Raw genomic sequence first — 283,633 nt, forward strand, 5'->3', positions numbered from 1 at the left:
GGTCTACCGTTGGAGTTCCTGGCTATTTAATTTAATTGAATTTAGTTTTTCATTCGAAGATCTATTTGGTCCGAGTTTTTAAATTTCTTCAAATTTGAAGGGTTTAGCTTTATTATCCCTTTCCATAATGGACTAATCTACTTCCTTTTAACTTTACATTACCTTTAGGCCACCTTGTTAATTTCACGTCTCGGAAACAAAACGTTGCGTACGAAAATTGTTAACGGGTATCGCTGATAGCCTTCCACTCTAGGTGAGTGGGTTACTCTATGTTTGGTATCTTTTAATCCCGTTTTACGCAAATTGAATTATCGTTACATATTTTTACTCAAGCACTTTAATCGTCTATTTTTTAAGGTTCCTTTATGGTATGTTTAGTATGGTGCAAGGATGGACTCGGCACTGGTTTGGAAATGGACAGCACTTGGGAAATCTGTTTTCCACTATTTTTATTTAATATTATTACTACATTTGTTTTTCAGCTTGTTGTTAACGCCGTTTATCTTTACGTTCCCGCCATCACGGTGACTACAGTAACCGGCATTTCTTACTGGATTACTCTTGCATTATCTGGACTCGTCTGTTCGCTGTACTGCGTAATTGTAAGTAACTCTAACTGAAAGGCAACTCTGTTCTAACATTTGCTGTTATACAAAATATTAATATTATTAAATGCTAATCATAATTACTCTAATTTAAATAATAATAATAATATTAATATTAATTATAGTTATGTTACCCTATATTTATATTATCTAAATATAATTTAATAATTATACATCTATATTACAATAATATTAATATTAATCTAGAAATAGGTTTTTCATAATATTAATGTTTATAGAAAAGTGAAATTTTAAATATATAAATAAATAAATATTGACACTTTATCCTACGCTATATTTAGAGAACGAGAGGAGATTTATATTCGTGACGTCATCATGTTCGCTTTCCTATAACACGTGACCGTCAACGGCAAAATCATAAATTTAAAATTGGCGGAAAGAACATGTCATTGGGTTTACTGCCCGACGTATTGGAAATGGGACGTGTGCGCAGACAGTTTTCTTAGAGCTACGAATGTTTATGCCATCTTGGACTCGGAGCAACAAACACAGCACTCCACACAAGGAGAACGCAACCCGTCAGAAGTCGTGTATTTTCTTGTGTACATTTTTCATGGGCTAGACGCTTTAGCGCCGGATGCCGTCGGAAGGGGAAAATTCAGAAATTGTCTTCCCCCCACCCGTAAAACGTTCAGAGTAAAGGCTCGTTCAAATTAAATGTGTACACAACACTGCGTTAGCGTGTTTAAAGGCTAGCTGCGTTCTCCTTGTGTTTGTTGCTCCTAGATGCCATAACCTAGAATCTGCAAACTTTTTATCGCCTAGATTGATATTTATCTCGCAAGAAGTTTACTATAAACTACTGATAAAACTAGCTTTGTGAGGTGTTTAAGCATTTTAAAATTAATAACTATTTAATAATATAAATAAACCACTTTCGTTTATCTTGCAACGTTCGCCTAAAAATTGATGAAAAATATTTATCGTAGTTTCAGCTAAAACCAATAATACTATTCTACCGCTGAAAATAAATTTTATTAAATGACGAATGTGACGTTTTCTTTCATATTTGAATGACAGAAAACTCTTACCATTTCCCCATAAATCGACACTTAATATCGTTATTGTATCCCTATGCGTCTGGGAGGCAAAAAATTATGTGGGACCAACTACGTCCATCAAATGGTTGTCATACTTCCGCCACAGGTGTCCGGTCCTTGTCCCTTTGTATCCCCCTTGGCGTGGCCCTAGGCATGTCAAGCAGAGGCGAGCGGACTGAATTGTCCCACCCTCTCTGTATGAATGTGTGTGTGAATTGGCTAGCATGCAAGAATGAAATATAATCGAACTTACAACAGGATATACGGCAAACTAAAAGCATATAAACCCATATTTATGTTGCGCAATCATACGCGTGATTTCATATTATCCATTTTAGCACTGTCAAGAATGAATCTCTGAGAATATTTGGACTGTACCCTGTTTACCTCTAGAAAAACCACGCCTCTTATCTTTCCCCAGATAAACGAGGAAGACGCACCGCTATATCATTCTTGGCACTGTGTTCATAATCTTTGGCTTTTGATTCACGTAAAAACATTTTTTTATTTTTCCATTCGTTCTAATGTAGGGTGGGTTGAAGGCGGTGATATGGACGGATGTTTTCCAAAGTGTCCTGATGTTCGTCAGCGTGATAATAGTGACCATAGCGGCCCTTGCTGACGTCGGTGGTTTGCAGAGGGCTTGGAGCATCACATTCAGTGGAAACCTTCATCAGCATTTCCCGTTAGTTTTTTACAATTTTCTTGTTACACTTATTTGCCGATGGGGAATGTAACATGAATTAATGTCGGCGAACTGAAAAACGGAAATAAAGAGGGAGATTGACCTCCGAGGTTTCAAGGTACCTGATCAAGGCACGATTTATAGAATCTATAGATTCTAGAAACCGTGGTCAAGGGGAATTACAACCTTCGTATATGAATTAGTACAGTAGTTTTTAAGTTGATTACCACAAAACGTATATATTATCTTGCAAAAGAGAAAAATCCATGAGAGTTATTTAATCCATGAATGTACTATTACTAATCAACTGAAATTTATTAATTCAAATTTCTCTGCAGTCTCCCGTTTGAAAATGGCGTTTTAAATCATTAAAATATCAATGAATTTTAGTTCCGTTTAAACCATTTTTAACGATATTTAGCTTACAATGCAAATCGCCTTCTTAATTACTTACAAGTTATTTGAATATTTCGTTATATTAGATAAAGAAAGCTAGTTCATTATCTGGTTTCAATCAGAGTACTGTAAAAGTTGTTTAAAATATTATAACTTGGATTTAGTTGAATCTACAACTATTGCCCGAGCGAGAATGTCTCTAATACCCTTTTGGGACGATCCTCAATTACAACGAGTTCGGTTAACTTAAAAATCCCTGGTTTAAAAATTCATTTTCTTCTCTAAGCCTCGTTGTAGAAGAGAATTTGGATCGAAATGTTTAATTGCCTTGTTTTGAATTAATGCAATTGTTTAGTTGCTGTAAGCTAGGAACAACAACACAAGGAAAGTCAAAAGTCGTGCATTTTCTTGCGTACATTTTTCATTGGTTAGGCGCTTTAGCGCCTGTTGCCGTCAGAAGGGGGAAATTCGGAAATGGTCTCCCCCCTTTCGGGCTCATCCAATGAAATTTGTACACAACACTGCGTTAGCGTGTTTAAAGGCTAGCGGCGTTCTCCTTGTGTTTGCTGCTCCTAGCTGCAAACCAGATACAAAAGCGCGTATAAATAATAGTATACTTTATTATAAAATTTATAATTATTTCAATGCCCGGTTGTATGTCTTTTGACGATGTTATCTCATGACCGTATAGGCTAACCGAAGATTTGAACAACAATTATTCAGTGTGGAGTATCTTTTTCTACATTATTACTCAGTGCTTCTACACGTCCATTGGATCTCAAGCTTGCGCTCAACGCTTTCTATGCGTCAAGGATTACAAAACAGCTAGGAAGTAAGTGCAATTTCTTCTTTTCAAACAAGACGGGAATTCTTTATCGGAGAAACGCTTGGGCGGGACCACCATTTCAAAGTCTTAGACTAGATCCTGATTACTGTTTTAACTAATGAATAACAACAACCAATTTAATCTAATAAACATCTCAAACTTTATTAAGTGATATACATTTCTCCAACTAACTTCAGTTTCGTCCATCAAGGTTTGATATAACAATGATCAATATACTCAATATCACAGTTACCATTAGAACGAAACAGATTGACCAAAACAAATTGGTTCATACATTGTTTTGTGTATACTCCACTGAGCTGTTTCAATTCAAACTATTATTTCGAAAGTGTGACTCATTGGGGAATATTTAACTTTGGGATATTCAAAGAGTAACGTCATAACTCGTAAGAGGCGCAAAATCGCCATCTAGACACGCGTTGTCAAAAGCTCTGATTCACATTTCGCGTGAGCTTGTAGCACTATTAGGGTAGCTCTTGTGGACGCAACGGTTTTCGCCAGACAGTTGCTAGAAATGCTCGTTCTGATATTGCTGGATGTGGTACTGTATTTTAACTTTCCGGAATTTATTTTCAGCGCTTTTATTCTGAGCAACGTGCTGGGTATGGCTTTGATGGCAATTGTTCTCTTTACCTGTGTCGCAATTTTCTCTGCTCTGACGATGTGCAATCCCTTGGGACAACCCGGTTCACCAGTTCAACTTCCAGATCAGGTAAATCCTTTATTGAACTTATCAAAAAATGTTTATTGATTTTAAGGTTGCATTAAAATAAATAATTCCCACCCCAAACAATTTTATCTTGCAAAACGCATTTAAAAATCAGTGGGATACCGCGAAGGTACAAGTTTCAACCGAATTACTTTAGTAATATAAGGAGGAAAATATTTCCCATACAAGAGATATAAAAACTAACGTCTTTGTAGGACACTTCGATAACGTTTTCTTTGGACTATGATGCTGATTGTCTTAAGAAAGTCATTGTCCCCAAGCAATAATAAATACATTTATTTGAATAAATTGGACATCAATGTTACCGTTCAATAAAGCCCAGTGGCGTAGCAGAAATTCGTCAAGAGGGTCGAATTACGTAAACCTGCCAGGTGCTTTTGGCTAGGGGGGCGTCCAAAGTAATAAAATGGATTTGTTGGATTATACAGGGTGTTTCAAATGGTTATGCAAACATTTTAAGGAGTTGTAGGGGGTGAGTTGAGAAGTATTACTGTTTTTCCCCCAGTTTCCTACGATGAGTTAAAAGAGCTCCAGAGAGCATCAAAGTGTGGCCTACTAGCCACTGGAAGAAGGCTGCAATTACAAGCGCAAAACCAAGCAGCAGGGAAATGCGAACATTAAGGTTTGGGTTCGTGTGATAGGTAAACAAGACGTACGACGGTCAGAATACACACAATCCTACTGATATGTTCAGTTTGTTTGAGCTATACACAGCAACCTGCAACGCCGGTGACATAACCAATATATATCCACGGCCATACCTTTTTGCACTTATACTTATTTGTTACTTCTTTGGTCACACTTATTTTTTATTTCTGGTCAGACGTTGAGTATCACATTTATTTGTTACTTATGGTCACAGGTTCAGTTTCACTCTTATTGGCTACTTCTGGTCACACGTTGAGTGTCACACTTATTTATACTTCTGGTCATACATTGAAAGCGCGGCGCGAACGGCCTTGAAAAATGCGAGAGGGAAACCCGCTGGTATAAGCACGCCGATTTACAATGTCGGAAGTTGCGAGGGTCCGTATACGCTGTCCAAAAACCTTAATTAGAATTCAAATTAAGCAACGTAATTGCAATTCTAGGTTATATGGAAACCACAGCTATTCAAAAATATAACTTTCATGAAAATCGGACTTAAATTAAGGAACGTTATGTCGACCTTCAGGTGGAAATATAAACCCGCGAAAATTGGGGTCCCTTAAATTACCCCGAAAACCATACTTAACATTAATATTTACTGATATAACCGAAGGGATAGTTCCGCTGAATCCTAACCTCACCTAAAATATTTTTTTAACGTGACCGGACTTAATTTTTAACAAAATATCTACCACACAAAGCCAAACTACCGAAAACGGTAAATTGGGCAAATGCCCAACTTCTTGGGCTTCGATTTCAAACATTTATGAAAGGCTATCAATGGCCAATAGTGCGTTCTAGCGCTTGTAGGAACCTTGATCAATGGCGAGATATATACACTCGAACGAGATATCATTGAATCTTCGAGCCCTAACCGTTGAAGAGATATGAGCGACACGGCGGCATCGGCATCGGCTACACTGTACGTAAAACCAGGAGACCTGACTAGGAGTTGACAGCGGTTGCCGCGGTGAATGGGCCCCGGTGTCGTGAACACAAATCCCGTTTTTCCCAATAATTCCCGCTTTCTACCCACCCCTCCAATTCTCTCTCTGGCGTTTTCTTTTTTTCTCGGCCGTCGCGTGAGATACTATACTATCCACATTGCGCCCTCTGGGAGAAAAAAAACCCTTCTCGCGGGCTCACGCTGAGGCGGCTCTCAGTAGCGGCGCCAGGATTTTTCGGGAGGTAGGCCAACCATTTGGAGGCCCCACCAAAATTATGGAGCCCCCCAACCACAATTTTTTCAAATCCGTCCACGTGGATTATTTTTTTTTAAACAAGTATTGACATTTTTGGGTAAAATGGGTACGCGACCAAAAAATTCTAGTTAATTATTACTAAAAACTGAGTGTGTGTTGATCCTTTTTTGTGTACCGAGAACACTTAACAAATGAGTGGTTATTTACTTATTTCTACGATGAATTCCAGTCTTTCAATTTAAATTCATTCCTTCGGTACTTCGCATGTACATCCCTTACATCAGAACTTACAACTTTAAGAAAATGAATTAATTTGTAAAGATAAAATTAAAGATACAATTTCGATATAGTAGCGCTCGCGAAAAATTAAAACTGAAAAATAAACTACTGTCAAAGAAAAGTTACTCGTACCTTTGAAAGGAATCACTCGCGTTGCATATTGGAAAATTAATAAATAAATAAATTATTTCGCAAACAAATTACAAAATTTTTTATATTAAATAATTTGGAGGCCCATATATTAAATTTTGGAGGCCCCTTAAGACGACTTTTGGAGGCCCCTACCAAAATTTCAAGTAGGCCCAGGCCTACCCCGGCCTATTGCTGGCGCCGCTACTGGCGGCCCTTCAAACCAGTCAGAACTGGTTTTTTCTTCAGCAGTAATTCCCACAATCCTCGCTAGAGAGCGTCACTAAAATATTTCATCTCGGGTCCGTCTCCGAGACTGGAGATACGACGGTTTGGGGGGTAAAAGTTTGAGAAGGGAAAGACGCGTCTTTCGTTGACAGCGCGCGTTAGGAAAAGCGCCCGGCTGTGAACTCCTAGTCATGTCTCCTGGTGAAACTAATACACACAAATCCTTAGGATGTGTAAAAAGGACTTTATTGCGTAGCAGAAATTCGTCAAGAGGGTCGAATTACGTAAACCTGCCCCAAAGTGAGGGGGGAAGGGGGCAGCCGCTCCAGGCGACTTTGGCTAGGGAGGCGCCTAAAGTCATAAATCTGTTTACTCAATAAAATTGATTTGTTGGATTTTATATTAAACTCATTATTGTGGAAACTTGAAAAGGACACTTATTTTAAGTAAACCAAAACAAGGCTTATCACACCATTTATAGTATACCAATGTTCTAATTTTGAACACTTTTATGAAAAGTTTGGACATTTCCCTAAAAATATTATAAATTATTTTAGGGATTTGAAAAATATAGATAAGATGGTGGGTACTGCTCGAAGCAGTCCGTGATAGTTTAAACAGTATATAGCTGCCTAGCAAGTTTTTCAGGTGGTTCGAGATATCATTGTGGTGCCCCCCCCCCCCCAAATATGCAATCGTGACAGCGCGAGGTCAGTCGTTTCGGTCTTCTGGTCACAAGTTATTGGTTCCGATGAGAGAGCTGTATTATAATAAAAAAATTACCATTCCCGTTGAAGGTTTTCCCGTTCCCGATCCATTCCCGTAGTTTTCGTTGAGAAATTTCCATTCCCGTTCAAAATATCCCTCTTCCATCCGTTACCGTTCCGTAATTTCCCGCTACCGCGGGAATAGGGAAAATACCGTTTCCATGCAGCTCTCTAGTCCCGATCTATCGTGGCATTTTCGGCGCCCTCCCTATAGCAAGTGCAGTCGCACCGTTCGCACCGCCCTAGAGCCGACACTGAGTTTAAAAGAGTAAGTTACTACTCTTTATTTTTGGTTAATAACTATCTCTCAATTTACATAATTACAGTATCATTGAAGCTCCTTATCAAATTTAATGTTAATTTTTTATGATTAATATTAACAAACAACTTTGGGTGTTTAATATAAAGCGTATTATTATCCATAGGCAACCGATAAATTTCAAATTAATTATATAAATTAAAATATTATTTAAATAATAATTTATCGAAATTTTATAAATTTAACCTAATTGTAGACAGTTAAAGGGCATATTGCCTACTTTAATACGGAAATAAGTTTCCGGAGCCCCTAAAGCTCTATCTAAAATGAAGCAGAATAATTTGAGGTAAACTAAGTTTATTTAATGTTATTCGGTAGGCCTTATTGGAAAAGGTTCACCGAACGGGTAGACAGCAGGTCCTAGCGACGACTAATTGCTTTCCGAATATTGTTTCAGATTTATATTTATATGGCTGAAAAGCTGTTGAGGGGAATTCCTGGTGCACTTGGTCTAGTCTTAGCGGGTCTCATTAGCGCCGCCTTGAGTTCAGTGTCCTCCACCATCAACGCCTTGGCAGCCAGTGTTCTCGAAGATTACATCAGACCACTGGCCCCAAATCTCGTCAAATCCGAAGATAAACGATTAGTATTGTGCAGAGTTTTAAGTAAGATTGTAAATTGTTTTCAATAGGGTATGTTTTAGTGGCTAGTTCTACCGAAGATATTAGTGTAGTTTTAAAAGTTAGAAGTAAACAATGAGAGTTGATGTTCTATATAGAAGATTATAGGAGCATTTGATTTTGGATAGTTCTTAGTTGTTATTTTCCTTTAAGAAGTAATTTCTGCAAGATAATTTTGTGTATTTCTAAGTTATTTTCCTATATAAGTCAGCTTTTGCAAGAGCATTTTGTGAGTTCTAATGTTGTGCTTCTTAAAGAAGAGAGTTGGTGCAAGAATATTTTGTGGAGCTCTTAGGTTGTACATCTTAAAAAAGACAGTTGGTGCAAGATCATTTAGGGTAGCGATAATGTTTTACTTCTTAAAGAAGACAGTTGGTATGTACAGTGTGTCAGAATTTATAGCCCGGTGTACCTAGTAACAGAGACCATACCACCGGAGGCCTATCATCATAGTGCCCTAGGCCAGCGTCCACCTAGCCCGGACAGGTGACAAATCCAGCATGGGTAGTAGTACCCTACTACTGATGGTCGCACCGTTGACGCAAGCCACTCAACCCAGCAGAAGGTGCAGCAATGGATGGACCAATTCCCACTTTGCACACAGCAGTGGGAGTAAGAGTGGATGCTGTAGCAACTCCAGCCGACACCCTACCTAGCCCAAACCTGACCGAAGTCGAAGGTGGAGATAGGACCATTTGATTAGAGCTAACATCTCCCAGTGCGCCCCCGCCCTTATAAGTTACAAGAGCCGGACCCCGACTCCCCGGTAAAGCCACCAGTTATTGCACACTCTAAAGACAGTTGGTACAAGAGCATTTTGGGTAATTCTAAGGCTGTGCTTCTTAAAGAAGACTACTGTTTGTGCAAGAGCATTTTCGGTAGTTCTAAAACTGCGCTTCCTATAGAAGTCAATTGGTGCAATAGCATTCTGGTTAGTTCTAAAAATCCTGCCGTGGAACTTTATCATAGTTATAGCCTCTTCAGGTGTTTCAAAAAGAATAAAATCTAAAAATCTATAGTACAAATTATGGAAGGTACTGTTACTGAAATGTACATTTATACTCCTTATGAATTTACTTATAAACCAAATTTTCCGAAGGGTATAGTTTTAGTAAGTAATTGTATGATTTATTTCCGTCTCGAACGATTTTTTCTTGCAAACCGTTTAAAAAATCAGCGAGATACCGCGAAAGTACAAGTTTCAAGCGAATAGCTTAGATGATATAATTTAAATACATTTGGTGTTATCAAAAATGTATTCAGGTATCAATAACACAGGAGCGAAGACTTATCACACCGTTTATCCAAATGCTTTACGAAAAATCGCAAAGCACACTTACGTGCACTACGACTGTTCCGAAATCTCTGGTTTCCTATATTTTTAGGTATCTGACTACATGCTTCGGATTATCTAACATAATTAGTAAATTTAAATTACATAATATAACGTTACTTACTTTAATTTAGCACTTCGAAACACTGAGTAACACTTTATACACTCTAAGAAAAAAAGGCTCCATGTAGGTCGGAAAAAGGGTTTTCAAAAATGTCCCTTATTTCGAACCCTTTTTTGGCCTAGTTAGAACATAATTGAAAGGTTACATTTAGCATCACCAAGGGTTTTTATCGAACCCCTTATGTTTTTATTTAGCACTGGTAGGGGTTCTACCTGACGCCGCCTCGTGTTCGATTTGACCGCCATCACAGTTCCATCTAGCGCCGAAGGGGGTTCCAGCTTAAACCGCTTACGGTTAAACCTAACACCACCAGGGGTTCAAATTTAAGCCCTTCATGGTTTCCTCAAGCACCGTCAGGGGTCCCTCTTCGCACCCCTACCGTTCTACCGAACGCCGCCTCGGGTTCAATTTGACCGCCATCACGGTTCCATCTAGCGCCGAAGGGGGTTCCAGCTTAAACCGCTAACGTTTCCACCTTACACCATGAGGGGTTAAATTTTAAGCCCTTCATGGTTTTATCGAGCGCCGTCAGGGGTCCCTCTTCGCACCCCTACGGTGCTACCCGACGACGCCACGGGTTCAATTTTTCCGCCATCACGGTTCCATCTAGCGCCGAAAGGGGTTCCAGCTTAAGCCGCTTACGGTTTTATCTAGCACGTCCAAGGGTTCTTCTTCAAACACACCACGGTTCTACCCAACACCCCATAGGTCCTTTATTAAGCATATACAGTTCTAGCAAGCGCCTCTAGGGGTTAATGTTTAAACCCGTAACGGTTCTACTTTTCCACTTGAAAGGTGCGGTTCATTTTTAAGCCCTCCACAGTTCTAAGTACAACCTGAACGTATTAATTTTGGAAATCCAGCATCTCCATTGATTCTATTTTAACACTCTATTGTTCTATTTAGCACCTTTAGAAGTACGGTTCCACCCTTCACCACAAAGAATACTACTTCAAATCCTATAAGATTGTATTGGGTTTGCTTTAAATTATATAACTTCGCTTTGTCAGCCTACTTTTCTTTGAGTTTTATTCTAATTAGCTGGATAAATCATGAAAAAAGTATTCTTATAAGTCAAAATAATAGTATTTATTTTTCTTTCATGTACTTAATTTGCCAACAACGTTTCAGACAGCAATTGCCATTTTTAGGGGTGTATTCCAAAAATTACCTTTTGGAAGAACTCCAACATTTAACAAAATATTTTGGGGTATTGTAGCTGGATAACAAAGTACGAAGCAAAAAGACAAACAATTCCTTTTTTTAAATTTGAGATATCTTCATCCGAAACAATAGCGTTGGTGTGACGTGCTTCGGTTCAGCCTAAAAGAAAAAGATCAGATGTTTGGTATGAACTCAGAGTTTTTTATCAATGATGTTGAGTCATCCATCATTGATAACAAATTCCCTCCGAAATAAAGAGAGCGTTTTTTATTACACAATTATTTAGCAAAATTTTAAATATGCTACTTAAAAATTGTACGTTTAACGCCCTAATTACGTATAATCTAATCCTAACACGATAATTAAGAAATTACTCAATAAAATTGGTTGCGGCTATTTGTGCATAAATTACTAATAGGGACTTGGCAGCACGACGTAGGTTATACGTTACCTATGCTTTTTTCAATTGAAGAGAAAAAAAGGATACCTGCATGGCGGCCATAGCAAAAGGTGTGACGTCAAATTTGAAAATCGACGGTACTTTAATTCGCACAGTATTAAAATCAGTTCAAGACCGACTATAGTTTCTGGTTGTTTAGGCCTAGTGCCGTTGATTTAAAAAAAAAGTTATTTGTAGGAATTTACTCGTAAATTACTTACTTCTTAGAAGAAAATGCTTCTTCGTCCCCTCAATTCTTTCACCAACATTAAACCGATTTAACTGTACACAAAATCCGCGAAACAAAAATGATAGACCGTAGACGGGAATTTGGACACGAGAAAAATTAAACAAGTTGGCAAGCCAAAATTTACCTTTCCTCGGAAGAATTGTACCTAGTGGTATTAATTTCTCGAGATGACACTTAAAGATATATCTCCGCAATTCAGAATTATTTACTAAAAACGTAATCCCGGTTCAATCCCGCCCGGTATAAAATTTTAATTATAATTAAAATAATTGAGACGAAACAACCGAGTTTAATTTATTCAGAATATTATAAATTAAGTAGTTACTACAGTGAGTTAGACGTACTAAACAACAACAAAAATAACCAATAGAAAAATATAAAAGAATATTCAACCAAGAAACAAGTTAATCCAAATTCTTCGAAATCAAGAATAAATAAGGGCTCGGGTTTGAATCCCGCCCGATGCGATCGCAAATTGCTACTTAGACGAATACCGTAAACAATTGGTGGAAACTCTGCCATTTTGTTTGTGAGAAAACAAGTAAGGCGTGGGATCGTACGCAATCCTTAGACGCCCTGCACCTTGAGGAAACTCTGCCATTTGGACGTTGAGACGTTTATCGTAACCCTCAGCGCTCAGTCCGTCCCAAACGTCGAAGATTCTTCACGTACAATCACAATTCGCAAAAGAAAATTATAATACACCCAATGACAAAAAGAAGGCACTTTTGGAAAAACCTTTTCCCTGATTCCAAGAAACTGCGTACGCAGCGATTACACTTTGCTCTGAAAATGCGACACGGTGATTGTAATACCCCTCCTAGAGGACTATGTCCCCTCGGAGAGGTAAAAAAAGGATTTCGTTTTGAAACGAAAGGGAGACAACGGTCAGCTTCAAGACCATTGCAATTTTCAATAAATACATATTTTAAAGAACCTTTTGGAGTTCTATTTAAAACTCTTGGCATCAATAAAAAGCCCGGGACTGCAAGTGGAACCCCTAGGTTCCAAGAAGTACCTATAGGTTCCAACGCGAACCCCTTTGCGTTCCGGACAAAACCCATAAGGTTCCATAAAAAAAAATTGGTTTTATATAGAACCCTAAAGTTCCAGGAAAACCCCTATGGTTCCAAGTGTAGCCCCGAGGTTCTAAGAAGAACCATTTCTGTCAAGAAATACCCTAACGGTTCTACAAAGAACCATTTATCTCAAGAAATACCCCCTAACGGTTCTACAAAGAACCTTTGGGTTTTTAAAGACACCATTTTAGAATCCTTTTTTCTAAGAGTGTATCTACAGTAGAAGAAAGCATTCAATTTAGTTCTTTTGCAGCTGCGTTTTTTGGTATTTTAACGGTTGTCATCGGGCTGATCGTTCCTCAAATCGGAGGCATCATCCAAACGCTGCTTCTGGTGACTGGTTCTCTGGCTGGTCCACTCGGAGGAGTGCTCTTCGTGGCTTTCTTCCACCGGAAATCATGTGTTAAGGTCAGTCACGTGCGGCTACAGCATGTTAAGGGCCCCTCCCTTAACATACTTTAGTTGGAAGTTTTGATTTGTATTTCTAACACAATTTTATTCGGCCATAGAGAAACATTATTCGCCAGTAATGGCAGCCACTATTAAAGTTACAGCTATGACGTAGACACACATTATTTCAAATGTTTACATAACTAAAAAAAGTGGGGTGGCGGAGTGGTTAGCACTTTCACCTCGCATAAAGAGAGGCCGAAATCGATCCCAGATTGTGGCAATGAGTGGAATCTGGGAACATTCCCTTCCGCGTCGAGTTCGCGAGTTATCTCCTCACTAAAGGGGTTTTTATTCGAGTTCTTCAGTTTCACCTTCCTAATAAACTGGTTGAAGTTAACGGTAATAGTATTATTACAAGTATTTAAATTAAAATCACTAGTTAAGAAATTTTGTTCTGATTAATTTCAGCCACACCCATGGACAACGAGTAGTCTTTTTATCAACGTTAGAATGGGGGCACATATAAAAGGGATAGGCACTGGGTCTTTTTCTCACCTCATGTCCAAGTCGTTACCTGGTGTTTCCCCCTGAACTGGTCAGTCCCTACTTTCCAAATGATAATAAGGTGTCGTGTTAAAATAGTTACACAGCACCATTCCGCATTACTTTTCCATGAATATGCAACTATTTCAGTTGTCCATTTCTTGATGTATGGTGCTTTCGTGTACTGTAGGCAGCCAAGATTTCCATTTTTGTGGCGTTGTGCTTTAGCATTTGGATATCGTTCGGTTCGCATTATTACTACCCTCACCACAATCAATTCAACCACGGAGAACAACAGTGTCCAGATGGCGTAAACGCCACAGAACCTCTAGAGACGATCAACTTGGACGGAGATGGACATAAAAAGTATTTTTTATTTCCGCAATTGGCTTCGCTAACTCCTTAGATATAAAACCAGGATAACAAATATTTAGTAAAACCATAAGTCTATCATATTGTTCTACAAGTTTGTCACTTTGGGGAATATTTTACTGAGAACTAGTAACGGAGTGACGTCATCACAAGAAGAAAATCTCCTCCTAGCGAGGCGCTGTCAAAGGCTACATGTACGTGTGACGCGTTAGCAAGTGGACGAAAGACGGCGAAGAAGCCCGTAATGCAGTCTATCTTTTGAATAGCTCTCAGTATAACTTTTGCATGTGAAAAATAGGAAGTGTCACACTTATGAAACAATATTATATACTTATATGGTATAACCAGAAGTCTATAATAATCTCCTCTAAAGGGAGAGTAGAACGATAGCTTAAGCAAATAGAGTAATAACAGTCTTTCACTGTGGTAATAGAAAGGTTAAGCTACCTTTTTGTACATTGGTAGGAGAAACTTAAAGGAAATTAGATTTAACACTACTACCAGTTTTCAAGAAGGTGTTTTAACTTGTCTACTATTTAAATGTGGCGGACAAATATTGATTTTTACGCATTACAATCTTGTGCGTTTCGTAGCGCATGCTTTTGTCGAAAGTGCATGAAAGGTCAAGGGGTCAAATCATGGCTTATCATAATTTAAAACTTTATTTTTTCGATAAAACATTATTATAATTATAATTCTGTATATTATAACACGTTTTAAAGTTAATATTTTGACTCTTAGTTTTCTCTAGATACAGAAAACTGTTAAAGGGAAACAGAAGTGGGGTGGGGGAAACTAAGGGGCATAATCTGCTCAAACTGCACCCAGACACTGTCGAAAATGGGGAAATAAGGCATGATCTAGTTCGAAGAAATTGCGCCTGTGGCGCGACCGTACAACTCTTAAGGTACGATTTTCAGTGCCATGGTGCTCAGTTTTCCCCGACGTCACCTTTGTTGCGCTCTAAGTCCAAAGCCATATTCGAAACCGGCGTCATTCCGTTGCACAAAAGCTGACGTTACGGTTACAACGACTCACTTTATAATTTCTGGCAAGACCATTTAAGTTTATCTTTATCTAATTGTTTGCAGTGGAGGTAGAGGTGGTTTATCAATTTACGGAGTGTGCAGTTTTTGGTTTCCCGTGATATCAGCTGCCATCTCGTTTACTCTAACTATATTATTAGGACTAATATTTGGTAAGTATTTTTGGTTTACCTCATTTAAAAAGAAACGAAGACATTTTTTTGTTTTATTAAAAATGCTATGCAAAAGGGAAGTTGGATAATATTTGCATTTTCGAGTTCATCAGGTCATTAAGAAAAAATTATGGTGAAAGAAAATTAAAATGTGTCAAAAACGGCACATTGTGTTAGAGCAGGAAAACATGGCAAATAAAAGCAGGACATAGTATATTGCCAGGCTCCCCGCCAGCAATAGGCACAAGTAGGCACGTGCCTACGTTGAAAAAGTGTAGGCCTACTTTGGGGGCGTCTAAATTTTTGAAACGGTGCCTATTATAACCCTCAATATTTTTAGTTACTAGTTTGTAAAATAAGATTTGATATTTCCATTTTTAGCCTACTGAGAGTAATATAACAGATTGGAAACGAAGAAAATCGAAAGTTAATTTTATCGAAATGTACTTTAATTAGAGTACGGTTGGCAACGCTGTCCGTGATTATAGATTTTCCCCTTGAAAAAACTTTTTCTTTTGAATTGACTGATAAAGTGATAAGAGATGGTGACGCCGGGAGGGGGCAATACGTCATGCTAGGCCGCAAAGTGCAGGGACACCTGTCTTTTTGCCTCGGTGTCAGTGAGAAGCTACAATACACACAACAAAGACATTTAGTTTCTTGGAATTTGACGACGTCAGTGAAGAGGACCGGAGGGGGGGATTGCCAAAACTGGATTTCTCTCTTTCTCGTCCCAGCAGAGGTAAAGCCCAAGCCTATTGCTTTGATAGGAAGGGGTTATTCTTTCAGATATTGAGGAATTTGGGTTTCCCCTTTTTCCCTCTTTTGCGAAGTCACGTGATTTCAGTGACCATCGAACGGGGTCCGTCAGTGATTAGGGCCTCGCGTTTCGTCAATCGTCATTTCGTTTTCGTCTCCTGAGCAAGATAGATCTCAATTTCGAGTCTCTTTTGGCCAGAATTTAACTAGATTTAATAGTTGATTTTTCAACAGCCTTTTTCAAGGCTAATAAGCTATTGTAGCTTAATTTTCCAAACAGCCTTTTTCAAGGCTAATAAGCTATTTGTAGCTTAATTTTTCAAACAGCCTTTTTCCAGGCTAATAAGCTATTGTAGCTTAATTTTCCGAACAGCCTTTTTCAAGGCTAATAAGCTATTATATCTTAATTTTCCAAACAGCCTTTTTCAAGGCTAATAAGCTATTTGTAGCTTAATTTTCCAAACAGCCTTTTTCCAGGCTAATAAGCTATTGTAGCTTAATTTTCCGAACAGCCTTTTTCAAGGCTAATAAGCTATTGTAGCTTAATTTTCCAAACAGCCTTTTTCAAGGCTAATAAGCTATTTGTAGCTTAATTTTTCAAACAGCCTTTTTCCAGGCTAATAAGCTATTGTAGCTTAATTTTCCGAACAGCCTTTTTCAAGGCTAATAAGCTATTGTAGCTTAATTTTCCAAACAGCCTTTTTCAAGGCTAATTTGCTATTTATAGCTGATTTTCCCACTGCCTTTTTGAAACCTAATTAGCTATTATATTTACATATACTATAGCTCTGCTTTATCCAAACAGTCTTTTCGAGACTACTAAGCTATTACAAGCTTCGTTTAGAATAGGTTTTAAATTAAGTTTTAAAATATGAGCACCCGAAAGGTTTTATCTGGGGCCCAAAAACGCCAGAAGCGCAAGAGAGAAGATGGTGTTGTTAGTAGTCAGAAAGGCGCAATGGAACGTTTTTTGAAATCGTCAGGCAAGAGTCTTAATGATAGTCCCGGGGAAAGCTTGGGAAATAAAGAGGGTTTAGAATTCGAAGGTGGTAATATTTCTGAGGTTCTTCCAAACGTCAGTTCTGCTTTAGACATTGCACTAAGTAATGAAGCCGAAACTATTAGAAACCCTACTATATCTGCCGATGTGCAAGATTTAACTAATTTAACAGAAGTGCGCTTACACGAATTGGATATTAGTTTAGATAAAGATTGCCTTCCAGTTCAGCCTAAACTCAATCCTTTTCCTAAAACTTTAATGGGTGGTAAAAATCGTGGTTTCATTTCTTCTTGGTACGACAAATATCGAATGCTTGAGTATTCAGTTGCAAAAAATGCAGTTTACTGCTTTTGTTGCCGTCATTTTCTAGGCAGTAGAAATACTGAATTTGTGAACGGATTTTCGGATTGGAAAAATATGGCGAAAAAATTCGAAGAATATTTCACTTCGAATAAATCTTCCCACCAACTAGCCTATAGAATGTATTTAGACTACACTTAATTAAAATCTCGTGGATCAATAGCGTGTCAGGTTAATGGCCACCATAGACTTGACGTAATTAGAAATAGAGAGGTATTATCTGCACACGTGGAAGTCATAATTTTATGTTCTCAACAAGATTTAGCACTTCAGGGGAATACATCTGCCGATAAAATTGGAAACAGAGGAAATTTTATTGAAATTTTAGAACTTCTGAAAAGAAAATGTCCTGATTTGAAAGCCAAATGCGAGAGTATGCCCAATAATGCAAAATATATTCACAGCACTGTACAGAATGAAATAATTGACATTTGTGCAAATTTAGTAAGGAAAATGATTGTCGAAGAGGTCATCGAATCCGGTGGGTTTTACTCTGTAATTGCCGATGAAACCCGAGACAATGCAGGGGTGGAGCAGCTACGCGTTTGTATTCGATATACTAGAATAGAAATAGGTGTCGTAGAAAGATTTCTAGGTTTCACTGATTTACAGTTCGATTCTGAGAATATCAGCTTGGCAATTATAAATCTTTTGACAGAGGGTGGTTTAAAACTGGAGAATTGCGTTGGACAGACATATGACGGGGCAAGTGTAATGAGCGGACACGTAAAAGGAGTGAGGGTGAAAGTAGAAGAGGCAGTAGGCGGACATTGTCCGTACGTGCATTGCTACCGCTTAAATTTAGTTTTAGTTGACTGTTGCTCCAAAATATTGGCAGTTAGGGAACTACTTGGTTTGGTTCAGGCCATATACAATTTTCAAAGCAATTCGGTTATTAGAAGCGAATATTTTGAAAACTCCCAAAAAGATCTGGGCTATGAGATACTTAAAATGACACAAAGCTGCGACACTCGGTGGTGGAGTAAAAAAAAAGGTGTTAGTTATTTTAGAAATAGACTCGATTCCGTAGTTTTAACGTTAGAGAATCTAATTGAAAACGGAAAATCAGAGGAAGCTGCTGAGTGTCGTGGGTATATATCCCAATTACATAACTTAAACAACTTAATATTAATTTAAAATTTGAAAGGTTTTACCTGCCATTGCTTTAGAATTTAAAATAAAATAAAATTACGTAATAAAAAGACTGGATACTTCATGGCTAAAATTTATATATTTTTATTTACATGGGCGAGCTTTCGGACCGTGGTCCCTTTTCAAGCCGAGGATTACAAATGAAAATTAAAAATTAACAATCATAAGATTTCACAAAAATACATTTTTTATACCAATTTTACGCCTTATCAATTTATTGATTTTTTTAATCTAATTTTCAAATTTCCCCAATTTTTTATATCTACCTGCCCCTTATCTTGGTTTAATTCCCCCTTATTTTTAATATATGCTGCCTCCTTAAAATTCCTTTTAAACCAATTACTTTCCTTTGATAAAATTCAAAATTGAACCGATGAAGGATAAAAAATTATTGTTAGAACAATTAAAAGATTGTAAATACCCTCAAAATTGTGTAAAAAGTATTTTTGATGATAATATAGTAAAAAATGATCCTATGGCAAAAAAAGATAAAAACAATGAATTAAAAGAAAAATTAAACTTAGTACTACCATACATTAAGGGAATTAGCGAAAAAACGAACCGTCAACTCGCGAGACATAATATAGGTCTTATTAATAACAATTTTGGAAACTTAGGAACGATTCTGATAAAGAACAAACCAAAAACTGAAAAATTGAATGAAACAGGAATAGTCTATAATATACCATGTAATTGTAATAAAAATTATGTAGGGCAAACTAAAAGAAGGTTTAAAAAAAGAATAGACGAACACAAGGAGAAAGTGAGAAAATTAAGTCTTGAAAACGGGTTAGCCAATCATGTAAATGAGAACGTTGGACATAAAATACTCTGGGAAAATGCCAAAATATTATCAAAGGAAAATAATTGGTTTAAAAGGAATTTTAAGGAGGCAGCATATATTAAAAATAAGGGGGAATTAAACCAAGATAAGGGGCAGGTAGATATAAAAAATTGGGGAAATTTGAAAATTAGATTAAAAAAATCAATAAATTGATAAGGCGTAAAATTGGCATAAAAAATGTATTTTTGTGAAATCTTATGATTGTTCATTTTTAATTTTAATTTGTAATCCTCGGCTTGAAAAGGGACCACGGTCCGAAAGCTCGCCCATGTAAATAAAAATATATAAATTTTAGCCATGAAGTATCCAGTCTTTTTATTACGTAATTTTATTTTATTTTAAACTTAATATTAATTCTCGCACTAGACGAAGTATTAGGCGTAACAAATTCCCTGTCGGAATACTTGCAAAGTTCGAAAGTTATTTTAACGGAAGCCGTTGCCATTTGCCAAGCTACCGTTAAGACCTTAGAAGAATGTAGGAACTCGGAACGTTTTGATTTAATTTGGGTAGAAGCTACTAAAATCGCAGAATCTGCTTTTATTGCAATACCTGATCGTAACAGCGAACCGATAGCTTTACGGAAACGTAAAATAATCCCTAACAAGAGATTAAAACATAGTGTGGTAACGAGTACAACGGGTAGCAGGGAAACGGAAGCAAAAACCCTGATTGACCAGTTGAGGTCCACCTATTTCGAATTAGTTGATAAATTTATTTCAGAAATGAAAATTCGACTATTGGAAAACTCTGGCTTATTCAAAGGTATAATGGCGTCTGACCCTAACTCGGAAAACTTTCTTAACGAAAACGATATCGTAACCCATTGTAACACTTATAATCGGTTTCAATTCGACCTGAATTCGTTAAAAAGCCAAATTAAAATAGCCAGAAATTTAATTATCCCCAAGAAATTTACCAGCGTAATCGACTGCTTCCACTATTTAATTAAAATGGCAGATGGGTTCCCCGACCTAGTGAAATACTACAAAATTGTTTCTTGCATTCCTGTGGCAAATACAATCTCAGAAAGAAGTTTCAGTTCACTCAAAAGAATTGAAACACGTCTACGGACAACTATGGGAGAATTTAGGCTTTCAAATCTGTCTACACTGTCGATAAATCGTGATTTGTCGAATTGTTTAAAAGAAAACCCAAAGTTAGTAGTCAACGAATTTGGAAAAAAAAACTAATCGAAGAGTGTCATTCCTTGATTAAAATGCCTTTAAAAAATTCAATGGGAAAATAGAAATCATGTCAAAATTTAAAACATTTAAATAAAAAAAATCCTTGAAACTCGGGAATTTTTTAAATAAACATTATAGATGGGGCCTCTAATTCAGTCTGGGCCTATGTGCATAAAATCCCTGGCGGGGCTACTGTATATTGCGTACGGAGCTTCTGTACCTCCAGGGTTGGCCAATTTTTGGATTTTTTTAAAAAATCAAATAAATTGATTTTTTTTATTTACATCAGATTTTTTTGATTTAAATTGATTTTATTTTTAACCTATTTATTTATAGTGTAAATAACGTTTTTTCAGGTGTCTTTGCTTAAATAACGAAACCTTTTAATATTTTATAAAGTATTTTATTAATTTTGTAATAAGATATTTCAAATTTTGAATAGGAACGCTCAAGTTAATTGTCAAAGTGATTTTCAATTTAAAGTTAACTAGTTAACTTGTCACTTTATCACAGTTGAAATTATATCACAGTGACAATTTTCATTATTCGTTATCGCTATATGGTAAACTTGATACAGAAGTTGAATTTAAATGTTTGTACAATAATACAAGCTTTCCAGCTTTATCGTTGCCCAAGCGATTTCGAAGTTTAGATTGTACTAATCCAAATGTGCTGAAGATTCTTTCGGTCCCGGCAGATGAGGCGACAGCGCTTAAATGTTGTTGTGCTGTTTCGTAAATATTTTCAGGTAGCACATCCTTATAACCAACCCACCATTCGCAAGATCTCAATTCTTTTACTACAGAGTCGCTAAACATATACGATTTAAATGGTTTACTCTTAAGCTGAAACTTAATAACATAGGCTACGAAACCATGGAATTCACTTTCAGCGTACTCCATAGCTAAAGCTCTCTCAGACTCGTCTAAATTACTATCATCGTGCTTTGGGTCGATTATGTACGGAAGAAAATGGGCCGGAGTTAATGCCATATCGTAACGACTCTTGAATTTTTTCATAATATCTTTGTTACTGTTATTGTCTGAAATTTCCTGAAGTTTAGCTTGCAACTCTTTCCAAATTTTAACGACGTCGGAAATAGAACAAGTATTTGACTGTGTCTTATCTAGAGAAGTGGCAATTGGCTTAAGTTGATCTAACAAGTCTTACTATCTGAACTACTTGTTTCGTTACTGTTGGCTTATTTAAATCCTTAGCTAGTAGGTTCAAAATATGAGCCGAACAACCGTATGTAATCACGTTAATTTTGTTTTCAGGGTAAGGGTTTGAGTTGACAGAGTTGGCCAGCATTGATCTCATTTTACTCATATTCGCGGCGTTGTCTGTGACTACACTTCGGAATTTTCCTTCAAATTCTTTTTCAAACTCTTCAATACAGTCGTGCGTCATTTTTGTTAAGTAGTCACTAGTGTGAGGTTTTCCAGTAGTGTCCAAAGATTTGATCAAATACAGATTCCCTTCGTTGGTGGTCACTGTGACGCATACTATAGGATCGTTGTGCACGTTCGACCATCCGTCAAGACTAAGGCAAACTACTTTCTCTCTAAGATCGTCTTTATAGTTCTTCATCTCTTTTTCAAAAGTTTGATCCAATAGATAACCAGCTACGTCACGGCGACTAGGCGGCACGTAACCTGGTCGTAATTTGTTCACTGCCAATTTGAACTCTGGATGTTCGATAAACCGAAAAGATGTGTTCGTCGCGTAGATGCTACGCGCCAATTGCTCGTCGATGTCTGCCTTTTGTCTCTTTGACGTCTTAACAAAATGACTAGTTAAAAGATCAGACCGTTTAGTTGGATTTGAACTTGAAGCTACTCTTTTATATGTAACAGCAGTTGTTAACGTCTTGACCGTCTTGGGCGGGTCCACTGTTTTAATTTTTTGACTCGGATTAGTTTCTGTTTGAGCAATTGAAGGACTACAAGCGACAAAACTTAGGACATCTAGAAAAAAACACATCGTTTCAAATTGGGTGACCGTGACACAGTGATTGGTCAAGTAACGAGATGACAGATTGAGATTAAACATTAAAAAAATTAAAAAAAATATTTACCTTGATCTTGATAATTAGAACTTGTCGACTCTTCATTAGTATTACTTAAAAAAACGACGTCTTCAGACTCTTCACTTGTATGATGTTTTCCACATTTATAACTTTTGTGATTCTTGAGCTTATAGCTACTAAACCTTCCATTTCCTCCCCACATTCTATACATTTCGCTCTACAGCCCTTTCTATTAGATTGTTTCATTTTTATAAATTTCTTCCATATTTCGTCACACTTTCTACCTGTAACTGCCATTTTATTCGAAAATTATCAAATAAATTTAATAAGTGGGCCGAATCAAATATACACACCTAAAAACTCCTTACGACATCCCGATTATGGGGTAGACCGTAGCCGGCGCACTAGCCGCGTTAGGTATAAGAAAAAAGCGAAAATCTACCAATAGAGCGCTCAGCGCAGGCGCAGCCAAAACCCAAAACGAAACTAAAACTTAGGGAGAGTCTACTGAAATTCGTTGGGGGAGGAAGGAAGAGAGAGTGAGTGATTTAACGGGTGAAAACTGAGATATTACCAGTTACCACCCCTATTAGAGAGGAATATGTCGCTGATAATTTCTGTTCATATATTTCTGGAGAGGTGTTATAAAAAGTTTTCAATGGATTTAAATCAATGGATTTTTTTATAAAAATCACTTGATTTAAGTCTTGATTTAAATCGCTGATTTAAATCAAATTGATTTAAATCAACCAACCCTGTGTACCTCTCAAAAAAGGGATCGGAATAAGTGATTCTTAAAAATAAGAAAGATAAATTCATGTATGAAAGCTTTAGAATGGTAAAGGTTGAAAAGTCAGTAATGAAAAGGGGCAAAAAAGCTAAACCCTAAACTAACTTTAAGATATTAAAAATTTTACTCGGACCAATAGGCCTTCGAGAATCAATAAAATACGCGAATCTCGGACCAAATAGATCTTCGTGTTTAAAACGAATTAAAAATTAAATAAATTAGCCAGAATATACAACGATAAAGTTCCATTTGGTTCGAGATTCGCGTTTTTTATTTATTCTCGAAGGCCTATTGGTACGAGTAACTAACGAGTAACTCTTAAATTTTTTCATTTAGGGTTTAGCTTTTTTCCCCCACTTTTCAAACTTTTCGCGTGTTTTAGATTGTGCTGAGATGTACGAGTTAGAAGGCTGCCATGAGAGTGGAATCACCAGCATTCTTTGTGGGAGCACGCTATCTATTAAAAAAAATTAAGCTTCAATTTGTTTTAATAGATGGCGCACTCCTGCGTGGATTAGTAGCTTTTCCCCTCTCAAGGCAGCCTTCTAGGTTGCCCGTTTTCCTTGAGATTACCGGGTAGCGCAGTGGTGCTAGTCTCATTTCTATTTCTATGGTTTTACCATTCTTTATGAAAGTTTTAGTTTTTTGGGCTTACGCTGTCATTATTTTAGAGGATTTTAGTTCGTGCCATTTTGCACGCGCTCTGGAAATGAAAAAGGAAAAGCGCGCATAATAACCGTAACAGTAAGACCAAAAGTAACCCAAAGTAAAAATATTTTTAAAAATCACTAGCGATGGCGGGCTGATTTTTAAACCTATTTTTTCCATTGAAACACTACTTCACTACACGAGTCAACATTTTTACAAAACTTTTTTTTACCAAGTTTCTCCGTGTGAATGGAGAAAAAAGTTTTTCTGACCGAGGCTTAGCTCTAAATACTTGAATTTATTAATTATCTTACTCATAACTTTGATTACACAAAACTAAATGACAATATTAGCATAAAATACCTTATTAGTGTAAATTGAGATATTTTGCAGTTGTTAAGGTGTTTCTTGAGGAATTTCGCATAACTTAATTATTCCGCAAATTTGCGTCGAACAACTGTGTTCAACAACAAAGTTGAGCAAAAAATGTTGGCTCTTGTGAATCGACAATGAAATTATTTTCATTCGATATTTTAATTAGCATTTGTTGCTCTTCGTTTAGGCAGTATAAAACCATATTTATAACATTGCCGGGGATTTTAATTATTTTATTGAAGCGTTTATTGTTTTTACAATATGATTTCAGACGAAGGAGATACAGATATTTTACTTCTCAGCCCCGTTGTTCTGAGCAGTTATGAAAAGAAGCATATTTTAAAGTAAGAAAATTACAAAGACTCTTTAGGTGTACTATAATACTGTAAAAAGCTATTTGTATTTCTAATTGTGTCTCAAGAAAGTCATTGTCCCGAAGCATACATTTATTTTACTAAACTGGACATCAATGTTACCGTACAATAAAGCCCTGTGGCGTAGCAGAAATTCGCCAAGAGGGTCGAATTACGTAAACCTGCCAGGCGCCTTGGCTAGGGGGCACCCAAAGTAATAATATGGATCTGTTGTATTATACATATTAAACTCTTTATTGTTGGAACTCAAACAAAGTATACAGGCCACTAAAAAACCAAAATGGTCAATAATTGAAAAACGTGTTTTTTTTTAATATCAAATACCTATGGAGAATTCCTCGTGCATGGAGACATTTACAAGTGGAAAAGTGAATGACCTGGAAGACATGGTTCAAGGTCATTCAAAAACTATCTCGAGAACCATTGGGTTTACGGATTTGGTTCCAATTTGAAAGTTGTTGCTCGCCATATTATTAGTTCGAGCAAAAACACGAGAACCACCAATGGTCTAGAGAGTGAGGAGTAAAAACGCGAACAAGTAAAGAGACCAATAAGTATGGGAGAAAACTAAGCTTTAATGGGGAAAAATATGCTAATAACTTTGATTTGACGAAATTTGACCAATCAGAAGCCGATAAATTGAAGTTTTGCGTGAAAGAATAATTAATGCCTTCCTTGACACTATGAACACCGTCGTTAAACGAGCTCAAGCATGTATCGTAGCCGACGGTGGCGTAATTGAACCGTTGTAAACTATTAAGTATTTATTTCATTTAGTCACATTAAAACTAATCAGATTATTTTATTATCAAACACTGAATTCATTAACCTTCAATTTCTCGGCTTCTGATTGGTCAAATTTGGTCCAGTCAAAGTTATTGAACTAATAATACGGGGAGCAACAACTTTTTAATTAGAACCAAATCCGTAAACCCAACGGTTCTCGATAGTTTTTGAATGACCTTCAAGACATGGTTCAAGTTCATTAAATTTTACACTACTAAATGTCCCCTTGCACGTGGAATGATCCATCGAGATTTGAAATTAAAAGAAAAACACGTTTTTCAGTTATTTATAATTTTTGGTTTTTTAGTGGACACCCTGTATAACTGCGCGATAGCGGCCGCTGAGGGCGAAAATTTCCGTGTTTTCCCTGGGCACCAAATATCCTCGCTATGCCACTGAGCTGCAGAAAGGTCGAGAAGGGGGTGAAATTTTCCTAAGTCAATGCTACTCTCAAGTGAATGTTGACTACGAACCGACTACGTCACTGTTAAAGGCCTAGGTTTTATTCTGCCTGTCCCCCTTTAAATTAACTTACAATGTTAGTGGAGCACAAATACCCTGGTGGTAGGCCAACCGCTGAACATGTTGGCTTAATTAAAAGGGGGACAGGCAGAAGAAAACCTAGGCCTTTAGGAGCTTCGAAGTATTGTAACCGAATCAGATCTTCCCTAAGCCTAGGCTTAGCACATAGACCGCGAGGTGTAGGTTACTAGGTTAATTTAATAAAGAAGCCCAAAGAGGAATGCTTTTAGCAGTAGTTTAATTATAAACACTTCGTTAGGACAATACAACTATAACAAAATAACTTATTATATGAGAAAGAACAGAAAAAATTATCTTTACCAACGTAGAAAGAGCCATTGTCAGAGCAGTAATTATGACGGCCTTCAATTAGGTTACCTCGAGCTCTAGTAACGTCTGCAGTTAGACTTCCACAATGGAAGATTCGAGAATCGAATGCTCTCCGGGTATCGGGGAAGCCACGTTGATCTGACGGAAGCCGAAAACTCCCGACCTTTCTTCTATACTTCTCCTTCCAATCTCCCGTCTCCTCTGACCCCGACACCCCGTCTAACCATTGCCCTCAGAACTACCAAGGACTACTAAAACAAAAAAGGACTAGATATGACTAGAAGCTAAATAAGATCTGGCAACTTGCTCCAATATTCAACCGGCAACCCTGCAGGAGTCTGCTCTGACTATGGCTGCCGCTACGTTGGTTTACAATACTAATAAGAGAGGTAGATAGGGGTATATCCTGGCTCAAGGCTAATCACCTCTACCAGTGGTTTGTAGGCTTTACAATACCGTACGGTTACAGTATTAAACTTGCTAAGCAATAAAATGCATTTAATTTCGCTTGTGGTACATCTCCACCCAACCAAAATCTCAAAATAGCCTTAAATTTGTTAGTGATCCTATGAATTCTTTAATGTGTACGAAAAAGACATTTTCTTCCGTAAGTAAAACGTGCAGAATTCCCAAAATTGAATTATGTTAATTTCTTTCTTAGGACGAAGGAGAAAGAAAATGAAACAATGCAGTTGAAAGACGATCCAAGCATTTAAAGAAAATAATTTTACACGAACTAAAATCAAATCACCTTTTATAGATCAAGATTTTCCGTTTATATTATTTAACTGTATGCATTTAAATATAATAATTGAACAACAATAATCATATAATGTTAATACATTTAAAATGTGGAGAGCAGCGAAAATATGGGATATATGTGTCAAATATGACACGTTTTCGTTTATTTCATTGGTTTCGTAAAACTGACGTTTTACGAAGCGATTGAAACACGCGCCGATTCCTTCCCTTCTCATTTAGATTAATATTTCAATTCTTTTTCCATCACGTATAGCATTTATTGAAAGTGCTAATTTTAAAAACCAATTACGAATTTTCAGTGTATATAAAATTTCATACCTTTCTTTTATTAGCCTTCTAATTGTATTAACTTTGTTGATAACGTACAAATAATAAATATTCGTATTAACCGAGCAGCTGATTTGATTTTTAATATTTATTTGAAAACGCTTTCTTGGTATAAATAAGCGCGCATTAGACTATAACGTTAGGGTTTTGTAAATTTAATTTAGTTTTAATTTTTGCTTCGAAACTAATTAATTAATTTTGGTGTAATCCTTGTTCAATTTAGTTTTACGAAATGGGAATATTTTATTAGGGTAAATGTTTTTAGCTATTTTGGAGTTTTTGGAAACGGGAAAATATCTCATAATACCTGAACTCTATCGTCGGTCACAATGAAGATTAGACTTTGAAATTCATTGGAGCTTCAGGACAATGAAAAACAACTGTGGAATAGGTGATAGCATAAATTTCGAGGTAAACTGGGTAAAATTTTTTCGGGAAACATTTGAGCGCCATCAAACGGTAGAAATAGCCACGTGGCTATAAAATTGCTTTAAAGTTTACCTTTGAACTGCGACTTCCAGCTTCATTAAATAAATCTTTAGAAGTTTAACTTTTAAAGAAAGGCATACTAAAAAATTAAATGGTAAGTTATGTTTTTAAAATATTTATACTTTTTGATTGAAAAAAATATTAATTTGTTAAACTTAATTTAACGACGACTCGGACATTAGAATTATTATTGTGATAGTGATGTTAATGCCAGGGTCTGCTCGACCTGAAGTAACTCTTTCTTAAACAGATTTCACTCAAGGTTCTTAAAAGCGGCACTATAAGGTTGGCGCTTATAAAAGTGGCGGGAAACTAGTTTTCTGCAACCGCGCGGGAGGGTGCGTTTCCCATAGTCTGGTGACGTCGTTGGTTAGAATAAAACGAAACAAGACTCTGCGGGAAATTATATTGGTTATAGCAACACTGCGCAGGCGCCAAAGTAAAAAAGGGAAAATTCCAGCTACAGGTCTTTCAACTCATCGTTATAGTAGAATTTTTATTAACGTTATAACACGTTGTATTTAACAGTACTATTTTGTTCGTTGTTCGTATTTTTGAAAAAATGCCTATATCATTCTGTATTTTTAAACAGATTAATTTAAGGTAGAAGAGCGAAAATTTTATTTTAATTTCATTTTCTTTGGCGGTATTTATCATAAAAGGCATTGGCCCTGGTTCATGGCTATTATCCGAGATAGATCTGTTCGTTTCGTTTATGATTCTCTACGAAACACGTGGCCTCGTTTTCTGTTAAAATTGTTTATTTTGTAAGTAATGTTTTAATTTACAATTAATTTTCATTACACTACGGAGATCTTAAATTTTTTTCAAAACGTTTATATTTTCATATCAATGCTGTATATTAGGCCGTATTCTTAAACTAGCTCAATTCATAAGATTTAATACTTAGAATGTTGGTAAAATATACTAAAAATGATGTATATAAGTTTATGTACTATTCTAATATTCATACACAATATATGCATATACATACATATATATACACATACATACGTATACACATATATATATATATATATATATGAAAATATCCAAAATAAACTATTTTATCTCTGTTAAGTTATTTTCAACTTTAAAGGAAATTTTTTTAACTCCACAATTTATATCGATTTTCTATATATCTACAAAATTAATAATACTTCGCATACCGGAATGAAACGTGACTTAAGAGATAGAGACAAACGTAGCCACCCTATTCGCTAGCGAAACGGGTATAGGCGGCGCCACAGTCGCTACCCCTGCAGCTTTATTTTCCTGCGCATATGGTTGATCAAAACAAACATGGCGAAGGTTAAGACTCGAGGTGGAAGGAATTGTGCCGTACCTTTATGTCATAATACCGCGTTTACAAAATTAAATGAACACGTAAATTCTGAAAAACAAACGTCGGTATTATCGTTTCACAAATTTCCCAACTGTAAGAAACAATTGAAATTGTGGTTGACGAAAATAAAGTCTGGGAAAAGGCCTAGCCAGTGGGCAAGAATTTGCAGCTCGCACTTTGAGGACTGTGACTTTTTAGAAAGAAATGGTGAGTTGATAAACATTTCTTATTAGTTAATATCTTTATTTTGAATGAAAATAATTATATTTAGATGGAAAAACTGTGAAGCGCCGACTAAAATGCAATGCTATTCCCAGTAAGAATTTGCCAAGTACCCCTATTATTGAATCAACTCTAATTCTAAACAAAAAGCTGAGAGCCCAACGTTGTCTAAATCGTTCTAAAGGTTGTGTATTTATGATACACTTGTAATATAAAAAATTTAAACTATTCATTTAATTTCAGATCCTGTCATTGAAACTTCGATCTTGGATAATTTCAATTCAGATCCTATCCTTGAAGCTTCTACCTTGACTAATTCGAGTGAACCAGTTTTGCCTGATACTCCTGAAAATGTTACTAGTAACTTAGCTATGCTCGCTCAAGTGGCAACTGAAGATCTGGAAAAATCCCAATTACCTAATGAAGCTTTGCCAGATGTAATAAAACATTCTATTGGAATTCAAGTTTATTTGGACAAACCTAAGAGTAAGAAACAAACATCAAGAACTGGGCTCTCTAGCGATGGGATGATGGCTAATGATTTGGTATCTCTTACTGGGATTGGAATTGAATTATTTGAGAGTATTTCTACTGAAGTTTTGGGGCTTGAGAACAACAGCGAACTTCCCGATTTCCTTATGCCTGTGAAAGATCGCGTATTATTAACGCTGATGAAGCTGAAGTCTAATTTGACGTATGATGCTTTAGCTGCACTATTTGTGATTTCTAACCGATCAGTTTCAGCATACTTCAAAAGAACATTATGTGCCCTCTCCGAAGTTTTAAAAAATTTCATCTTTTGGCCAGATTTGGATAATATTAGAAATAATATGCCTAAATGTTTTCAAGAATTTATGAATACTCGTTGCGTATTGGACTGTAGCGAGGTACCCATGATGAAACCAAATAGTTTTCATGACAGAGTTGCAACCTACAGCCACTACAAAGGGACTCACACCATAAAAATTCTCATTGGAATCTCACCATCTGGCATGATAACTCTTATCAGCGATCCTTGGGGAGGGAAAGTGAGTGACAAGGAAGCAACCATTGATAGCAATGTCATAAACCAATGTGAACAATTTGTAGATGCACTTATGGTTGATAAAGGTATGTATCGCAAATCTATGAAGAAATAGTACTATAATTTAAAATAATATAAATTTTACAAACTAGGGTTCCTCATTGAAGATGAATGTTCTGCTAATGGAATCGGTTTACACATACCACCTTTTTTAAGAAAAAAACCTCAGTTTAGTAAAGAAGAAAGTGTTAAAAACCAGAAAATTGCTTCTGCTCGTGTTCATGTGGAGAGAACTATCCAACGAATCAAGTTATATAAAATTTTAAATGACAAATTTGATCTTGATTTGGTTCCATATTGTGATGAAATTTTAACAGTTATATGTGGCTTAGTAAATTTACTTAAACCAATTTTGGCAGATGACAAATTTAACCGTTAAAAGTATTATATTACTACTCAGTTTAAATGATTTTCTTGGATTTTAATAACTCAAATAATTTTTCAAATTAATTTAATGGAATAAAACTTTTAGACAAAAAATACACTATATATACATATCTTATTTGTACCTAAATTGCCTAGCACCAAAAAAATTTCTTCATTTTCATTAATACATTTAAAATATGAATTAACTTGACTAGTTATTCTTCAAATAGGTTTTTCAAAACATCACACTTGCTTTTCACTAACATTAGAAATTAATTTGACTATGTTTTGCTATTGAGAAAGACTAATTAGGGTTATTTAAAATCTCACTTACATTAGAACTCATATAAAATTATATGAATTAACTAGACTAGGTATTTTTCAAAATATCACACTTGTTTTTCACTAACATAATAAATTAATTTGACTATGTTTTGCTATTGAAAAAGACTATTTGGGGTTATTTAAAATCTCACTTACATTAGAACTTATAAAATCTCAAACTCAGTTTTAACCAGGAATGTATTTCAATTTTAAATATTTGGTTATTCAGAGTTTTCTTTTCACCAAAGTAGGTAAATAATATTTAAAATAAAAATCCTTTAATTTAACTAGGTTTTCCTTCAAAAATTCTTCATCTCTCTTAATTTCAATTAAAATATAACCCTTAGGCGAATATACAAAAAAAGAGCAAGTGTTAAGATTTAAAATGTATAGTCCTAATTGCATTTGAGCGTAATATCCTCTGCAGTCATTAGAAGGAAGATAAATTCCCTTTTCTCCAGATTTCAGAAAGTTCAGTTTGTTTTGCATAACAGCATCTTCAATTGTAAATTTTTTAGCAACAAAAGGACATTTAATTTCTAAAAGTTTAGTTTCGCCATTCTCTACATATAGTCCATCTGGGCTGAAAGCTAAATATGGATTTTTAATACTAACTATCAAACCACATTCAAGCACTTTAACTTTCTTGATCCATGAAAATTTAGCACGAGCAACTTTCTCCATCTTATTACCATAAACCACCGAAGGAACTGTTAGTTCTCTCTTAGATTCATGTGTTTCTAGAAGTTTAACCACAGTGTTTTGTTTATTTTTGGATGACAGAATTTTTTTAACTGTAGTGCCAGTTAGCGTCAACTTTCTCTCCTGTTTCCAGTTATTTGATTTTTGTTGTAAATTTGCTATTAATTTTGCTCTTTCTAAATTAACCTCCACAAAATTCTTAAAAAAATTGCCTTCTTCGCTAGTCATATTAGTCACAGACTGGTTCTCATCTTGTATTGTAAGAGATTCTTGCAAGAGGCGGTTTATAAAATCATCTTTTTCTAAATCGGAGGGATCATCAATTTGTCGGCGCTTAGAAGGGTTGTCTACCATTATATCATCGGTCCCTTCCAAATTCGTATTATTTTCAGGTTTATCATTCCAATTTACATGTTCTTTTAAGCTTGAAGGTAGATGTCTGGCGCACATTGGTTCATATGGAAGAGAAGAGAGTATTCGTTCCTCACATTTTTCTAAACTTTTGAGGCAAAAAATTGGTTTGTTGACTTTCCTAACGCAGTCTAAATCTCTAATTTTCTTTGCTTGATAATGATCTTGAACAGTTTTTTTCATTTTACCCCACTTCTGAGGCTTTGATGTGCATGAGAGCTTTTCAGAAATCTGTGTTAACTGACCATTAGAATTTATAAAGAATAAACCAGCTACTGCGTGTTTGCAAAATCCAGAGTTTCTAGTAAAATAAGAAAATATGATACAATTCTAAATTAAAAATTAACAAGATTAAAATTTACCCGCTTTTGCACGAACAATGAACACTTTCAATCACGTGTTTTCCATCACTGACTGTAAATTTAAACTTTAAGGAATGAGGTTCCCCTGATGGTGCACTAGTTTGTATCACAAATCCTTCTATTATTATTAGATCCAAACCTTTTTCATCAGTAAGATAGAAATTTAGAGATCCTTTTGAGCTTTCTTTAAACAACCTTTCGCCTTCCTCTAGAGCTCTTGGCTTATCTCCAATATATTTGAAAATTTCCAGCATTGAAAGATTTACTATTAAGAATAGTTTATTTTAATGATTAGAAAGTAATAATCAAATGTATACATACCTTTTATAGTAGTCATGTTTCATATTAAAACACCAGTAAAATCTAAAGATATGCCTACATTTACACGTACCCGCGAAATAAACAATCAACCATTTGTAGTTCCGTTAAGCGTGAATTGGTGGCGCCACTGTAGTATTCGCTAGCGAATAAATCGCTCTCTTGAAAATCTAGCCAGTGACGTCACTGGTCAGATGCCTCGCTACCTCTCTCTCGGCGTTTCGACTTTCTCTCCAAAAACGAGTATCAGAGATGCTCCCCCGTTGGATTTCACTAGCGTCGAAATCAAAACAAGAATGGCTCGTTGTAAATTTGACAATAACTTAAATTATAGTAATCTTTAGCGATATATTTTATATGGGATATATAATTTGAGTTAAAGTCCACTAATTAGGGTATAAGCTGATAAATTAAAATAACTATAAATGGTTCTCTGACGACATTATGGTTTCGCTATTTTGATTTTAGTTTCCTTTGCCATTAATAGATGGCACCACACTCTCCAGTAAAGTAATTTTTTTACGAAAAGTCGGATAGATTCATTGTCATCTCTAATAACAATTAAGGGTCATATCATAATGCAGGTGGCAATGATAGAGCCGGCAGTTTCTTACAGTCTCTGACTAGAAAATTGTAAAACAATTAAAGACTAGAACACGTTTTTAACCAAGGCTTACGTCGTTAGTGACGCAGCCCCTATGTTTTGTTCACGGCCAACCCTGATCGCGGTAACATTTTAACAAGTTAGCTAAGACGAAATCATTTACGCTATCGCCTAAACAGAGCCACTGCAAAGGTCGAAATTGTAAAATGAAGAGAGGGATAATTACCAAAGGCCGTGGTCAAATATCCATTTCTAGGAGAACTTTTGAAAATTCTGTGGACATTTTGCGTCAGGGACTCTATCAGTAAAAAAGTAATCAAAGTTCTGGGCTCTTTTGGGCCTAATACGTACATTTTAAGTGCACCTACAAACATTTTGAGTTGTTTTTCCCACTTGGAAAGGTCCCAACTCCATTTATGTCCCGCCCTTTGGATCAAAATATAGCTTAAAGCAACTGTAGACTCTATCATTGCCACCTGTATTATGAAAAGGCCGCTGTTATTAGAGATGGCCATGAATCTATCCGATTCTTTGAAAACAAAACGACTTTAGTGGAAAGCTTGGTTCCATCTATTAATGGCAAAGGAAGTTAAATTCAAAATAGCCCAATGATAACCTCGTCAGAGAGCCTTTGCAGAGTATTATATTTAGACAACTTTGACTTTATTTAGTGAGCTTTAACGTAAACTATATATCCAATGTAAAAAATATTGTTTAAAATTACCGTAAATTATGTCATTGATCAATTTACAAACGATCCAATCAACGCGAGGGGTACCTTAACATAAATACTTCTATCTCTGTCAAAGATTCCATGAACTCTTGATCCCAAAATTGTGTCGTGACATTTGGAAAATTGTGAAATGATATTTCATTATTTTACCCTGGAATCTTTTCAAAGGACGATACGAGCATACGACAATATTTTCCCACATCTACCCTTAAAAGACCACTGAATCGTTTGAATTTCGTAAATAGGGCTTGAAAAGAAGCAAATTATGATTATTGCGGTTTTCTATCATAAGGTTCAGAAATGGATGGGCTACCAAAAATTCGGACAGAATTTTTCAAATGATTCTGCGGCTCTTTAACGTTCGCCATTTTAAATCATCGAAATACGCGGGAGAACCAAGCTGCAGGGGTAGATCTCTATTGGTTATCCTTGGAGTGCAGTAGAAGTGAGCTATGCACAAGGCTAGACCCACCTGTGTCTAGTATTTTATACCTTTATGGGAAGCTTTGAAAATATGTTTTGCATGTTGGTTTAAAGCATAGTTTCGTTCACCAGTTGTAAAACCTTATTGCATTTTAGCAGAACGCCGTGAGTTAACTTTCATTATTAAGTTTCTTAAATTTCAAGCGTTTTTAAATGTGGGCCAATCAGTGTGTCCGGCAATATCTCGAAATACGCCCCTTGCCTCGTTACCAAAATAAGCAGGCCGTTAGCTTTGTTTTGCAGTTACGATAGGTGTCTATAGAGTCTTTTAGGGGCCCAAATTTACAAATGCGACATGAACTTGAAAAAGTTTGTATTTGTTGCTAAATGAAAACAAGCATGTTAATTAACATAGAAAAATCAAGAATTTTGGTCCAATTTTGACTCGTCCTTTTAATTCGTAGAATTTTTATCGCAAACTTGTTGCTCCATAATAATATATACCCTAACAATTTTCCCTAGTTAATGTTCGTAACTTGTGGGATTTTGGTTAAACCAAATTTAAATTATCTTCTAGGCATTTGATTAGTTCAAACGAAAATGCTTTAATTATCACGGCTAACTTGAAAGACCCTAGCCCTAAATATTGGCCTACCCACTATAAAAATATAATTAAATGGATTTAAGTTAGAATTCTGGTTTCTGCACCTACCTCTCTCATAGCACAGATTCGTCGTTAGGATTTTCATTTTGGGGGTCCTATTTGGCTCTAAATAATATTGTGTTTTATTTTTGTATTATTGTTTTGTCCGAGTGAGCGAAACAATTTAAAAACCGTGAATAGAGGTTCCATTTTAACCCTTATTGAGGAGTGAGAGCCTGACCGACGACTAGGATTATTTTTAAATAGGATTTATAAATCAAACGTAGATGACAGTGAAAAGGTAAAATAGGGAGCTAACAGTTCTACGTCACACGACGTCAACCACGCTCTTTCTTATTGAAAAAACTCTACCCAACATTGCGGTCACAGCCAAAGCTTCGGAGTGTTAGTTCCATAGCCAGATTATTCCTGGCGGTCACTCATGCGCAAAAGACCGACGGGGCGCGTGGCAAAAATCCCACAATGCGGGAACCAAATTTTGCTTCAGGGTCCCCCTTTACATCGGGGTATACACATTCTTGGTTCAATGCCTAAGATTATTAACCCCTGCCCTGCTCAGCCCCCCATCCGCTCGAGTTACAAACTTCGTGGAACATTTGGACAGCACCTCCCCGCGCACTAGGTTATTTATAATAATAATAATCAGCTAGGCTAATACCCAAGACCAGTGTTGGGCATTTTCGTTTTATTGAGCGGTAAAATTTTCGCTCCTCTCTTTTCGCTCTTTTTTGAGCGGTAAATTTTCGCTCCTCTCTTTCCGCTCTTTTTTGAGCGGTACAATTTTCGCTCCTCTCTTTCCGCTCTATTTTGAGGGGTAAAATTTTCGCTCCTCTCTTTCCGCTCTTTTTTGAGGGGTAAAAATTTCGCTCCTCTCTTTCCGCTCTTGTTTGAGCGGTATAATTTTCGCTCCTCTCTTTCAGCTCTTTTTTGAGCGGTAAAATTTTCGCTAATCTCATTTTTGTTTTGCGCTCTTTTGAAAAGATATTTTACCGCTCATTTTCGCTAATCTCATTTTTGTTTTGCGCTCTTTTGAAAAGATATTTTACCGCTCATTTTCGCTAATCTCATTTTTGTTTTGCGCTCTTTTGAAAAGATATTTTACCGCTCATTTTCGCTAATCTCATTTTTGTTTTGCGCTCTTTTGAAAAGATATTTTACCGCTCATTTTCGCTCATAATAACAAATCCGCTCACAATGAGATGAGCGGTGCCCAACACTGCCCAAGGCACTACCTTAGGCCTAAGTCATCAAGCGACTTTTGAAGCCTTTTATAGTGTTATGGCCAACTGGATAAGCGGCTGTATACTTGAAAGATAAAACTCTGTTGTTCTCGACTTTTAGCGTTTCTTTCATACTTTCGCCTGAAGGGAAGTATTATAGACCTGCTTTTTAAAAGATAAATTGTTGAAAATTGTTCAATCGATTATTCAGCTTACTGAGAATACCAATAGACAAAAGTGACATAATTACCAAAAGTGTGACAATCCCTATACTTTCGTATGCTAAAGGTTTAATGAATGTTCGACTCGAGATCGACCACATAAAATACTATTTATTGTCGCCTTTCCGGATCTTTTTTTAGTCAATGGTATTATATTGTAGGTAGATGGCGATAGCATCTCCACAGAACGACGAAAAATCAAATAATACACCCACTTTGACCAGTGCTACTTAGTTCCTCCGTTCCTCACTACGAGGCATTATTTGTTGGTCTTTAACTGCCCCCCCCCCCCCCAAGGCATACTTTCCCTTCTCCCATCCCAACTTGTATTTCGCTCATAACATTCATTATGAAGTAGGTCCGATTGACACACTTTTGGTAATTATGTCACTTTTGCAATAGAGCATTTCTAGTTTTACAGATGGAGTTGGGCCATATTCTGGACGGAGTTGTGGTCGTCGGTTCAGTGTTGATCTGCTTGTTGATCAGCGTCGTAGTCAACAGGGGAGCGAAGAAAACAGTGGACGGTTTCCTTCTGGGTGACCGCCAGATGTCAGTGATCCCGGTGGCGTTTTCCGCTTTCGCAACCATCATTTCGGCGAACAATATAACTACCTTGGTGGGGGAGAGCTTCGCCAACGGATTCCAGTTTTTCATCATGTTGTACACATTCTTCCTGGTTCAGATCCCGATTGCGTTCCTCATCATACCAGTCTTCCACAACATGAAATATCTCAGCGTTTACGAGGTAAAATATAAATGGCTCGTGGGGCTGGTCACAAAAATCACTGGTACCCAATTTTTGGCTGTAAATGATATTATTTATAACGGAAGCGGTAATAATCAGCTATAGGCTAATACCCAAGGCACCAATTTAGGCCTAAGTCATCAAGCGACTTTTGAATCCATTAATTCAGGTGGACGGACTACAATGCGTAGGAGGGTGGTGGCAAGCCCTTCATGCCACGCGAGCTAACAGCTCCCTACACTAACTATATAGTACCGTTAACCTCTAAAAGTTTTTATGGAAGGGGAAACCGAAGAGCTCGGGAAAAAAACTCCTTAAACCAGTGGGGAGAGAACCCGCAAACTCAACGCAGAAGGAGTTGTTCCGAGTTTTCACCCAGTGCCACAAGTTGAGATCGAACCCGTCTAAATTTGCTGCGAGGCGAAAGCGCTAATCACTCCGCCACCCCACCAATTGAAGCGGTGTCAAATAGGGTAACGTTCGTAGTCAACATTAACTGATAGGAATAAAATGTGGGAAGTATCTAGAACTGCCGGTGTTATATACTGAAATGGAGTTAAGTATTCTAGCCCGTAGAACAGTGGCGTAAACAAGGGGGGTCCGGGTACAGAGCACCCCTTGGGCCTACCTTTGATTGTACTAAATTTCCACCCTCTTCTCGACTTCATCTTGACATTCTCTTACTTCTATTAATTAAATAATGACGCAAATTACTAATTAACTAATTACGTGAAATACTAATTACGCAAATTACTAATTAACTACTTACGCAAATTACCAATTAACTACTTACGCAAATTACCAATTAACTACTTACGCAAATTACCAATTAACTACTTACGCAAATTACTAACTAATTAACTAATTCAACAAGTTAATATTTAATAATTTACTTTTTAAGCAAATTAATAATAAATTAATTAAAAAACTTTTTATTTATAAATGAATTTAAATTAACAATTAAGGAAATTACAATTTTTATTATTAAATTAAATTAAATTAAATTAAATTAAATTAATAATTAAGGAAATTGCAGTTTTTATTTATAAATTAAATTAAATTAAATTAAATTAAATTAAATTAATAATTAAGGAAATTACAGTTTTTATTTAAAAATTAAATTAAATTAACTTAAATTAATAATTAAGGAAATTACAGTTTTTATTGAAAAATTAAATTAAATTAAATTAAATTAAATTAAATTAAATTAAATTAAATTAAATTAATAATTAAGGAAATTGCAGTTTTTATTTATAAATTAAATTAAATTAAATTAAATTAAATTAAATTAAATTAAATTAAATTAAATTAAATTAATAATTAATGAAATCACAGTTTTTATTTATAAATTAAATTAAATTAAATTAATAATTAAGGAAATCACAGTTTTTATTTATAAATTAAATTAAATGAAATTAAATGAAATTAAATGAAATTAAATGAAATTAAATTAAACTAAGGTAAATTAAATTAAATTAAATTAAATTAAATTAAATTAATAATTAAGGAAATAACAATTTTTATTTCTAAATTAAATTCAATTAATAATTAAGGAAATCACAATTTTTGTTTATAAATTAAATAAATAATTTACTAATCAAAAATTCCCAATTTATTATTGAAAGTAATTGAAATTTTACAATAAAGTAGCAAATTACGAAATACCGAAATAAACAAATAACCAATTTCTTATACGCGCAAATCATGTTTAAAATAGCAAATTCATTAAATTAACATTTTGCTAATTAAAAATGGACTTAAAAAATTAATTATTTACGATTTTTTTAAAATTATTATAGACTAAATTTTGTCAATTATTATAAATTAATTTTAGTATATTCTTATAAAACTAATTTTTGTAAATTATTATTTAACTAATTTTAGTAAATTCTTGTAAAAGTAATTTTTTTAAATTATTATAAAACTAATTTTTGGAAAAATCCTTAAAACTAAATTTTGGAAAATACTTTAAAAACAGATTTTTGAAAAATTCTTTAAAACTATTGTTTGCAAATTTCTATAAAACTAAGTTTTGGAAATTCAATTTATATCTTTCGAAATTAATAAGTGAAGTTCGTTTCGCAAATAGCAATATCAAAATTTCTATATTTCTAATATTGGAAATGAAGTAAAATATTGTTTATGTATTTTATAAAATCTATAAACCTGATTTCTGAGAAACTGTCTCAAAGAAACAGATTAAAAAGGTTGTAAAAACTTCAGTTTAAAAAAACCGTCTTGCCTACATCTATAAACCGATTGCATTCATTTGAAACTAACAAAGATGAGTACAGCATTTGGTCTTAAAGCAACTGTCGGCTCTATCATTGCCACCTGTATTATGATAAGGCCTTTGTTATTAGAGATGGCAATGAATCTATCCGATTCTTAGAAAAAAAAAACGACTTTACTGGAGAGCATGGTGTCATCTATTAATGGCAAAGGAAGCTCATATTAAAAATAGCGAAACAATAACGTCACCAGTGGATTTTTAATCTAAAATATATATCCCCTATAAACTATATTGTTAAAAATTACTTTAATTTAAGTTATTGTGAAATTTACCAACGAGCCAATCAACGCGAAGGGTACTTTTACGTCCCGAATTTTGGGTCAAAATGTAGCTGTAAAATCTTGTTTCGATTATGACGCTAGCGACATCTGTTGCAATAAGAGCTACTTCACGTCGAGCCGACACTTGCTTTAAAGTTTTATAATTTTTCTATTTTCAGTATATTGAGAAGCGATTCGACAGAACCACGAGGGTTTTCTTCTCCGTGGTTTATCTTATCGTTAACGTGAGTATTTCCACGCTATACATGATTGGTAATCTGCTAGCCAGGTGCCTGAACATTAGGCTACCAACTCCAGGGACCAAGAGTCAATGAATCCGAATGATGCTAGCTGCTTGCACCCTTTCCGTTTACAAAAAAATCTTCTTAAAAATTAATTTATTTCTTCCAAATCAACGAAAAAATATTTGTAGATAAGTGGCGTCACGGTTTTCACGTCGGGAAAATTGTGATTTTCAAAAGTATATCGATTGAAAAATTTGAGACGACCGCTAAAGCCCATAGTCGAAGTTGGAAGTGCTGTTTCACGGCCTACTTCGATCACGCGTACCGCGCTTTAGTGGCCCCGTCAATCGCCTCGCATCTAATGTTAATTTGCGTGTATGAATAATCCCGATATAGTACGGTAAAATTAAATTCAAAATGAGGTGTTCTGGGAAATAATTTGGGACAAGCGTTTTACGTTTTTAAGCTAAATACGAAGAGATATCGCGTTAACTCACTGGACAATAGTTGTAGCCCTTGAAATTCTCAATCGAATGATATACTTACATTGAGATATTCACTAGCGCCATCTAGCGGGCATAGATGGAACGTTTATAAATTTCGATATTCCAATCACGATACGAATTTTTTTCTTTGTAATTTAAAAAAAACATATTGTATTTAAAAAATGACTTCGGAGGGGGTTACAACGCTCATAAATACAGAAATTTGACACTAAAAGTTCTTAAGGTGATAAAAATTTTACGCGTCGCTTTATAGGAAACCTTTTGACATGTAATCGCTAATTTGTTGGAAAATAAAGGTAATAATTTTTAGAGAATGAACCTTGGGAACGCTATTAGTGGTAGTGTCCAGGGGTGGAAGTTAACTAGTCGCTCTTCCGAAAGCCTTGGTAGTATATTAGATGGCTAATAAAGTATTGGTTTTAGTCATGTGTTTCCCCTTCAATAATAGACTGATCTCGCCAACGAAATTTTCTATAATTTCGAGACCTTTTTCAAACTTTAGTTCCTCTCGGTCTTGCGCGCTTTGGCTAAAAGTAAATGAGCTAGTGCTGAATGATATAAATCGGAATTGTACTTTTATAAAATAATATAAACGGCTTATAAAGGATAATAAAATTTTAGTCCATACGAATTTTCGGTATGGAAGTGTGTTTGATTTGAGACGAGCCGTTAGAAAATAGAACTGTTACGAAGTTGAAGAAAAGAGGAATCGATGGGCATATAAAAGCTAGTAACGAACGTTTGGATAATAAGCACGAACACTTTGAGAAACTCGACAGTATAACGTTCCATAAAGATTGTCGATTGAACTATATTAGAAGATCTAGTATTAAAAAAAACTTAGAAACGAAGGATGCAGTTGCTTCTAGTAGTTCAACACCATCAGAAACCAGAGTAAATACACCCACTTTCAATTTTAAGAGCGATTGTATTTTTTTCTGGAGAAATATGTGAGACATCGAACAAGAATAAAAAGAAAAAGAAAAGACGTCGAGGAAGAAGCGGTATACTTTGTTTTAAGGGCTCACTAGAAAAGATTGTCCATAATAAATGACACGAAGAAAGAATGTTAGACGAAAAGAAGAGAGATTGAGGATAGTCGAAACTGCGGCTAAAATATTAAGAGAGGATATTAGACTAATGGCAGGTGACTTCGATTGTTACCCTTCGACTGAGAATATTCAAAGTGAAGGTGAACAAGATTTACCTGTAACATTAAAATCATTTTTAAATAATTTGCTGGGGACTGATAAGATCGATTTAAATGGAGAAATTAAAAACCTTTCCTCAGCGAATTCCATTATGTCATTGGTACGACCAAGGTCATTTATTTCACCAATATTTTACGCACTAGCCCTACAGTTGCATCGAAAATACGTATCTAATATTTTGTTGGACACTCTCTCTAAACTGGGATTGTGTTGTTCTTACAACGAATCCGTTAGATTCGAGTCGGCAACGGTTTTGAATTCCGAGATTAATTATGAAAGTGAAGCATTTGCTCAGTTCGTGTTCGACAACGCTGATTATAACATACGAACTCTAGATGGTTACAACACTTTCCATTCCATGGAGGGTGTTTGTTGCGTGAGCCCAAAAGGTTTTGTAAAGATAGCTTCCAATATTCCAAGACCTTAAACCAACATTAAAGCTTAATATCGGAGAATTTCGAAGTATTCCTGCGCTTCAATACACTACACCGCGCACTAATGGTTTATCTAAACTGAAGGTCAAAAGGTTCCCCGCCGAAACTTACGAAATGTCGTTAACGCTAAAGAAAATAAACCATCTTAACACACTTTGGCTTGTTGGAGATTTCATAGAGAACAATTCGAATCCTTCGTGGAGTGGGTATATGGCAGAAACGAATATACCGTCACAATACTATAAGACGTCAGTTATACCTGTACCCATCATAAATTTAGACACAGGAAATTTGGGTACACTTTTTACCGCTCTCATGTACGCCAAACAGAGTTGCGAAAAATTCTTCAAAATCATTGTCTCGTGACTTTCGACTAGCCACTGTTTTATAAAGCAGCGACAATGGTAGTTCGAATTTGGAGGTTTTCACACATTAATGCCTTTCATTCGCTCGTTATCGGGATGTGATACTACTTCGGCTTTCTTTAAGAAAGGCAAATCAACAACCCTGAAGTTCTTTAAAAACAACAACGAGTTAGTTACGGAAGCGTTAGTGTTTAACGGCGCAGATGCCGATGTTGAAAAACTGCACTAAGTTGGTGAGAAAATCATTTTACGGTGGTACGGAGCGCAAAAACGTACGGAATCCTTAAAACAACAGCGTAACTTCATGTACAACCGTATTGTTTCAAAGCACTAGCTCAAGATCACGTTTTATCTAGCTACGGCTGCTACGCTACCGCCAACCTCTGAAGCAGCGAAACATTATATTAATTGTGTTTATTACCAAACCCAAGAATGGATTGGAAATAAACTCAATCCAGAGAATTGGGGCTGGAAAAAAGTTAGTCAGATTTTAGAAGCCAGTTTATTACTCGAAGATCTATTTGATCCGAGTTTCGCGTTACTCGAAGACCTATCGGTACGAGTTATTAGTAAGTTTTTAATTTTCTTCAAATTTGTTTAGGATTTAGCTATATTATCCCTTTTAATTATGGACTTATCTACCTTTTCGCGTATTTTATCATCCTTCTCACAGTCCATAGGTGGTTTCTTCTAACTTAGATTTTAGAAGCAATTCGTTGTGATAAACTGCCAGCCCCGCAAAGAATTCTAAATTTGATATTTTGTGGATGTAAATCCAATAATAGGGACTTGGCAGTGCTACGTCACAGTTTTTTTCAATAGTTTTTATCGTGGGGAGAAAAATATGACCACAATGGCGGCCATGGCCAAAGCTACTTAGTGCCAAGTCTCTATTGCGGAAAAGCGTGCTCCTGTAGAAAATATGGAATGAACTGCTCGGCTATGTGCGGGCAATGTAATGGAACCTCTTGTCAAAACGCTTTTTAAAGAGTGCCTTAGATTTGGATGACCCCTAAACCACCCATGTAACATTTTTTTTTAAATATACATTTGTAACTCAAATATTAAAAACTTAACATAGCTTACATAACCATAAACTGTCGTCGAATATATTGCATGAATATCATATTATTCAATTTAATATAGGTATTGCCAAATGTAGAGAAAGAAAACCCGAGAAGCGTTTTTTGTAGTCAATAAAATCCCCACCCCATCTATGCCCGCTAGATGGCGCTAAGGAATATCTAAAAAATAGCCAAAATGGCGGGTGTTTTTAGACATGTTCCGCTCCGCGAATTTTTTAGAACTTTTTGTCCTTACTCAGGACATCCATCTGAACACATTTCCGTTGAGAAACGCTTGTCCCAAAAATTTCCCGTACTAATAGGGGCGCTACATACGACCAAAAACCTACTATCGCCAAAGGCGGGGAATACAAGCGAAATCGCGAAAAAATGTTTTTTCTTCGGTTTTCCACTTTCTTTTTTAGAAAAAACAAGGTATAGTAACTTAAACTATCTTTTCGCAATAAATTTATGAATAATTCATAGTTTAAAAAAATATTACCTGATAAAACTTAAATGAAGAAAAAGAGACGCGTTTTTTACGCGAAGGCGCCATATTAGAACACATAGTAATGAGCAATTCTTGTGATATGTAAATATTCAATTTCTGTGTTTTCTCACAGACTATTTTATGTATTTTTTACCTGCTGTGCTCCGCGAGGAGTCGCCCTGATACAAAAGGGTGTATATACGGCAAAAAATAAAACATTTAAACCTTTAGTTTTGAAGGCTGTAGAGGTGTTTAGATTGTTTTGATGCGAAAATAATGTATCTCTTAAACTTTATAAATCTTTAATAATAACAAATCTTTATTAATAGTATATATATAGCAAATTCACGAGTTTATAACCGTTCTTAGGTAGTATTTTCTGTAAATCTAATTAGTTTTAATAGTAAGAATCTTAAAACTAATATAATTGAAGATAAAAGATGCGTAAGTACATCTTTGGAACTAAATAGGTAAAAGATAGAAATATTCATCGCAATGCCTTCGTGTTGCGTACCATATTGTACATCAAACCTTGTTAATAGAAAAGACCTACATTTTTACGAGTTTACTGGCGAAGAAAGCCTTAGAAGTTTATAGTTAAAAACATAAGTCGGGATGATTTTGTACCAAAAGATACACAGATGGTCTGCAGCCTGCATTTCAAGGAGGATGATTTTTGTTCAGGTTTATACCTTTATTATGGAAAACATTTTCGCTCAGATAAAATTACAAACCGGCCCTTACTAAATATACAATATTATTCTAGGTTTAAAAAGACGACAGCTTAAAACTTGTTGAAACCTAAAATTATAATTTAATGCGCTTATAATATATTTTAACTTAATATTATTTAATTAAAAATGTTAAAATAATACATTTACCCTGAAGTTACAATGAATCTTCTTTTCACTTTTTGTTTTATTTATTTATTTACATGTGTTTCAAGTATTTCGCAATAATACTATGTTGCTGGCAGCATCTAGAGGAAGTTCTTGGTTTCTGTTTAACTTTTTATAATTTATAAACACCGTTAAAAATTATAATCTTTAAAAAATATTATACTATTATTTAAATATTAACCTACATTCGGCTCAATTCAATTTTTTTTAAATTCATTTTTTTAAAAAGATGTTTTTAGTTGATTTTTCCTATCTGACTAACGTTAAAATTTGGTCATAGTGGAGCCCTGGCGGGAAAATATATACACGTTAAATTCAGGCGATTGGCGGGGCCACTAAAGCGCGGTATACGCGATCGAAGTTGGCCGTGGCTGTTTAAAACGACAATTCAAGAAAATTCCTACAAGGCCTTGAAAATGGCGATGAGCGAAAGGCCTTATCCGTTCGTGTACCACTCGCCCAGCTCAATCGAAGAAGAAAAACCAAAATTTAATCGTTTTAAAAACAACAGAACTTTTTAAAATGTTTTCTACTATTCTAATATTAATATAAAATGTTATTATGAATTTACTGTCATTGTGTTTCAGCTTGTTCTTAACTCGGTATTTCTTTACGTTCCCGCCATCACGATGACTACAGTAACCGGAATTTCTTACTGGATTACTCTAACATTATCTGGATTCGTCTGTTCGCTGTACTGCGTCATTGTAAGTAACTAAAAGTTACATAATTACCAAAAGTGTGACAATGCCTGTACTTTCGTATGCTAAAGGTTTAATGAATGTTCGACTCGAGATCGACCACATAAAAGACTATTTATTGTCGCCTTTCTGGATCTATGGTATTATAGCGTAGGTAAATGGGGATAGCATCTCCACAGAACGACGAAAAATAAAAAAAAACACCAACTTTGACCAGTGCTACTTAGTTCCTCCGTTCCTCACTACGAGGCGTTATTTGTTGGTTTTAACTTCCTTCCCTCCCCAAGGCATACTTTCCCTTCTCCCCTCCCAACTTGTATTTCGCTCGTAACATTCATTATGAAATAGGTCCGATTGACAAACTTTTGGTAATTATGTCACTTTTGAAGTAACTCTGTTTTAAAAATTTGCTGTTATATTAAGATAAACATTATATGATATATATATATATTAAATCAAGAATGCATTTATTTATACTCAGGGAGAATGAATATGTACATTATCGACAGTGCACTACAACTTTCTTGTTGGAATGTTTTGTCTAGCACCTTCCAGCCAAAAAATATACTTTTCAAAAACGTGAAAAAGTAAAAATTTTTCAAAAAAAGTTAATTTTAAGCGTACCCATATGAAGAATGTATTTATTTATACTCAGGGAGAATGAATATGTCGAGGCTATCGACGGACACGTTGAGGCCCTAACCCCATCACGCTGAGGAGGGGGGGGGGGGAGGAGGCGGTCTTATTTTTTGCATCCTCGCAGCAGCGTTAATCGCGTCGAAAAACGTAATTTTTAAGAACCAATGAGATTGCAGTATTATTGGATTTCATTAAAGCGGAGGAGCATACCGGGGGCCCCAACGTTTGGAATTGGAGAAACGCTAAAAATAATATCGACATATTCATTCTCCCTGAGTATAAATAAATACATTCTTGATTAAATATATTAAAGCAACCGTCAGCTCTAACATTGTCACCCGCATTTAGTGCATTATGATAAAGAATTTGTTATATTTTGAGATGGCAATGAATCTATCCGATTCTTCGAAAAAACTACTTTACTGGAGAGCGTGGTGCCATCTATCTATTACTGGCAAAAGGAAGACAAAATTAAAAAAGCGAAACAATAACGTCATCAGAGAGCCATTTATAATTATTTTAATTAGAAAAGTTATACTCTACTTAGTGGACTTTAACCTAAATTATATATTTCTCATATAAAATATATTGTTAGAAATTACTACTTGCAAGTTGCACAGTCCTAGTTTACGCTCTTACGAGAGACAATGAAGGCAAGAATGTAATTATGTATACTTAGGGACGGTGAGTATGTTGAAACGACCTGCGTGCATCATGGTCAAATTTGGCCGCGGCACGAGAATCGAGGAAGGGAAAACGTCACTGGGCAGGGTCACTCAATGGCCAGTCCGCCACTGATTAGTTTTAACTTAATAAGGTTATTCGTGGACATTTTTGTCATGTCACTTGCTTGAGTATATCAATGAAATTACCAAGAAGGTGGATATACAATGTACCAGTCTATTTACCAATCAACCTAGATGCCCTAATGATGATTGTTCATCTACCGAAGATGTAATAAATAAGGATGACTGAATTGATTAATAGCATTTTGTTTGTTTCTCAGAGGACAAGACTAGATTTCATATGATTGAATTGTCACGATATATTTGCAACCTTGCATATACACATTGCCAATTGGTATGCTTCGTCTCCACTAATTCCAGTTATTCAACTCATCCACTGCAGCACATGAAGTCGTTTTAGGGTCGAGGTACGGTCGAAAAGTTGCTTTATAGTCGACGAGCAAATGCCGACCTAAATACGTCCGAACGTTTTTCGACCCTAAAACCGGAAATCCTTTTTTGGGACTATTTATGATCGGTATGCCGACCATTATCCGACTTAAAATAGACCTTACATTTAATTATTGGATTCGACATTAACTTTATGAAACAGCTAGCTAGACCATATGTATTAAGAAAAAGGGGATATTTTAATTATTTTCTGACAATTTGATGATTTTCTGAGATAATTTTTTATTTACTTTTATTTTTTCTTCGAAAACCGAGGCATCTTATAATTAGATCAGTTATGGGTCGGAAATAAGCATTTATATAAAGTCGGCCCGACGTCGTTTCGGAGTCGGTTCTTAGGTCTATTAAAAGGCGGTAAAGAGTCGACGTTTTGTTGTCGGCCGACTCTTTTACCCCTAGGACATTTCGACCCTAAATCCAAAGGTCGGCCGACTTTAGTGTTTAGTACCTTTTGCCGACGTCGGCCCGACTCTAATTTGCTACAGGGGATATGGTCGAGAATGCGAATCTAACAAAACTGCTATACAGGTTTTATTGCTCATCTAATAATAATAATAATCAGCTAGGCTAATACCCAAGGCACCACCTTTGGCCCAAGTCACCGAGCGACTTTTAATGCCTATAAACCGTTGGCCGGGTGACAATGCGGAGGAGGGTGGTGGAAAGCCCTTCATGCGTAGGAGGATGGTGGCAAGCTCTTCATGCAACGCGAGCCAACAACTCCCTACACTTTCTATTACCGTTAACCTCTACAAGGGTGTTGTGACGATTTTATTATTACGTTCGCATTCCCTAGTCGACCTCCACTTATGTAATTTAAGTTAAGCAATTTATGAACGGCCCCATAAGAGTGATTCTGGTAACAGATTACGTTATTTTTGTTTTGGCATTCGTTATGTTGTAGGGTGGTCTGAAAGCGGTGATATGGACGGATGTTTTCCAAAGTGTCCTGATGTTCGTCAGCGTCATAATATTGACCATAATGGCATTCATTGACGTTGGTGGTTTGCAGAAGGCTTTGAGCATCACTTTCAGTGGAAACCTTCACCAGCATTTTACGTAAGTTTCTTTAATAATTTTCTGGTTGAACTTTATTGGCGAAGGGAAATGCCATAATTATTTATTAATACACAACTAATCTGCCCTATATGTGACCTGTCCAATTGATGCTTAGCACTATTGCTTGGTGGTTTGATACTTCTCAGACAGCTTTTATTCCGACGATAAGTGAAATAAGCTCTTAATAATGTATTAAAATATTAGCTTTGACTATAATCATATTTGAAATAAAGGAAACTTTTGTTTACGAAAAACGAGATCTTTAAGAGCGCAAGAACTTAAGATCAAAACTTGAGAAAGAAATCATAATAAAATGGCGTATTAAAAAAACTTGAGCAAAATGGGCAGTTTTCGTGAAATGGACTATTCGATTACTAAAGTTTTTCGTGAACTTAGTTTACTAGTAAAGAACAGATTTGTTCTGAACTTGTCGTGTTTGAATTTAAATAAAATGAATCGCAAAAAAAGTTTTAAATTACTTTAACGATATTATCTTTTGAACCTGTAGGCTAACGGAAGATTTGAACAATAATTATTCAGTGTGGAGTATATTTTTCTTTTCTCTTCATTATTGCTTTTATACGTCCATTGGATCGCAAGCCTGCGCTCAGAGGTTTCTCTGCGTCAAGGATTACAAAACAGCTAGGAAGTAAGTGCAATGTCTATGGGTTCATAGTACTTGTTACCCCAGATGCCCTTTGCAAGGGTCCCCTCCCCGAGATCAAGTACAAAATGTTTAAAACAGGAAGATTTTATGGTCGTGCTCATAACGATTTGGTAAAATCGTCGCTGTCAGTTCCTCCCTTTCCAACGTGTCACTTTACTTTAACTTTCGGGAATATATTTTCAGTGCTTTTATTCTGAGCAACGTGCTCGGTATGGCTTTGACATCAATTGTGTTCTTTACGTCTATTGCAATTTTCGCGGCTGTGACGAATTGCAGTCCCTTGGGACAACCGGGTTCGCCTATTCAACTTCCAGATCAGGTACATACATTAAAATTTATTAAATATTGCATTAAAAATACAAGTATTTCAAATTCTATTTATGTCCTTTCCAAGTGGCTACTGGTCCAAGGTCGAACGTGAATTGGAATTGATTTTAAAATATTGTTTCAGATTTATATTTATGTGGCTGAAAGACTGTTGAGGGGAGTTCCAGGAGCACTTGGCCTGATCTTAGCGGGTCTCATTAGCGCCGCCTTGAGTTCAGTGTCCTCCACCATCAACGCCTTGGCAGCCAATGTTCTCGAAGACTACATCCGACCAGTGGCTCCCAATCTTGTGAAATCCGAAGAGAAACGATTAGTATTGTGCAGAATTTTGAGTAAGATTTCCAATTATTTTCTTCTGGGCTTATTTTAGTGGCTAGTTATACCATAATTGGGTAGTTCTAAACAATTAAATGTTGTGTTATATACCGGGTAATACAGATAAGTATGTAATAATTTTAGGGCATGTTCTTTGGGTCTTAATTTGTCTGCCTTGAATCCAATTTTTCCATTTATTATTAATTGGTTTTTTTAACGGTAAAGCGTTAAACACAATAGCAAGTTTATTATTGAAATATCAGAATTGTGCTAAATCCTATAAGGATTTTATTTATGCCAAGTTCCATTATTTCAAAGATTCGAGTTTAATCAATATTGTGAATCAGGCCACCTGAACTTATGGCTTTAAAAGTCGCTCGATGACTTAGGCCTAAGGTGGTACCTTGGGTATTAGCTAGCTGATTATTAAATTTTGGAAAAAAAGCAACTTGCACGAAGCGAATGCTAATTAAAAGTATTTTTCCTGATGGATGCTGGGATAGTGCGTCTGATTTTGGAAAGTGCACAAGTGTTAAGGAAACGGAATGGTACTTTTACTGTTGAAGACACGGAATGGTACTTGATAGTGTTGAATGCGCGAAATGGTACTTACGAATGCTTACCATTGTTTCCATTTAGTTATCATTGGTTTTTTAATGGTTAAACGATAATGACCATAACTAATGTCATTAATAGACTTGAGTCATAAGTATTACAATGGATAAAGTTTTTTAAGGAATCGACATAAATTTTAATTACTTAGAATTGAAGTTAAAAATTTCGGTTTTATTTAAAACATAACAAAAATTGTTTAAAATGGCCACTTATGAGATGATCTCGTCGAGATCGCCGTACAAAAGACTCTCGAACTCTTTCAAAGATTCCAACTGTGTTGCGGATAGTTTCATAGCCATCAATTATGCCTTGTCGCAGGTCGTCAACTTCCCGAACTTCAGTCTTCTAAACTTATTCTTTCAGATAGCCCCAGAGGAAAAAAACACATGGGTTTAAATCGCGAAATCGTGCTGATCACAAAACTGGTGCACCACTTAAAAGGAAACGTCGCGTCAAGATGAGCACTTACGTCACGATTAAAATGGGGTGGAGCTCCATCGTGTAGAAACCACATGCGCCTTCTCGATTTTAACGGCCCGTTTTCGAGTAGCCCGGGTAATTTATCTGTCAGAAATTGTTAATATGCCTGACCATTTAACCTAGGCAGAAGGAAAAAATGACCAACTAAATAGCAACCAACAATACCATACCAAACATTTAGGCTAAACTGCGCTTGGTGAAATCTAACACTAGTCCCGTGGGGGTTATCTTGACTCCACTGGCGAGTGTTGTGCAAGTTGAGTATACCGTCGTGGGAAAAATTGGCTTCATCGGCTGTTAACAGAATACTCGAGAACTCATGGTCACGACCTTCTTTGTCAACAAACCACTGATAAAAGTCAACTCGCCTAGGATAGTCTGAGTGTTCAGAGCTTGAACCTTTTGAAGGTGAAATTGATGAACCATTCAGAATTTGCCAAACCATAACGTAATTTACACCCAATTTTCTCCCCACTCGCCGGGTACTTGTTCCCGGATCGTTTTCGACAATGGTAAGAACCTAATGTAATTATTGTTTAAATTAAAAGGTTAGACTAATCATATCGAATTATATGTTTTGTCTAAGAAAATTAGGGTAAGTACCTGTTCCTCAAGGTCTTCTGGGTACATTTTGCACTGTCTCACGAGTTGGTTCTGGTTGAATTGGTCCGTATTCTCTCAAGCGTCTGTCAACAGCGGTCAATGTGCATCGTTCTGGTAACGATCTTTGAGGGAACTGTACTCGGTACAATCTTTGGGCTTCTACACTATTTCACTTAGTTCATATCCGCGTAGTCAGAATAAGTAAAATGCGCCATACTTATCTTTGATTTGGATACCAAAAAATTAATTGTCGATACAGCCCTTTATTTAGTTCTTTAAAAAGCACCCTACCTTTAATAGTAAAGAACAAAGTCTAAAGGGCCTCGCTGACTTTCAAAAACGTCAAATAACGAAATTGAAATTTATTCCCAAGACCTAATGCGTTCAGAGGAGATAAAGTTAGATAACACCTACACAACTAGTGTTAGTTCTCATTAAGTACAGCTTATAGGTATTGTTAGTGTGATGTTTTTTCGGCTTAGGCTAAATAACCAACAGTTTCCTAACACTCGTATTTCGCTCTTGCGCGCTTTCCAAAATAAGAAGCACTATCCCAGCATCCATCGGGGAAAATACCTTGAATTAGCATTCACATCGTAAAAGTTGCTTATGTCGAAAATTTCTGACGATGTTTAACAATGTCGATTAAACTCGATTCTTTGAAATACTAGAACTTAGCATTAATAAAATCATTGTAGGAGTTAGCGCACTTCTGCTAGTTCAGTAATTAACTTTTGGCATTTGCTTATGTGTTTATCACTTCACCGTTGAAAAACAAATGAATAATAAATGACAAAGTTGGATTCAAGGCAGAATACCGAACTTCACTGGCTATTTGGTTGTTTTGGGGCCCGGTTTTGTGGGCTTAACACTGAAACAAAGCATTTCAAGACCCGTGTTCATAGGACATTTTTAACTCATTAAGACCCAAAGAACACGCCCTAAAATGTATGACACACTTATCCGTAACACACTGTATAGAAGAATATGGGAGTGTTCCATTTTGCGTAGTTCTAAGTTTGTACGTCCTTTAGAAGTGAATAGGCCCAAGACTCTTTTGGGTATTTCTCAAATTTATTTCACACCTTTCTAATCACATTATGACCTTTTCAAATGTTTGGACATTTACTTATTTATAAACCATATTTTCCGGCAGAATAGAAATTAGTAAGTCACCATATGGTCCATGGTTTTTAAATCTCTGCCTTTCCATATTTTTAAGGACTTGAATACATTCTTCCATGAATGTATTCATATATATATCGAAGAAGTAACTTACATTGATTCCCTTACTTCAATGTGCCTGTCGTAGAGGAAGAACTTACTTGATCGATTTCATAAAGTTTCAATTCATTTGGCTAGAGAATAGCCTAAGATTCGGTCCTCTATCCACAGCTAGACCCCGTTGGCCGCTTTTAGAGTAAGTTTGGTTTCAATTCCTCACTGCAATAGTCTCGTGACAATGCTGTGGGGCGGAGTGTAAATTCCTGCTGATGCCGTGAAGGGTAAAGCCAGATCTTTATTCACGTAAAGAAGTGCGTAATACTTGGTATTGTCTTTATGTTTAGTTCGTTTAAATATTAAGAATAACGTGGCTTATGATAATTTAGCATACTAATAATATTCAGCTAGGTAGCTTAGGTTAATACTTAACGCACCACCATAGATCCAAGTCAGCCAGTGACTTATAATACCGTTAATTCTGATGGCCTGGTTAGAATGCCTAGTAGTGCAATAGTAGAATGAATTCAATATTTATGAGCGTGAAGTGCTACTCACGGAATTCAAGCGAGGAACCCTTTTTAATTTTGTTATTTTGCAGCTGCGTTTTTGGGAATTTTGACGGTTGTCATTGGACTGATCGTTCCTCAAATCGGAGGCATCATCCAAACGCTGCTTCTGATCATTGGCGCGCTGAGTGGTCCACTCGGAGGAGTGCTCTTCGTAGCTTTCTTCCACCGGAAATCATGTGTTAAGGTCAGTCACGTGCAGCTACAGCATGTTAAGGGAGGGGGGGGGGTTATCTACAAAGCCGCAAAGGCCGACTTACGCGTAGTAATACAGATTCGAGGGATGAAAAATGAACAGAATATTAATTTAAATTTTTTTTAATAAAAGTAAAAAAATAAATATTAATAATGAGATCCATACTAATAATTGAAAAAAGGAAAACCAACATTAAGAAAACAATTAACAAAAGAAAAAAAATATGAGATCATGACCTGGCAGATAAATGTTCACATAATAAATAACGGAATTTGTGATAATTAGATTGTGTAACAATATTAGATGGCAAAGCATTCCAATCAGTAATGACACTATGAGAAAAATAATTTAGTCGAGTAGTAGAGGCGGCGCGCGGTTTATACACAATTTTAAAGAATGGCCACGAGTACGGGAATTGATTTGAGGGGTGAAAAACTCATTAAAGTTAAGATCCAAATTATTGTAAAAGAATTTATGTAACATGCAAAGGGTATTGATTTTATGACGCGAGTCAACAGGCTGAATACCAAGGGATTTTAAACGAGAAGGGGCAAACAGATTTTTCAGATTAGTAACAAGTTTATTTACGCGATTCTGTGGCTTTTGTAGGGCTGATTGGTCCGTAGTTAAATGAGGGGTCCAAATAGAAAACCATAATCAAGAATAGGGACCGCAAGGGAAAAATTGCTTAATTAAACGTGGGGAACGAAAGTTTAAATTACGGCGAATGAGCCCGGCAATATTTGATAGACGTTTGGCAACCTTATTAGTGTGCGTAGAGAATTTGAGGCACAGATCGACAATAATACCTAAATCCCTCTCAGATAGGGAAGAAGAGAGTAATGTAATACGTGAAGTTGTGGTTCTTACGGCCTAGGTGGAGGACAGCACACATTAAAGAAAGACCATGAGAATCGGCCCAGCTATCCACCGCTTCTAAGTCTTTCCGAGGATTGTAAACTGCACTCCAAAAAGAGGCTTGACTCTGCAGAATAACTCTCTGCTTACAACCAGAAAGGTGGTCGGAAAGTCAAGATAAGGCATCGCCCCGAATACCAGCCGAGTGAAGTGCCTCAAGAAGGTACACATGGGGAATGGAATCAAAGGTTTTCGCGAAATCTAGGAAGATGACATCCACACTAAACCCTACGTCAATCCAATGAGACCAAGTGTTAGTGGCCTGCAATAAGTTCGTGAGGCAAGAGCTTTTATTGAGAAAACCGTGTTGCGAGGGAGAAAAGAAGTTGTTGGCGCGGAGGAAGGAAGTAATTTGAGCATGAGCGAGTTTTTTGTTAAATTTAGGCACCTGTTTTAAGTTACTAATAGGGCGATAAGTAGATGGGTCAGCCCGGGAACCACTTTTGACAAAATGATTAAGGCCACTGTCACAAAAAAGTCTTTAGAAGCATAGTTTCACTTCGTAAAACACAAAACTTGCAGTCTGGAACGGCTTGATCCTGAACAAACACTATCCAAGCAGAACATGATTAACAACATAGTTTCGTCGCAACGTTAAAAACGTGAACATGAAGTGGCCTTGGCTACTGGAAACATTGACGGCTTTTACACCCATGACGGCCGAAAAAAAAATTATCGAGATACCAAAAATAGCGAATTTAAAATATAAAACAACTAAGAAATTAGCCGAAAAACCTCAGAAAATGATTCAACTACGCTGTACACTATGAAAAATATTGGTCCGTGTTAAAACTGGATAGGATTTAGACCTTTATGGGTTTTGCTAGTTTACCATTAAAATCTTATATTGGGTTAAACAAATCTGCCACATAAAAACTTATTTTAATTTTTTAAATTAGTTATTTACAATAAAATCCTTATTATTATGTATGTTTAATTTTTATTTTTTAACTCTCCGAGGGAACTATGTTCCTACCTTTATATCAGCAAAAGTGACATAATTACCAAAAGTGTGTCAATCGGACCTATTTCTTAATGAATGTTACGAGCGAAATACAAGTTGGGAGGGAAGAAGGGAAAGTATGCCTTGGGGAGGGAAGGAAGTTAAAACGAACAAATAACGCCTCGTAGTGAGGAACGGAGGAACTAAGTAGCACTGGTCAAAGTTGGTGTTTTTTTATTTTTCGTCGTTCTTTGGAGATGCTATCGCCATCTACCTACGATATAATACCCTAGATCCAGAAAGGCGACAATAAATAAGTCTTTTATGTGGTCGATCTCGAGTCGAACAGTCATTAAACCTTTAGCATACGAAAGTATAGGGATTGTCACACTTTTGGTAATTATGTCACTTTTGATATCAGTAGGTTTAAAATACGCTACAACGATATTTAGACAAAGAGCCTTGAAGAAAGTCCGTGTTCCTTTACGCTTTTTAGTTTCACATCGAATATATATATTCGAAGTGATACTATTGCTATGGACGGAATGTCGTTAAGTGTTTGTTGTTTTTTTGTCGTGGAAAGCGACGACACGGTAGATGGAGCTACACGCCGAGCTTTGGCGGGAAGTTTGAAATTTTGGTGGGAAGTTTGAAATAACGCTTCGCGAATCGTTATATAATTTTTCTGGTGGGAAGTTTGAAATTACTAAAAATAATTAAAAGAAAAATTATTAAAAATGTAATAGGATTAGTTTGGTGGGAAGTTTGAATTAGACAATTTCTTTCGATATGCTAGAATAGGATTATAATTGGCCGGTGATTGGCGGGTGGCGGGAAGTTTGAATTTGACAATATAGTATTATAATTGGCGGGTGGCGGGAAGTTTGAATTAGTCAATATAGGATAATATTTGGCGGGTGGCGGGAAGTTTGAATTAGTCAATATAGGATAATATTTGGCGGGTGGCGGGAAGTTTGAATTAGTCAATATAGGATAATAATTGGCGGGTGGCGGGAAGTTTGAATTAGACAATATAGGATAATATTTGGCGGGTGGCGGGAAGTTTGAATTAGACAATTTCTTTCGATATGCTAGAATAGGATTATAATTGGCGGGTGATTGGCGGGAAGTTTGAATTATACAATTTCTTTCGATATGTTAGAATAGGATTATAATTGGCGGGAAGTTTGAATTAGACAATTTATTTCGATATGCTAGAATAGGATTATAATTGGCGGGTGATTGGCGGGAAGTTTGAATTATACAATTTCTTTCGATATGTTAGAATAGGATTATAATTGGCGGGAAGTTGGAATTAGACAATTTCTTTCGATATGCTAGAATAGGATTATAATTGGCGGGTGATTGGCGGGAAGTTTGAATTATACAATTTCTTTCGATATGTTAGAATAGGATTATAATTGGCGGGAAGTTTGAATTAGACAATTTCTTTCGATATGCTAGAATAGGATTATAATTGGCGGGATGTTTGAATTAGATAATTTCTTTCGATATGTTATAATAGGAATATTTTTCGACGTTGTAAATTAATTATATTGGATTATTATTGCACGTCGTAAGAAATCGAATGTAGCTTCACCTTTGATACTTTGCGTCGATGTGAAACTAAAATTGCGGTGGGGCCGACTTGTTACCTCTCCGAGGGGACTATGTCCCTAGGAGGGGTTTTGCAAAGTGTAACCACTGCGTTCGCAGTGTCTTGAAATTAGGGAATTGGGTTTTCCAAAAGTCGTTCTTTTTGTCATTGGGTGTAGTATGTTTTTGAGTATTGTGATTCATTAATCATCTCTTTGCCTAATTTTAACCCCTCCGAGGGGACGGACCGAGCGCTAAAGGTTACGTTAAACGTCTTAGCATCCAAATAGCAGGGTTTCCACCAAATTTTCACGGTATATGTCTTATTATAAGTTTGCGTCGGGTGGGTTTAGTACCCGGGCCCTCCCGCGTTTCAGGCGAGTGTTCTACCACAGAACCACCGATACATATTAAACGTAGTTGCAAATTAGAAATTCAGCTGAATCGACGCGTATATTAATAGTTAGAAGAGTTTTACATTTTGGTTCTTATTTAAATATTAAGATATTTCGTGTTCGATTTAATTTATTTCGTAGAGGATTTCAAATGTTGCCATTTGTCTATCGAATAAAAACCAATTCGGTGACCGAGATTTAAACTCGGGCCCTTCTCTCTGCCCTTCTGCTTATCAAGTGAGTATTCTTCCACCACACTTCCGACGCATAGTGTATGTCAACAATTTTTAGAAAAACAACTCTGGGGAAAGTCCGTCTTCCTTTACGTTTCTATGAACTTATTAACGTCAATTTATTCTACAATAAATTTATATTAACAACTTTATAAAAGTCAATTTATTCTTTAAGATTTTAATTATTTATAGTTTAAATTAAAATTAGTGGATTTAATTTAAAATACGGTTACTGTTAGCTAGGAGCAACAAACACAAGGAGAACGCAGCTAGCCTTTAAACACGCCAACGAAGGGTTGTATACGAATTTCATTGGACGAGCGTCACGAACCCTTACGATGAACGTTTTACGGGCAGGGGGGAAGACAATTTCCAAATTTTCCCCTTCCGACGGCAGCAGGCGCTAAATCGTTTAGCCAATGAAAAACGTACAAAAGAAAATCCACGACTTTTGACGGGTTGCGTTGTCAATGTGTTGTGTTTGTTGCTCCTAGCTGCCAGGAATTGAACCTAAGGCACATTTTAGCAGGCGGATGTATTACCGATAAGCTATTCACCCTTACGACAGTAGGTCGAAAATACGCTACCACGATATTAAGACAAACAGCCTGGGATAAAGTCCGTGTTCCTTTACGGTTTTTTTTAACTTATTCTATAATTTTATAATATTTATAAATAAAATTAAAATAAAATTAATTGATTATTTTGAAATACCGTCTTAGCCAGGAATCGAACCCGGGTCGTATTCTTAAAAGGTAGATCTTTTACAGCTGAGTCATTGACCTCCAAGTTTCGGAATTGGAAGTAAATAATATCATAAGTAACATAATAACGATAAGTATGACACTTCCTATTGCTTTAATGCTAATTTTCTAACCGAACCTTTTTTCGGCACTGATACTCTCTTCAAGCTGTTACTTGGACTCGCGACTTACCGTTTTGGATGACTACTTTTTGTTAAAAATTTAAGCCTTATATCGGAGAGCAAGTTCTGGAGTCGCGAGGGGCTTTGGCTTTGTTTTGAAGCCCGCGTGCGAATCATGTGTGATAAAAACAAGTTGGCAAGCCAAAATATACCTCTCCTCGGAAGAATGGTCCCTAGTGGTATTAATTTCTCGACACGACCCCCAAAGATATCTCCGCAATTCAGAGTTATTTACGAAAAACGTATTCTCGGTTCAAACCCTGCCCGGTATAAAATTTTAATTTAAATAATTGAGACGAAACAATCGAGTTTAATTTATTCAGAATATTATAAATTAAGTAGTTACAACAGCGAGTTAGACTTACTAAAACAATGCACAATTGAATTTAATCCTTTTTACAGTACATGTTTATCAGTTGAATATAATACTAAGCAAATTTTAATGAAAGAAATATCTACAGATGGTAATTGTATTTTTCTCGCTTACGAAATACTTGCCGCATCTTTAACGCTCATTTTATTTCAACACTCGTAGACTTCCAGTTGACGTTGTGACACATACCGCATGAAAAAGACTCGCACACCCAGGAAATCATTGACTGCGTTAGAAATCGTAGATATCCAAATATCCACACCAAATATATTTACAAGAAGCAAAAACCTTACCATCAACAAAGCACAGAGAGCCACTTGACTAACCGCCAGCTCTTAAAGCAATAAACGTTAAATTATCGTCTTTGAATTAACACAACTATATATAGGTCGTTAATAATACCCGTAATTAAATAACAAAAAACTAACAAAGTGGACCACCCACAGATTTAACCTTTAAAATTTCATTCGTAAAAAAACCAGATTAGGTCTTCATAAATTCATTAATAAAAAAGACTTTATTACCTATTATGCTTACGATGCGTGTCTTAATTTCAGTGAACCTGAGCAGCTATCGGTGGTTCTGTGGTAGAGCGCTCGACTGCCAAGCCGAGTGGTCTGGGTTCGAAACCTGGGTGGCGCATTTGTTTTTAATCAATAGAGGAACGCTAAATTAGAATTTCTTCGATGCAATAATTTCAATTTCAATTCTATTTCAATTAAACCAAAATTTCGTACTCTATTAAATACGCTTCCGATAAAGCTGAAGGTCTAATTTTCAATAAGGCGTAACAAGTGTCGGTGGTTCTGTGGTAGAACGTCCGCCTGTCAAGCAGGAGGTCTCGGGTTCAAATCCCGCCCGATGCGGTCGCTAATTGATACTAAGACGAATACCGTGTACAACTGGTGGAAACCCTGCCATTGGACGTTGAGAGGTAGCATTACACTCAGCACTCGGTCCGTCCCAAAGTAATTAAGAAGAAGTTGGAGAGAAAACGCCCATATAAACACAACAGACTCAACATGCACAACTATCAGAACACAAACACAACAAATTGTCATACTTATTGGTATTATGTTACTTATATCTTAAACAAACCATGGAGGAATAGCAGGATAAGTTTTAATTTGCCGCGCTATTTAGTACAGTACGACAGCCAGGTGACGCTGGCATCTCCTTTAAAAATAAACTGAAATAGCCCAAAGGCTGAGTCAGCCCTCCTGTTATTTCTCCATGGACCAACTTTTACGAGCAGAGGTGTATTTTGGTTTGCCAACTTGTTATTTATGTTTTAAGCTAAAACATTAAATTATTTATTTTTATATCGCGTTATAATAATACGAAAAAGGTTTCTTTGAGATTTTTTAAAAATAAGAAAAATATTTTTCGTTTTAATGCCTGAAACGACTGCTAGATTTAAACTTGCAGCGTTGTTCATACCGTGTGTGGAAATAAAAGGGATGTTCAATTTTACATTAAACAATTTCATTTTAAATTTACGCAGTGCAAATATTACAGTGAAGTCAAAGACTTTCACACACTTTTGAACACGCCATTGACCCAGACGTGGGCAAAACTAGGAGTGAATTTGTGCAAGTGATTTTACCCCCTCACTTTTCTCACTCCACTCCCTAATAAAAAGGTCCACTCTTACGAGTGGAGTTTTCACTTTTTTGTCACTCGCCGAGTGAGCTCGCGTGAAAAGAGTGAAGGTAGTCAAGGTCGGCTCTTTCACTCTTATCGATTTTCAAGGCTATTAAAAGAAGGCGGGTAATTTTAATTTTAATTTAATTTAGTGACTTTACTGAAGAGCGTGGTGCATAGAAGGCCAAATGTACTTTTTGGACTGAATTCAAATTTCCCGCCTTAAATTTCAAGATTCCCAACAAGAATACGAGTGAAATTGGTGACCTTGACAAATCTCACTCTTTGGGGAAGAGTGCACTCTGCGAGTGACGAAAAGCGAATGTGGGAAAGAGTGAAGATTTTTATTTGGTCAAAATCGTTAGTGATATTTAGACTATGTCTGCACTGACCAGCTCAAAACATTGTGTTATCCCAAATTTAAAATATCTGGAACTCGCAATTGCAGGGCTGATACTCGAATTCATAACTAATATTAGTGGAAATAGTAATTAGCCTCTTCCAAAATAGTAACCAAAAAGTAACTAAGAAATAACTTAAAAACAATAATTTACAGTAAAAATCACAGATTATTGCTTAAACAAATTGCAATACATTAAGTATTTGCTAATTAGGAACTTTACTTTACTCTTTTACGTACATTTTTACTTTTATTTCATCTCCCGCTAGTTTTGTAACTAAAAAAGCCTACCTTCTTTACGAATAAAGGATATTGTTATAAGACGGCGTTTCTGATTTCTATGGGCAGTACTAAAATTAAATATGGTAAAATATTTTTTCGTAGAGATAACCTAACAAATTTCAAAATAGAAACTTTAAGTAACCAAATTAGACAAATATTAACTTTTAGTAACTGATTTAAAAAAAAAGTAACTTTTAGTTAAAAAAGTAACCCAGTATCAGCCCTGCAATTGCCTCTAGAAATGTATTTCTAAAAACATTTTCAAAACGTAGTCTTCCTTTTCCGGTGTAAATGTGTACAGATTCCATACCATATTGGCTATAGATAAATTTGCAAATAATAAATGGAATAACAGGATTTATTTTGAACCATAAACAGTTGCAGAAAATGTTAAATACTATTTTGAACCTTTTACGCGCAACAGTCACACCTTTGATGGAATTACTCCCTCAGAATATTTGATACCATATTTTTTCTCAGTGTATAGAGTGTCCACAGTGAGACATTTTGGGACATCGTCCAGAAACTTATTAACCAGTAATGGCCACCAAAGTTTTCCACTTGAATTTCCTTCCAATAGAAGTTGTTCAAATTGCTTTGACAATAGTGTTTTGGTGTATTGCAGGCCGCCAAGATTTCCGTTTTAGTGACGATGTGCCTCAGCATTTGGATGTCTTTGGGGTCCCATTATTACCACCCTCACCTTAACCAATTCGACCACGGCGAACAACTGTGTCTTGATGGCATAAACGCCACAGAACCTCTAGCGACGATCAATTTGGACGGAGAAGGACATGAAAAGTACTAAGATGACCTCATTATTTCATTAATAGTTCCCCACTATCTAGACCAATATTTCCTCTGATTGTTTTAGTGGAGATGCAGGTGGACTCGCAATTTACGGAGTGTGCAGTTTCTGGTTTCCAGTGATATCAGTTATACTTTCTTCGACTCTCACCGTACTTTTAGGTCTGATTTTTGGTATGTATTTTGCGCTTTACTTCTTTCTAAAACGACGATTTCGTTAAAACTGAGACCGTGAATTTATTCTTACATGAAAAAAATCACGTTGAAACTACGCTTAAAGCTGGTTTCACACTCGACGGAAAATTAGCAGCGTAAAGTTGAACGTTAGCGGTATATCGAATAGGAATCAATTTTAAGCTCGGCGTTTATTATCGTCTTTCCGCCATATTTTCCGTCGAGTGTGAAACCAGCTTTATAATATTGAGAATGGCCTTCAAAAGTAAAGTCGGAACATGTTGTGGGGACGGTTAAAAAAACTTTCGATTAAACTTATCCATTCATCTCGCAAATAAAAGAATCTAAAGACTTTGGGGAAGACTATTTCTACAGGTTCACAAGTTGAGCAAGCTTAGCGATTTTGACCATAAGAGTGTTACCTTTATAAACCTTTGACCAAGACTTCTTATTTGCTCTATGGCAAAAGCATGAGTGTTGTGACGTCACACGGCTATTATCCCCAACTGCCTTGGCCAGTCCCCAACACGCTTGCATTATCCGAAAAATTTAAGGAAAAAACTCTTATCTGTAATATTCTATATTTTATCCGAAATTCTAGTCCATCGATTTAGTCGTCTTGATTGTCTGTGTAATGACGCTAGATGTGCGACGTACGTTTGAAGGCAAAAACAGAATACTAGTCGAACGGAGTGAGGCGCGCCATGTATCTTTCATTATCTATTATTCTTTAGTAAATTAAGTGTTTTATTTGATTTAAATAATAGTTAAATAATTAATTAAACGACACTAGACATTACAAGTACAATGATAAATTAACGCGACACTGGTTGTTTCTCTAGTCGCTGTACGAGCGTCGTTGTAGCACATACAGTGGCGGACTGGCCATAGAGTGAGCCTGCCCGATGGCAGGTGGGCCCCACGGATCGTTCGTGGAGTGGGCCCCTCAAACATGATAGCGTTATAGTTGTTAAAGCTGGGGCCCTTTGTCTTCTGGCAGCCCAAAATATTAGACCCAGTCCGCCACTGAGCACTCTTTATTTAACTTTGTCGAGGATTTTATTTAGTTTTTCACTTGATTTCAGACGAAGGGGAAACAGATATTCTACTTCTGAGCCCCGCTGTCCTGAGCAGTGATGAAAAGAAGTACATTTTAAAGTAAGAAAATTACAAATAGTCTACTGGGTGTCTGAAATTGCTTGGACAGTGCATTTTTCTCAAAAACTATTTCACTTAGAATTTGAAAATTATCAGGGAAAATGTACTAGACAGCAAATGCTTTATTTTTCACGGTTATGCAAAAAATATTTTTTCACCGGTAGCTTGTATAGGAAAAGTTTCCATAATAACCGTGTAGCGCATATTCTAAAACAGAAAATAAAATTTGATCTGTGAAAAACTGAAAATTAGCCTATTTTTCCCTAAGATACGAGGTCATGAAGAAAAACAAGATGGCAGGAGGAGGCAGTACCTTTTAATAAGCATTGTTTAGATACCTCGAAAGAGTTCTACGTGTGTTTCTTTTACTAAGGAAATAACAAAACACCCCTTTGCTGCGATACAAAACAGATTTGACAAAATGTCTACGGAATACCTACTAGTCCCGTTTCGATTCCATTAAAAAGCGTAACCTCTCATATTTTAAATCATACTCTCTATTTATTCAATGAAGACAAGTATGCAAGTTTATTCGGCAGCAGAGCACGCGTTAATGGTTCAACTATTTGTCGGGGAAGCTAATGGTAACGCTACTAGAGCAGTTAGCTCGTGTGTGCTATCTCAACAGAAGACTAAACCATAACACCGTTCTCGAAGCTATACGATAATTCGACCTCAACGCAAATGTCAATTCCAGGTTTCGTGGAGCTGGTCAACCTAACATCAATATGGAAGACACCACCCTCGCCATAGATAAAATAACTTCGTATATAGATAGGAAACTTCATGTTGTAGAAGTGACGCCAGAGTTTTGGCCGACATCTGGTGGCGGCACCCGAATAATATTATTTGGTGAAGTTCGCACTAATCGAAGTCCGTACAAGAACCTTGGTGTAACGCAATCCCAATTGCAAAGGCTTAAGCGAGCTATATGTATTAAAAGTACTTTTTCTTGAACTGAGAGCAAATTTAAAAAAATTGCACTAAAGAAATAGCATTCAGTAAAGATTTCAAGTTTGTTTTAAACGCTATTTCTGGTATTTTTGAAGACATTTACCTTGCAAAATACGTTTATTCCCAAAATTCCGACCTCAAATTCCTCAATACGTTCTACGCTCTTGAGAACACAGCCAAATGGCGCAGTCACTAGATGTCAGGGCAATCTCGTGAGAGTCAGTTTGCCCCATTGAAGTTTTCTATCTATATACGAAGTTATTTTATCTATGATCCTCGCCTACTTTATGGCATATCATCGAGCCAGCATTATTTCCGCAAGCGACGACCTGGGTCTGTCAACAGACTATGTCTAGAGAACGTTCCATCATCACCATTGCCGTCCGTATCTAGGGACGCTTCAAGAAGCACTCCACGACGGAGATATAGAACAACGCGTTTGGCATTTTGGAACTTTATTAGTACCATCTGCGACGATAATCCTACTGTTGGTGCCCGACGAGTGCTCATTTTCTTGAAATGGACCATTCACCGACAAAACCCCAACGTTTGGAGCAATGTCAATCCGGGATGTTGATTCCCTCATAACCATCAAGCTCAATTTCATTAAACGTTTGGTCTGGCCTGATTGGAAATAGAATAATTCGCCCGTTTTTTCTGACACATCATATGAACGGGCAGTCTAACCTAGGCTTGTTGCAGAACGAACTAGCCGACGCAATAGAAGACATTCCATTGGCCGACGTAAGAGGTGCCAGGTTCCAACATGACAGAGCGCCACCACATCAACCTCGAACCGCTGTGGATTATCTAGACGCGGAGTTTCCTCAATGATGGATTGGAAGGAATGCCGATGGACTTTTTCCTGTGGGGTTTTATCAAGGAGAAAGTGTAACAGATGACAATAACAAGCCTTGATGAGTTACGGCAGATAATAGTAGAAGCATTCGTTCTCGTCTCTGCCGATATGATCCAACGCTCATTTCGGGATATGATTCATCGAGCTCGAATATGTAATACAGCTAACGGAGATGCTATTGAACCTTACTTGTATTTTTTCAACTCTTTTCTTCATTAAATGATTTTTCTATGGTAGAAAAATTACGTTTTGGTATTATTGAACATAAAAACACGTACAATTCTTTCGACGTATCTAAACAATGCTTATTAAAAAGGTACTGCCTCCTCCTACCAACTTGTTGTTCTTCATGACCTCGTATCTTAGTGAAAAATAAACCAAATTTATTTTATGTTTTAGAATATGTGCTGTTTATCTTGCAAATTTTTCCTCTACGACCTACCGTTAAAAATCAATTTTTTCTTCAAAACCGTGAATAATGTTCCAATTTTTCTTAAAAGTAAATCCATTTTTGTGTAATTTAAATCTATATTAGGGCATGGAGTTGTAAAATATTGTTAGATTATTTATTGGGCTACAATCAAAATTGTATTATGAAGAGAAGAGTGGTCATCGTAGATTTGAAAAAGAGCGTGATTAGGATCGAGAAACGTGGTTAAGTTTGAAACACGCGTTTTAGGAATGTTTTCAGTTGTGATTTGATTTTTGAAAATATAAGTTAATTGTTATGGAAGGTTAGGGTTATGAATAGATAATTTGGATAGAGGAACAGTTCCAAAGTTATTTGAACACGACATCCCGATAAATTTTCAGAGTGTAATTTTACAAAAGTGGTTTTTAATTATTTTTATAAACGCTGTACTGGAAATCAGTGTTACCTGAGCTTAAGTGCTTCGAAGGACGAGGGTCGCCTAATATTATGTTTAATTTGTTGATACTTTTCTATTAGATAATTAATTTTAATTATTAGAATATTGTGAACTACCCGAAGAAACAATTTAATTTCACTTTTTGCACGATCGGAAAAACCAGAAGTAAATAAACTTAATTTACTTCTGGTTAAAGGAAAATTGTCACCAAAACCAAAATTTACGAGGTTTTTTTACAGACTGATAGAAAAAATATTAATGATTATGTCCCTGAAAATTTAGAGTTATTGGAAAAGTATTTAAAAAGGTACGCTACTTTTTCCGCAACCTTCATCAAACGGCTCAAAAAATTTCAGAAATCGCGGTTGAACCTGCGTGAAGCGCCAAAAGAATGAAGCGGCAAAAATTTTAGAAAGGTGGCGTGTAAGGCATTTTAAAAACACGATAAACTACAATCTACGAATATCACTCGGTTAAAAGCCAAGAAGAAAGTCGTAGCAGACGGCAGTTCCGACTGTCAAACGATAAAACCGGGGAAAATAATATTTCGTTCACGAGATGGCGCTGCAGGTAGGTTCAACCAAGCAGTTTGAGATTCTCGAGTCGAGGGAGGGGGGGATAAAACACGAAATTTTATGGATAACCATTTTTGGACGTCCTCTATTCATTTAAATGGTTTTTAAGTCGTTAAAAATCTCTAGATAACTTGGGCTTAAGGTGGTGCTTTGGGTAATAGCCTAGCTGATAATTATGATTGAAGTAGTTTATTTGTTAGTTATAATTTGCAATGTTATAACTTTCATGTATCAGAAGTAAATTAACTTTTAGATGTAAACATTGCAAAATTCGGTTCCTATTTTTGAATCCGCTCAATTTATATTTTTAGGACGAAAGAAAAAGAAATTGAGACAGTACTTTTGGAGGAGGATCCAAACATTTAAAGAAAAAAGCGTGTCTGTACACCTTTACCAAATAAAACCAGATAACGTTTTACTAAATAATATTATGTGTATATTTTATTAACTTATTGGCAGAAGAATATCAGTTATCTCTTACGAGAGTAGTCTTTTAGGGGTGTGACTAAAACGCAGTTGAGTCTGGAAAGTCTGTACTGCAGTGATTGGTAGGAATCTACTTTTCTACTATTCGTAAAATAACTTTGTCACAGGGACAAGTTCACATTTACTACACGTTGTCCAATATTCTGGACTAATTAGTGACTAAAATGCAGTGATGAAGTAATCTGGACAAATATTATTTTTCAAATCTAGTCTGGACGAAGTGACTTAAACGCAGTAATGAAGTAATCTGGACAAATATTATTTTTCAAATCTAGTCTGGACGAAGTGACTAAAATGCAGTGATGCAGTAGTCTGGCAAATATTATTTTGCAAATCTAGTCTGGACGACGTGACAAAAATGCAGTGATGCAGTAGTCTGGACAAATATTATTTTTCAAATCTAGTCTGGACGAAGTGACTAAAATGCAGTGATGCAGTAGTCTGGACAAATATTATTTTTCAATTGTAGTCGGGACGAAGTGACTAAAATGCAGTGATGCAGTAGTCTGGCAAATATTTTTTTTCAAATCTAGTCTGGACGAAGTGACTAAAATGCAGTGGTGCAGTAGTCTGAACAAATATTATTTTGCAATTCAAGTCAGGACCAAGTGACTAAAATGCAGTGATGCAGTAGTCTGAACAAATATTATTTTTAAATTCTAGTCTGGACGAAGTAACTAAAATGCAGTGATGCAGTAGTCTGGCAAATATTATTTTCAAATCTTGTCTGGACGAAGTGACTAAAATGCAGTGATGCAGTAGTCTGAACAAATATTATTTTGCAATTCAAGTCAGGACCAAGTGACTAAAATGCAGTGATGCAGTAGTCTGGACAAATATTATTTTTCAATTCTAGTCTGGACGAAGTAACTAAAATGCAGTGATGCAGTAGTCTGGACAAATATTATTTTTCAAATCTAGTCTGGACGAAGTGACTAAAATGCAGTGATGCAGTAGTCTGGACAAATATTATTTTTCAATTGTAGTCGGGACGAAGTGACTAAAATGCAGTGATGCAGTAGTCTGGCAAATATTTTTTTTCAAATCTAGTCTGGACGAAGTGACTAAAATGCAGTGGTGCAGTAGTCTGAACAAATATTATTTTGCAATTCAAGTCAGGACCAAGTGACTAAAATGCAGTGATGCAGTAGTCTGAACAAATATTATTTTTAAATTCTAGTCTGGACGAAGTAACTAAAATGCAGTGATGCAGTAGTCTGGCAAATATTATTTTCAAATCTTGTCTGGACGAAGTGACTAAAATGCAGTGATGCAGTAGTCTGAACAAATATTATTTTGCAATTCAAGTCAGGACCAAGTGACTAAAATGCAGTGATGCAGTAGTCTGGACAAATATTATTTTTCAATTCTAGTCTGGACGAAGTGACTAAAATGCAGTGATGCAGTAGTCTGGAAAATATTTTTTTCAAATCTTGTCTGGACGAAGTGACTAAAATTCAGTGATGCAGTAATCTGGACATATATTATTTTCAATTCTAGTCTGGACGAAGTGACTTAAATGCAGTGATGCAGTAGTATGGCGAATATTTTTTTCAATTCAAGTCTGGACGCATGGACTAAAATGCAGTGATGCAGTAATCTGGACAAATATTATTTTTTAAATCTAGTCTGGACGAAGTGACTAAAATGCAGTGATGCAGTAGTCTGGCAAATATTATTTTGCAAATCTAGTCTGGAAGACGTGACAAAAATGCAGTGATGCAGTAGTCTGGACAAATATTATTTTTCAAATCTAGTCTGGACGAAGTGACTAAAATGCAGTGATGCAGTAGTCTGGACAAATATTATTTTTCAATTGTAGTCGGGACGAAGTGACTAAAATGCAGTGATGCAGTAGTCTGGACAAATATTATTTTTCAATTCTAGTCTGGACGAAGTGACTAAAATTCAGTGATGCAGCAGTCTGGCAAATATTTTTTTCAATTCAAGTCTGGACGCATGGACTAAAATGCAGTGATGCAGTAATCTGGACAAATATTATTTTTTAAATCTAGTCTGGACGAAGTGACTAAAATGCAGTGATGCAGTAGTCTGGCAAATATTATTTTGCAAATCTAGTCTGGAAGACGTGACAAAAATGCAGTGATGCAGTAGTCTGGACAAATATTATTTTTCAAATCTAGTCTGGACGAAGTGACTAAAATGCAGTGATGCAGTAGTCTGGACAAATATTATTTTTCAATTGTAGTCGGGACGAAGTGACTAAAATGCAGTGATGCAAAAGTCTGGCAAATATTTTTTTTTCAAATCTAGTCTGGACGAAGTGACTAAAATGCAGTGATGCAGTAGTCTGAACAAATATTATTTTGCAATTCAAGTCAGGACCAAGTGACTAAAATGCAGTGATGCAGTAGTCTGGACAAATATTATTTTTCAATTCTAGTCTGGACGAAGTAACTAAAATGCAGGGATGCAGTAGTCTGGGAAATATTTTTTTCAAATCTTGTCTGGACGAAGTGACTAAAATTCAGTGATGCAGTAATCTGGACATATATTATTTTCAATTCTAGTCTGGACGAAGTGACTTAAATGCAGTGATGCAGTAGTCTGGCGAATATTTTTTTTCAATTCTAGTCTGGACGAAGTGACTAAAATTCAGTGATGCAGCAGTCTGGCAAATATTATTTTGCAATTCAAGTCAGGACGAAGTGACTAAAATGCAGTGATGCAGTAGTCTGAAAAAATATTATTTTTCAAATCTAGTCTGGACGAAGTGACTAAAATGCACTGATGTAGTAGTCTGGACATATATTATTTTTCAAATCTAGTCTGGACGAAGTGACTAAAATTCAGTGATGCAGTAATCTGGACATATATTATTTTCAATTCTAGTCTGGACGAAGTGACTTAAATGCAGTGATGCAGTAGTCTGGCGAATATTTTTTTTTTCAATTCTAGTCTGGACGAAGTGACTAAAATTCAGTGATGGAGCAGTCTGGCAAATATTTTATTCAATTCAAGTCTGGACGAATGGACTAAAATGCAGTGATGCAGTAGTCTGAACAAATATTATTTTGCAATTCAAGTCAGGACCAAGTGACTAAAATGCAGTGATGCAGTAATCTGGACATATTAATTTCAATTCTAGTCTGGACGAAGTGACTTAAACGCAGTGATGCAGTAGTCTGGCGAATATTTTTTTTTCAAATCTAGTCTGGACGAAGTGACTAAAATGCAGTGATGCAGTAGTCTGGACAAATATTATTTTTCAAATCTAGTCTGAACGAAGTGACTAAAATGCAGTGATGCAGTAGTCTGGACAAATATTATTTTTCAAATCTAGTCTGGTTGAAGTGACTAAAATGCAGTGATGCAGTAGTCTGAACAAATATTATTTTGAGTAGAAGGAAAGTAAGGTCGACACTCCGATCCCGGGGTCGGGGTCAGGTTCGGGATCGGGGTCCGGGATTTAAGGGGTGAAATGAGGGTAAAATCGTCGAAAAGTTAATGTATTTAGGGTATTTCTCGCGACGATTTGTTTTCCCGTATATCAACATATTGTGTCCAGGCCAACTTGTTCATTTATCTACGCTTATCTCGAAAGATACTTGAACGTATATCTTATCGCGTTTTATCGTACGGAATAAGTTGAAATGACGTAAAAATTGATAACCTAGGCGGCGCGTGCGCAGATTACCCCGGGGGACGCGGTTAATTTGAATTGAAGTGTTTTGACGTCATTGAATATTCGTTGTTAAAGTAGAATGGAAATATTTTTAAACTTCATTTTAATATCATTGTAGTATGCTTGGCACTTGAACCAATCTCACGAGTATTTCTTAAAACGAATATCTCGATCGCGTTTTATCGTACGAAATAAGTGGAAATTATGTAAGTTGTATGATTAATAACCTAGGCAGGAAGATAGCGCGCGCGTGCGCGGATAACCTGGGAGGCGTGGATTGCCCGGGCGCGCGGTTAATTTGAATTTAAAACATGGATTCCCTCTCCGAAATAATTCATATACCCAAAATTGGACCGCAAGTTTTTCTTTTTAGGGGAATCTCTATGGGAGTTTAACATTACAATAAAGCTAATAGGTCCAGTTTGGGGTACTTTTGGTCCGAAATGGGGTACATAGGGCCAAAAATGGTGACTTTGGTCGTTTTAAGGGTACTTTTGGTAATTTGGTCCATTTTTGGGTACATCAGAAAAGCAGTTGGAAAAACGAAGAGCCTATTTTTTCCACCCATCTCCAAACTCCAAAAATGTATTGCTTTAATTTATTTATCCCTTCCGTAGGTATAAAATAAGATAAAAACCACTTACCTATATTTTAATTACGGTAAATTAAAAATACTTAATTAGTGTACTAAGTTACGTTTAAAAGAACCTTTTGTAACAATTCCAATATGTAAATATAGGTAAGAGACAAGGCTACCATCTATAGAAGCGTTTTACAGTTCATTTAAAAATATATATATTTTTTTTAAATCATTATCTCGTTCGTAATTGCCTTTCTATCTCTTCAATTTTAAAAGTATCCTAATTAATTCTATATTTTTAACATTAACAAGTCTCCAAATTATACCAACTTTTAACCAATTTTCCCCAATTGTACTAATTTTTAACATAATTTCCTAAATTATTCTAATTTTACCATAAGCCAACTTAATTTCAAAACTATTGTCTATTTATGAAAATTGAGTTTTGTACGTATTTTGAATCGTTTCATTTTTATCCCTAAAATGGGTGATTTGTAGGAAATTTATATTATTTTTATTGGCTTTACGATATTTCAAGTTAATTTATAAAATTTATAAATGCCCCCACACTCTCGATCTAGCTCCCTACTATACGTGTCGATTTATAATATCAAAATTGAACCGTCATGAATAATCCATATAAACGTAAAAGACGCGGGCGTCTTGAAGTCCAAGTTTCGTTTCCACTGAAATAGAAACAACAAGAGGAAAGGGTCTTTCTGGTGACCTAACATTTAACATTGCTGGACGTTTTATATTTATTGTGTTCTGTTACTTATAGTCATATGGATTTCCATTCATTCGTGGAAGTTAGTGAAATAGTGGAAGAGTATAATAGGACGTGGTTAGATATGCAAGAAATAAAAGAACATTTGGACGAAATAAAAAAAGCATTTAAAAAAGTGGGAATTGAAGTTAGAAGAAGCTTGTCAAAGGGAAATTGTACTGAGAAATAAAGTTAAAGATATAGAAACAAATACAATTGGATTGAAAATATTGCAAGATAGTTGGAAGGGAGCAGAGAAGTAAAGGGATAATATTGTATGTCATTTATTGGCTTAAGACCTGTTAAATAAAATATGAAATAAAATAAAATATAAAATAAAATATGAAATAAAATAAAATATGAAATAAAATAAAATATGAAATAAAATAAAATATGAAATAAAATAAAATGTAAGTAGGAATACTCGGTGATAATTCTTAACTTTGTCTTAACTTTGTCTTAATGTATGTATTTTATAGGAATTGTTCATTTCCTGTGTCTGCTGACAAAGGGTTAATCGTTTATTTTATAAATTAATTTATTAAATTAAAAAAAATATATATAAATATAATAAAAAGTAAATTACATAAATCCATCGGAATTGATTTGCGGGTGTTCGGGGATTTGATAAACATCGTTAACATTTCTTATTGGACGAGGGTACGTACGTTATAATGCTATATAAAAATAATTTTTATCTAATTGTGGTAAAAAAAAAAAAATAGAAAAAATGTAAATAACTTCTAAAAAGTTTTGAAAAGGTTTTGATATATTTCAAAATAAAATACCGGAGGACGCGGTTAATTTGAATTTAAGAGTGTTTTGACGTCATTGAATATTCGTTGTTAAAGTAGAATGGAAACATTTTTAAACTTCATTTTAATATCATTGTAGTACTTAAATATGCTTGGCACTTGAATCTATATCACGAGTATTTTTTTTAAACGAATATTTCAAGTTTAAGTATGAGAAACGTATCGTTCTCAAGTATTGTAATTGTACACGTGATTCCGTATGAGGACCGGATAAATTCCTATATACGTAACGCGATACACTTCAAAATGCGTATACGTAGAATGGAATTAATTTTAAACCCCATTTTAATAATTAATATATCGAAGATCAATAATTTCAGAGTATAAAAAGGGAAAACCGTATAATAGTTAGACCAGATTTCGAAAGTTCACCATCTGTATTATATTGGAAGTGACTCCGAGGAATCTTAAAATGTAAGTAGGACTACTCGGTGATAATTCTTAACTTTGTCTTAATGTATGTATTTTATAGGAATTGTTCATTTCCTGTGTCTGCTGACAAAGGGTTAATCGTTTATTTTATAAATTAATTTATTAAATTAAAAAATATATAAATATAATAAAAAGTAAATTACATAAATCCATCGGAATTGATTTGCGGGTGTTGGGGGATTTGATAAACATCGTTAACATTTCTTATTGGACGAGGGTACGTACGTTATAATGCTATATAAAAAATAATTTTTATCTAATTGTGGTAAAAAAAAAAATAGAAAAAATGTAAATAACTTATAAAAAGTTTTAAAAAAGTTTTGATATATTTCAAAATAAAATATAAAGAATAAAGAAATTATACACTAAGGTTCATAGTATAGCTAAATATTAGTTATTATTTCTATAGTGAAATGGCATCGAATAATCTTCGAACTTTATCTGGAGAAATTGATACACCTTCATCTATTACAAATTCGGTAATCTATATAAATAAAATAGTTTTGTATTTATATTATATAGTTACTAAGTAATTATTTTATTTATATTTAGATAATAGGAAGTAATAATGAATCTATTGAATCCAATGTAAAGAAAATGCATCAAGATATTAACTTGGAAAATCCAAAAGATGATTCACCAGTAAGCAGTATTCAGATAATTAAAAATCATAAACAAAAACCGACTGATTATGGTGCATCAAGAGATTATATTTGTTTATCTTCGAAAAAAGGTGAATCATTAAACATCAACAATGCGGTAATTTACTTATAATATATTTTATATGAAAATAATTAAAGGTTTTATAAATGATTAATTTATATTATAGATTATAGGTGGATCTAATAGCAAAATAGTATACGTCCAGGTAAAGTATTGTTTTATTTAGAAGTTTAAATTTTAATTTAATGGTTTATTTTAGAATAACTATATGTTAAATGATTTATTTTAGAATAGCGTTGATACATATGGTGGTAGGACAACATTATAAAGTAGGTATATTGATTTAAAAAAAAAACTATCGATTAATTAAACATTTTAATAATATTTTTACATAGCTTCGATAGTATCCAGAGATTGTACGATTGTTATTACAAAATGAAACTAATTTATTTTATAATCTAATTTGAATTATTTATCAATAAATATAAAAAATTGTTTTGTTTTGTATTTAAATGTACACATTTTCATGCAAAAAAAAAGTTTTTTTATCATTTTCTAGTAAGCGATTGTAAATTAGTTATTTTAACTCTTGCTAATTCTAATTCCTAGCCATTGTATTAGTAAGCAGATTTTTGCTCGATCCATTGTTACGTTTGTTATATTTTGTGTGATATGGTTAATGAAAATAAAAAAAGGTCTCGACTAGCTCATTTCAAATGGGTATACGAATACGTTAAATTACATTCCGATATACAAATATATACTCTTTACGTTCAGTACGTTTAAATAGCTTTCTAAAATGTAAATATAGGTAGTAAAATACTGCAAAAGCCTCTGACTCTACGTTCAATACGTTAAAATAGATTTCAATGCGTAAATATAGGTGAAAAAATACTAGAAAAACACGCATACTATTATTTTTTTTTTTAACTTTTGGAAATACACAACATCCCCCAGTTACTTCGCAATATGACGAACTGGCTGCTCTCTTTGTCCCTAACATATCACAATTTAAACACAAATATATGCGTGGTAATGCTTTTAATACACCTGGTGGAATTCTTATACTCAAAATTCTTTTAGATTGGAAATAAACAGCTTTACGATACTTCAAACAGATTGAGTATCCGTCACAGTACCATGCTAACCCTCCGTCAGTTGGAACATGAAAAACTGAACCGTCACAATATATACAGAAGTAGCTACCAGTTCTTAATAATGACGTGATTCCGTCTTTCTTCAATTCTTCGACAGATATTGCATTCACTAGTGGTAAATACACGCGTGGTTATAAATTCATATATAATTCTTATAATAGTTTCTAGTGAAGGCTACCATTAATTAAGAATTAACAACATCACCAAACTTTAACATTACAACTAAATAATTAAATATAAAAAATAATGTAATTTCTAAGCTAGCTTTAAAAATACCCGAAAACAATCTTACTTTTGAAAAATGACTCTTTAATATCATAAATCGTCTGTCATACTCGGAAACAATTATTTGATCACTGATGTCGTTTCTAATATTTCTTCAGCTTTTAAAGAAAAAAAAAAGAAATACTCGAGAATGGTAAAATAGTCTATATTGAAATTTAAAGTGCGTTTAAATTGAAGTGATTCTTATTTTGGATTCCACTTTCACAATGGGAAAAGCGTCTTTCTCAAATGTTGTAATTGTACTAATAGATATGATTTTAAGACCTATTTTAATCAATAAGATAGAATCGTTCAATACTTTGCAGGTATCAAAAGAGGGACTCTTTCAAATGGATAAATCCGTTCGGTCTAATAGTAGATTACGCACCTACAATCCATGATGTTTACATTTAAATTCAAATTATAACGAATTGAAAGTTTGAAGAAAATATTAATTTAGTTTGTAAATTAAATCCTTTTATAGTACTTTGAAGGACTCTTTATACGTTTTGAACTTGAATAAAATTAAAAACAATAATCTAAGATACCCTTTAAAGTTAAATTCCTTTAGAGTTTATCAGTAAAACCACTTACTTTAAGTATTTTTTAATCCGTTCGGTCTAATAGTAGATTACGCATCTATAATCCATGATGTTTTCATTTAAATTCAAATTATAACGAATTGAAAGTTTGAAGAAAATATTAATTTAGTTTGTAAATTAAATCCTTTTATAGTATTTTGAAGGGCTCTTAATACGTTTTGAACTTCCAAAATAAATTAATGTACTAAGTTACGTTTAAAAGAACCTTTTCTAACAATTCCAATATGTAAATATAGGTATAAGGATTGAAAAAATACTTAAAGAAACTCAGCGTAAATTAGAATGGAAATCGGCTCCGGTAACGGTTTGGCAAATTTTAATTCTAATCTCAGGTTACTGTTTTTTTTACAATATGCAAGTGATTAGCGTTGTTATTAAGCTCCGAGGTATCCAAAATCAAAAAGCAGGCTTTAATTTTCTATTTTTGTTTGAAAATAACCAAAACTATGCAGTTTTTTTAAAAAGAATCTCGCAAATTATACTAACTTTTAACAAAATATCCCCAATTATAATAACTTTTAACCAGGGATAAAAATGAAACTATTCAAAATATCTACAAAACTCAATTTTCGTAAATAGACAATAGTTTTAAAATTAAGTTGACTTATGGCAAAAATTAGAATAATTTAGGAAATTCTGTTAAAAATTAGAAATTTTAATATTTTTATATTTTTTTTTATTTTATTTCATTTTATGTTATATTTTATTTTATTTCATATTTTATTTTATATTTTATTTTATTTCATATTTTATTTTATATTTTATATAACAGGTCTTAAGCCAATCAATGATATACAATATTATTACCTTTACTTCTCTGCTCCCTTCCAACTATCTTGCAATATTTTCAAACCAATTGTATTTGGTTTTATATCTTTAACTTTATTTCTCAGTACAATTTCCTTTTGACAAGCTTCTTCTAACTTCAATTCCCACTTTTTTAAATGCTTCTCCATTTCGTCCAAATGCTCTTTTATTTCTTGTATATCTAACCACGTCCTATTATACTCTTCCACTATTTCACTAACTTCCTCGAATGAATGGAAATCCATATGACTATAAGTAACAGAACACAATAAATATAAAACGTTCAGCTTAACTTAATTATTAATTTAATTAAACTCATTTATAAATTTTATAAATTAACTTGAAATATCGTAAAGCCAATAAAAATAATATAAATTTCCTACAAATCACCCATTTTAGGGATAAAAAAAAATGAAACGATTCCAAATACGTACAAAACTCAATTTTCATAAATAGACAATAGTTTTGAAATTAAGTTGGCTTATGGTAAAAATTAGAATAATTTAGGAAATTCTGTTAAAAATTAGTACAATTGGGGAAAATTGGTTAAAAGTTGGTATAATTTGGAGACTTGTTAATGTTAAAAATATAGAATTAATTAGGATACTTTTAAAATTGAAGAGATAGAAAGGCAATTACGAACGAGATGATGATTTAAAAAAAAATAGATTTTTCAATGAACTGTAAAACGCTTCTATAGATGGCAGCCTTGGCTCAAAAATTTATTTTCCTTAAAAGGTGTTATACATTTGATAAGCAGTGACGAGAATTCCCGTCAATCAGAGTAATATTTTATTAGTATATCTCAAATTTTTCTGAGTTTTCATCAACATACCAAGAAACAAGATCCCCAATGCAGAAAACTACGCGAAAACGCGCCGGTGTCGAAAAACGTGCTCATTCGCTTAAAAACTACGCGGAAAACGCCCTTATACGGAAATATACGCGGTAAACGCGCTCGTATGCGGGAAAGTTCCCGGAAAAACCCCCACTACCCAATGCCACACGCGTCTTATATAACAATTTATCTCTTTAAAGTATTGAATCACTCGACATAATAAAATGAAGTTTAAAAATATTTCCATTCCACTTTAACAATGAATATTCCATGACGTCAAAACACTCTTAAATTTATATTAACCGCGTCCCCCGGGAAATATTTTATTTTATTTCATATTTTATTTTATATTTTATTTTATTTCATATTTTATTTAACAGGTCTTAAGCCAATAAATGACATACAATATTATCCCTTTACTTCTCTGCTCCCTTCCAACTATCTTGCAATATTTTCAATCCAATTGTATTTGTTTTTATATCTTTAACTTTATTTCTCAGTACAATTTCCCTTTGACAAGCTTCTTCTAACTTCAATTCCCACTTTTTTAAATGCTTTTTTTATTTCGTCCAAATGTTCTTTTATTCCTTGCATATCTAACCACGTCCTATTATACTCTTCCACTATTTCACTAACTTCCTCGAATGAATGGAAATCCATATGACTATAAGTAACAGAACACAATAAATATAAAACGTCCAGCAATGTTAAATGTTAGGTCACCAGAAAGACCCTTTCCTCTTGTTGTTTCTATTTCAGTGGAAACGAAACTTGGACTTCATTCATGACGGTTCAATTTTGATATTATAAATGGACACGTATAGTAGGGAGCTAGATCGAGAGTGTGGGGGATAAAAAAATTAATCTAGGTGAAAAAAAAAATATTATAAATAAATACCGATTCAATATACGAACGAAACTTAATTATTAATTTAATTAAACTCATTTATAAATTTTATAAATTAACTTGAAATATTGTAAAGCCAATAAAAATAATATAAATTTCCTACAAATCACCCATTTTATGGATAAAAATGAAACGATTCAAAATACGTACAAAACTCAATTTTCATAAATAGACAATAGTTTTGAAATTAAGTTGGCTTATGATAAAATTAGAATAATTTAGGAAATTATGTTAAAAATTAGTACAATTGGGGAAAATTGGTTAAAAGTTGGTATAATTTGGAGACTTGTTAATGTTAAAAATATAGAATTAATTAGGATACTTTTAAAATTGAAGAGATAGAAAGGCAATTACGAACGAGATGATGATTTAAAAAAAATATATATATATTTTTAAATGAACTGTAAAACGCTTCTATAGATGGTAGCCTTGTCTCTTACCTATATTTACATATTGGAATTGTTACAAAAGGTTCTTTTAAACGTAACTTAGTACACTAATTAAGTATTTTTAATTTACCGTAATTAAAATATAGGTAAGTGGTTTTTATCTTATTTTATACCTACGGAAGGGATAAATAAATTAAAGCAATACATTTTTGGAGTTTGGAGATGGGTGGAAAAAATAGGCTCTTCGTTTTTCCAACTGCTTTTCTGATGTACCCAAAAATGGACCAAATTACCAAAAGTACCCTTAAAACGACCAAAGTCACCATTTTTGGCCCTATGTACCCCATTTCGGACCAAAAGTACCCCAAACTGGACCTATTAGCTTTATTGTAATGTTAAACTCCCATAGAGATTCCCCTAAAAAGAAAAACTTGCGGTCCAATTTTGGGTATATGAATTATTTCGGAGAGGGAATCCATGTTTTAAATTCAAATTAACCGCGCGCCCGGGCAATCCACGCCTCCCAGGTTATCCGCGCACGCCTAGGTTATTAATCATACAACTTACATAATTTCCACTTATTTCGTACGATAAAACGCGATCGAGATATTCGTTTTAAGAAATACTCGTGAGATTGGTTCAAGTGCCAAGCGTACTACAATGATATTAAAATGAAGTTTAAAAATATTTCCATTCTACTTTAACAACGAATATTCCATGACGTCAAAACACTTCAATTCAAATTAACCGCGTCCCCCGGGGTAATCTGCGCACGCACCGCCTAGGTTATCAATTTTTACATCATTTCAACTTATTCCGTACGATAAAACGCGATAAGATATACGTTCAAGTATCTTTCGAGATAAGCGTAGATAAATGAACAAGTTGGCCTGGACACAATATGTTGATATACGGGAAAACAAATCGTCGCGAGAAATACCCTAAATACATTGACTTTTCGACGATTTTACCCTCATTTCACCCCTTAAATCCCGGACCCCGATCCCGAACCTGACCCCGACCCCGGGATCGGAGTGTCGACCTTACTTTCCTTCTACTATTTTGCAATTCAAGTCAGGACCAAGTGACTAAAATGCAGTGATGCAGTAGTCTGGACAAATATTATTTTTCAATTCTAGTCTGGACGAAGTAACTAAAATGCAGTGATGCAGTGGTCTGGCAAATATTTTTTCAAATCTTGTCTGGACGAAGTGACTAAAATTCAGTGATGCAGTAATCTGGACATATTTTATTTTCAATTCTAGTCTGGACGAAGTGACTTAAATGCAGTGATGCAGTAGTCTGGCGAATATTTTTTTTTTCAATTCTAGTCTGGACGAAGTGACTAAAATTCAGTGATGCAGCAGTCGGGCAAATATTTTTTTCAATTCAAGTCTGGACGAATGGACTAAAATGCAGTGATGCAGTAGTCTGAACAAATATTATTTTGCAATTCAAGTCAGGACGAAGTGACTAAAATGCAGTGATGCAGTGGTCAGGACAAATATTATTTTTCAAATCTAGTCTGGACGAAGTGACTAAAATGCAGTGATGCATTAGTCTGAAAAAATATTATTTTTCAAATCTAGTCTGGACGAAGTGACTAAAATGCAGTGATGTAGTAGTCTGGACATATATTATTTTTCAAATCTAGTCTGGACGAAGTGACTAAAATGCAGTGATGCAGTTGTCTGAACAAATATTATTTTTCAAATCTAGTCTGGACGAAGTGACTAAAATGCAGTGATGTAGTAGTCTGGACATATATTATTTTTCAAATCTAGTCTGGACGACGTGACAAAAATGCACTTTTGCAGTAGTCTGGACAAATATTATTTTTCAAATCTAGTCTGGACGAAGTGACTAAATTGCAGTGATGCAGTAGTCTGGACAAATATTATTTTTCAAATCTAGTCTGACGAAGTGACTAAAATGCAGTGATGCATTAGTCTGAAAAAATATTATTTTTCAAATCTAGTCTGGACGAAGTGACTAAAATGCAGTGATGTAGTAGTCTGGACATATATTATTTTTCAAATCTAGTCTGGACGAAGTGACTAAAATGCAGTGATGCAGTTGTCTGAACAAATATTATTTTTCAAATCTAGTCTGGACGAAGTGACTAAAATGCAGTGATGTAGTAGTCTGGACATATATTATTTTTCAAATCTAGTCTGGACGACGTGACAAAAATGCACTTTTGCAGTAGTCTGGACAAATATTATTTTTCAAATCTAGTCTGGACGAAGTGACTAAATTGCAGTGATGCAGTAGTCTGGACAAATATTATTTTTCAAATCTAGTCTGACGAAGTGACTAAAATGCAGTGATGCAGTAGTCTGAAAAAATATTATTTTTCACATCTAGTCTGGACTAAGTGACTAAAATGCAGTGATGCAGTAGTCTGGACAAATATTATTTTGCTATTCAAGTCAGGACGAAGTGACTAAAATGCAGTGATGCAGAAGTCTGGACAAATATTATTTTTTAAATCTAGTCTGGACGAAGTGACTAAAATGCAGTGATGTAGTAGAGTGGACATATATTATTTTTCAAATCTAGTCTGGACGAAGTGACTAAAATGCAGTGATGCAGCAGTCTGGACAAATATTATTTTTCAAGTCTGGTCTGGACGAAGTGACTAAAGTGCAGTGATGTAGTAGTCTGGACATATATTATTTTTCAATTATTGTCTGGACGAAGTGACTAAAATGCAGTGATGCAGTAGTCTGGACAAATAATTTTTTTCAAATCTAGTCTGGACGAAGTGACTAAAATGCAGTGATGCAGTAGTCTGGACAAATATTATTTTTCAAATCTAGTCTGGACGAAGTGACTAAAATGCAGTGATGCAGTAGTCTGGACAAATATTATTTTTCATTTCTAGTCTGGACGAAGTGACGCAGTAGTCTTGACAAATATTATTTTTCAAATCTAGTCTGGACGAAGTGACTAAAATGCAGTGATGTAGTAGTCTGGACATATATTATTTTTCAATTCTTGTCTGGACGAAGTGATTAAAATGCAGTGATGCAGTAGTCTAGACAATTATTATTTTTCAAATCTAGTCTGTACGAAGTGACTAAAATTCAGTGATGCCGTAGTCTGGACAAATATTATTTTGCAATTCAAGTCTGGACGAAATGACTAAAATGCAGTGATGCAGTAGTCTGGACAAATATTATTTTGCAATTCAAGTCAGGACGAAATGACTAAAATGCAGTGATGCAGTAGTCTGGACAAATATTATTTTGCAATTCTAGTCTGGACGAAGTGACTAAAATGCAGTGATGCAGTAGTCTGATCAAATATTATTTTTCAATTCAAGTCAGGACGAAATGACTAAAATGCAGTGATGCAGTAGTCTGGACAAATATTAATTTTCAAATCTAGTCTGGACGAAGTGACTTAAATGCAGTGATGTAGTAGTCTGGACATATATTATTTTTCAATCATTCAATACCACCAAAAGGATAAATAGGCAAACGTGAATCATTCAATACCACCAAAAGGATAAATAGGCAAACGTGAATCATTCAATACCACCAAAAGGATAAATAAGCAAACGTGAATCATTCAATACCACCAAAAGGATAAATAGGCAAACGTGAAACATTCAATACCACCAAAAGGATAAATAGGCAAACGTGAATCATTCAATACCAACAAAAGGATAAATAGGCAAACGTGAATCATTGAATACCACCAAAAGGATAAATAGGCAAACGTGAATCATTCAATACCACCAAAAGGATAAATACGCAAACGTGAATCATTCAATACCACCAAAAGGATAAATAGACAAACGTGAATCATTCAATACCACCAAAATGGTTAAATAGGCAAGCGTGAATCATTCAATACCACCAAATGGATAAATAGGCAAGCGTGAATCATTCAATACCACCAAATGGATAAATAGGCAAACGTTAATCATTCAATACCAACAAAAGGATAAATAGGCAACTGTGAATCATTCAATACCACCAAAAGGATAAATAGGCAAACGTGAATCATTCAATACCACCAAAAGGATAAATAGGCAAACGTGAATCATTCAATACCACCAAAAGGATAAATAGGCAAACGTGAATCATTCAATACCACCAAAAGGATAAATAGGCAAACGTGAATCATTCAATACCACCAAAAGGATAAATAGGCAAACGTGAATCATTCAATACCACCAAATGGATAAATAGGCAAACGTTAATCATTCAATACCACCAAAAGGATAAATAGGCAAATGTGAATCATTCAATACCACCAAAAGGATAAATAGGCAAACGTGAATCATTCAATACCACCAAAAGGATAAATAGGCAAACGTGAATCATTCAATACCACCAAAAGGATAAATAGGCAAACGTGAATCATTCAATACCACCAAAAGGATAAATAGGCAAACGTTAATCATTCAATACCACCAAAAGGATAAATAGGCAAACGTGAATCATTCAATACCACCAAATGGATAAATAGGCAAACGTGAATCATTCAATACCACCAAAAGGATAAATAGGCAAACGTGAATCATTGAATACCACCAAAAGGCGACAGAAGTGTCAGTATATAAAATTAGAACTTAGCGCCGATTTGATTTGGGTAGGCGGCGGCGTCTCGCGAAAATCACCCGGCGGTGGCTTGACACACCAATTTTTTAAAAAACCCGGCGCCGTTGTTTTTTTTTCGGTGGTGGCGGCACGAAGGGGCAAACATTTCTCCCCCCTTTGAAAAATTTCCAAATGTTTTTAAAGAAAAAAAATTAACTTATGTAGAAAATCTCGAAAAATAATTCGGCGACGGGATCAAAATTTTAAATATCTGTGACGGTGGCGTTGGAGCGGCTGCTCTAGGCTCTATTTGAAATAGTGTGGTTAATTTTTCGGAAAAATAAAATGCGGAAAATTTTCCGCAAATCGGAAAAATAAAAAATTTAAACATAAATTACTTTTTAAAGGTTTTTAATGTCTTAAACTTTTTACCGATATAAAATGACTAATATCAGTAAACATACTACAAAACATTAATAGTGTTACATTGTTAATCAGTTTAAACTAGCGTAGAGGTTTAGTTTTACTTTTAGATTCGAAAAAAAATTCCGCTTTATTTAAATTTGCAAACAATATATTAGACTTATCATGGAATGAAAACTTTTTTATTTTTATTTTGGAAAAATACGGAAAATTTTCTGGAAAGAAGGGCTTGGTCATTTTTCGATTTACAACACTAATTGAAAATCACTAAGTGAACTTTAGTACTCCTCTCTCTATCTGTGACTTAATAGCTTAAATCACCCCCGGTAAGTACCAAATCTGCTTTTGTGTCTAAATTCCGCATTCGACAGCGTAAGATTATATATTTATTGCATCTGTTGTCTCATGCGTACGAAATCAAAGACTAAAGTGCCTTTGTTCTCTAAAGAAATCAACAACCACATTATTGTCACGTTAAAAATTTGCTCTATTCTCGGTCTTTTAGAAAGAAACAAATATCATTGGACACATTTCATTCAATTCATTTTATTTACATGTATAAGTACCCGCCTTTTGTGTAAAAATGTAGCTTAACATAAATATTTCTATCTCTGTCAAAGATTCCATTTACTCTTGATCCCAAAAATGTGTCGTGACATTTGGAAAATTGTGAATTGATATTTCATTATTTTACCTTGGAATCGTTTTTAAGGACGATACTAGCATAAAAAGGTACGAGAATATTTTCCCACATCTATCCTTAAAAGACCACTGAATCGTTTGAATTTAGGAAAAAGGGCTTGAAAAGAAGCAAATTATGATTATTGCGATCTTCTATCATAAGGTTCAGAAAAGGAGGGGCAACCAAAAATTCGGGCAGAATTTTTCAAATGATTCTGCGGCTCTTTAACGTTCGCCATTTTAAATCATCGGAATACGTGGGAGAAGCAAGCTGCAGGGGTAGCAGCTGCTGTGCCGCTTATATCGGTCTCCTTAACCCTCAAGGGCAAATTTCTATTTGATATCCTTGGAGTGCGCAAGAGCCTATTTTTAAGACCCACCTGTGTCTAGTACTTTCTACCTTTACGGGAAGCTTTGAAAATATGTTTTTCATGTTGGTTTGAAGCATTGTTTCGTTCACCAGTTGTAAAAACCTGTTGCATTTTAGCGGAGTTTTAGACGCATACACGTATTTCGTTAAGAAAAGTGTACAGAACGCAGTGAGTGAACTTTCATTTTTAAGTTTCTTAAATTTTAAGCGATTTTAAATGTGGGCCAATCAGTGTGTCCGGAAATATCTCGAAATACGCCCCTTTCCTCGTTACCAAAATAAGCTTAGTTTTGCAGTTACGATAGGTGTCTACAGAGTCTTTTAGGGGCTCAAATTTGCAAAGAAAGATTGTATTTGTTGCTTATAAAAGTTAACATTTGTGTAGCCACGACCTTGCAATTTATTAACTGTTCACTGAAGCTCGCAATGAAAACAATCATGTTAATTAACATAAAAAAATCCAGAATTTTGGTCCAATTTTCAGTCGTTCTTTTAATTTGTAGAATTCTTATGGCAAACTTGTTGCTTCATAATAATATATACACTAACAATTTTCCCAAGTAAATGTCCGTAACTTGTGGGATTTTGGTTACACCAAATTTAAATTATCTTCTAGGCATTTGATTCATTCAAACGAAAATGCTTTAATTATCACGGTTAACTTGAAGTAATATAGACTTGCTTTTTAAAAGTTAAATTGTTGAAAATTGTTCAATCGATTATTCAGCTTACTGAGATTACCAATAGAGCATTTCTAGTTTTACAGATGGAGTTGGGCCATATTTTGGACGGAGTTGTGGTCGTCGGTTCAGTGTTGATCTGCTTGTTGATCAGCGTCGTAGTCAACAGGGGAGCGAAGAAAACAGTGGATGGTTTCCTTCTGGGAGGCCGACAGATGTCGGTGATCCCGGTGGCGTTTTCCGCTTTCGCAACTATCATTTCGGCGAACAATATAACTACCTTGGTGGGGGAGAGCTTCGCCAACGGATTCCAGTTTTTCATCATGATGTACACATTCTTGCTGGTTCAGATCCCGATTGCGTTTCTCATCATACCAGTCTTCCACAACATGAAATATCTCAGCGTTTACGAGGTAAAAGATAAACGGCTCGTGAGGCTGATCACAAAAATCACTGGTACCCAATTTTTGGCTGTAAATGATATTATTTATAACGGAAGCGGTAATAATCAGCTAGGCTAATACCCAAGGCACCACCTTAGGCCTAAGTCATCAAGCGACTTTTGAAGCCATTAATTCAGGTGGCCGGGCTACAATGCGTACTAGGGTGGTAGCAACCCCTTCGTGCCACGCGACCTAACAGCTCCCTACACTTACTATCACCGTTAACCTCTACAAGTTTTTATGGAAGGGGAAACCGAAAAACCTGGGGGAAAACCCCTTAAACCAGTGGGGAGAGAACCTGCAAACTCAACGCAGAAGGAGTTGTTCCGAGTTTTCACTAAGTGCCACAAGTTTCGATCGAACCCGTCTAATTTCGCTGCGAGGCGAAAGCTCTAACCATTCCGGGTACAGAGCACCCCTTGGGCCTACCTTTGATTGTACTAAATTTCCATCCTCTTCTCGATCCCATCTTGACATTCTCTTACTTCTACTAATTAACTAATTATGCAAATTAATAGTTAACTAGTTACGCGAAATACTAATTAACCAAAATACTAATTAACTAATTACGCAAATTACTAATTAAATAATTAGGCGAATTACTAATTAAATAATTAGGCGAATTACTAATTCAATAATTAGGTGAATTACTAATTAAATAATTAGGCGAATTACCAATTAAATAATAACGCAAATTACCAATGAAATAATTACGCAAATAACCAGTTAACTAATTACGCGAATAACCAATTAAATAATTACGCAAATTACCAATGAAATAATTACGCAAATAACCAATTAACTAATTACGCAAATTACCAATGAAATAATTACGCAAATTACCAATTAACTAATTACGTAAATTACCAAAGAAAAAATTACGCAAATTACCAATTAACTAATTACGCAAATTACCAATTAACTAATTGCGCAACTTACCAAAGAAATAATTACGCAAATTACCAATTAACTAATTACTCAAATTACCAATTAAATAATTACGCAAATTACCAATTAAATAATTACGAAAATTACCAATTAAATAATTACGCAAATTACCAATTAAATAATTACCCAAATTACCAATTAAATAATTACGCAAATTACCAATTAACTAATTACGCAAATTACCAATTAACTAATTGCGCAAATTACCAAAGAAATAATTACGCAAATTACCAATGAAATAATTACGCAAATAACCAATTAACTAATCACGCAAATAACCAATTAACTAATTACGAAAATTACCAATTAAATAATTACGCAAATTACCAATGAAATAATTACGCAAATTACCAATTAACTAATAACTCAAATTACCTATTAAATAATTACGCAAATTACCAATTAAATAATTACGCAAATTATCAAAGAAACAGTTACGCAAATTACCAATTAACTAATATCGCAAATTACCAATGAAATAATTACGCAAATTAATAATTAACTAATTACACAAATTACCAATGAAATAATTACGCACATTACCAATGAAATAATTACGCAAATTACCAATTAACAAATTACGCAAATTACCAATTAACTAATTACGCAAATTACGAACTAATTAACTAATTCAACAAATTAATATTTAATAATTTACTTTTTAAGTAAATTAATAATAAATTAATTAAAAAACTTCTTATTTATAAATTAATTTAATTTAATAATTAAGGGAATTACTGTTTTTATTTATAAAATAAATTAAATTAAATTCATTATTAAGGAAATTGCAATTTTTATTTATAAAATAAATTAAATTAAATTAATAATTAAGGAAATTACAATTTTTAATTATAAAATAAATTAAATTAGATTAAAAATTAAGGAAATTACAATTTTTATTTATAAATTAAATTAAATTAAATTAATAATTTAGGAAATTATAATTTTTATTAATAAATTAAATTAAATTAATAATTAAGAAAATTAAATTTTTAATTTATAAATTAAATTAAATTAATAATTAAGGAAATTAAATTTTTTTATTTATAAATTAAATGAAATTAATAATTAAGGAAATCAATATTTTTTATTTATAAATTAAATTAATAATTAAGGAAATTACTATTTTTATTTATAAATTAAATTAAATTACTAATTAAGGAAATTACAATTTGTATTTATAAATCAAGTTAAATTGAATTAATAATTAAGGAAATTACAATTTTTATTTATAAATTAAATTATTTTAATAATTAAGGAAATTACAATTTTTATATATAAATTAAATTAAATTACTAATAAGGAAATTACAATTTTTATTTATAAATTAAATTAATTTAATAAATAAGGATTTTACAATTTTTATATATAAATTAAATTTAATTAATAATTAAGGAAATTACAATTTTTATTTATAAATTAAATTCAATTAATAATTAAGGAAATAACAGTTTTTATTCATAAATTAAATTAAATTAATAATTAAGGAAATTTCAATTTTTATTTATTAATTAAATTAATAATTTACTAATCAAAAATTCCCAAGTAATTTAAATTTAAGTAGAAAATTACGAAATACTGAAATAAACAAATAACCAATTTCTTATATGCGCAAATCATGTTTAAACTAGAAAATTCATTAAATTAACAGTTTTCTAATTAAAATGAACTTAAAAAATTAATTATTTACGATTTTTGTTAATTATTATTGACTAATTTTTGTTAATTATTATAAATTAATTTTATTATATTCTTAAAAACCTAATTTTTGTAAATTATTATTAAACTAATTTTAGTAAATTCTTGTAAAAGTAATTTTTGTAAATTATTATAAAACTAATTTTTGGAAAAATCCTTAAAACTAATTTTTGGAAAATACTTTAAAACAGATTTTTGGAAAATTCTTTAAAACTATTTTTTGCAAATTTCTATAAAACTAAGTTTTGGAAATTCAATTTATATCTTTCGAAATTAATAAGTGAAGTTTGTTTCGCAAATAACAATATCAAAATTTCTATATTTCTAATATTGGAAATGAAGTAAAATATTTTTATGTATTTTATAAAATCTATACACCTGATTTATGAGAAACTGTCTCAAAGAAACAAATTAAAAAGGTCGTAAAAACTTCAGTTTAAAAAAACCATCTTGCCTACATCTATAAACCGATTGCATTCATTTGAAACTAACAAGGATGAGTACAGCATTTGGTCTTAAAGCAACTGTCGGCTCTATCATTGCCACCTGTCTTATGATAAGGCCTTTGTTATTAGAGATGGCAATGAATCTCTCTGATTCTTCGAAAAAACAAGACGTACGACGGTCGGAATACACACAATCCTTCTAATGTGTTAAGTTTGTTTGAGCTATTCACAGCAACCTGCAACGCTGGTATCGCAACCAAAATATATCCCCGGTCACACATATAAACATATTTACACTTATTTGTTACTTCTAGTCATACTTTGAAAGCATCGAAAATTTCTTCGATCAGTGTCACTTTTATTTTTTACTTCTGATCACACTTATTTGTTACTACTAGTCAGCCGTTGAGTGTCACATTTATTTCTTCTAGTAACTTATTAGTTACTTCTGATCACACTTATTTTTTCTAGTAACTTATTAGTTACTTCTGATCACATTTATTAGTTACTTTTGATCACACTTATTTGTTACTTCTGGTCATACGCCGAAGACTAGGCCGATCAGTGTCATACTTAATTGTTACTTCTGCTCATACGTTGAAAGCGCGGCCCACTCTGAACGGCCTTGAAAAACGCCAGAGGGAAACGGGCGCGTAGACCTCTATAAACACGCGGATTTACAATGTTGGAAATTGCGGGGGTCCGTATACGCTGCCCAAAAAACCTTACTTAGAATTAAATTTAAGGAACGTATTTGCAATTCTAGGTTAAGTGTAAACCACAGCTATTCAAAAATATAACTTTCATGAAAATCGGACTTAAATTAAGGAACGTTATGTCGACTTTCAGGCGGAAATATAAAACCACGAACATTGGGGTCCGGTAAATAACCCCGAAAACTATACTTAAATTTAATATTTACTGATATAACCGAAGTTGTAGGTCCGCTCAATCCTAACCTATCCAATTATATTTTTTTTTAACGTAATCGGATTTAATTTTAAAGAAAATATCCACCACATAAAGGAAATCACCGAAAATAGTAAATTCGGCAAATGCCCAACTTTTTGGGTTCCGATTTGAAAACTTTATGAAAGGCTATCAATGGCGATGTCTGTACATTCGAACGAGATATCATTGACTCTCCTAGCCCTAACCGTTGAAGAGGTATGCGTGACACGGCGGCATCGGCGGCATCGGCAACGGCTACACTGTACGTGAGACTAATACACACAAATCCTTAGGATTGTGTGTAAAAACCGACTTTACTGGAGAGCATGGTGCCATCTGTTAATGGCAAATTAAGCTAAAATTCAAAATAGCGAAACAATAACGTCACCAGAGAACCATTGCAGAATATTATAAATAGACAACTTAAACTCTGCTAAGTGGATTTTTTAGTCTGAAATATATATCCCATATAAAATATATTGTTAAAAATTACTTTAATTTAAGTTATTGTGAAATTTACCAACGAGCCAATCAACGCGAAGGGTACTTTTACGTCCCGAATTTTGGGTCAAAATGTAGCTGTAAAAACTTGTTTCGATTATGACGCTAGCGACATCTGTTGCAATAAGAGCTACTTCACGTCGAGCCGACACTTGCTCTAACGTTTTATAATTTTTCTATTTTCAGTATATTGAGAAGCGATTCGACAGAACCACGAGGGTGTTCTTCTCCGTGGTTTATCTTATCGTTAACGTGAGTATTTCCACGCTATACATGATTGGTAATCTGCTAGCCAGGTGCCTGAACATTAGGCTACCAACTCCAGGGACCAAGAGGCAATGAATCCGCATGATGCTAGCTGCTTGCCTTGGACCCTTTCCGTTTACAAAAAAATCTTCTTAAAAACCAATTTATTTCTTCCAAATCAACGAAAAAATATTTGTAGATAACTGGCGTCACGGTTTTTACGTCGGGAAAATTGTGATTTTCAAAAATATATCGATTGATAAATTTGAGACGACCGCTAAAGCCCATAGTCGAAGTTGGAAGTGCTGTTTCATGGCCAACTTCGATCACGCGTACCGCGCTTTAGCGGTCCCGTCAATCTAATGTTAATTTGCGAGTATGTTATAGTACGGTAAAATCATAGACGAAGAACCCGTAATCGCTAATTTGTTGGAAAATAAATTTAATAATTTTTAGAGAATGAACCTTGGGAACGCTATTAGTGGAAGTGTCCAGGGGTGGAAGTTAACTAGTCGCTCTTCCGAAAGCCTTTGTAGTATATTAGATGGCTAATAAAATATTGTTTTTAGTCATGTGTTTCCCCTTCAATAATAGACTGATCTCGCCAACGAAATTTTCTATAATTTCGAGACCGTTTTCAAAATTTAGTTTAGAATTGGATGACCCCTAAACCACCCATGTAACATTTTTTTAAATATACATTTGTAACTCAAATATTTGTCCTTACTCGGGACATCCATCTGAACACATTTCCGTTGAGAAACGCTTGTCCCAAAAATTTCCCGTACTAATAGGGGCGCTACATACGACCAAAAACCTACTATCGCCAAAGGCGGGGAATACAAGCGATATCGCGAAAAAATGTTTTTTCTTCGGTTTTCCACTTTCTTTTTTAGAAAAAACAAGGTATAGTAACTTAAACTATCTTTTCGCAATATATTTATGAATAATTCATAGTTTAAAAAAAATATTACCTGATAAATATTACAATGAATCTTCTTTTCACTTTTTGTTTTATTTATTTATTTACATGTGTTAGAAGTATTACGCAATAATACTATGTTGCTGGCAGCTAGGAGCAAGAAACACAAGGAGAACGCAGCTAGCCTTTAAACACCCTAACGAAGGGTTGTGTACGAATTTTATTGGACGAGCGTTACGAGCCTTTACGCTGAACGTTTTACGGGCGGGGGGAGAAGGCAATTTCCGAATTTTCCCCTTCCGACGGCAGTAGGCGCTAAAGCGTTTAGCCCATGAAAAACGTACGCAAAAAATACACGACTTTTGACGGGTTGCGTTCTCCTTGTGTGGGGTGTTGTGTTTGTTGCTCCTAGCTGGCAGCATCTAGAGGAAGTTCTTGGTTTCTGTTTATCTCTTTTATAATTTATAAACACCGTTAAAAATTATAATCTTCAAAAAAATATTATACTATAATTTAAAAATTAACCTACATTCGGCTCAATTAAATGTTTTTTAAAATTCATTTAAAAAAAGTGGTTAAATTTCGGTCGTAGCGGAGCCGTGGCGGGAAAATATATACACGTTAAATTCAGGCGATTGGCGGGGCCGCTACAGCGCAGTAGCTGGGAGTAGTGGCGTACTCCTGTAATCCCAAGCATCTGGGAGGCAGTTTGTGGATGGCCGTGTGAGGAAGACCACCAATCCCCCAACGGGTGGTCGGAATACTTCTGCCACGGGTGTCCCCACCCCTGTGTTCACGTATCCCCCCGTTGGCGTGGCCGTTACACTTATCTCACCCTGATTAATCAGTTATTGCGTGCTGGTGTCTAAGGCCTTGGTTAAGTTAGAAGAAATCACCTATGGACAGTGCGAAGGATGATAAAATACGCGAAAAAGTATTTTAGTCCATACTTAAAAGGGATAATATAGCTAAACCCTAAACAAATTGGAAGAAATTAAAAAACTTACTAATAACTCGTACCAATAGGTCTTCGAGCAAACAAAAAACGTGAATCTCGGATCAAATAGATCTTCGAGTAATAAACTACATAAAAATAAATAAAATGATATAGCTATGCAACAAGTTTTGAAATTTATAATGTTTAGGCTTAGTTTCTCTTTAGATATAACAGTCGCCAGCCAGATTTACCGCACGTTACTGATGAGTTCCAAATAGAACGAAACCGGTCTATCGTTGGAATTTCTGGCTATTTTATTTATTTTTTATGTGGTTTATTACTCGAAGATCTATTTGATCCTAGATTCGCGTCTTTATGTTTGCTCGAAGACCTATTGGTACGAGTTGTTAGTAATTTTTTTAATTTCTTCAAATATGTTTATAGGGTTTAGCTATATTATCCCTTTTAATTATGGATCAAAAAAATCTAAAGCGCAATATACGCAATCGAAGTTGGCCGTGGCTGTTTAAAACGACAATTCAAGGAAATTCCTACAAGGCCTTGAAAAGGGCGGAGAGCGACAGGCCTTATCCGCTAGTGTACCACTCGCCCAGCTTTATCGAAGAAGAAAAACCAAAATTTAATCGTTTTAAAAACAACAGAACTTTTTAAAATGTTTTCTACTATTCTAATATTAATAATAAATGTTATTATGAATTTACTGTCATTGTGTTTCAGCTTGTTCTTAACTCGGTATATCTTTACGTTCCCGCCATCACGATGACTACAGTAACCGGAGTTTCTTACTGGATTACTCTAGTATTATCTGGACTCGTCTGTTCGCTATACTGCGTCATTGTAAGTAACCAAAAGTGACATAAAAAATATACTTTTCAAAAACGTAAAAAATGTTCTATTTTTTCTTAAAATTAGAATTTTAAGCGCACCCAGGCTATTTTGAACAATAGCCCCGCCACCTAGTTTCCACTTTTTAGTTACACCATACCAACGTACTTATTAAGGGGAATCTAATGGTACAAAAATTATAAGCCGCAAATAATTAATTTTAAAGATATTCTAATTTAAAGATGTACGAACCGAACGGTTCGGGGCGTAGAATTCACTCCGCGGCGAAGAGAGCTCGCCGTCACGCCTTTTTTGAAACGACCTGCGTGCATCATGGTCGAATTTGGCCGCGGCACGAGAATGGAGGAAGGGAAAACGTCACTGGGCAGGGTCACTCAATGGCCAGTCCGCCACTGATTAGTTTTAACTTAATAAGGTTATTCGTGGACATTTTTGTCATGTCACTTGCTTGAGTATATCAATGAAATTACCAAGAAGGTGGATATACAAAAGTACCAGTCTATTTACCAATCAACCTAGATGCCCTAATAATGATTGTTCATCTACCGAAGATGTAATAAATAATGATGACTGAATTGATTAATTGCATTTTGTTTGTTTCTCAGAGGACAAGACTAGATTTCATATGATTGAATTGTCACGATATATTTGCAACCTTGCATATACACATTGCCAATTGGCATGCTTCGTCTCCACTAATTCCAGTTAATTAACTCATCTACTGTAGTACATGAAGTCGTTTTTAGGGTCGGGGTACGGTCGAAAAGTCGCTTTATAGTCGACGAGCAAATGCCGACCTAAAACCGTCCGACCGTTTTTCGACACTAAAACCCTTTTTTGGGAATATTTACGGTCGGTATGCCGACCATTGTCCGACTTAAAATAGACCTTACATTTAATTATTGGATTTGACATTAACTTTGTGAAACAGACCATATGTATTTAGGAAAAGGGTACATTTTAATTATTTTCTGACTATTTGATGATTTTCTGAGATAATTTTTTATTTACTTTCATTTCAAACTTATTTGAATTCGAAAACTGCGGCATCTTATAATTAGATCAGTTTTGGGGCGGAAAAAAGCATTTCTATAAAGTAGGCCCGACGTCGTTTCGGAGTCGGTTCTTAGGTCTATTGAAAGCTTTAGTCCCATTCGACCGAAATCCCATTCGACCGAAGGCGGTTTTTGAGGTGTCCCATTCGACCGAATTCCGCCGAAACGTGCGGTTTTTATGTGTCCCATTCGACCGAACGCTTTTATGTGTCCCATTCGACCGAACGCTGCTATATAAATTGGCTTTTGCTATGTTTTCAATTTAGTTACTGGAGTCGTTTGCAATTTAGCGGATAGCTAATAAATTAGGGTATTTATACATAAATAATAATTATTTATTCCCTTTTAATAAAAAGAAAGATACAAATTGCTATTTTTCTTGCCGAAACGCGATAACCTAACCTAACCTAACCTAACCTAACCTAACCTAAACATGGATCTTCGATAGTACATACCTTATATATAAAATACCAAATCACCCCGCCAATTGGGCTACATTTTAAAATTCTTTCGGTCGAATGGGATTCGGTCGAATGGGATTTCGGTCGAATGGGATTTCGGTCGAATGGGAATAAACGCTATTGCAAGGCGGTAAAGAGTCGACGTTTTGTAGTCGGCCGACTCTTTTACCCCTAGGACATTTCGACCCTAAATCTAAAGGTCGGCCGACTTTAGTGTTTAGTACCTTTTGTCGACGAAGGCCCGACTCTAATTTGCTACAGGGGATATGGTCGATAATGCGAATCTAACAAAGCTGCTATACAGGTGTTATTGCTCATCTAATAATAATAATAATCAGCTAGGCTAATACCCAAGGCACCACCTTTGGCCCAAGTCACCGAGCGACTTTTAATGCCTATAAACAGTTGGCCGGGTGGCAATGCGAAGGAGGGTGGTGGAAAGCTTTTCATGTGTAGGAGGATGGTGGCAAGCTCTTCATGCAACGCGAGCCAACAACTCCCTACACTTTCTATTACCGTTAACCTCTACAAGGGTGTTGTGACGATTTTATTATTACGTTCGCATTCCCTAGTCGACCTCCACTTATGTAATTTAAGTTAAGCAATTTATGAACGGCCCCATAAGAGTGATTCTGGTAATAGATTACGTTATTTTTGTTTTGGCATTCGTTATGTTGTAGGGTGGTCTGAAAGCGGTGATATGGACGGATGTTTTCCAAAGTGTCCTGATGTTCGTCAGCGTCATAATATTGACCATAATGGCATTCATTGACGTTGGTGGTTTGCAGAAGGCTTTGAGCATCACTTTCAGTGGAAACCTTCACCAGCATTTTACGTAAGTTTCTTTAATAATTTTCTGGTTGAACTTTATTGGCGAAGGGCAATGCCATAATTATTTATTAATACACAACTACTCTGCCCTATATGTGACCTGTCCAATTGATGCTTAGCACTATTGCTTGGTGGTTTGATATTTCACAGACAGCTTTTATTCCGACGATAAGTGAAATAAGCTCTTATTAATAAATTAAAATATTAGCTCCGACTAATCATATTTGAAATAAAGTAAACTTGTGTTTACGAAAAACCAGACCTTTAAGAGCGCAAGAACTTTAGATCAAAACTTGAGAAAGAAATCATAATAAAATGGCGTATTAAAAAAACTTGAGAAAAATGGGCAGTTTTCGTGAAATGGACTATTCGATTACTAACGTTTTTCGTGAACTTAGTTTACTAGTAAAGAACAGATTTGTTCTGAACTTGTCGTGTTTGAATTTAAATAAAAAGAATCGCAAAAAAGTTTTAAATTACTTTAACGATATTATCTTTTGAACCTGTAGGCTAACGGAAGATTTGAACAATAATTATTCAGTGTGGAGTATATTTTTCTATGCTCTTAATAATTGCTTTTACACGTCCATTGGATCGCAAGCCTGCGCTCAGAGGTTTCTCTGCGTCAAGGATTACAAAACAGCTAGGAAGTAAGTGCAATGTCTTTGGGTTCGTAGTACTTGTTACCCTAGAGGTCCTTTCTTGCAAGGGTCTCCTCGCCGAGATCAAGTACAAAATGTTTAAAACACGAAGATTTTATGGGCGTGCTCATAACGATTTGGTAAAATCGTCGCTGTCAGTTCCTCCCTTTCCAACGTGTCACTTTACTTTAACTTTCGGGAATATATTTTCAGTGCTTTTATTCTGAGCAACGTGCTCGGTATGGCTTTGACATCAATTGTGTTGTTTACGTCTATTGCAATTTTCTCGGCTGTGACGAATTGCAGTCCCTTGGGACAACCGGGTTCACCTATTCAACTCCCAGATCAGGTACATACATTAAAATTTATTAAATATTGCATTAAAAATACAACTATTTCAAATTCTATTTATGTCCTTTCCAAGTGGCTACTGGTCCAAGGTCGGACGTGAAGTGGGATTGATTTAAAAATATTGTTTCAGATTTATATTTACGTGGCTGAAAGACTGTTGAGGGGAGTTCCAGGAGCACTTGGCCTGATCTTAGCGGGTCTCATTAGCGCCGCCTTGAGTTCAGTGTCCTCCACCATCAACGCCTTGGCAGCCAATGTTCTCGAAGACTACATCCGACCAGTGGCTCCCAATCTTGTGAAATCCGAAGAGAAACGATTAGTATTGTGCAGAGTTTTGAGTAAGATTTCCAATTATTTTCTTCGGGGCTTATTTTAGTGGCTAGTTCTACCATAATTGGGTAGTTCTAAACGCTAGAATTAAACAATTAAATGTTGTGTTATATACCGGGTAATACAGATAAGTGTGTCATAAATTTTAGGGCATGTTCTTTGGGTCTTAATTAGTCAAAAATACTTTGTTTCAAAAACCGGGTCCCAAAACCACGAAATAGCCAGTAATGTGAAGATCTGTATTCTGCCTTGAATCCAATTTTTCCATTTATTATTAATTGGTTTTTAACGGTAAAGCGTTAAACACAATAGAAAGTTTATTATTGAAATAGCAGAATTGTGCTAAATCCTTCAAGGATTTTATTAATGCAAGTTCCATTATTTCAAAGAATCGAGTTTATTCAATATTGTGAAACAGGTCAGCCTCCTACGCATTGTAACCCGGCCACCTGAACAAATGGCTTTAAAAGTCGCTCGATGACTTAGGCCTAAGGTGGTGCTTTGGGTATTAGCCTAGCTGATTATTACATTTTGGAAAAAAGCAACTTGCACGAAGCGAATGCCAGTTAAAAGTATTTTCCCTGATGGATGCTGGGATAGTGCTTCTGATTTTGGAAAGTGCACAAGAGCGAAATACGAGTGTTAAGAAAACGGAATGGTACTTTTACTGTTGAAGACACGGAATGGTACTTGTTAGTGTTGAAGACACGGAATGGTACTTGTTAGTGTTGAATGCGCGAAATGATACTTGCGAATGCTTACCACTGTTTCCATTAAGTTATCATTGGTTTTTTAATGGTGAAACGATAATGACCATAACTAATGTCATTAATAGACTTGATTCATAAGTATTACAATGGATAAAGTTTTTTAAGGAATTGACATAAATGTTAATTACTTAGAATTGAAGTTACAAATTTCGGTTTTATTTAAAACATAACAAAAATTGTTAAAAATGGCCACTTACTACGAGATCGTCGTACAAAAGAGTCTCGAACTCTTTCAAAGATTCCAACTGTGTTGCGGATAGTTTCATAGCCATCAATTATGCCTTGTCGCAGGTCGTCAACTTCCCGAACTTCAGTCTTCTAAACTTATTCTTTCAGAGATTCCCAGAGGAAAAAACACATGGGTTTAAATCGCGAAATCGTGCTGATCACAAAACTGGTGCACCACGACCTATCCACTTAAAAGGAAACGTCGCGTCAAGATGAGCACTTACGTCGCGACTAAAATGGGGTGGAGCTCCATCGTGTAGAAACCACATGCGCTTTCTCGATTTTAACGGCACGTTTTCGAGTAGCTCGGGAAAATATCTTTCAGAAATTGTTAATATGCCTGATCATTTAACCTAGGCAGAAGGAAAAAATGACCAACTAAACGGTCACCAACAATACCAGACCAAACATTTAGGCTAAACTGCGCTTGATGAAATTTAACACTAGTCCCGTGGGGGTTATCTTGACTCCACAGATGACTGTTGTGCAAGTTGAGTATACCGTCGTGGGAAAAATTGGCTTCATCGGCTGTTATTAGAATACTCGAGAACTCATGGTCACGACCTACTTTGTCAACAAACCACTGAGAAATGTCAACTCGCCTAGGATAGTCTGAGTGGTTCAGAGCTTGAACCTTTTGAAGGTGAAATTGATGAACCATTCAGAATTGGCCAAACCATAACGTAATTTACACCCAATTTTCTCCCCACTCGCCGGGTACTTTTTCCGGATCGTTTTCGACAATGGTAAGAACCTAATGTAATTATTGTTTAAATTAAAAGGTAAGACTAATCATATCGAATTATATGTTTTGTTGAAGGAAATTGGGGTAAGTACCTGTTCCTCATGGTCTTCTGGTACGTTTTGCACTCTCTCACGAGTTGGTTCTGGTTGCATTGGTCCGTATTCTCTCAAGCGTCTGTCAACAGCGGTCAATGTGCATCGTTCTGGTAACGATCTTTGAGGGAACTGTACTCGCTACAATCTTTGGGCTTCTACACTATTTCACTTAGTTCATATCCGCGTAGTCAGAATAAGTAAAATGCGCCATACTTATCTTAAATTTGGATACCAAAAAAAATTAATTGTCGATACAGTGCTTTATTTAGTACTTTAAAAAGCACCCTACCTCTTATAGTAAAGAACCAAGTCTTAAGGCCCTGGCTGACCTAATGCGTTCAGAGGAGATAAAGTTAGATTACACCTACACAACTAGTGTTAGGTCTCATTAAGTACACTAAAATAAATAGGGGTGTTTAAAAGGTGTTAGGAAAGTGTTACACCTCGTTCACACCGTTTTAACACTTCCAAAACGGAGCAACTTTTTAAAGGTGTAAAAATAGTGTGACAACACTATACAAATGTTTAAATAAGATAAACATTCCAAAAAATTGGGATTCATTTCACACCGTTTTAACACCATTTACACCCAATTTGATAAGTCCAACCCAGATTCAACACCTTAACCAAACAATTAAACCGGTTTTAAGCACTCTCCACAGTTCGTGAAACAAAAAATCCAATAACATGTAAACGCACTTTTAATCAGTTATGACGCATCTTTTCAGCGTTAATACGCCCTTTATTAAGAGTTAAATCACACCTTCAAAAGTGTTAATAAGCCCTATATTAAGAGGGAAATCACTCCTTTATAAGTGTTAATACGCCATTTTGTTATAGTTAAATCACACCTTTAAAAGTGTAAATACGCCTTTTTGTTAGAGTTAAATCACACCTTTAAAAGTGTTAATACGCCCTTTTGTTAGAGTGAAATCACACCTTGAAAAGTGTTAATACGCCCTTTATTAAGAATTAATTCACACCTTTACAAATTTTAATAAGCCATTTTAAAGAGTGAAATCACACCTTTAAAAGTGTTAATACGCCCTTTTGTTAGAGTTAAATCAAACCTTTAAAAGTGTTAATACGCCCTTTTGTTAGAGTGAAATCACACCTTTAAAAGTGTTAATACGCCCTTTTGTTAGAGTGAAATCACACCTTTAAAAGTGTTAATACGCCCTTTATTAAGAGGGAAATCACTCCTTTAAAAGTGTTAATACGCCATTTTGTTATAGTTAAATCACACCTTTAAAAGTGTTAATACGCCCTTTTGTTAGAGTGAAATCACACCTTTAAAAGTATTAATACGCCCTTTTGTTAGAGTGAAATCACACCTTTAAAAGTATTAATACGCCCTTTTGTTAGAGTGAAATCACACCTTTAAAAGTGTTAATAAGCCCTTTATTAAGAATGAATTCACACCTTTACAAATTTTAATAAGCCATTTTAAAGAGGGAAATCAAACCTTTAAAAGTGTTAATACGCCCTTTTGTTAGAGTAAAATCACACCTTTAAAAGTGTTAATACGCCCTTTTGTTAGAGTTAAATAACACCTGGAAAAGTGTTAATACGCCCTTTTGTTAGAGTTAAATCACACCTTTAAAAGTGTTAATAAGCCCTTTATTAGGAATTAATTCACACCTTTACAAATTTTAATAAGCCATTTTAAAGAGTTAAATCACACTTTTAAAAGTGTTAATACGCCATTTTTAATAGTTAAATAACAATATTAAACCTACAACGCCTGGGCCAATGAAATGATCCATTACCCCGAATTTCACCATCGCGCAAAGCATATCAACATCCGTGAATTCTATACAACAGACCTGGTCCGAGACGATCAGCCATTACGCCTTAAGTAATATTTTCATCGAGGGTGATCACTTAAGAAAAAGGAGATGAAGGCATTTTTTGTTCTTAAGCTATCAATAATCAGTAGTTTTTTATGCATATTTTATCCCTCTGTCCTTCTGTTTTTTAGCAGATAAGAATACTCTTTGTCGCGCTTGGTTTTCGGTATAAAACAACCGGGCATTATTTCTTTTTGTCGCAGTTAAAACTACGTCTTAGGAAAGCATGTTCGTTGTGGCGTTGCTTTAGTTATACTTAACGTTTTTGTAAATTGTCTGCATAATTTTGCCGCTGCGCCCGGTTTGTCGTGCTGTAAATTGCAACACTGTTTTCAATGTTTTTTTAACTAATAAAAGGTTTTTAGAACACTACAAAAATGACATAGTAACACCATTAAAATTGTTAATGAGCTCTTGTAGGTGGAATGTACCTTTCAAAAAGGCATTTTAACACCTTTATAGGTGTTATTTATCTCTTACCAAGTTAATTTACTCCTTTGAAAGTCTGATTTTACACCTTTAAAAGTCTGATTTTACTCTTTATGTGAACCTATTTACACCTCTACAGGTGTGATTCAACTCGCATCAGGTACAATTTTTATCTTTTAAGTGCGAATTTACACCTTAAAGAGTGTTATTTTATTCTTTCAAATGGTTTATTTACACCTCTAAAGGTTACTTTTAACTCCTTCACGGGTGGGATTTTACTCTTGAAATGGGTGTATTAACACCTTTAAAGGTGTGTTTTAAAGCTTACAAGTTGCAAACTGACTATTTAAAGGGAATATAACCTCTGGTATTTTTGTCGCCCTCCGACGGTTTCGCCGTTGGCCGCTCCCTCCTACGGCTTTAAAGGCTTCGGCGCTGCTTAGTTGTTTACTGGAGAGGTAAGCCTTAAAATTGTGGGGGTCTTCCATACAGATCGCATTGGAGGCTATATTCCCTTTAAAGGTGTGTTATTACACGGTTATTAGAAATAACAAAAACAAAGAATGATAAAACAGTGTTTAAATAGTGTGGAAAAGGAGTTTTAAATCTAATTTTTTCACCGTATTTTTAAGACAAAAATCTTGAAGGTGTTAATACGGGGTTTGATTTGTGTAATAAAACGCCCCTAGCAGTGTCAAATTTCGACTCATGAAAAAGTGTACAAATAGTGTTAAAACGGTTTGAATCAACACTCCAATTTCTTAGAGTGTACAGCTTATAGGTATTGTTAGTGTATTTTTTTTCTGCTTAGGCTAAATGACCAGGCTTTACGAAAATCAAACTCTATCAATACCATTCCGTGTCTTCAACAGTTTCGTTAACACTCGTATTTCGCTCTTGCGCGCTTTCCAAAATAAGAAGCACTATCCCAGCTTCCATCGCGCAAAATACCTTGAATTAGCTTTCACCTCGTGCAAGTTGCTTATTTCCTAAATTTCTGACGATGTTTAACAGTGTCGATTAAACTCGAATCTTTGAAATACTAGAACTTAGCATTAACAAAATCATTGTAGGAGTTAGTGCTGTTCTGCTAGTTCAGTAATTAACTTTTGGCATTTGCTAATGTTTTTATCGCTTCACCGTTAAAAAAAAGAATAATAAATGACAAAGTTGGATTCAAGGCAGAATACCGAACTTCACTGGCTATTTCGTTGTTTTGGGGCCCGGTTTTGTGGGCTTAACACTGAAGCAAAGCATTTCAAGACCCGTGTTCATAGGACATTTTTGACTCATTAAGACCCAAAGAACCCGCCCTAAAATTTATGACACACTTATCCGTAACACTTTTTACCTCTCCGAGGGGACTTTGTACCCTAGGAGGGGTTATACAACCACCGTGTCTGTCTGTCTGTCTGTGGGTCTGTCTGTCAGGCCTGCGAACGCGTTCGCATTTTCGGGGCAAAGGGTAATCACCGCGTACGCAGTTTCTTAGAATCAGGGAAAAGGTTTTTCCAAAGCGCCCTCTTTTTGTCATTGGGTGTAGTATAATTTTTGAACCCGAGCCCTCTTGAACGACAGGTGAGCGTTTTACCGCAGAACCACGGATACAGTTACGCTTCACTGATAATTAAAAACTCTTCCGAGGAGAGGTAAATTTTGGCTTGCCAACTTGTTATATCCAATATGGAAGTGTTCCATTTTGCGTAGTTCTAAGTTTGTACGTCCTTTAGAAGTGAATAGGCCCAAGAGTCTTTTGGGTATTTCTCAAATTTATTTCACACCTTTCTAATCACATTATGACCTTTTCAAATGTTTGGACATTTACTTATTTATAAACCATATTTTCCGGCAGAATAGTTTTAGAAAGTCACCATATGGTCCATGGTTTTTAAATCTCTGCCTTTCCATATTTTTAAGGACTTGAATATATTCTTCCATGAATGTATTCATATATATATATATCGAAGAAGTAACTTACATTGATTCCCTTACTTCGTTGTGCCTGTCGCAGAACTAACTTGATCGATTTTATAACGTTTCACTTCATTTGGCTAGAGAATAGCCTAAGATTCGGTCCTCTATCCACAGCTAGACCCCATTGGCTACTTTTAGAGTAAATTTGGTATCAATTCCTCTCTGCAATAGTGACAATGCCGTGGGGCGGAGTGTAAATTCCTGCCCCTGCGACGGGCTGATGCCGTGAAGGGTAAAGCCAGATCTTTATTCGCGTAAAGAAGTGCGTGATACTTGCTATTGTCTTTATGTTTAGTACGTTTAAATATTAAGAATAACGTGGCTTATGATAATTTAGCATACTAATAATATTCAGCTAGGTAGCCTAGGTTAATACACAAAGCACCACCCTAGGTCTAAGTCAGCCAGTGACTTTTAATTCCGTTAATTCTGATGGCCTGGTTAGAATGCCTAGTAGTGCAGTAGTAGAATGAATTCAATATTTATGAGCGTGAAGTGCTACTCGCGGAATTCAAGCGAGGAACCCTTTTTAATTTTGTTATTTTGCAGCTGCGTTGTTCGGAATTTTGACGGTTGTCATTGGGCTGATCGTTCCTCAAATCGGAGGCATCATCCAAACGCTGCTTCTGGTCATTGGTGCGCTGTGTGGTCCACTCGGAGGAGTGCTCTTCGTAGCTTTCTTCCACCGGAAATCATGTGTTAAGGTCAGTCACGTGCGGCTACAGCATGTTAAGGAAGGGCGGCATGTCGACAAGTTTTCATTTGATTTTCGACTAGGCTATACACTAAGCAAATTAATGGCGGAGTGGTTAGTGTAAAAGGAGGGGGGGTTATCTACAAAGCCGCAAAGGCCGACTTACGCGTCGATATACAGATTCGAGGGATTTAAAATGAACAGAATATAAATTAAAAAAAGTAAAAAAAATAATAATGAGATACATACAAATAATTAAAAAAAGCATAACCATCATTAAGAAAACAATTAACAAACGAAAAATATGAGATCATGACTAGGCAGATAAATGTTCACATAATAAATAGCGGAATTTTTGATAATTAGATAGTGTAACAATATTAGTTGGCAACGCATTCCAATCAGTAATGACACTATGAGAAAAAGAGAATAGTCAAGTAGTAGAGGCGGCGCGCGGTTTATACAACATTTTAAAGAATGGTCACGAGTACGGGAATTGATTTGAGGGGTGAAAAACTAACGGTAATAGTTAGTGTAGGGAGCTGTTGGCTCGCGTGGCTTGAAGGGCTTGCCACCACCCTCCTACGCATTGTAACCCGGCCACCTGTTTAAAGGCATTATAAGTCGCTAGATGACTTGGGCCTAAGGTGGTGCCTTGGGTATTAGCCTAGGTGATTATTATTATTATTAAAGTTAAGATAAAAATTATTGTAAAAGAATGTATGTAACAGACAAAGGTTATTGATTTTATGACGCGAGTCAACAGGCTGAATACCAATAGATTTTAAACGAGAAGGGGCAAACAAATTTTGCAATTTAGTTACGCGATTCTGTGACTTTTGTAGGGCAGACAGGTCCGTAGTTAAATGAGGGGTCCAAATAGAGGAATAATAATCAAGAATAGGGAGCGCAAGGGAAAAGTTGCTTAATTAAACGTGGGGAATGAAAGTTTAAATTACGGCGAATGAGCCCGGCAATATTCGATAGACGTTTGGCAACCTTATTAATCAGCTAGGCTAATACCCAAGGCACCACCTTAGGCCTAAGTCATCAAGCGACTTTTGAAGCCTTTAATTCAGGTGGCCGGGTTACAATGCGTAGAAGGATGGTGTCAAGCCCCGCATGCCACGCGAGCCAACAGCTCCCTACACTAACTCTTACCGTTAACCTCAACAAGTTTTTATAATTAGTGTGCGTAGATAATTTGAGGCACAGATCAACAATAATACCGAAATCCCTCTCAGAGAGGGAAGAAGAGAGTAATGTAATACGTTAAGTTGGGGTTCTTACGACCTTGGTGGAGGACAGCACACATTAAAGAAAGACCATGAGAATCGGCCCAGCCACCCATCGCTTCAAAGTCTTTCCGAGGATTGTAAACTGCACTCCAAAAAGAGGCTTGACTCTGCAGAATAACTATCTGCTTACGACCAGAAAGGTGGTCGGAAAGCCAAGATAAGGCATCGCCCCGAATACCAGCCGAGTGAAGGAATCAAAGGTTTTCGCGAAATCTAGGAAGATGACATCCACACTAAACCCTTCGTCAATCCAACGAGACCAAGTAGTGGCCTGCAATAAGTTCGTGAGGCAAGAGCTTTTATTGAGAAAACCGTGTTGCGAGGGAGAAAAGAAGTTGTTGGCGCGGAGGAAGGAAGTAATTAATTTGAGCATGAGCGAGTTGTTCGTTAAATTTAGGCACCTGATTTAAGTTACTAATAGGGCGACAAGTAGATGGGTCAGCCCTGGAACCACTTTTGACAAAATGATTAAGGCCACTGTCAAAAGTCTTAAGAAGCAATGTTTCACTTCGTAGAACACTAAACTTGCAGTCTGGAACGGCTGGATCCTTAACAAACACTATCCAAGCAGAACAGGATTCCCAACATTGAAAAATTAGTTTCGTCGCAACGTTAAAAACGTGAACATGAAGTGGCCTTGGCTATTGGAAACAGTGGCGTCTTTTCTAGAGAGAACAAAAATAGCGAATTTAAAATATATAAAACAACTAAGAAATTAGCCGAAAAAATAATTCAACTAGGCTGTACACTATGAAAAATAATGGTCCATGTTAAAACTGGATAGGATTGGTCAGATAAAAATCGATTTAGACCTTTATGGGTTTTGACAGTTTACCATTAAAATCTTATATTGGGTTAAACAAATCTGCCACATTAAAACTTATTTTAATTTTTTAAATTAGTTATTTACAATAAAATCCTTATTATTATGTATGTTTAATTTTTATTTTTAACTCTCCGAGGGAACTATGTTCCAACCTTTATATCAGCAAAAGTGACATAATTACCAAAAGTGTGTTACGAGCGAAATACAAATTGGGAGGGGAGAAGGGAAAGTATGCCTTGGGGAGGGAAGGAAGTTAAAACAATGAAGAACGGAGGAACTAAGTAGCACTGGTCAAAGTTGGTGTTTTTTTATTTTTCGTCGTTCTTTGGAGATGCTATCGCCATCTACCTACGATATAATACCATAGATCCAGAAAGGCGACAATAAATAATCTTTTATGTGGTCGATCTCGAGTCGAACAGTCATTAAACCTTTAGCATACGAAAGTACAGGGATTGTCACACTTTTGGTAATTATGTCACTTTTGATATCAGTAGGTTGAAAATACGCTACAGCGATATTTAGACAAACAGCCTTGAAGAAAGTCCGTGTTCCTTTACGCTTTTTAGTTTCACATCGAATATATATATTGCTATGGAGGGAATGTCGTTAAGTGTTTGTTGTTTGTTTGTCGGGGAAAGCGACGACACGGTAGATGGAGCTACAAGCTACACGCCGAGCTTTGGCGGGAAGTTTGAAATTTTGGTGGGAAGTTTGAAATAACGCTTCGCGAATCGTTATATAGTTTTTCTGGTGGGAAGTTTGAAATTAATAAAAATGATTAAAAGAAAAAGAATTAAAAATGTAATAGGATTAGTTTGGCGGGAAGTTTGAATTAGACAATTTCTTTCGATATGCTAGCATAGGATTATAATTGACGGGAAATTTGAAATTAGACAATTTCTTTCGATATGCTAGAATTAGATTAAAATGGGCGCGATGTTTGAATTAGATAATTTCTTTCGATATGTTATATTAGGAATATTTTTCGACGTTGTAAATTAATTATATTGGATTATTATTGTACGTCGTAAGGTATCGAAGGTAGCTTAACTATTTAACCTTTGATATTTTGCGTCGATGTGAAACTAATATTTCGGCTGGGCCGACTTGTTACCTCTCCGAGGGGCCAATGTCCCTAGGAGGGGTTTACAATCACCGTGTCTGTCTGTCTGGGCTGCGAACGCGTTTGCAGTTTTGGGGCAAAGTGTAATCACTGCGCTCGCAGTTTTGGGGCAAAGTGTAATCACTGCGCTCGCAGTTTTGCGGCATAATGTAATCACTGCGTTCACAGTGTCCTGAAATTAGGGAATTGGGTTTTCCAAAAATCGTTATTTTTGTAATTGGGTGTAGTATGTTTTTGTGTATTGTGATTCATCAATCATCTCTATGCCTAATTTTTACCCCTCCGAGGGGATGGACCGAGCGCTAAGGGCTAAGTTAAACATCTTAGCATTCAAATGACCGGGTTTCCACCAACTTTATTTAACTGAGTGAAATTGGTGACCTTGACAAATCTCACTCTTTGGGGAAGAGTGCACTCTGCGAGTGACGAAAAGCGAATGTGGGAAAGAGTGAAGATTTTTATTTGGGCAAAATCGTTAGTGATATTTAGACTATGTCTGCACTGACCAGCTCAAAACATTGTGTTATCCCAAATTTAAAATATCTGGAACTCGCATTTGCCTCTAGAAATGTATTTCTCAAAACATTTTCAATACGTAGTCTTCCTTTTCCGGTGTAAATGTATACAGATTCCATAACATATTTTCTATAGATAAATTTACAAACAATAGATAGAATAACAGGATTTATTTTGAACCATTAACGGTTGCAGAAAATGTTAATACTATTTTAAACCTTTTACGCGCAACAGTCACACCTTTGATGGAATTACTCCCTTAGAATATTTGAGACCATATTTTTTCTCAGTGTATAGAGTGTTAACAGTGAGACATATTGGGACGTCGTCCAGAAAATTATTAACCAGTAATGGCCAATTTATTGATTAAATAGGGTTTGAGGAAAATGGCCTGATCGAGCAACTCTAAACACCCTGTATATAATAATTATGTTTACATTTGGAAAAATAATATCTATTTCTTCTAATTCTGTGATTAATGAAATTTCTTTCCATAGTGGAACGCCAATAGAGGTTGTTCAAATTGCTTCATAGTGTTTTGGTGTATTGCAGGCCGCCAAGATTTCCGTTTTAGTGACGATGTGCCTCAGCATTTGGATGTCTTTGGGTTCTCATTATTACCACCCTCACCAAAACCAATTCGACCACGGCGAACAACTGTGTCTAGATGGCATAAACGCCACAGAACCTCTAGAGACGATCAATTTGGACGGAGAAGGACATGAAAAGTACTAAGATGACCTCATTATTTTATTAATAGTTCCCCACTATCTAGACCCATATTATCTCTGATTGTTTTAGTGGAGGTGCAGGTGGACTCGCCATTTACGGAGTGTGCAGTTTCTGGTTTCCAGTGATATCAGTTATACTTTCTTCGACTCTCACCGTTCTTTTAGGTCTGATTTTTGGTATGTATTTTTCGCTTACCTCTTTCTAAAACGACGATTTCGTTAAAACTGAGACCGTGAATTTAGTCTTACATTAAAAAATTCACGTTGAAACTACGCTTTATAATATTGAGAATGGCCTTCAAAAGTAAAGTCGGAACATGTTCTGGGGACGGTTAAAAAAACTTTCGATTAAACTTATCCATTTATCTCGCAAATTAAAGAATCTAAAGACTTTGGGGAAGACTATTTCTACAGGTTCACAAGTTGAGCAACCTTAGCGATTTTGACCATATAAGAGCCTTACCTTTATGTAGCTTTGACCGAGATTTCCAATTTAGTCCCCTCTTTTACTCTATTTTCATTCTTTGGCAAAAGCATGAGTGTTGTGACGTCACACGGCGAACCGATGAAACTGGTGGCCATAACGACAATATTTTCGTTCAATGAAATTTAAAGCGTTTATCTTATATCGGTCATTTTGATCTAGTACACCTGGCGGTCAAATGCCAAGGCTGGCTCTCGTAAATCTACTTTTTTACGAACTTAGCAATACCATTTCACCTAGAATCCAACTTCAAACTACAGACTTTGTATCGCGTCGAAATTTGGGCCCCGCCAATTTGTACAAGTCATTACTATTCTGGTTGTTTATAGGTAGGAAGAATATTTTCTTGGCACCTGGATACAATTAGAATTTAATTTGTTTTTTTAAATGTCATATGGCCTACGAACTATTTCGGCATTGGCCAAATTATATCACCAACAGGGGCTTTAATAAAATTATCCCCAACTGCCTTGACCAGTCCTCAACGCGCTTGCATTATCCCAAAAATTTAAGGAAAAAACTCTTATCTTTGAACAGTACTGTAATATTCTGTATTTCATCCGCAATTCTAGTCCATCGATTTAGTCGTCTTGATTGTCTGTGTAATAACGATAGATGTGCGACGTACGGTTGAAGGCAAAAACAGAATACTAGTCGAACGGAGTGAGGCGCACCATATATCTTTCATTATCTATTATTCTTTAGTAAATTAAGTGTTTTAGTTGATTTAAATAATAGTTAAATAATTAATTAAACGACACTAGACATTACAAGTACAATGAAAAATTAACGCGACACTGGTTGTTTCTCTAGTCGCTGTAGCACATACAGTGGCGGACTGGCCATAGAGTGAGCCTGCCTGATGGCAGGTGGGCCCCTCAAACATGATAGCGTTATAGTTGTTAAAGCTGGGCCCTTTGTCTTCTGGCAGCCCAAAATATTAGACCTAGTCCGCCACTGAGCAAATACACTTTATTTAACTTTGTCGAGGATTTTATTTAGTTTTTCACTTGATTTCAGACGAAGGGGAAACAGATATTCTACTGCTGAGCCCCGCTGTCCTGAGCAGTGATGAAAAGAAGTACATTTTAAAGTAAGAAAATTACAAATAGTCTACTGGGTGTCTGAAATTGCTTGGACAGTGCATTTTTCTCAAAAACTATTTCACTTAGAATTTGGAAATTATCAGGGAAAATGTACTAGACAGCAAATGCTTTATTTTTCACGGTTATGCAAAAAATATTTTTTCACCGGTAGGTCGTATAGGAAAAATTTCCATAATAACCGTGTAGCGCATATTCTAAAACAGAAAATAAAATTTGATCTGTGAAAAACTGAAAATTAGCCTACTTTTCCCTAAGATACGAGGTCATGAAGAAAAACAAGGCAGGAGGAGGCAGCCCTTACCAAAATGGGAGTCTTACTTTAGTCGCCAATTAGTCTCAATGTAGGATCAAGGATTTTTAAGTATTATGTAAGCATAAAAAACTGAGACCAGAATTGTGGGTCCTAAATAAAATCTATTTTAGTCTCAATAAAAGAGTTTTATTATTATATATTTAAATGTAACTCATTTTAGTCTCAGTTAGGAAGACTCATTTCTGGCGACTTGAAAGAAGCTTAATTGAGAGTTGATTATGAGTTACAATATTAGATAAAAATAAGAGTCATTTAAGACTTCACTTAAGTCTCATATGGGGAGATTTATTTCTGAGGACTTGAAAGATACATAATTGAGAGTTGCTTAGAGGTAACAATTTGAAGTTAAACTAAAAGTAATCGTAAATTTCATGTTAAACTTTCGACTGTATCCTATTATCTAGCTATTTTGGCAGTGTTATCTAAAATGAGTTTCCCTTACGTGCCGCGCAATTGATATAAATATATGTACATTAGTCCAAACAATACACCAAATATTTCATATGATCTACTGTACTATACGTTTAAATTATACTTTTAAAATTATATTGTAGTAAAGTCCGAACAATGGAACTCATCATGAGTTCTACTATTATGACCCCTTAAGATGAATATTAAACAGGTAAAGGATTTGCAACTTGAATCTTGAAGCTTGGTTACAAAATGGTCATACGGGATTGCAGGGCCAGAGCTAGGATTGCAGGGCCAGAGCTAGGATTTTCGGGCCCCAGGAAATTTTTACTCCAAAATTTGGTTTTTGGAAATAGTCAGAAAATTTTAGTTAGGCACCCGTTCCGGCGGGCCCCTTTCGGAGGCCCGGGCCCGGGGTAATTTTTCCCCGCTTACCCCCCCCTAACGCCGGCCCTGCGGGATTGGCTGGCTATATTTGGTTAAGCTAAACTTACTTGAAACCCTCACATACCTAAAATTAAAAAAATTATTATAAAATAACAGTTTAAAATTTTTAAGTCTATTTACTAAATAATATACTTGAAATTCTTCAAATAGGATATTTCATTTCAAGTAAAATTAATTCTAAGTATGAGTGTGTAAATAAACTGAACTGTGTCAAAAATAGCCTAGCATCTAGCACCATCCTTTAAGTCTGGAGATTTTAAAACTTGCAATGGCAGCTGAACAAAGTAGTCATTTTTGATTCAGTATTTGAGTAGCCAGATAGAGGGTCATAATAAAATAAGATATTTAGAGTATAATTTTTTTTTAAAGGACGCCAGAGCGTAAAAACTACCTGCTATATAGCGATCGCCATGCAATAATTGGTGAATAATTTCGCTATAGATTGCAGTGGACTGCTCACATACAGACCACCCTGGATGTATATTAGTTTTACTGATATCGGCAGATTTCCAATTATAGCTAGAGTTCCCTTGCTAAAATCGTGACTGTCTCTTTTAAACTTAAAAAGGTTTTATTTAAAGCTGTTACAGTTCCAAATGCAGCCTCAAATCAGATTTAATTTATACTTATTCTGAGACTAATGAGAGTCTTAATTACGGTTTCAAAAATCTTGTATAATCAAGTTATAAATAAGTATGCAAGAATAAACACATTTAAGACTTGATTTAGACTCAAAACAAGTATGAATTAAATCTGATTTGAGGCTGTATTTGGAACTGTGGCAGCTTTAAATAAAACTTTTTTAAGTTTAAAAGTGACAGTCACGATTTTGGTAAGGGAGTACCTTTTCATAAGCATTGTTTAGATACATCGAAAGAGTTTTACGTGTGTTTCTTTTACTATGGAAATAACAAAACACCCCTTTGCTGCGATACAAAACAGATTTGACAAAATGTCTACGGAATACCTACTATTCCCGTTTCGATTCCATTTAAAAAGCGTAACCTCTCATATTTTAAATCATACTCTCTATTTATTCAATGAAGTCAAGTATGCAAGTTTATTCGGCAGCAGAGCACGCGTTAATGGTTCAACTATTTGTCGGGGAAGCTAATGGTAACGTTTCTAGAGCAGTTAGCTCGTGTGTGCTATCTCAACAGAAGACTAAACCATAACACCGTTCTCGAAGCTATACGAGAATTCAACCTCAACGCAAATGTCAATCCTAGGTTTCGTGGAGCTGGTCACCTAACATCAATATGGAAGTCACCATCCTCGCCTACTTTATGGCATATCATCGAGCCAGCATTAGATCCGCAAGCGACGACCTGGGTCTGTCAACAGACTATGTCTAGAGAACGTTCCATCATCACCATTGCCGTCCGTATCTAGGGACGCTTCAACAAGCACTCCACGACGGAGATATGGAACAACGCGTTTGGCATTTTGGAACTTTATTAGTACCATCTGCGACGATAATCCTACTGTTGGTGCCCGACGAGTGCTCATTTTCTTGAAATGGACCATTCACCGACAAAACCCCAACGTTTGGAGCAATGTCAATCCGGGATGTTGATTCCCTCATAACCATCAAGCTCAATTTCATTAAACGTTTGGTCTGGCCTGATTGTAAATAGAATAATTGGCCCGTTTTTTCTGCCACATCATATAAACGGGCAGACTTACCTAGGCTTGTTGGAGAACGAACTAGCCGACGCAATAGAAGACATTCAATTGGCCGACGTAAGAGATGCCAGGTTCCAACATGACGGAGCGCCACCACATCAACCTCGAACCGCTGTGGATTATCTAGACGACGAGTTTCCTCAACGATGGATTGGAAGGAATGGTCCCGTTGAATGCCGATGGACTTTTTCCTGTGGGGTTTTATCAAGGAGAAAGTGTAACAGATGACAATAACAAGCCTTGATGACTTACGGCAGATAATAGTAGAAGCATTCGTTCTCGTCACTGCCGATATGATCCAGCGCTCATTTCGGGATATCGACCTCGAATATGTAATACAGCAAACGGAGATACCATTGAACTTACTTGTATTTTTTCAACTCTTTTCTTAATAAAATGATTTTTCTATAGTAGAAAAATTGCGCTTTGGTATTATTGAACATAAGAACACATACAATTCTTTCGACGTATCTAAACAATGCTTATTAAAAATGTACAATCTGTTACAAAAGTCTTCGACAAAGGGAGTTTTTGCATTTATCTTAAATTTTCTCGAAACTAGTAAACGATAGAAAAATGAAAACACAAGCAATTTTTAATACTTTTTTATTTCTTTTTACGTGGAGTTGTCGTATTTTGCAAAGCGATAATAGTTACGGCGGAAACGCCATTTGTCGTTTTTGACAACTTTTCAAATAATGGAGTTACGCCCCTGAAACTGGCATTTTCGGATTCAGGGTGGTCAATTCATATTTAGAAAGTGTCACTGTCATTGCTCTACCAACTACGGTTGAGGAGCTGTAGCCGGATGCAATTTTCGATTCCATTTGGGAAAAACTAAAAGACGTGAAATATCACTTGTGGCATTCCCCGCTAATACAGAGCGTTTCAACAACAATTAATATTGTAAATCAAAAGAGACGAGAATGGAAGCAATTAAAGTAGAAAATAGGTGTAGCAAACTGTAATTACTGGTGAATGGCTTATTTTACAATATTTTGATCGACACAGTGACTAAAAGTTTTAACATTGAAACAATGGCAAGTGTCATACAAATAGAGATTATGTTACTTGTGGTAAAACCGAATTTGGCAGAATCGGTTGAGGGGTTAAAAGGCGGAAACCTTTTGCTACACCAGTGATTACAGTTTTCTTCACCTATTTTCTACTTTCATTGCTTCCATTCTCGTCTCTTATCCTATACTATATTAATTGTTGTTGAAACGCTCTGCATTATCGGGGGAATGCCACAAGTGATATTTGACGTCTTTTAGTTTTTCCCAAATGGAATCGAAAATTGCAACCGGCTATAGCTCCTCAAACGTTGGTGGTAGAGCAATGACAGTGACACTTTCTAAATATGAATCGACCACCCTGAATCCGAAAATGTGGGTTTCAGGGGCGTAACTCCATTATTTGAAAAGATGTCAAAAACGACATCTGGTGTTTCCGCCGTAACTATTTTCGCTTTGCAAAATACGACAACGCCACGTGAAAGGAAATTAAAAAGTATAAAAAATTGCTTCGGGTTTCATTTTTCTATCGTTTACACGTTTAGAGAAAGTTTAAGATAAATGCAAAAACTCCCTTTGTCGAAGACTTTTGTAACAGACTGTTCTGCCTCCTCCTACCAACTTGTTGTTCTTCATGACCTCATATCTTAGTGAAAAATAAGCCAAATTTATTTTATGTTTTAAAATATGTGCTACAGTGTATCTTGAAATTTTTTCCGCTACCACATACCGTTAAAAATCCATATTTTCTTCAAAACCGTGAATAATGTTCCAATTTTTCTTAAAAGGAAATCCATTTTTGTGCAATTTAAATCTATATTAGGGCATGGAGTTGTAAAATATTGTTAGATTATTTATTGGGCTACTATCAAAATTGTATTATGAAGAGAAGAGTGGTCATCGTAGATTTGAAAAGGGGCGAGATTAGGATCGAGAAACGTGGTTAAGTTTGAAACACGCGTTTTAGGAATGTTTTCAGTTGTGATTTGATTTTTGAAGAGATAAGTTAATTGTTATGGAAGGTTAGGGTTATGAATAGATAATTTGGATAGAGGAACAGTTCCAAAGTTATTTGAACACGACAACCCGATAAATTTTCAGAGTGTAATTTTACAAAAGTGGTTTTTAAATATTTTTATAAACGCTGTACTGGAAATCAGTGTTACCTGAGCTTAAGTGCTTCGAAGGACGAGGGTCACCTAATATTATGTCAAATTTGTTAATACTTTTCTATTAGATAATTAATTTTAATTATTAGAATATTGTGAACTACCCGAAGAAACAATTTAATTTCACTTTTTGCACGATCGGAAAAACCAGAAGTAAATAAACTTAATTTACTTCTGGTTAAAGGAAAATTGTCACAAAAACCAAAATTTACGAGGTTTTTTACAGAATGATAGAAAAAATATTAATGATTATGTCATGAAAAATTTATAGTTATTGGAAAAGTATTTAAAAAGTTACGCTACTTTTTCCGCAACCTACATCAAACGGCTCCAAAAATTTCAGAAATCGCGGTTGAACCTGCGTGCAGCGCCAAAAGAATGAAGCGGCAAAAATTTGAGAAAGGGCGGCGTGTAAGGCATTTTAAAAACACGATAAACTACAATCTACGAATATAACTCGGTTAAAAGCCAAGAACGACAGTTCCGACTGTAAAACGATAAAACCGGGGAAAGTAATATTTCGTTCACAAGATGGCGCTGCAGGTAGGTTCAACCAAGCAGTTTGAGATTCTTGAGTCGGGGGGGGGATAAAACACGAAATTTGTTTGCTAATAATAAATCAAATACGGGAAATATTAACATGAATTTTTTGTATAACCATTTTCGGACGTCCTCTGTCCATTTAAATGGTTTTTAAGTCATTAAAAGTCTCTAGATAATTTGGGCTTAAGGTGGTGCTTTGGGTAATAGCCTAGCTGATTATTATTATTGAACTAGTTTATTTGTTAGTGATACAAGTTATAATTTTCATGCATCAGAAGTAAATGTAACTTTTAAATGTAAACAAAGCAAAATTCGGTTCCTTCTTTTGAATCCGCTCAATTTATATTTTTAGGACGAAAGAAAAAGAAATTGAGACAGTACTTTTGGAAGAAGATCCGAACATTTAAAGAAAAAAGCGTGTCTGTACACCTTTACCAAATAAAGCTAGATTACCTTTTACTAAATAATATTATGTGTATATTTTATTAACTTATTGGCAGAAGAATATCAGCTATCTTTTACGAGAGAATTCTTTTAGATACCCGAATAATAACTAAAAGCCCTTCGTAGAAATACGAATAAATTCTAGAAACGAAAACTGTATCGATCTAATTATGTCGATTTGGCGGTTACTACTTCATTTAAAAGAAAAGTCGTTCCCGATATAAAACTATATATTTGTAGTTAAAATTTTTGAATTTAATAAATCCTGTTTCCCGGCCTTTTGGGGCACACCGGGAAGTCCGGTGCCAGCTGTGCCGGGTTATATGGACCGCTGTGTTCCCGTCGTTTCCCTTTAGGCGCTCTCTCCAAAGGGTATGACTCCTTACCTACGTAGGTAGGGTGTCGGCTGGAGCTGCTACAGCATCCACTCTTAATCCCACCAAGTGGGGATTGGTCGTCCCATTGCTGCACCTTCTGCTGGGTTGAGTGGCTTGCGTCAAAGGTGCGACCATAAGAAGTAGGGTACTACTACCTATGCTGAATTTGTCCCCTGTCTGGGCTTGTGGACGCTGGCGTAGGGCAGTATGATGATAGGCCTCCGGTGGTATGGTCTCTGTAACTAGGTGCACCGGGCTATAAATTCTGACACACTGATACTTTAAGTATTTAGTTAAATTAGTAAGACATTTAGTCAGACTATGCTTAAGATGGAATTTCACTCTTCGACTTAATAATTGTAACCGAGCATGCGTGGCGCGCCATTGTTAAATAAAATGCTGTGTAGCTCCATCTTCTGCTCAGTAAATTGTTTAGTAATTAACATTTCAGTTTTCTAAATAGTTTCTGTTATTTTTTTGTTACTTTATCATTAGTGATACATCGCCCCTATCCACATAAGCATTCGCTTGTCGTGGGGTTTTTATTATATGTACATTTTGGTCTTTAAAAAAACGGTAGTTATACAAAATTATAGTACATAGTTCCAAATTTGCCTATAAGTATTATTTTTATATTTTTTCGTTTATTAGATATAACTAAAATTAATCAATTGATAAAAAAATTAGGTGTTGATATTTGTTGTCTTATAGCCATTTACCTATTTTAATTTTAGGGTCTACTGTCTGGTGTTTTATAGCATTGGCCCTAAGTACGCGGCATTTTTTTAACCTATAGCTTTCAATATCTTATCAACAATCAAGTTATTATCAGAGAAACAAGTTGGCAAGCCAAAATATACCTCTCCTCGGAAGAATTGTCCCTAGTGGTATTAATTTCTCGAGATGACCCTTAAATATATCTCCGCGATTCAGGGTTATTTACTAAAACCGCAATCCCCGTTCAATCCCGCCCGGTATGAAATTTTAATTTTAATTAAAATAATTGAGACGAAACAACCGAGTTTAATTTATTCAGAATAATATAAATTAAGTAGTTACAACAGCGAGTTAGACGTACTAAAACAATGTACAATTGAATTTAACCCTTTTTACAGAACAAGTTTATCATTTAAATATAATACGAAGCAAATTTTAATGAAATAAATATTTACAGAGGGTATTTGTATTTTTCTCGCTTACAACATACTTGCCGCATCTTTAACGCTCATTTTAATTCAACACTCGCCCTTGATGAAGATACCGTAGAATAGCTATATTCGACATCTGGTAGTGGACGACTCGTAGACTTCCTGTTGACGTTGTGACACATGCCGCATTAAAAAGACCAATACCGTCCAATTTCCAATATATAATGACTCGCACACCCAGGAAATCAATGACTGCATTAGGAATCGTAGATGTCCAAATATCCACACCAATAAAAATGAATTAACAAGAAGCGAAAAACTTATCATTCACAGAAAGCCCCTTGACAGCTCGTATATCAATAAATGACCGTAGACGGAATAGTTAGGGCTCTTTATAAATTAAACAAACGAACCAAATTTATGAACTGCATTTAACATCTTAATCAGTCGAGAAAACGTTTAAAATAAATTACGAAGTAATGACGACCCAGTTAAAAACCCAGACCATTATGTAAACAACTCGATATTTTTTCATAAATGAACTATTACCCTTGAATACAATAAAATACAATAATGATACGGAAATAACGCGAGTAAAAAAGTGAAGTGTCGCCAGCGGATGGACTCGAACCATCAACCTTTCGGTTAACAGCCGAACGCGCTAACCATTGCGCCACGGAGGCTCCGACATAGGGGGTAACGTATTACTCGACGATTTATTCTTCATTCTCCTACGTTGGCCCCTCACTTTTCTTAAAATATAATAATGATACGGAATGAACGCGAGTAAAAAGAGAAGCGTCGCCACCGGATGGACTCGAACCATCAACCTTTCGGTTGACAGCCGAACGCGCTAACCATTGCGCCACGCAGGCTCCGACATAGGGGGTAACGTATTACTCGACGATTTATTCTTCATTCTCCTACGTTGGCCCCTCACTAATCTTAAAATATAATAATGATACGGAATGAACGCGAGTAGAAGGAAAGTGAGGTCGACACATCGATCCCAGGATCGAGGATCGAGGATCCAGGATTTAAGGGGTGAAATGGGGGTAAAATCATCGAAAAGTCAATGTATTTATGGTATTCCTCGCGACGATTTGTTTTCCCGTATATCAACATATTATGTCCAGGCCAACTTGTTCATTTATCTACGCTTATCTCGAAAGATACTTGAACGTATATCTTATCAAGTTTTATCGTACGGAATAAGTTGAAATGATGTAAAAATTGATAACCTGGGAGGCGCGTGCGCAGATTACCCCGGAGGACGCGGTTAATTTGAATTTAAGAGTGTTTTGACGTAATGGAATATTCGTTGTTAAAGTAGAATGTAAATATTTTTAAACTTCATTTTAATATCATTATCACGTAAGTGGTACTTAAATATACTTGGCACTTGAACCTACGGGGGACGCGGTTAATTTGAATTTAAAACATGGAGTGTTTTGACGTCATTGAATATTCGCTGTTAAAATGACGTAGAATGGAAATATTTTTAAATTTCATTTTAATATCATTGTAGTACTTAAATACGCTTGGCACTTGAACCTATCTCACGAGTATTTCAAACGAATATCTCAAGTTTAAGTATGAGAAACGTATCATTCTCAAATGATACTTGAATATCCTATAAAAGGGTTGTATAGGGTTGTGGGAGGTCATTCCACGGTTAACTGCGATAGCTATATTCAAGATGCCTAAAGCTCAGTATACGTGTCCTACGTGCGCGAAAAGTTTTTCTATCAAATCAAATTTAAATCGGCATGTTAGAGAAGTACACGGTGATAGACATAAGTTTATCTGTGAAGTATGTGGTAAGACTGTTGCTAGATTGGAATATTTTAAGAACCATCAACGAACTCATGACTTGAACGCACCCGGCCCTTCCGAACCTATGAACCTGTCTCGCACACCGTCGCCAATGCAACGTTCGCCATCACCAACCCGTCCACCGTCACCTAGTTTGCTTCAAGACATTCAATTGGAATCTACCCGTACACAGCCATCTACATCAGCTTTACCCGACAACCTAACACCATCACCTGTTCCCGCCTCACCAATACTTGATGAAACACCACCAGCATCCCCAAGTATGGTCCAAGCCTTGAATGATACACTAGCCTCTATCCGTTACAATGCTGAAGACTATGATATTGATGCAGGGATGTTTATTGGACGTTACCGAGCCGCTTTCCGTAAATTTGTAATGGAAAGACTGGCTAGTAAACGTGGAATTAAGTGGTTCCTACTCGTAAGATCTGTGTATATGAGACCTTTAGGAGGTGTGGAACAAAGAGCGGAAGTACGACCCTACTTCCGGAGCACTATGCAAACAACATTAACGCTCGATGTCATTGAAAACCAGCTGAACGACTGCATTGAAACAATACAGTCAGCAGCGGAAAACTTTGAAGCGACAGGTATGTACTAAAATTTATAAGTTATATTTTGAACTAAAACATTATATTTTTAACAGGATCGGGTTGGGTAATTGATCGTATTCTGTATGTAGAATTAAATGTAGCATCTTACCAGCCGCTACGGGGGTCATCGTATATGGAACTACCTAAAAAACTCTCTCAACATCGTGCGATTCTTAATATTAGAAACGAAAATGATGATAAATGTTTTCTCTGGTCAATTCTAGCTAAACTTCACCCAGTTCCTTGGACTCAAAATGCTAACCGTGTTTCGAAATATACACCTTACGAAAATGAACTTGATACCAGTGATATATCTTTCCCTTTCAAATTAAACGCTACGGAACTTAAAAAATTTGAATTAATGAATAATTTATCAATATCTGTTTTTGGCTTCTCGGGAGATATATTCCCTCTTTACGTAAGCGCCAACAAGTGTGGTAAGGAAAGGGAGGTTGATTTGCTATACATCACCGATGAAACTAAAGATATTGACGATGGGAATAGACATTACTGTCTTATACGAGACCTAGGAAAACTGCTACAGCATCTAACAAAACACAGAAGTACAAGTTATTATTGCAGGTAATTTAGTTTCCAATATATTAGTTTGCAATCTACTAATTATTTTCTCTATTAGGATGTGTCTTCACCGATTCAGTGGAAACAACGCGGAACAGCGACGTGATGCGCATATCGAAGAATGCGCCACCCACGGCGTCCAAAAAACAGTTTTCCCTACCAAGAAGAAGACGCTTTATTTTGATAAATATGAGTGGACAGAAAAGGTAAAAATAAAAATTATTTAATTTAACTCTTAATGAAATTAAATTATTAGGTGCAGTATGTATTTTACGCCGATTTTGAAGCAATCCTACCGAGAGTTCAAGGATGTGATCTAGATCCCGATACAAATACCAGCAAAGTAAACATGCATATCAGTTGTGCGTATTCTTGGGTACTTGTAGGACCTAACGGTAAGTTATTTTGCAAAATTTTGTTTAACAGATAAATTATAATAGGATACTAATAGGTGTACCTGTTCGAACTGATTGCTATCGAGGACAAGATGCAACTCGAAGATTTCTAGTGTCTATTTTGGAATTAGAAAAGGAGCTGATGGAACTCATTGAGACAAATGTACCAATGATTATTACCCCGGTGGAGGAGGAACAGTTTCAAGCTGCTACACATTGCTACATTTGTCAGAAGCAGCTTAACCAGGGAAATATGCCCGCGGTTCGCGATCATTGTCATTTCACTGGGAAATACAGGGGACCAGCGCATAACCTCTGTAATCTTCAAAAGAAAGCTCCAGAATTTATCCCTGTTTTCCTTCATAACCTTAGCAGGTGAATTTATTAAGTTAATTATCCAGGAAATAAACCTAATAATAATAAATCTTCATAGATACGATTTACATCTTATATGTCAGGAGATTGGTCATTTTAAGGAACAGACACTTGACTGTATTCCTTCCACTAGCGAAAATTATATTTCACTCAAACTAGGTAAAATATATTTAATTATGGATTTAACCTTAACAGTAATTTTATTATTATTTTTAGGGAGATTTCGGTTTTTAGACTCTTATCGATTTCTAAGCGATAGCCTCGATGCTCTAGTATTTGAAAATTTTAGAACATTATCTATAACTCATTATAAATTAGATCCCGCTCACGCTTACACCGCACCAGGTTTAGCCTGGCAAGCAGCTTTGAAGATGACCGATGTTCGCCTCGATCTCATACTTGATATAGATCAACACTTATTTATTGAAAAGGGTAACGCTTTTTGATATTTTAAATATTATTGTATTTACATTGAATTTTTAGGTATTCGAGGCGGTGTTTCAATGATCTCAACTCGTTATTCTGAAGCGAATAACAAATATATGCCCGACACATATGATTCGTCTAAAGAGAGCAGTTATATATGCTATTTAGGTAATTTACATTTTTAAAAAAATATATATTTTTTTTATTTATTTTTTTTATTTTAATTATTTTAATTTTAATTATATTAATTAACTTAATTTAACTTAATTGAAGATGCTAATAATTTGTACGGTGCTGTTATGTGTGAACCACTACCGCTAGGCGACTTCCAGTGGGTTCAGGAGGATGATTTGCAAACACTCTGTGAAAATATTCTGAGTATTCCCAATAACGTTGAAAACGGATACATTTTAGAGGTAAATAACAAGTGTTATAATTATTGAATTATATTTTTAAAGAATTGTTTCCTTTGCAGGTGGATCTTGAATATCCTCCAGAGTTGCATGACTTACATAACGATCTCCCAGTAGCGGCGGAATCTAAAGTTATTACACATGATATGCTATCTCCATACTCCAAAGATCTCTTAGGAAAATTAAATATTAAGGAAAATCAAAGTCTACCAAAACTTCTTCCTAATTTAAATAATAAAGAGAAATACATAGTACATTACCGCAATTTAAAATATTATGTAGAATTAGGTTTGAAAATAACCAAGGTTCATCGAGCTCTAACCTTCACTCAAGGAAAATGGTTAGAAAAATATGTTAGATTCAACACTGAACAGAGGAAATTATCCAAGAGCTCATTTGAAAAGAATTTCTGGAAACTTATGGTTAACTCTGTTTTCGGGTAAATCAATTTAAATAATTTATTGCGGTTTTTTCCCTTACTTCATTTAATTCTTTAGAAAAACAATGGAAAATTTACGGAAGCATATAAATTTCGAGTTGATTCATAAACCAGAAAGAATGTTAAAAGTTACAAGTTCCCCGCAGTTTGAACACTTTACCATCTTTAATGAAGAGTTAGCCGGCGCTCATAAGAAGAGAGCTAAAATTGTTCTTAACCGGCCTATATTTACCGGATTCACCATTCTAGATTTATCTAAGGAGCTCATGTATCGGTTCCATTATGGATTCATAAAAAATACGTACGGGGACAAAGCATCACTATTATTTACAGACACTGGTAATTTAATTTAATATGCATTTTTTATTTAAATAGTACTAATATATAAAATATTTACAGACACTCTAACGTACAACATTAAGACGGATGATGTTTATAAAGACTTTGAAGTTCATAAAAACCGCTTTGACTTCTCTGATTATCCACCTTCGCATTTCCTTCATTCTAATCAGAATAAAAAAGCTCTCGGTTATTTTAAAGACGAGACAAATTCGCAGTTAATTCAAAGCTTTGTAGGACTTCGTCCAAAGCTTTATTCTATTAAATTGTACGGGGAGTCTAAGACCGCTGAAGAGATAGAAAAGGAGTTGCGATTGGGGAAATCTTTAGAGTCAATTTTAAACCATAAAAAGGTTTGTAAGGGCGTTGCCATGAACGTTATTAGAAACGTCATCCGCCACGAAGACTATGAACGTTGTCTTTTTAATCAAGAAACCATGTCAGCCGAGATGATGCGTATAGCTAGTTTCAAGCATGAACTATTTACTTTAAATACTAGAAAACTTTGTTTATCACCAAATGATGATAAGAGATACATTCTACCCTGCGGGGTTCGTACATTAGCGCACGGTCATAAAGATATTGAAAAATTATAATGAATGCTTGTATTTATGTATATATAAAAAAAACTGCTATTGCTATAAATTGTAAAAAAAAATTATTTTATTGAATACATTTTGCACATGAACTCTTTAATCATTTTATCGTTTACATATTTATCTTTCTTAAACCTAGACACAATGTTATACATTTCTATTCCTTTACACCTGTTTATAGCAAAATATATACAGAATGCTCCACACGTATTACTAGAATTACTCTGTAATTGATTAGAATTAAAAGTTACAGTTTTACTGTTTCGTTCAATAAAGTCATTAAATTTAAAATAATCTGGCGGGTTTCCAAAGGAATCCATGAATTCACAATTTTTATGTTTAGAAAAATATATTAGAACCCAGTGTTCTCCAGGTTCAGCACTCGTATCGGTATTTACAATAAATAGAGAAGGGAATATTTTTACGTATTTAGGTAGCTTGTCAGCCGCGAACACGCCTTGAAATATACTTTTAGTACTTAAATCTTTTTCAAGAATTTTAGTTATCTGTAGCGAATCCATTAATTACTGTAATCGAAAATCACGGTTCGATTTTTATCAATTTCAATCAAATTTTGAAACTCAGCGTAAATTAGAATGGAAATCGTCTCCGGTAACGGTTTTGCAAATTTTAATTCTAATCTCAGGTTACTGTTTTTTACAAGATGCAAGTGATTAGCGTTGTTATTAAGATCCGAGGTTAAATTGTACGCGAATAAACAATTTCCGTTAGGGTAATCTTCCCGACTTATCTGATTCCCTTCATCTACGTTCCACTGATTAGTTTGAATGAAAAGATTGCAATACGCTTGAATATATGGATTTTCCTCAAAGTTTAGAGATAACGCCTTATGAGGGACGCTGCTACCGTCAATGTACAATCCAATGCTTGATAAATCGAAATGTTGAAAGTTGTACGGTGATTTTTTCAAATCTCCTAGAAACGCTTTTTGTTCCACAAACCCGATAACAACTTTCTTGGGTGCTTGTCCGGTAAATAAATGATCTTGCACACTAGCAATAAGACCAGCGGGTATAGAAAATGAGGTGCACTCCGAACGAGTTACAGGATATTTAGCGGTTCCATATTGTAACGCCTTGGCTTGAGCGAGCGATAGTTCCGGTATCACTTTAACTTTCCTCAGATAAAGGGAAGCTGATAAAATCTCCACTTTACATTTTACGTCGGAATGAACGCAAAAAGCTGCTCTATTTTTATCGAATTTAAATTTCAAATCAACCATATTTAATAAAAAGCGTGGTTGTTGACATAAATCAGTATGGACTACGCCTAACAAGTCAATCGCCCCTTTTTGCGCTAAACTCGCTCGTTTAGAGAAACCATCGTTATCGAAAAATGAATCGAACTTTCCAGGCGTATCCCGATAGAAAAGTGAACTCGTTAAATAACTTTTTTTCGCAGAATCTCCGAACGTTAATAAAGTTTGTATCATACTTTTATAAACGTAATTTTGACTGGAAGGTGTTACTGATCTTTCATTAAGAAATACGTGGACGTCGCTAAAAAGCGAATGAAGAAACAAATTCTCGGGGGCGATATTGTCGGCTGGAGTTCCGGCGGCCCCACCCGCAACACCTGGAACCGCGGGTTGCGGTAGTTGACCATTATCTTTAGTTACCTTAACTCGAACGTGCAGCAAAGTTTGTGAAAGGTCTATATACGTTTCAGAGTTACCGTTGATAGAAAATGTAATTGATGCGTTATCAACTATATTTGATATTGGATTATACTCAACCCATTCTCCACCAATAATCGAAGATTGTGTCATAGGTACTTGAAACAAATCTAGCTCGGAATTTATACACTCAACTGAGTGCGGGTGTAAAAGGGACATTATGAGAATATATCGGAACGTTTACGGAACCGTCCTTTCGCTATCCTGCCTGCTGTTGAAATGGCGCTTTTCGACTGAGTTCGTTTCCTTTTATTTCCGGAACCCGTCATTCTTTTAATATGATCCGTAGCTGAAGATGTTAGTCTCATGGCTTCATCAGCTGCTGAAGCTAAAGTTTCCCTTCCAGCGTTAATAGAATGCGATTTAAGCGCTGTTTTAATTGGGACTCCGCTAACAACATCGGTCGCTACTTACGCTCCGGTACTTAAAAGTTTTTTTCCCAAGTAAGAAGCGCCTTTCTTCAGTAAAGGTACCGCGAATCTAAACGCTGAAGATAATATATTTCCTAATCCATGTCCTCTTTGCACAGATAAAAACCTCTATATACAGGTATTCCACCGAAACCAACCTGGTTTAAATAGTAACTTTCATAATCAGTTCTCGAAGGTGAATATTCAGACCTCATGATGTTAACTGTTCGCTCTCTTAAGCTAGAATGAAGGTGTGTCCTGAATGATTAAAGGTTTATAGTGAAGTCCACATTTTACGGGGTTTAAAATGTAATACAACGTGAGCTTTTCCACTATGAAACTGTATTGGCTCACCTAAATCATCTGTTATATTAATCTCTATAGTCTTAATATTATTACACACGATTGGTAGGTAATGAGGTTGTGAAAATATTTTTGTAGTTGTTTTCCCATTAGACTCGGCTTTCTCTTCGACGCTTATGATTCTTAATAGAGGTGCTAAACTATCCCCAACAACGCTATTTTCAACCAGATCAGAATAAACGAATAAGGAATGTAACCCAGCGTTCATATCAACTGGGTAGGGGGTTATCATTGAATTTAAAATGGTGAAATCATTATCTCTTCTATCCTTAAAACCTAGTAAAATCGATAGATCGGGGCCAATTACAGCTCTGATTTTCGGTTGCAATTAAACTTTAATTCGATTAGAATAATTTAAATAAGCGAATGTAACTTGTTCTTCTTCTTGGTTGTGGACGTTCATAACATGTAATAGTTCTTCCGGAGTTTTATAAAAACCCGCGGGAACTTCAATTATTTTATCATATTCGAGAGGGTCTTTAACTAGAGGGTTATCAGTCATTTTATCATATTCGAGAGGGTCTTTAATAACCAATAGATTAGGTTTTCGAACGTTATGCCATGTCCGAGGATAGCTTATCTCCGCTAACCCAACTTCGTACTGTTCCTCAAATCTTAACGGTTCAGCTAAATACGTTCGAAATTTACCAACGCTATTATCTTGGTAATATAATGACGAGGAATCTGAAGGTAGCGTTACGTAAAAACTCATTTTAAATCCACTTCTTGTATCCAAGAATTAAATGTAGGGTCGTAATCTTGCCACTTGACATACAGTTCTACGCGGCCGTCCGATTTTTTCCTCTTTTTTATTACTTTTTCGATTATGAAGTAACAGTCTTTTAAATCTCGACCAACAATCTGAACCTCTTCTCGATAGAATACTCCTAAAATGGGGTTAGAATTTAAATCCATCAGCTTATATACAGGTGGGTCACGTGGTAGTCTCTCAGCTATTTTAAACAATTCTGTAGTAAAATTCGGGTTATATTTCTTATCGAAAATTGATAAATTTCTACTTATTCTACAAATATCTCCAATTTCAAACGCGTATGTTAACGGAGGAGAAAAATTTACCGAACCGTAAAGATTTTTCCATATTTTAGCAGAGTTATCTAGAGTAACTTCCGCGGGTTTACATTTAATTGATCTGTGATAACTATTGTTATAAGCGTTTATAATATCATCTAAAACGTCGATATATTTAAGGGTGTTATTCTGCATGAAATAGCGATATAAACGAGATTTAAAACTTCTAATGAATCTTTCAATAATGGACGCTTTCACTTCTGATCGGGTAGCCAAAAATTTAATGTTCCTTCGTTGTAATTCACTCTGCACTTCTTGACAGACAAATTCGTTTCCATGATCACTTTGAATTCTTTTCGGTTGACGGCCTTTTTCAAAAACGTTACGTTACGTTTCTAAAATTGTTACACCTTTCTTATTTTTAACCGCTACAGCCATAGCGTATTTGCTAAATATGTCGATAATACATAATACGTAGCGAGATCCTGAATTATATTTAGACAGCTTCTGAAAATCTGCCAAGTCCGCTTGCCACTGTTCGTCAATTCCATAAACAATAGTTCGATTTCGTTTGAATCGTCTTCTAGCAGGTTTATGCAGCGTATATGTATCCTGCTTTATTAGAAATTGTTTTACTTTTTCCAATGAGACCTTTAAACCTTTATGTCGAGCTGAATTATAGAGCGCTCGAACTCCAGCGAATGACCCTGGGTCTGCGGGGTTAGTATAGATCTGCTCAAGTTCTTTCTCCATATTGGGTAATATTTTGATGTAATGGCATGTAACGCCAAAAAAGGAAATTAAATAATTCTAATATTATAATAACTATGATAATTAATACAGCTGTGATAATTTTCGGTGATTTTGAAAATGATTGTGATAAATAGGCTAAAAGTCCTAAAGAGACCGTTTCTGTACAACCTTCCTTTCGGATAACAGCCAATCGCGCTCACCATTGCGCCACGGAGGCTCCGACATAGGGGGTAACGTATTACTCGACGATTTATTCTTCATTCTCCTACGTTGGCCCCTCACTTTTCTTAAAATATAATAATGATACGGAATGAACGCGAGTAAAAAGAGAAGCGTCGCCACCGTATGGACTCGAACCATCAACCTTTCGGTTAACAGCCGAACGCGCTCACCATTGCGCCACGGAGGCTCCGACATAGGGGGTAACGTATTACTCGACGATTTATTCTTCATTCTCCTACGTTGGCCCCTCACTTTTCTTAAAATATAATAATGATACGGAATGAACGCGAGTAAAAAGTAAAGCGTCGCCACCGGATGGACACGAACCATCAACCTTTCGGTTAACAGCCGAACGCGCTAACCATTGCGCCACGGAGGCTCCGACATAGGGGGTAACGTATTACTCGACAATTTATTCTTCATTCTCCTACGTTGGCCCCTCACTTTTCTTAAAATATAATAATGATACGGAATGAACGCGAGTAAGAAGAGAAGCGTCGCCACCGTATGGACTCGAACCATCAACCTTTCGGCTAACAGCCGAAAGCGCTTACCATTGCGCCACGGAGGCTCCGACATAGTTGGTAACGTATTACTCGACGATTTATTCTTCATTCTCCTACGTTGGCCCCTCACTTTTCTTAAAATATAATAATGATACGGAATGAACGCGAGTAAAAAGAGAAGCGTCGCCACCGGATGGACTCGAACCATCAACCTTTCGGTTAACAGCCGAACGCGCTCACCATTGCGCCACGGAGGCTCCGACATAGGGGGTAACGTATTACTCGACAATTTATTCTTCATTCTCCTACGTTGGCCCCTCACTTTTCTTAAAATATAATAATGATACGGAATGAACGCGAGTAAAAAGAGAAGCGTCGCCACCGGATGGACTCGAACCATCAACCTTTCGGTTAACAGCCGAACGCGCTAACCATTGCGCCACGGAGGCTCCGACATAGGGGGTAACGTATTACTCGACAATTTATTCTTCATTCTCCTACGTTGGCCCCTCACTTTTCTTAAAATATAATAATGATACGGAATGAACGCGAGTAAAAAGAGAAGCGTCGCCACCGGATGGACTCGAACCATCAACCTTTCGGTTAACAGCCGAACGCGCTCACCATTGCGCCACGGAGGCTCCGACATAGGGGGTAACGTATTACTCGACAATTTATTCTTCATTCTCCTACGTTGGCCCCTCACTTTTCTTAAAATATAATAATGATACGGAATGAACGCGAGTAAAAAGAGAAGCGTCGCCACCGGATGGACTCGAACCATCAACCTTTCGGTTAACAGACGAACGCGCTCACCATTGCGCCACGGAGGCTCCGACATAGGGGGTAACGTATTACTCGACAATTTATTCTTCATTCTCCTACGTTGGCCCCTCACTTTTCTTAAAATATAATAATGATACGGAATGAACGCGAGTAAAAAGAGAAGCGTCGCCACCGGATGGACTCGAACCATCAACCTTTCGGTTAACAGCCGAACGCGCTAACCATTGCGCCACGGAGGCTCCGACATAGGGGGTAACGTATTACTCGACAATTTATTCTTCATTCTCCTACGTTGGCCCCTCACTTTTCTTAAAACATAATAATGATACGGAATGAACGCGAGTAAAAAGAGAAGCGTCGCCACCGGATGGACTCGAACCATCAACCTTTCGGTTAACAGCCGAACGCGCTCACCATTGCGCCACGGAGGCTCCGACATAGGGGGTAACGTATTACTCGACAATTTATTCTTCATTCTCCTACGTTGGCCCCTCACTTTTCTTAAAATATAATAATGATACGGAATGAACGCGAGTAAAAAGAGAAGCGTCGCCACCGGATGGACTCGAACCATCAACCTTTCGGTTAACAGCCGAACGCGCTAACCATTGCGCCACGGAGGCTCCGACATAGGGGGTAACGTATTACTCGACAATTTATTCTTCATTCTCCTACGTTGGCCCGTCACTTTTCTTAAAATATAATAATGATACGGAATGAACGCGAGTGAAAAGAGAAGCGTCGCCACCGGATGGACTCGAACCATCAACCTTTCGGTTAACAGCCGAACGCGCTCACCATTGCGCCACGGAGGCTCCGACATAGGGGGTAACGTATTACTCGACAATTTATTCTTCATTCTCCTACGTTGGCCCCTCACTTTTCTTAAAATATAATAATGATACGGAATGAACGCGAGTAAAAAGAGAAGCGTCGCCACCGGATGGACTCGAACCATCAACCTTTCGGTTAACAGCCGAACGCGCTCACCATTGCGCCACGGAGGCTCCGACATAGGGGGTAACGTATTACTCGACAATTTATTCTTCATTCTCCTACGTTGGCCCCTCACTTTTCTTAAAATATAATAATGATACGGAATGAACGCGAGTAAAAAGAGAAGCGTCGCCACCGGATGGACTCGAACCATCAACCTTTCGGTTAACAGCCGAACGCGCTAACCATTGCGCCACGGAGGCTCCGACATAGGGGGTAACGTATTACTCGACAATTTATTCTTCATTCTCCTACGTTGGCCCCTCACTTTTCTTAAAATATAATAATGATACGGAATGAACGCGAGTAAAAAGAGAAGCGTCGCCACCGGATGGACTCGAACCATCAACCTTTCGGTTAACAGCCGAACGCGCTAACCATTGCGCCACGGAGGCTCCGACATAGGGGGTAACGTATTACTCGACAATTTATTCTTCATTCTCCTACGTTGGCCCCTCACTTTTCTTAAAATATAATAATGATACGGAATGAACGCGAGTGAAAAGAGAAGCGTCGCCACCGGATGGACTCGAACCATCAACCTTTCGGTTAACAGCCGAACGCGCTCACCATTGCGCCACGGAGGCTCCGACATAGGGGGTAACGTATTACTCGACAATTTATTCTTCATTCTCCTACGTTGGCCCCTCACTTTTCTTAAAATATAATAATGATACGGAATGAACGCGAGTAAAAAGAGAAGCGTCGCCACCGGATGGACTCGAACCATCAACCTTTCGGTTAACAGCCGAACGCGCTCACCATTGCGCCACGGAGGCTCCGACATAGGGGGTAACGTATTACTCGACAATTTATTCTTCATTCTCCTACGTTGGCCCCTCACTTTTCTTAAAATATAATAATGATACGGAATGAACGCGAGTAAAAAGAGAGGGGTCGCCACCGGATGGACTCGAACGATATACCTATCGGTTAACAGCCGAACGCGCTAACCATTGCGCCACGGAGGCTCAGACATAGGGGGTAACGTATTACTCGACAATTTATTCTTCATTCTCCTACGTTGGCCCCTCACTTTTCTTAAAATATAATAATGATACGGAATGAACGCGAGTGAAAAGAGAAGCGTCGCCACCGGATGGACTCGAACCATCAACCTTTCGGTTAACAGCCGAACGCGCTAACCATTGCGCCACGGAGGCTCCGACATAGGGGGTAACGTATTACTCGACAATTTATTCTTCATTCTCCTACGTTGGCCCCTCACTTTTCTTAAAATATAATAATGATACGGAATGAACGCGAGTAAAAAGAGAGGGGTCGCCACCGGATGGACTCGAACGATATACCTATCGGTTAACAGCCGAACGCGCTAACCATTGCGCCACGGAGGCTCAGACATAGGGGGTAACGTATTACTCGACAATTTATTCTTCATTCTCCTACGTTGGCCCCTCACTTTTCTTAAAATATAATAATGATACGGAATGAACGCGAGTGAAAAGAGAAGCGTCGCCACCGGATGGACTCGAACCATCAACCTTTCGGTTAACAGCCGAACGCGCTAACCATTGCGCCACGGAGGCTCCGACATAGGGGGTAACGTATTACTCGACAATTTATTCTTCATTCTCCTACGTTGGCCCCTCACTTTTCTTAAAATATAATAATGATACGGAATGAACGCGAGTAAAAAGAGAAGCGTCGCCACCGGATGGACTCGAACCATCAACCTTTCGGTTAACAGCCGAACGCGCTAACCATTGCGCCACGGAGGCTCCGACATAGGGGGTAACGTATTACTCGACAATTTATTCTTCATTCTCCTACGTTGGCCCCTCACTTTTCTTAAAATATAATAATGATACGGAATGAACGCGAGTGAAAAGAGAAGCGTCGCCACCGGATGGACTCGAACCATCAACCTTTCGGTTAACAGCCGAACGCGCTCACCATTGCGCCACGGAGGCTCCGACATAGGGGGTAACGTATTACTCGACAATTTATTCTTCATTCTCCTACGTTGGCCCCTCACTTTTCTTAAAATATAATAATGATACGGAATGAACGCGAGTAAAAAGAGAAGCGTCGCCACCGGATGGACTCGAACCATCAACCTTTCGGTTAACAGCCGAACGCGCTCACCATTGCGCCACGGAGGCTCCGACATAGGGGGTAACGTATTACTCGACAATTTATTCTTCATTCTCCTACGTTGGCCCCTCACTTTTCTTAAAATATAATAATGATACGGAATGAACGCGAGTAAAAAGAGAGGGGTCGCCACCGGATGGACTCGAACGATATACCTATCGGTTAACAGCCGAACGCGCTAACCATTGCGCCACGGAGGCTCAGACATAGGGGGTAACGTATTACTCGACAATTTATTCTTCATTCTCCTACGTTGGCCCCTCACTTTTCTTAAAATATAATAATGATACGGAATGAACGCGAGTAAAAAGAGAGGGGTCGCCACCGGATGGACTCGAACCATCAACCTTTCGCTTAACAGCCGAACGTGCTAACCATTGCGCCACGGAGGCTCCGACATAGGGGGTAACGTATTACTCGACAATTTATTCTTCATTCTCCTACGTTGGCCCCTCACTTTTCTTAAAATATAATAATGATACGGAATGAACGCGAGTAAAAAGAGAAGCGTCGCCACCGGATGGACTCGAACCATCAACCTTTCGGTTAACAGCCGAAAGCGCTCACCATTGCGCCACGGAGGCTCCGACATAGGGGGTAACGTATTACTCGACGATTTATTCTTCATTCTCCTACGTTGGCCCCTCACTTTTCTTAAAATATAATAATGATACGGAATGAACGCGAGTAAAAAGAGAAGCGTCGCCACCGGATGGACTCGTACCATCAACCTTTCGGTTAACAGCCGAAAGCGCTCACCATTGCGCCACGGAGGCTCCGACATAGTTGGTAACGTATTACTCGACGATTTATTCTTCATTCTCCTACGTTGGCCCCTCACTTTTCTTAAAATATAATAATGATACGGAATGAACGCGAGTAAAAAGAGAAGCGTCGCCACCGGATGGACTCGAACCATCAACCATTCGGTTAACAGCCGAACGCGCTCACCATTGCGCCACGGAGGCTCCGACATAGGGGGTAACGTATTACTCGACAATTTATTCTTCATTCTCCTACGTTGGCCCCTCACTTTTCTTAAAATATAATAATGATACGGAATGAACGCGAGTAAAAAGATAAGCGTCGCCACCGGATGGACTCGAACCCTCAACCTTTCGGTTAACAGCCGAACGCGCTAACCATTGCGCCACGGAGGCTCCGACATAGGGGGTAACGTATTACTCGACAATTTATTCTTCATTCTCCTACGTTGGCCCCTCACTTTTCTTAAAATATAATAATGATACGGAATGAACGCGAGTAAAAAGAGAAGCGTCGCCACCGGATGGACTCGAACCATCAACCTTTCGGTTAACAGCCGAACGCGCTCACCATTGCGCCACGGAGACTCCGACATAGGGGGTAACGTATTACACGACAATTTATTCTTCATTCTCCTACGTTGGCCCCTCACTTTTCTTAAAATATAATAATGATACGGAATGAACGCGAGTAAAAAGAGAAGCGTCGCCACCGGATGGACTCGAACCATCAACCTTTCGGTTAACAGCCGAACGCGCTCACCATTGCGCCACGGAGGCTCCGACATAGGGGGTAACGTATTACTCGACAATTTATTCTTCATTCTCCTACGTTGGCCCCTCACTTTTCTTAAAATATAATAATGATACGGAATGAACGCGAGTAAAAAGAGAAGCGTCGCCACCGGATGGACTCGAACCATCAACCTTTCGGTTAACAGCCGAACGCGCTCACCATTGCGCCACGGAGGCTCCGACATAGGGGGTAACGTATTACTCGACAATTTATTCTTCATTCTCCTACGTTGGCCCCTCACTTTTCTTAAAATATAATAATGATACGGAATGAACGCGAGTAAAAAGAGAAGCGTCGCCACCGGATGGACTCGAACCATCAACCTTTCGGTTAACAGCCGAACGCGCTCACCATTGCGCCACGGAGGCTCCGACATAGGGGGTAACGTATTACTCGACAATTTATTCTTCATTCTCCTACGTTGGCCCCTCACTTTTCTTAAAATATAATAATGATACGGAATGAACGCGAGTAAAAAGAGAAGCGTCGCCACCGGATGGACTCGAATTATCAACCTTTCGGTTAACAGCCGAACGCGCTCACCATTGCGCCACGGAGGCTCCGACATAGGGGGTAACGTATTATTCGACAATTTATTCTTCATTCTCCTACGTTGGCCCCTCACTTTTCTTAAAATATAATAATGATACGGAATGAACGCGAGTAAAAAGAGAAGCGTCGCCACCGGATGGACTCGAACCATCAACCTTTCGGTTAACAGCCGAACGCGCTCACCATTGCGCCACGGAGGCTCCGACATAGGGGGTAACGTATTACTCGACAATTTATTCTTCATTCTCCTACGTTGGCCCCTCACTTTTCTTAAAATATAATAATGATACGGAATGAACGCGAGTAAAAAGAGAAGCGTCGCCACCGGATGGACTCGAACCGTCAACCTTTCGGTTAACAGCCGAACGCGCTAACCATTGCGCCACGGAGGCTCCGACATAGGGGGTAACGTATTACTCGACAATTTATTCTTCATTCTCCTACGTTGGCCCCTCACTTTTCTTAAAATATAATAATGATACGGAATGAACGCGAGTAAAAAGAGAAGCGTCGCCACCGGATGGACTCGAACCATCAACCTTTCGGTTAACAGCCGAAAGCGCTCACCATTGCGCCACGGAGGCTCCGACATAGGGGGTAACGTATTACTCGACGATTTATTCTTCATTCTCCTACGTTGGCCCCTCACTTTTCTTAAAATATAATAATGATACGGAATGAACGCGAGTAAAAAGAGAAGCGTCGCCACCGGATGGACTCGAACCATCAACCTTTCGGTTATCAGCCGAAAGCGCTCACCATTGCGCCACGGAGGCTCCGACATAGTTGGTAACGTATTACTCGACGATTTATTCTTCATTCTCCTACGTTGGCCCCTCACTTTTCTTAAAATATAATAATGATACGGAATGAACGCGAGTAAAAATAGAAGCGTCGCCACCGGATGGACTCGAACCATCAACCTTTCGGTTAACAGCCGAACGCGCTCACCATTGCGCCACGGAGGCTCCGACATAGCGGGTTACGTTTTACTCGACGATTTATTCTTCATTCTCCTACGTTGGCCCCTCACTTTTCTTAAAATTTAATAATGATACGGAATGAACGCGAGTAAAAAGAGAAGCGTCGCCACCGTATGGACTCGAACCATCAACCTTTTGGTTAACAGCCGAACGCGCTCACCATTGCGCCACGGAGGCTCAGACATAGGGGGTAACGTATTACTCGACAATTTATTCTTCATTCTCCTACGTTGGCCCCTCACTTTTCTTAAAATATAATAATGATACGGAATGAACGCGAGTAAAAAGAGAAGCATCGCCACCGGATGGACTCGAACCATCAACCTTTCGGTTAACAGCCGAACGCGCTCACCATTGCGCCACGGAGGCTCCGACATAGGGGGTAACGTATTACTCGACGATTTATTCTTCATTCTCCTACGTTGGCCCCTCACTTTTCTTAAAATATAATAATGATACGGAATGAACGCGAGTAAAAAGAGAAGCGTCGCCACCGTATGGACTCGAAATATCAACCTTTCGGTTAACAGCCGAACGCGCTCACCATTGCGCCACGGAGGCTCCGACATAGCGGGTTACGTTTTACTCGACGATTTATTCTTCATTCTCCTACGTTGGCCCCTCACTTTTCTTAAAATTTAATAATGATACGGAATGAACGCGAGTAAAAAGAGAAGCGTCGCCACCGTATGGACTCGAACCATCAACCTTTTGGTTAACAGCCGAACGCGCTCACCATTGCGCCACGGAGGCTCAGACATAGGGGGTAACGTATTACTCGACAATTTATTCTTCATTCTCCTACGTTGGCCCCTCACTTTTCTTAAAATATAATAATGATACGGAATGAACGCGAGTAAAAAGAGAAGCGTCGCCACCGTATGGACTTGAACCATCAACCTTTCGGTTAACAGCCGAACGCGCTCACCATTGCGCCACGGAGGCTCAGACATAGGGGGTAACGTATTACTCGACGATTTATTCTTCTATCTCCTACGTTGGCCCCTCACTTTTCTTAAAATATAATAATGATACGGAATGAACGCGAGTAAAAAGAGAAGCGTCGCCACCGTATGGACTCGAACCATCAACCTTTCGGTTAACAGCCGAACGCGCTCACCATTGCGCCACGGAGGCTCAGACATAGGGGGTAACGTATTACTCGACGATTTATTCTTCATTCTCCTACGTTGGCCCCTCACTTTTCTTAAAATATAATAATGATACGGAATGAACGCGAGTAAAAAGAGAAGCGTCGCCACCGGATGGACTCGAACCATCAACCTTTCGGTTAGCAGCCGAAATCGCTCACCATTGCGCCACGGAGGCTCCGACATAGTTGGTAACGTATTACTCGACGATTTATTCTTCATTCTCCTACGTTGGTCCCTCACTTTTCTTAAAATATAATAATGATACGGAATGAACGCGAGTAAAAAGAGAAGCGTCGCCACCGTATGGACTCGAATTATCAACCTTTTGGTTAACAGCCGAACGCGCTCACCATTGCGCCACGGAGGCTCAGACATAGGGGGTAACGTATTACTCGACAATTTATTCTTCATTCTCCTACGTTGGCCCCTCACTTTTCTTAAAATATAATAATGATACGGAATGAACGCGAGTAAAAAGAGAAGCATCGCCACCGGATGGACTCGAACCATCAATCTTTCGGTTAACAGCCGAACGCGCTCACCATTGCGCCACGGAGGCTCCGACATAGGGGGTAACGTATTACTCGACAATTTATGCTTCATTCTCCTACGTTGGCCCCTCACTTTTCTTAAAATATAATATTGATAAGGAATGAACGCGAGTAAAAAGAGAAGCGTCGCCACCGGATGGACTCGAACCATCAACCTTTCGGTTAACAGCCGAACGCGCTAACCATTGCGCCACGGAGGCTCCGACATAGGGGGTAACGTATTACTCGACAATTTATTCTTCATTCTCCTACGTTGGCCCCTCACTTTTCTTAAAATATAATATTGATAAGGAATGAACGCGAGTAAAAAGAGAAGCGTCGCCACCGGATGGACTCGAACCATTAAACTTTCGGTTAACAGCCGAACGCGCTCACCATTGCGCCACGGAGGCTCCGACATAGGGGGTAACGTATTACTCGACGATTTATTCTTCATTCTCCTACGTTGGCCCCTCACTTTTCTTAAAATATAATAATGATACGGAATGAACGCGAGTAAAAAGAGAAGCGTCGCCACCGTATGGACTCGAAATATCAACCTTTCGGTTAACAGCCGAACGCGCTCACCATTGCGCCACGGAGGCTCCGACATAGCGGGTTACGTTTTACTCGACGATTTATTCTTCATTCTCCTACGTTGGCCCCTCACTTTTCTTAAAATTTAATAATGATACGGAATGAACGCGAGTAAAAAGAGAAGCGTCGCCACCGTATGGACTCGAACCATCAACCTTTTGGTTAACAGCCGAACGCGCTCACCATTGCGCCACGGAGGCTCAGACATAGGGGGTAACGTATTACTCGACAATTTATTCTTCATTCTCCTACGTTGGCCCCTCACTTTTCTTAAAATATAATAATGATACGGAATGAACGCGAGTAAAAAGAGAAGCGTCGCCACCGTATGGACTCGAACCATCAACCTTTCGGTTAACAGCCGAACGCGCTCACCATTGCGCCACGGAGGCTCAGACATAGGGGGTAACGTATTACTCGACGATTTATTCTTTATTCTCCTACGTTGGCCCCTCACTTTTCTTAAAATATAATAATGATACGGAATGAACGCGAGTAAAAAGAGAAGCGTCGCCACCGTATGGACTCGAACCATCAACCTTTCGGTTAACAGCCGAACGCGCTCACCATTGCGCCACGGAGGCTCAGACATAGGGGGTAACGTATTACTCGACGATTTATTCTTCATTCTCCTACGTTGGCCCCTCACTTTTCTTAAAATATAATAATGATACGGAATGAACGCGAGTAAAAAGAGAAGCGTCGCCACCGGATGGACTCGAACCATCAACCTTTCGGTTAACAGCCGAAATCGCTCACCATTGCGCCACGGAGGCTCCGACATAGTTGGTAACGTATTACTCGACGATTTATTCTTCATTCTCCTACGTTGGTCCCTCACTTTTCTTAAAATATAATAATGATACGGAATGAACGCGAGTAAAAAGAGAAGCGTCGCCACCGTATGGACTCGAATTATCAACCTTTTGGTTAACAGCCGAACGCGCTCACCATTGCGCCACGGAGGCTCAGACATAGGGGGTAACGTATTACTCGACAATTTATTCTTCATTCTCCTACGTTGGCCCCTCACTTTTCTTAAAATATAATAATGATACGGAATGAACGCGAGTAAAAAGAGAAGCATCGCCACCGGATGGACTCGAACCATCAACCTTTCGGTTAACAGCCGAACGCGCTCACCATTGCGCCACGGAGGCTCAGACATAGGGGGTAACGTATTACTCGACGATTTATTCTTCATTCTCCTACGTTGGCCCCTCACTTTTCTTAAAATATAATAATGATACGGAATGAACGCGAGTAAAAAGAGAAGCGTCGCCACCGGATGGACTCGAACCATCAACCTTTCGGTTAACAGCCGAAATCGCTCACCATTGCGCCACGGAGGCTCCGACATAGTTGGTAACGTATTACTCGACGATTTATTCTTCATTCTCCTACGTTGGTCCCTCACTTTTCTTAAAATATAATAATGATACGGAATGAACGCGAGTAAAAAGAGAAGCGTCGCCACCGTATGGACTCGAATTATCAACCTTTTGGTTAACAGCCGAACGCGCTCACCATTGCGCCACGGAGGCTCAGACATAGGGGGTAACGTATTACTCGACAATTTATTCTTCATTCTCCTACGTTGGCCCCTCACTTTTCTTAAAATATAATAATGATACGGAATGAACGCGAGTAAAAAGAGAAGCATCGCCACCGGATGGACTCGAACCATCAACCTTTCGGTTAACAGCCGAACGCGCTCACCATTGCGCCACGGAGGCTCCGACATAGGGGGTAACGTATTACTCGACAATTTATTCTTCATTCTCCTACGTTGGCCCCTCACTTTTCTTAAAATATAATATTGATAAGGAATGAACGCGAGTAAAAAGAGAAGCGTCGCCACCGGATGGACTCGAACCATTAAACTTTCGGTTAACAGCCGAACGCGCTCACCATTGCGCCACGGAGGCTCCGACATAGGGGGTAACGTATTACTCGACAATTTATTCTTCATTCTCCTACGTTGGCCCCTCACTTTTCTTAAAATATAATAATGATACGGAATGAACGCGAGTAAAAGAGAAGCGTCGCCACCGTATGGACTCGAACCATCAACCTTTCGGTTAACAGCCGAACGCGCTCACCATTGCGCCTCGGAGGCTCCGATATAGGGGGTAACGTATTACTCGACAATTTATTCTTCATTCTCCTACGTTGGCCCCTCACTTTTCTTAAAATATAATAATGATACGGAATGAACGCGAGTAAAAAGAGAAGCGTCGCCACCGTATGGACTCGAACCATCAACCTTTCGGTTAACAGCCGAAAGCGCTCACCATTGCGCCACGGAGGCTCCGACATAGTTGGTAACGTATTACTCGACGATTTATTCTTCATTCTCCTACGTTGGCCCCTCACTTTTCTTAAAATATAATAATGATACGGAATGAACGCGAGTAAAAAGAGAAGCGTCGCCACCGGATGGACTCGAACCATCAACCTTTCGGTTAACAGCCGAACGCGCTCACCATTGCGCCACGGAGGCTCCGACATAGGGGGTAACGTATTACTCGACAATTTATTCTTCATTCTCCTACGTTGGCCCCTCACTTTTCTTAAAATATAATAATGATACGGAATGAACGCGAGTAAAAAGAGAAGCGTCGCCACCGGATGGACTCGAACCATCAACCTTTCGGTTAACAGCCGAACGCGCTAACCATTGCGCCACGGAGGCTCCGACATAGGGGGTAACGTATTACTCGACAATTTATTCTTCATTCTCCTACGTTGGCCCCTCACTTTTCTTAAAATATAATATTGATAAGGAATGAACGCGAGTAAAAAGAGAAGCGTCGCCACCGGATGGAATCGAACCATTAAACTTTCGGTTAACAGCCGAACGCGCTCACCATTGCGCCACGGAGGCTCCGACATAGTTGGTAACGTATTACTCGACGATTTATTCTTCATTCTCCTACGTTGGTCCCTCACTTTTCTTAAAATATAATAATGATACGGAATGAACGCGAGTAAAAAGAGAAGCGTCGCCACCGTATGGACTCGAATTATCAACCTTTTGGTTAACAGCCGAACGCGCTCACCATTGCGCCACGGAGGCTCAGACATAGGGGGTAACGTATTACTCGACAATTTATTCTTCATTCTCCTACGTTGGCCCCTCACTTTTCTTAAAATATAATAATGATACGGAATGAACGCGAGTAAAAAGAGAGGGGTCGCCACCGGATGGACTCGAACCATCAACCTTTCGGTTAACAGCCGAACGCGCTCACCATTGCGCCACGGAGGCTCCGACATAGGGGGTAACGTATTACTCGACGATTTATTCTTCATTCTCCTACGTTGGCCCCTCACTTTTCTTAAAATATAATAATGATACGGAATGAACGCGAGTAAAAAGAAAAGCGTCGCCACCGGATGGACACGAACCATCAACCTTTCGGTTAACAGCCGAACGCGCTATGCATTGCGCCACGGAGGCTCCGACATAGGGGGTAACGTATTACTCGACAATTTATTCTTCATTCTCCTACGTTGGCCCCTCACTTTTCTTAAAATATAATAATGATACGGAATGAACGCGAGTAAGAAGAGAAGCGTCGCCACCGGATGGACTCGAACCATCAACCTTTCGGTTAACAGCCGGAAGCGCTCACCATTGCGCCACGGAGGCTCCGACATAGTTGGTAACGTATTACTCGACGATTTATTCTTCATTCTCCTACGTTGGCCCCTCACTTTTCTTAAAATATAATAATGATACGGAATGAACGCGAGTAAAAAGAGAAGCGTCGCCACCGGATGGACTCGAACCATCAACCTTTCGGTTAACAGCCGAACGCGCTCACCATTGCGCCACGGAGGCTCCGACATAGGGGGTAACGTATTACTCGACAATTTATTCTTCATTCTCCTACGTTGGCCCCTCACTTTTCTTAAAATATAATAATGATACGGAATGAACGCGAGTAAAAAGAGAAGCGTCGCCACCGGATGGACTCGAACCATCAACCTTTCGGTTAACAGCCGAACGCGCTAACCATTGCGCCACGGAGGCTCCGACATAGGGGGTAACGTATTACTCGACAATTTATTCTTCATTCTCCTACGTTGGCCCCTCACTTTTCTTAAAATATAATAATGATACGGAATGAACGCGAGTAAAAAGAGAAGCGTCGCCACCGGATGGACTCGAACCATCAACCTTTCGGTTAACAGCCGAACGCGCTCACCATTGCGCCACGGAGGCTCCGACATAGGGGGTAACGTATTACTCGACAATTTATTCTTCATTCTCCTACGTTGGCCCCTCACTTTTCTTAAAATATAATAATGATACGGAATGAACGCGAGTAAAAAGAGAAGCGTCGCCACCGGATGGACTCGAACCATCAACCTTTCGGTTAACAGCCGAACGCGCTCACCATTGCGCCACGGAGGCTCCGACATAGGGGGTAACGTATTACTCGACAATTTATTCTTCATTCTCCTACGTTGGCCCCTCACTTTTCTTAAAATATAATAATGATACGGAATGAACGCGAGTAAAAAGAGAAGCGTCGCCACCGGATGGACTCGAACCATCAACCTTTCGGTTAACAGCCGAACGCGCTAACCATTGCGCCACGGAGGCTCCGACATAGGGGGTAACGTATTACTCGACAATTTATTTTTCATTCTCCTACGTTGGCCCCTCACTTTTCTTAAAACATAATAATGATACGGAATGAACGCGAGTAAAAAGAGAAGCGTCGCCACCGGATGGACTCGAACCATCAACCTTTCGGTTAACAGCCGAACGCGCTCACCATTGCGCCACGGAGGCTCCGACATAGGGGGTAACGTATTACTCGACAATTTATTCTTCATTCTCCTACGTTGGCCCCTCACTTTTCTTAAAATATAATAATGATACGGAATGAACGCGAGTAAAAAGAGAAGCGTCGCCACCGGATGGACTCGAACCATCAACCTTTCGGTTAACAGCCGAACGCGCTAACCATTGCGCCACGGAGGCTCCGACGTAGGGGGTAACGTATTACTCGACAATTTATTCTTCATTCTCCTACGTTGGCCCCTCACTTTTCTTAAAATATAATAATGATACGGAATGAACGCGAGTAAAAAGAGAAGCGTCGCCACCGGATGGACTCGAACCATCAACCTTTCGGTTAACAGCCGAACGCGCTCACCATTGCGCCACGGAGGCTCCGACATAGGGGGTAACGTATTACTCGACAATTTATTCTTCATTCTCCTACGTTGGCCCCTCACTTTTCTTAAAATATAATAATGATACGGAATGAACGCGAGTAAAAAGAGAAGCGTCGCCACCGTATGGACTCGAATTATCAACCTTTCGGTTAACAGCCGAACGCGCTCACCATTGCGCCACGGAGGCTCCGACATAGGGGGTAACGTATTACTCGACAATTTATTCTTCATTCTCCTACGTTGGCCCCTCACTTTTCTTAAAATATAATAATGATACGGAATGAACGCGAGTAAAAAGAGAAGCGTCGCCACCGGATGGACTCGAACCATCAACCTTTCGGTTAACAGCCGAACGCGCTAACCATTGCGCCACGGAGGCTCCGACATAGGGGGTAACGTATTACTCGACAATTTATTTTTCATTCTCCTACGTTGGCCCCTCACTTTTCTTAAAACATAATAATGATACGGAATGAACGCGAGTAAAAAGAGAAGCGTCGCCACCGGATGGACTCGAACCATCAACCTTTCGGTTAACAGCCGAACGCGCTCACCATTGCGCCACGGAGGCTCCGACATAGGGGGTAACGTATTACTCGACAATTTATTCTTCATTCTCCTACGTTGGCCCCTCACTTTTCTTAAAATATAATAATGATACGGAATGAACGCGAGTAAAAAGAGAAGCGTCGCCACCGGATGGACTCGAACCATCAACCTTTCGGTTAACAGCCGAACGCGCTAACCATTGCGCCACGGAGGCTCCGACGTAGGGGGTAACGTATTACTCGACAATTTATTCTTCATTCTCCTACGTTGGCCCCTCACTTTTCTTAAAATATAATAATGATACGGAATGAACGCGAGTAAAAAGAGAAGCGTCGCCACCGGATGGACTCGAACCATCAACCTTTCGGTTAACAGCCGAACGCGCTCACCATTGCGCCACGGAGGCTCCGACATAGGGGGTAACGTATTACTCGACAATTTATTCTTCATTCTCCTACGTTGGCCCCTCACTTTTCTTAAAATATAATAATGATACGGAATGAACGCGAGTAAAAAGAGAAGCGTCGCCACCGTATGGACTCGAATTATCAACCTTTCGGTTAACAGCCGAACGCGCTCACCATTGCGCCACGGAGGCTCCGACATAGGGGGTAACGTATTACTCGACAATTTATTCTTCATTCTCCTACGTTGGCCCCTCACTTTTCTTAAAATATAATAATGATACGGAATGAACGCGAGTAAAAAGAGAAGCGTCGCCACCGTATGGACTCGAATTATCAACCTTTCGGTTAACAGCCGAACGCGCTCACCATTGCGCCACGGAGGCTCCGACATAGGGGGTAACGTATTACTCGACAATTTATTCTTCATTCTCCTACGTTGGCCCCTCACTTTTCTTAAAATATAATAATGATACGGAATGAACGCGAGTAAAAAGAGAAGCGTCGCCACCGGATGGACTCGAACCATCAACCTTTCGCTTAACAGCCGAACGCGCTAACCATTGCGCCACGGAGGCTCCGACATAGGGGGTAACGTATTACTCGACAATTTATTCTTCATTCTCCTACGTTGGCCCCTCACTTTTCTTAAAATATAATAATGATACGGAATGAACGCGAGTAAAAAGAGAAGCGTCGCCACCGGATGGACTCGAACCATCAACCTTTCGGTTAACAGCCGAAAGCGCTCACCATTGCGCCACGGAGGCTCCGACATAGGGGTAACGTATTACTCGACGATTTATTCTTCATTCTCCTACGTTGGCCCCTCACTTTTCTTAAAATATAATAATGATACGGAATGAACGCGAGTAAAAAGAGAAGCGTCGCCACCGGAGGGACTCGAACCATCAACCTTTCGGTTAACAGCCGAACGCGCTCACCATTGCGCCACGGAGGCTCCGACATAGGGGGTAACGTATTACTCGACAATTTATTTTTCATTCTCCTACGTTGGCCCCTCACTTTTCTTAAAACATAATAATGATACGGAATGAACGCGAGTAAAAAGAGAAGCGTCGCCACCGGATGGACTCGAACCATCAACCTTTCGGTTAACAGCCGAACGCGCTCACCATTGCGCCACGGAGGCTCCGACATAGGGGGTAACGTATTACTCGACAATTTATTCTTCATTCTCCTACGTTGGCCCCTCACTTTTCTTAAAATATAATAATGATACGGAATGAACGCGAGTAAAAAGAGAAGCGTCGCCACCGGATGGACTCGAACCATCAACCTTTCGCTTAACAGCCGAACGCGCTAACCATTGCGCCACGGAGGCTCCGACATAGGGGGTAACGTATTACTCGACAATTTATTCTTCATTCTCCTACGTTGGCCCCTCACTTTTCTTAAAATATAATAATGATACGGAATGAACGCGAGTAAAAAGAGAAGCGTCGCCACCGGATGGACTCGAACCATCAACCTTTCGGTTAACAGCCGAAAGCGCTCACCATTGCGCCACGGAGGCTCCGACATAGGGGTAACGTATTACTCGACGATTTATTCTTCATTCTCCTACGTTGGCCCCTCACTTTTCTTAAAATATAATAATGATACGGAATGAACGCGAGTAAAAAGAGAAGCGTCGCCACCGGATGGACTCGAACCATCAACCTTTCGGTTAACAGCCGAAAGCGCTCACCATTGCGCCACGGAGGCTCCGACATAGTTGGTAACGTATTACTCGACGATTTATTCTTCATTCTCCTACGTTGGCCCCTCACTTTTCTTAAAATATAATAATGATACGGAATGAACGCGAGTAAAAAGAGAAGCGTCGCCACCGGATGGACTCGAACCATCAACCATTCGGTTAACAGCCGAACGCGCTCACCATTGCGCCACGGAGGCTCCGACATAGGGGGAAACGTATTACTCGACAATTTATTCTTCATTCTCCTACGTTGGCCCCTCACTTTTCTGAAAATATAATAATGATACGGAATGAACGCGAGTAAAAAGAGAAGCGTCGCCACCGGATGGACTCGAACCATCAACCTTTCGGTTAACAGCCGAACGCGCTAACCATTGCGCCACGGAGGCTCCGACATAGGGGGTAACGTATTACTCGACAATTTATTCTTCATTCTCCTACGTTGGCCCCTCACTTTTCTTAAAATATAATAATGATACGGAATGAACGCGAGTAAAAAGAGAAGCGTCGCCACCGGATGGACTCGAACCATCAACCTTTCGGTTAACAGCCAAACGCGCTCACCATTGCGCCACGGAGGCTCCGACATAGGGGGTAACGTATTACTCGACAATTTATTCTTCATTCTCCTACGTTGGCCCCTCACTTTTCTTAAAATATAATAATGATACGGAATGAACGCGAGTAAAAAGAGAAGCGTCGCCACCGGATGGACTCGAACCATCAACCTTTCGGTTAACAGCCGAACGCGCTAACCATTGCGCCACGGAGGCTCCGACATAGGGGGTAACGTATTACTCGACAATTTATTCTTCATTCTCCTACGTTGGCCCCTCACTTTTCTTAAAATATAATAATGATACGGAATGAACGCGAGTAAAAAGAGAAGCGTCGCCACCGGATGGACTCGAACCATCAACCTTTCGGTTAACAGCCGAACGCGCTCACCATTGCGCCACGGAGGCTCCGACATAGGGGGTAACGTATTACTCGACAATTTATTCTTCATTCTCCTACGTTGGCCCCTCACTTTTCTTAAAATATAATAATGATACGGAATGAACGCGAGTAAAAAGAGAAGCGTCGCCACCGGATGGACTCGAACCATCAACCTTTCGGTTAACAGCCGAACGCGCTAACCATTGCGCCACGGAGGCTCCGACGTAGGGGGTAACGTATTACTCGACAATTTATTCTTCATTCTCCTACGTTGGCCCCTCACTTTTCTGAAAATATAATAATGATACGGAATGAACGCGAGTAAAAAGAGAAGCGTCGCCACCGGATGGACTCGAACCATCAACCTTTCGGTTAACAGCCGAACGCGCTAACCATTGCGCCACGGAGGCTCCGACATAGGGGGTAACGTATTACTCGACAATTTATTCTTCATTCTCCTACGTTGGCCCCTCACTTTTCTTAAAATATAATAATGATACGGAATGAACGCGAGTAAAAAGAGAAGCGTCGCCACCGGATGGACTCGAACCATCAACCTTTCGGTTAACAGCCAAACGCGCTCACCATTGCGCCACGGAGGCTCCGACATAGGGGGTAACGTATTACTCGACAATTTATTCTTCATTCTCCTACGTTGGCCCCTCACTTTTCTTAAAATATAATAATGATACGGAATGAACGCGAGTAAAAAGAGAAGCGTCGCCACCGGATGGACTCGAACCATCAACCTTTCGGTTAACAGCCGAACGCGCTAACCATTGCGCCACGGAGGCTCCGACATAGGGGGTAACGTATTACTCGACAATTTATTCTTCATTCTCCTACGTTGGCCCCTCACTTTTCTTAAAATATAATAATGATACGGAATGAACGCGAGTAAAAAGAGAAGCGTCGCCACCGGATGGACTCGAACCATCAACCTTTCGGTTAACAGCCGAACGCGCTCACCATTGCGCCACGGAGGCTCCGACATAGGGGGTAACGTATTACTCGACAATTTATTCTTCATTCTCCTACGTTGGCCCCTCACTTTTCTTAAAATATAATAATGATACGGAATGAACGCGAGTAAAAAGAGAAGCGTCGCCACCGGATGGACTCGAACCATCAACCTTTCGGTTAACAGCCGAACGCGCTAACCATTGCGCCACGGAGGCTCCGACATAGGGGGTAACGTATTACTCGACAATTTATTCTTCATTCTCCTACGTTGGCCCCTCACTTTTCTTAAAATATAATAATGATACGGAATGAACGCGAGTAAAAAGAGAAGCGTCGCCACCGGATGGACTCGAACCATCAACCTTTCGGTTAGCAGCCGAACGCGCTCACCATTGCGCCACGGAGGCTCCGACATAGGGGGTAACGTATTACTCGACAATTTATTCTTCATTCTCCTACGTTGGCCCCTCACTTTTCTTAAAATATAATAATGATACGGAATGAACGCGAGTAAAAAGAGAAGCGTCGCCACCGGATGGACTCGAAACATCAACCTTTCGGTTAACAGCCGAACGCGCTAACCATTGCGCCACGGAGGCTCCAACATAGGGGGTAACGTATTACTCGACAATTTATTCTTCATTCTCCTACGTTGGCCCCTCACTTTTCTTAAAATATAATAATGATACGGAATGAACGCGAGTAAAAAGAGAAGCGTCGCCACCGTATGGACTCGAATTATCAACCTTTCGGTTAACAGCCGAACGCGCTCACCATTGCGCCACGGAGGCTCCGACATAGGGGGTAACGTATTACTCGACAATTTATTCTTCATTCTCCTACGTTGGCCCCTCACTTTTCTTAAAATATAATAATGATACGGAATGAACGCGAGTAAAAAGAGAAGCGTCGCCACCGGATGGACTCGAACCATCAACCTTTCGGTTAACAGCCGAACGCGCTCACCATTGCGCCACGGAGGCTCCGACATAGGGGGTAACGTATTACTCGACAATTTATTCTTCATTCTCCTACGTTGGCCCCTCACTTTTCTTAAAATATAATAATGATACGGAATGAACGCGAGTAAAAAGAGAAGCGTCGCCACCGGATGGACTCGAACCGTCAACCTTTCGGTTAACAGCCGAACGCGCTAACCATTGCGCCACGGAGGCTCCGACATAGGGGGTAACGTATTACTCGACAATTTATTCTTCATTCTCCTACGTTGGCCCCTCACTTTTCTTAAAATATAATAATGATACGGAATGAACGCGAGTAAAAAGAGAAGCGTCGCCACCGGATGGACTCGAACCATCAACCTTTCGGTTAACAGCCGAAAGCGCTCACCATTGCGCCACGGAGGCTCCGACATAGGGGGTAACGTATTACTCGACGATTTATTCTTCATTCTCCTACGTTGGCCCCTCACTTTTCTTAAAATATAATAATGATACGGAATGAACGCGAGTAAAAAGAGAAGCGTCGCCACCGGATGGACTCGAACCATCAACCTTTCGGTTAACAGCCGAAAGCGCTCACCATTGCGCCACGGAGGCTCCGACATAGGGGGTAACGTATTACTCGACGATTTATTCTTCATTCTCCTACGTTGGCCCCTCACTTTTCTTAAAATATAATAATGATACGGAATGAACGCGAGTAAAAAGAGAAGCGTCGCCACCGGATGGACTCGAACCATCAACCTTTCGGTTATCAGCCGAAAGCGCTCACCATTGCGCCACGGAGGCTCCGACATAGGGGGTAACGTATTACTCGACAATTTATTCTTCATTCTCCTACGTTGGCCCCTCACTTTTCTTAAAATATAATAATGATACGGAATGAACGCGAGTAAAAGAGAAGCGTCGCCACCGTATGGACTCGAACCATCAACCTTCCGGTTAACAGCCGAACGCGCTCACCATTGCGCCACGGAGGCTCCGACATAGGGGGTAACGTATTATTCGACAATTTATTCTTCATTCTCCTACGTTGGCCCCTCACTTTTCTTAAAATATAATATTGATACGGAATGAACGCGAGTAAAAAGAGAGGGGTCGCCACCGGATGGACTCGAACCATCAACCTTTCGGTTAACAGCCGAACGCGCTCACCATTGCGCCACGGAGGCTCCGACATAGGGGGTAACGTATTACTCGACGATTTATTCTTCATTCTCCTACGTTGGCCCCTAACTTTTCTTAAAATATAATAATGATACGGAATGAACGCGAGTTAAAAAAGAAGCGTCGCCACCGGATGGACTCGAACCATCAACCTTTCGGTTATCAGCCGAACGCGCTCACCATCGCGCCACGGAGGCTCAGACATAGGGGGTAACGTATTACTCGACAATTTATTCTTCATTCTCCTACGTTGGCCCCTCACTTTTCTTAAAATATAATAATGATACGGAATGAACGCGAGTAAAAAGAGAAACGTCGCCACCGGATGGACTCGAACCATCAACCTTTCGGATAACAGCCAATCGCGCTCACCATTGCGCCACGGAGGCTCCGACATAGGGGGTAACGTATTACTCGACGATTTATTCTTCATTCTCCTACGTTGGCCCCTCACTTTTCTTAAAATATAATAATGATACGGAATGAACGCGAGTAAAAAGAGAAGCGTCGCCACCGTATGGACTCGAATTATCAACCTTTCGGTTAACAGCCGAACGCGCTCACCATTGCGCCACGGAGGCTCCGACATAGGGGGTAACGTATTACTCGACAATTTATTCTTCATTCTCCTACGTTGGCCCCTCACTTTTCTTAAAATATAATATTGATAAGGAATGAACGCGAGTAAAAAGAGAAGCGTCGCCACCGGATGGACTCGAACCATTAAACTTTCGGTTAACAGCCGAACGCGCTCACCATTGCGCCACGGAGGCTCCGACATAGGGGGTAACGTATTACTCGACAATTTATTCTTCATTCTCCTACGTTGGCCCCTCACTTTTCTTAAAATATAATAATGATACGGAATGAACGCGAGTAAAAGAGAAGCGTCGCCACCGTATGGACTCGAACCATCAACCTTTCGGTTAACAGCCGAACGCGCTCACCATTGCGCCACGGAGGCTCCGACATAGGGGGTAACGTATTACTCGACGATTTATTCTTCATTCTCCTACGTTGGCCCCTCACTTTTCTTAAAATATAATAATGATACGGAATGAACGCGAGTAAAAAGAGAAGCGTCGCCACCGTATGGACTCGAATTATCAACCTTTCGGTTAACAGCCGAACGCGCTCACCATTGCGCCACGGAGGCTCCGACATAGGGGGTAACGTATTACTCGACAATTTATTCTTCATTCTCCTACGTTGGCCCCTCACTTTTCTTAAAATATAATAATGATACGGAATGAACGCGAGTAAAAAGAGAAGCGTCGCCACCGGATGGACTCGAACCATCAACCTTTCGGTTAACAGCCGAACGCGCTAACCATTGCGCCACGGAGGCTCCGACATAGGGGGTAACGTATTACTCGACAATTTATTCTTCATTCTCCTACGTTGGCCCCTCACTTTTCTTAAAATATAATAATGATACGGAATGAACGCGAGTAAAAAGAGAAGCGTCGCCACCGGATGGACTCGAACCATCAACCTTTCGGTTAACAGCCGAACGCGCTAACCATTGCGCCACGGAGGCTCCGACATAGGGGGTAACGTATTACTCGACAATTTATTCTTCATTCTCCTACGTTGGCCCCTCACTTTTCTTAAAATATAATAATGATACGGAATGAACGCGAGTAAAAAGAGAGGCGTCGCCACCGGATGGACTCGAACCATCAACCTTTCGGTTAACAGCCGAACGCGCTCACCATTGCGCCACGGAGGCTCCGACATAGGGGGTAACGTATTACTCGACAATTTATTCTTCATTCTCCTACGTTGGCCCCTCACTTTTCTTAAAATATAATAATGATACGGAATGAACGCGAGTAAAAAGAGAAGCGTCGCCACCGGATGGACTCGAACCATCAACCTTTCGGTTAACAGCCGAACGCGCTAACCATTGCGCCACGGAGGCTCCGACATAGGGGGTAACGTATTACTCGACAATTTATTCTTCATTCTCCTACGTTGGCCCCTCACTTTTCTTAAAATATAATAATGATACGGAATGAACGCGAGTAAAAAGAGAAGCGTCGCCACCGGATGGACTCGAACCATCAACCTTTCGGTTAGCAGCCGAACGCGCTCACCATTGCGCCACGGAGGCTCCGACATAGGGGGTAACGTATTACTCGACAATTTATTCTTCATTCTCCTACGTTGGCCCCTCACTTTTCTTAAAATATAATAATGATACGGAATGAACGCGAGTAAAAAGAGAAGCGTCGCCACCGGATGGACTCGAAACATCAACCTTTCGGTTAACAGCCGAACGCGCTAACCATTGCGCCACGGAGGCTCCAACATAGGGGGTAACGTATTACTCGACAATTTATTCTTCATTCTCCTACGTTGGCCCCTCACTTTTCTTAAAATATAATATTGATACGGAATGAACGCGAGTAAAAAGAGAGGGGTCGCCACCGGATGGACTCGAACCATCAACCTTTCGGTTAACAGCCGAACGCGCTCACCATTGCGCCACGGAGGCTCCGACATAGGGGGTAACGTATTACTCGACGATTTATTCTTCATTCTCCTACGTTGGCCCCTAACTTTTCTTAAAATATAATAATGATACGGAATGAACGCGAGTTAAAAAAGAAGCGTCGCCACCGGATGGACTCGAACCATCAACCTTTCGGTTATCAGCCGAACGCGCTCACCATCGCGCCACGGAGGCTCAGACATAGGGGGTAACGTATTACTCGACAATTTATTCTTCATTCTCCTACGTTGGCCCCTCACTTTTCTTAAAATATAATAATGATACGGAATGAACGCGAGTAAAAAGAGAAACGTCGCCACCGGATGGACTCGAACCATCAACCTTTCGGATAACAGCCAATCGCGCTCACCATTGCGCCACGGAGGCTCCGACATAGGGGGTAACGTATTACTCGACGATTTATTCTTCATCCTCCTACGTTGGCCCCTCACTTTTCTTAAAATATAATAATGATACGGAATGAACGCGAGTAAAAAGAGAAGCGTCGCCACCGTATGGACTCGAATTATCAACCTTTCGGTTAACAGCCGAACGCGCTCACCATTGCGCCACGGAGGCTCCGACATAGGGGGTAACGTATTACTCGACAATTTATTCTTCATTCTCCTACGTTGGCCCCTCACTTTTCTTAAAATATAATATTGATAAGGAATGAACGCGAGTAAAAAGAGAAACGTCGCCACCGGATGGACTCGAACCATTAAACTTTCGGTTAACAGCCGAACGCGCTCACCATTGCGCCACGGAGGCTCCGACATAGGGTGTAACGTATTACTCGACAATTTATTCTTCATTCTCCTACGTTGGCCCCTCACTTTTCTTAAAATATAATAATGATACGGAATGAACGCGAGTAAAAGAGAAGCGTCGCCACCGTATGGACTCGAACCATCAACCTTTCGGTTAACAGCCGAACGCGCTCACCATTGCGCCACGGAGGCTCCGACATAGGGGGTAACGTATTACTCGACAATTTATTCTTCATTCTCCTACGTTGGCCCCTCACTTTTCTTAAAATATAATAATGATACGGAATGAACGCGAGTAAAAAGAGAGGGGTCGCCACCGGATGGACTCGAACCATCAACCTTTCGGTTAACAGCCGAACGCGCTCACCATTGCGCCACGGAGGCTCCGACATAGGGAGTAACGTATTACTCGACGATTTATTCTTCATTCTCCTACGTTGGCCCCTCACTTTTCTTAAAATATAATAATGATACGGAATGAACGCGAGTAAAAAGAGAAGCGTCGCCACCGGATGGACTCGAACCATCAACCTTTCGGTTAACAGCCGAAAGCGCTCACCATTGCGCCACGGAGGCTCCGACATAGGGGGTAACGTATTACTCGACGATTTATTCTTCATTCTCCTACGTTGGCCCCTCACTTTTCTTAAAATATAATAATGATACGGAATGAACGCGAGTAAAAAGAGAAGCGTCGCCACCGGATGGACTTGAACCATCAACCTTTCGGTTAACAGCCGAAAGCGCTCACCATTGCGCCACGGAGGCTCCGACATAGGGGGTAACGTATTACTCGACGATTTATTCTTCATTCTCCTACGTTGGCCCCTCACTTTTCTTAAAATATAATAATGATACGGAATGAACGCGAGTAAAAAGAGTAGCGTCGCCACCGGATGGACTCGAACCATCAACCTTTCGGTTGACAGCCGAACGCGCTCACCATTGCGCCACGGAGGCTCCGACATAGCGGGTTACGTTTTACTCGACGATTTATTCTTCATTCTCCTACGTTGGCCCCTCACTTTTCTTAAATTTTAATAATGATACGGAATGAACGCGAGTAAAAAGAGAAGCGTCGTCACCGTATGGACTCGAATTATCAACCTTTTGGTTAACAGCCGAACGCGCTCACCATTGCGCCACGGAGGCTCAGACATAGGGGGTAACGTATTACTCGACAATTTATTCTTCATTCTCCTACGTTGGCCCCTCACTTTTCTTAAAATATAATAATGATACGGAATGAACGCGAGTAAAAAGAGTAGCGTCGCCACCGGATGGACTCGAACCATCAACCTTTCGGTTGACAGCCGAACGCGCTCACCATTGCGCCACGGAGGCTCCGACATAGCGGGTTACGTTTTACTCGACGATTTATTCTTCATTCTCCTACGTTGGCCCCTCACTTTTCTTAAATTTTAATAATGATACGGAATGAACGCGAGTAAAAAGAGAAGCGTCGCCACCGTATGGACTCGAATTATCAACCTTTTGGTTAACAGCCGAACGCGCTCACCATTGCGCCACGGAGGCTCAGACATAGGGGGTAACGTATTACTCGACAATTTATTCTTCATTCTCCTACGTTGGCCCCTCACTTTTCTTAAAATATAATAATGATACGGAATGAACGCGAGTAAAAAGAGAAGCATCGCCACCGGATGGACTCGAACCATCAACCTTTCGGTTAACAGCCGAACGCGCTCACCATTGCGCCACGGAGGCTCCGACATAGGGGGTAACGTATTACTCGACAATTTATTCTTCATTCTCCTACGTTGGCCCCTCACTTTTCTTAAAATATAATATTGATAAGGAATGAACGCGAGTAAAAAGAGAAGCGTCGCCACCGGATGGACTCGAACCATTAAAGTTTCGGTTAACAGCCGAACGCGCTCACCATTGCGCCACGGAGGCTCCGACATAGGGGGTAACGTATTACTCGACAATTTATTCTTCATTCTCCTACGTTGGCCCCTCACTTTTCTTAAAATATAATAATGATACGGAATGAACGCGAGTAAAAGAGAAGCGTCGCCACCGTATGGACTCGAACCATCAACCTTTCGGTTAACAGCCGAACGCGCTCACCATTGCGCCACGGAGGCTCCGACATAGGGGGTAACGTATTACTCGACAATTTATTCTTCATTCTCCTACGTTGGCCCCTCACTTTTCTTAAAATATAATAATGATACGGAATGAACGCGAGTAAAAAGAGAGGGGTCGCCACCGGATGGACTCGAACCATCAACCTTTCGGTTAACAGCCGAACGCGCTCACCATTGCGCCACGGAGGCTCCGACATAGGGTGTAACGTATTACTCGACGATTTATTCTTCATTCTCCTACGTTGGCCCCTCACTTTTCTTAAAATATAATAATGATACGGAATGAACGCGAGTTAAAAGAGAAGCGTCGCCACCGGATGGACTCGAACCATCAACCTTTCGGTTATCAGCCGAACGCGCTCACCATTGCGCCACGGAGGCTCAGACATAGGAGGTAACGTATTACTCGACGATTTATTCTTCATTCTCCTACGTTGGCCCCTCACTTTTCTTAAAATATAATAATGATACGGAATGAACGCGAGTAAAAAGAGAGGGGTCGCCACCGGATGGACTCGAACCATCTACCTATCGGTTAACAGCCAAACGCACTCACCATTGCGCCACGGAGGCTCCGACATAGGGGGTAACGTATTACTCGACGATTTATTCTTCATTCTCCTACGTTGGCCCCTCACTTTTCTTAAAATATAATAATGATACGGAATGAACGCGAGTAAAAAGAGAAGCGTCGCCACCGGATGGACTCGAACCATCAACCTTTCGGTTAACAGCCGAAAGCGCTCACCATTGCGCCACGGAGGCTCCGACATAGTTGGTAACGTATTACTCGACGATTTATTCTTCATTCTCCTACGTTGGCCCCTCACTTTTCTTAAAATATAATAATGATACGGAATGAACGCGAGTAAAAAGAGTAGCGTCGCCACCGGATGGACTCGAACCATCAACCTTTCGGTTAACAGCCGAACGCGCTCACCATTGCGCCACGGAGGCTCCGACATAGCGGGTTACGTTTTACTCGACGATTTATTCTTCATTCTCCTACGTTGGCCCCTCACTTTTCTTAAAATTTAATAATGATACGGAATGAACGCGAGTAAAAAGAGAAGCGTCGCCACCGTATGGACTCGAATTATCAACCTTTTGGTTAACAGCCGAACGCGCTCACCATTGCGCCACGGAGGCTCAGACATAGGGGGTAACGTATTACTCGACAATTTATTCTTCATTCTCCTACGTTGGCCCCTCACTTTTCTTAAAATATAATAATGATACGGAATGAACGCGAGTAAAAAGAGAAGCGTCGCCACCGGATGGACTCGAACCATTAAACTTTCGGTTAACAGCCGAACGCGCTCACCATTGCGCCACGGAGGCTCCGACATAGGGGGTAACGTATTACTCGACAATTTATTCTTCATTCTCCTACGTTGGCCCCTCACTTTTCTTAAAATATAATAATGATACGGAATGAACGCGAGTAAAAGAGAAGCGTCGCCACCGTATGGACTCGAACCATCAACCTTTCGGTTAACAGCCGAACGCGCTCACCATTGCGCCACGGAGGCTCCGACATAGGGGGTAACGTATTACTCGACAATTTATTCTTCATTCTCCTACGTTGGCCCCTCACTTTTCTTAAAATATAGTAATGATACGGAATGAACGCGAGTAAAAAGAGAGGGGTCGCCACCGGATGGACTCGAACCATCAACCTTTCGGTTAACAGCCGAACGCGCTCACCATTGCGCCACGGAGGCTCCGACATAGGGGGTAACGTATTACTCGACGATTTATTCTTCATTCTCCTACGTTGGCCCCTCACTTTTCTTAAAATATAATAATGATATGGAATGAACGCGAGTTAAAAGAGAAGCGTCGCCACCGGATGGACTCGAACCATCAACCTTTCGGTTATCAGCCGAACGCGCTCACCATTGCGCCACGGAGGCTCAGACATAGGGGGTAACGTATTACTCGACGATTTATTCTTCATTCTCCTACGTTGGCCCCTCACTTTTCTTAAAATATAATAATGATACGGAATGAACGCGAGTAAAAAGAGAGGGGTCGCCACCGGATGGACTCGAACCATCTACCTATCGGTTAACAGCCGAACGCGCTAACCATTGCGCCACGGAGGCTCCGACATAGGGGGTAACGTATTACTCGACGATTTATTCTTCATTCTCCTACGTTGGCCCCTCACTTTTCTTAAAATATAATAATGATACGGAATGAACGCGAGTAAAAAGAGAAGCGTCGCCACCGGATGGACTCGAACCATCAACCTTTCGGTTAACAGCCGAAAGCGCTCACCATTGCGCCACGGAGGCTCCGACATAGGGGGTAACGTATTACTCGACGATTTATTCTTCATTCTCCTACGTTGGCCCCTCACTTTTCTTAAAATATAATAATGATACGGAATGAACGCGAGTAAAAAGAGAAGCGTCGCCACCGGATGGACTCGAACCATCAACCTTTCGGTTAACAGCCGAAAGCGCTCACCATTGCGCCACGGAGGCTCCGACATAGTTGGTAACGTATTACTCGATGATTTATTCTTCATTCTCCTACGTTGGCCCCTCACTTTTCTTAAAATATAATAATGATACGGAATGAACGCGAGTAAAAAGAGTAGCGTCGCCACCGGATGGACTCGAACCATCAACCTTTCGGTTAACAGCCGAACGCGCTCACCATTGCGCCACGGAGGCTCCGACATAGCGGGTTACGTTTTACTCGACGATTTATTCTTCATTCTCCTACGTTGGCCCCTCACTTTTCTTAAAATTTAATAATGATACGGAATGAACGCGAGTAAAAAGAGAAGCGTCGCCACCGTATGGACTCGAATTATCAACCTTTTGGTTAACAGCCGAACGCGCTCACCATTGCGCCACGGAGGCTCAGACATAGGGGGTAACGTATTACTCGACAATTTATTCTTCATTCTCCTACGTTGGCCCCTCACTTTTCTTAAAATATAATAATGATACGGAATGAACGCGAGTAAAAAGAGAAGCATCGCCACCGGATGGACTCGAACCATCAACCTTTCGGTTAACAGCCGAACGCGCTCACCATTGCGCCACGGAGGCTCCGACATAGGGGGTAACGTATTACTCGACAATTTATTCTTCATTCTCCTACGTTGGCCCCTCACTTTTCTTAAAATATAATATTGATAAGGAATGAACGCGAGTAAAAAGAGAAGCGTCGCCACCGGATGGACTCGAACCATTAAACTTTCGGTTAACAGCCGAACGCGCTCACCATTGCGCCACGGAGGCTCCGACATAGGGGGTAACGTATTACTCGACAATTTATTCTTCATTCTCCTACGTTGGCCCCTCACTTTTCTTAAAATATAATAATGATACGGAATGAACGCGAGTAAAAGAGAAGCGTCGCCACCGTATGGACTCGAACCATCAACCTTTCGGTTAACAGCCGAACGCGCTCACCATTGCGCCACGGAGGCTCCGACATAGGGGGTAACGTATTACTCGACAATTTATTCTTCATTCTCCTACGTTGGCCCCTCACTTTTCTTAAAATATAATAATGATACGGAATGAACGCGAGTAAAAAGAGAGGGGTCGCCACCGGATGGACTCGAACCATCAACCTTTCGGTTAACAGCCGAACGCGCTCACCATTGCGCCACGGAGGCTCCGACATAGGGGGTAACGTATTACTCGACGATTTATTCTTCATTCTCCTACGTTGGCCCCTCACTTTTCTTAAAATATAATAATGATACGGAATGAACGCGAGTAAAAAGAGAGGGGTCGCCACCGGATGGACTCGAACCATCAACCTTTCGGTTAACAGCCGAACGCGCTCACCATTGCGCCACGGAGGCTCCGACATAGGGGGTAACGTATTACTCGACGATTTATTCTTCATTCTCCTACGTTGGCCCCTCACTTTTCTTAAAATATAATAATGATACGGAATGAACGCGATTAAAAAGAGAGGGGTCGCCACCGGATGGACTCGAACCATCAAACTTTCGGTTAACAGCCGAACGCGCTCACCATTGCGCCACGGAGGCTCCGACATAGGGGGTAACGTATTACTCGACGATTTATTCTTCATTCTCCTACGTTGGCCCCTCACTTTTCTTAAAATATAATAATGATACGTAATGAACGCGAGTAAAAAGAGAAACGTCGCCACCGGATGGACTCGAACCATCAACCTTTCGGATAACAGCCAATCGCGCTCACCATTGCGCCACGGAGGCTCCGACATAGGGGGTAACGTATTACTCGACGATTTATTCTTCATTCTCCTACGTTGGCCCCTCACTTTTCTTAAAATATAATAATGATACGGAATGAACGCGAGTAAAAAGAGAAGCGTCGCCACCGGACGGACTCGAACCATCAACCTTTCGGTTAATAGCCGAAAGCGCTCACCATTGCGCCACGGAGGCTCCGACATAGTTGGTAACGTATAACTCGACGATTTATTCTTCATTCTCCTACGTTGGCCCCTCACTTTTCTTAAAATATAATAATGATACGGAATGAACGCGAGTAAGAAGAGAAGCGTCGCCACCGTACGGACTCGAACCATCAACCTTTCGGTTAACAGCCGAACGCGCTAACCATTGCGCCACGGAGGCTCCGACATAGTTGGTAACGTATTACTCGACGATTTATTCTTCATTCTCCTACGTTGGCCCCTCACTTTTCTTAAAATATAATAATGATACGGAATGAACGCGAGTAAGAAGAGAAGCGTAGCCACCGTATGGACTCGAACCATCAACCTTTCGGTTAACAGCCGAAAGCGCTCACCATTGCGCCACGGAGGCTCCGACATAGTTGGTAACGTATTACTCGACGATTTATTCTTCATTCTCCTACGTTGGCCCCTCACTTTTCTTAAAATATAATAATGATACGGAATGAACGCGAGTAAAAAGAGAAGCGTCGCCACCGGATGGACTCGAACCATCAACCTTTCGGTAAACAGCCGAACGCGCTCACCATTGCGCCACGGAGGCTCCGACATAGGGGGTAACGTATTACTCGACAATTTATTCTTCATTCTCCTACGTTGGCCCCTCACTTTTCTTAAAATATAATAATGATACGGAATGAACGCGAGTAAAAAGAGAAGCGTCGCCACCGGATGGACTCGAACCATCAACCTTTCGGTTAACAGCCGAACGCGCTAACCATTGCGCCACGGAGGCTCCGACATAGGGGGTAACGTATTACTCGACAATTTATTCTTCATTCTCCTACGTTGGCCCCTCACTTTTCTTAAAATATAATAATGATACGGAATGAACGCGAGTAAAAAGAGAAGCGTCGCCACCGGATGGACTCGAACCATCAACCTTTCGGTTAACAGCCGAACGCGCTCACCATTGCGCCACGGAGGCTCCGACATAGGGGGTAACGTATTACTCGACGATTTATTCTTCATTCTCCTACGTTGGCCCCTCACTTTTCTTAAAATATAATAATGATACGGAATGAACGCGAGTTAAAAGAGAAGCGTCGCCACCGGATGGACTCGAACCATCAACCTTTCGGTTATCAGCCGAACGCGCTCACCATTGCGCCACGGAGGCTCAGACATAGGGGGTAACGTATTACTCGACGATTTATTCTTCATTCTCCTACGTTGGCCCCTCACTTTTCTTAAAATATAATAATGATACGGAATGAACGCGAGTAAAAAGAGAGGGGTCGCCACCGGATGGACTCGAACCATCTACCTATCGGTTAACAGCCGAACGCGCTAACCATTGCGCCACGGAGGCTCCGACATAGGGGGTAACGTATTACTCGACGATTTATTCTTCATTCTCCTACGTTGGCCCCTCACTTTTCTTAAAATATAATAATGATACGGAATGAACGCGAGTAAAAAGAGAAGCGTCGCCACCGGATGGACTCGAACCATCAACCTTTCGGTTAACAGCCGAACGCGCTAACCATTGCGCCACGGAGGCTCCGACATAGGGGGTAACGTATTACTCGACAATTTATTCTTCATTCTCCTACGTTGGCCCCTCACTTTTCTTAATATATAATAATGATACGGAATGAACGCGAGTAAGAAGAGAAGCGTCGCCACCGTATGGACTCGAACCATCAACCTTTCGGTTAACAGCCGAACGCGCTAACCATTGCGCCACGGAGGCTCCGACATAGTTGGTAACGTATTACTCGACGATTTATTCTTCATTCTCCTACGTTGGCCCCTCACTTTTCTTAAAATATAATAATGATACGGAATGAACGCGAGTAAAAAAAGAAGCGTCGCCACCGGATGGACTCGAACCATCAACCTTTCGGTTAATAGCCGAAAGCGCTAACCATTGCGCCACGGAGGCTCCGACATAGGGGGTAACGTATTACTCGACAATTTATTCTTCATTCTCCTACGTTGGCCCCTCACTTTTCTTAAAATATAATAATGATACGGAATGAACGCGAGTAAGAAGAGAAGCGTCGCCACCGTACGGACTCGAACCATCAACCTTTCGGTTAACAGCCGAACGCGCTAACCATTGCGCCACGGAGGCTCCGACATAGTTGGTAACGTATTACTCGACGATTTATTCTTCATTCTCCTACGTTGGCCCCTCACTTTTCTTAAAATATAATAATGATACGGAATGAACGCGAGTAAGAAGAGAAGCGTAGCCACCGTATGGACTCGAACCATCAACCTTTCGGTTAACAGCCGAAAGCGCTCACCATTGCGCCACGGAGGCTCCGACATAGTTGGTAACGTATTACTCGACGATTTATTCTTCATTCTCCTACGTTGGCCCCTCACTTTTCTTAAAATATAATAATGATACGGAATGAACGCGAGTAAAAAGAGAAGCGTCGCCACCGGATGGACTCGAACCATCAACCTTTCGGTAAACAGCCGAACGCGCTCACCATTGCGCCACGGAGGCTCCGACATAGGGGGTAACGTATTACTCGACAATTTATTCTTCATTCTCCTACGTTGGCCCCTCACTTTTCTTAAAATATAATAATGATACGGAATGAACGCGAGTAAAAAGAGAAGCGTCGCCACCGGATGGACTCGAACCATCAACCTTTCGGTTAACAGCCGAACGCGCTAACCATTGCGCCACGGAGGCTCCGACATAGGGGGTAACGTATTACTCGACAATTTATTCTTCATTCTCCTACGTTGGCCCCTCACTTTTCTTAAAATATAATAATGATACGGAATGAACGCGAGTAAAAAGAGAAGCGTCGCCACCGGATGGACTCGAACCATCAACCTTTCGGTTAACAGCCGAACGCGCTCACCATTGCGCCACGGAGGCTCCGACATAGGGGGTAACGTATTACTCGACGATTTATTCTTCATTCTCCTACGTTGGCCCCTCACTTTTCTTAAAATATAATAATGATACGGAATGAACGCGAGTTAAAAGAGAAGCGTCGCCACCGGATGGACTCGAACCATCAACCTTTCGGTTATCAGCCGAACGCGCTCACCATTGCGCCACGGAGGCTCAGACATAGGGGGTAACGTATTACTCGACGATTTATTCTTCATTCTCCTACGTTGGCCCCTCACTTTTCTTAAAATATAATAATGATACGGAATGAACGCGAGTAAAAAGAGAGGGGTCGCCACCGGATGGACTCGAACCATCTACCTATCGGTTAACAGCCGAACGCGCTAACCATTGCGCCACGGAGGCTCCGACATAGGGGGTAACGTATTACTCGACGATTTATTCTTCATTCTCCTACGTTGGCCCCTCACTTTTCTTAAAATATAATAATGATACGGAATGAACGCGAGTAAAAAGAGAAGCGTCGCCACCGGATGGACTCGAACCATCAACCTTTCGGTTAACAGCCGAACGCGCTAACCATTGCGCCACGGAGGCTCCGACATAGGGGGTAACGTATTACTCGACAATTTATTCTTCATTCTCCTACGTTGGCCCCTCACTTTTCTTAATATATAATAATGATACGGAATGAACGCGAGTAAGAAGAGAAGCGTCGCCACCGTATGGACTCGAACCATCAACCTTTCGGTTAACAGCCGAACGCGCTAACCATTGCGCCACGGAGGCTCCGACATAGTTGGTAACGTATTACTCGACGATTTATTCTTCATTCTCCTACGTTGGCCCCTCACTTTTCTTAAAATATAATAATGATACGGAATGAACGCGAGTAAAAAAAGAAGCGTCGCCACCGGATGGACTCGAACCATCAACCTTTCGGTTAACAGCCGAACGCGCTAACCATTGCGCCACGGAGGCTCCGACATAGGGGGTAACGTATTACTCGACAATTTATTCTTCATTCTCCTACGTTGGCCCCTCACTTTTCTTAAAATATAATAATGATACGGAATGAACGCGAGTAAGAAGAGAAGCGTCGCCACCGTATGGACTCGAACCATCAACCTTTCGGTTAACAGCCGAAAGCGCTCACCATTGCGCCACGGAGGCTCCGACATAGTTGGTAACGTATTACTCGACGATTTATTCTTCATTCTCCTACGTTGGCCCCTCACTTTTCTTAAAATATAATAATGATACGGAATGAACGCGAGTAAAAAGAGAAGCGTCGCCACCGGATGGACTCGAACCATCAACCTTTCGGTTAACAGCCGAACGCGCTCACCATTGCGCCACGGAGGCTCCGACATAGGGGGTAACGTATTACTCGACAATTTATTCTTCATTCTCCTACGTTGGCCCCTCACTTTTCTTAAAATATAATAATGATACGGAATGAACGCGAGTAAAAAGAGAAGCGTCGCCACCGGATGGACTCGAACCATCAACCTTTCGGTTAACAGCCGAACGCGCTAACCATTGCGCCACGGAGGCTCCGACATAGGGGGTAACGTATTACTCGACAATTTATTCTTCATTCTCCTACGTTGGCCCCTCACTTTTCTTAAAATATAATAATGATACGGAATGAACGCGAGTAAGAAGAGAAGCGTCGCCACCGTATGGACTCGAACCATCAACCTTTCGGTTAACAGCCGAAAGCGCTAACCATTGCGCCACGGAGGCTCCGACATAGGGGGTAACGTATTACTCGACAATTTATTCTTCATTCTCCTACGTTGGCCCCTCACTTTTCTTAAAATATAATAATGATACGGAATGAACGCGAGTAAAAAGAGAAGCGTCGCCACCGGATGGACTCGAACCATCAACCTTTCGGTTAACAGCCGAACGCGCTCACCATTGCGCCACGGAGGCTCCGACATAGGGGGTAACGTATTACTCGACGATTTATTCTTCATTCTCCTACGTTGGCCCCTCACTTTTCTTAAAATATAATAATGATACGGAATGAACGCGAGTTAAAAGAGAAGCGTCGCCACCGGATGGACTCGAACCATCAACCTTTCGGTTATCAGCCGAACGCGTTCACCATTGCGCCACGGAGGCTCAGACATAGGGGGTAACGTATTACTCGACGATTTATTCTTCATTCTCCTACGTTGGCCCCTCACTTTTCTTAAAATATAATAATGATACGGAATGAACGCGAGTAAAAAGAGAGGGGTCGCCACCGGATGGACTCGAACCATCTACCTATCGGTTAACAGCCGAACGCGCTAACCATTGCGCCACGGAGGCTCCGACATAGGGGGTAACGTATTACTCGACGATTTATTCTTCATTCTCCTACGTTGGCCCCTCACTTTTCTTAAAATATAATAATGATACGGAATGAACGCGAGTAAAAAGAGAAGCGTCGCCACCGGATGGACTCGAACCATCAACCTTTCGGTTAACAGCCGAACGCGCTAACCATTGCGCCACGGAGGCTCCGACATAGGGGGTAACGTATTACTCGACAATTTATTCTTCATTCTCCTACGTTGGCCCCTCACTTTTCTTAATATATAATAATGATACGGAATGAACGCGAGTAAGAAGAGAAGCGTCGCCACCGTATGGACTCGAACCATCAACCTTTCGGTTAACAGCCGAACGCGCTAACCATTGCGCCACGGAGGCTCCGACATAGTTGGTAACGTATTACTCGACGATTTATTCTTCATTCTCCTACGTTGGCCCCTCACTTTTCTTAAAATATAATAATGATACGGAATGAACGCGAGTAAAAAAAGAAGCGTCGCCACCGGATGGACTCGAACCATCAACCTTTCGGTTAACAGCCGAACGCGCTAACCATTGCGCCACGGAGGCTCCGACATAGGGGGTAACGTATTACTCGACAATTTATTCTTCATTCTCCTACGTTGGCCCCTCACTTTTCTTAAAATATAATAATGATACGGAATGAACGCGAGTAAGAAGAGAAGCGTCGCCACCGTATGGACTCGAACCATCAACCTTTCGGTTAACAGCCGAAAGCGCTCACCATTGCGCCACGGAGGCTCCGACAAAGTTGGTAACGTATTACTCGACGATTTATTCTTCATTCTCCTACGTTGGCCCCTCACTTTTCTTAAAATATAATAATGATACGGAATGAACGCGAGTAAAAAGAGAAGCGTCGCCACCGGATGGACTCGAACCATCAACCTTTCGGTTAACAGCTTAACGCGCTCACCATTGCGCCACGGAGGCTCCGACATAGGGGGTAACGTATTACTCGACAATTTATTCTTCATTCTCCTACGTTGGCCCCTCACTTTTCTTAAAATATAATAATGATACGGAATGAACGCGAGTAAAAAGAGAAGCGTCGCCACCGGATGGACTCGAACCATCAACCTTTCGGTTAACAGCCGAACGCGCTAACCATTGCGCCACGGAGGCTCCGACATAGGGGGTAACGTATTACTCGACAATTTATTCTTCATTCTCCTACGTTGGCCCCTCACTTTTCTTAAAATATAATAATGATACGGAATGAACGCGAGTAAGAAGAGAAGCGTCGCCACCGTATGGACTCGAACCATCAACCTTTCGGTTAACAGCCGAAAGCGCTCACCATTGCGCCACGGAGGCTCCGACATAGTTGGTAACGTATTACTCGACGATTTATTCTTCATTCTCCTACGTTGGCCCCTCACTTTTCTTAAAATATAATAATGATACGGAATGAACGCGAGTAAAAAGAGAAGCGTCGCCACCGGATGGACTCGAACCATCAACCTTTCGGTTAACAGCCGAACGCGCTAACCATTGCGCCACGGAGGCTCCGACATAGGGGGTAACGTATTACTCGACAATTTATTCTTCATTCTCCTACGTTGGCCCCTCACTTTTCTTAAAATATAATAATGATACGGAATGAACGCGAGTAAAAAGAGAAGCGTCGCCACCGTATGGACTCGAATTATCAACCTTTCGGTTAACAGCCGAACGCGCTCACCATTGCGCCACGGAGGCTCCGACATAGGGGGTAACGTATTACTCGACAATTTATTTTTCATTCTCCTACGTTGGCCCCTCACTTTTCTTAAAATATAATAATGATACGGAATGAACGCGAGTAAAAAGAGAAGCGTCGCCACCGGATGGACTCGAACCATCATTCTTTCGGTTAACAGCCGAACGCGCTCACCATTGCGCCACGGAGGCTCCGACGTAGGGGGTAACGTATTACTCGACAATTTATTCTTCATTCTCCTACGTTGGCCCCTCACTTTTCTTAAAATATAATAATGATACGGAATGAACGCGAGTAAAAATAGAAGCGTCGCCACCGGATGGACTCGAACCATCAACCTTTCGGTTAACAGCCGAACGCGCTAACCATTGCGCCACGGAGGCTCCGACATAGGGGGTAACGTATTACTCGACAATTTATTCATCATTCTCCTACGTTGGCCCCTCACTTTTCTTAAAATATAATAATGATACGGAATGAACGCGAGTAAAAAGAGAAGCGTCGCCACCGGATGGACTCGAACCATCAACCTTTCGGTTAACAGCCGAACGCGCTAACCATTGCGCCACGGAGGCTCCGACATAGGGGGTAACGTATTACTCGACAATTTATTCTTCATTCTCCTACGTTGGCCCCTCACTTTTCTTAAAATATAATAATGATACGGAATGAACGCGAGTAAGAAGAGAAGCGTCGCCACCGTATGGACTCGAACCATCAACCTTTCGGTTAACAGCCGAAAGCGCTCACCATTGCGCCACGGAGGCTCCGACATAGTTGGTAACGTATTACTCGACGATTTATTCTTCATTCTCCTACGTTGGCCCCTCACTTTTCTTAAAATATAATAATGATACGGAATGAACGCGAGTAAAAAGAGAAGCGTCGCCACCGGATGGACTCGAACCATCAACCTTTCGGTTTACAGCCGAACGCGCTAACCATTGCGCCACGGAGGCTCCGACATAGGGGGTAACGTATTACTCGACAATTTATTCTTCATTCTCCTACGTTGGCCCCTCACTTTTCTTAAAATATAATAATGATACGGAATGAACGCGAGTAAAAAGAGAAGCGTCGCCACCGGATGGACTCGAACCATCAACCTTTCGGTTAACAGCCGAACGCGCTAACCATTGCGCCACGGAGGCTCCGACATAGGGGGTAACGTATTACTCGACAATTTATTCTTCATTCTCCTACGTTGGCCCCTCACTTTTCTTAAAATATAATAATGATACGGAATGAACGCGAGTAAAAAGAGAAGCGTCGCCACCGGATGGACTCGAACCATCAACCTTTCGGTTAACAGCCGAACGCGCTCACCATTGCGCCACGGAGGCTCCGACATAGGGGGTAACGTATTACTCGACAATTTATTCTTCATTCTCCTACGTTGGCCCCTCACTTTTCTTAAAATATAATAATGATACGGAATGAACGCGAGTAAAAAGAGAAGCGTCGCCACCGTATGGACTCGAATTATCAACCTTTCGGTTAACAGCCGAACGCGCTCACCATTGCGCCACGGAGGCTCCGACATAGGGGGTAACGTATTACTCGACAATTTATTTTTCATTCTCCTACGTTGGCCCCTCACTTTTCTTAAAATATAATAATGATACGGAATGAACGCGAGTAAAAAGAGAAGCGTCGCCACCGGATGGACTCGAACCATCAACCTTTCGGTTAACAGCCGAACGCGCTCACCATTGCGCCACGGAGGCTCCGACGTAGGGGGTAACGTATTACTCGACAATTTATTCTTCATTCTCCTACGTTGGCCCCTCACTTTTCTTAAAATATAATAATGATACGGAATGAACGCGAGTAAAAATAGAAGCGTCGCCACCGGATGGACTCGAACCATCAACCTTTCGGTTAACAGCCGAACGCGCTAACCATTGCGCCACGGAGGCTCCGACATAGGGGGTAACGTATTACTCGACAATTTATTCTTCATTCTCCTACGTTGGCCCCTCACTTTTCTTAAAATATAATAATGATACGGAATGAACGCGAGTAAAAAGAGAAGCGTCGCCACCGGATGGACTCGAACCATCAACCTTTCGGTTAACAGCCGAAAGCGCTCACCATTGCGCCACGGAGGCTCCGACATAGTTGGTAACGTATTACTCGACGATTTATTCTTCATTCTCCTACGTTGGCCCCTCACTTTTCTTAAAATATAATAATGATACGGAATGAACGCGAGTAAGAAGAGAAGCGTCGCCACCGTATGGACTCGAACCATCAACCTTTCGGTTAACAGCCGAAAGCGCTCACCATTGCGCCACGGAGGCTCCGACATAGTTGGTAACGTATTACTCGACGATTTATTCTTCATTCTCCTACGTTGGCCCCTCACTTTTCTTAAAATATAATAATGATACAGAATGAACGCGAGTAAAAAGAGAAGCGTCGCCACCGGATGGACTCGAACCATCAACCTTTCGGTAAACAGCCGAACGCGCTCACCATTGCGCCACGGAGGCTCCGACATAGGGGGTAACGTATTACTCGACAATTTATTCTTCATTCTCCTACGTTGGCCCCTCACTTTTCTTAAAATATAATAATGATACGGAATGAACGCGAGTAAAAAGAGAAGCGTCGCCACCGGATGGACTCGAACCATCAACCTTTCGGTTAACAGCCGAACGCGCTAACCATTGCGCCACGGAGGCTCCGACATAGGGGGTAACGTATTACTCGACAATTTATTCTTCATTCTCCTACGTTGGCCCCTCACTTTTCTTAAAATATAATAATGATACGGAATGAACGCGAGTAAAAAGAGAAGCGTCGCCACCGGATGGACTCGAACCATCAACCTTTCGGTTAACAGCCGAACGCGCTCACCATTGCGCCACGGAGGCTCCGACATAGGTGGTAACGTATTACTCGACAATTTATTCTTCATTCTCCTACGTTGGCCCCTCACTTTTCTTAAAATATAATAATGATACGGAATGAACGCGAGTAAAAAGAGAAGCGTCGCCACCGGATGGACTCGAACCATCAACCTTTCGGTTAACAGCCGAACGCGCTAACCATTGCGCCACGGAGGCTCCGACATAGGGGGTAACGTATTACTCGACAATTTATTCTTCATTCTCCTACGTTGGCCCCTCACTTTTCTTAAAATATAATAATGATACGGAATGAACGCGAGTAAGAAGAGAAGCGTCGCCACCGTATGGACTCGAACCATCAACCTTTCGGTTTACAGCCGAACGCGCTAACCATTGCGCCACGGAGGCTCCGACCTAGTTGGTAACGTATTACTCGACGATTTATTCTTCATTCTCCTACGTTGGCCCCTCACTTTTCTTAAAATATAATAATGATACGGAATGAACGCGAGTAAAAAAAGAAGCGTCGCCACCGGATGGACTCGAACCATCAACCTTTCGGTTAACAGCCGAACGCGCTCACCATTGCGCCACGGAGGCTCCGACATAGGGGGTAACGTATTACTCGACAATTTATTCTTCATTCTCCTACGTTGGCCCCTCACTTTTCTTAAAATATAATAATGACACGGAATGAACGCTAGTAAGAAGAGAAGCGTCGCCACCGTATGGACTCGAACCATCAACCTTTCGGTTAACAGCCGAAAGCGCTCACCATTGCGCCACGGAGGCTCCGACATAGTTGGTAACGTATTACTCGACGATTTATTCTTCATTCTCCTACGTTGGCCCCTCACTTTTCTTAAAATATAATAATGATACGGAATGAACGCGAGTAAGAAGAGAAGCGTCGCCACCGTATGGACTCGAACCATCAACCTTTCGGTTAACAGCCGAAAGCGCTCACCATTGCGCCACGGAGGCTCCGACATAGTTGGTAACGTATTACTCGACGATTTATTCTTCATTCTCCTACGTTGGCCCCTCACTTTTCTTAAAATATAATAATGATACGGAATGAACGCGAGTAAAAAGAGAAGCGTCGCCACCGGATGGACTCGAACCATCAACCTTTCGGTTAACAGCCGAACGCGCTAACCATTGCGCCACGGAGGCTCCGACATAGGGGGTAACGTATTACTCGACAATTTATTCTTCATTCTCCTACGTTGGCCCCTCACTTTTCTTAAAATATAATAATGATACGGAATGAACGCGAGTAAAAAGAGAAGCGTCGCCACCGGATGGACTCGAACCATCAACCTTTCGGTTAACAGCCGAAAGCGCTCACCATTGCGCCACGGAGGCTCCGACATAGTTGGTAACGTATTACTCGACGATTTATTCTTCATTCTCCTACGTTGGCCCCTCACTTTTCTTAAAATATAATAATGATACGGAATGAACGCGAGTAAGAAGAGAAGCGTCGCCACCGTATGGACTCGAACCATCAACCTTTCGGTTAACAGCCGAAAGCGCTCACCATTGCGCCACGGAGGCTCCGACATAGTTGGTAACGTATTACTCGACGATTTATTCTTCATTCTCCTACGTTGGCCCCTCACTTTTCTTAAAATATAATAATGATACGGAATGAACGCGAGTAAAAAGAGAAGCGTCGCCACCGGATGGACTCGAACCATCAACCTTTCGGTAAACAGCCGAACGCGCTCACCATTGCGCCACGGAGGCTCCGACATAGGGGGTAACGTATTACTCGACAATTTATTCTTCATTCTCCTACGTTGGCCCCTCACTTTTCTTAAAATATAATAATGATACGGAATGAACGCGAGTAAAAAGAGAAGCGTCGCCACCGGATGGACTCGAACCATCAACCTTTCGGTTAACAGCCGAACGCGCTAACCATTGCGCCACGGAGGCTCCGACATAGGGGGTAACGTATTACTCGACAATTTATTCTTCATTCTCCTACGTTGGCCCCTCACTTTTCTTAAAATATAATAATGATACGGAATGAACGCGAGTAAAAAGAGAAGCGTCGCCACCGGATGGACTCGAACCATCAACCTTTCGGTTAACAGCCGAACGCGCTCACCATTGCGCCACGGAGGCTCCGACATAGGTGGTAACGTATTACTCGACAATTTATTCTTCATTCTCCTACGTTGGCCCCTCACTTTTCTTAAAATATAATAATGATACGGAATGAACGCGAGTAAAAAGAGAAGCGTCGCCACCGGATGGACTCGAACCATCAACCTTTCGGTTAACAGCCGAACGCGCTAACCATTGCGCCACGGAGGCTCCGACATAGGGGGTAACGTATTACTCGACAATTTATTCTTCATTCTCCTACGTTGGCCCCTCACTTTTCTTAAAATATAATAATGATACGGAATGAACGCGAGTAAGAAGAGAAGCGTCGCCACCGTATGGACTCGAACCATCAACCTTTCGGTTAACAGCCGAACGCGCTAACCATTGCGCCACGGAGGCTCCGACATAGTTGGTAACGTATTACTCGACGATTTATTCTTCATTCTCCTACGTTGGCCCCTCACTTTTCTTAAAATATAATAATGATACGGAATGAACGCGAGTAAAAAAAGAAGCGTCGCCACCGGATGGACTCGAACCATCAACCTTTCGGTTAACAGCCGAACGCGCTCACCATTGCGCCACGGAGGCTCCGACATAGGGGGTAACGTATTACTCGACAATTTATTCTTCATTCTCCTACGTTGGCCCCTCACTTTTCTTAAAATATAATAATGATACGGAATGAACGCGAGTAAGAAGAGAAGCGTCGCCACCGTATGGACTCGAACCATCAACCTTTCGGTTAACAGCCGAAAGCGCTCACCATTGCGCCACGGAGGCTCCGACATAGTTGGTAACGTATTACTCGACGATTTATTCTTCATTCTCCTACGTTGGCCCCTCACTTTTCTTAAAATATAATAATGATACGGAATGAACGCGAGTAAAAAGAGAAGCGTCGCCACCGGATGGACTCGAACCATCAACCTTTCGGTTAACAGCCGAACGCGCTCACCATTGCGCCACGGAGGCTCCGACATAGGGGGTAACGTATTACTCGACAATTTATTCTTCATTCTCCTACGTTGGCCCCTCACTTTTCTTAAAATATAATAATGATACGGAATGAACGCGAGTAAAAAGAGAAGCGTCGCCACCGGATGGACTCGAACCATCAACCTTTCGGTTAACAGCCGAACGCGCTAACCATTGCGCCACGGAGGCTCCGACATAGGGGGTAACGTATTACTCGACAATTTATTCTTCATTCTCCTACGTTGGCCCCTCACTTTTCTTAAAATATAATAATGATACGGAATGAACGCGAGTAAGAAGAGAAGCGTCGCCACCGTATGGACTCGAACCATCAACCTTTCGGTTAACAGCCGAAAGCGCTCACCATTGCGCCACGGAGGCTCCGACATAGTTGGTAACGTATTACTCGACGATTTATTCTTCATTCTCCTACGTTGGCCCCTCACTTTTCTTAAAATATAATAATGATACGGAATGAACGCGAGTAAAAAGAGAAGCGTCGCCACCGGATGGACTCGAACCATCAACCTTTCGGTTAACAGCCGAACGCGCTCACCATTGCGCCACGGAGGCTCCGACATAGGGGGTAACGTATTACTCGACAATTTATTCTTCATTCTCCTACGTTGGCCCCTCACTTTTCTTAAAATATAATAATGATACGGAATGAACGCCAGTAAAAATAGAAGCGTCGCCACCGGATGGACTCGAACCATCAACCTTTCGGTTAACAGCCGAACGCGCTAACCATTGCGCCACGGAGGCTCCGACATAGGGGGTAACGTATTACTCGACAATTTATTCTTCATTCTCCTACGTTGGCCCCTCACTTTTCTTAAAATATAATAATGATACGGAATGAACGCGAGTAAAAAGAGAAGCGTCGCCACCGGATGGACTCGAACCATCAACCTTTCGGTTAACAGCCGAACGCGCTCACCATTGCGCCACGGAGGCTCCGACATAGCGGGTTACGTTTTACTCGACGATTTATTCTTCATTCTCCTACGTTGGCCCCTCACTTTTCTTAAAATATAATAATGATACGGAATGAACGCGAGTAAAAAGAGAGGGGTCGCCACCGGATGGACTCGAACCATCAACCTTTCGGTTAACAGCCGAACGCGCTCACCATTGCGCCACGGAGGCTCCGACATAGGGGGTAACGTATTACTCGACGATTTATTCTTCATTCTCCTACGTTGGCCCCTCACTTTTCTTAAAATATAATAATGATACGGAATGAACGCGAGTTAAAAGAGAAGCGTCGCCACCGGATGGACTCGAACCATCAACCTTTCGGCTATCAGCCGAACGCGCTCACCATTGCGCCACGGAGGCTCAGACATAGGGGGTAACGTATTACTGTCATTTCGCTTTAAATGTAGTGACATTTAGCCATCTTGGATTGCTGGCATAATACGGATTCGTACATTCTAACTACCCATCTATCCGAAAATCATATTACCTCTTGGTCCCTAGGGTTGGTAGCCTTGCGTTTGGGCTCCTGGCTAACATATTACTAATATAATGCTTGCCTTGGAAATACTCACGTTGACCATTAGATAAGTCGTGGAGAAGAAAATCCTGGTGGTTCCGTCGAATCGCTTCTCAATATACTGAAAACAGCAAAACCACTTAATTATACCAAATGCTGTAGTCACAATTGTAAGTTTCTAACGACTATAGATGTTTAGGAAGTGATTTTACACTCTTACAAGGGGATCACAACGTTTCTGAATTTTAGATGGTCAAGATGGCTTTTTAAACCTGAATATTTTTTATTTTAACGATCTTTTACTCCGTTTTTTTTTAAATATTTCTCACAAAGATAGAACTAGATTTTGTTAATTTTGTAATTTGCCAAACAAACTTTATAGAAATTTGCACACATTACTTTTATATTGATTTGTAAAAACAGTCCCTTTGTAATAAGCAAATAATTAATTTAATGAAATTCCTATTTGTGTTATGTACGTAGTTAATAAACTTTGTTAATTTAATTCGTTTCTTGCTTAACTTTCGCTAGTAATTTATTATTTTTTAATAAAGTTAGTAATTACCTGAATAATTGGTAAACTACTAATTTGCTTAAATGGTAAACTACTAATTTGCTTAAATGGTAAACTACTAATTTGCTTAAATGGTAAACTACTAATTTGCTTAAATGATAAACTACTTATTTGCTAAATTGGTAGACTACTAATTTGCTTAATTTGTAGACTACTAATATGCTTAATTTGTAAACTACAAATTTGCTTAATTGGTAAACTACTAGTTTTGCTTCATTAATAAACTACTAGTTCCCTTATTTCTAAATTTATCAAAAACTATATGTATACAATTAAAACCGTTGGTAATTGATCATTTCGAAATTATGACAGAAATGACTGTAACTGTTTAAATTGAGCTTCTTAATAGGATCTTGCCATATCTGCCTAAGACCCGCAATTGCAGTCTCACTATGTCCACCATTCTCCGATATTCCCACAATCATTCTACGGGCTTCTGCTTGAGTACTTAACTCCATTTCAGTTAATATAACATGGTTAGTTCTAGATACTTCCAATATTTTATTCTTATCACTTAATATTTACTACAAATGTTAAAATATTTTACACCGTTGGAAGGAAACTTCGCTTTAATTACCGCCCCCGTTATAAATAATATAATTTACCATTTACAGCCAAAAAGTGGGTACCAGTGATTTTTGAGAGCAGCTTAATGAGCCATTTATATTTTACCTCGTAAACGCTGAGATATTTCATGTTGTGGAAGACTGGTAGTTATATTGTTCGCCGAAATGATAGTTGCGAAAGCGGAAAACGCCACCGGGATCACCGACATCTGGCGGCCTCCCAGAAGGAAACCGTCCACTGTTTTCTTCGCTCCCCTGTTGACTACGACGCTGATCAACACGCAGATCAATACTGAACCGACGACCATAACTCCGTCCAGAATATGGCCCAACTCCATCGGTAAAACTAGAAGAACGCTATTTATATGGTCAATAAGCTTACAGTTTATTTATAAAAAAAACGTCTATAATAAACCCTTTTCAGGCGGAAGTATGAAAGCCGCAACGCTAAAAATAGCGAACAACAGAGTTTCACCATAAATAATAAAATGAGTAACAACAAATACAAAAGTAGTGCCTTTCTTTCGACGCAGTGACGTCACTTCCGGTTTCTCAATGTTGTCGTAACGAAAAGCTCTAGTCTAACGGAATGACGCAGGTTGAATCGCGGATTTAACACAAGAAGTATTTAAAAAAAGAAAAATTGTAACTAGAGAAATCTGAAAATTAAAACTTTAAAACGAGTTACAGTGCATAGTGTTGAAGAACTTTTAAAAAACGGAAATGATTATCTTTATGTTTCACTATGTTCATCGTGGTAATTTTTAAAACGAAATAATAAGCCTAAAATGGAGTCTGGCGTTTGGAGTCGTCGCGTACTCTGTTTTACTTTAAAATGAAACAAGCTGACTAAAGTCAAGAGCTATGCTATGAGCAGACACAAGAAAATTATAAAAAAATAATATTGTTCTAATATTTTTGGAGTTTGGTTTGCTTTAATTTTTAATTTGGAAGCCCCTTATTAGAAAATTTTGGCGCTTTAGTAGGCACCAGCCTAGCAAAGGCCTATTGCTAGCTTCTCTACCAAAATTGTGACGTTTTGTGAGGTGGGCATAGCACTCAATGCGCGGAGAGGTGCTGTCCAACCTTTCCCCGGAGTTTAAAACTCGAGGACAGGAGATTGGGGTGGATCATTTATCAGTTAAAAACTCGAGTAGATTATCCCTTGGGTGAAAAACCACCGATCCCTGAAGCAAAATTTCGCCAATCTGCCTCTTGTGCAGCCACAGTTAAAGACAGAGGGAATTTCCACTCCTGTACTGGAATTTAGACGATTAGAAAGCTTTAAAATGAAAATTCACTCACGTATGCATTTCTCTTCACTGCGTTCTGTTCTCCAAAAAAAAGCAAATAGAATATTACTCTTTCTTTAAATCTAACGTGATACGTGTATGCGATTAAAACTCCGCTACAATGCAACACGTTTAAAGCTTTTACACTACGCTTCAAAATTACCCTAATAAATTTCCAGACCAAGGTGGTGACCGTGGAACCTAATAATAAACTCTCGTACAGAGCTCACTTCTACGAAAATGTATCAGTATTGCCTCAACACTAGTTTATCAAATAGAGATTTCCCACAACCCCTGCAGCTTTGTTCTTCCGCGTATTTCGACAAACAATAAAGCAAACGTTAAAGGGACAGATAATCGTTTGAAAAATTCTACTCAAAATTTAGGTAGTTTTTCCCTTCCTTCGTGTTAGCAAATCCCACTAATCGTGATTTGGTTTCATATTCCCGAAATTCAAACGATTCTGTTGTCTTTTAAGGGTAGATATCGGAAAGGTATTGTCGTACCTTTTTATGGTAGTATCGTGCTTAAAAAATATTATACGGTAAATAATGAAAGTAAAACGGTGGAGTTATCGTTTCACAATTTTCGGAATGGCAAGACACATTTTAAGAATCATTAGTTTATGGGATCTTAGACCGAAGAGGTAAAAAACAAATATTTATGTAAACTGACTCAAATGAACCCAAATTAATTTATCTAGATTTAAAAATAGTGAAGAGATGTCTGCAACGCAGTGCTATTTTGATTACTCATTTATTTTCTTTGAACTCACAGCGAAAAATTAATTTCCAGTCCTCTTCTCATGTACTTGATTTTTTAGTCGATTGACAGCTCGAACAGTTTAAGTGACTGCATCGACAAATCGAGCTATTGTACCTTACCTTTTACAATCTTGGAGGTCAGTTTGCTGTTAAAATTCACGGACGAAAAAAATAAATCTATGATCTCGGCATTTAAGATAATTTATGTTTTATTGTTTACTTTTCCAACCTGGGGCTTTCTAGCTCAAGAAATGCTACAACTTTGTACGTAGAAACGGAAACTGCTATTTTTAAGTTTAGTTTAAAGAATCGAGCTGAGACATCAAGAACAGGACTTTCTATAAATGAAATGATAGTACTTCAGTCAATATCTTAAAGAGATTCGAATATCCGGAAAGCTGCTTGTCGTGATCTAAGAGTTTCATACTATCGATAGCTACCACGCTCGGATGATCTATCTCAATATGTATTCAAGTAACCCAGAAAAGTGATTTGGAGTAATAAAATACCCAGAAATCACCGAAAATCATCTATCCATTGAAAGAAAGCCTGGAATAATATCATAATATAGGTTTTTGAGACTCCATTGAATCACACGGCGGTGACTTTTTTACTTTGCCCCTCTTGTGTCACGGATAATAGGAAGCAAATGCCATGACGAATACCGCTGTGGTAGAAATGAACCTCATGGTTTGACTTGGACGAAACCAACACGAGAAATGTAAAAGATATAGTTAAGAAAACAAATATTATGCTTAAAAAATATCATTGTGACAGTGAAATCCGAGTCTAAACGTTGCAACGAGGTAAAACATTCCTTCAATTGACAATCTCTCTTCTGTTGTCGCAAAGTTTTCATCTTCCTTCTAACTTTTGAGCTTGTCAGAAGGGATGTTTTACTATATTTACTATAGAAAAACGTTTTTAAGTAATGTGAGCCAAAAGTTGAACAAGGTAATTATTTGAAAGAAAATTCCAAAACTTCAATTCCATATCACGGATTCCATATCACTAACAATTGTAAGTGTCCGCTGAATTTTGCATGGTTCCCATCCAAATACCTGAAGCTCTGCGATAAATTGATATTGAACCACGGTCTTTCCTAGTGATCAATTTCGACCTTTGCAGTGGTTCTCGTTCCTGCTCTTCGTGACCGTTAATTCTTCCCTTTTTAAAGGTCATGAAGCACCAATGAAATCCTAAATATAATCTTCATTGCGACGATAGATTTGTTGTGTGACCTGGTAATCTGATATTTCCAACGCCAAAATATTGTTAAATTTCAAAGTATAGTACCCGTTTCGTCAAACCTAAATTATGAATCCGGAAAATACTAAAATTAATGACAAAAGTAAAACTAAATTAAATTTCCAAAAAGATTACGGTGAAACAAACCGCGCTTCTTTATATCAAGGCAAAAAATATTAAAACTCAAATCGCTTAGTTAGTTATTGCGAATATTTTTTAAGTGTAGACGAATTTAAAACAATAAGAATTAAGGCTAATAATAGAAAGGTAAAAAATGTTATACAGGGTGTCCAACCTGGGCAAATAACTCCAAAACGGTTTTAGGTACGAATTGGAAATTTTTAGGTCGCATAGTGTGTGTAGGGGGAAATCCACTTTAAAAATTTCGATGACCTTGAACCATGTCTTCAATCGCTTCTTGAAAATATTCCGTGGCGGAAGAGATGGCAAAACTAAGGCATTTACACCGATACAATCCACGATGAGAAGACCGCGACGAAGGTTCTAATTCGAATAAGTGATAGCCACTGCGGAGGTCGAGGGTAGAAAAAACGGTACGGTCATTGAGAGTTGCCACAATATCGTCAATCGTGTTTGTAAAGTGACGTTCTTTTAAGATAGCAGTATTATCAGCTCGCATGTCAATGTACACGCGGATTTTGGTAGGGTCACAAAGTTTCGGAATGAGAACAGAAGGTGATACCCACACAGAAAATAAGGTGTTTAGGTTTTTAACATCTAAACATGTTTGAAAGCTAAACATGGGTAAGAGTTGGTGTTGTTTCCTTAATCACATCTGTTTAAATCAAACGAGTTTCTCAAACAATCTTCCAAGATCTTTCCGGTAGTGTTCCAAACTGGAACAGCTGGTAAGAGGTCATGTTTAGAAATTAAACTTCGTGGTTTTAAAACATAATGCTAAACACTGATGTTTAATAAGTGTATATTGCGTTACAAGTTCAATGTATTTTTCGCGTTGTCTATATATTTCGTTTAATTTCGTTTTCTATTTTTCTAAAAAAAATTACTTTCGTTAACCACCGTTATATTAACTGTTAACTATATACAATATGGACCAGGTTCGTATATCATCTCATAATTTTAAGTTATTGGTAATTTAGACTAATTAAATAACACTAATGCATATAAATCAATAATTGAACATGAACTACTAAAAATGAATAAAATAACATTAATTACTTTTGATGTGATTTAAGGCCCTATTAACACAAATATTATTTAAAATATCGCTAAAATACAATCAGGCAGTTAAAGAAATGAAATCGACAGTATAGGTTTCATTAATTCGTAGCCAATTAATATTAATGTTATTTTAGATAGTAATTAAACAACTCAAATACAGGGTGTTATGAATAAGAGTACCGAAACTTTCTATATGCATTCTATGGGTCTCTATGAGTAAAAAATGTCTTATAAACATGGGTCCCAAAGTGCTTCGTTTCAGAGATATGAGCTCTCAAAAAACTACCCCAAAAACCGGACACAGCCTTAAATCTGGCAAATAATATTCTTCCTTGAACCAAATTGTTTTCATTAAACTATCAATTGTTTTTTATCCGTGAGGCGAGAAACTTTAATAACAAGTGGAAAAAGTTCATTAATGTCCTTTTAGAAGTAAAATGAGTTTGAAGACAAAGCCATTTTAAATTTATTGACACGGTTCCAAATAAAATAAAAACATTTTGTCGTTACGAACGATTTTAATTATCAAAATTAAAGATAAAATGTCATAAGATTTCTAAAAGTATGCTTTTAAGTTTGTCTAATTCGTTCTGTAGTTAATATGGCCCGTCCGAGAACGCTTTTTGGGTTACAAGTTCAAAGATTCAATCGTTCGTCTATTTGGTAAAACCAGTCGAAATATTATTTGTACCTCTCTCCAGGTTACATGCCAATCACAAAAAAAACAATGTTTAAACTTTGTGTCGATCTGACACCAGTCTTTTAGGAATCTACTGCTGATTGAATCTTTGAGCTTCTAACCCATTTTTCTTGAGCCCGTCCGTGCAATAAGCGTTCCTAGACCAATGTGCCATATTAGCTACTAAACGAATTGGACAATTTTAAAACCATTCCTTTAGAATTTTTATGACATTTGTATCTTTAAATTTAATAATTAAAATCGTATCACTAAATTAAAATGGCTTTGTCTTCAAACTCATTTTACTTCTAAAAGGACATAAATGAACTTTTGCCACTTGTTATTAAAGTTTCTCGCCTCATGGATAAAACAATTGATAGTTTAATGAAAACAATTTGGTTCAAGGAAGAATATTGTTTGTCAGATTTAAGGCTGTGTCCGGTTTTTTGGGGTAGTTTTTTGGGAGCCCATACCTCTGAAACGAAGCAATTTAGGACCTATGTTTAATTTTGTACTCATAGAGACCCATAGAATTCATATAGAAAGTTTCGGTACTCTTATCCGTAACACCCTGTATACGGCTACTCAAAGAAGGCGTATACGGCAAATTAACACATGCTTTAAACCTCAACACCCGAACCTTTGAACATGTTACGAAACTAATCTTAAAAATCTTTAGACGAGTTTTCATTGTCAGCGCCAAAAGCATTTAATATGTTTAATCTCTAAAAACGTATTCTATCTAAACACGTTTTAACGATAAATAAATAAATAACACGTTTAATTTCTAAACGCATGATGTTGCAAAGCTGCACACCACTATCGCCTAAACATGATCGGTTTTAAACATGATAAATATTCTGTTGCATTTTGGTGTTTAAGAAAGTGTTAAGTATCTAAACACCTTTTTTTCTGTGCAAGGAGTCGGTCCGGTTGCTTTCTCAATAATTACCATATTTAAAAAAAAATTCAGTTCCTGATCCAGTTTCTCCCGCAGATGAAAAGGAACTCTTCAAAGAGAAATTTATGTTGAGTTGCGCTTGTTTGCCTTTCAACCTGTCCACCACTTGAAATATGTGAGGGTATCTGTCAATAATCTTACGGGTAGAAACAGCGAGAGAATGAACAAATTTTACACACGAGGTGTCCCAAAATAAGTCGAATGTACCTGCCCTGATGTTGTACAACGACGATGGACGTGTTTACAGAGATAGCGCCGTCCATGATGCATCAAAGCAGTGGCGGACTGGCCATAGAGTGAACCTACCCGATGGCAGGTGGGCCCCACGGACCGTTCATGAAGTGGGCCCCTCAAACGTGATAGCGTTATAGTTGTTTAAGCTAGGGCCCTTTGTCTTCTGGCAGCCCAAAATATTAGACCCAGTCCGCCACTGCATCAAAGTGGTGGTAAATGAGACTATGACTGGCAATGAACAATCGGATCCATATGAAAATACTGGGATTCGACACGGAAGCAAAGTAGGTAGAGGCCGTAAGACCGTGAAGTATCAAAAACAGTCTTGTCGATGATATTTATGGTATCGCCAGTATCAGAATCATAATAGTTTTGGTTTTCCAGATCAATGAGATTGCACGAGGGGGATTAATGTCAACAATAGAAATGGTAAATATGGTGTCATCGGGAGCATAATAATAAAATAATAATAATCAGCCATTAATCCAGGTGGCCAGTTACAATGCGTAGTAGGGTGGTGGCAAGCCCAGCATGTCACGCGAGCCAACAGGTTCCTCATTGTCCAAAACAGAGATGGAAAAAATCTGAATGATAGTCGTCGATTTCGCGCTGGGGTTGATCAACAGGAAAAATACACGAGGTCAAATTATTATTTATTAAGTAGACTATGTCAAAAAAATGCGTTCATAAGTGCCGGTAATGGTTTAATTCCGAGTAAGATGACCTTGAGGATTGCGTAGGCTACGAGTAGGTTGTCTCTGTTGATTGTGAGGAGTAGATCTGCAGAGTAGACGAAAAACGATTAAGCTTTCCACATGAAAAACACGTTTTCCCGAAAGTTCTGTTTTCTATTCCGGTAAGGATTTCCGCACAAACCATACGAGACTGATTAACAGGGTATCTTACGTTGATGAGAACGTGTTTATTTGGTCAACGTGAAAAAGTGTCTTCGATGCCTTTAAACTGGGCATCCGACAACTCTAAGGTACAAGCCAGGGTTAAAACGTCATTTAGGTCAAAATACGACTCGAACAATTCCAACTCGTGAGACGGAAGAGCGTACTCCTCGTTCAAGAATATTTAACCATCATATTAAAATTAGTCCTTTTGAAAAATTTACTCCATTTCGCGGGCCCAGAGGGGACTGACCTCACGACCTTGCAGTTATTAGCTTAACGCTTTTTTCTTTTTTTTGGTAACCTAGCAATGAACTAGCCTCTGAAGTTATTAATTTAAAAATTTAATACAGTCAAGGAAAAGTACCTATTTATTTCATGATCAAATTACATACATGAATATACTATTACAAAAAAAATACCTTAGAAGTCGCATGATGACTTAGGCCTAAGGTGGTGCCTTGGGTATTAGCCTAGCTGATTAAGATGATTAAGATATTCCCCAAGGGAGGTGCCGGGCGGGGAAAGTGTTCAGCACCGATGCGGCATTAAAAATTAACGTATTATTTCCACTATCTGACCTCAAACAACAATTGCATTTTACATAAAAATTTTAATAAATAATTAAATGCTTTATTATGGATAACCCATTAAGTTGGAGACTTATTTACAGTGGAGTCCAGATGAAATTAATTACAAGATAAACTCAAGGTCTTGGTATTGGGAATAGATAATGAAATTAGATTTTAGTAGTTTTAAGCTATTGCAGATTAAAATGAAATAAATTTTTCTTTAAGATATAAAGTCACATAAAGAGTTCTGTGTTTCTTTTTCTTTCCAAATTCTGGGTAAATTGTTCCATTCTCTGATTCCTTGGAATTTAGTCCGGATTTACATATTTCGACATTACAGTCATATTTGTGGCCTCTAGTTATTATATAACCCGTTGGAGGAACCAGTTCAAGACATAATTGGGTAGGAGAGCATTTTATACTTTAAACATGAAAATTAGGAGGTTAAAATGATAGGTAAATGCTAGGGTTTGAAAGTCAGCTGCTCTCCTAGCTTCTGCAGCTGATGAACGCTTCTTTTGTCCCATAATAAGTTTAGCACCTGCATTATCAAAAATTTCAAGTTTATCGAGGTTTTCCTTTGACGCATTGTTATAAAGAATGTCCCCATAGTCAAAGATGGATTCAAGTAGAGTGTTTTAAGTTATTTTGGGTCTGAGGAGACTGGAAGTGAAAGGAACAACCATATACGAGACTTCACTTTGCTCACTACTTGGTCTGTGTGGACAGACCATTTTAAGCTTTCTTCGATCCAGACGCCCAGGTACTTGAATTTTTAGACTCTCTCAATCTCATAGTTTAGCATATTCTGTACAGAGCTCGGAAGTTTTTTCGATTCTCTTGAAGGGCTGAAGATCATAAATCTGGTTTTCTTCTTGTTCAGAACCATTCCTTTATTATGTAGTTTATTTACTATATTTACAAGATCCTTATCTGTCTACTGAAGAATTTGGTTCAAGTCTTTTCCAGCAAGAGATATGGAATTACCATCTGCATATTTATTTGCACCAGATTTTTCAAGCGCAGTGTGGATGTCAGTAGTATACACATTTAAAAGAAGTGGACCGAGAACACTGCCTTGCGGACATACTTCGAAATTTGAGGGTTAGAGTATTCCGCGTTAATATATAATTACTGTTCTCTCTCAAAGAGATATGACTCGTACCACATAAGAGCAGTTCCTTTGACCCCCATGTCATCCAAAACTTGAAGTAGCTGCGTATGATTGACAGTGTCAAAGGCTTTTGACAAGTCAACAAATATTACTACCACGAACATGTTGTTATTTAGACCGGTAATTGTTTCGTATAGATGAAATGTACTAGTTTATGGTTGCGTGCCCCGGTCTAAATCCATATTGTAGCTCGTATAGTATATTGTTGTCATTCAAAAGCTTTTGTGTTTGTTCATTCGCAACGTTTTACAAGGGTCTGTAATACAGTCAATAGTCGGTAATTATTTTAGTCTTTAGGGTCACCACCCTTAAATGCAGGGATAATTTTACCTTTTTTCCTAAGCTTTGGGAAGATAGCAGTTCGAAATGAAGTGTTGATAATTAATGCAATAATTTTCACAAGTTTCAAACCAATATTATCAGTGCTCGGAGTCTTATTCGATTTAATCCTTATCAGTAATTTGAGGATTTGTTGCTCAGTAACGGGAATAAAAGAATTCAAGTTACTAGCTAAATTTGTTTCATTGTTACTTTGGTTGTTGTTTGGCTATAAAGCTGGAAGCTCCTGAAAAACTTTTTTAGGGCAGGTAATGAAGTGATCATTAAGTGCATTGACAATTTCAGTTGTATCTTCATAAGTTTTCCCTTCCACAGTTAAGGTAGTGATATTATTTGGTTTTAAGATATGGTTTCAAAGTTTTTCACAAGTGTTTTTGATCTGACCCGGTTTTGTTAGCCAATCTGTTTGCTGAAGTAGTTCTTCTTTACTTTACGAACTTCGTAGTTGACTATATTCCATTGTTGTCTGAAGAGCTCGATAAAATTGAGACTCTTGGATTTAATCTTAGAACGGGATTTCGTTTTATTCCTTTCGCGTAAATGCATTTTATGCTTTATATCAGCATCAATCCATGAGGTGTTATTAGTACAGATATATTTCTGTTTAGTTGGAGCATGCTTGTCTAGGTTGAGGTTGATAGTCTTCTGAAGGGCAGCAATCGCAAGGTGTGGAGTATCATTTGCGATTACTTCCAGATTCAAGATATCAGCTTGGGTGTCATTGACAAAAGAAACAGATGACAAACGTTTCTCACAATCTTGATAGTTTTGATTAGGTTACTGCCAGTTTTCTTTCTCGTGATGATAGTGTAATCGTGATCAGTAAAACCCTTCGCGACTGTTTTCCATTTAAGGATACTATTAGGGCAATTAGTATATAGATGATAAATAACTGTACTGGTATCGAGAGTAAATGTTGTAGGGACATCGATTAGTTGTTTATATTCTGACATTACTTTAGTAACAGTTTGGTTTTTTTAAGTATTTGGTTAGGCCGAAACATCGCAGTTAGTGTCCAAAAGCAGGATTGGCTCTCTATTAGTACTTGTTAGGGAGTAAATTTTATATTTCAATTCATTCGTAAAGTCTTGATCAAATTTTACAGGTGGGATATAAATAAATCCAATAATTATTCCCTTAGAGTTCTTATGCTGAAGGCTTGTCCAGATTGTATCCATGTCATAGTGATTTGGATTTTCATTAGTACTATTTATGAGAGAGGTAGGGAGACCTTCTTTGTAATAGACCACCACAATTCCCCGCCTCAGTTTGTCCAGACAATCTTCTCTTAAGAAAAGATAAACAGGGATATTAAGGATAGCATCAGGAACATCTGGTTGTAACCATTTTTCTGAAACACCGAGAATATGAATACGATTTGAATGTACATGTAGTAGGAAATTCATGTCATCGACTTTGGATCTCAGACTACTAATGTTAATATGTCCAATTTCCATGCCCGACTCAATTGTACGAGGATTAGCTTTGTGAATTAGAGTATTTATATTTGAGCTTGTTATCGTTAGCTTTTTAGCTTGTGACATCTGTACTGCTGACTCTTGAAGTCAAATTTCTTCTATTCTATGAGCACGATAACGTTTGATCCTATATGGATTGGGCAAATTTTCTAGGTTCATGATCACACTGTCTTGGTTTGTCAGGCATTCAATGATATACATTGGTTTCCAGTTTTGGTTGCTTTCAATTTCCTTTATTGAAACATTTTCATAACCAACACTTATTTCCTCGAAGTGCTTCTGAATGTCTTGAGGTGTAGGGTTCTTAAGAAAGTTAGAAAGGAAGTACCTATATGTAGGAGTTCAAGTCCATTTTTAACAAAATTTGTTCCCTAAATTTTCCTCTTTTCATTGAAACTGCCCTGTAGTTTGTTAAAAGAAATTCCTACGGACCAAGAATCTGGATCTAGGTAGGTGTATTCGAGATATAGCATTTAGTTTCGGTTTTGGTCCGTTGGTTTCCTGGTGGGCCTGATAGCCAACTAAGCTAATGGATCGTGTTTGGATAATTAAGGATAACCGAAATAGATTTGCAAGCCAAATAAGCAAACAAAATTACAACATTTAGTGGCGTTTCGGAAAAGAACAAGCTGGTAAGCCAAAATTTACCTCTCCTCGGAAGAATTGTCCCTAGTGGTATTAATTTCTCGGGATAACCCTTAAAGATATATCTCCGCAATTTAGAGTTATTTATTAAAAATTTTAATTATAATTAATATAATTGAGACGAAACGACCAATTTTAATTTATTCAGAATATCATAAGTTAAGTAGTTACAGCAGTGAGTTAGACGTACTATAACAATGCACAATTGAATTAAACCCTTTTTACAGTACAAGTTTATCAGTTGAATATAATACAAAGCAAATTTTAATGAAAAAATATCTACGGAGGGTATTATAACGACCGTTCGCTTTTTAGTTTATAATTTTAAGGGAATCGGGCCGATTTTAATTAAACGATAGTTTATCGAAATTTTGTTAAAATAATATTACCTAAGGCCGCGCGATAAATTTACGAGAATAATTTCCCGTCGCCGTTAAATTGAAAATTTATTTGATTCGGGATTGCCAGAACTCAAATGTTGTGGGCGAGTGATTAGAAAATAAAATGGCAACCAGAATTATGCAAAATTATAAATGTTTATTTTTATTCAGAACAGTCTATGGAACGTTCTAGATTTAACTTTCATCAATAACCCAACAATATATATCCCTCCTACGTAATTGTACAGAACTGGTACTCAAGTGTCTAAGACTAAATTTGTCTTAGTTCATCGTGATTGAAAAATAAACCAAAACACACACTTAAGTAAATATCATAAATTATACTGAGGTATTTTGAATTTAGTTAAAATTACTAACTATAAACTCTGTCTTAATTAACAGCTGAGAGCTGTTCGCTACTAATTACTTCCAATCTACTTAATAAGCCTCACAGGTTGAGTTGATAATTTCTAGGGTATAATTAGGTTATTCCAATACTAAAAATAATAACAATCAATTTTATCTTACAGCTGACTTGAGTTAGTTCACAATTACTTTAACACTTTCAGTCTTAAACACGCACTGTTCATACACTTAAGTCCATTCGCTCACGTTCCAAACGCGAAACACAACTTAACTCTTTTCTTGACCGAAGACCGAACATACTAATTAAAACCGCAAAGTTACCTAATAACTTTTGACCGACAAAAGGACCCCGTCCTGTAGTAGTTCGTCTGACAGCCAAGAACTAAGAAAGACTAAATCGTGTAAATTGACCGCAACGGCCTTATATACGTTTATTTTGTGTTTTTTAACCCGCCGAGATTTGACTAAAGTTCGAAAAATTGAAGAGGTTATATTTTTTACCCGGTTTGATTGATAATTCTCCACACGGTGGCGCTATATTATTACTTTGATAGTTTCCGCGGAATATTTGAATAATTATCCTTTTTCTAAGCGTTATTAAAAGGTAAAAAACCCGCCTTATCATAATGGTTTCTTTACTTTTTATTTTCCTAAAGGAAGTCAATGCAATGTAACTATGCGACCCGAGTTCAATTCCTGAACACGGTCAAATAAATTAAAATACTCAGATATTTAATTAAATATAATATTAATATAATTTATAAATATTTAATAAAATATAAGATTAATATAATTTATAAATATTTAATTAAATATAAGCTTAATATAATTTATAAATATTTCATTAAATATAAGATTAATATAATTTATAAATATTTAAAATGATGTAGAATAAATTATAGTACCTAACGTTATAACTTTGTAAATGACATTCGCCAAAGCTGTTTTTTAGAAAAACACCGTAACTTAACAAGCGTTGGTGGCTGAGTGGTTAGAGTAAATCTCTTGCACGAGGCAGACCCTGGTTCGATTCCTGGCCGGCGCCAATAATTCGCAAATTGATACTAAGACGAATACCGTGAACAATTAGTGGAAACCCTGCCATTGGACGTAGAGAGATAGCATTACACTCAGCACTCGGTCCGTCCCAAAGTCAGTTAGAAGAAGTTGGAGAGAAAACGCCCATACAAACACAACAGACTCAACATCCACAACCATCATAACACGAAATCAACATGCGCAACCATCAAAACACAAACACGACAAACTCAACACTCACAACCGTCATAACACGAACTCAACATTCACAACCTACGCATAAACATTACAAAAACGTAATACACCAAACCGTCACGACGGTGAGCGAAAAAACACCATCCAAACCAAACCGCAAATGTATCCGTTAACGCACACCGTCACACGTTTGTTTTGCCAACCCTTCGAGAAACTGCGAACGCAGAAATTTCGAGAAATTGCGTACGCAATTATTAACCTTTGCACGAATAATGCGAACGCGTTCGCAGGACAGACTTTGTCCCCTCGGAGAGGTAAAAATAATGGAAACACCCTAACTCAAAATAAGGAGGAAAAAATTGTGCCCGACACCACAAAGAAACAGCCATAATTCGTAGAAGAAAGCCAACATCTGAGATCCAAGTCGCATAAGTTAAATCCGTAATTATCGCGGATGATGAAGTAAAAATTGTAACAAGAAACGTCCCAAATACCGAGGGGGTAGTCACTTGTCGAAAAAGTGTACACCTGATTATAGATGATGATTATTTTCGATTGATTATATGTAAATTTTTGGGATTACAAATTAAAGAAAGATTATTATATATTTCTTAAGATTTTTTTTTGGGATTAAAGAAATTTATGGTTGAATATATACAAAATTTCAGTGGATTATGCGCATTTTTTAGGGATTCCGATTTTTTTGTTAAATTTCATGGATTAATAAAATTTTCCGAGATTACTTTTTAAATTGGTATTGCAAATTTTTTTTAAGAGTATTTTTAAGATTAGTTGAATTTTTTGGGGGTTATGGTGAATTTTTATTTATTCTACGTTAATTTTTAGGATTATATTTTAAAAGATGGATTACTTATTTTTTTTACTTATATCATGAAATTTACAGAATATTCGTTGATTTTGTGACAACTGTTTGTAAGCTTGCTTTTTCTGCCCGTAGCTAGTGATGTAAAATACCCGGGTATTTAAAACGCAGGGTAAATACCTTAGGTACTTACCCGGGTAAATACCCAAAATACATAAATACCCAGGTGTTTATAAACACCATTAATTTCTTTGTTATTTTTTTAATTTATTCAATTAAGAGTACGGTAATTGAAAAACCCACAAACACATCAAGTTATTATCATATTAAATTTTAATTATTGTTTCTTACAGTAATATTTGAATACAACACCTTAATTTTATCTTTGAATAACTCCCAGGCTAGTAATAAAATAGACTAAAATAAAACTGCATTTAAAAAATGTAGTTTGCCCAAATTGCCCTACCTAATAAGCCCAAACAAAGCAAAAGATGTAGACAAGGAGGATAACAGATAGTACCACTCGAACTTATACTAACTGACGCCCCAATCATAAAAACCCTAGTTTTGGGTATTAACCCGGGCATGGGGTAAATACCCGGGTAAATACCTATTTAAAAATACCCTACCCACTGGGTATTTACCCGACTTACATCACTACCCGTAGCCAGAATTTTCCAGCTAAGGGGGCCCAGCAAATTGGTAAGGGGGCACGCTCAGCAGTGGCGTAACGAGAAATTCGTCCAGGGAAGGGTGGTCGAAGTAAGTGAATGTTAAGAGATGGGTCGAGAAGGGGTGAAAATTTAGTAGAGTCGAAGGTACGCCCAAGGGGGTTTCGACAAGGAACCCCTTTTTCTCTACGCCACTGACGTTCAGCTAGTAGCCTAATAGGATATATTTTATTGATTTTGTTTACCTACTTTGATATTTTTAGGGGCACAATGATATTTTTAAGGGGCTAAGAGACTTTTCGACGGGGCACGGTTGGGCATTCTCAGATTTTTTGAGGCGGCACAAATATATTTCGGCCCCCTCAGGCCCCTTCGCTAGCTACGGGCCTGGGCGCAGCCTCTTCTATAGAAATAAAACGCTTAACATGGAAATAAAAACATTTATTCAACAACCGCCCTGAATTATTTTCGCATAGAAGGCTTGTTAAAAGACTGTAGTTTTATTGACATTTTGAAAACGCTTTTGAAGTAGAATTTTTCAAAAACAAACCATCTGGTGGAGATATTGTTCCAACATAGTGTTTTAGATCGTAAAACCCGTGTAAAGAAATATCAGCGGAAATCAATAAGCCGTTATTATTCCATGTGTACCAATTACACAATACGCCAATGCCGCGTTTACCTTTTTTAGGGGGTTCGGTTTGGACCGATGACTTAGAAAATTCGCGGTTTTTACCTTTTAAAGTCAGATATGAAAATCCAAGTATCAAACTAATTAGGGAACCTTGACTTTGACCTCGACTACGACCTCGATCTCGACGATTTCCGCTAGGTTTTTCTGGAGCTTTTTTGAAAAGTGCCCAGTCTTCTCGTTGAATTTCGCTTTTCTTGGTTCCTTGTTTATCTAGTGTGCTCGGTTGTTCCTGTTAAACTCTTTTACTACGATCGCTGCTAAGGTGGTTGTCTGTATTTGTCAGCAGCCAACATAGGGAAGATTTTCGTATTAACAGTTCACGACCAGATTTGGTTTTTATCTGAACAAATCGTATATCTTTGCTTAGATTTCCATCTAAGGAGTAATCTTTAAGGTTAGTTCTTCCAGCTGAAGAGAGAACCATTAAATCTTCGTTGAGTCCGTCTTCTTCTAGATTGCTATCTTCTATTTCTTGAGAGATCGGAGCGATGGTCGGAGGGTCTTCATCGAAAATAATTTCATCTTCACTCTCACTATCTGTCGATATAGTTTCTGGCGACATACTGTCAATAGAAACGACCGGTAATTTGCAATACAGTACCGCTAATATATCTGATGTTACATCAATTCCTAAGGTTTTGCATCATTTTTGGCCGTTTTCAGGGCTTCTTCTATTACAGAATTAATTTCTCGAGTACTAGGGAGACGTGCAACAATGTTTTCAATACAGCTTCGTTGTTGTCTGGGGAATTGAAATTGGGACGAATCTTGGCTATACTGAGTGACTATTTCGCTTTGAAATTGAATGCGTTTTAAGCGACTTAAAATATCCAATAAGCTAAAATTAACGACCGTTGAATATGTACTTGTTAAAGACCTCGTAGCGCGAAAAAAACTTTCACAAGTCTGGCTACTAAAAAGCCACGGCAAGAAGTATTGTTGTCTCTTAATCGTTCAATAATGATAACTAAGGCACGAGCGTTAAGCTCTACACACGCGTAGGTGTTATATGTAACGAAATTGTTTTGGAGATTGTACTCGGAATGTTGCGAAATCCAATGCCACCATATTCGCAAAAAGAAAACAACGTACCATATATTGTACAATCTTTGACTCGGAGACAAATCCTTGTCTAGAAATGCACTTAAAGCTTTTTGAATTAAGACAAAGTATTGTCTTGTTCCTTCAGATTCTGGTAATTCTTTTAAGACATTAATTGCTTTTTTTTTACAAATTGTTTCTACCGATTTAAAATTCATTTTATATTTTCCGTCGAGATCGGAATTTGTTAACCTTTCCAATACAATCTTCAAATGACTTGAGGTTATAATTTTTCCCCAACAACTAATATGTTCGAAAGTTTTAATAATTTCGTTCTGAATTTCGTGCCGACGTGAACCATGTCTTGAATACATACCAAAGGATAGTCTGTGCAGCACTGAAACCACGGTCTCTGTATGTCATTTTGAGGAAGTTTGGTAACAAATCGCATGGACTTCAGAAGCCTACTGTCGCCGTCAGAAGAAATGCCCAAAATTTCAATTCTTACTTTTGAAGCTTCTTCTGAGAGATATTTCCATCTCGCCAACACATGTTGCGCCTTAAATTTGTTGTCGGTGCCATATATGCATAAACAAAATGAGGGAGTCTTGTCAACAAGTGGTTGTGCCATTATGACGTATGCTAGAGATACTGGAGTGTTGTTTTTGATGTGTTCTTCAATGACTTTAGCGGAACTGGCAGTATATGCTAATGTGGTTGGACAACCATTCGTTGGATTGATCGGTAAAACTAACCCCACAAGTTGGTTTGATTTGGAATCAAATTGAATTTTTCCGGTGATGCGAGTAGCATCCTCACTGAGGCACACTTTCATCGGCAAGTTCTTCTGGATATAGGTAGTGTCGGAGTTCGTTAAATCGGAAATCTCCTTCTCTTAAAAATTATCCGCCTCGTTGATAATTGCCATTTTGTCTTTCCGAATTCCGGATTTCATATGGTATTTTTAATATTGCCTATCTGAAAAGGTGGATTTCTAGCTCGATTTCTAGAACGTACTCTGAATTTTTGTATTTTGAACGGTGAATGATGCTCACAAATTGGACAATTAAGTTCGAAATCTTAAGATTATACTAAAAAGCTTAGGATTCTTTAAAAATTTTATTTTTTTAACTATTACAGATTTTTTCATTTTGTTTAAATTTAAGATTTACCAGTAATTGATGGTGTGGTGGAGTTGGTGTAAAAACTGGGAAACAACTAATTTGGAAAAGTGTTAACTTTTCGTCCCAGTTTTAACGTATAATTTTCGTTAACTGTGCCTTGTCAGCACACCACACTGCTAAAAACACTAATATAATTTTTAGCGCCTTTATCTGCTACATTAGAATTATTCATTGATATATGAGTGGGAATAAGTCAAGAATTCGAAGATCATAAATAAACATCTTACCCATCAATAGAGCAATCAAAAATTGAACCGAAATTGATAAAAAAATAATATGTTAAGATTTTTAATCTTGTGAGTAACTAGGTAACAAATAATAAATAATTTAAAATATATTACCAAGAATGTATTTATTTATACTCAGGGAGAATGAATATGTCGAGATTATTTTTAGCGTTTCTCCAATTCCACCCGTTGGGGCCCCCGGTATTCTCCTCCGCTTTAATAAAATCAAATAATACTGCAATCTCATTGGTTCTTAAAAGTGACGTTTTTCGACGCGATTAACACTGCTTTTTCCTCCTCCCCCCCTTAGCGTGACGGGGTTAGGAAAAAGAATATAAAGCTCCAGGAATGGAAGGATTGATATTATTGGCCGCGTGTTTTGGTTGCGTTAGAAACTTCCGGCAAAGCAAATCAGAGTAACCGGAAACGAAAGGCGCAAAAGTTCCACTAGACGGAGCTACACCTTCCATTCCTGGGGCTTTATATTCTTTGGTTAGGGCCTCAACGTGTCCTTCGATAGTCTCGACATATTCATTCTCCCTGAGTATAAATAAATACATTCTTGATATTACTCAATATGAAAAGTAAAGCCCCAAATTCCATGAAATTTTAAATACAAAATAAACTCGACATTTACCAGCGACATAGCCATACTTCCAAAACTGGATGTAATTTGACAAACTAAACTGATTTTGATACTTCAAACCAAACTTCTAGACATTCGTGTTTGTAAATTTTAATGGGTTATGAATATAGATCACGCCATCGTAACTATTACGTATAAGATATTAAACTACATCCATACAAATTAAATTAATTTATGCTAATGGCGACTAACATTAATTTAATTAAGGACCCGTCGGAACCAGAAAATGCAACAGTTGGTAAATATTGGTAAACAAAATATATTTTTATTTAGCCTATAACCACATCATGCACTAAGTGTACACCAATAGAAAATAACACAAGAACCCATTAATTAGTTTTAACATTTACATGTTCTTGGTGCCATAAAATTTTATGTCTAAAAACATAAATATAACAAGTAAAATTTAGATGGAATTTAACTGAGATTCAAATTCTCTTTGCAGCATATCGGAATTCAATAGCAAACCTAAATGAAAAAAATATAAAAGAAAATGATAAGTATCAACCAATGAATTCACGACTCTCACAGCGTTTCCTCTACAATCTTTCTCCCATCAAGAGAGAACAGGTAATAAGGTAATTTTTTTTAATAATTGATTTAAATCACATGGAGGAATAAAAAATGGCACAAAATAGGTTCTTAAAAAATTAAAATGGAAAACCTGAGAAAACTAATATATTGAAGGGATAATGAAAAGCCTATATAACCTTTATTTTATCGATTCCTACTCCTAAAAAGAAGTACAAAAATGATACTCACGATACCAGATCATTTAAATTAAATATTTGACTAATTTTTAATTTCGTTAAAAACGGGGCTTGGCCATAGCGCGCGCTCTCTACCTGTATTTTTCAAATTCTCCGGCAACGCGAGGACGGCCAATGGGAATAGATTTTGCCGCAACGCTGCTTCTGCCAATGGGAGAACGCGCTTTATCTTCGTTTCCGGAAAAGACGAGAGCCATCCTAAAAGCAGCTGCAGCTTGTGTTTTGATTTTTTTGTAGCTTTAAGCTTATAGTGTGTATTCTTGTGACGTATTAGTCTAGGCCACGCCTTATACGAATGACGTTTGATGACGATGAACGAGCGAATTTTTTTATCGCGAGTTGTGCCGGGGTCCATTTTGTCTAACACAATTTTGGAAATTTAGTCTTGGCAGATAACTGGTGAAAATATGAGTTTTTTCAAAGTTCCAGCCGTTATGAAAAATCAGTGCCCTGAAACCTTAAAACTATCGGAACAGACTTTAAAAATGCCAACACATTTCTATATTTCCGCAAATACATATTTTTCGCATATACCTAATTTTACCACTCACAGAAATGCCTTCGGCATATCCAGCACAAAATTTATCCTTATCGGTATTTAAATTAATTTTAAAAATGAATAGCACCACGATTAGCGACTAGGAGATATCCGCCCGACGTTCTACAGCCTTGACGTTATTTAAAACCGTTCCGATCCGAGATGGCACTTTGGTCATTACGCGGGAAATTCGAAATTGGAACTAAGCCCCGCCACGTGAATACACACTTTCTCAGCTAACAGTCGCTAAATTTCGGAACTTCATTACAATAGTTCGGTTCGTTTTACCTCCATTTTTTACGTGGTTTAAGTGATTTGAACATACTGTTAAACTATACTTGGAGGATCCCAATCGTCCGATCTCGCAATTATTAGAAACCAATGCTTTTTAATTACAGGATCTTTTGGCAAAGGATTTTTTCCGTTTGGTTTTTGACGAGTACTTTAACAGTTAAAAATTGCACGTATGCTACCATCACTCATTTCAGAGTTTAATCTAAAACCAAAGTAGATCTAAACAATCCAAATAATAACCTAAAAAGTTATTCGCCAAATTAACTTACCGAAGAAATCCAAAATAGTTGTTATTTTTATAAAACAATATTGCAATATTGAAATCGTAATAACGAAGATGAAACCTTAACGAAACGAGCTAGCTACTAATTATAATAAATTTTCTAAATTTAGCGACTGTAAGCTGAGAATTTCAAGGTACAATTCAGTAAGTTACAAAACTATCAATACAGAAGAGTTATAGCGTTTTCCATTTGATTGCTCAAGATTCTCTCTGAATCTGTCTCTGACGTCTTAGATCTCACCCCAATCGACTAGAGTAAAACCGCAAATAGAACATTCCATTATTATATTCCCGCGCTTTGTTGTTTTCTGTCTACTAATAATTTGAATTTTCGCGTCTTGGTCTGCCATTTTGCCACAAAATATAAAAGGAACACGCGAAAATTTGCTCCGACCTTGATCTCGATCCGTTGATCTGTCGAAATCGGCAGATCGGTTTTGGGCGATCTCGGAGCACCCGAGAGCGCGAAATGGAACACGCGAAACTTGATCGGAGCAGATCCGAGCTCGCTAATGGAACATAAAATGTTGATCAGAGCGATCTAGAGTGCTCGAGAGCAGACAAATGGAAAACGCTATTAGGCATACCGAGTTGCAGCGACTTTTAGGATGGCTCCCATCATTTCCGGAAACGAAGATGAAGTGGGCTCTAGCTCCCATTGGCAGAAGCCGCAGAATTAGCGTTGCGCCAAAATCTCTTCGCATTGGCGAAGAATTTGGGTAAATTGGAACAATAGCCACGCCACTCCCTTTCCTGACCCACCTTAAAGTACTTTTTAAGGAGATTCCAATGGTGCAAAAATTATTCACCGCAAAGCATTATTAAAAAAGTTATCCGTAGAACACTGTAGTCCTAGCTAAAAAAAGGTCTTTTAATCGAATTTTATACCATCTAAGTATTGGCGCTCTCGTGCTGGGGGCGCGCGGCGCCACCCCAACCCCATTCTTGCTATCACGATGGGCCGTCTATAACGCGACCTAGACGACAGTACCTAGCGAAACGCACCTAGTATCGTCCAGTCCTTGATTATGTTGATTAATATTTTGGCGTCTATATCTCCTTAAGTAATAATTCTCGAAAATTAATATCGACTAATTTTAACCGATCCGGCTATTTTTAACAATAGGTACTTTTGTTTTTTTTGGGTTTTGTTTATTTTTTTAGATGTATTATTTGTCAAGGATTACAATAATGCAAAAAGTTTTAACCGCAATTTATTATTTAGAAAGATATGATAAATTTAAATTTGTTACTTGCCATCAATTTTTACCTCGGAAAATATGACACGTTTCGAGATTTTTGTCAATGTTGGATGAGGTAGGACTGAGGACGAATTAGATTTAACGACAAGATATTACTAAATTTTTAAAACGTGTGCAACCGAAAATGTGTTTTCTACTTTAATACGGCTTTTTTTGGTTTTGTTTATTAATGGTCAAGGATTACAGTAATGCGAAAAGTTTTAACCGCAATTTATTATTTAGAAAGATATGATAAATTTAAAATTGTTACTTGAAAGCAATTTTGGGTTACGTGTAGAATAGCTGCCCCCCACCTGACTTTTTTATATATTTTTTTGGATAGAGGGCAAGATGGGGATTATTTTAATTTTATTTTTTTTGGCGGAAATGAATATTAACAAAGATATGAATTTTTAAACATTGGCCTTTTGCAGTGAATTTTCCCTAGGACGATTCTTTAAATTCCTAGATTTTAATGCGTTGTGGATAACGTGGGGCTGATGACGAAAAATAAAATGTGGAAATGCAAAACATACTAACTTACTTTTTTATTTTCGGTATTTTCGCCGTATTTCAATGCATTTTAGGGGTTTTGGCGCGGATAATAGGTTAGGTTATTAATATTATTAGGTTAGTTGGATTAATATCGGGTTGACGATACTTCATGTGTCAGGCTTGGTACTGTCCTCTAGGTTGCGTTATAGATGGCCCATAGCTTTTTTTAGTATGGGGTTGGGGAGGCGCCGCGCGGCCCCAGCACTCGAGCGAAGTGAGTGCGCGGCGCCGTCAGGCGCCAATACTTAGAATAAATTCGACGTTGTATAAGTCAACATCACACAGAAGACATATAATATGACATAGTATGGTTATAAACAGGCTAAAATGCGTTGAAATACGGGAAAAATTCCCAACCCTTAAAAGTTAGTACTGTTTTGCAATTGAGCCTTTTTATTTTTCGTCATCAGTCCTACTTTATCCAACGTACAGAAATCTCGAAATATGTCGTATTTTCCGTTGTAAAAATTGTTAGCAAGTAGCAATTTTACATTGATCATATCTTTTTAAATAATAACTTGCGGTTAAAACTTTTTGCATTACTGTAATCCTTGACAAATAACAAACCAAAAAAAAACACACAAAAAAACAAAAGTACCTATTGTTAAAAAATCCCAGGGATCCTTGGCCAGATCGTGGATTTCATACTGATTAAAGACTTTATTATTATACATATATTGCGTTAAATAACGCTTATAATAACTCTCCTCGTCGCCAGAATTAACAGAATTAGAATCTTCCGAACTTGCGTAACTACGCGAAGACCGGGTATCGGACATGGTTAGTGAAAATTGAATACGGTTTGTGAAATGTTTCTTTCCCATCTGTATGGTGGCCCACCGTCATTTTAATCCTTTAACAAAAGCTTTGTTTCGGGCACCATCATTTTAATCCTTAGATCCCACGTCTACTACAGCAGCATATTTCGAAAATATTGTGGTCCTACTGGCGCCATCTGCATATTTCGCGAATATTGCGGTCCTACTGCCTCCATTACCACTCCCAATAAAGAAAGGCTGATTTTCGACAGGGAAAAAAGAGCGCGACGGCGAGCTCTCTTCGCCACGGCGAGAATTCTACGCATTAAGCCGTACTAAAAACATTGGCACTGCGAAGAGATATTGTGATTGGTCAGCCTAAAATCAGACCCGCACTATCTATCATAAGGACACCCGGGAAGCCAAACCGGCTTCCTGGGGGGATTTTGGTGGGAGTACCTCTGATATTCCCTGTAGAGCCAAACTAATGAAAACAATGGCACATGGAAAGGATAAAGATTATTCTTATGATCTTCCTCTTCGGTTCAAAAGAACTAAAAAGGTAAATTGGGATGTGGGAAAACAAGTAGTGTTACGCTATTTTTATCGTAACTTTAAATTCTTCCTAGGGGTTCTCTAGATAGCCGTAACATTAAATAGGAAGAGGAAGAGCTCTTGTGGGTGAAAGTAATTGTACTGGATCAAGGTTAACGTTTAAAATTTATTCTTGGGAATTATCGTGCCAATGATTAAATTAATACACTATTACAATACATCAAATATACATTAGTAATTCTTGCTTCCTTTATCAAAACCGTACACTTTCAATCCCCAATAAATTCCCGCCCCAAATACTTTCAAGCTTCCCTCCCACTAAATACTCATTTTTCCCCGACACTAAATACATGCAATTAAAACAAAAAAAACTTGGTCTCTAATAGGGATTGTTTGTCACTGCCAGCGTTTTGCCCTTTTGTTTTACCTAAAGCCAAGCCATATATTAGTCGAAAGTACTTATCTCTTCGTTGGGTACCATACACCCCTCCAGAAACGGAAAAACGTAGATTAATGAAAAGTTTTGGCCACAGGTGAAGATTAGTAGATAGAAGGTGATGGTGGACGATGACTTCGACGAAGAGGTTTGCACATTCCCGATTTGGACAGATTTGTCTCTTATGAATTTTTAATACTCTTTTAAACTTGCGGAACGAAAGCGAAGTCTGGTTCAAACCAGTAGCGGCACTAAGGTTTTTTCACAGGTGGGCTAATTATTTTGTGGCCCTAACAACTTTAGTGACCCCTTTTTCCAGGAAGCGAGAAGAGCAAGATCGTTTTATTGTTGCGGCTCTCGTCTTGTTTACTGGACCTTGTATCCGACCTGGAGGGGACACTTGCATGCCCGGGGTATTTCCATAAATTCCCTTTCTTTTCTTTCTATTGTCCATTCAACTTTCTCTCAATTTCCTCTCCCTTCCTCCCGAATCTATTTGTTTGTGGTCTACTATCTTATTGAGTAAACAAATTGATTTTGAAAGTTTTTTTTAGAAAAACTTTTCTTGGCAATAATACAAATTTCTAGAGATAAAGAAAATTCACATAAATTCAAATATGTGGCCTCTTAATTATAAATATGTGGCCCTTTTAATATAAATATGTGACCCCTCTCAGAAATGCAGGGGGGCTAAAGCCCACTTCAGCCCACCCTTAGCGCCGCTACTGGTTCAAACTAATATTGGCGAAAACTCTAGCCTCCCAGGCCTATATGGAAAAACTAGCCTCCCAGGCTATGGTCGTCGGACGTCTTTCTCCCTCAGTCTCACTGGTTTTATTGTATTTTTTTGGATGTCTTGGCACATGAAATCACGTGTTAGGGTCACTGGGTGACACCAATCGTAGGTCATGGGAGGGGCTAAGTTCTGGCCAATCCAAATATTTTAGCGGATTAAGAGAAGCGTTTATTTTCTTATTATTGAGTATATGGCGAGAAAAGGGGTAAAAGTAGGTTGAAATGAGTTTATGGTTCATGTATCATGACTGGCAGTGGGCTGACAATTAACGGTTTAGAAATGGATTCTTTTGCTATGGCTTAACTGGCTTTTTATTGTAAGTGGCAGTGACGATCCGAAAACCCAATCTTGACACGAATATTCCCCGACATTCCCACCAAAAAGTTCAAAACAACATCGTAAATATTTTCAGTGACAATAGTCACTGACAGTTAAAATATTTTTAACAACTTCTAAAGTTGCCCATCGGCATGATAATTTTTAAAGGATAATCGAAAATAAAGAAAAGGGTTGGAGTTCCCAAGCGGTCATTAAGGGGGGGGGGGGGGGGTAAAGGAACCACTTAGAGCCTCGAGGCCCTTACTTCTCTGTCCCGCGCGACTTCTGAGAACTGGGCACCACACGACTTTCTCTTCCCTTGAAAAGCGTAGGGGGGGGGGGGCACGTTTTACAAAGGTATATGGTAAATGAAAAATATATATAAAAATGAAGTTAAATATAAAAATAACGTAACAGTAGTCACTGACATGAGGCTTCTGTGGGCTATAAAGTCGTTTAAGCTCTACAACGCTTCTGGACCAGATGGAATTTTACCCTTCCTACTGCAAGTTATCTTGAGGCTAAGGAATTTAGACCAATCAGTAACTTAATTTTTCCTAAACATTCTGGAGAAATTAGTTGATAGATATATTAGAGAGGAGTTTCTTGGTGTTACACCCCTCGCTAATGCTCATTATATATGCCTAAATAAAGGGCAAATCTACTGAGACTACCCTTCATGGCATAATAAATTGCCTTGAATGTGCAATTGAGTTCAAAGAAATAGCGTTAGCTGTTTTTCTGGATATCGATGGGGATTTTGAGAAAGTCTCTAAGACTGCTAAGCGTTTCGGTATCAATGATACGTTGTCTATGGATCGATTCTATGTTGACTGACGGTGGTGTTCACTTTCCTAGTCAATTAGACTGAACTGGCAACACAGTTTTTGGAACCAACTTACCAAGGGTGAAATTGTTTGGTTCACGGATGGATCCAAGACTCACTCAGGGGTGGGAGCGGGAGTTTACTGTCAGACTAAGAAGTTTGGCTTTTTTGTCAAGGTTTTTCAGGCAGATTTCTGCCATTCGCTTCTGTGTAGACTTCTGTCTTAAAAAGAAGTATAGGGCAAGACTGTTCAGTCAGAGGCAGGCCAAGAAGTTTACCCCTGGGCTTACTAAGAAAAGACTAACTGAGTTGCTCTCGCTTTCTAAGAGTAGTATCAGGGTGGTTACGGGCATACTCTTAGGTCACTGCCAGCGAAATAGATATTTGCATCTGATTGGCATCAGTGACAGTTTTATGTGCAGGGCATGCCTTGTAGAGGAGGAATTAGGAAACTTCCTCTCATGTCCTTTGTGTAGGTGATTTTTAAGAGGCTCAAAGGGTTGCACCTTAACTGTCTAATCTCTAATCATGTTGACACATTAAAATGAACCAAAACTTCAATTAAAAATACGAGTACATACTTTAGTGTCAAAACTTCCCATGAATTAAGGGATGTTTTAAATTATGCCTTGTTTTTTCGCAACAGATATGAAGGCTTCAACTGTTTTATCAATGTCCTGTTCTGAGTGTGCAGCAGAAATTTGTACTCTGATTCTAGCTTTTCCTAAAATAAAACAAAAAGGAATTTTTTTTAAATCTCTTCATTTTCAGAGTAATTGTCACAATATTGCCAAAAAATATTAAAATTAACCGGAAAATATTTTTGCATAAAGTTAAGATTTTCCTGAAAAACTACTAGCTGGTTTAAATATCCATTAATTATTACCAAAGAGATACTATACAAAATATCAATTCAACTTAGAAATCATTAAAGTTTTCTGTGAGTCTATTATGAGAAGAACAAAAATAGAGCAATAAGTCTCAAACCTTTTGGAACAACTGGATAACTGAATCCTATGACATATATACCTTCCGCTGTAAAATTAAAAAAACTAAATTACTCAATAAATTTTACTAAGTGGAGGTATGTTTTCTTTACTCCCAGTTTTAATGTCCATTCTGTGTTTTGTTGCCCTATATTATTTAATTAGTCATTTTGCTATTCTGATCATGTGGAATAATTACCCATGAACGCTAAACAAAAGATAAGTTGTGCTGCCACAAGACTTATGTAAATACCCAATTGGAAGACCACAATACCATTCCGTTAATTATTTACATTCATTTCAAACATGAATTCTATAAATGAAACGTATCTCTAACCAGCCATTATAAATAACCATAATGCATAAGTATGTCAAAAAGTATTGTCTTTCATGAAACCTTGTTCACGGGATATGCTGTAATTCACACCACTTCCAACTCTGACCAAAAAGCGTTGTCAACTTTATAGTAAAAGCAAATTTTTTAAACTGACAGAATTATAACTCACATTTCTGGCTTTGATAATCTATAGTTTAGCTTGTGCTTTGTGCTCATGAGATTTTTTTCCATTGTTTACTTTTCAATAGTACAAGGAATATAAGGTTTTATCATACCACTAATCATGTTGCATTCGTTATCTTTATTTGTATACCCCCCGTACCGTAATTTAATACATACCGGGGGTTGCAAGTGAAACCAGGTTTCATTGACATTTTTTCTAATAGAAATGTTTTGGCATCCTTACAAGTTATGAGTTACTATGTTATATATCCTGCCATTTTAGGGGTAACTAAGTTGATCCTTTAAACTGAGAAATGTTAGCTTGGACAAAGCTTTAACAAGTTTTTACCTCATGTCTCAAATGTGTATCTTTTGAAGGCAATTGCTATCACACGTCTTGGTGCTAGCAGTAGCGGCGCCAGCAACAGGCCGGGGTAGGCCTGGGCCTACTTGAAATTTTGGTAGGGGCCTCCAAAATTTAATATATGGGCCTCCAAATTATTTAATATCAGAAAATTCTGTAATCTGTTGGCGAAATAATTTATTTATTTATTAATTTTTCAATATTCAATGCGAGTGATTCGCTTAACAACACTGCTGTTTTTATTCCTTTCAAAGGTACAAGTAACTTTTCTTTGACAGTATTTTATTTTTTATTTTTATTTTTTCGTGAGCGCTACTATATCCCATTTGTATCTTACTTTACTTACAGTTGTTAGTGTACCTAAGTACTTTCATTTTCGTAAAGTTGTAAGTTTGGATGTAAGGGATGTATATGCGAAGTACCGAAGGAATGAATGTAAATTGTATAACCAATGGGGTTTTCAGCTTTAATTTTGAACCAAAATTATTTAAGAGCCTTACCCACCTACGTTATATAAACCAGTTCAAAACCTCAGGTTAGCATAAATCGTTTCTAATCGTATTTGAGAAACGACAATTTAAATTTGTAAATCTGTGTATAGAAGAAATAACCACTAAGGACAGTTAGTTATAAATATATTTCTTTAATTACAAAAATAAAAGAATCTATTACCATAAATTCCATGTCTGATGGTTCCTTCTGTTTCCGCCGGCAAGTCGAGAGTTGATCTAAAAATTGAGTGAGTTCTCAGCTGGTAGTTATATGAATTTTATACTCTTTACCACGTGAGTCATATATTCTAGAACATTCCCGGCGGAAGCAAAAGGAAGAGCTCGTTACGCCACCTGGTTGATGCCGCCAATGGCGGTAAATTTAAAATATCGCCATCGGTTGCAATTGATAGACTAGAATTCAGTCGTCGAAATAAGAAAACTCATTTGTTAATTAGTGTTATCGGTACACAAAAAAGGATCAGCCCACACTCTGGTTTAAGTAATGTTTAAATTCATAATTAGTCCAAATTTTTTCGTCATGTACCCATTTTACCCAAAAATTGGAACACTTGCTAAGAAATAAATAATCCACACGGATGGATTTTAAAAAAATGTGGGGGGGGGGGCCTCCAAATGGTTGGCCTATCTCCCCAAAAATCCTGGCGCCGCTACTGGGTGCTAGAGCTAAACTAAGGATTAATCCAGTCACTAGAGCCGGCAGTAATTGCCAAGATAAAGAGCCACCTTTTGGAATAAGCAATAACAAATTCTACGCCTTGTCCAATTTTGGAAACGTTTGTGTAAAGATAAAGGCCTGAAGTCGCACATTGCCTGAAGTAAATGAAAGAAAAAGAACCAACCTAGCATTTCATCTGCAAATGTTGATGCTAATTTAGCATCTCCTAGTATCACAGGACAAATGGGATGGTCATCTCCCTTAAGAAATGTACAAAAAATTCCGAAATTGAGTATTGAATTTTTGTAATTATTGATAAGACTCCCAAGATTGAAAATGCAGCCAACTTATTATTTATAAACTCAAGATTAAAAATTACACTTTTTATAGTTAGAACAAACTTATTGTACTGCTACATGTCAATCAAGCCCTTTGCCAATTGTAAATTGGTGTTTGGCCCAAAATTGTTGAGAAAATTTTACAGTCCACAAAACGCTTGCCCTTAATGCAAGTTTATAGGTTAACATCTTATTAACTAGAAATATATTATGTATTATATTTTTCTTCTAGTGATTAGTGTTTTCTCAGAGGTTGAAGCAAGATGTTAAAATATCACCATAATATTTCTATCGATGTTATTAATAAGCCAGGCCCTAACATAATTTTTAATCATAAGATATGAAGCACGAGCTACTCCATAGGGTGGATGATTTCTAGCCTAGGACCCCCAAAGGTAATACTATTGTTCTATGTTTAATTCAAAATCTCAACTGTCAGATTAAATCTTTAAATAATGCTAAAATAAACGAACAAATTTGACCAGCTGACCCCCTCATTTGTACTATCTCACTTTACTGCTAAGCTTTTTGGTTGTATAGTTTTCCAGATAAAAGGGCAACGAAAGTAACCATACAGGGGGGAAATTATCTTATAGATAAAAAGAACGACTGTGCATGCGCTATCTGCCATAGCCTTTCCCTCTATAAAAAAAGCAGAACCATATTTGCCAAATATATTTGGTATAAATGTACCTCTCGGGGTTTTTATGCAAAATCTATGCATTCTTTAATCGCGAAAATGTCCGAGAAAACAAATCGGATCCATTATACAAAAGAAATGTAATAAAACAAAGATAAATATTATGTCTGGGTATAATGATAGGGAAGTTATTAAGGGAGAAGGGATATAGGACCATGTGTGTGAGACCTTGGATTTTCATAATACAAAGTGAGGCTAGCGGCCGAGATTTACCGCGTCCAAGGTTTCAATTGGAAAATCATTAAATTCCAAAACATTGTTAAATCAAATATATCAACGTCAAAATCTCGGAAACTAACTGAGCACTTTTCTCCATATAAAATAAATTAAGCTAAGCCTAAAATCCTGGGCTCATTGGTGGTGAGCTAAGAAAATCGAAAAATTTGCTTATGAGAGCGAATATGCGCCACGTGTCTTCACCAAGGATAATAAAGTTTTCGCACTGTATAAATCCTCCTTGGAAAACCTACTTATGACTATGAAGAAAACATAGTTCCAAACCAAGCGCCCCCTTTACATGGTCACTTGTGTTGCCCTTTAAGTTATGAATTGGCATAGGTCACATTTTCTATTTTTATTTAAAAAATTTGAACAGTGAAATATATAGATAATAGTTAAAACTTTGGAATTAAAATGGTAAAAGAACTTATTTTTTAAAAATATAGATAAACCGTTCAATAAGGATATAAAACATAAAAATATGAGAAATAAAAATTCAGTATTAGGGAAATACGACAGACCTTGTAAAAATTGCAAAGAAGTCTGAGCACTAAATTTTTCTACTCACTGATATCACAAAACCAGCCGCTTTCATTTTTGATCTGAAGCGATGAGTGTTGCTAGCAACTTTCTTGGTCAATGAGGAATCCTTCATCAAAATGTCAAAAACCTGGAAAATTTTACCAGCTGTAAAAATGTTTTAAGTGGTGGTACATGAAAGCTATAAATATGCCAAACTAATATGGTTATGATTTAAGTTTGTATTAAAGTCTACGATTTTTTCATTTACTACCCTGCCACATGCGCTATACTATTGGTATTAGATTGTATATGTGTTGGAAGTTACATCTTTTACAAATTATCTGTGCGTGCTCTGTTACACATTCAAATTTACTAGCGTTTAGCGCACGCCATTATTATATAGAAGTGGAAAAGCCGCCTAATGTTGTGTAGCGCCATCTACAGCATAGGTCGGAGTAAAACTTTTCCCTATTTACTGATTTTAATTTTTAAACATTTTTAAATAATAACTACTTTCAAACATTCAAATTAACCACAGTTAATTGGTAGCTCTTTGTAAATGAAAGTAAGCTTTTAATGTTTTGTACCAGTCAACCATGAAGAAGCGGCACACAAAAATTCTGGGGTCCTATTATGATTACTTTGTCTCTGAAGCTGGAGCCAACATGGCATCCCTTACCAAAAAATAAGTGGTCTTGTAACTTTTTAAGTTGGTTTTAAGTTGGTATTTGGAACAAATGCCAACTAAATACCAACTAAAAACCTACTTAAAAACCACTTTACACCAACTAAAAGCTTTCTTAATAAAGACCACTTAAAACCAACTTAAAACTTACTTAAAAAGACCTCTTAATAAAGACCATTTATAGCCAACTTAAAACCAACTTAAAAATTATAAGTAATTATCTGACCACTAAAAACCAACTTAAAACAACTTATTACCTCTTTAAATAGTTTATTAAAATATGCTGGCAACTTGAACCTACTTAAAACCAACTTAAAACCAACTTAAATGTGAAAACCTACTAAATACCAACTAAAAACCAACATAAATGTGAAAACCAACTAAATACCAACTAAAAACCAACTTATTTTTTGGTAAGGGATTGAGAGAATCACAAACTAACCCCAAATCAGGCTGCTATTGAATGTTAGCATTAAGTAAAAAGCTTGCATGAAACAGTATCCTTCATAATATTAAACAAAAAATTCATTTGACGAAGTTAATATATGTAACATAAGGATAGCATTTCTAGTTTGGTTAACTTTAAGTGTACTTTTACTGATATGAGAATCGTAATTGATATAAGCATTGTTACCTTGCTGGCACATGCAACAACAGGGGGAGGAATAGAGTTTGAGAATAGATAAGGTCTGGAACGCTGACGTAACACATTAATTAGTTCACACTTGCCAGTGGTGTAGCCACCTTATTTAAGAAACAAAAGTACACATATTAAGTTATTTCACAAGACTGCCAACACAAACTAACCTTATGGGCAATTCACAAATTAAGTAATGACAAAAATACAATTTTTGAACACCCCTTTTTCGTTGTACAACGACTAACAATTGGAAAGCTGCACCCTTTCACCTAAATTACATAAATTTACCCAATTATAATAGCACTTTTAGCACTTACAGCCTTAAAAACATTAAACTACATTAAAATCTAACATTATATTTCCGAGAAAAGCAATCATACTCTTAATCCACAAATGTACATAGAATATGTTATACTTCAAGCTTTAGATTTTTTCTAACTTTGTTCCAGCTTCCATATTATTAATGGTAAAATAAATTCTAATGGCTTCCTGGCCTCTGAAGGTTTTTCAAGTCAGGGGTAGAAAAATAAGTGAACAATCGTTATGGCATGACTGCCACCCTCACAGCTTCATGAGGCAATTTACCATTTTTCACGTCAATTTCCATGAACAATATACATTTAATTTTAATAAATTCCAAGTTAGAGCAAAATTTACAGTTAATCAATCCTTTTTACCCTAACAATTATTTTGCCAAGCTTTTATTATCAAAATAATATTGTCAGTTAGATGGTTCCATGTGCTCCATAATGAATAATGTCTTCATGATTTAGTTATTTCTCAGTGACAGGAAAAAATAGGTCTCTTCGTCTATAAGCATCATGATAGCTTTCGTCCTGCTTCATCTGTTTTTATAACATTAAGTTTATCATAGATATAAAGTGGCTGAATATGGTAAATATTTTTCATGATCCAGGGTTTAAAAAAATACCCAGCCCAGTGGGTTTTTTAGGGTTTTTTCGGGTTTTATTGGGTTTTTATTTTAAAAATATTAAATATATTATGTTTATTAAATTATTATTGCTTATTTAACATATTATGTTTATTAAATTATTATTGCTTATTTAACATATTATGTTTATTAAATTATTATTGCTTATTTAACATATTATGTTTATTAAATATATCATGTTTATTAAATATATTATGTTTATTAAATATATTATATTTTCAAGAAACAATTTAATTTTACAATTTTACATGTGAAAAGGCAATGAAACTTGTTAAAGTCTATAGATATTTCCGCGCTGAACCAAAACACTGGCTAATAGTCTAATAGAGTAGTTAGCACTATCTGTAGCTTTGGCCATGGTCGCCATTTTGGTCGCAAATTTTTATCTATAGGAAAGAGCATGGGTGACGTACTAGGACGTCACAGTGCCATTACTCTATAAAGATTTAGATATGAGGTTGTTTAGATAATAAAAGTAATAAAAATCTTACTCTTACAAGGAGACTACCCGAGGTGGTTATCTCAGATTTGGTTCAAACTTGGGTGGTAAGTAGACCTTCATGTAACTTGAAAATGCCTAAAAGGGTGGACAAGAATGTGCTTTCATATTGCCATGGCAACCAAAAATGTTTTTAACAACTTAAAAACTGATTAATCTGGTACCTTTGGACCAATATACGTCAATTTTGGTAAATATGAGAAAATATACATATTTTGGGTAAATATGAGTAATCAGTTTTTAAGTTGTTAAAAACATTTTTGGTTGCCATGGCAAAACGAAAGCCCATTCTTGTCCACCCTTTTAGGGATTTTCAAGTTACATGAAGGTCTACTTACCACCCGAGTTTGAACAAAATTGGAGATAAACACCTCGGGTAGTCTCCTTGTTAGTAAGTTAGTCTTTTTAAGTTCTTAACAAGTTGTAAGAATATTTTTAAATTTCTAAAATAATAAACATCTAAAAATTTTCCACTCGTTTTTTTTAAAATTCAAAACTTTGAATGTGGGTTTTTAAGTGGGTTTTTTCAAGTGGGTAATACCCAAAAAACCCATGGGTTTTATTGGGCTGGGTTTTTTTTAATTCAAACCCTGTCATGATCACGTTCCTTGGTCTAAGATTACCTTGAAAGGAGAAAACATGTTTATGCCTTATCATGGCTGGTGGACTAAGATCTAACCAATTGTTGGTATCAGCTTGTTTTACAGTTGTGCACCCAAAACATGGTTCATCACTCAGTGGGCAGTTTTCTAATTAGTAACAAGCAGCCAGAGCGGAGTTCTGCCCAAAACCAAAAATTCAATAAGGAATTTATCCAACACACTTCTATGTACATTTATGGGTTTATAAATTAGAAAAACCAGTATGAAATGGCAATTGCAACTTAGCATAATTCAGGGTTTGTATGAAATTTTTGGATTTCAAATCCCTGACTTATCCAGGCTATCCCCGATTAATTTTTGCCAATATCCCGGACCTTTTTGTTAATATTCCTGCTAACTTTCATCATTTTATGTTTCCATAGGTAAAAGTACAAAGTGAAACAATATTTTATATACCAAAAACTTAATTATATGTAATAAAAGCATATTGAGATTGTCTCTCTCCTCTCTCGGGAAAAAGTGCCAGCCATGAGCGCGCAAGAGAAGAGAAAAGTTTGTTGACTAAGAAAATTCCTGACTTTTTACGATATTATTTAAATCCATGACTTATCCAGGAGATCCGGGTTCCATACGAACCCTGTAATTGCAAATTTTGGATTGAGCATAGAATTGTGATAGGCAATGTACCACTTCAGTGACCCTCTGGCATTTTGACTTTGAAAAGCTTATTCAAACCCCTTCTGCCATTACTTAATTTCTAAATGCTACCACAGATATAGTTTTAGATACCTTTATAGTCTATCATCTTTATAAAATAGTAGACACGATTAGCCAATTCGTTTTAAAGAATACGGAGTTCAGAATAGGGTGAACCATGTAAAAATTAACTTCATGTATATTTCTTTAGCACTTTTAAATTTTTAACCAGTTTTAAAAAAAACTATGATACAAATAATAGTCTTAAAATTCTTGGGTGGAGGAAAATTTCTATCAAGGATAATACAACTTGAAATGCATTATAGGGACTACTTGTGAATACCTGCTGCACCTCCCAGAGCTTTTCCTAAGGTTGAGTTTATGATGTCAACTCTACCAACAATGTCTAGATATTCCTCAGTTCCTCTGAAAGGAATTAAAGTTATTATCTAGTTTGTATAATACAGTTTATAAATAAGCCTAAAACAGAATTAAATATAATATAGTTACGATAACTTAATTAGCATTTTAAAATAAATATAGAATATCTGAGGTGTTATTTACGTTATGTGAAGAAGCTAAGAATTATCAAATAAATTAAAAACTATACCTTCCAGTTTTCCCAAAGAATCCTGTGGCATGGCATTCATCAACAAACACTAAAGCTTCATACTTGTCAGCAAGATCACATATTTCACTATAAAAATAATGTTACTAAAAACAACAAAAATGTACTATTCGCGTGATTAAATTCTCAATAAAGTAGACGAACACAGGGCTTCCAGCGATAATCTTTTTAATTATAGGAATTCTAGGAACTTGACACAGAAAACATAGGAATGTATAGGTAAAAATATCTTGAAAAAACAGGATTATAAGTCAAATACTCTAGAACTTTTAATTTTTTCTAATGCATTTGATATTGCTTCAATATTTACTTAAAATGTGTTTCAAAATTAAAATGGTAAAAAAATTTGTGATTGGTTTAAAAAAAATAAGATTCCATGAGTGCCATAACGCTGCCAGAGATATAAGTGCTAACCCCCGTCCTAGAGGTAATATACATAATTATTTACAAGAGCCACGCTAAGTTATTTTTTTAAAAGATTTCTTATAAGTTTAGGTGTTTAGTACATTTCCCATAAGCATTTCAGCAGCTGTCTAGTGGCAATTTTTAAAATTACAGGGATTTTATAGGCACAGTTTTTGAAAAATAGGAACAATTTGAAAACAGGAAATTTATAGGATTTATAGGTACTCTGGGAGCCCTGCACTTCCAAGTTATACTTATATCTCAAATCATGTTCAGAGAGCAATGTGGTTTTCGCAACTATTGGGTAGCAACAGCCATTTGGGCCACAAATTCTTGTTTTAGAGTGACCACTCACTAAATCTAAATAAAATTACTTTGGTAAAGACTTTTGAAACCTAAGTTATTATTTTATCATCCAAGTCAATGTTAACAGTAACAGTGTATGGAGCTTGAGTGGCACAAACGGCTTGCCACGTACTACCCTCACATGTACAGTAGTTTAACTGTGACACCTGAATTAATGGGATTTAAAGTCACTAGCTGACTTTGGCTTATGGTGGTGCCTTTTTTATTTGCCTAGCTGATTTCATTGATTATAAGGGGATCTATTTCATAATTAAAGTTTATTTCCTCGCATTTAAAAATGAAAATATTAAAGCATGGTAAACCTGTTATAACCATTTAAGTTTACTATTTTAAGCACTGTATGATTAAAGAAAATCTGAGCCAATTGGTGAATTTGATGAAAGGGTGGAGTTTTGTAGTTCCAAATTTTTGGACAGTGATATCCACATTGCTACCATTAATAAAAATTAATCAGCGGTGAAATGGTTTTTAAGTTGAAAAATATGAAAGACCAAAATATGTCTATCGATCTCTCCATAGAAAAAAAAGACTGAATTTTCATAAGTTGCAAAGTTAAATTATGCCAAATTTATTAATAAAATTACTATTTAATAAAAAATCTTAACCTCTGCATTTGTTTAAAAAAAATTATACTTTTAAATTAAGAGTTGGTAGGGTTGGCAAAGAGCTGGCTTTTTCTAAAAATTTGAAAGCCATTATGATTTTAAAAGGTTAAGAACACCAATTAAAACCAGGATAAAGCCACCACTAAGAAAAGCTAAATGCCCTAATATGTTTTCACATTTGTTTAAAAACCAAAGACTAAGCTAGATATGGGTGACTGGTAATGATTTTGCTGGTGATGTTTTTCATATTTAATTCAAAGTATTTCACTTGTTTTCACAGCTTTCCCTTACCAAAAAATAAGTTGTATTTCAGTTTGTATTTAGTTTGTATACACATAATTAGTTGATATTAAGTTGGTATTAAGTAGGCTCAAGTTGTCAGCATATTTCAAGTTACTATTAAAGGGGTAATAAGTTGTTATTCAGTTGGTAGGAAAATACTGCTTTTGCTAAGTTTATAATTAGTTGGTTTTTAGTAGTCAGGAAATTACATAATATTTTTCAGTTGGTTTTTAGATGTTTCCCTAGTAGGATTTAAGTTGCTTTTAAGTAGTTAAATGTAAATGTTGATTCTGGTTTAGTTGGAAATAAGTTGATTAATAAAGAGGATTTAAGTTATTTTTAAGTAGGCATTTGTCCCAAATACAAACTGAAAACCAAGTTGAAATACAAGTTGTCCTAAGTGGTTTTTAGCCAACTTATTTTTTGGTAAGGGTTTGTGCTTTAATTTAAACTTTTAACAGTTTTATAACCACGCATTTTTCTTAGTGTTTAAAATCAGTCAGGCTAGTTCTTGCCAACTCTGAGTTGCTTTTATAAAACAGTTCAAAACAGTCAATAGTTGAACCAAAAATTGACAGAAATCATCACACTTCAAATGTTCACCCTTAACCCACTGGACTCATTGGAGGGCCAGAGAAGCACCTTGGAACATTAGCATTATAACTTACTTTAAGGGAGCAATATTTCCATCCATACTAAAGACTCCATCAGTAACAATTAACCTCTGCCTAGCATCCTTACATTGCTGAAGCTGACTTTCTAGATCTAAATATAAATGATAAGTGAGCTATCAAAACAATTTTCTTTTAAAATATGTAATATACCATCTATATAAAATTAACAAGCTAAAAAGAGGTAATTGGGATAATGGCCTTTTCACTTTGACATGATCACAACAAGTCCTCCAGGATAGTTTCCCAGAAAGTGGGGCTTTATATCCAGGGACAGGGTATGGAGGAGTTGAAACAAAAAATTCAACAAAATTTAAAAACAAATTAGTATCAAACACTGTGGTTTTTCAACTGCCATCGCCCACAAAACTTTGCGTTAGCCATGCTAAATAATAATACATACAATAATATTTAAAAAAGTTTCATTATGGTATAGTACCTTTCATGTTACGATGATTATATCTGAACTTCTTAGCTTTACAGAGTCTTATTCCATCTATAATTGAAGCATGATTTAGTTCATCAGAGATTACAGCATCATCCGGTGTCAATAAAACTTCAAAAATTCCAGCATTGGCATCAAAACAGCTAGCATATACAATTGCATCTTCACGACTGTGAAATATTGATATCTTTTTTTCAAGTTCTTTGTGAATGTCCTGAAACAATCAACCTTATTTTACACATTTGCCAATAAAACCTTATAATTATATCAGAAAATTATCAGAATTATTTATAGGCCTTAACAACGTGAATGATAAAGTTCAAAAACCACCCTTAGTGCTTTGTTCTAAAAAATTCTGACCCACGGCCACAAAATAACACTGCTTCAATGATAAAATCAAGAATGCTACGAGTTACTAAACAAAAATGCCACGCAAAATATAACCCTTAGCCACATCTCGTTATACACAAGTATAAATATATTAACTTACTTGAGTTCCACAAATAAACCTTACGGAACTAAGGCCAGCCCCATATTTTCTTAATGCATCCACACCAGCATCTACTACCTCCTGATTGCTCTGAAACAAAAAGATAACAGTTTACATCACAACATTTAAAGTTTGAAAATCATGCGGAAACTCTAGCATGCTTTAGGGTCGAAACCGACCTTCATTAAATTTGGAGCATGATTAAAAACCCAGAAACGCAGAAAAGTCCCTGCATAACTGAGCTTTATTTAATTTCCCTGGTTCCCTTTTAAAACAGTTACCCATACATCCCAAAACTCACAAACCACGAATAGCTAAACTATGTTTAAGTCAACAACCCTATTTGAACTTTGACCAGAAAAGAATACATCAAACTATAAAAAGATCATGTGACATAAGGCATATGTTATCAGTATTGCTCGGATTTGACTTGTTACTAATTAATCATGTGTGTCTCCATGTAGTGTGTGCACTGGATAATTCTGAGTGGAGAGTTAATTTAACCATGTAAGTATATTTAATTTAATGCTTTATTTGTGAATCAGTTCATTTAAATACTTGGAAGTTGGTACAGTAAGTGAAACAAGGGTCTTGGCAACTGTGCTCAAGCATAAGTACTTAGAAGTGTTTTCTTATATATGTACAATATTATTCTCAAAAAGGTTTAATCGAAATGCTTGTGAAAAAATATGATTTGTTTACATATGCCTTTTAGTTTATTCCATGAAAAGTCTCTCATAGCCAAATTATATTTTATTTTCTATACTCTTAGCTTTCGAATTAAGCTTCATTCACAAAACGCTGTTATAACCAAAGCTGTTTTTGTTTTTATTTTACATAGCTACTTGTTAATGACCCTATGGTAATTTCGATAAATTTATTAATAGATCCTATACTTCTTAGGATTTTCGTTTTGTCATCATTTACATGCAAATGCTTGACTACAAGCGGTCCTCACAAAAATACAATATACAACTAGAAACTAGATTAAATAACGGCCAATTTCTCTATTCTCTCCTCCTAAGAAGGAATGCCACATTTCTGACATGAACCGATTTATAGCTTCAGGGATATGCTGTTATGCCAACCCCCACCTTATTTCAAAACTACTGATTATTCTGAATAACGAGAGCTGTGCATTAAAAAATAATCTTTACAGAACGTTATAAGGAAAAACTTGTACAAAATGGAACAGCGTTCCGGTCCATTTCGAGCACTGGTCCATCTTGATTTTAGGTCTAGAGCAACAACTCTTGAACGGAGCACGCTACATATTTCATAAGTATTATTTCAATTATTATAATTAAATTTTTTATAAATACAATATATTTCATAAATACGATATATTTTATAAGCATGATATATTTCATAAATACTATATTTTATAAATACGATATATTTTATAATACTTGCAAATCACCAGGAATCCATAACGCTACTTGGAATGAATATCTCCCCATATCCCCTATGGTATTTTGTGGCGGAACATTCTGGGTTGGGCCAAAAACGCTTATACCGCGTTAAATGACGTACAATTTGGTGACGTGAAAGGCCTGGCGTTTGATTGGTTATTACAAAATACGGATTTTTGTATACTTCATTCATGGTTTTTATTAGTCGTCTGCTAGCTTTTGTCATTGGTAAAAAGGGCAGAACCCGTCTGCTTCGTTGATTTAGATGTTTTTCCAGTATTAGAATATGCGATAGATGAGTCATCAAAGCATATTCATGATTTAGAAAAGACAGTAGTTTGTGACCAAGCTTCGAAAAAAAGAGCAATAATAATTGTTCGTAAAGACCAAGTCTATTTTCCTCCAAATCCTGAACAAAGGCTTAACGGGTTAGATTTAGAAGCACGGAGTGAAGCAAATTGTTATCAAAATCCTGTGAGAGTTGTCATAACATCGAACAAATTGTATACTGAAATTGTAATTTAAGTTTAATTTTTCATCTACAATATTCTTGGTATTATATTTAACAATACTAACCAGGAACATCATTGTTATCAAATATGAACGATGGGCTCTGTGGAGCACTATTAGTAATTTCTGTCTTAAGAGTTCCAATAAGTTTCAGAAAATATTCCAACGTTCCTCGAGAAATTAAATTTATCACCTTTACAAGATCCGAGTCTGAAGTTGGAGTAGAGATAAATTTCTGGTCAAGTCAAAGTAGAACTATTGCTTCTTTCAAGCTCCATAAAACAATAAAATTTTAAGACTTAAAGATTACAAAATAATAATCATCACCTTTGTACCTTCTTCCATTGAATTAATGGCTAATGTACTTTCTAAAGTCTCTCGTAAATCATTCTGGCATATATTAGCTTTTGGGTTTCCAGAACACACATCTATAAATATTAAACCTAATTTATTTAACAGCAACACGAGTTAGTAACTCAGTTGAAGTATTAAGGAATTATACTTACAATTCAATAATGCCTGATTTCCCAATGATATGCTAGTTTCTAATTTACATTGGTTATATACCATTCTCTTAAAAAAGTAGCTTTTATCATTATAGGATTTCAAACATCTATTCCATAGTGCTTGGCACAAAGTGTAAAAATAATTTCCGTACATGAACTGAATACAGTCTTTAAACTGGCGGGAATAGTAAAAATGTCGTTGCCTAAAAATATGTCGACTTCCGAAACCACTTTCTCAATTAATACGGTTTTCAAACGTTAAGTTCTTTAATAACTTTTTTCATATTCATATTTTCTAAATATTTTGGTCTATCAGTACTATATAACCTTTACATCTGCCAAAGACCCTAAATAGCAAGCAGACGACAGAGGAAATAACACATTAGTCACTGGTTTTTATAGGAGGAGCTAACACTCTCCGCTTATAAGCTCCGCCTACTATGTTCCGCCACAACGGCAGGTAATCAAATCCGTTATTCATTCCAAGCAGCGTTATGGATTCCTGATATCACGTTTAATTAAAATAATTTTAATTTAAAAAAATTATTTTTAATAATTTAATTTATACATGAATTATTTTGTAGTATTTTATTCTTAATTATATTTTATTTATTATTAGTTATAAGCATAAAAAGAACTCTAGTTTATTAAAAATTATCGTTGAAGCATTTTTCAAAAGTATATTTCAAAGTAGGTATAGCCACTACCTATCTAGGTTACCATGTCAAACCAAAGGGGGCGTAGCGATAGTTTTCTGTCGCGAATAACCACATGGAAATCAAAATAGCCAGTTCCAAATTCTTCCTTACGTAAATTGATTCTTGTTGCTGATTGTAAGTAAATGGTGTATTGAAATGGAAATAAAATCAACACATTAAAAATTACTTACAGACAACCCTAAATAATTGTTAGCACAAAAATTTAAAACTGGTTTTGTAGATCCTTGAACTTTAATTTCAGAATCTTGTTTGGTAGTAATAACTCTTTCCTCCTTCCACGTTCCAGCATTTTTTATATTAATAATTTCTTCGTCTAATATTTTTTTAGTGGCAGCCCAATGGCTTGATAATCTGATGACATTCTTTTGCAACGTGTGACTACACAATTGCGAATGCAGATGACTGAAAACTATAAAAAAAAATACTCAATGAGGCTTTAATTATTTAATTTAATGATTTTAATCAACTGGTGTTCAAAACACGGAAACTGTACACCGGATCTGTACATAAAATTGGCAAAGTCTACTAGTGTTCGTACAGGGACCCCGACCCCGACTTTTGTCCCCGTCCCCGACTGTCGCAAACTAAGTCGGGGTTTTCCATTTTTCGGGGTTATGTTTTTGTAGTGTAATTTTAAATTTTCGCACCAACGCACCTCGCTAAAATCCTAAAAATATATAAAATATATAGGTTCTTTCTCTCCCTATTTTCGTGGGCGACAATAGAATGATCCGAATGACCTTCGGCTGATGCCGCTGAAGTAGTTCTCGCTCGACGCTTAACTCCGACTTGAGTAGCTTTTTTAAATTTTAGTTTCACTTTCATAATTTCCGTTGTTTCGGGCTGTCTCAGTCTCAGCTAAGGAGTTACAACGTTTGTAAATAACTTGTGAATTTATGAAACAACTTACTTAAACAATTGCTTAAGCTATAGACCTCTATTTTAATATCTACCTATCTTATCTATTGTTACTATTACCAAGAATGTATTTATTTATACTCAGGGAGAATGAATATGTCGAGACTATCAACGGACACGTTGAGCCCCTAACCCCGTCACGCTAAGGGGGGGGGGAGGGAAAAAGGAGGCGGTCTTATTTTTTGCGTCCTCGCTGCAGCGTTAATCGCGTCGAAAAACGTAATTTTTAAGAACCAATGAGATTGCAGTATTATTTGATTTTATTAAAGCGGAGGAGCATACCGGGGGGGCCCAACGGGTGGAATTAGAGAAACGCTAAAAATAATCTCGACATATTCATTCTCCCTGAGTATAAATAAATACATTCTTGCTATTACTAATAGTCTCTAGGCTCATTAAAATTGGGGTATTTTTATAATTTTTCTATTCATAATAAATTCAAAGAATTTTCCATCCCCGACCCCGACTGGTTTTTCGCGGGGTTAGACCCACCCCGACCCCGACCCCAACTTTATTTTGTCCCCCTACGAACACTAAAGTCTACTAAAATATTTAGACAACTATAATTTTTGTAGAAACACTGCAGAAATAGTAGTTGACTAGGACTGCCAGGCATTGCATAAGAGTCTGAAGAAGAACGTTTCATACGGAATTAGAAATAAGTGTTTCAGAGCAAAACTTCACTTTACATTTACCCTATTCTCTCATCTTCAGAGAAGACCAAATATATTTCTCAGATATTCCTACAATCTCTCTCAGTACCAAAATCCTAGCACGCCACTGCTCAGTACACTTTCCTCTGACAGGTTTGGTAGTTGTCACATATTGCTCCCCTTATAAAGCTGGTGGAACTATTTAAGCCAAATGTTTAAGGCACAATTCCTGACAAGGCGGTCAGATTGTCTTGCTTTGCCATATTGCTCTAACAGCCTGAAATTACCATTTCTTGGCAGTACTCTACCAGAATCGCAAGAATGCGATTGCCAAAAGTTCCAAAAACCCCATGCATATTTCCAATTGTCAGAAATGAAATGATTTTCAGATTGGTTATTAACATTACAAACGACTAAAAGAATTAACCATGGACTAATGGACTAATTAATTAGTCCATGAATTAACCGTACCATTTCTAGTCCTGTACACAAAGGCCATGTGTTCATCACTTTAAACAAGGTTAAATACGTCAACTTAAATTCCTTCAAAAATAAAAAATAACCTGACGGAGGTTAATTACAAATATACGGTGTAAGATATCAAATTGAACCAAACCGCTTTTTAAAACGTATACAAACCAGTCACCGAATTAGACGACGTCAATTCATACTTCATGAGGGCCGTTCATAAGGATAGTTTTCTTGAAAATAATATGGAGTGGTTAACCTTTCTAAGCCGCTGCTAACGATAATATATAAGTTTTTTAACATAAAAATATCAAAATTGCACAGTTGTAATGTTGTTCCTACCATAAATGCAATGCAATTGTTTCTAGTCAGCCTCTGTCCCAACCATGGACTGTAAATTTTAGAGGACGAGTAAAGCGTAGCCTTCTCCTGTAGAATTTTGGTTTCCCCGAGCATCAATCACTTCGAACTAGAGAGAGAGAGAGTCCGTCAAGGTCATTTGTACCACGCATGGAGATAGACCCCCCCCCGCATGTTATCTGGAAATCTGGCCGACCGAAAGACACTCGCTTTAGTTTTTTTTATGACCTTGAGCGACTCCCGTCAGCCTGATCGGTGAACGAGGCGTAAAATACCTCGGGAATACCGGTCCTCTAAAATTTACAGTCCGTGTCCCAACCAAGTCAGACTCAGACATCTCTTTCGTTCCGTTTTTCGAACGGTGGATTTCAACTTGGAGCAACAAACACAAGGAGAACGCAGCTAGCCTTTTTTTGTGAAGATCAAACGCAGCTAGCCTTTAAACACTCTAACGCCGTGTTGTGTACAAATTTCCTTGGACGAGCCTTTACGAGTGTGCGTTTTACGGGCGGGGGAAAGACAATTTCCCAATTTTCCAATTCCAACGGCAGCAGGCGCTTAATCGTCTAACCAATGAAAAATGCACGACTTTTGACGGGTTGGTACTCCGTGGACCGTGTGGGTTGCTGTGTTTGTTGCTCCTAGGACTTCAAGGACTCGTAAATTTGAAAACTGCTATAATCGATGAAATGTTTTTTTCTTATTTCAGAAATTTCCAAACCATACAGATGATGAACTTTAATTAGCGCGTGAATGTCCGCGTGTTCCTCTCGCTCCATCTATTTTCGGTAAATATTTTTAGTTTATCATTATTGTTTTTCAGCTGTCGGAGGCCTTCGGCTTCCTTTTAATGTACAGTTTGTGATCCTCGGTCCATTCGTTGTTTAATTCTATTGTATTATATGTCGTTGTTTTTCACCGTATGGTTAAGCCTTGGCCACTTTCCACGCTTTAATAAACTTTTTGGTGCAGACGGTCACGCGTATTAAAACTTTTTCCGTTTCGTCGTCTGGACGTGACTAACAGTAACTCTTCGGTTGCCTCCTTTATCCCCGCCCATTATGCTTGATCAAACCAAACAAGCCACCCCAGTGGGCCCGCAAGCTGCTCAGGACCCGGCGGTCGTCTCCGCCCAATCCAAAACGCTCTACTGTGACATTGACTGTGCTAAATCGAGGGTGGGTGAGACTGGCGGTAAGATGGTTGAATGTGCTTTTTGTACCAACTTTTTTCACTACGCCTGTTATAAGCTCTCCCCAAACACAAACCTCCATTGTGTTTGGGCGTGTAAGCGCTGACGCCGTGGACTCTCGCCGCTCCTCGCGCATATCTCCTCTTTGGAGAAAACCTGCTCCGTACACTCTGCTCGTGTGCTCGCCCTTGAGGGTGTCAGGAGCGTTGACGCCGGCTCTTCTGAGTACGTTGTGGACGGCTCTCAAAGGCCGAGTCCACCGATTATGGGCACTCAGCCATCTCAGACAGTCCCAAACCCTGCTAATACCGTTCCTGACTTGGCCCACACCTACGCCCTGGCGCAGCTCAGCTCTTACCTCCTGGCGCTGCTGTTGGAATTGGCTCTGGCCCTTCCGTGAAACTCGGCCCATCCCAGCATATCAAGCGGACTCAGCCTCGTTCGGTCGTTGGAACGTTCACCGGGGGAGGCCAATCTGGAGTGCTCCCGGCTCCACCACGGATTACGGTTTTCTTTTCTCGACTCCGCCCTACTTTGACGGACCAGGATCTTTTGGGTTACGTCACTTCTCTCGGAGTCCAGCCTGCTTCTCTTCGTACTGTGCTGCAGGCCAGAGGCGCCTACCGTATTGGGTTTTTCGATGTTGCTAAGACGCAACTCCAGACGGTCCTCAATGTTGCCTCCTGGCGCCCTGGGGTTTTTTACGCTAACGCCAAGCGCTCTGCTGCCCAACACCAGTTCCTGGGTGCTTGGGGCACCAACACCAGCGCTGACCCTGGGGTTCAAAGCTTTGTGCTCCCGCACTACAGGCCGTCGTCATTACTCATGTCAAAGTCCGATCCAGCCATCTCTCTTCAGGATGCTCTACATTCAACGTCACACTTCAGCCTACGGATGTTGCCCCTGTTCTGGATCCCAAAATCTGGGCTGCGGGTATCGAACATACAACGAGTCGCGGTCCCTCGACAGAACAACCGCCGCGGACACGCGTCGGTCTGACTCCCGCGGACTCACTTCACCCTGCTCTACGCCAACGTGGAGTCGCTTGGAAACAAAATCCCAGCCTTTCAGGCCTTCCTGGACACCTTTCGCCCTGATGTTATCGCCCTTACGGAGACGAAACTCGACGCCACGATCGCCTCTTCTGAAATTTTTAGCTCCGCTTATGACGTGTACCGTCGGGATCGCAACCGTCATGGCGGTGGTGTCCTCATTGCAGTCTCTCGCTCCTATCTCATAAAGTCTGACGCTTCGCTTGAAGTGGTCATGTGCCTTACTATCGGCCCCAAGTGCCTTCGGATCGCCTGTGTGTACCGCCCACCATCGTCTGTACGGTCGTATTCCCTGCTGGACTCGCTGTCTCAGGGTGCCTCTGACCTCCTTTTTGTTGGCGACTTCAACTACCGGTCCATCGACTGGGCACAGCTGCAATCCCCTCTCGCTCCTGACTCGGAATTTCTTCATACAGTCCTAGCCTGTCATTACACACAGCATGTGCTGAGTGCCACCCGCACTACCCTCACCTGCAGCAGCATTCTGGATCTTTCTCTGTCCTCTCCTGCCGGTGTCGTCGGCGACGTCACGCACCTGCCCGGTCTCGGGGATCACGACTTCCTTCTGATTGAGCTGCCGGACGTCCCCCCTCCGCCTCGCCCTCCCCCCCCCCCCCCGCACCTGTTTGACTATTGGGAAGGCGGACGTGGAGGCTATCGCCTCTGAAGTCGGTGCGATGGTTCTCAGTGCGCTCACTGCTATGATAGACAAGTGGGGTGTCTTCAAGTCTACCCTTGCGGCGGCTGTCTATCGCAATACGCCGTTGCGAACTATCTCGTCGCGGTTCAATGTTCCGTGGATGACCTCGGCGCTAAAGTGCCTTATCCGGCCGACGATCCCGAGAAATATCGCCAAATTTCCCTCTTGGCCCACCTGCTCAAGGTCACTGAGCATATTGTGGCGTCATCCATTACTGCCCACCTTGACTACTACGACGTTCTTACTCCCGAACAACACGGTTTTCGCTATGGCCACAGCACTGAAACTCAGCTCCTCAACTGTGTGGATGCGTGGTCTTCTGGTCTTGAGGAGTTCCCACAGGTCGATGTCATCTTCCTTGACTTTCGGAAAGCGTTTGACACTTTCCCCCACCAGCTCCTCCTGGCCAAGCTCCGCTCCTACGGCGTTCGTGGTTCCACGCTGCTGTGGCTCGCGGCATATCCGGAGGGCCGCGAATTCACCTTTCGGGTGTAGATAGAGCCACCTAGTGGCCGTTTCGAATCGGCTGACGAGAATTCGCGTCGGACCGGTGTCGTCTGCTTTTTGCTATGGGAATAACGTTGGTTTCTCCCCTGCTTAACTTAAATTATTGACAGTTTTTATTACATATTCTGACTACTTTTTACCTGACATGAACTCACCGAAAACACCTTCAGTTTCAAGTACAAGTTTGAGGTCAGTTTACGTTCTTTTTAACATTGTAAATGAGGTTTATTTTTGGGACATTTTGACGAACATAGGCCTAGGCTTAGACATTTTAAAGGTTAAAGTAACTAAAAGCTATTTAAATTTTTATTAGGTCGCCTTTAAGAAATGTAATTTTTCAAGATGAAGATATCGATAGTATGCCAAAAGCAAATAGCTACTTTCCAAAATGAAGCTAAAGCATCTAAACATACTACACTGGGGTACCGAATGTTTAAAGGGGCTCCAAAGTTCGGTGGCAAAATGTGTGTAAAGTCAGTAAAGTGCAAAATTTACGGTTGACTCTGCCCGCCTCTGCCAAGGCCGAGTGAGGGGTGGGGGGGAATGAAAAGCATGCTCAATTTTCTTTTTTTTTGCCACCGAACTTTGGTGCCCCTTTAAAAGTGGGAAAACTGGGAATGTACTTTTAAACTATGGCCGGCTGTTTATTAGTGTAAAGTCAAACGTGCAGGCTTCATTTACTTTAAAAAAACATACATAGTTTTGGTGAAAATCAATTTCAAATTTGACATTATTTTTGCAAAGTGTGCGTGTGTTGCAGGGTTGGGAGGCCACTGCAAACATATAGTGGCTGTGTTGTGGTTTGTCATTGATAATTTGAGAATGGGCAATCTGTATTTGACTGAAGAGGAATCATCCACGAACAAGAAGCAAGAGTGGTGTCAACCACGTGTTTTACCAAATGATAAGGTAAACACAAGCCTGAAAATCCTGGCAAAAGGCAAGCTGAGCTGGTTCAGAGAAGAAAAATACATTGCGAAAAAACAAATGTTGTTGTTTCTAGTGAAGCACTTAAAAGATTAGCAATAGAATACCAGGAATTTTCTAATAAAAAGCCAAGCATGCTAGGTAGGATTTTATCCGAAAACAATTATAAACCTGCCACGATAGGAATTGCGCCGTTCGAGTTTGAGCCAGTAAATGAAATGAAAGAGAATACTATGCAAATTTCAAGACCAAATGTACCAATTGAAATTAGTGATGTGAAATTGCATTTAAGTTTAAAGGAGCTTTTGCCCAGAACGTTAAGAGTTACCATTGAAGAAGCATGGTCTTTAGAAGATCGATTCACGAACTCGTGAGCAGTCAAATTGCAAGGAATGGGAGGCTGAGCGGAGAATTAGGCTAACAGCTTCTAACTTAGGAGAGATAATTAAAAGAAAAAAGCTGTCAACGACAACTTCACTGAAAGAATGAGAAAGGGGAAACATTTTCAAAACAAGTATATAAAAGATGGATTGAAATTTGAGGATGATGCTGTGCATCAGTATCTCACTGTTCAAACTAGAGTCCAGAATGCTTTTCCAATAGGTTTTTGTGTAAACCCTGGCCTTCCATTTTTGGGGTGCTCACCTGACAGGCTAGTTTATGACAACCAAATTAATGAGTGGGGACTGCTTGAAATCAAAACTTTAGCCAAAGGAAAAGAATTTAATTTCACAATTGAAAAGTGTTTTAAAAAACTAAAACCAGACTTTTTAGAGTTAGACCATGATAAGATTATTTTGAGAAAAAAAAACCATAAATATCACCACCAAGTTCAGGGGCAACTTGCCATTACTAAGTTTAACTCTTGGAACGCGTTATGTTTGAAAAAGAGGTCTGGGAAAAGAGTTACTAACTGCATTTTTTTTTTATTATTTTTTTGTTGATGATAATGATGTGATATAAGTATGTTATAAGTTAGTTTTGAAAAGATTTAATTAACTATTTAACCCAAAAATTTCAAACAAAGTTGAGATAAATTGTGATAGGCCTAATGTAGCTGAAATGTTTGTAATGTTCCAAAAGTGTAATCAAAATTGATAGCAAGTTCCTTTTTTAATTGTTGGTTATAAAGTTCCTTTTTACAAAAGTAAAATTCAATTTGTTTCACTTATTTTCCTTTCTAATAATGGTTCTCCTGAGAGATTACATAAATAGCAACATATTTTCCAAATCTTGTTGATTTTATCATTCATTACATTGGGAATTGTATATTTTGAAATTCTATAATTTTTTACTTGTCTAATTACACGTTCTACATGAATTCGGACACTTGCAATTTCTCGAGTTAGCTTCTCTTCATTAATATCAAGTTACTTTTTCCCATTAAGAAATGGTGGTATATTTAAAGTCGCGCCCTTTTTTTCAATTTCTTCTTTTATAAGAAATCCTCGATCAGCCATAACACTGTCTCCGGGTGAAAGCAAATCGATAATTCCACTTTTTACTGTTATGACTTTGTCTGATAATCTTCCAGGCGCTAAATTTGAAACGAACGAAGTCCAACCATTAGGTGCTATAACTATTAGTCCTTTGGCTGTATTGTGGGACTTGTAGGATGAAATTCATCCTACAAGTCCCACAATACAGCGAACTATTCCTTCTCTCGGTTATTTTCCCTCAACGCTGCGTCAGCGCTTTCTACTGAGGGTACTAACGCGTCGCTTTAAAGTGAGGGGGCTATTCCGAAGATCGGGAGATCTCGCTCAGCGCGCGGTGAGCGCTTAAAAGTGAGGGAACTAACCCGTTGAGGGGGGAATCTCCCTCAGCGCGCCGTCAGCCATCAACGCCGGAGCGAACTATTCGGCGCTCGCCCAGAGGCTTCTCAATTAGAGATTGAGAAAATAAACTCGTTTGCCTTGAGTACTCGCTCACTTGAGCAAGCCGTGTTTAAAACTCTATATGCTCATTTTTCCGAACGCTCGCAATTTTTTGCCCACCTCTGGGATGAATATGTGTTACTTAGCACCCTGAAGTCAGATGGGGTTTCAATGAACAATTCTGTGCAATCTAAAATAATTTTTGTAGCTGGATAAATGTTCTTGAAAGACTCTGGCATATGCAAATTCACAGTCTCTCTTGAAGGCCAAATAGGAACTTGCACTAATTTATTAAATAGAAAATCCACCCAAAATTTCCAATATGAGCTGATAGTTGTCACTGACACTCCACAACGAAAGGCAATATCTTCCTCTAGCAACCCCACACGCAATCGAACCAATACCAAGAATAATTGGTTTACCGGATCAATTTTGAATTTTTTATTTTGGTTTGCTACTCCGGGTGTTTCTTTCGTCTTCACATTTTGTTGAGCTTCATCGAAGCCTTCCATGACAAATTTCTTGAATGAGATAAACCTTTCCTTGCTATCAAAGCCAGTTTAAAAATAAAGAGAATGTTCATCTTCGAGTAAATTCTCCACTGTAAATTCTGATTTTTTCTTCACTAGCTCAATTGTCTTTTGCAAATACATTTGTATAATCTCATTGCTTTTTATCTTGAGATTGTATTCTAATTCTAAAACCCTTTCTTCTAATTGTTTAATTTTTTGCACTAAATATTCATTCTCTCCTTCTAGTCTTTCAATTAATACATTTCTTTCTACAATTGCAGACACAGTGTTGATGTCATCCGAAAGTGAATAATTATGATCTAAATTTAAAAATCAAAAACAAAAGTCTATAATTATCTTATTTAAAGTTTTAGTCAAACTGGCATACGCAGTTTCTTAAATTATTGGGAGGGCTCAAGCTGTTAGTCCTGGCCAGTCATCAGTATGATGTGGGTGGGAGAGGGAGTAAAAATTCCCCCTTGAAATTTCCACTTTATATTAATACCAGGCTCCTGCAGATAGGGGAGGGACAAAATCCCCAGGGCCCAGTTCAAAAGGGCCCAAGGGAGACTAATAGGGCCCATCAAAGAAGCACAATTGGGTGGGGGAAAATCAGAAGGGGACCAAACACTATTAAGGCTCAAGGAGGGTGCAAATCTAGATAATTTAGAAGAAAAAAATTCAGTTCTTGAGGGGGGGAGGGTGAAAATCAAAGGGCACAAGGGGGACTGATAGGGGCCCATCAAAGAAGCACGAGGGGGGTGCAAACCAGAATGTGAGAAAACACTCTTAAGGCTCAAGGGGCGCTAATCATGATGATAATTAGAAAAAAAATATTCAGGGCTTGGGGGGGGGGGGGTGAAAACCAAAGGGCCTGCAAGTAATTTTACTCTGGGCAGGGTCTGCTAGAATTATGTTATTTTTAAAAGTGTTTCAAATATAAGCTTGAGATAAGTGTCCATTCCAGGGCCCAGGTAATTTGTACCAGCTTCCCTCCTCTCTCGTTGGGCCTGATAGAGAGGCCTGGATACGTAGGGGCCCACTCGAGTGCCTCGAGGGGGGTGCCAATCCACAATACTTGTATAATGTTTTTAGGCCTAAAAGAAGGGGGGTGTGAATTGACAATTGGTGAATGTCTTCAGGCCTGGAAGGGGACCACCAATATGAAATTTAGCTTGGGCCTCACAAAAGCTCTGCACAACCCGGGATTTTGGTAGTACTTCAAGGTGAAATTATAAAAAAAAATTCTAAATTTCATATTATTTCTTTATTTTTCACCCTAATTTCCTAGAATATTGGGGAGTATATGAATTATTGTGGGAAGTCCTTCTTCTAGTACCATGAAATATAACGCATACGTCATACACAGTACGTGTAGTACAGTGGAACTTGCAATGAGAAATAGGTTTCTATATTTTAATGTCTATGAGGGTAAAGTGTGCTGTGTTACTTCTAGTCCATTCCTTGAATTAAATTTATATTACCGTATTTTAGCGACTATAAAAAATTTATTATTATTATTATTATAACCCTCATACCAACAGAACACGCAGGTTCCTAGGCTTTAGTAAAATATATCTTAGATAGCCTGCTTAAGTATATTACCTAAGTACAGTTTTTTATTACATCTATTACAATACCAGTAGATATTAAAAGTAGACGTTTTTTATAAACTAACTACTTGTACTATTAATCATTATTCAGTAGTACTCTGCTACAGTATGCAGTTCTCTCTCTACAAAATTGATACCGTAATGCCACTTAAAAGAAAATCAATTGACAAAGACTTTCTATAAATTTGGATGCTACTTTTTAGGTAATATTTTGTCTTCTATACGAAATATTGTCCAAAATTCTGGAGGGACTTGAGACAGAATATGAATTTAGATAGTTGAGGTGTTTTAGAATTTACTCGTTCAGAATCAGATTTGTTACTGCAACATGATTTCACTCTTTTAAACGGAACTGTAACTTCAGCCCCTAATGGTTCTAGCTGATCTTCAGAAATAAAAACTCCATCTCTGTCATTAAATAATTTACCTTAAGTAAAATTATGTAATTATTGGAGTTTTAAATCCAATGTTAATCAGCAGAGCTACCCTACACTAACTAACGAAACTAGTAAGAAATCATAACGTAGTAATTTAAAATGACAAACGTTTATTAAGAATGAATACTTTACAAGATGAACGACATATTAGGAGTGACGGCCATAATAAACGCTGTAAGCGAATATATATACACTTAAGGTTAAAAAATAGTAAGATAAGATTAGTGATTAAAAATATATCTTATTTACAATAAACATTTTTTAACCTATTAAAAAAACTAGACGAGAAAAGCCGATAACGCTTTTTATCTTCAACACTCGCCCTCGTTGACGACTTTCTCGTACTGCCGTAAACTGAGATTCTGACGGTGGCGGGTGAAGACTTCTTTAGGTAGTGGCTTAGTGAAAATGTCGGCCAGCTGTTCTTCACTCGGGACATACATAACGTCGATGACGCCCTCTTCGACCAGTTCACGAATGTAGTACTGACGAATACTGATATGTTTCGTTCGGCGATGAAACTCAGGATTTCTGATGAGTTTAATGGCCCCTGCATTGTCGACTCGGAGTACGGGTACATCATCGTCTACGTTGAGACCCAGGAAAGACTTGATTCGTTCAATCCAGACGACATCTTTCGCCGCTTCAGTGGCAGCTACCAGTTAAGCCTCTGTGGTTGATAGGGCAACGGATTGTTGCTTTCTACTCGCCCATGTAACTGGAGTTGAACCAATTAAGCATACGATTCCAGATGTTGAACGTCTCGTTTTTTTCACAGCCGGCGTAGTCAGAGTCGCTGTAAGGATTTGTTGTCATAGAATCGCCTGCCTTGAATAGGAGACCAAGTGTAGAGGTCCCTCTAAGATATCGAAAGATCCTTTTCACCCAGTTCCAGTCGACGACTGTGGGGTTGGCCATAGCTTGTGACGCTCGATTGACAGCGTACTCTACATCAGGTCGTGTTCCTGTGGCTGCGTATCTGAGACTTCCGATGGCTGAGGCATATACGATCGTTGACTCGAAAAACTCTCTGCTCTGATCGGTAGTGTCTGGACTGCTGGTGGGAGTTTTTACTGGTTTGCAGTTCTGCATGTTAAACCTCTCCAGGATTTTTTCGACATAGGCGCTCTGGTGTAAAAATATAGAGCCGTCGCTTAACTGATCGATTTTAAGTCCAAGATACGTTGACGCTTTTCCGGTTATGATTTCGAATTCATCGCTGAAGTCGTGAAGAAAGTCATCAACTGCTTTGGTGGTACTGCCGGCAACCAATCCATCATCGACGTAGAGGATCAAGACCAAGAAAACGTCATTGGTTGAGTAAATATATAGACAGTGATCTCCATCAGCACTCTTGAAGCCATGGTTCTGAAGCGATTTGTCAATTCGTTCATTCCAACATCGTGGGGATTGCTTGAGACCATAAAGACTTTTCCGTAACTTCCAGACTTGTCCGCTGCCATCGTTGAAACCTTCGGGTTGACGTAGGTATATTTCTTCAGATAGCTTGCCATGCAGAAAAGCCGTCTTCACGTCGAATTGCCGTAGATTAAGTTTTTTCTGGGCGACTAGGCTGAAGAATATTCGTAGAGTCTCGAATCGAGCGACCGGAGCGAAAGTCTCGTCGTAATCGACACCCTCTCGTTGCGTAAAGCCTTTAGCTACGAGTCTAGCTTTGGTGTCTCGCAATTGGTAATCACGTTTTGGACCTTCTTGGATAAGGTTGACCAGAGGATACCACGGACCGTGCTGAACGCCACTCGGTACTTCTTCTTGTTTGAAGTGTATTCGGACTTCTCTGCTGCTGTTGCTCCAGGTACCGGTTCCGTAGGTTCAATCCATTCGCCAGTAAGAATCTCGTATACGTCTCGAACGGTGAGGATGTCGACTATTTGTCTTTTCCAACTCCTCCAATTCTCCGGACCTGATAGCTTCTCGACGTCTTGGCGAAGTAGGCTATCCATGGTGGCTTTCGGGAACTGTTGACAGGATACGGATTACGGTGATGGTAACTGAAACCGGGATACAGCAGACTAGATCATCAGCATAGTAGTGGCGCAGTGGGAGCGTGCTGGGCCCATAACCTATTGGAGTTTTAAATCCAATGTTAATCAGCAGAGCTACCCTACACTAACTAACTAATGAAACTAGTAAGAAATCATAACGTAGTAATTTAAAATGACAAACGTTTATTAAGAATGAATACTTTACAAGATGAACGACATATTAGGAGTGACGGCAATAATAAACGCTGTAAGCGAATATATATACACATAAGGTTAAAAAATAGTAAGATAAGATTAGTGATTAAAAATATATCTTATTTACAATAAACATTTTGTAACCTATTAAAAAAACTAAACGAGAAAAGCCGATAACGCTTTTTATCTTCAACAGTAATTCATTAAATTTGATACATACGTTTAAGACCAGTTTTGCTACGATGAACATTCGAATTGAATGTGCAAGATTCTAGTCGTATGTCTTCCTTGGAAAATATATTGGAACTGTGTCAGAGCGACTTTTAACCCAACCAATATTGAAATGGGCTCCACAAATACGAGACGAGGATTTGGGTGTCCATAAGCTAAATCTACCATTAGCTCCAACTCTGTTAATTCGAGTCAACCACTGTTTCCTCAGCCTCCTATCTTTAAGAAATGTGTGAAAGCTGACATTAGGGGTACGGAGGGAATTATTGTTACAAAAAGAAACACAGCATGAAATTCCTCCTCCAGATTGACGTTTACTGCTGGCACTAATAAATAAATTTAATCTCCATAAACACATTTGATTTTTATGTATAGATTGTAATGTGACGAATGTCAACTCATAAGCCATCTACACTGAGAGAAAAATATGCTGTCGAATTTACAGGTATATTTTGGACCCACGGGTGTCCATGTCGTTACTGTAGATTGAGCTGGATCTTTTCGTGAAATTTATGTACATAAACAAAATGTAGATTTTACATTTAAAAGTGTACGGTAGAGGTTTTTGTTGTTACAGGACAATATGTAAACATAACAGTAGGTAACTCTATACATTTTACATACACTATAGTATAGTTTCTAGCTAAAAATGTTTAAACTACAGTTCGCCCCTCAGTATATTTTAGAGTTATTTGTATTTTATGGAAAAATATGTGAAATATACAGTCTGAAGTACTGTATATTTTACCGTAAGTTATGTTTATTATATTGAAGAATTTGTAAATATACAGCTAAAATTACCGTATATTGTACAGTAAGATATATTTAATATATCGAGGAATATGTGAAATATACAGTCTGAGGTACTGTATATTTTACGGGTAGTCACGTTTATTACATTGAAGAATATGTAAAATATACAGTTTGAAGTACTGCATATTTGACGGGCAGTCATGTTTATTACATTGCAGAATGTGTGAAATATACAGTTTTAAGTATTGTATAATTTACGGGTTCGTATGTGTATTATATTGAAGAATGTGTAAAATATACAGTTGAAAGTGCTGTATAATTTACGGGTAGTCACGTTTATTACATTGCAGAATATTGTTAAGAAATTATGAGATGGTGTCTAAGTTTAAATGTGAAGAACCCTGTGATCTTGTTCCCAACCGCACTCGTACCCGTGAAACTAATCAACAACCCTAGGCATGGACATCAGGCCCTGTCTCTAGGGATTGAATCGTGTGGTCACGAAGGCGTCGGTACTCTCCGCCCTATCGCCATTTACACTGGCTATTTATATCGAGTGAGAGCGCAGCGGGCGGGGGGGGGGGGGGTCGGAACAGGGCACAAAATATATTAAAAAATATATTTACAAAGGTTTTTTATATTTACAGGTAAAAGGTCTAAATGTTATTTTTATCTTAACAATATGTAAAATATACAGTTGGAAGTACTGTTTTAGTAAAGACAAAGCTACGGTTCTAATCGGCGGGCATTCCGCCTTTGCAAAAATCGTTCTACATGTAGTTACTTTCTGATTTCTATGGTTATAGTTTGACTTATACTTCGTACGCAAGGTTGCCAACCCTGTTCGCACGGCCTCGTAGTGACCTAGAAGCCCAACTTAAATAGGATAAATTATAGTAAAATCCCAATTTGTAACGTTTTCGAAAGGAAAATCCTACGGATAATATAAGATCTTTCGGCTAAAAAACCCCTAGGTGAAATGCCAAAGTGTTGAAAATATATAACCTGGTGGCAAGATCGACCTCAAAATGCCAAGATCCTGGATAAATGCCAAGGAGTGGCAACATTGTTCGAGAGTTTCAAGAAACGAAGTTCTACGATCTAAGAATCTACATTTTTCCTGCAAAGACTATTAATACGCTTCGCTAACTAGACAGACGTCACCCTACAAAATATTGTTACCCCATTAATGCTAGTTCCCACTTGGCGAATTTTCGAGACGAATAAAATTTTCGCGCAACGAAAAAATACGGGTTTTTTTTTCGGTCGCTGGGGAAGCGGTTCTCACTTTAGGGCGAAAATTTAAAAACGCTGAAAACAACTCGTGCGGGTTTTTAGTAATGTTTTAGGCCTAACATAAAACATAACTTCAAAATGAACCAAATGGATGTTCATGTTGATAATTTCAATAAATAAACGATTCTATTCGTGAGATAATTACCTTTACTTCAGAATCTTGGTCAAGTTGGCTGAGCCGCTTTTCTAAAGACCTAGGCTTAGTAAGTGACGGAAGGGAGCGGAATAGATCGAGGGAACGCGTTTGCTGATTGGCTGAAGCTTTTTATGGCCAAGGTGTCTACGTCAAAAAATAGAACATTCGCTAGATACCGTGGAGACGCGACTTTGAAAAAAAAAAACGGAAATTTTATTCGCGAGCGTCAATTTTCAGCGCGAAAATTGTTTTTTTCGCTAAGTGGGAACTCGGCTTTAGAAACACGGGAGAAGCTTCTGACCAGCCGTTAGAGGCGCCAGTAGTAGCACTGCTGAAGTGCAGAACAAACGTCGACCATCGTATGCGGTAGAGTCCGACGCCGAAAATAAAAGAAAATTAATCGTTATGTCGATCAGTACAAAAAGGTCAACAAAAGTACAATAAGTTCCTTCTTTTGCCTGGACTTCAGCAACTTAAAACATTAGCGTATCACAGCAATAATTCAAATATTGATGATTAAAGAGTGACGAAAACGTCATTGAATAAAATATAAGAGATTTTTTTATACTGCGTAACAGGAATGTACCCTCGGAGAGATAAAAATTAGTACCTTAAAGAGAGTACGTAGTTCAATGTTTATGGTGTATCAACGAGTTCCGCATTTCTACCACCAGGCTTAACAAAGCTAGGAGTGTTATTTGCTAGTTACCTAAGAACGAGTTTTAGCAGATTATTTTGGGATTTAAGTGAGCGCTTATAATAATAAATGTAACGTTCCACCCAGTAGCGTAGCCGGGGTTTAATTTCGGAAGGGGCACACAATGGAAACAAATAAAATACATAAATTGTATATACACGTGCCACCTGTGCCCCCCTAACTACGCCACTGGTTCCAACTGAATAGTTTATTATTATTTGGTAAAAGTAAGAGTATACTTTTATCTTTAAAATATATTTTTATTAGAAAAACATACTGGCATTAAAAAATAGCGTTGCGAAAATAAACTAATGGTGTTATGTAATAAATGTGTTCTAAAAAATTTAAAATTGATTTTTCATTAAAAGTTCTCGTTATGAACTTGTGAATTTTTCCCTTCAAACATGTATATTTTAGCTTCCCATATATGTAAAACATACAGTTTTCAATTATACATACAACGTATTTACGACATCAAACTGTCCTTTTAACGTAAGCTAACTTACTTAGCGAAAGCATTATATTTATGTTAATTTTGCAATGTGCACTGACAATTTCACAGACATTTTCCCTGTAATTTATACAGATTTAAAGTGTGCTAAAGGTTTTTACGTAACTCTTCGGTACTTTTTACGGTAAATACCTTTCTTAGAGAATACACGTTATTACTGTAAATATTCTCTTTAAAAAATACCAAAACCCGGTAATATTTACAGGACTATTCTGTCAACGTGTTGCATCATATTTTCATGTAAAAATGTCCTGTTAAAACTACGGTTTTTTCTCTCAGTGTACGCTGACGATGTGGCCCTGTCAAGGGCGATTGGCGTGCCAGCCGATCACTATACGCTACAAGGTGATCTCGACCAAATTATCTCTTGGAGCGCCCGCTGGAAGCTTCAACTTAACCCCAATAAGTGTAAGGTGCTTTCCCTCCACCGCCCGGGCTCTAAGCCTCACGCCTATCGCTACCACCTCTCTGGGGAGGCTCTTGAGCACGTCAAGAAATTCAAATACCTTGGAGTCACCGTCACTTCTACGCTTTCTTGGGATTCTCACATCTCGATGATCGTTTCCCAAGCGCATCGTGCCCTTGGATTTCTCCTTCCCCACGAAAGCCTCCGCCGTCAAGACTCATGTAACCCCAATCCTGGACTACTGTTCGTCCGTGTGGCCTACTCACACGGCAGCATCAATCCACAAGATTGAAATGGTTCAGCGGAAGGCTGTTCGTTTCGCTATGTCTATTGGCTACTCGTAGGACGTCAGCATAACTCGGGTCCTCCACAACGTCCACTGGCCCTCCCTCCGGTCGCGTCGGCGAGTAAAACGCCTCGTGACTGTCCACACTATCGTCCATAAAACTCACGGTGCTCTATCTCCTCTCTCCCACTCCATTTCGGGCTGGGCTCGATCCCCTCGTGGCAGTCGGCGTGGACCGCACTACCTTCTCCCTTTTACGAGGACTTCAACTCGACGGCACTCTTTCGTTCCTTCGTCGCTGAAGGAATGGAATGCCCTTCCGGACCACCTCAAATGCATTGTGGACCGCTCAAAGTTCGCCCGCGAGCTAAACGCTTATTTAACCTGATCTCATTATCCTGTGTAAATTTCCCTGTATATACTCTTTGATCTCATTGTTTTATAAATTTACCTTGCAAACTACTGTACAGCCCTCTGGCGTGATGGGCATCGCCTTTTGCCGGAATAAAATACTTCAGAACTTTAGAACTAAAGTTTCCCAGGTAATCAATATAAGATTAAAGAGTTTCACTAGGCACGCATCCACTATAGAAATTGGATAATAAACTAGAACCATAGAGGAATAACAAAAGGAAAAATAATAAAACTATATATCCGACTTAGAATACATCATAATATTCGCTTAAAAAATAGAGAAATTTTGGAAGAGATAGAAAGAAAAGGGATTGAAAATGCAAAGAAAAAGAAGTTAAAAGAGCCACGCAACTGTTCAGATTCGTGTCTTAGATTACAGAGAGACTCAGGAACCAAAAAAATATTATAACTAAAACATATTTAATCCTTTGTTATTTATTTTTATCATTAGTTTGGAATTAAAGAGAAAAATATACTGTGTGCATTTTTTGTCTTTAAATTATAAGTTTGAAATTGCCGCGCTATTTAGTCATGTACGACAGCCAGGTGGCGCTAGCATCTCCTTTCAAAAAAAAACTTACATAGCAAAAAGGCTGAATCGGTCCTCCTGTTATTCCTCCATGCTAGAAGGCTTAATCGAATGGCTGGCAGCCCACCGATTAGATTCTTGGCTAAAACGACAATAACACCATCTATGCCTCGCGCACGAAGCTTATTTTATCTAGTGATCACTCACCAGGTCTACTTTGTGAATAACGTAGGCATTGATGCAAATAACCATTTACAGGTGTTGTTGATTCATTAGTGGTCTTTTCCATTTTCTTTAATGGTTTTAGTTGTAAGTACAAAAACTGCACAAAGCGAGAGAAGGCTGCAACTTTTCATATTTTTCGAAGGGTAAATTGTTATTTTACGAGATGATAGATTATCTGTAGAATAATTGTTGTAACTTATTTTTATTATTAAAAAAATAGTTTACTGAATTTAGGGACATTTAGGAAGGCTTAGGCTTAGCCTTTGCTATCTGATTCTGTAAGCTAATGTTATTCAATTATATGTTATCTAGCTAGCTCATATCCAAAAGTTAAATTTTTATTCACTGTTAGTTTGGGAATTTTACATTGGTCGCATAGGCCTAACTATTTATAATACTTAGTTTATAGTAGGTTTTCAGTTTGTTTCTGTTAAAATTAGATGTTCTTTTGTTTAGAGAAACAGTCTTTGCTAAAGGATTATATGAGGTATTAACCAATTATATTCTTGCTGGCTCTGAGGTCTACATTTAGCGTTGAAATAATACACAATTTATATACTAATTTAAAGTATTAAATATAATTTATTATACGTTTGATTCGCTCGCGTTCTACATGTCGAACAGTCTCATCGGTGTCGTGTTTTCTTTTCAAAGCATTGACACTGGTCTTGTGGATTTAATCCTTACGGCAGTCAATATGAACTTAAATTGAAGTGACCGATTATACCGACTTTCCCATCATTTTCTCTCACACAACCTTCACAACAGCTTCATTTTCAATCGATTTATTACAGAAATAACAAGAGTTAGCTGGGTGGTAAATTCTAAACGCGGTTACATAAAGAGCGGCGGACGCGTTTTAAGTCAACGAAGGCGCAAAATTTTGAGACGCGTTTCGGGTACAACGTTAAAACCGCGAATACGACACAATGATTGTTCGTATTTAAAATGTTCATAGAACATGTTTTTTAGGAAATAATCGGGCCCTAATGTTCGTAATTGGGTTTATAGCCGTACATATAATATTAACGTAGATATTCGCGATAAACCATTACTGTGCACCGGTTTCCCCCATTACCATAGCGCGTAAAACAACTATTTCTAATAGTAACCTGTGAAAAGATACGTTTTTGTTTGAGTAATTACTCCTAAAATATTTAAATTCGCAATTTTTAACCATTCTTCATTATTTATTTAAAAAAAAATAGTTTTTTATGATTTGAAAGAAACGCGTTTTCTAGTGCGTTCTTAGCGATTGGAAATTATGGTAAGAAGAAAACTATTTCTAACACTAACTTGTGAAAAGATATGTTTTCTTTTTGTATTTACTCTTACACGATTTAAATACGCAATTTTGAGCCATTCTTCAACTTTAATTAAACATAAGTCGCTTTAAAGATGTAAAAAAACCGCGTTAGCGTCGAGCTAAAGTCGGCCATTTAATCTTAGGCGAAATAGAGTGTTAGTTCACAAGTGCGGTGCCGATGGCGTAACTTTCGTTGCCAGCCAAACGAAAAGCATGGGCCAAAGCCAGGGTTATTTAAAAGTTATACTCGGACCACGCGATAAAATTTCAAAAATCGTTCTAGTTTGTTATCCGATTTCTATGGCATCCAATCTCATGGCGTTTTCCATAGGGACTGCTCGAAGGTTGATCCATATTTGATGGTGACATCACAGTTTTAGCTGCGAGGTTTAAGATAGAGCAGCTCCCAATGAAATAAAAAAAAAAATAACACGTATCGTCTTCTGTATTACGAAAGTCGAGCAAAAGTGTATTAAAGCATTACCACCTGCATTTTGATATGGCTCTTGTTATTAGAGATGGCAATGAATCTATCCGACTTTTCGTAAAAAACGACTTTACTGGAGAGCGTGGTGCCATCTGTTAATGACAAAGGAAGCTAAAATTGAAAATAGAGAAACAATAACATCGTCAGAGAACCATTTATAATTATTATAATTTGACAACTTATACTCTACTTAGTGAACTTTAACCTAAATTATATATCGCATATAAAATATTGTAAAAAATTACTATAATTTAAGTTATTGTAAAATTTACAACGAGTCAATCAACGTGAGGGGTACTTTTATGTCCCGTCTTTTGGGTCAAAATGTAGCTTAAGTATCTTGTTTTGATCTCGACGCTAGCGACATCTGTTTTAAAAAAAGAGTTACTTCAGGTCGAGCCGACACTTGCTTTAAGTTCGTATTCGATGGGGCACCTCGGATCAATCCGTGAGGGAGCAACAGGATTTGCAAACTTTTTAGGAAAATCGTAATGATATATTTCTCAAACAACGTATCGTATCGGTTGGGAAAACGAGTACGGTTTGGAATTTATTCCTAGCCCTTGCTCAAAGATATTAATTCACTAAGGCGGGGAAAGATGGTGACACAATGCAAGTCGTGGCCTTTCGTAGCGTGAATTAAATCTGAGAGAAGGGGTTACATACGGGGGAAAGAAAAATAAAAAAGGGGGGAGATTCGAATTCAGAATGGAAACCCTTTGTCTTTAATCAATCACAAAATCTTTAATTAACACTTATTTATAAAACACTTCAGATACAAAATAAACAAAATGAGGGAATAATTCCATTTTCCTCTAGTGATGGTTAGGCCATCTCAACTATGGTTATTTTAGCTTTTCAAAAATAAGAGGGGGAATTTCAACATAAAATATACACTCTTTGACCTTAAATTTGTTAATGAAATTATCTCTTACAATTCTCCATGGGATCAGTGCCGGTGCTCATAATCTCAGGCATCCTAGTTCGAATGATAGCGATTAGAATAATTTAATATGAAAAAAGTAGTTCCCATTACAATGTTACCTTAATTACTAAGCTGTGATAACAAAATTGTGATAACTTGTTACAAAGCTGTGAAGTTTTCGGATGTTTTAAATAAAATGTGATAAGTTATTTTTTCAATCATTTCAAACTCAACTGCGATATAAACATCAATATTAAAAAATAATATTAAAAAATCGTACTTTGGTTTTGATTTTAATAATAAAATCTCGATTCGACCGATTATATTGATTAAATCGTGATTAAAATGATTAAATCGTGATTAAAATGATTTAATCTAATTAAAAATATTAGATCATGTTTAGAATGAATAAATCTCATTTAAATCGTGATTAGATTGATTAAATCTCGTTTAAATCGTGATTAATTTGATTAAACCATGATTAGATTTTCCAGTCTTGATTAGATTTTTTAATCTTTATTACCCTGATTTCATCACTATTACCCTGATTTAATCATCTTACTATGATTAAGACGCACCCAAAATGGAAGTGACCTGCCCGCCGGGAAATACTAATAGCGTCTGTTTTAGCCACTACCTATCTAGCTTTCAATAGCGAACCAAAGGGGCCGTAGCGATAGTTTTCGGTCGCGAATACACATTGTGGGTGTTGCAGGAAAAGTGTTAAAAAGTTAAATCTTATAGTCCTTGCGCTATTGAAAATTTTACCATGGCAACAGAATCTAGTGATCGTGAGGCACGAGCTGAACTACAGGGTGTCCACTAAAAAACGATCCAGGGCGAATATCTCAGAAACCGTTTTCTCTAGGAATTTAAATTTTTTATGTTAAGTAGCACGTGCAGGGGGCCAAAGAAGAATGATATCCTCGATGACCTTGAACCATGTCTTCAAGGTCATCCAGAAACTATCTCGAGAACCGTAAGTGTTAGAAAGTTGGTTTCAATTAGAAAAGTGTTCCCCGTCACTTTTTATGCCTACATAGCGTGAACATGATCGGATTCGACAAATAGTAAGTCGAGAAATTTTTTACCAAAATCACAAAATTCGTAAAAGGGAAAATTGCAAGATAGAGCTAATAACTCCAAAACAAGTCGTGCTACATTATCGAAATTTGCTAGACAATCGCATCATGGTAGGAGATTTTAATATTTGGAAAATTGAATGACCTTGAACCATTGTCTTCAAGGTCATACTAAAATTATCTCGAGAACCATTACGTTTAGAGCAAAAATTTAAATTAGAAAGTTGTTCTTCGTCACATTTTATGTATTTATAACTTGAAATTATACTTTATAATTGGAATTTTTCGAGGTGTAAGTCACTCTCGGATGACCTGCACACCGAGTTCGCGTACTTAGTACTGTTAAAGGTACGGATTTTAAAGAGTTCACGAACTCTTATTAGCAAAGACAGAGGTACGACAGTGTACACTGAGTTCGTGGAGTGACCAACCCCTCGGAATTTTTGCTCTAAACCTAATGGTTCTCGAGATAATTTTAGTATGACCTTGATAGCGCTGTCTTGCAATTTTCCCTTTTACGACCTTTGTGATTTTGGTACCAATTTTCTCGACTTACTGTTGGTCGAATCCGATCATGTTCACGCTATGTAGGCATAAAACGTGACGGGGAACACTTTTCTAATTGGAACCAACTTTCTAACACTTACGGTTCTCGAGATAGTTTTTGGATGACCTTGAAGACCTGGTTCAAGGTCATCGAGGTTATCATTCTTCTTTGCCCCCTGCACGTGCTACGTAACATAAAAAAAAATTAAATTCCTAGAGAAAACGGTTTCTGAGATATTCGCCCTGGATCGTTTTTTAGTGGACACCCTGTATAGATGGTCAAAGACAGAAACGTGTGAGAAAAACTGCGCGTTTACAAAATCCGCTTTACTAACTTCCGTTTCCCTATAAGGTTGATAATGCTATTTATCACTTAGTTGGAAGTGACGTAATTAACGTCATATCCGGTTTCATTAAAACAAAATATCTTTATGACATTCTTATGAGTAATAAAACATCTTCAAGGAAATCGCCAAGAAGTAATTTTCCCGTGAGCCAGGACCTGCAAGTTACTGTTAATATAGCGATTGTTGAAATAATGGGAACTTTTCACCCAGTGGCGGTGCTTGGGTTAGTAAGATTTTGAGCCCCTTTCTATATATTTATATATCTCTATATATTTATATCGAGATATATATATATATATATCTATATATATATATATATATATATATATATCTATATATCTATATATCTATATATCTATATATCTATATATCTATATATCTATATATATATATATATATATATATATATATATATATATATATATATATATATATACAGCCTACTTTTATTTCGCTTGTAGGGGCCCCGAACAGCCCCCTTAAATGATTTGCGAAACTAGAAATATCAAAATCCGAATTAAAAGCCTGCTGTTTTTAAGTTGCGAACACTGAAAAGATTTCTAATATTTTTTCGAACGCAGCCTTGATTCATTGTAGTTGCTAAACTAGCTACTTCAAAAAGTGTTGCATCGTTAGACAGATGATAAATTGGGCGGTTTTTCGACTCTCCAAGTCCCAATTCCAAAAATAAAGATAAAATTAAGCATGGCAACTAAAAAAAACTTCCGAGTACATTTAAACAGTCATGTACATTTATTTTGTAAATTATTAAAAATAAACCGGTTTTGTCACAGCTTTGTTTAGTTAGTGTATGTAAAGGGGGGGGGGGGCCCAAATTAAAGAATTAAGTAGCCTACCCATAGTAATATCCTGGGTCCGCCACTGCGAATATCACATTATATGTTACTTTTAAATTTAAACAACCCGTCTCCTTATTAAGCTCTCCAACATAGAAATGTAACATAGAGTAAAAACGTGTCCATCGTGTATACTGCTTTATGAGCTAATTCTAAGTAGTAAAACTTATAGTAAAGTAGAGTAAATCTCGTAACGCGGCTAGATAATCTAAAAAGTCTCCGGCGTGTACCCTGCGTGATGAACTAATTCTTCGAAGAGTAAGTTAAAATGAAGTAGCGTACATCAAATTTAAACCAGTCTTTACATACTTTTAGCGTCAACTATAAAACTTACTCACTTTATAGTCCTCGAAAAAATGCGCCCCCAAACCTCTTGCGCCCCCACGCAGTTGTGTACCCTGCGTACCCTATATCGCCGCCCCTGTTTTCACCTGTACTATATGCAAAAAGTGTTTCCTTTTTAACCAGGTAGCTTTTTTGAATCTGTTCCATTGCGCCGAATCCCATTCGACCGAAAAAGCCGCACTTTGGTGGATTTAGGATTCGGTTTTATCCGTTTCAGCATCTGTCAGAACAGCATGCAGTGTTATAGTGAGTTGCAGGCTAAGAAAGACAAAATATATAGTACAATTGGCGCAAGGATGCCTCAGATCGTTTCCGGTCATTCCACCGCGCGAAATTTGAATTTGGCCATTTTATAAGGTCAAATTCGAATTTTGCTCTTTTTGTCGTCTTTTAGCGCCGTCTAGAGACCGAAATTGGAATCTTTTTTTTTTAATTTCATAAGGCATTCCTATAATTCTTAAATTTAAAATAGTATTTATAATTATTTATTTTTGTAAATTTATTTTTACGTCTTAGCAGTTAAATCGGCAGTTTCTTTTAAAATAGTTACCACGCTTTCTGGGGGGTAACGTTGTCTTAATGAGCTATAGACGTTTAAAATTATATTTTTCTCTTTACTTGTTAACAATAAACCTTTATCATGCTTTTTATAGTAACCTCTTGGGCTATTTAAAATATTTAGAGCTTCAATTATCGAACCTTTTTTAGCTGCATTCAGTAATTAAACTCATGACAACATGATATTAAAAAATAGATTCCAATTTCGGTTCCTAGATCACGCGAAAAAACTATGAAACTCACGAAATTTGAAATTGACCGTAAAGTGGTCAAATTTAAATTACGCGCGGTCGACTGGCCGGAAATGGTCTGAGGTATCCTTGCGCCGACTGTACTATATATTTTGTCTTTCTTAGCCTGCAACTGACTATACCTAACCTAACCTAACCTAGCCTAACCTAAAAAATCAAAAGGAGTAGAAAGAAAAACTATTTTTTTTTGCGGTCGCTCAATTGTGAATATTGCGTCGGTCGATTAGAAGAATATAAATCCCGCCTTTTGGGCTAATTTCATCAAAACATTGGCGGAATTCGGTCGAATGGGATTCGGCGCAATGGGAAGATACCGCTTTTTTGACATATTAAAGGGAATATAACCTCAGGTATTTGATGTGGAACACCAACATTTGCAGCTCCGGCTGCTCTTGCCTTTGGCTTTGGAAATGTTTGGCGCCACTATACAGGATAATTTGAAAAATTGAAGGGGTCTTCCATAAAGATTGCTTTCCAGGTTATATTCCCTTCAAGGCTTGTGTAACAAAATTGTATCACTCATACATTTATGGTCGACCCCCTCTTATCGATATTATAAGGTGCGCTTGGTAAGTCGGTCGTTCGTTCGAGCTTTCAGGAATGTTTGCTTAGTCTGTCATGAAGCCAAAGGCGGGGCGGCGAAGAAAAAGCCAGCGCGGGACGGAGAGAGAAGCTGCTGCCTTTCGCTTTGTTAGTGGCTCAACTATAGCCTTTTTTGTGTTTTTGATTTGTCATTAAATGTACCAAAGCTGGGGCGGCGAACCGGGCGAAGACACAGGCGGCACGGGACAGAGAGAAACCGGGACTGCCTTTCGCTTTGTTACTGGTGGTGGTTCGACTAGCGAGCGTATATATTTCTGTTCGTCATGAGGGGGGGGGGAGCAAATCTGCCATTGGATACAGGGGGTTTACAGGGGTACAGGGGGGTTTGCGACGAGAGAAAGGATAGTTTTTTGTTATTTTTGCGGGGGAAAAGGGTACCCCGGTATATTCTGGCATGGGGAAAAGGGGAAGGGGTGCCTTAAAGGGGGGTTTGCGACGAGAGAGAAAGGATAGTTTTTTGTTATTTTTGCGGGGTAATAGGGTACCATGGTAATTATCACATGGGAAAAAGTGCGAGGGGTGCCTTACTGGGGAGTTTGGGACGAGATAGAAGGCGAGTTTTTTGTTATATTTGCGGGGGAAAGGGTACCCCGGTAATTCTCGCATGGGAAAGAGGGGTAGGGGGGCTTACTGGGGGGGGGGTGCCTCGAAACACACAACTAGCTGGGCTTCTCGGCTTGTAAATAAATATTTCACTGGCCCTGGTCCTCCTTATTATGACTCTGGTCTTTCCCCTTTTGGGTTTCTCCATGTGACGTCAAGGCTTCTCCAAATATTTCACTCTTGCGGACACAATTATCCACCCCGTTACGAATGCTGAGATTACTGGTCAGAACAACCAAGGACATCAGATTGTTGTATTTATATACCCCGTGCACCGCCAAAGCATTACAGGGGTTACTCATCATCTGTCCCGGCCGAGCCGTCGACCTGTATACAAAGATAGGAAATGCTTCCTAAACCACATACACACAACGGTATACACCCGTATACCTGCAACTCCTACTCACGACTCACTCGTGAGTTCGTCAAAATTCACAACGATATAACGCATTACGCGTTCAAGATCGTTGATCGTTTCGTTATCCAGATTGTGGAGACCATTCTCGCGGATTGGTCTCCTTAACAAATGGTTCGTTCTAGGACAATTACGAACATAGTGCTCTGAGTCTGCTTCCAGAGCACCGCATATGCATTTGGGCGATGCAATATGACCCAAGTTGAACAGGTAGAGTGGGAACTTACCATGTCCACTTAGGATTTGCGTCAAATAGTAATTCGTGTTGAAGCTACCATTGACCTTAGGAAAGTACCTCTTAGTTACCTTTCCCTTCTCACTCTCATCCCATGACTCCTGCCACCTTTGAGTCGTCACCTCATTGAGCCACCTTTTAAGCACCAACTTAGTTGGCTTCATCTCCTTCTCCTCGGGAAGATCGGTTGCTGATTTTGCAAGAAAGTCAGCCCTTTCATTCCCTACACACCCAGTGTGCGACTTTATCCAAGTAAAGTTGACTTGAGTCTCCATCCGTTTTAACACCTTACGGATATCATGGCATAAACCATGATTGTTTTTATGATTGCTTAATGCGTTAATAGCAAAAAGACAATCTGTAAAAACCGTTGCACCATCACCAGGACGTTGACCATGCGTCCTTAACCAGCAAATACCCTCGTGTATTGCTAACAGCTCAAGAGAAAACGCATCCACCTTACCATTAATGCGAGTGACCTCATTGTACACTTCCACACCATCTCTGTACACAGCAAATGCCACTCCGGCACCCCGACCGGATAACGAACCGTCAGTAAACACCTCTATCCCATTGCCATTGGGTAGTTGCTCTGTGATGTTTATACTGCTACTGACCGCTGGGTGGTCCTCCCATGGGTCGCCTGGGTAGAGGTAGTTACCACCACGTAACTCCACCCCACAATGCTTACTGTCTTCCCTAAAAGAAAAGGACCTGAACACAGCAGCTTCCTGACTCACCACCAGGTCTAACGGTTGAATACCAGCAAGGATCCGCAGCGCATCGCTCGAGACAGTCCGGTAAGCACAAGTAATACGAAGGGCCGCAATTCTCTGAATTGAGCTCAACTTCCTCACCATCACACTATTTTGCGTGCTCTTCCACCAAGCACCGCAAGCGTAAGCCACTACTCTCACAATACACCCATTGTAGATAGTCCTTAACGCTTTATGGTCGAGGCCCCACTCAACCTTTGCAAAACAAGCAATGCTTTGCACCAGCTTCGTCACCCGGACACTTACTTCTTCGAGATGAGGAAGAAAGGAAAGCTTGCTGTCGATGGTGACACCGACAACTTTCAACTTGTCAACATTTGCAATGTTGACGGCTCCCATCTTATAGATTGGGAGCCTTTTCATTATGGATTTTGCGGCGAAGGTGATAGCCGCCGACTTTTTAATGGAAAAACTCAGCTTATAGACTTGGCTCCACTTAGTCAATTTATCCACGATCACCTTACCCGTGGTTTCGAGAGCACGCCTGGACGTGCCCCAAAATAATGACTGCAAGTCATCCGCGAAGGCTTGGATTAGAGAATCCTCTGGATACTCAATCCTCAGTGCGCTATCCATAACCACATTGAATAGCAGAGGTCCACTGCATGAACCCTGAGGGCAGCCGCGGGTCAGTACTCTCCGTACACAGGTACTACCTGCCCTCACCACTGCAACTCTATCCTTCAGATAGTTAACATATGTCTCATATATGTTCTTCGGACACTTAAAGTTCCTTAAACCGTGTAGGATTCCTGGAATCCACACATTGTCAAAAGCACCCTCGATATCTAGAGATATCAGACTGGTGTGACAATTATTTTCTTTGTTATCCCTGATTTGGTTCACCATATTGGTTAGACAGTGAGTCGTGGATCGACTATGTCTAAACCCAAATTGCTTATCGCTAAGCAATTTGTTGCTGTGGAGAAAGTAATACAACCTTCTTGACAACAGCTTATCAAGCACCTTCCCTACCACCGGAAGAAGCGAGATTGGCCTGTAGGCCTTAGCGTCCTGCCTGTCTCTGCCTTCTTTATAAAGAAAAACTAACTTAGCAACCTTCCAAAGTTTTGGGAAGTATCCCATACTGAGGCAAGTGTTGAAAAGCCTGACAAACAACGCTGGGCAAGCTAAGAAAAATATCTTGAAGAGCTCGATGGTGATACCATCCTCACCAGGAGCCTTGCCCTTCTTAAAAGAGTTGATAGTCTCCAAGACCTCATCACTCGTAAATGGCTCATCATTCTGACTCATGAAGTCTTCGTGCAATGACTCCCTTATTGTCGTATGAACCTCCTCATCATCATTTAAGGAGTCCTCTTTAAAAAGAGTATCCATCAGAGTAGACCACGTCTCCTCAATACCTGAGGTCAAAGAACCATTCGGTTTCTTGATGCAATTTAATGCATTCTTACATTTGACCTTCTTTGTGGCCAACTTATAGGGTAGGGAGAAAGGATCCTCCCTTGAAACCCTAGTGCAGAAATCCTGCCAGGACTTAAGCTTTGAGTCCGCTATAAGTGCTTTATAGCTTTTTGACTCACGACCAAGGACAGTAGGTACAGGGACGAGAAAGCAGGAAAAAAATTCGAATTTAAACGTCTTCATATTCACGGGGAGTTAGATGTAAACAAACCGCGGCCATTGTTAAGACGTGGTTCACCATGGACAGTATTATCGTAGCTAGTGTTTAGCATTTTGATGTTAAATAAAAAATAAAACTACGAGCGTAAATTAAAAAATGCCCATTTGTTTTGAACACTTAACCCTCGTCAAGAACCGCTAAAATTACGTTACTGCCATTTTTTTTTGTTTACAACTAACTCTCCTGGCTTTTAGGTCCTTTTAGGTGATATATTCCAACAGAGGCCGCCAATACACTTTCTCGTCCCTGTATCTACTGTCCTTGGAACAACAAAACGCGGACGCCACTCTGTTTGTAGCCCGATTTCTGGTGGGCTGAAAAGCCGAAGTTTTAAAGTATGCTCGCCGAGAACAATAATCGTGTGACCGCGATCATCAAAAAGTGCAGTGCGGATCCACGTCGTTAGTCATCAAGATTCTACGTCGAAACCAAGAGTTTGCCTTCGAAGGAAATGAACCTTCTCTTCGAAACCGTAATGGGTAAAAAAATTGTTGTAAATGTACGTACGTTTTAATATTCATCTTTAATTAATCGACCAAATAAATCTATGGAACCTTTACCGAAGTCATTCTTTCTTTACCAATGTGACACCAATTTGTTAGTATATAAAATGAATCCCTAGACAACGAACCTTAAATTAATTAATTCCCCCTTTTTATAAAAATTGTCACACTTGAAAAAACACAAAGTTCTGTTTACAAGCGAAAAATTTATATTATATCAACGAGCACTATATAGACAGTAACTTTCAGGTCCTTGCTCTCGGATTTATTACTTCTTGGCTATTTCTTTGAAGATGTTTTATTTAAACGCCTATTTCCTGCCCATCGAGGTAGTAGGTGGAGGACACACGATTTTGTACCATTAAAGGTAAGACCAGAGTCTGCGGCCCCGTCTTCTACCCGAGATAAATCATCTTGGAGCTATCTTGGAGACGTGGCCAACTGGAGTATATGGAAAAGATTAGTGTCATCTGCAAATAGACTAAGGAAGGCATATGTTTGACCGTCGATGGTAAACTGTTGATGTAAATGGCGAAGAGTAGAGGGGATTGAACTGATCGCGGCGGAACAGGATGGTGAGCTTGTTCCTCTTAAGACCCATTAGGAAGGCCTTGGTCCAGTGAAGGGGCTTCTCCTCTATACCAGCGGCACTCCGGCGTTCAAACAGTTTGTTATGGTACAGTTTGCTCGAAGGCCTTCTGGATGTCCAGATAAATAACATCCACAGCAAGCCCATCGTCGATAGCTCTGGTCCAAAGGTTTGAGGCTTCAAGAAGGTTGGTGGTACAAGACCTAGAAGGAAGAAAGAGAAGATGATGTCGGGAGAAGAAGATGATGTCGGGAGAAGAATGAGATGTCTAACAAACGTATGTGAATCTGGTCTTTGATAGGAGATTCTAATACTTTGGCCACTTGGCTGGCTAGACTGATCGGTCGGTAGTTTTGAGGAAGGGTAGGATCCCCCTTTTTCGGAATAGGAGTAACTTTTGTAGTTTTCCAATGGTCAGAAACTTCACTTGTTTTTAAACTCAAATTGAAAATGTAAGTTAAAGGGGCTCCAAAATTCGGTGGCAAAAAAAGAAAATTGAGCATGCTTTTCATTCCCCCCAACCCCTCACTCGGCCTTGGCAGAGGCGGGCAGAGTCAACCGTAAATTTCGCACTTTACTGACTTTACGCACATTTTGCCACCGAACTTTGGAGCTCCTTTAATGTCGGTTTCGATGCAGGTTTTCGGGTCCCGGGGCTTTGTTTTTAGACAGAGTAGTTAGTTTTCTGTAAACCTAACTCCTGGAGACCTAATAAACAAAATATTTGTCACAAAAATAGTAAAGCGTAAGATTAAAGATAAATTGTCAGAATTTTCTTGGTGTATTAGATTTTTACATGAGATATATAGGGTGTTTCAAAAGGTTATGGAAAAATAATAAGGAGTTGTAGGGGTGAGTTGAGAAGTGTGCCTGTTTTATTCCATTTTCCAACGATGAGTTAAAAGAGTGGGTTTCAAAGTGTGGCCTACTAGCCCCTGGAAGTAGGCTGCAACAAGCGCAAAACCAAGCAGCAGGGAAATGCGAACATTAAGGTTTGGGTTCGTGTGATAGGTAAAACAAGACTTTGTAAACAAATCGATGTAACCAGCGTAAAAAAATAAACTTAAACAGTATTTAAAGTCTCTGCTGCGCTTGTTACAGCCTACGTCCAGGTAATGATAATAATAATGGGACTAACGATTTCACTAGAAAAAATAAATATTCACTAGCAAATTGAAGTTTTTAAGTGGAAGGGTAGGCTTTCCTGCATTTCTTGGGTGCCTATCATTATGGACATCATTTGTGGGTTGATGTTTATATTGGTTGCTACTAGAGCGAGCCGAGGTTTAGAGGCAACCCAATGAGAAAATAGTAGAACCAAAATTTCTTATTCAAAAATCATTTAACCGTAATGGAGGACACTAATACCGTAATACGACATCGAAGTCGAAATTCTACCTTTAATAAAATTATATTATTTTTTTCTGTATAAGGAATTTAATAATCAATAAACAGAAAAATACTTACCTTATTTCTTAAACAAACGGTAATAAAATAATGGTGGTTTTCGTTGGTTTCCGATGCACTGTTAGAGTTAGAGCGCTCGATTTAATTTTTGAAGGAAGTGCCCAAATAATAAACAATTTTTTTCACGTATTTAATCGAAAAAAAAACTGTAACGGTAGGAAATCTTAAAATTTTTTTTCTCGGCCACAATTTATGGCGAAGTGTAATATCACATGTAAATATTTATAAGTTAACTTTCATAGCTAAATATTTTTAAGTGCCATAGCATATTTATTTATTTTAGAATTCTGGACATCTTATGATGTACCCTAAATCACAAAATTCAAAATGTGTCCAAGATGACAATATCTTATAAAAATACCAATCGCTAGTGCAAAATTATAGTTAAAATTAATAAAAACAACGTATTTTAGGGCACTATAAATTGTTATAATTAAAAAGAAAAATTTATAGTGCACTAAAATACGTTGTTTTTATTCATTTTAACTATGACAATATCTCTTTAAGTAAGAAAAATAGACGTAGAAACTTAGGTTTTTAATTTGTTTTGCAAACGTTTTCCATTAAAGGTCGTCCATGAAACCGAAACTTAATTATAATAGTAGATTGAAATTGCACCGTTTTCCCAAATTGGTATACTTGATTCTAGTCCCACATATACGAAACAAAGTCCTATATGCTCAGGGCCGTTTTATCAAATGGGCTCCAAGTAACACTATGCCTAAGGCGAACGAAGGTTCGAAGGGGCCTACGAAAGTTTATAAGTATGGAAAAATTAAAGTAAAAAAATTATTTTTAGAAATAGGGCCTACAAAGGTCTTAGTGCCCAGGGCCTACGAAGGTCTTAAAACGGCACTATATATGCTTACCATAGATTTTGAGTTCTTCTCAATTTAACTTGGTACGCGCAATGTTTTTGACAACCTGTTATTTCCTTCAAATAAATAAAACTTCATCTTAAAAAACATTTATTAGTGAAATATATTTCATGTTTAAAACAACTATTTTTTCGCTGCCAAAACGTCCTTCTGAAGACATCAATTTCATCAGTTTACTTTTCACCCTTCGCTTCAGTTTTCTTAATTAACTATTAGATTACAAACAAATAATTTCCACACAAAAATGTATAAGCTTTTATAAATCGTAAACGCGGACAACCACATTACAATAAAAAATGTAATATAAATATATTTAAATAAACGATAGTTTTTGGCACTTTCGTGGTTTTATATTTGACACGATTCACATTAAATATTTCGTTTTAATAAAAATATAAGTTTGGACTTCGCCGCGTGCATCACAGCCGCCCGCATACTCACGGAATTCTAAATACAAAATAATTGTACTTGCAGTACTTTTATGACAATATATGGTGCTTTGAAATGGAAAATGAGCGAATTCGTCTGGATATACAGACCAAATTTTTTTGGGGACTTTTGTCTTCGATTATTTTTTAATAATTTAAATTGTTTTTTTTTGGAAATTTGGGTTTACTTTTGATAATTTTATAAGTAAATTGTGTGTTTTTTTTAAATTTGGGTTTATTTTTGATAATTTTATAAGTAAATTGGGTTTTTTTTTGGAAATTGTTTATATTTCAATTATTTTTAAAATTTGATTTATTTATTTTTGGAAAGTTGGTTTATTTTTAATTAATTGTTTGGACATTCGAATTACTCGTTTAACAAATTTTTTAAAAATTTTCCTTATTTGTTTTTACATTTTGACTTTGTTTAAAATATTTTGGACTTTTTTGGAACGGATAACTTATGAGTATACAGACGGCTATGGTATGATGCGAGGGTTGAGTAACTTGGCGAGCTTTTAAGAACGCATCTTAAAAGTTATCGAATACTTCGTCGGAATGTTTGAAAGTTTGAAGACAAGTGCGGTACCGCTACCAAAATACGATGAAGCATAAACGCAGCCGTCAAGAGCACTTATGTTATATTTAATGCAAAAAGTAAATTAAACTAACTAAATGTTTAAAGGTATCATAAAACGTTTAAAGAAGAACCTACTCATATTTGTACGTATGAAAGTTTACTTCTGAAAAGTACAGTGAATATTAAAAAAAATTCAGGAAAATAGTACTATTCAAAGATTGAAATACTTCGTCATGGTTAGTCCTCATAGTAAAACTTAATTTGGAAAATAATTATTATTAAATAGAGTGTTTCAAGGGTAAATATGCCTGGAAAACCTTTTCTCATTGAGACCTTGTTTTAAAGAATACGATGTAATTTACTTAATTTTCACTACTGGGCTTTCAAACTCAGTGGCAACCTTAGGGAGATAATAATCATCGTCTAGGTTATTAAGGCACCACCTTGACACCTTAGGCCCTAGTCAGCTAGAGACGTTTAAAGCCTTTAATTCGGGTGGATGGCTTTTACTGCATATAGAGTGGTGGTAAGCGCTACATGTAAACAGCTCAATATCCGCATGAATTAATGGCTTCAAAAGACGCTTGATGACTTAGGCCTAAGGCGGTGCCTTGGGTGTTAGCCTAGCTGATTAAACCGAAGAGCTCGATGGAAAACCCCTTTAGCCAGAGGTGGCGGGGGCTTACAAGCTACCTTCTTTAGAAACATACTAATAGATAAATCACTTTTAAATAATGCTTATTTGAGAACACCAGTATGAACGCTGAAAAACGAAATTTCAATCAATTTAAGTTTTTCCAAGTTGTGTTAGAAATTCTTTCCCTCACAAAGTCAGCAACAGTACTGACTTTGTGAGTATACGGCCAGTGACAATCAGGATCATGGGATTTAAGAGACATGCAATGCTAAATGATAGCTACCTCCGCGCTCCTCAAGGCTAGTGATGAAAATAGTTTTGAGAAGAAGAAGAAGAATAATCAGCTAGGCTAATACCGAAGGCACCACCTTAGGCCCAAGTCATCTAGTGACTTATAATGATTTTAAACAGGTGGCCGGGTTACAATGCGTAGGAGGGTGGTGGCAAGCCCTTCATGCCACGCGAGCCAACAGCTCCCTACACTAGAATTGTTCGTCTAATGCATTTTTAAAAGTAGAAGAAGTTTTAAAGTAAGGGACGTCTCCTGTCTAGTTGAATTCGCTCGCACTAGATGTCGTTAGCGTATTTATCAAAACCAGTTGAGTAAGCATCAAAATCTAGCCATGGAGTTTATATCTAAGATAGAACCTCCATGATTTAACCTAAAGGCGAGGCAATTTGGGAGCTTCTCGCGTTGATTGACTTTTTAATATAACTTATTAAACAGGTGGTTTCGCTGTAAGTTCCGGGAAGGTGCTGTCACCTAAAAGCGCTTATAGAAGCATTTTTGAGACCTTTTTTTACTTTTTTTGATAGAGCCGCCATTTGCTTTAAAACTAATCGAAATTTCTATAGCAGATATATTCCGTGCTTGCTCGTAGCGTCATGGTTATATGAAATAGCTAAGCCCCACCTTGAAACGGCAGCTATGGCATTATTTAACGTCACATATTAGAAGGCAAACACGACACGATTCTGTTACGCGCATAATCAAGTGAGCAACATGGGCATTTTCATGCCATGGCTGACTTAGCACCGAAAACAGGAAACACTCACGTGCAAGCTTAAAAGTGTTTGTATCTATTTCCTTACTCAAGATCTCTGGCTAAGCTTAGCTAATACCCAAGGCACCTCAACAGCTAAGCCTAAGTCATCATGTGACTTACAAATGCGTAGAAGGGTGGTGGCAAGCCCTTCCTGCCACGCGAGCCAGCAGCTCTGTACACTCACTATTCAGGGTCCATAGATTCTCTGGTGATCGCGAAACAAGGTCTTATTGAAAGATTGGCATAGTTACGATAAGTTACGTTACGAATCAATCATTGTCATGGCTACTCGCATTCGATTGGTTTTAGGAACAAAGATCTATTGAAATTGTAATATCATTTCTTAATTCTTATATCAATTTTATTTTAACTTCAATATCATATTATCAGTTAAATTTGAAAAATGGTTATATTTTAACGTAAACAGTTTACGTAACGTAAAACACTATTTCAAAAAAAAAGATGGAAATATTCTGAATATTTTTCTCATTTGACACAAGGCGTATCGAAATACAACATTTATCCAAGTTCGGATGACGTGTGCATAAGTGACGCGTTCAATAGGGAATGAAAATAAAGTTCCGACGCGAATATTGCGTTACTGACTAGTCATTACACTCCTTAAACCACCACTGGCAACGGGGCTAGTGGGTACATTTGCCTCGAATATTAAGAGTACTTTCTTAGCTGAGCTTAAGACGTCGAACGTAACGGTATTACAAACCAGCTCCAACGACTATAGGCATGGACGACACGGGGACGGAATTCCCGTTGGATCTGAGTGAACTGGCCATCATGGCGGCGGTTGCGCGTCGGTAATTGGTAGTGGTGCCACCAGTGGCGCTAAGAGTTTTGTCTCTGCGGTGCACTTTAAGGTGTTTGGCCAGGTGGTCTGATCGAGAGAATCTCTTTTGGCAAATTTCGCATTGGTAGGGTTTGATTCCAGAGTGCGACCGCTTATGACGCGCCAACTCGTCCGAGCGCGAAAACCGCCACCCGCAACCGGGCCATTGGCAGGCGAACGGCTTCTCTCCGGTATGTCGTCTCAGGTGCGCTTTCAGGTGAGAGCTTTTGGAGTAAACTTTAGTGCAACCCTCGTAGTTGCAATAAAATATTTTCTCTTCGTCTTTGGGCGCACTTCTGGGTCCGCGACGGTTCCCGGTTCGACTAATGGCGTTGACTGTCGGAGACTCCTTCACGGCGTTCGTACTTCTGCTATTTTTAGGAGCTACGCTAGGATTGTACTGAGTAGAGATTTGAGGGTTGTACGCTGACCTAACGCCATTATTAATGCCGTATCGACGACCCACGTTGTGCGAGTTTACGAATGACGTCGGCGGCGGCGGCGGCGGCGGTGGTGGTGGTGGTGGTTCCGCGTACAAGTGGTCGTTGTTCAATGAATCGGTTAACGCCTCTAGACCCACGCCTAGAACTACCAACGGATTACTGTTTGTTAGAGTGTCACTCGGGAAAGTAACTTCGTGCTGAATGCCAGCAACGCGACTTAAATTGGGATTTACGCAACTATCTTCGCGGATATTATCGACGCGGTACAACAAACCGTTGTCCATTTGAAAGCGGGTGGTGTCCGTAGCGGAATTGATGGCAGTCGGTTCTAATTTCGGTTCAGTCCATAAGTACGTCTTGTCGTTAGAGTCGAAACTATCGGGACTAGAATTGGGTAGAGGTCTGTCGGTGCTATTGTACTCGGGTTGACTAGGATAGCTCTGGTTAGTTTCCGAGAAGGCTAAGTCGCTGGCGTTCAGGCCTCCAAAGAAGAAGTCCGCCACCTGCGTACCATCCGTCGCCGAGGAAGCTTGCGACAGGAGCAGGTCTAAGTACGGGTCCATGTCCAAGTTTTGAAAAGCGTAATCATCCCAGGAGAAGCCCTCCATGCTGAAGTCGCTGTCCTCGTCCGAGGAATTCAGTTTTTGCAAAGTCCAACTCTCTCGCTCTAAGCTTGAACACAATGGCAAAAAGTCTTCCATGTTTCTATAAAAATGCCTGAAATAAAATATTTTTTAAATCAAATGTTTTCCGTGAAATAAGAGAGAAAGCTTAATGCAGTCACGCAGCACCATGTACAAATACGTTACACATAGTGAGTCAGTTACCTAACTTCAGCGTATCAACCTTTTACTAATTAGCAATGACTTAGAGTAAACACTTCAATAGCGTCGAAATCTATATATAAAGGTGTATTTGTAATAAACATTGGGACCAAACGTCGTACGAGTTTCCTCTGGTTTTGTTGGAATTTCGCTTCGCTTCTGTTTTGTCCGACCATAGGCTCAAAGTACTTAGCGACCCAAAGTTATGTTCACAAAGACGTGAAAATTAAAGATAATCAGAAGACGAAGGAAGAAGTAAAATTCAGAAATCAGAGATTCACATTCCCGCCGAAAATCTAAAATGGAAAGAATTATTCCTAAAAGGTGGGTGGGTGAGTTTGGCTATCAACTTGAATCTAGTTCCGTTTGATATTTCGACGTCGCATTTTTAATAAAATAGCAAAACGGTACTAACGTCATGCCGGTCATCTAATACCCTAAGAGTATCTGCTTGTTTAACCACGAGATCTTTTTCAACAATAAAACAATTAGCAGCATTGCACAGGGAGCGTCCATTTTTATTGGTAAACAAGGAAATCTCACAGAGCTTCGTCGGCAAACTCCTTCTTGGGAACAACGATGTTTATACCAAAGGTAAAGTGAAAATCTCAACTCGAAGGTCAGCTCAGAGGGCGGAATGCCTACCACCTTTCCCTTCGCCTTCTACCTTACAAACGCCTTGTGAACCAAGCTTTACGTCAGCGTTTCGGATTACACTTCAATCCGCCACGTACAATAATTGTAGTACACGTCGATAATTTTTAAACGGGGGTTGCCAACATTGTACAATTTGCGATGTTCGATAATTCAGACTCAGTGACCGATATTGATACCTTTCGAATTTGGTGGAAAACTGGCTTTAACAATATTTTTTTTGTTTCAGTGAAGATTTCTTTCAACGGGCCCACCCTGATTTAAGCCCATTACTTTTTATCACCTCCTAAAAATAAAACTTCGACATACCGTATATGTGAAACCTTTTCATTATTTAAACAAGCACTATATAAAAAGTAACTTATATTTCCGAGAGCCAGGACCTGTTAGTTACTTAGTGGCAATTTCCGTGAAGATGTTTTATTGAAGCGCCTATTTTTACAAAAACACGTTTCTACTAGAAGATCAGTAGAATATTGTAAATTACGGCATTTGCTGTTAATATTTTTACCTATTCTCGTTCAATCGAAAAGATGGGTATTAAAATATTACAAAATACGGCTTAGTTTCAAAACGGTGCCTGTCAAAAAAATAACGAAGCCCTTCCCATCACCAATACTGTTCGATATTCATGGTCGTAAAGAATACACTCACGGTATAACACCAACATTCCTTTAAATTCAAATTTACCACCTATTTTCAGGCTTACGATTATTGTTTTAAGGAAATCAATAGTTTTCTGGACTTGGCAACTAGGGTTGGACATAAGCCACTAGTCAGGGCATTTAACTTCTAAAATTTAAACTAAATTTGGTGCTTCATAAATTAAGGCAAATATATCATATCATAAATCTATCATTCATCAATCCCATTTAAAAAAAAATCCCGTCATGTAACTCAAATGATACCAAACTCCTATTTCTTGTTTTTATACCACAATATTTACCCCCAGTAGTCAGTGACTACTAAAATAAATTAAGAAAGGAGGCTCACTAGCCAGACTGACTACTAAAAAAGGTATCCATATGTCCAACCCTGTTGGCAAGGCTGCTTATGTACGTTCTTTCCCTCACTGGATACTTATGCCATAGATATAGAAAATAATATAGATTCACAATTCTATGTGGGACCAACACTGAAGTGACAACTAGCAGACAGCGCATATTTTCTGTAGGCGCTACGATATAGCGCCATCTTTCCACCAAGAGCAAACCAAAATGACACAGCCTTATATTAACGCGGAGTTTAAGGGACATCAACATTCTTGGGCCTAATCTACCGAGTTCCTTTTACCAAAACCTAATTTTGGTCACCGATAGATGGCACTATTACGTAGCATATCCAGAAAATTTGGGCCTTCTGCTAGCTATCTCTTCCGTGTTCTTGTCGGGGGCCCGTATGCAGCGTAAGGTATCTATGCTAGATCATATCTCTGACTTGCGCATTAGCCCCACTCGCTTCTACAGCATGTGCTTTGTACTTGAAGAAAAACATCCGCTTAACAACGCTATCAGTTCAGTTCAGGTAAGTTCCGTTAAGCTTAGAGCCAAACCTTGCGCAATCCCGAAATAGCCTACGTGTGCTACGCCTCTAACTAGAATTATTCTTTTCCATCTGACATAATGTAAGCTCATCTGTGAAAAGAACTACTAAACTACCCTGTAGCATTTCCCCATTGGTCATCACGCAAAAAGAACTAAGCTCCTTTTCTTGCAAGGAGTAGTATGTCACCCAGGACTTACAGAGTAATATATTCCCAAGGAGTAATATACATGTTTACAAATATCACACAATCGATATGCCGCTTTGCATATTCAAACCCAAAGTGGATGCTACTTCTACCATAGTGTTATTGAAGACCCTCAGCATCCAACTCTGTCGTTACCGATTTGAACATTAATCTTATAATGGCAGACACGACAAGGCCTGGTAACACGCAACCAACCACTAGTCAAAAACGTGTGGGGAGAGCTTTTAGGAGTGAAGGTTGTACGCAATAAAGCTACGTCTACACTCAGCTACAAGTTCTCCTACACGTGACTAGCCCCTCTAATAATAAATGTTTCGCGCGCAAATAGTTTATACTTACCAAAGTTGAGTCATGGTTGAGTGACACGCCGTTACTCGCGCTAATGAAACTTAGCCTTACCTGGCAGAACCAAAGGAAAGATAGTATTTTCCCGCGACATGACATTTCAACTTTCTACAATAATGTTTCATTTTAAAGAGATGCCGACATTACCTCTCAAGAGTCGCTAAGTTTTGTTAGTTAAAAAGGTAGATAGATAAATAGATAATAGATAATCAGCTAGGCTAATACCCAAGGCCCCACCTTAGGCCCAAGTCATCTAGCGACTTTTAATGCCTTAAACAGGTGGCCGGGTTACAATGCGTAAGAGGGTGGTGGCAAGCGAGCCAACAACTCCCTACACTAACTATTTCCGTTAAAGGTGCCACGTAACTCCATTAATGCTATTATTTTATCGTACTGGGAAATATTCTACTTTGACTAAAATAGGCGCTTCAATAAATCATTCTCCAAGGAAATCGCCCAGAAGTAATATTTCCGAAAGTCAGGACTCGCAAGGTATTGTTTATATAGTGGTAGTTGAAATAATGGAAACTTTTCACCTGTTAACAGAATGTCGTGTTTTCGCCAAGGCTTAATATGTCAAAAGCTACCTTGTTAGCTTCTTGCTGCCGCAAAGGTGAAAAATTTCCAGTATTTTAACAAGCACTATTTAACAATACCTTGCGAGTCCTGACTTTCGGAAATATTACTTCTTGGCGATTTCCTTGGAGGATGATTTATTAAAGCGTCTATTCTATGGTGAGATGATCCTACTGCATCATGGTCCAATTTTGCCAGGGCATGACCGAGGTGGGGGGTGGGGGGGGATAATTCACCGGTGTGCCCTTCAATCGCGTTGGATGAGGGAACCAATGATGTGATTATTTTAGGGGGGGGGGAGGTTACTCTTCGAGCATGAACGAGATTGGGAGCAACGTTCTCGCCAAGTATACATAAAAACTTATTGAAAACATATTTTCTGTCTATAGTGCTCACATTTGATTACTAACTTTTGTAATATTTTCAAAATGGGAGTTGCGAAGCTTGACAACTATAAAAGTTTGTCTCGATTTAAGCACCCTAGAAGCGGCCATATGGAAAACAATAGGGCTATTCCTATTTTTAATTTATTTGAGTGAGTTACGCATTTCTTAGTAAGGAAGGGAAGTGAAAATGATTATAGTTTTACGGAAGGTGGAATCTACCTATATTATTACTGCAAGCTTCTTCCAATCCCGGTCCCGATGATAAAATGCGTAAAGTATCACAAGAAGCGGCCATGTTTAGAAATTACAATTAACATCTACTGTTTTTCAAACATGGTGGATCCTTGCGGTACCTTTGCACTTGCACGTTTTCCCGATAGAGGGATAAGAAGAAGAATTTTCGCGCTTGCTAAAGCAATTAATAAGTACCGAATGGTCCCTAAAATCATTAGAAAGAGGGGCTAGTCATTTAAGATAGGATAAGCACATTTAACCTAAATTACCTAGAAAATAGTAATCCTTATGAAAGTAAGTTGCTAAATGAACGAAACTGACTAAGCTCGCCAAGGCTTAGGGATAATAATAATAATCAGCTAGGCTAATACCCAAGGCACCACCTTAGGCCTAAGTCATCGAGCGACTTTTTAAGCCTTTAATTTAGGTGGCCGGGTTACAATGCGTAGGAGGGTGGTGGCAAGCCCTGCAAGCCACGCGAGCCCACAGCTCCCTAGGAGTTAACCATATACACGTTTAGTTAGTCTTTTCAGTTTACAGAACCACGTATAGGGACCAACGTAAGAAGTTCTTAAGCTGCTGGATGTTCGTCTGTTAAGCAGGCGATATATCACAACGCGTCTATGTAAACTAAGAAGGCTAATTGACACAAAACTACGTTTAGGTACAGCAATATAAAACGTTTTAAGAGATTGTCTGCTATTTTAACGTGAGTATAAAGTTACATATTTATGGTAGAACACCTCTTTCCACATTTCTGCCAGCTAGTTTCATGAAGGTTAGGGTTACCAAGTCAAAACAATTAAAGACATATCGATAATCTTTCGAAGTAGAAATATTCACTTTTCCCATCATTAGTTATTTTTTAGTAAATGGTAAAGGCATATAATAGTAATATCATAAGTATGACACTTGTAGCATGCATTTTTTCTGTCATACATAGAGGTATTATGTTACTTATGGTAGTATTTTAAGATATTAAAAATATTTAATTTGATAACGGATAATAATTTGCTAATAATAATAATAAACAGCTAGGCTAAAACTAAAGGCACCACCTTAGGCCCAAATCATCGAGCGACTTTTAATGCCTATAAACAGGTGGCCGGGTTACGATGCGTAGGAGGGTGGTGGCAAGCCCTTCATGCCACGCGAGCCAACAGCTCCCTACACTTAATATTACTGTTAACGTCTCTAAGTTTTTATGGAAAGGGGAAACCAAAAAACTCGAGTGAAAACCCCTTTAACCAGTGGGGAGAGTACTTTAAAACTCAACGCAGAAGGACTAGTTCCCAGTGCCACAAGTTGGGATCGAACCTAGATCCTCTTGCTGCGACGCGAAAGTGCTAACCACTCCGGCACCCCATCCCATTTCATATATTAATGAAAAACTAAATTATATTTTCTAAATACCATTTTTACAAACGTTCTTAACGGGAATATAACTTCAGGTATTAGGTGTGGAACAGCAACGTTTGCAGCTGTGGCCGCTCTTGCCTTGGCGCCACTGTACAGGGCAATTTGAAAAACTGAAGGGGTCTTCCATAAAGATTGCTTTGCAGGTTATATTCCCTTTAAAGGGAAGAGTTGGTGTTCCACACCTAATACCCGCGATTCAATTCCCTTTAAGGAATATCTAAATGTAGGATTTTTGGTTTATTAATATCAAGAATGTTATTATTTGTATTTAGGAGGGAATGATTTTCAACGGGATTAAAGCGCACGCTGGTGTTGTTTTTCTGCCCACTTCCGTGCTGGGGGAAAATTAGACCATGATGACCATGGATCGTCTCGAGATACTTATTCTCCCGATCTAGAAATGAGTGCTATATTGAGAAGATTTTCAGCGTTCTCATACGTTAGTTAGTGAAAAGCAAAGTTTAAATACATCCAAATGCACAGAAATTTCGGATAAGAAAAATTTACTCGTAAGTGAATACAAGTATCGAATAACTTTGAAAAACAGCGAAATAATATGGCTAATGACTAATATCTTTTTGGATATTAGGGTATAATGGGACTCAAGAAGTAAATAGATGATGACTAGGCAAAGCTAAACATACGTACTGAACAATGCAGATATGAATATCAATATACCGCGCAGGCTAAATATATATCTAGTAAAATGAAACTCGCATCGGCTTTGATATAAAAAATTTAGCGTCCCATATATAACTCTTAATTTCCATATCCACCATTGGTTTCCATTGAAGCACAGTCCGGTGACAATTTCCTTTCCCCCTCTGGTATCAGCGGATCGACTCCATAATTAGAGAGAAATACATTCTTGGGCTATCTCTAAAATGGGCGTCTGGCAGCCGTCTGCATGGACATCACAAATTCATAGTACTGGTATGTAAAGAGTACTCAAATACATTCTTGGGCTATCTCTAAAATAGGCGTCTGGCAGCCGTCTGCATGGACATCACAAATTCCTAGTACTGGTATGTAAAGAGTACTCAAATACATTCTTGGGCTATCTCTAAAATAGGCGTCTGGCAGCCGTCTGCATGGACATCACAAATTCATAGTACTGGTATGTAAAGAGTACTCAAATACATTCTTGGGCTATCTCTAAAATAGGCGTCTGGCAGCCGTCTGCATGGACATCACAAATTCATAGTACTGGTATGTAAAGAGTACTCAAATACATTCTTGGGCTATCTCTAAAATAGGCGTCTGGCAGCCGTCTGCATGGACATCACAAATTCCTAGTACTGGTATGTAAAGAGTACTCAATAATAGGGAGTATTCAAATAGCATAATACGTCATATGCGGGCTGTGGGGTTCCGCGAATTGATCACATATCTCACTTCAAACGAAAATTCCTTCATGCAAACATAAATTTAGTGGGAAACCGGTGAGTACGATTAACGTATCATTTTCCAATCTTACTACAAACACTTGAGAAGTTGTGCCCCGAAAACTGTAGGCGGCGGCGGCGGCTAGAACCCAAGTGAAACTACTATTCACAAATACCTTCGGGATAGTATGGTAAAACGTCTTCTATTCGATATAGTTTAAGCCCAGTCCCGTTTCTTCGGAGGCACTCGCAACCAAATTAATTTTAAGCACTAAAATACTCTGAACAGTAGAGTTTGCAAGTTATCTCTCCAATGTTTAGAGCATCCTACTCCATTTAACCCGGTCACATGAATTAATGCCATTAAAAGTCGCTAAATGACTTGGGTTTTGGGTGGTGCCGGGGTTTTAGCCTAGCTGATATACAGGGTGTTTCAAAAGGTTATGCAAAAATTTAAGGAGTTGTAGGGGGTGAGTTGAGAAGTACGCCTGTGTGTTTCCCATTTTCCTACGATGAGTTAAAAGAGCGCCAGATAACTTCAAAGTGTGGCCTACTAGCCCCTGGAAGTAGGCTGCAATAAGAGCAAAACCAAGCAGAAGGGAAACGTGAACATTATGGTTTGGGTTCGTGTGATAGGTAAAAAAGGACTTTGTAATGAAATCGAGGTAACCAGCGTAAAAAAGTAAACTTAAACAGTATTAAAATCCCTGCTGCTAAGTTTTGCGCTTGTTGCAGCCTACTTCTAGGAGCTAGTAGGCCACACTTTGAAGCTCTCTGGCGTAATTCTCAACTCACCCTCTACAATTTAAATTTTTGCGTAACCTTTTGAAACACCCTGTATAAAATAAAACAAAAACTTTCTTTTACCTTTCGAAACATTTCGAGGAAATAGAATTAGAAAGGTCTTTTATTTCATTCTTGGAATTATTGTCCTTGTATAATTCAGTTATAAAGAGAAAAGCAGCACAAACATCGGTATCCCTAATCGTCCGGGACAGTGTATTCCCAAATTAATAAGTGCGAGAGTCCTTCGCTGTCAGAATTGTTGCAAATGAATTCCTTGAAAATTAGCGCGAGATCACGACGGAATCGTATTGGCAATCTGAGCCGAAATCGGTAATTTATATCGGCGAACAATAAGATCGCTTGGACAGAAAGAAATCGTCGCAATTATCAGCGCTGATAAAATACATTAATTGTGTGTGTGTTAAAAGCATTCTATTCATAATTTAACAAAGTTCGATATTGTGCAAAAAACACAATACGCGATTTCCCCGAAGATAATTGCTTTCGCCGAAACCAAATCAACGTTACGAGATTATAAATAAGAACTCATTTAAAACAAAAGTCCGCGCTCTATTATGATGTTATCGCACCCGATAATCTCTATCGAATTGTTTGCAATATTAACGCGATTGGATATATTCTATTACAGTCTTTGGACGAAGATTAACGGAAAATTTTATAATTTAACCTTGACACCGTTTCTAAGGTTAAGCGGGTTCAATGTGGCACCCAAAAATGTTTTCGGCGATCGAGTCTTTGACTCTGATTCTCTAACACGTACATTCCGGAAGGTTAAATAGTAACGTAATATCATAAGTCTGTAATATTTTTCCAATATTATAGACATATGGTATTACGGAGTATTTCATTTAAATCGTGGCGAAGAGCTTAAAGGGAAACAAAATCGTTCGAATTTTGAGAGTGGAGCTAGATTAAACGAAATGTTACAAAAATACTTATAGCATATGTAACATAACTACTCATAAGTATGCCACTGTACCTTTATTCCATTCAAAAATCTTCACGGTTTGTTTCACCACGAGTAAAAAGGTGGACTACGTTTAACCTTTTTATTCATCCTAGTAATTTTCGGAGTCACACTATTGACTACTAACATATGTATTTAAGCCAAGGGAAAACCTCTAAATTGAGAAGGAATTTTTTGCGTCGAAATTTTAGTCAGCCCAAGGTAGCTTTATTGAAATTTATAAACTCGCTCGGTTTGTGCGGATGAAGTTAAATAATGAGTAGTTCAGAAAAATAGAAAGTTGGGGGAAATGGATGCAAACGGTTCGGTTCAGAGATCACTTTCCGAAAATGGAACAAGTCGTCGAAGTGGGATATTCCACTAGCGTTTTTAAAACCCATACCAAGCCTAGATGAGTTAGGCCTAGGCTCAAAAGAATCTGCAAAGACTCCGACCTTGTAGATGCGCCAGAAAAGCTCAACCTGAATTTCAACTATTTTTTTCAATAAACCTGCTTCTTTTATTTGACAATGTAATTTTATTTTAGAACGTAAGTCTCCGAAAACTTAATTAATTGCATTAATACAGTATATTGTAGTTCATTTTAGCTCCTAAGCTTCGGTTGTTCAAACCGGTTTGTTTATTAAAATAATGGCCGTCGGATTATCAGAAGTAGAGCTAATTGGGCAATTTGGAGAGCAAAATAAGCGTCTAAACGTTATCGTGGACCGAGATACAAATAAAGGGACTCAAAACTTCAGGACTCGTTTAAGCGATGGACAACCTCGGGGATTCCAAACATTTTTTTACCTGGAGTAATTCCTCAGAAAATAATCATTTTTAAAATGAAAGAGCCAGATTTAATTATATAAATTATGCATATTTGTTAGAACAATATTAATACTAAAGGGCTCGCGAAAGTTGGAATGAAATTTTAGACTTAACTAAAAATACAGAAGCTTCCACCAAAATAAACATACTCAAGCTAATGTGGTAACTTTACAGTCGCCATCTAGTTGAATTAAATTAAATTTAAGATTAAATACGCAGATGGCGTTTCCAAGTTAGAAAACCCGAGGGTTTGGTCACTCCGCGAACTCGGTGTACACTGTCGTACCTCTGACTGCTGTTAACTCTTTAAAATCCGTACCTTTATCAGTACTAAGTACGCGAACTCGGTGTACAGTCTGGCCATCCGAGAGTGACTTACCCCTCGAGAAAACCAGTGGCTGCCCTAGGGTAGAGCAAGCGGAGCGGTCGCTCTAGGCGCCAGGACAGCGGCCAGGTGGAAAGGGGCGCCAAAATTCCTTTTGAGAGGCGCGGGGCGGCGTGGCAGCAATCGAAAAACAATCTCGCTCTACCCTGACCAAGGGCTAGGGCCGGCGCTGGAGAAAACCTAAGCCCAACACGTAACATTTTTATTTTAAGTTTGGGAACCACTGATACATTAAGATTGATTACTTCATTGGTTTCACGCGAGCCGTACAAAACTGGGTTAAATAAACCGAAGTTATTATTTTTGAATTCATTTCGGAATAAGAAGTTAATTTTTGTTGACTAAAGCGACTCTAAACGCGATTTTATAAGCGTCGTCTAACGGTATTACAAGCAAAGTTACTCGGCGTCGCCAAACAACCATTGTTGATGTAGCTGTGTCGTTAGGTACACGTATGGACGTAGTAGCGGCCAGATGCGTTAAAAATAACTCAATTTAACTCATTTTATTCACTCTTGGAGCAAACAAACATTCTTTAATCAGGAAACGTTTATAGCGCTAGAGCACGTGCTAGAAAACGAGTTGGGATGACGTAGACTGTAGGAGCCCTTATTGCGGACTGTAGTGTAGGCGGCGACACGGGGTAGATATACATTAGAGCATAAGCCTATCATAAGGTCCCCATAAGCAAAGGTCTAGGCCAAAATTTTGACGATCACATACCCGTTACTAAGAGGTAGGTATTCAAAATCTGTACCTCCTAGTGGCTACGTCCTCAACTATGCATTTTTGAAATAAATTTCGCGAAATACTTTATGAATGCGCACCAGCCGTGCGCGAACGTTTTTAAACTTAGGGCCATGCGGGATAAATCTCCGCCGCGAGCCCTTAGCACCGTATCCCAGGCTTATTCATAATTTTATCGCTTTAAAATTTAAAATTAACACATATCTTTGGAAAAAAAATAATCAGCACCACCTAAAACTGGCTATTATAAATAAGAGCTGTGTTTCTGAAGGTGTTTATTTTTCAAATTTGAGATTTAGACGCGTTTTGTGTGACATTTATCAACCCGAGCGTGGCTGCTCTAAAAAGTAAGATCATGTTTTAGATGTAGAAATTTTTAAAAAGAAGATGTCACTACGTTCATTTTCTTCTCGCATGGACAATGCCGTAAACATGGGGCTCTATGCTAGACCTTTACTTACGGGGACCTTATGATAGTCCTATGATTAGGGGTTTAGGAAGCTACACACTTCTCAATAAGATAGTTTGTTATAAACTTCTGACCTATTGAATACTAGTAATATTTTTAACTTTTCAAATTTATGTTCCAAGTCTCAAATGTGAATAAGATCGAGATTGATAAAACATTACTAAACTCGGTTCTGATTTGTCTGTAATCTGAATATCATCTAATGAATTTGGCTAATAATGAATAATCCCCTATTTGGCTTTCCGTTGCTACGCAACGAGTTTTGACATTTTTAATGATAATCCTCTCTTTTCGGTGTATTGGTGGATATTAAAATTCATTTTGCGCGAGAAAATACGCCGCCATGTTTGGGTATAAATGCAGGTAAATAAGCTTCCTATACCTCACAATGTAAAGGTACTGTCACGCGCAAAAACGTAATTTTGAAATCAATCAATTGGGCCAAAGATAATATAGAACTGCGTACCCTAGATTTTAATTGCGAGAGCTTTCTGATTGTTGGTTATGTAACGAAGCGTTTACCCACTTCCAGCACGTGACCTCCACTGTATTGTCCTACCACGGCCAAAATTGATGACGCCTATTTCATATAATTTTTTATTCGTTTTTAACTCCAAACTCTCTTTTATCCGAGTTTTCGAGTCTTTATTTTCTGCTCGAGTAACTCATAAGTTTTTTAATTACTTTAAGGGGAATAATACAGTAAAAGCATATTTTTCGTTCAAGCTGAACGTTTCTGTTTAAACAATTACATAATTGAATTATATTTTTCTTATTAGGCAGAACCTTCCTCTAGTGCTTAAAATAATTTTGATGATTCTAATATTAATAGTTAACGAGATATAAGGTTCTAGCTAAAGGGTAGTTTGGGCGCTTGCCCAACTTGTTTAGCTCCGGGGGTCCGAATTAAAACGTAATAACTTAATTACTTTTAAATTTAAAATTGTCAAAATTATTTTAAGCACTAAACAAGAAGCTGTTCTACACTTAAATATTAATTTTATAAGTTAAAATAGGAAATTAAAAGAGTTCAGCTTGAAATAGCGCTAAAGTAGACAATGGCCACTGTAGTCTTCCCCCTTAAATTAATTTATTTTTGGCCCAACTTTTCGGGTATTTTGCCATTCTTTGCATAGCAGTTCATAGGTAATTCTTACTAACTGAATTCTGTATTTAGCCTCGAAACTGAAAATCTGCGTTGGCGGCGTTTTCAAATTACAAATTACTTTTTTTCCGTTGTGATCGAAACCACAAACCCCCCTTTTAAGGGGTGTGTTACTACGTACTATTTCAGTTATTCGCATCGTGGGTTATGAGAATGGAATCCGGTGTCGTACCGCCGGTTGTATGCAGCCAAGCCAAAAATTAACTGTAAGGTACGTTATTCCTATTTCCTCCAAGTATCGAATTTTGTGAAGCAAATGAATAGAATTGAATTCCCACGCGTTTTTTGCTCTACTTTATGTATGGCAACCCTGTTTTCCAGTTATGGAGTGATTTCAATTCGAAACTCACGACCAGTGTAATTTGCCTATAGTGAGTTGCAGGCTAAGAAAGACAAAATATATAGTACAGTCGGCGCAAGGATACCTCAGACCATTTCCGGCCAGTCGACCGCGCGTAATTTAAATTTGACCACTTTACAGTCAATAATAATAATTTGCCTATTGATAAAAAACAGTAACTGTCATGGCAGCCATTATTAACACTACAGCTGGGACGTTACAAGTTTTCAAAGTCGTATCAGACGAAAACACTCTAATGAAGAACATTTTTGCCAAGCATACACCTTTGGATGTAAAAGACCAATTAGGTACCAGAATACCCTGCTGAATTATGATTAAACATGATTGCAACGCCTTACGCTCATAGAATAGAAAATAGAAAATAATAAAATATTTAAGACTATTTTATTTACATTTTCTATTTCCCAATTATATTGATCAGCTTCCAAAATCCACCGTTTGGAGGAAATAGAAAAAACGTCCATTAGAACATATCGCTTTGGACCATTTTCACTTAAATATATTTCACTTTCTAGACTATCGTTATTATCCAAAATCTTTCAAAGATCTGGGGCAGTTGTTTTCCAGCTTACTAAATAGGCACTTGACAGAATGACGTCATGCCGTTCCTTTAGCTATAGCGGCCATGATGGTATTATTTTTTTCCAATTGGAAAAAGCATGGGACACGTTTTATCTACGTCATGCACCTCGCGAAGTGGTCACCATTGAGTTAGGAATTTTAATCTAGAGATCCAATCAAATCTGCTCCCCGCGACACAAGTTTTTGAAAATTACGAATGTGCCGTGTCCTCTAAAATGACGAGAAAACGTTATAATATGACCCGTGGCGCCATCCATTATTTTTGAAAAAACAATCTTTTTGCCGGAAAACGCGTCTTATTTGAACGAACCATTGAGAGAAAGACGGCGCCATGGGTAGAATTATAAAGTTTTATTGTCTTTTGGGAGCAGACGGCAGTATTCTGAAATCCGACGTTTTGATTGGACCTCTAGATTAATATTCCCAACTCAATGGTGGTCACTTCTTAGCTCTGTAAGACGTATGTCTCATCATATGCAACATAATCATTCATAAGTATGCCATAAAGCATTTTCTTTAATGAAACCTCGTCCACGGGTTATGACGTATATTACGTATCAATTCTGGCTAAATCACGAAAAACGCGTCATCAGCTTTACTGATGTGAAACGGAAGTTAGCCAAGAATTTCTCGCGTTTCGGACTTTGACAATCTACATTTTAGCTCGTGCCTCGCGATCACGTGATTTCGTTTCGATGACTACCTTTTCAAAAGCGCAAGTTTTATAAGAATTTTTAATTTTTGGGTTCCATTTATTGTATGTTCAGTGTGAAACAAGGTCTCATTGAAATTTTTCTACAGAGGCACACTTATGAGTAATTATGTAACATATGGTGTCATAGCGAAATAGTCCATTAAAAATTATCATCGGGATAATAGTTTGCGCCATACTTATATTTATTAATGTTACTTATAATAATAAAAGAAGAATTAAATCATATTCAATTAACAGGAAGCTCTCAATAGGCCTTTCTATAAAGTAACATTGGCCTTCTTGTTTTGATGTTGCTGCTGCGTCACGTGTGACGTATCGATGACGTTTTACTACGAAAGGCCCTGGACATAAGGGTAAATGTTTTTAAGTATAAACTGAACTGCACTTCGTAATTCGTGATGAATGAGCTCTATATAAACAAGCGTAGTTTATTTTATGGAAAAGCCTATTAGTTCCGGAGTGCTACTACTGGTCTTTACACGGATGCCATTTGACTGTCTATGAAAAAAATCACGGCAAAACCACGATAAAATGTTTCTAGTACGTGATGATGATTCCGCGGAGGAAATGACTGTCAGGGTACGTTGATAAATAAACGCGATTTGATTTCAAAACTTCAGAAACGAAGCAAGTCTTCATAATAATCCAATTTATGGTTACGATTCAATATCTGGTGTTTATATCGACGAAGTAATCATTAATATTCGTTATCAAGGATTTTTAATTTTCAATAGGCCTTGGCTACAAGTGAACATAACAAGGAGATGTGTAGCCGTCGTAACCTGGCATTGTAATACAGCGTCAAGTTTGCTTGCGGCGTATGTAGGAACTTACAGGATACACCTCGAAGTGTAGACCTTCATGTAACTGGAAAAATCCTAGGAGGGAGTTTATTCGATAGGCAACCGTTTAGCCATGGCAACGAAAAATGTTTTTGACAACAAAAATTGAAATTTTACCTTTGAAAATAACATGGGATTCTGACCTATTCCCTATGGCCCACCATGTGAAATTTTTAACATGCCAAAAATAGATAAAAAAGTGACTAAAACAACAAAATTTAATTTTTTATCTATTTTTTCTATTTTTGGCATTTTTAAAATTTTTAAATTCCATTTTGTGTAGTCAAAAACCTTTTTTGTTGCTATGGCAAAACGGTTTCCTATTGAATAAATTCTCTTTAGGGTTTTTTAAGTTACATAAAGGTACTAAAAACAATGAAACTGGAGAAGATCACACGGTATAAATTTATTATTTGGAGACGTTTCGAGCCGTGGCCCTTTATCAATCCACTTTTTTAAGCCTATTAATATAAATTTAAAAAACACGAGACTTATACCGCGTGATCTTCTCCAGTTTCATTGTTTTTTAGTATACTATAACATGGTAATTAATAAGTTAAATATTTACATAAAGGACTATCAATCCCCAGATGTCTCCTTGTTAGTGATTAGCTCGATAACCAAAATTTTGTAATCGAGGTCTAGAACAAAAATTATTATATTTTCCGGTCGATGATCACGCTTTTAAATTTTCTTAAGGAATAAACTGTCTACTCAATTGGGGTTCAATGTTCCGCTAACGTTATACAACATTCTTGAGCCACGTTCACTAACGCTCTCATTATCGCGATTCTATTGACCAAAACTGGCATTCAAACCAACTTAAACTTATTGTCTTCAGTGTAACGCAAAATAGATTAAATTAATGTTTATAAATATGCCCAGGAATACAGGCCCGTAGCCAGAAAAATTTCGTTAAGGGGGCAGTAGCTTTTTGTGAGGGGGCACCTTTTTTTCGTTACCTAATTTCGAAAATTAACATAAGTGGCGCCGTGATATGTTTTTGGTGTTCAACAAAAAAAACCTTTCTTTCTGAAACAGACCTTTCTACAACTTGTATTTTATTAAGAAATAGTTACCTATAAATAACGATCTAAACCTTAAACAAAGACAAGTGGTTCAAAAGGAATATTTCAACGAATATAAGTTTAAAAAAACTAATAAAGATGGAGGGGCAGAGAATATTCTTTGAGGGGGAATGGATTAAATTGAGGGGGCAGGTGGGGGCAAACAAAAATTCATTTGAGGGGCAACATTTATTTTTGGGGGGGCATAGCCCCCGAATGCCCCCCGGGGCTACGGGCCTGCAGGAATACATACCTCGAACTTGGAATGGTTATCTCAGCCGATTTCCGTCTCTATCTAGGCCTCTAGGGGACCCCTTTTTAAGTCATTTGGACGTCAGAGCTTACGTATTTTTTCATACGAGTTTCATTGGTTTAAATCTCCTACCAAAAATATCCTGGACTCCCCATAGAGTAACCGAGTATAGTCGACAACAAAACTACAGTTGTAAAAACGGGAGGTTGCGCGGGGTTAAAATTCCTTGAGAGGGGATACGCGCGCGAAGTGGGGAATTTTTCTCTCATACCATTCCTAGTTTGAGGTATGTATTCCTGATATGCCATATTGCATGGCACTAGCTCTTTTGTTAAAGTTGTAAGGGGTTACAGCAGCCGCGCAGGTTCCATGGTACTTCCATGGTCCCAATCATCATAACGCTGTCAGGTATGAATAGGCCGGTTAATCCATCCCCAGAAAACCTGTAAGGATCACTTTTAGAAGTGTAGATTGTAAGCAATAAAGCTACACCTACATTCAACTACAAGTTTCTCCTACCTAGAAGTTCTTAAACGGCTCGATTTTCGTCTGCTATGCACGTGGTTAATCAGAAAGCGTTAGCAGACGAAAATCACATATCTTTATGAGCGGCCGTTAGGTGGCTCTATATAAACTGAAATTGCTTATTTCTATGAATGGGGAGGGAGTGAAAACATGGCGAAATGCATTCGAACACCCCAGGTTTTAGCGCCGAAAAGTCAAAAGCCACAAGAGGGAGCGGACAAATAAGGAGACTATGTTCCCTTCAAACAAATAACTTAAAAGCAGTAGGAACTAAATCGAGAAATCGTCTGCTAAACACGCGTCCCGACTGTTTTAAACGTAATTAGCGCCAATCACCTCCTCCGGGATAGGAACTCTAACATTTTGCGCACGTCATTACTGATTTACGAAAGATATTCTTTGATTTCTAGCGAGTATCTTACGTGAATTACCGTGATTACCTACGGCTTGTGCACCTGATTACAAAATCATTTGAAAAAATCGACCCGAATTTCACGTGATAAAAGATCCGACCAATCAAATTCTAGAGAATTGCACGTTAAATTATCGATTTCAAACCATACTGTGACCCTTTACGTGACTAAGCCCTGGATCAGTCGCGTAGCCAGCGATAAAATCATCCCCATAAACGTTTGCTGGCAAGCACAATTGATTATTGAGTACCCCCTCGAAACAAAATCAGGTCTAAACCACTGCCCTTGATTACCCTACCTTCTGTTAAGCCTAGTGTCATTAATAATTCGTTAATCCACCACGAAATTGGATCTTCAAATTGACTTCGATCGTTAAACTCTATTTCATGGCATTGATAAAGGTGATTCCGAAAAAGGTCGGAGGTCAAATAATTGGCCTAATTTCCTTTACGCTCCGTTAAACATTCGAAACACGTGTTTCATTTTTGCGTTTCCAGGGTGCTCGCATAACCGCACTCGTCGATTTAATTTAGAAATGCAGTTTAAAAAATGCGTGCGGTTTTAATTGTTTCGGCTGCCCTAAAATCATGAATTAACTAAACCAAAATTATAGGAAAAAATTATTATTCAATGAAATCTACGAAACTCTCTAATTGAGAAAGGGTCTCGTTAGAACTATAATTGCGAAACAATTAACTAATTTACTAATTAACTCACCTTCTATAATCGCTTCGTGTTCTTCAATTTCGTGGTCGCGGGTCCATGGCCAAGGCGCCTAGCCATGGAAATATTTCACAAAACGGATCCAATTATAGAATTCCGGCTCATTTCGGAAAAACGATACGCCGGCCAAAACGAAAACCACGAAAAAAACAACGGACTCGATAACGAAAGTGAAAGTTACGTTGACACGCATCCGCAGAGGAGAGAGAGAGCCACAACTAAGCGACTTTCACGAGGTTTTTTGATAATGAAAAATATTGCCCCGACTACTTCCTGCGTTTGTTCAAAAATGTACGTCGCCCTTATCGAGAAATTATCGTCTATTATTATTATAACCCGGGCAATACAGTTCTAGTTAAGCCTATAAATATACAACAGTCGATCTAATTCCAACCGCCGTCATCCGGAGCTCTACCGTTTTTCCCCACTTTTAAGAACTCTATTCGCTTCTCGAGTAAAGCGTAAAGAAATGGAACTAACGAGTAAGCGCGAGCTAGCACTTATCGCTGAATAATGATTCGTAAGAATCACGTCCAAGTTTTTATCGCCTATCATCTCTCACGAGGTTTTTTCCTGTCTTGTTTTTTATGGAAGTCGACGTGACAAACATAAAACTATATCAACTAGCTTTTCTCGGAAAGCGTAACGCACGTCAATTAAATCTCGACGGTAACGCGACACCGGCCAACGTGTCTATTAGGCCAACAGAGCCCGTCCGCCGTGTCCCGTCTGTCGCGTTGCGGTTGACACAGGGGCGGCCCGGGATGACGTCCCTTTCAATCGGCGTTTAACGCGTCCGTTAATCGGACTAACTAATACTCGGCCACGTGTGGATGAAAAAAGCCTGTCGCCGTCGACGTAATATAATGATCGCCGGAGAAAATGGAATGTACGCGTCTCGCGAAAGAGAGCTATTTCGAAGCGACAAGCACCGAATCGCACGAGCGGTAATTATCCGGACTCATTAGAAAGGGAGGCACAGCGGCTTCGTATATTATATCTCTGATATCCAAAACTGTCATTCTGCCGAAACGCAGCCGAAAGAGCTTCTCCTCGAGTGAAAGCAACGCGTTCCCTTCGAAAAGGAATTCTACGGTTTAGTTTTACCGTATTGTTTTCGAGCGCGTTCTCGTTTTCATTATTAGCTGTCGCGCCTTGATTATGTGTTTTATTTATTCTTGATCTTTTTTATTTTTTATTTTTTGGTTATAATATAAAAAATGTCGACGTGAAATTACCGGTACTGACCAGACGTGGATCGAGGATAAAAATTACTTATTTTTTATTGTAAATGGGTCCATTATTGTATTTTTTCCCTGTGGCAAGCAAGGTCAGTGTGTTTGTGCAGCTTTCTCAATTCCTCGATTCCGTTCGACGTTTCCATGCCTACTTTGCTTTCCTGTTTGATCAGCGTGTCGCGTGATGTCACGGCTGAAACTATAATTTCCATAGAACCAGATGTAAATTAATAAGTACTCATAAGTGGGTCTCTGTACAATTTATCCATAGAAACAATTTTTGAGATGTTCGGTGGTGAATCAATGAATTTCATGTTTTGGCAACTAAGAACGCTGTTATAAACATAAATATTTAATTTTATAACCATGGTGGAAGTTCTATACTAAATTTACAAAATTATTGCACGACGGATACTTCATGGTTCAATATTTTATTAAAATTAAACAGAACGCCTGAAGAGGGGTTTCGACCCGAAAGCTAGCGTAAACCTTTAATTTTAATAAAATATTGAACCATGAAGTATCCGTCGTGCAATAATTTTGTAAATTTAGTAAAGAACGCTGTTGATTAACTTTTATGGTGAATCTTCTGCCATATAAGTATGCCTCTCAGCCTCTGTATCACATTTTCATAGAGACCTTGTTTTACACGGACAACCCTATAAGTGGACCCAAAAAGGGAAAATTCTTATAATTATGGCTCTTTAGTAAAGGTTACAATGGAAACAAAATCTCGTGATGGCGAAGCACTAGCTAAACTGTAGATTGTTAAAGCCTGAACCGTTCGAGAAATTCGTCAATTTTTCAGAATCCGTTTCACTAACTTCCGTTGATGACGCTTTATTGGTCATATCCCGTGAACAAAGTTTCATTAAAAATGTTTTTGTGCAGTGTTCTGAAGTGGTATTTAACATGTGGTAAATAATAGTAGATAATGATAAATAATATATCTCCATAAATTATTTACAGTAATTAACAGATTTAGAAAAGACATAGTAATTAAAATTAATATTAAGACCTTCTAAGGTCACTTATTATTATTATACAATGTAAACCAATATTTACCATTATTGAACCATATTTACCATTATTGAACCATATTTACCATTGTTGAACCATATTTACTATTATTGACCTATATTTATTATTATTGACCTATATTTACTATTATTGACCTATATTTACTATTATTGAACCATATATACCATTATTGAACCATATTTACTATTACCAATATTTAACCATATTTACCATTACCATTATTTATCATTATTAAACCGAATTTACCATTATTGAACCATATTTACCATTATTGAACCATATTTACTATTACCAATATTGAACCATATTTACCATTACCATTATTTATCATTATTAAACCGAATTTGCCATTATTGAACCATATTTATCATTATTGAACCATAGTTATCATTATTGAACCATATTTATCATTATTGAACCATAGTTATCATTATTGAACCATATTTATCATTATTGAACCATAGTTATCATTATTGAACCATATTTACCATTACTGAACCATTTTATTATTATTGAACCATATTTACCATTATTGAACCATAGTTACCATTATTGAACCATATATAACATTATTGAACCATATTTATTATTATTGAACCATAGTTACCATTATTGAACCATATATAACATTATTGAACCATATTTATCATTATTAAACCATATTTACCAATGGTATGCACAAGATTCGGAAAAAGTGGTAATTTTGGAAAACTGCTTTATGGGATACTTATAAGTGGTTATGTTATGTATGCTAGTGCGTAAACGTTATTATTGAGTGGTTAATTTTTTTCCGAACATAGATTTATACGAATGAATTTACCGGCTTATCATTAGCGAGGATAGCACGGATTTCAGATTGTTCCGCTAAGGCGGTCTTTCTTTGTATATTTTTTGGCCTGCCCTCAATTTTGACAAACGATTTCGAAAAGAAAAACATGAATAAAAATTCGGTTTTGCGTCTTCCAGCGGCAGGTTGACGTAGCTAGAATATTGAAAGTTTTAGATGGTTTGTTCTTGAAAACAAATAAAAGATTATGACTAAACAAATGTTTGATTGAAAAAAAAACAAAAAATATATATTATGTATATTATCGGTTTTAATATTGACATTATAAAAGCAAATAAAATATAGTAAAGGAATAAAAAAGTAACTTAGATAAGGCTTTAAAGAGAGTATGAACTACATCGAGAAATTATCTTCCAACAAGCGCTACCCCATGCTTTTAGCGTAACTAGCGCCAGTTATCTGTAGCATAAATGTTAAATTCGTGGATCCACCAATCATATGAAAGCTACGGCCCGTATTTCAGCTGGCCCCACCCCTACCATTCTTCGTGATTTCAGATAAAACCAGGGCCGGATTAAGACCTTGTGAGGCCCTAGGCCCAAACTAATTTTGGTGCACCCTTTCAGTGGCGTGCCAGGCGCTCCAGCAATTTATAATTGACAAATGGATGGAAAATACAATTTCAATGTAGACTTTGCGGATATTTTCGTGACGTTAATAAATGATTGCTTTACATGGTATCGAAAAATGTGGACGCATTTACTAAAATTACTCCTGAAAATAAATATCATGAGAAGTAGATGATAACATTTTTGTACCTTGAATTTTTTCGAAACCTCCTGTTTCCCCTTGTAGGCTTGCTGCCCTAGGTCCAGGCTTAGTCGGCCTATTGGTTAATCCTGCCCTGGATACAACTAATCGAATTTTGCTATTTTTCAAACCTTTTTCCGAAAAAAATTCTGTGCACTTTTAAAATGCATCTCGGATTGTTGAGGGGTACTTTCGATTTATTAATTGTAACGAAAAAAACTATAATTTAAATATTTCTGAAAATTTAGTGATTTGGGAATTGCTGCAGGTGTGCTCGCTGGTCACATAGGCTTGGTTAGACGTGACTTCCCATACTCACTGCGGGGAGGGGCCCCTTGTTAAGCCCTCCCCTTGCTTACCTTTCATCATGAATGAATTCATTTCAACCATGAATATTTAACTATATCATTACTCTTTCTACCATCTCGAACAAAGACGGGTGGTGCCTTTCTGCGTGTTAGGTAATCACTTAAGACGATCCGGAGACAGGCGTTTCCGGATTGCGCGATTTAACCGGCGAAAAAAAAATGCTCGTGATTCTTAGAAAAATACCTGTACATTAATAAAAATACTTGATTATCGTAAATAAAGGAATTTATAAATAATATTCTTACCTATTTTCTCTCAATCAGAAAGATGTGGCGGGGTGGTTAGCGCTTTCGCCTTGCTGCAAGATGAGCCAGGTTTGATCCCAACTTGTGGCACTGGGTAAAAAATTCGGAACAACTCCTTCTGCATTGAGTTTGCAAGATCTCTTCCCACTGGTTAAAGGGGTTCACTTTCCATAAAAACTTGTAACGGTAATAGTGAGTGTAGGGAGCTGCTGTCTTGCGTGGCATGAAGGGCTTGCCACCACCCTCCTACGCATTGTAACCCGGCCACCTGTTTTAAAGGCATTATAAGTCGCTAAATGGTGGTGCCTTGGGTATTAGCCTAGTTGATTAGTATTATTAAAAGTTTAGAAACCAAATTTTGCGCTAAGGCTTGGCACTGAAAGCTAGTCAAGTTTCAAAACGTTACCCTTCAACCAAATCTTTGAGCGGTGGCGTGTGACCAATGTCTTAATAACTAAGCCCCTCCCATCCTAGCGACAGAGGCTAGACTACCTAAGGTAGTTCGATATTCATTAATACATTCATGGTTTCATTAGCTCGTTTTCTACTTGACGGATTAGCGGGTTGTGAAGCCTGGAAATTGTCGGCTTAGGTTTAAACCATGTACGAGTGTCCAACGGTAAAATACTCTTTATTTATAATAATATCAAGAACGTATATATGTATAAGAACGTTGAACAAAAGGCATCGCTTGGGCCATTATTTAATCGGTTTCAGAATAACTCCGCCCTAAAATTCGCCGCACGCGTTTTTTTTGGGTGGAGTTATTCTTTAACCGATTGCATCATGACACCAGGTGCCAATTCGATATATATATATATATATATATATATATATATATATATATATATATATATTTACCAAAGTTTACAAGGCATGGTGACAAGTAAATTTCTCTAGAAGAGATAATATAAAAATATTTCGCCTGGTTTGGTCGCACCCCAGAACCAAAGAGGTTTTGTCCAGTGTCCCGACACCTCTTATATAGTGGGCCCCTCGGATGACGCTACCGGTCTCCAGCCTGGAGAAGAAAGCCCGCCAAGAAATATTTGCGGACTCACTGTGGTGCAATAGTAAGCGTCACCGGTAACTTTACCCCGCTCTTTACCCATCGGGTCAGAGGTCGCCACTTTCGGAGAATTCCGAAGGTGGACGACGCGAGCGAGGATGAGTCATCCCTACCTTCGCCAGCAGCGGTGGCCCAAAACAACGAGATAACTCAAATGCGGGCTTTACAGGGTTCACTACCAAATTAATGAAATTATAAAAGGAACCCCGGTCCTTCCCAATGTATTACAAGAAACCAAAAGGAAGAGAGTTCCCAACCAAAAGTTGCTTTATTTATTTAATCTTCGTATGTGACATTCTGTAAAGTAAATTATATTAAGGAAAAGAAAATGAAGGCTTACCAAGGAGATTTTAAAATGCGTGAGATTTTTAAAAACGTCATCAAACGAATAGGTGTTTCTATAAAATGCGGGAGGTCACGTGAAAATGTTTTTCTACGTCATAAAGATTTTATAATTTTAAGTCTAAGGCATAAATCAGCCTGACCTCGGTGACCTATGACGACCGCTTGGGCTTCTTTTGTTATGAAGTGTACCATCCTAATAGTTATTTTTAAAGCCGATAGATGGCGGTGTGTTTATTGAACCGCGCTTATTTATACGAGAAAGCTGTTTTGATTATTCTCTCATTAAAACGTTTAAAGTGAATCTTTATACTGGCGACTGTTTTCTAAAAAGGGACAATTAGAGGTGCTCGGAAGAAGAGACTATTTCACGATAGCCTTATTATATTTCGGTGAAGTTGAGCGCGCGTCTGTATATGTTACAGAGTTCCCCGGTATGTCTTTCTTAATCTGGCCCGGAAGAGGTTACCGATACGAGTCTTCTGGGAAGGTGCAGTCGACCTGGCTCTAGTTGTGCCCGACTGCCCGTACCGCTCAACTTATGCCAAATATGAAGTTTTCGACGGCTAAGCGTCAAACGTGCAAAGGGACCTTGGTTTAAAAATATTTACTCCAAGCCGTTAGCGAATTGACAATTTAAATATGTCGCTCTTACCAGTAGCGGCGCCAATTTAAATATGTCGCTCTTACCAGTAGCGGCGCCAATTTAAATATGTCGCTGTTACCAATAGCGGCGCCAATTTAAATATGTCGCTCTTACCAGTAGCGGCGCCAATTTAAATATGTCGCTCTTACCAGTAGCTGCGCCAATTTAAATAAGTCGCTCTTACCAGTAGCGGCGCCAATTTAAATATGTCGCTCTTACCAGTAGCGGCGCCAATTTAAATATGTCGCTCTTACCAGTAGCGGCGACAATTTAAATATGTCGCTCTTACCAGTAGCGGCGCCAATTTAAATATGTCGCTCTTACCAGTAGCGGCGCCAATTTAAATATGTCGCTCTTACCAGTAGCGGCGCCAATTTAAATATGTCGCTCTTACCAGTAGCGGCGCCAATTTAAATATGTCGCTCTTACCAGTAGCGGCGCCAATTTAAATATGTCGCTCTTACCAGTAGCGGCGCCAATTTAAATATGTCGCTCTTACCAGTAGCGGCGCCAATTTAAATATGTCGCTCTTACCAGTAGCGGCGCCAATTTAAATATGTCGCTCTTACCAGTAGCGGCGCCAATTTAAATATGTCGCTCTTACCAGTAGCGGCGCGAGTTTAAATATGTCGCTGTTACCAGTAGCGGCGCCAATTTAAATATGTCGCTGTTACCAATAGCGGCGCCAATTTAAATATGTCGCTCTTACCAGTAGCGGCGCCAATTTAAATAAGTCGCTCTTACCAGTAGCGGCGCCAATTTAAATATGTCGCTCTTACCAGTAGCGGCGCCAATTTAAATATGTCGCTCTTACCAGTAGCGGCGCCAATTTAAATATGTCGCTCTTACCAGTAGCGGCGCCAATTTAAATATGTCGCTCTTTACTACTCTAAAAAAGTAGTAAACAGCCTCACAGCCTAAAATACTTCCTGTGGAATAACGAAGAAAATATTCGAAGATTCCCGAAATAGAAAAAAAAGCGCTGGCGTACTGAATCAGGTGACCCAACGACAGCATTATAAGGAAGGGTTCATTTGTATACACTCTTTTTCGCGCCTTTCCGACCCTCTCCTGTATTGTGAGAGTAGTGGCTTACGCTTGCGGTGCTTGGTGGAAGAGCACGCAAAATAGTGTGATGGTGAGGAAGTTGAGCTCAATTCAGAGAATTGCGGCCCTTCGTATTACTTGTGCTTACCGGACTGTCTCGAGCGATGCGCTGCGGATCCTTGCTGGTATTCAACCGTTAGACCTGGTGGTGAGTCAGGAAGCTGCTGTGTTCAGGTCCTTTTCTTTTAGGGAAGACAGTAAGCATTGTGGGGTGGAGTTACGTGGTGGTAACTACCTCTACCCAGGCGACCCATAGGAGGACCACCCAGCGGTCAGTAGCAGTATAAACATCACAGAGCAACTACCCAATGGCAATGGGATAGAGGTGTTTACTGACGGTTCGTTATCCGGTCGGGGTGCCGGAGTGGCATTTGCTGTGTACAGAGATGGTGTGGAAGTGTACAATGAGGTCACTCGCATTAATGGTAAGGTGGATGCGTTTTCTCTTGAGTTGTTAGCAATACACGAGGGTATTTGCTGGTTAAGGACGCATGGTCATCGTCCTGGTGATGGTGCAACGGTTTTTACAGATTGTCTTTTTGCTATTAACGCATTAAGCAATCATAAAAACAATCATGGTTTATGCCATGATATCCGTAAAGTGTTAAAACGGATGGAGACTCAAGTCAACTTTACTTGGATAAAGTCGCACACTGGGTGTGTAGGGAATGAAAGGGCTGACTTTCTTGCAAAATCAGCAACCGATCTTCCCGAGGAGAAGGAGATGAAGCCAACTAAGTTGGTGATTAAAAGGTGGCTCAATGAGGTGACGACTCAAAGGTGGCAGGAGTCATGGGATGAGAGTGAGAAGGGAAAGGTAACTAAGAGGTACTTTCCTAAGGTCAATGGTAGCTTCAACACGAATTACTATTTGACGCAAATCCTAAGTGGACATGGTAAGTTCCCACTCTACCTGTTCAACTTGGGTCATATTGCATCGCCCAAATGCATATGCGGTGCTCTGGAAGCAGACTCAGAGCACTATGTTCGTAATTGTCCTAGAACGAACCATTTGTTAAGGAGACCAATCCGCGAGAATGGTCTCCACAATCTGGATAACGAAACGATCAACGATCTTGAACGCGTAATGCGTTATATCGTTGTGAATTTTGACGAACTCACGAGTGAGTCGTGAGTAGGAGATGCAGGTATACGGGTGTATACCGTTGTGTGTATGTGATTTAGGAAGCATTTCCTATCTTTGTATACAGGTCGACGGCTCGGCCGGGACAGATGATGAGTAACCCCTGTAATGCTTTGGCGGTGCACGGGGTATATAAATACAACAATCTGATGTATGCCCCTCCCCCCCCCGCACGATCGCCATTACCTCTACCCTCGTCGGGGAGTCCAGGCTTGGGTCTTCGGGGAGGTATCTTCCCATTGCGCCGAATCCCCATTAGACCGAATTCCGCCAAAGATTTTGAAGAAATTAGCCCAAAGGCGGGTTTTGTATTTTTCTAATCGACCGACGCAATATTCACAATTGAGCGACCTCAAATTTCTACTTTTTTTATGGAAGCGTTTTAATATATTTTTAAGTCTGTTAAGTTAGGTTAGGTAACACTGCATGCTGTTCTGACAGATGCTGAAACGGATAAAACTGAATCCTAAACCCGGAGAGGTACGGGTTTTTCGGTCGAATGGGACAATCCCATTAGACCGAATCCTAAATCCGCCAAAGTGGGATTGGGTTCGGTCGAATGGGATTCGGCGCAATGGAACAGATTCCTGGTACCGACTTACACCTCTTTACCTCCTTTACCTATTTTTCGGATCTAGTTTTAAGTTCCACATCGAGATATATATATCGAAGTGGGACTATTGCTATGGACGGATTGTCGTTAAGTGTTGTTGTTTGTTTGTTTGTGTGTTTGTTGTGGAAAAGCGACGACACGGTAGATGGGACTGCGATAAATGATTTATTATTATAATTAAATTAGTGGCTTCACCGAGACTCGAACACAGATAGCTGCGGGCCGCGTAATGTCCAAAACCTGACGCCTCTACCAACCGCGCCACACCGCTCTGTACAAATTGTACTCGGAACATCTAGTCTTTCCTTGCAACGCGGGGGGGGGGATTTGTCAGGTTAAGTTGTCGCAATTCTCGTTCCTTTTTCCGGGTTTTTTTACGTATATTTACGGCATTTTAGGGTCAAGTTAACCTCAAACTTCGCCTCCCCCCGCCCTAATTTCGACCCCCTTATCGAAACCGTGTATGTTCAGAAGTAACAAATAAGTGTGGCACTTTCTTATCGAAACCGTGTATGGTCAGAAGTAATAAGTAAGTGTGGCACTTTCTTATCGAAACCGTGTATGGTCAGAAGTAATAAATAAGTG

General features: G+C 38.0%; 6 protein-coding genes and 136 non-coding genes across 142 annotated transcripts; 4 read left to right on the forward strand and 138 right to left on the reverse strand.

Moving 5' to 3' along the window:
• Positions 1 to 30,083: 30,083 nt before the first annotated feature.
• LOC149967505 (uncharacterized) lies at positions 30,084 to 31,175 on the forward strand. The gene is made up of 2 exons (XM_090167622.1): positions 30,084 to 30,822; positions 30,889 to 31,175. The coding sequence occupies exons 1-2, from the start codon at positions 30,084 to 30,086 to the stop codon at positions 31,173 to 31,175; spliced, it is 1,026 nt and encodes a 341-aa protein (XP_090023748.1).
• Positions 31,176 to 37,493: 6,318 nt separating this feature from the next.
• LOC149967506 (sodium-coupled monocarboxylate transporter 1-like) lies at positions 37,494 to 67,782 on the forward strand. The gene is made up of 12 exons (XM_090167623.1): positions 37,494 to 37,498; positions 37,547 to 37,892; positions 46,247 to 46,366; positions 49,100 to 49,254; positions 49,763 to 49,903; positions 50,105 to 50,240; positions 50,373 to 50,580; positions 54,084 to 54,238; positions 62,582 to 62,757; positions 62,831 to 62,937; positions 64,023 to 64,095; positions 67,664 to 67,782. Exons 1-12 carry the CDS (start codon positions 37,494 to 37,496, stop codon positions 67,716 to 67,718), a joined length of 1,677 nt encoding a protein of 558 aa, XP_090023749.1. The 3' UTR covers positions 67,719 to 67,782.
• Positions 67,783 to 86,497: 18,715 nt separating this feature from the next.
• Positions 86,498 to 116,953, forward strand: LOC149967507 (sodium-coupled monocarboxylate transporter 1-like). The gene is made up of 10 exons (XM_090167624.1): positions 86,498 to 86,824; positions 96,567 to 96,721; positions 97,227 to 97,367; positions 97,572 to 97,707; positions 97,840 to 98,047; positions 104,680 to 104,834; positions 109,143 to 109,318; positions 109,392 to 109,498; positions 110,826 to 110,898; positions 116,846 to 116,953. Exons 1-10 carry the CDS (start codon positions 86,498 to 86,500, stop codon positions 116,898 to 116,900), a joined length of 1,533 nt encoding a protein of 510 aa, XP_090023750.1. The 3' UTR covers positions 116,901 to 116,953.
• Positions 116,954 to 119,264: 2,311 nt separating this feature from the next.
• Positions 119,265 to 119,337, reverse strand: TRNAD-GUC (transfer RNA aspartic acid (anticodon GUC)). The gene has a single exon. It is a non-coding gene; the product is annotated as a tRNA-Asp (tRNA).
• Positions 119,338 to 120,560: 1,223 nt separating this feature from the next.
• On the forward strand, positions 120,561 to 182,162 carry LOC149967509 (uncharacterized). The gene is made up of 6 exons (XM_090167625.1): positions 120,561 to 120,750; positions 122,475 to 122,672; positions 122,724 to 122,834; positions 122,940 to 123,082; positions 123,142 to 123,283; positions 182,065 to 182,162. Exons 1-6 carry the CDS (start codon positions 120,561 to 120,563, stop codon positions 182,160 to 182,162), a joined length of 882 nt encoding a protein of 293 aa, XP_090023751.1.
• TRNAN-GUU (transfer RNA asparagine (anticodon GUU)) lies at positions 129,617 to 129,689 on the reverse strand. Its single transcript has one exon. It is a non-coding gene; the product is annotated as a tRNA-Asn (tRNA).
• On the reverse strand, positions 129,809 to 129,881 carry TRNAN-GUU (transfer RNA asparagine (anticodon GUU)). Its single transcript has one exon. It is a non-coding gene; the product is annotated as a tRNA-Asn (tRNA).
• TRNAN-GUU (transfer RNA asparagine (anticodon GUU)) lies at positions 130,001 to 130,073 on the reverse strand. The gene has a single exon. It is a non-coding gene; the product is annotated as a tRNA-Asn (tRNA).
• Positions 130,385 to 130,457, reverse strand: TRNAN-GUU (transfer RNA asparagine (anticodon GUU)). The gene has a single exon. It is a non-coding gene; the product is annotated as a tRNA-Asn (tRNA).
• TRNAN-GUU (transfer RNA asparagine (anticodon GUU)) lies at positions 130,577 to 130,649 on the reverse strand. Its single transcript has one exon. It is a non-coding gene; the product is annotated as a tRNA-Asn (tRNA).
• Positions 130,769 to 130,841, reverse strand: TRNAN-GUU (transfer RNA asparagine (anticodon GUU)). Its single transcript has one exon. It is a non-coding gene; the product is annotated as a tRNA-Asn (tRNA).
• Positions 130,961 to 131,033, reverse strand: TRNAN-GUU (transfer RNA asparagine (anticodon GUU)). The gene has a single exon. It is a non-coding gene; the product is annotated as a tRNA-Asn (tRNA).
• TRNAN-GUU (transfer RNA asparagine (anticodon GUU)) lies at positions 131,153 to 131,225 on the reverse strand. Its single transcript has one exon. It is a non-coding gene; the product is annotated as a tRNA-Asn (tRNA).
• TRNAN-GUU (transfer RNA asparagine (anticodon GUU)) lies at positions 131,345 to 131,417 on the reverse strand. The gene has a single exon. It is a non-coding gene; the product is annotated as a tRNA-Asn (tRNA).
• On the reverse strand, positions 131,537 to 131,609 carry TRNAN-GUU (transfer RNA asparagine (anticodon GUU)). The gene has a single exon. It is a non-coding gene; the product is annotated as a tRNA-Asn (tRNA).
• TRNAN-GUU (transfer RNA asparagine (anticodon GUU)) lies at positions 131,729 to 131,801 on the reverse strand. Its single transcript has one exon. It is a non-coding gene; the product is annotated as a tRNA-Asn (tRNA).
• Positions 131,921 to 131,993, reverse strand: TRNAN-GUU (transfer RNA asparagine (anticodon GUU)). The gene has a single exon. It is a non-coding gene; the product is annotated as a tRNA-Asn (tRNA).
• TRNAN-GUU (transfer RNA asparagine (anticodon GUU)) lies at positions 132,305 to 132,377 on the reverse strand. The gene has a single exon. It is a non-coding gene; the product is annotated as a tRNA-Asn (tRNA).
• Positions 132,689 to 132,761, reverse strand: TRNAN-GUU (transfer RNA asparagine (anticodon GUU)). Its single transcript has one exon. It is a non-coding gene; the product is annotated as a tRNA-Asn (tRNA).
• Positions 132,881 to 132,953, reverse strand: TRNAN-GUU (transfer RNA asparagine (anticodon GUU)). Its single transcript has one exon. It is a non-coding gene; the product is annotated as a tRNA-Asn (tRNA).
• TRNAN-GUU (transfer RNA asparagine (anticodon GUU)) lies at positions 133,073 to 133,145 on the reverse strand. Its single transcript has one exon. It is a non-coding gene; the product is annotated as a tRNA-Asn (tRNA).
• TRNAN-GUU (transfer RNA asparagine (anticodon GUU)) lies at positions 133,265 to 133,337 on the reverse strand. Its single transcript has one exon. It is a non-coding gene; the product is annotated as a tRNA-Asn (tRNA).
• Positions 133,841 to 133,913, reverse strand: TRNAN-GUU (transfer RNA asparagine (anticodon GUU)). Its single transcript has one exon. It is a non-coding gene; the product is annotated as a tRNA-Asn (tRNA).
• On the reverse strand, positions 134,225 to 134,297 carry TRNAN-GUU (transfer RNA asparagine (anticodon GUU)). The gene has a single exon. It is a non-coding gene; the product is annotated as a tRNA-Asn (tRNA).
• Positions 134,801 to 134,873, reverse strand: TRNAN-GUU (transfer RNA asparagine (anticodon GUU)). Its single transcript has one exon. It is a non-coding gene; the product is annotated as a tRNA-Asn (tRNA).
• TRNAN-GUU (transfer RNA asparagine (anticodon GUU)) lies at positions 134,993 to 135,065 on the reverse strand. The gene has a single exon. It is a non-coding gene; the product is annotated as a tRNA-Asn (tRNA).
• TRNAN-GUU (transfer RNA asparagine (anticodon GUU)) lies at positions 135,185 to 135,257 on the reverse strand. Its single transcript has one exon. It is a non-coding gene; the product is annotated as a tRNA-Asn (tRNA).
• On the reverse strand, positions 135,569 to 135,641 carry TRNAN-GUU (transfer RNA asparagine (anticodon GUU)). Its single transcript has one exon. It is a non-coding gene; the product is annotated as a tRNA-Asn (tRNA).
• On the reverse strand, positions 135,953 to 136,025 carry TRNAN-GUU (transfer RNA asparagine (anticodon GUU)). Its single transcript has one exon. It is a non-coding gene; the product is annotated as a tRNA-Asn (tRNA).
• Positions 136,145 to 136,217, reverse strand: TRNAI-GAU (transfer RNA isoleucine (anticodon GAU)). The gene has a single exon. It is a non-coding gene; the product is annotated as a tRNA-Ile (tRNA).
• TRNAN-GUU (transfer RNA asparagine (anticodon GUU)) lies at positions 136,337 to 136,409 on the reverse strand. The gene has a single exon. It is a non-coding gene; the product is annotated as a tRNA-Asn (tRNA).
• TRNAN-GUU (transfer RNA asparagine (anticodon GUU)) lies at positions 136,721 to 136,793 on the reverse strand. Its single transcript has one exon. It is a non-coding gene; the product is annotated as a tRNA-Asn (tRNA).
• On the reverse strand, positions 137,681 to 137,753 carry TRNAS-GCU (transfer RNA serine (anticodon GCU)). Its single transcript has one exon. It is a non-coding gene; the product is annotated as a tRNA-Ser (tRNA).
• Positions 138,257 to 138,329, reverse strand: TRNAN-GUU (transfer RNA asparagine (anticodon GUU)). The gene has a single exon. It is a non-coding gene; the product is annotated as a tRNA-Asn (tRNA).
• TRNAN-GUU (transfer RNA asparagine (anticodon GUU)) lies at positions 139,793 to 139,865 on the reverse strand. Its single transcript has one exon. It is a non-coding gene; the product is annotated as a tRNA-Asn (tRNA).
• On the reverse strand, positions 140,369 to 140,441 carry TRNAN-GUU (transfer RNA asparagine (anticodon GUU)). Its single transcript has one exon. It is a non-coding gene; the product is annotated as a tRNA-Asn (tRNA).
• On the reverse strand, positions 141,136 to 141,208 carry TRNAN-GUU (transfer RNA asparagine (anticodon GUU)). Its single transcript has one exon. It is a non-coding gene; the product is annotated as a tRNA-Asn (tRNA).
• Positions 141,328 to 141,400, reverse strand: TRNAN-GUU (transfer RNA asparagine (anticodon GUU)). Its single transcript has one exon. It is a non-coding gene; the product is annotated as a tRNA-Asn (tRNA).
• TRNAN-GUU (transfer RNA asparagine (anticodon GUU)) lies at positions 141,904 to 141,976 on the reverse strand. Its single transcript has one exon. It is a non-coding gene; the product is annotated as a tRNA-Asn (tRNA).
• On the reverse strand, positions 142,480 to 142,552 carry TRNAN-GUU (transfer RNA asparagine (anticodon GUU)). Its single transcript has one exon. It is a non-coding gene; the product is annotated as a tRNA-Asn (tRNA).
• Positions 142,672 to 142,744, reverse strand: TRNAN-GUU (transfer RNA asparagine (anticodon GUU)). The gene has a single exon. It is a non-coding gene; the product is annotated as a tRNA-Asn (tRNA).
• On the reverse strand, positions 142,864 to 142,936 carry TRNAN-GUU (transfer RNA asparagine (anticodon GUU)). The gene has a single exon. It is a non-coding gene; the product is annotated as a tRNA-Asn (tRNA).
• On the reverse strand, positions 143,056 to 143,128 carry TRNAN-GUU (transfer RNA asparagine (anticodon GUU)). Its single transcript has one exon. It is a non-coding gene; the product is annotated as a tRNA-Asn (tRNA).
• Positions 143,248 to 143,320, reverse strand: TRNAN-GUU (transfer RNA asparagine (anticodon GUU)). The gene has a single exon. It is a non-coding gene; the product is annotated as a tRNA-Asn (tRNA).
• Positions 143,440 to 143,512, reverse strand: TRNAN-GUU (transfer RNA asparagine (anticodon GUU)). Its single transcript has one exon. It is a non-coding gene; the product is annotated as a tRNA-Asn (tRNA).
• Positions 143,632 to 143,704, reverse strand: TRNAN-GUU (transfer RNA asparagine (anticodon GUU)). Its single transcript has one exon. It is a non-coding gene; the product is annotated as a tRNA-Asn (tRNA).
• TRNAN-GUU (transfer RNA asparagine (anticodon GUU)) lies at positions 143,824 to 143,896 on the reverse strand. Its single transcript has one exon. It is a non-coding gene; the product is annotated as a tRNA-Asn (tRNA).
• TRNAN-GUU (transfer RNA asparagine (anticodon GUU)) lies at positions 144,208 to 144,280 on the reverse strand. Its single transcript has one exon. It is a non-coding gene; the product is annotated as a tRNA-Asn (tRNA).
• Positions 144,400 to 144,472, reverse strand: TRNAN-GUU (transfer RNA asparagine (anticodon GUU)). Its single transcript has one exon. It is a non-coding gene; the product is annotated as a tRNA-Asn (tRNA).
• On the reverse strand, positions 144,592 to 144,664 carry TRNAN-GUU (transfer RNA asparagine (anticodon GUU)). Its single transcript has one exon. It is a non-coding gene; the product is annotated as a tRNA-Asn (tRNA).
• On the reverse strand, positions 144,784 to 144,856 carry TRNAN-GUU (transfer RNA asparagine (anticodon GUU)). Its single transcript has one exon. It is a non-coding gene; the product is annotated as a tRNA-Asn (tRNA).
• TRNAN-GUU (transfer RNA asparagine (anticodon GUU)) lies at positions 145,552 to 145,624 on the reverse strand. The gene has a single exon. It is a non-coding gene; the product is annotated as a tRNA-Asn (tRNA).
• TRNAN-GUU (transfer RNA asparagine (anticodon GUU)) lies at positions 145,935 to 146,007 on the reverse strand. The gene has a single exon. It is a non-coding gene; the product is annotated as a tRNA-Asn (tRNA).
• TRNAN-GUU (transfer RNA asparagine (anticodon GUU)) lies at positions 146,319 to 146,391 on the reverse strand. Its single transcript has one exon. It is a non-coding gene; the product is annotated as a tRNA-Asn (tRNA).
• TRNAN-GUU (transfer RNA asparagine (anticodon GUU)) lies at positions 146,510 to 146,582 on the reverse strand. Its single transcript has one exon. It is a non-coding gene; the product is annotated as a tRNA-Asn (tRNA).
• TRNAN-GUU (transfer RNA asparagine (anticodon GUU)) lies at positions 146,702 to 146,774 on the reverse strand. Its single transcript has one exon. It is a non-coding gene; the product is annotated as a tRNA-Asn (tRNA).
• TRNAN-GUU (transfer RNA asparagine (anticodon GUU)) lies at positions 146,894 to 146,966 on the reverse strand. Its single transcript has one exon. It is a non-coding gene; the product is annotated as a tRNA-Asn (tRNA).
• On the reverse strand, positions 147,278 to 147,350 carry TRNAN-GUU (transfer RNA asparagine (anticodon GUU)). Its single transcript has one exon. It is a non-coding gene; the product is annotated as a tRNA-Asn (tRNA).
• On the reverse strand, positions 147,470 to 147,542 carry TRNAN-GUU (transfer RNA asparagine (anticodon GUU)). Its single transcript has one exon. It is a non-coding gene; the product is annotated as a tRNA-Asn (tRNA).
• On the reverse strand, positions 147,662 to 147,734 carry TRNAN-GUU (transfer RNA asparagine (anticodon GUU)). Its single transcript has one exon. It is a non-coding gene; the product is annotated as a tRNA-Asn (tRNA).
• TRNAN-GUU (transfer RNA asparagine (anticodon GUU)) lies at positions 147,854 to 147,926 on the reverse strand. Its single transcript has one exon. It is a non-coding gene; the product is annotated as a tRNA-Asn (tRNA).
• Positions 148,238 to 148,310, reverse strand: TRNAN-GUU (transfer RNA asparagine (anticodon GUU)). The gene has a single exon. It is a non-coding gene; the product is annotated as a tRNA-Asn (tRNA).
• TRNAN-GUU (transfer RNA asparagine (anticodon GUU)) lies at positions 148,430 to 148,502 on the reverse strand. Its single transcript has one exon. It is a non-coding gene; the product is annotated as a tRNA-Asn (tRNA).
• TRNAN-GUU (transfer RNA asparagine (anticodon GUU)) lies at positions 148,622 to 148,694 on the reverse strand. The gene has a single exon. It is a non-coding gene; the product is annotated as a tRNA-Asn (tRNA).
• On the reverse strand, positions 148,814 to 148,886 carry TRNAS-GCU (transfer RNA serine (anticodon GCU)). Its single transcript has one exon. It is a non-coding gene; the product is annotated as a tRNA-Ser (tRNA).
• Positions 149,390 to 149,462, reverse strand: TRNAN-GUU (transfer RNA asparagine (anticodon GUU)). The gene has a single exon. It is a non-coding gene; the product is annotated as a tRNA-Asn (tRNA).
• On the reverse strand, positions 149,774 to 149,846 carry TRNAN-GUU (transfer RNA asparagine (anticodon GUU)). Its single transcript has one exon. It is a non-coding gene; the product is annotated as a tRNA-Asn (tRNA).
• Positions 149,966 to 150,038, reverse strand: TRNAN-GUU (transfer RNA asparagine (anticodon GUU)). The gene has a single exon. It is a non-coding gene; the product is annotated as a tRNA-Asn (tRNA).
• Positions 150,158 to 150,230, reverse strand: TRNAI-GAU (transfer RNA isoleucine (anticodon GAU)). Its single transcript has one exon. It is a non-coding gene; the product is annotated as a tRNA-Ile (tRNA).
• On the reverse strand, positions 150,541 to 150,613 carry TRNAN-GUU (transfer RNA asparagine (anticodon GUU)). Its single transcript has one exon. It is a non-coding gene; the product is annotated as a tRNA-Asn (tRNA).
• Positions 150,733 to 150,805, reverse strand: TRNAI-GAU (transfer RNA isoleucine (anticodon GAU)). The gene has a single exon. It is a non-coding gene; the product is annotated as a tRNA-Ile (tRNA).
• TRNAN-GUU (transfer RNA asparagine (anticodon GUU)) lies at positions 151,884 to 151,956 on the reverse strand. The gene has a single exon. It is a non-coding gene; the product is annotated as a tRNA-Asn (tRNA).
• TRNAN-GUU (transfer RNA asparagine (anticodon GUU)) lies at positions 152,076 to 152,148 on the reverse strand. The gene has a single exon. It is a non-coding gene; the product is annotated as a tRNA-Asn (tRNA).
• TRNAN-GUU (transfer RNA asparagine (anticodon GUU)) lies at positions 152,268 to 152,340 on the reverse strand. The gene has a single exon. It is a non-coding gene; the product is annotated as a tRNA-Asn (tRNA).
• TRNAN-GUU (transfer RNA asparagine (anticodon GUU)) lies at positions 152,460 to 152,532 on the reverse strand. Its single transcript has one exon. It is a non-coding gene; the product is annotated as a tRNA-Asn (tRNA).
• Positions 152,652 to 152,724, reverse strand: TRNAS-GCU (transfer RNA serine (anticodon GCU)). Its single transcript has one exon. It is a non-coding gene; the product is annotated as a tRNA-Ser (tRNA).
• Positions 153,036 to 153,108, reverse strand: TRNAN-GUU (transfer RNA asparagine (anticodon GUU)). Its single transcript has one exon. It is a non-coding gene; the product is annotated as a tRNA-Asn (tRNA).
• TRNAI-GAU (transfer RNA isoleucine (anticodon GAU)) lies at positions 153,228 to 153,300 on the reverse strand. The gene has a single exon. It is a non-coding gene; the product is annotated as a tRNA-Ile (tRNA).
• TRNAN-GUU (transfer RNA asparagine (anticodon GUU)) lies at positions 154,187 to 154,259 on the reverse strand. Its single transcript has one exon. It is a non-coding gene; the product is annotated as a tRNA-Asn (tRNA).
• On the reverse strand, positions 154,379 to 154,451 carry TRNAN-GUU (transfer RNA asparagine (anticodon GUU)). Its single transcript has one exon. It is a non-coding gene; the product is annotated as a tRNA-Asn (tRNA).
• Positions 154,571 to 154,643, reverse strand: TRNAN-GUU (transfer RNA asparagine (anticodon GUU)). Its single transcript has one exon. It is a non-coding gene; the product is annotated as a tRNA-Asn (tRNA).
• TRNAD-GUC (transfer RNA aspartic acid (anticodon GUC)) lies at positions 154,763 to 154,835 on the reverse strand. The gene has a single exon. It is a non-coding gene; the product is annotated as a tRNA-Asp (tRNA).
• On the reverse strand, positions 155,147 to 155,219 carry TRNAD-GUC (transfer RNA aspartic acid (anticodon GUC)). Its single transcript has one exon. It is a non-coding gene; the product is annotated as a tRNA-Asp (tRNA).
• TRNAN-GUU (transfer RNA asparagine (anticodon GUU)) lies at positions 155,531 to 155,603 on the reverse strand. Its single transcript has one exon. It is a non-coding gene; the product is annotated as a tRNA-Asn (tRNA).
• Positions 156,106 to 156,178, reverse strand: TRNAN-GUU (transfer RNA asparagine (anticodon GUU)). Its single transcript has one exon. It is a non-coding gene; the product is annotated as a tRNA-Asn (tRNA).
• Positions 156,298 to 156,370, reverse strand: TRNAI-GAU (transfer RNA isoleucine (anticodon GAU)). The gene has a single exon. It is a non-coding gene; the product is annotated as a tRNA-Ile (tRNA).
• On the reverse strand, positions 156,682 to 156,754 carry TRNAN-GUU (transfer RNA asparagine (anticodon GUU)). Its single transcript has one exon. It is a non-coding gene; the product is annotated as a tRNA-Asn (tRNA).
• TRNAN-GUU (transfer RNA asparagine (anticodon GUU)) lies at positions 156,874 to 156,946 on the reverse strand. Its single transcript has one exon. It is a non-coding gene; the product is annotated as a tRNA-Asn (tRNA).
• On the reverse strand, positions 157,641 to 157,713 carry TRNAN-GUU (transfer RNA asparagine (anticodon GUU)). Its single transcript has one exon. It is a non-coding gene; the product is annotated as a tRNA-Asn (tRNA).
• Positions 157,833 to 157,905, reverse strand: TRNAI-GAU (transfer RNA isoleucine (anticodon GAU)). Its single transcript has one exon. It is a non-coding gene; the product is annotated as a tRNA-Ile (tRNA).
• On the reverse strand, positions 158,217 to 158,289 carry TRNAN-GUU (transfer RNA asparagine (anticodon GUU)). Its single transcript has one exon. It is a non-coding gene; the product is annotated as a tRNA-Asn (tRNA).
• Positions 158,409 to 158,481, reverse strand: TRNAN-GUU (transfer RNA asparagine (anticodon GUU)). Its single transcript has one exon. It is a non-coding gene; the product is annotated as a tRNA-Asn (tRNA).
• Positions 158,601 to 158,673, reverse strand: TRNAN-GUU (transfer RNA asparagine (anticodon GUU)). Its single transcript has one exon. It is a non-coding gene; the product is annotated as a tRNA-Asn (tRNA).
• TRNAN-GUU (transfer RNA asparagine (anticodon GUU)) lies at positions 158,985 to 159,057 on the reverse strand. The gene has a single exon. It is a non-coding gene; the product is annotated as a tRNA-Asn (tRNA).
• On the reverse strand, positions 159,560 to 159,632 carry TRNAN-GUU (transfer RNA asparagine (anticodon GUU)). Its single transcript has one exon. It is a non-coding gene; the product is annotated as a tRNA-Asn (tRNA).
• On the reverse strand, positions 159,752 to 159,824 carry TRNAN-GUU (transfer RNA asparagine (anticodon GUU)). The gene has a single exon. It is a non-coding gene; the product is annotated as a tRNA-Asn (tRNA).
• On the reverse strand, positions 160,328 to 160,400 carry TRNAN-AUU (transfer RNA asparagine (anticodon AUU)). The gene has a single exon. It is a non-coding gene; the product is annotated as a tRNA-Asn (tRNA).
• Positions 161,096 to 161,168, reverse strand: TRNAN-GUU (transfer RNA asparagine (anticodon GUU)). Its single transcript has one exon. It is a non-coding gene; the product is annotated as a tRNA-Asn (tRNA).
• TRNAN-GUU (transfer RNA asparagine (anticodon GUU)) lies at positions 161,288 to 161,360 on the reverse strand. Its single transcript has one exon. It is a non-coding gene; the product is annotated as a tRNA-Asn (tRNA).
• Positions 161,480 to 161,552, reverse strand: TRNAI-GAU (transfer RNA isoleucine (anticodon GAU)). Its single transcript has one exon. It is a non-coding gene; the product is annotated as a tRNA-Ile (tRNA).
• On the reverse strand, positions 161,864 to 161,936 carry TRNAN-GUU (transfer RNA asparagine (anticodon GUU)). The gene has a single exon. It is a non-coding gene; the product is annotated as a tRNA-Asn (tRNA).
• Positions 162,248 to 162,320, reverse strand: TRNAN-AUU (transfer RNA asparagine (anticodon AUU)). Its single transcript has one exon. It is a non-coding gene; the product is annotated as a tRNA-Asn (tRNA).
• On the reverse strand, positions 163,016 to 163,088 carry TRNAN-GUU (transfer RNA asparagine (anticodon GUU)). Its single transcript has one exon. It is a non-coding gene; the product is annotated as a tRNA-Asn (tRNA).
• TRNAN-GUU (transfer RNA asparagine (anticodon GUU)) lies at positions 163,208 to 163,280 on the reverse strand. Its single transcript has one exon. It is a non-coding gene; the product is annotated as a tRNA-Asn (tRNA).
• Positions 163,400 to 163,472, reverse strand: TRNAI-GAU (transfer RNA isoleucine (anticodon GAU)). The gene has a single exon. It is a non-coding gene; the product is annotated as a tRNA-Ile (tRNA).
• TRNAN-GUU (transfer RNA asparagine (anticodon GUU)) lies at positions 163,784 to 163,856 on the reverse strand. The gene has a single exon. It is a non-coding gene; the product is annotated as a tRNA-Asn (tRNA).
• TRNAN-GUU (transfer RNA asparagine (anticodon GUU)) lies at positions 164,168 to 164,240 on the reverse strand. The gene has a single exon. It is a non-coding gene; the product is annotated as a tRNA-Asn (tRNA).
• Positions 164,552 to 164,624, reverse strand: TRNAN-GUU (transfer RNA asparagine (anticodon GUU)). Its single transcript has one exon. It is a non-coding gene; the product is annotated as a tRNA-Asn (tRNA).
• TRNAN-GUU (transfer RNA asparagine (anticodon GUU)) lies at positions 164,744 to 164,816 on the reverse strand. The gene has a single exon. It is a non-coding gene; the product is annotated as a tRNA-Asn (tRNA).
• Positions 165,128 to 165,200, reverse strand: TRNAN-GUU (transfer RNA asparagine (anticodon GUU)). Its single transcript has one exon. It is a non-coding gene; the product is annotated as a tRNA-Asn (tRNA).
• Positions 165,320 to 165,392, reverse strand: TRNAI-GAU (transfer RNA isoleucine (anticodon GAU)). Its single transcript has one exon. It is a non-coding gene; the product is annotated as a tRNA-Ile (tRNA).
• Positions 165,704 to 165,776, reverse strand: TRNAN-GUU (transfer RNA asparagine (anticodon GUU)). Its single transcript has one exon. It is a non-coding gene; the product is annotated as a tRNA-Asn (tRNA).
• Positions 166,088 to 166,160, reverse strand: TRNAN-GUU (transfer RNA asparagine (anticodon GUU)). The gene has a single exon. It is a non-coding gene; the product is annotated as a tRNA-Asn (tRNA).
• On the reverse strand, positions 166,664 to 166,736 carry TRNAN-GUU (transfer RNA asparagine (anticodon GUU)). The gene has a single exon. It is a non-coding gene; the product is annotated as a tRNA-Asn (tRNA).
• Positions 167,048 to 167,120, reverse strand: TRNAN-GUU (transfer RNA asparagine (anticodon GUU)). Its single transcript has one exon. It is a non-coding gene; the product is annotated as a tRNA-Asn (tRNA).
• TRNAN-GUU (transfer RNA asparagine (anticodon GUU)) lies at positions 167,624 to 167,696 on the reverse strand. Its single transcript has one exon. It is a non-coding gene; the product is annotated as a tRNA-Asn (tRNA).
• Positions 167,816 to 167,888, reverse strand: TRNAN-GUU (transfer RNA asparagine (anticodon GUU)). Its single transcript has one exon. It is a non-coding gene; the product is annotated as a tRNA-Asn (tRNA).
• TRNAY-GUA (transfer RNA tyrosine (anticodon GUA)) lies at positions 168,200 to 168,272 on the reverse strand. Its single transcript has one exon. It is a non-coding gene; the product is annotated as a tRNA-Tyr (tRNA).
• On the reverse strand, positions 168,392 to 168,464 carry TRNAN-GUU (transfer RNA asparagine (anticodon GUU)). The gene has a single exon. It is a non-coding gene; the product is annotated as a tRNA-Asn (tRNA).
• TRNAN-GUU (transfer RNA asparagine (anticodon GUU)) lies at positions 168,584 to 168,656 on the reverse strand. The gene has a single exon. It is a non-coding gene; the product is annotated as a tRNA-Asn (tRNA).
• Positions 168,968 to 169,040, reverse strand: TRNAN-GUU (transfer RNA asparagine (anticodon GUU)). The gene has a single exon. It is a non-coding gene; the product is annotated as a tRNA-Asn (tRNA).
• TRNAN-GUU (transfer RNA asparagine (anticodon GUU)) lies at positions 169,160 to 169,232 on the reverse strand. The gene has a single exon. It is a non-coding gene; the product is annotated as a tRNA-Asn (tRNA).
• Positions 169,352 to 169,424, reverse strand: TRNAN-GUU (transfer RNA asparagine (anticodon GUU)). The gene has a single exon. It is a non-coding gene; the product is annotated as a tRNA-Asn (tRNA).
• On the reverse strand, positions 169,928 to 170,000 carry TRNAN-GUU (transfer RNA asparagine (anticodon GUU)). Its single transcript has one exon. It is a non-coding gene; the product is annotated as a tRNA-Asn (tRNA).
• On the reverse strand, positions 170,120 to 170,192 carry TRNAN-GUU (transfer RNA asparagine (anticodon GUU)). The gene has a single exon. It is a non-coding gene; the product is annotated as a tRNA-Asn (tRNA).
• On the reverse strand, positions 170,312 to 170,384 carry TRNAN-GUU (transfer RNA asparagine (anticodon GUU)). Its single transcript has one exon. It is a non-coding gene; the product is annotated as a tRNA-Asn (tRNA).
• On the reverse strand, positions 170,696 to 170,768 carry TRNAN-GUU (transfer RNA asparagine (anticodon GUU)). The gene has a single exon. It is a non-coding gene; the product is annotated as a tRNA-Asn (tRNA).
• TRNAN-GUU (transfer RNA asparagine (anticodon GUU)) lies at positions 171,272 to 171,344 on the reverse strand. Its single transcript has one exon. It is a non-coding gene; the product is annotated as a tRNA-Asn (tRNA).
• On the reverse strand, positions 171,464 to 171,536 carry TRNAN-GUU (transfer RNA asparagine (anticodon GUU)). Its single transcript has one exon. It is a non-coding gene; the product is annotated as a tRNA-Asn (tRNA).
• TRNAN-GUU (transfer RNA asparagine (anticodon GUU)) lies at positions 172,040 to 172,112 on the reverse strand. The gene has a single exon. It is a non-coding gene; the product is annotated as a tRNA-Asn (tRNA).
• Positions 172,232 to 172,304, reverse strand: TRNAN-GUU (transfer RNA asparagine (anticodon GUU)). Its single transcript has one exon. It is a non-coding gene; the product is annotated as a tRNA-Asn (tRNA).
• TRNAN-GUU (transfer RNA asparagine (anticodon GUU)) lies at positions 172,424 to 172,496 on the reverse strand. Its single transcript has one exon. It is a non-coding gene; the product is annotated as a tRNA-Asn (tRNA).
• On the reverse strand, positions 172,808 to 172,880 carry TRNAN-GUU (transfer RNA asparagine (anticodon GUU)). The gene has a single exon. It is a non-coding gene; the product is annotated as a tRNA-Asn (tRNA).
• Positions 173,192 to 173,264, reverse strand: TRNAN-GUU (transfer RNA asparagine (anticodon GUU)). Its single transcript has one exon. It is a non-coding gene; the product is annotated as a tRNA-Asn (tRNA).
• On the reverse strand, positions 173,384 to 173,456 carry TRNAN-GUU (transfer RNA asparagine (anticodon GUU)). Its single transcript has one exon. It is a non-coding gene; the product is annotated as a tRNA-Asn (tRNA).
• Positions 173,768 to 173,840, reverse strand: TRNAN-GUU (transfer RNA asparagine (anticodon GUU)). Its single transcript has one exon. It is a non-coding gene; the product is annotated as a tRNA-Asn (tRNA).
• TRNAN-GUU (transfer RNA asparagine (anticodon GUU)) lies at positions 173,960 to 174,032 on the reverse strand. The gene has a single exon. It is a non-coding gene; the product is annotated as a tRNA-Asn (tRNA).
• Positions 174,152 to 174,224, reverse strand: TRNAN-GUU (transfer RNA asparagine (anticodon GUU)). The gene has a single exon. It is a non-coding gene; the product is annotated as a tRNA-Asn (tRNA).
• TRNAN-GUU (transfer RNA asparagine (anticodon GUU)) lies at positions 174,344 to 174,416 on the reverse strand. The gene has a single exon. It is a non-coding gene; the product is annotated as a tRNA-Asn (tRNA).
• On the reverse strand, positions 174,536 to 174,608 carry TRNAI-GAU (transfer RNA isoleucine (anticodon GAU)). Its single transcript has one exon. It is a non-coding gene; the product is annotated as a tRNA-Ile (tRNA).
• Positions 182,163 to 194,934: 12,772 nt separating the features above from the next.
• On the reverse strand, positions 194,935 to 220,065 carry Gcat (Glycine C-acetyltransferase). The gene is made up of 13 exons (XM_090172715.1): positions 219,979 to 220,065; positions 218,107 to 218,345; positions 214,790 to 214,879; positions 214,294 to 214,513; positions 213,852 to 213,948; positions 211,508 to 211,594; positions 211,241 to 211,323; positions 208,143 to 208,252; positions 206,870 to 206,971; positions 205,229 to 205,304; positions 203,013 to 203,060; positions 202,607 to 202,749; positions 194,935 to 195,123 (listed from the first exon to the last, which is right to left on the reverse strand). Exons 1-12 carry the CDS (start codon positions 220,004 to 220,006, stop codon positions 202,643 to 202,645), a joined length of 1,287 nt encoding a protein of 428 aa, XP_090028841.1. The 5' UTR covers positions 220,007 to 220,065; the 3' UTR covers positions 194,935 to 195,123; positions 202,607 to 202,642.
• Positions 220,066 to 254,275: 34,210 nt separating this feature from the next.
• Positions 254,276 to 274,131, reverse strand: LOC149967646 (uncharacterized). The gene is made up of 2 exons (XM_090154617.1): positions 273,632 to 274,131; positions 254,276 to 255,950 (listed from the first exon to the last, which is right to left on the reverse strand). The coding sequence occupies exon 2, from the start codon at positions 255,932 to 255,934 to the stop codon at positions 254,663 to 254,665; it is 1,272 nt and encodes a 423-aa protein (XP_090010743.1). The 5' UTR covers positions 255,935 to 255,950; positions 273,632 to 274,131; the 3' UTR covers positions 254,276 to 254,662.
• Positions 274,132 to 283,633: the final 9,502 nt, after the last annotated feature.

This window comes from Leiobunum rupestre, chromosome 1 (assembly GCF_980474605.1).
Source record: "Leiobunum rupestre chromosome 1, qqLeiRupe1.1.hap1, whole genome shotgun sequence".
Lineage (NCBI taxonomy): Eukaryota > Metazoa > Arthropoda > Arachnida > Opiliones > Sclerosomatidae > Leiobunum > Leiobunum rupestre.

What these genes read in the sequence shown, in the direction of transcription:
- LOC149967505 (XM_090167622.1), top strand. Translation starts at nt 30,084, where the DNA reads ATGCTCGCTCAAGTGGCAACTGAAGATCTGGAAAAATCCCAATTACCT. An exon ending in TGCACTTATGGTTGATAAAG is followed by an intron (nt 30,823 to 30,888) that starts GTATGTATCGCA and finishes TTTACAAACTAG; the next exon opens with GGTTCCTCATTGAAGATGAA.
- LOC149967506 (XM_090167623.1), top strand. An exon ending in AATATCTCAGCGTTTACGAG is followed by an intron (nt 37,893 to 46,246) that starts GTAAAATATAAA and finishes ATTGTGTTTCAG; the next exon opens with CTTGTTCTTAACTCGGTATT. An exon ending in AACCTTCACCAGCATTTTAC is followed by an intron (nt 49,255 to 49,762) that starts GTAAGTTTCTTT and finishes TTGAACCTGTAG; the next exon opens with GCTAACGGAAGATTTGAACA.
- LOC149967507 (XM_090167624.1), top strand. Translation starts at nt 86,498, where the DNA reads ATGGAGTTGGGCCATATTTTGGACGGAGTTGTGGTCGTCGGTTCAGTG. An exon ending in AACCTTCACCAGCATTTTAC is followed by an intron (nt 96,722 to 97,226) that starts GTAAGTTTCTTT and finishes TTGAACCTGTAG; the next exon opens with GCTAACGGAAGATTTGAACA. An exon ending in GATTACAAAACAGCTAGGAA is followed by an intron (nt 97,368 to 97,571) that starts GTAAGTGCAATG and finishes ATATATTTTCAG; the next exon opens with TGCTTTTATTCTGAGCAACG.
- LOC149967509 (XM_090167625.1), top strand. Translation starts at nt 120,561, where the DNA reads ATGGTCCAAGCCTTGAATGATACACTAGCCTCTATCCGTTACAATGCT. An exon ending in GTATATGAGACCTTTAGGAG is followed by an intron (nt 120,751 to 122,474) that starts GTGTGGAACAAA and finishes TTCGGTTTTTAG; the next exon opens with ACTCTTATCGATTTCTAAGC. An exon ending in AAATATTAAGGAAAATCAAA is followed by an intron (nt 123,284 to 182,064) that starts GTCTACCAAAAC and finishes AAAAAAATTCAG; the next exon opens with TTCCTGATCCAGTTTCTCCC.
- Gcat (XM_090172715.1), bottom strand. Translation starts at nt 220,006, where the DNA reads ATGGCCTTTGTGTACAGGACTAGAAATG. An exon ending in GGTTTATTTGTGGAACTCAA is followed by an intron (nt 214,514 to 214,789) that starts GTAAGTTAATAT and finishes TGATTGTTTCAG; the next exon opens with GACATTCACAAAGAACTTGA. An exon ending in TTGTTGCATGTGCCAGCAAG is followed by an intron (nt 206,972 to 208,142) that starts GTAACAATGCTT and finishes AAAATTTTCCAG; the next exon opens with GTTTTTGACATTTTGATGAA.
- LOC149967646 (XM_090154617.1), bottom strand. Translation starts at nt 255,934, where the DNA reads ATGGAAGACTTTTTGCCATTGTGTTCAAGCTTAGAGCGAGAGAGTTGG.